The sequence below is a fragment of the Pantherophis guttatus genome, chromosome 3, assembly GCF_059756535.1.
Source record: "Pantherophis guttatus breed Tessera chromosome 3, ASM5975653v1, whole genome shotgun sequence".
Lineage (NCBI taxonomy): Eukaryota > Metazoa > Chordata > Lepidosauria > Squamata > Colubridae > Pantherophis > Pantherophis guttatus.
Window position 1 is genome coordinate 44,776,640 of NC_142065.1, and position 226,138 is coordinate 45,002,777.

At 37.6% G+C, this 226,138-nt stretch overlaps 3 protein-coding genes and 2 long non-coding RNA genes across 40 annotated transcripts; 2 read left to right on the plus strand and 3 right to left on the minus strand.

Annotated features, from left to right (window-relative positions):
* Positions 1 to 16,228: 16,228 nt before the first annotated feature.
* LOC148114567 (uncharacterized) lies at positions 16,229 to 33,101 on the minus strand. The gene is made up of 4 exons (XR_015733040.1): positions 32,956 to 33,101; positions 21,879 to 21,944; positions 20,306 to 20,415; positions 16,229 to 19,136 (listed from the first exon to the last, which is right to left on the minus strand). It is a non-coding gene; the product is annotated as an uncharacterized LOC148114567 (long non-coding RNA).
* An 8,627-nt stretch (positions 33,102 to 41,728) lies between these two features.
* On the plus strand, positions 41,729 to 45,067 carry LOC132711193 (uncharacterized). The gene is made up of 3 exons (XR_009622023.2): positions 41,729 to 41,952; positions 43,495 to 43,665; positions 43,970 to 45,067. It is a non-coding gene; the product is annotated as an uncharacterized LOC132711193 (long non-coding RNA).
* An 8,079-nt stretch (positions 45,068 to 53,146) lies between these two features.
* On the minus strand, positions 53,147 to 87,922 carry DYRK3 (dual specificity tyrosine phosphorylation regulated kinase 3). Of its 29 annotated transcripts, XM_087889428.1 has the most exons (6): positions 87,867 to 87,889; positions 87,575 to 87,629; positions 59,976 to 60,087; positions 56,670 to 56,765; positions 56,096 to 56,155; positions 53,147 to 55,532 (listed from the first exon to the last, which is right to left on the minus strand). In XM_087889428.1, exon 6 carries the CDS (start codon positions 55,509 to 55,511, stop codon positions 53,961 to 53,963), a length of 1,551 nt encoding a protein of 516 aa, XP_087745554.1. In that variant the 5' UTR covers positions 55,512 to 55,532; positions 56,096 to 56,155; positions 56,670 to 56,765; positions 59,976 to 60,087; positions 87,575 to 87,629; positions 87,867 to 87,889; the 3' UTR covers positions 53,147 to 53,960. The 29 variants fall into 29 exon arrangements, with proteins under 29 accessions (XP_087745554.1, XP_087745542.1, XP_087745539.1 ...); XM_087889416.1 differs by lacking the exon at positions 56,096 to 56,155 and having other exon boundaries at positions 87,867 to 87,922; XM_087889413.1 differs by lacking the exon at positions 56,096 to 56,155 and having other exon boundaries at positions 59,976 to 60,091; positions 87,867 to 87,898.
* EIF2D (eukaryotic translation initiation factor 2D) lies at positions 70,111 to 95,182 on the plus strand. Of its 4 annotated transcripts, XM_087889430.1 has the most exons (16): positions 70,246 to 70,281; positions 70,484 to 70,640; positions 71,710 to 71,900; positions 73,072 to 73,155; positions 74,424 to 74,514; positions 75,832 to 75,939; positions 77,484 to 77,779; positions 79,167 to 79,284; positions 81,336 to 81,381; positions 84,018 to 84,121; positions 89,105 to 89,263; positions 89,723 to 89,812; positions 91,099 to 91,194; positions 91,977 to 92,097; positions 93,793 to 93,967; positions 94,991 to 95,182. In XM_087889430.1, coding segments are annotated over exons 2-16 (1,752 nt in total). In that variant the 5' UTR covers positions 70,246 to 70,281; positions 70,484 to 70,638; the 3' UTR covers positions 95,062 to 95,182. The 4 variants fall into 4 exon arrangements, with proteins under 4 accessions (XP_034270272.2, XP_087745557.1, XP_087745558.1 ...); XM_034414381.3 differs by lacking the exon at positions 70,484 to 70,640 and having other exon boundaries at positions 70,111 to 70,281; XM_087889431.1 differs by lacking the exons at positions 70,246 to 70,281; positions 70,484 to 70,640 and adding an exon at positions 70,119 to 70,162.
* A 1,361-nt stretch (positions 95,183 to 96,543) lies between these two features.
* Positions 96,544 to 180,725, minus strand: RASSF5 (Ras association domain family member 5). 5 transcript variants are annotated; one of them, XM_087889433.1, is made up of 7 exons: positions 179,894 to 180,725; positions 147,186 to 147,307; positions 141,094 to 141,159; positions 106,919 to 107,032; positions 103,917 to 104,214; positions 101,043 to 101,158; positions 96,544 to 99,836 (listed from the first exon to the last, which is right to left on the minus strand). In XM_087889433.1, the coding sequence occupies exons 1-7, from the start codon at positions 180,633 to 180,635 to the stop codon at positions 99,684 to 99,686; spliced, it is 1,611 nt and encodes a 536-aa protein (XP_087745559.1). In that variant the 5' UTR covers positions 180,636 to 180,725; the 3' UTR covers positions 96,544 to 99,683. The 5 variants fall into 5 exon arrangements, with proteins under 5 accessions (XP_087745559.1, XP_087745560.1, XP_034270274.2 ...); XM_087889434.1 differs by lacking the exon at positions 179,894 to 180,725 and adding an exon at positions 165,857 to 166,065; XM_034414383.3 differs by lacking the exon at positions 141,094 to 141,159.
* Positions 180,726 to 226,138: the final 45,413 nt, after the last annotated feature.

Below are 226,138 nucleotides of genomic sequence, written 5' to 3' on the forward strand. Positions count from 1 at the left end.
AGTAACTGAAACTTCTTATTCATGGTCCAGAACCAAAAACCCTGAAAGTTAGAAGGGTTAATGTACTATTGACTTTGACTGATTATAAGTTTACAATGATATAAAAATCAACACATTTTTTTTTATTTGATTTATATGCCACCCTTCTCCGGAGACTCAGGGCGGCTTACAATGCATTAAGCAATGGCCTTCGTACTTTTGTATATTTTATACAAAGTCAGCTTATTGCCCCCACAATCCAGGTCCTCATTTTACCTACCTTAGAAAGGATGGAAGGCTGAGTCAACCTTGAGCTTGGTGAGATTTGAACTTGCAGTAATTGCAGGCAGCTGATGTTAATAACAGTGCTTTAGTCCGCTGGGCCACCAGGGCTCTATAAAGCAACAATAAATGTAAAGTAGAAATCCTGATCCATAGGTTTCAAATGCCCTGTAGAAAGATTCTGTTTTTATATACTACGAAGGTAGACATAACAGCCTTTAGAAAGACCATTACAGAAAAAAAAATCCCATGATCTTTGGTGTCTCTTCCATACTTTGTGGCACTTGGATATCCCAAATTTCACCATTTTAGTGTATCAGATGGGAAGGTTCTATCTGGAAAGAGGATGACAAATATTGTAGACTCTTAAAGATTGAAACCAGCACCTTAAATTACACTTGGAAGCTCACTGAAAGTCAATTCATTGCCCGTAACACAATGTTTATATAACTATAGTGGCTCTTACACTCCACCATGTGGGCCACAACATTTGGCATCAATTTCAGCTTCTGGGTAGTCCACAGAAGCAGCCCCCATGAAAAGTGCATTACAATAACCCATACTGGTATTATTGATAAGAATGTGAATCAATTGCAGTTGCAGTCCTTCTCCAAGTAGGACTGCAACTAGAACAACTGAAGCTGGGGAAAGACACTGCTACCTACAGCATTCACCTTAGTAGGTATGAGTCCAAGATAACTTCCAAATCATGGATATGCTCCTTCAAATTTAGCCTATTTCATCCCATCCAAGCTTTCACAAACTCCAGATACTACCTCAATATTTCACAACATTTCTGCCCTAGCTGTATTAGAGATATAGATATGAATATAATCTGCAGATTGATGTCTTACTTGAAGCAATAGATTATCTCTTTTAACTGTTTTGTGTAGATGTCAGGCAGCACTCTCAAGAAAACTAACAACCAAACAAGGACAAGAATTTCTTTATCATAAATGGACTTTTTACAGAAAAGAGTATGTAGCATGTGAGACCTTGATCTCTACAGAGTCCTTGTTTTTAACTTGTTACTGTATACTTATTCAGCAAGTTCTTTATTCCTACTGTAGGAATTAAAGTAATAAAACTTAAAACATATTCTAACCCTTTTTTTTTTACAGGAATCAGCATTCCATAGAAAAAAGCATGAACATTTCACATGCGCATACAAGCCAATGTGGGATCAGCACAATAGTGGGATCACTATTCTGATATCCTGTAAGTATCAATTGCTTGTGTAGGGATTGGTCAATACTGAGCCAAAAATTCAAATACTATAAGTGCAATTTAATATTTTGTTTACTAGCTTTTCTCATGCAAATTTATAAATATTAATTTTATAGTTTAAAGGGAGGTGCCTGTTCTATTGAATACTTGTTCCAGCATTAACATCTGGAGGAAGGACTCTTCTTTTTAAAAAAAAAATCCTATTACCAAGGACTTGCTTTTCTGGCAGATAGGAGATGGCCTTCTCCTGCCTAGGATGCAAGATGTGGAACTCTTACAAGTTGTATTTGGCCTTCACTTGCTTTGCCTCTAGAAAAGCAAGTAACATTTTTTTTTGTCAGGCTTTCAGTTGCTAATTGATACATGAAATAGTTTTGATTCATGTTTTTGAATTTTGCTTTTTGTAATTCACATTGTTTTTATTGTTAACCACTATATTCAAACTGAGAATTTGGATTTAAGTAAATAAGCATAGAGTTTTAAAATAAGCTGTAGAGATTTTGGTTTCCTTCACATAGCGTATTGTAATTAATTTAATTTGTACCTATGAAGGGAAGAGATGGCTGAATCAAAACAAATTATGACTATGTTTTCAATATGAGGTGCAATATGGACAAAAAAATTACTGATATTTGGGGCTGAAAATGCCAACTGTGAGTAAGTGCTATCCTTCTGTTCCCACAAAGGAAACAGAAGATAATTATTAAAGTTAATGGCAAACCAACTTTACACATTTTTGAAATGCCATTTTCAGTTTTTATTTTATCTGTAGTAAAGGGTGGATTAAAAACTATGAATGTCTCATGTTCTCAGTGGTACGGATAGGAAGATCTTGCTAGCTATCCATTTAGCACAGCCACTACTAACAATGCTCTGCAAAATTGTGTCTGAATGGTTGCTAATAGGCATGCAGAAGAACATATCATTGCAGTACTAACTGTGATTATGCTGCACAGAAATACGGAAGCAGGAAAATATTATCTGGGATGTACTAATGGGTGCTGTTCTGACCTAGGCTTCCTTAGAAAGCATGAAGCAAAGTCTTAATCTACTATCTACTATCTGGAACGAGCTCCCCCCCGAGATACGGAGGATTCCGGATCTGCGTACCTTCCGTCGCACGCTGAAGACGTTCCTATTCCAGCAAGCCGGCCTGACCTAAACTTCTCCTCTTTTAAATGGGAATTTTAAATTTGGTTTTAAATTATTGGGGTTTTAAATATGGTTCAGCCAAATTTATCTAACTTGTTTTATTTCTATTTTAAATTTTGTATTTATATGTTTTATTTCATGGCTGTTCACCGCCCTGAGTCCTTCGGGAGTAGGGCGGTATACAAATTTAATAAAATGTTTAAATGTTTAAATGTTTAATCCCAGTAAAACCTCTTTTATTAACACGACTGTGAATTCCATTCATTCCCAGTCAACAAGGCTTTGGCAAACAGTCTTTCAGAGGAATGTTTATCAACCCTCACCTTATCTCACTTGGAATGCTGCCAGAGAACCAATTTCCAAATGCAGAGCAAGGCCAAACTCGGCACCGAGTCTATTAGAGTCATGAACAGAACTTTCCAATCTTGAAATGAGATGAACTAATTGCTTCCTGCAAAAGCCCACATCCCGTTCGCTCCTCTTTTATGTCCTATGGGTGGGGCAAATCATCTCCAAGGTGTGGCCTTACTCCCAAGTCTACCCTGCTTTCTTAATGGTTCTTGTCTTCTAGCAGCTCTGCGCATGCGCACACTGGGAACAGGCTCCAGCTGTTCCTCTGCCTCGCTGCTAACTCCCTCTCTGCTTCTGCTGCAGAGCCCTTGTCTGAGCATTTCTCAGCCCCCAGGACTGGCCCAAGTTCCTCCCCAACCTCCTCCCCATCTGACTCTGGTGCCAGCTCCATTGGCTGCCAGCAGCCCACAACAGATACCTTGCTAAACGACATCAGCCTGGCATGTGCCCTCCACAGATCCAGCCACAAATATTATATGCTAATACACATACATACACCTTTAGTTCTGTTACAAATAAAAACAGCTGCTGATGTTTAAGCACTTGAATTTCTTCTTTCAGCATCAAATATTTAAACTGAACTAATCTAAAAGTGTCAGACATGCTCTGCACTGAATGACTGAATATAGCAACTTGATGGTTGCTTCAAGGAAGCAGAAAAAGCTAAATGGACAATGGATTAATAAATAGAATTCTAGTGATTTTTAAAAAAATATGTTTATATGCAAATCCATGTTGTGTAAACATAATAACATGCATATTAATTGCTGTTTGCCAACTCTATACGGACAATTGCTACTAATTACTGATATCTGTGTTTCTTTCAGTCCCCCAAATATTCATTTGTCTCGTTTATAGCATCTTTAGCATCCTCATCCCCAAAATGATTTCCAAATGAAAAAGAATCCCCAACCAAGATGGAATGCAATAAAATAAAATAAAATCTGGAAACAGGAAAGAAAATAATGTATTTACTAATTAGCAAGATTGAAACTCAATTCAAGGAATGCTGGAATGAAAAAAATCCATATCTTTAAGGATAAACACAAATCTCTTTTCTCCTACTGATAGAATGACTATTGACATTTGATGGAATGGAATGATGGAATGGCTTATTTGAAATGCTCACTTTGTCCCAATTTCCACAGTTGCAGCATACTTCTATTTCTTAGATTGGCTTTTAGTGAACAAAAACAAACAAACAAAAAGGCCTTCCAGATAAATGTTTACTTAAAAACATAGAAGTGAAAAAGGAAGGCAAAGAAAACAAAAACAGTTTTAAAAGGAAATTGTGGTTATATGTATACCGGAGCATGTGAAATCTTAAGGAGAAAATGATGGTTTATATTGGTGTCGGCTGTCAGCAACCACACAGGTTTTCTCAATCATGATAATTCATGTGAAATGTTAGTACTCCTTTATATACTGCTTTGGTAAAACCACACTTGGAATACTGGGTCCAGTTTTGGTCACCACGTTACAAAAAAGATGTTGAGACTCTAGAAAAAGTACAAAAGAGAGCAACAAAAATGATTAAGGGACTGGAGGCTAAAACAGTTGCAGGATTTGGGTATGTCTAGTCCACGGGTGTCAAACTCAATCGCGTCATGACGTCACATGACGTATCGTGACTTTTTTGCCTTTGCAGAGCTGAGGTGGGCATGGCCTGCATGCGATGCATCAGGCTCACGGGCCACCAGTTTGACACCCCTAGGGGTGACATGATAGCAGTCTTCCAATATATTAGGGGCTGTCACAAAGAAGATGTGGTCAACCTATTCTCCAAAGCACCTGAAGGCAGAACAAAAAGCAATGGATGGAAACTAATCAAGGACAGAACCAACCTAGAACTAAGGAGAAATTCCTGATAGTGAGAACAATTACTCAGTGGAATAGCTTGTTTTCAGAAGTTATGGCTGCCCCATCACTATAGGTTTTTAAGATGAGATTGGACAGCCATTGTGTGAAATGTTATAGGATCCCTCTTGAACAGGGGGTTGGTCTAGATAGAAGACCTCCAAGGTCCTTTCCAATTCTGTTATTCTGTCCTGTCATGTCCCTAAACTGATTATTCAGGTCTTCCAGCTACCACTATAATTGAGTCTCAACTTTGCTCTTGATCATCTCTTTCCTTCCACCATTGTCCAGAGAGCTATATGTTTACATATATGTATTAAGAATTAAATCTAGCACACGGATTGGGAACATGCTCACCGTTTTCCCTTGGTATTGTTCCCTCGTCTCACCCTCCACCTTACCTCTCCACGTTACACTCTATCAAACACAGGCTCGCATTTATGAAGGCACGATTTAATGTGATCCCCTCGAATGTCCTCGACAGTAGGCTTTTGGGGGGGGTAAAATCCATCCATTGTACATGTGACGGCCGATCCCCGGAATCCCTGTTCCATACATTTGTATGTCCCCACTACCGAGATATAAGATCAGGACTCATTTCTCCTATTTCCCAGAGATTCCCTGGTTCACCTGATATGTTCAGCCTTTATTTCCTACTCCAGGACGCAGACCCCAATATAACTCTAAAGGTGGCAAAAAAATTTGCTGCAGTTGTGGCTGGAAAAAACGGGAAAAGAGGCGGGTAAGCCCGACGGCAGAGGATCACTAGTATTGACAGTACAGATTGTATTTGGGGCAGTAGATGGTGTACTGTCCCATGATCTATCCATATTTGTAAAATATGCTCCCTTTCTTTGTCTATTTTAATTTGGTCTCTGACTGCAATAAAAGCTTACTTACTTATGTATTAAGAATGCTAATTTGATCCTGGTTATTTGTGCCTCCAATGGGTTGATTGGTTTGATGATTTATTTGTTTTCATGGTTATCCATAGTCTTGGTGGCACAGCAGACTAAAGCACTGTTAAGTAACACCAGCTACCTGCAATTACTGCAAGTTCAAATCTCACCAGGCTCAAGGTTGACTCAGCCTTCCATCCTTTCGAGGTAGGTAAAATGAGGACCTGGATTGTGGGGGCAATAAGCTGACTTTGTATAAAAAAGAACACCTTAGTAAGGCTTTTAGGGGGGCCCCAAAAGCCTTTCTAAGCAGGTATATACAAAAGTATGAAGGCTATTGCTTAACGCATTGTAAGCCGCCCTGAGTCTCCTGAAAAGGACGGCATATAAATCGAACCAATAAATTCAATACAATAAATAAATAGTATTGTCTGGAGTCTTCTCCAGCACCAAACATTTAAAAAGCAGCAATGTTCTTTATAGCCTGTTTTCTCAAAGTCCAGTTTTCACCTCCACAGACAATTACAGGGAAAACTATTCCCCTAAGATAAAATACAAATATGTTTTAAGAAGCCAAAGGCAATGTATGAATCAGTATATGGAGACAATAGGAACAAGGATAGGTAGAAAAGTATAAGAGAAATAGTTTCAGTGGAACTTTTTCCAGTGGAAAAAAGATGCAACTATATTTTCTGTTATTCTATTATATATATTCATTTATTTGGCTTAATATTTCTTGCTTCTTTTATATGCACTGCATAAAGTTGCTTACTTTGAAAGAGAATATAAATGGCTATTTATATCCATATTTAATATTTTTCCCAGAAAGACATTTGTACAAATGAAAGGAATATTTTAAATATTTATGAAATGGTGGCCAAATGGGAATAAAACTATCCTTAATTGTAAGGTTCGTCAAAGCTCTTTATTGCTGTGATTCAGGTGGAGGGGTTTTTTGGGGGGGGGAGAAGAGAAAACAATCTGCCACATTTTTAAATAACATTAATCCAGAGACAGGTCATCTTTATTTTTTCAACCTTTTGTGATAACTAGTCCAGCAGTTAATAGGAATTCAATCAATGTTTCATGATGCAATCGGTCTTAGGAAAAATGGACAATAAGCCAATGTCAACATTCATTATCAGGCAATTGATTGCTCTCATTTCTTTAAAAAATGTGACCAAAATAAATTACTAATTGAGCATAGTAACCAAAGATGGACATATGTACCTACTTGTCTTTCAGTCTCACAGGTACAATCTATATAGGTTACAACCTTCATAATATAATATTAACAGCACATTATCACTTACAAATTATCTTTATTCAATTCTTGATGACTTGCTAAAATAGATTATAAAGGAACTTTATGTCACACAAAGAATTGCAATGAAAGGTATTGAGTTCAGATCAGAGATAGAACTTTTTGAGACTTTCAAGGTAATCTGTTGGACTAGATATAAGAGCTTTATATAGTATTTGAGGTTTTCAATGAAAAGATATATAGTATGTTATTTTTCAAGTGGCTAGTAAGCTTATAAACGAGTTACCAAGTTGGCCTCATTCGAAATCAAAGTGCAACATTTTTTTAATAAACCTATTCAGAAATGACAAGTCATCTGTCAATAATCACATGTCTAATTCTTTAAATTCCTCTTTTTGACATCATGTATTACGTAAAACTTAGCTTTGTTTAAAAAGGGAATGAGTAAGGAATGGGAGAAGAGATAAGAGACAAAGATTGTTTGACTTTTACCAGACTTCTAAAATAAGTTTAAAATGGATTTTTAAGAGTAAATATTATATTTTTAGTGTCATGGAAGAATGCTTTCACTCTCACTGAGAGGGAATTTGATGATTTAAAAAATTTGCACCTCTTAAACTCTCTTTAAATTCCTTGTGAGGGCAAAAGAGATCTTAAATTCAGGGTCATCATCCTTTCTGGTAAATACTTCTCATTTAGAGCGAAAAGATTCAAATTCCATGGTATCAGGAATGTCATTAGGGGTTAAAAAAAGAAAAAGTTATCAGCTAGAACAAGAAATTCCATCCTCTTTTTTTGAATTAAAGCCAATCAACTGATTAGCAAAGACACCCTATGCAATTGTGAACTTTGGGGCAAGTAACAATGGGCTGAACCAGAGACCAGGATCAGATGGCATTATCCCTTATTAAAATACTTTTCTTCCAATCTTTTCATTTCACCCAAAATCTCCTATGTTTTCAGCTCCACACAGTAGATGTTGTATCTTTTTCTCCTGTAAATGTAGAAAGTCAGATCTGGATTGTGTTGCTCATTTTTACCAGGCATTATATAATTAACAACTACATGTTAATTAGTTACAATTTTACCCACTGGCTGGGTTTGTATAATATAATAACTTACTTAGCCAACCTCATTTTAGCTCATCATGTGGTACAAACATATAATATAACATTTATCTAATGGAGTAAATTATATGTAAATGTCTTTTTACTGCTCAGTCATAAATCACATGTTCAAAATAAGATTAGGCATCATGGCAGTCCAAGACTGCAGAGCATAAAGCCAAATAAGATGTTAGTAGATTTTATTTATTTATTTTCATTTTGAAGAAATATTTGTAAGGTCGAAGTGATGAGCTGAAGCTTGCATCCATAATTGGAAGGCACTGAAGCTGAAGTGCTAAATAGAATTGCTGGGGGTCAAAAGAAAAGTTTTTGTATCTCTGTCCTTTCCATGAGCAGCTGGTTAATCATAGGTATCAGCATCACCTGATACTGGCAGATAGAAGCTTTCACAAAGCTGGCTTTAAGAAGCCAAAGCTATTTCCCTGTGAGAGATTTAAAGCTTTTTCTTGTGTTATCCAATCACCATAGTGGCTATATAAATATATAGCAACATGGAAGATAGAAGCACTTGTATAATTGGATGACTTGAAGATACCATAAGCCTTTAATAAGGTTCTGCCAAAGTGGGCATTGCTCTGAACTGGCAAAGAATCTAATAAAATGGCAAGCTAGTAAGCAGTTCAGCAAAAAAAAAAAAAAAAAAAACCCAGCCTGGGTGTTTGATAGCAACTTGGCCATTAATTCAGAGCAGTGTTTTTCAACCTTGGCCACTTTGAGATGTGAAGATTTCAATTCCCAGAATTCCCTAGCCAGCCATGCTGGGCTAGAAACAGTGATCTAGAGAGAAGTTGTTCAGGCAGAATAAGGTCCATATAGATAACCAATAGAGGAAAAAATTGTCAGCAAAGCTGCATCCTCTACTTTTAGTACCATCTTCTGTTGGAGGCTGGAATCTGTTAAAGCTGGAAATGAGCTATATTTATGCTAAATCATATACATAGATTTTACAGCCATGATATACATCATGTTTCTTTTTGAATAATTTGAAAAATTCATTGAAGTAATTAATATTTCTCACTGTGTATCACATGTCTTCAATAAATAATCCAATTAATTTTCCTGGTGATATTCACAATCTCTATATATCCACTCTTTGGAAGCTTATCTAAATGTAAGTTGCTCATAATTGGCAGGTGCACAGTGAATCTTTTCTTCTTTTTCTACTCTTCTGTTGCAGTTCAAGGCCACCTTCTCCCAGTGAGGTTCCAGTTGCTAGCTGACATTTAGAGAGGTGGGGGAAAGCAGCTAAAGAAGCTTGTGCAGTAATAGCAGAAGAGAAAGAGAGAAAAGGTAAAAAACAACATACACTTCCTTGTTCTGCTTTTCTGCTACAGATTATTCCTTCCCAAATTCCATTGATTTAAAGAAACAGATGAGTATATATGTACATACCCTGTAATTCTACCCACAATCTTTTTTATCATTATTGTTATTACAGCTGCACCCACTTCCAAAGAATGATGTCAAAGCTTTGGATCTTACACAAGCACAGCTCCTCTCTGTTATTCCTGAAAACAACCTGACCTTTTTCAAGCTTTCATATGAGCCTAAATAAAGAGCATTAAAGAGTCCACTTTTTAAAGTTAATAGAACTTTGAAAGCAGCAGTATTTTTTTTTCAAGATTGCTGTTCAGGGTGACCCACTCCCTGCAACATCCGGGAGTGCGGGAGGACCCCCTGGAAGGCAGGGCGGAGGATTTCGGACAATATCTGTATGACAAAATCGCACAGATTTGGGGGGATTTGGACTCTGACTGGGTAGATTCGGGCAGGGTAGCGAGGAATAGTCTTGAGAATGTTATCTGGGAAGAGTTTGACTCTGTGACCCCTGATGATGTGGACCGGACTTTGGGGAGACTTAGTGCGGCCACATGTTTGCTGGACCCGTGTCCCTCCTGGTTAGTACTGGCTTCCCGGGAGGTTACACGAGGCTGGCTCCAGGGAATTATCAACGTTTCGTTGAGTGAGGGTTACTTCCCCACGGCCTTGAAAGAGGCGGTGGTGAGGCCTCTCCTCAAGAAGCCTTCCCTGGATCCGGCAGTATTAGCCAACTACCGTCCCATCTCTAACCTTCGCTTTGTGGCGAAGGTTGTTGAGAGTGTGGTCACACGATAGTTTCCACAATACCTGGAGGAAATGTCTTATCTGGATCCATTCCAATTGGGTTTCAGGCCCGGATACAGCACGGAAACGGCATTGGTCGCATTGGTAGAATATCTCTGGAGGGCTCGGGACAGGGGTTGCTCCTCTGTTCTGGTCCTGTTAGATCTCTCAGTGGCTTTTGATACCATCGACCATGGTATCATGCTGCGCTGGTTGGAAGAGTTGGGGATGGGGGGCACCGTGTTACAGTGGTTCTCCTCCTTTCTCTTGGACCGGTCGCAGTTTGTGTTGGCAGGGGGGCAGAGGTCAACTTCGAGATGCCTCATATGTGGGGTGCCTCAGGGGTCGGTCCTCTCGCCCCTTTTGTTCAACATCTATGTGAAGCCGCTGGGTGAGATCATCCGTGGCTTCAGGGTGAAGTACCACCAGTATGCTGATGACACCCAGCTGTACATCTTCACCCCGGGCCACGCCAATGATGCCCTTGAAGTGATGTCCCGGTGCCTGGAGGCCATGCGGATCTGGATGGGGAGGAACAGGCTCAGGCTCAACCCATCCAAGACTGAGTGGCTGTGGTTTCCGGCATCCCGATATAGTCAGTTGACACCATCACTGACTATTGGGGGCGAGTCTTTGGCCCCCACAGAGAGGGCTCGCAATTTGGGCGTCATCCTGGATATGCAGCTGTCCTTGGAGGAACATCTGACTGCTGTACCCAGGGGGACTTTTTATCAGGTTCGCCTGATCCGCCAGTTGTGGCCCTTCCTAGATTGGGATTCCTTGTGCACAGTCACTCATGCCCTCGTCACCTCTCGCCTGGACTACTGCAATGCTCTCTACATGGGGCTCCCCTTGAAGAGCACCCGGAGGCTCCAACTGGTCCAGAATGCAGCCACACGGGTAGTTATGGGAGCTGCATGGCGCTCCCACATAACACCTCTTCTGCGTGAGCTACACTGGCTCCCAGTGGTCTTCCAGGTGCGCTTCAAGGTGTTGGTTATCACCTTTAAAGCGCTCCATGGCATAGGACCTGGATATCTTCGAGACCGCCTGCTGCTACCAATGGCCTCCCATCGACCTATGCGCTCCCACAGAGAGGGCCTCCTCAGGGTGCCATCAGCCAAACAATGTAGACTGGTGGCCCCCAGGGGGAGGGCCTTTTCTGTGGGGGCACCTGCCCCCAGAATCAGCTGCCCCCAGAGATACGAAGAATCCAAGACTCGGTGCCTTCCGCCGTGCCCTGAAGACCTTTCTTTTTCAGCAAGCTGGGCTGGCTTAACACATTTTTAAATGTTTTTAATAGGTTTGTTATTGTTTTTTAATTATGGGGCCAAATGCATATGTATCTTTTTAACTGTATTTTAATGTTTGTATTGATGTTTTTACTTTGGCTGTGCACCACCCTGAGTCCTCTGGGAGAAGGGCAGTATATAAATCTGATAATAAAATAAAATAAAAATAAAAATAGACTGGAAAAAAATGGTGCTACTTTCATAAATAGCAGAGCGGACCTCTGCTCATTCAGTCTAGAATATTGCTTTGAAATCACTTCAAAAAGACTACATGGTCCAAATTGTAAGATGTTACCATTGTATTTGCATAGGATTTTTCCTTCAGTGAAGTTCAGAGCAGAAGAAAAATTTTCATGATAAAAACATCAATAAAACAATAAAAATGAATGTAATTAAATGATAATAAAAGTAGAATATTGGAATAATATTATAGCATAGGATTTGGGTAGTTATTACTTTGCAAAGATCCAAGTTATGTGACGTATTAAATCCTATTAACTTTGTATGTCATTTGATTATCACTAATGCAATGCCAGAATTCACACATTGCATAAAGCTGTCGTGTGATTTGGTTTGTTTTGATGTAGTATTTTGCATTAATCCAGTTCTAATGATTTCTAAAAGCTGGTCTCAAGGATGAAGAATAAGTGAGTCTATGAATCATTCCATAAATTATAGTTAAATCAAGCTGGTATGATGTATGGATTCAGTCCCAAAGTTTCTCTATCACCCACCACATGTGGGAAAGGTGCAAATGCAATGCAGTGCTGATAACACAAGTCCCTGGGAAAGATGCTTTTAATCAGGCAAGTTGGTGAGATAATTACTTTGTGTTGTCTTCTCTCCCAGGAATTCTAAGCATGTGTATATGTGAGAGGGAGGGAGAGAACATTGCTTAATCATGATTCAGTCACAATTGGCTTCATTTACTATCTCACTAAATCAAAACCCAGAAACCATAGTTTAGTGCTCATGGTACTAAATAGATTCATGGTGCCACCCAGTGGTTGGTTGCTCCCAGTTCTGTCCGGTTCTTGCGAACCGGTAGTAAAAGCAGCGGGAGGCTTCGCCCACCTGCCTAGATGTCATAATGGATGATCTGCGCATGTGCAGAAGTGCACACGCGTGCACCAGCGAAGCAAGCGCACACGCATGCTCCCATTGCAAACCGGTAGTAAAGGTAAGTAAAATCCACACCTGGTGCCACCCACTCATATGGGCTCTCTTTAAGGAGAGTGGTAAGCTTTGCAAGCCCAAAAAGGCTGCCCAACCTACCACAAAGATATTAGCATTCCAATTCTATTTAATGAGGGACATCAACTTAAACAAAATAGCATTTTAACTTTACTAACTGCTGGATTGTTCTAAATTTAGCTGCCCCTCAATTCTTTCATTAGTATCATATGGCTTTGTTGTATATCTTACTTTCTATGATAATAATAATAGAATGATGTACATAATTATAGAGATGTCTTCCTTATTCTTCACTCTTTTTTCACACTACGCCAGACTTGCTACCTTTCTAAGAATGATGATTGAATCACAATTATTTTAAACATTGTGTTTTGTTTTTTTAAAAAAATCATAATTTGTAGTTGGCCATTTTTTTCTACTTTTTATCATGTTTGTCAATATAGTTGCTTTCTGCCTAAAGGGTACTTCCACTTCAGTGTTTTACAAGACCTAGCATTGGCTAAGGGATCTGATGATTCTTATATTTTTGCCTGTTTTAGGGAGCTGAGTCAATGTACTGTAGTTTTGACCCTGTTTAGTTTACCGGAAGTGGCTGCAAAGCTAGCATTTTTCTCTGATTGGCTGTGGTTTTGCATACTTAGTAAGCAGTCTGTTTTCCCATTAGCAGAAGCTCTTGTCTCACCCTGAGTGGTCTGCCATACTCTCCATGCTTCATAGATCCTGTGTCTTGTCTTTTCTTATATGTTTAAAATTTACCCCCTCTCCCATCCAGCTGCCATAGCAACATGCAATTATGGTCACTGTTATTAAAAAAAGCACCTGATGACAAAATTACCAACATGCTAATAGCATTTTGGAGTCACAGCTCTTTGGGGCTTTTAAGTGCAAGTTGACAAGCCATAGGGTATATTTCAATGCGCTTTGCTTTTCATATTTTACTGTTTAATAATCAATCTTTCATTTCAAAGCTTGCTTCCATAAAAAGTTTTTGCAGCCCATAAGATTCACAAACACAGGTGTTAAAATCATGGATACTAATGGCATTAACAATCTATTGCATTTCTTTTTGAATGGAGGGATAATGAATAAATATTTGCTACTCCAATATGTATTGTAGGTTTAGGATTACTGTACATTATGTGCACTGTATTAGTTAGCTGCATTGATTGACTCACAGAATTCCATGTGTGTTTATTTCGAATCTACTTAAGTGAATAGGACAACGGGGCAGATTCACACTTTCTGATAAATACAGAGAGAGGCATGGAAATGACCTAAATGTTTTAATACTTTGGTGACAAGAACTATGATAGTAGGTACTATCTTCGTTATTTTCTTAAAATGGGAAGGCTTGAGCCATTTAATTTGGTTGTAAATTTGATTTTCCCACTATTGTCCAAAGCAAGATTTGCAGGGAAATGTCTATTACATAAAAAAGAAAAGTCATTCTGATTTCAGTTAATAAGCTTGAATCTACTTTAGCCCTTTGTTTCAGATGTCTCTAATGTCACAAGTGAAAATATTGATGAGTTAATAACTACTGACTGAAGCACCCTGTTTTCTGTCCAGTGTTTATCTGTAATCAATGCACATGAAGAGAAGAAACATGAACAACAGAGCAAGCAGGATGAGTGTCAAAGAAAGGTCAAGGGGTGAGAATGAATTCTGGAAGGAACAAAGCACATCCGAAAAGCAGCAAATTAGCCTGCTCGGCCATGTGTAACTGTGAATAAAACAAAAGCAAAAAAAAAAAATGAGTCTCAGAACTGGACTTCAAAGATAAGAGACAATTAATAAGACCCCATTTATCTATAAGAACCTAGCATCTGCTAGGGATCATTTGAAGAAACTGAAGAGAGAAACAGAGAATTGGAAGGTGATTTTTGCTTTTATAAGGTGAAGATGGAATATAGAATAAATCCGAATTCATAAAGAGCATTGAAGAAAATTAAATAATATGAAAATCTACATGTTAGACAGTAGTGGGTTGCTACTGGTTCGCCCCAGATTGGGCAAACCAGTAGCGGCGGCGGCGGGAGGCTCCGCCCATCTACCCGGATGCTTCTGCGCATACACAGAAGTGTTGCAAGCGTGCATGAGCGCGCGCACACCCACATCCACGAGCAAACCGGTAGCGACGGGTTTTGAAACCTGCCCCTGATGTTAGAGCAGTGTTCTGAAGAATTCTGGGAGTTGGAGTCCATACTTCTTAAAGTTGCCAAGGTTGAGAAATACTGTGTCATTTAAAACTGCCTCATTTATGAAGACTGCATAACAGAATATGCAATATAGTATTAATATGGTAATACATATGTTTATTAGTAAGCCCAGATGCCTGATTCCATTATTTCAGAGAAACAAATCCTCCAGTGAGCAATAAGCCTTGGGGATCTCTGGGGTGCCTGCATGGTTTGTTCTACCATGCATAACAAAGGGAGAGATGCAACTGCATGTTCTTACTCCACACCTCAGAGATAGAATGAAGTAGGAAGACATCAAGGAGAGCGTTAATTACTGCTCTCCCCTCTCCTTTTCATATTTGCTGTAACCAAGAGGGCATAAAACCACATCATATATGGCATCCATTCCACAGAAGCAGATATCAGTGCTATCCTTAACCATGTGAATTATTGTGTTGTTTATCCTTTTTTTTTCCAAATTGCAACTTTGTGCAATTTGCTTTTCCTCATGGACTAATTATATTGCCTCTGGAAAACATTTATTTTTCAGCTTATTAGCAGAATATATTTTTTAACATTATACTATACGAAATATCATTTGAGCTACTAACATCATTAAGGAAATACAACAGCACAGAGATGTGCACAATGTTCTGTGCATGAACCAGTCCATGCACAAAAACAGCTGATTTGGGGTGATCCATGAACTGAAATCTCTGTTTTGGATGCTTTGCCCCATAAACTGAGTAAACAGGACTTTTTGGGGGGTGGTACAGACTAAAATGTAATAATTCCAGCCAAAAATTGTTTGGAAAGATAGTAGAGAAAGCCAAGATAGCCAAGTTATGATAGATAGGGTAACCAAAGGCTTATTCCATGCTGGAAGTTACTGATTAGATATAGGGAGGGTGGGGTTGACACACACATTCAAGCCATACCTGGGATGCCCCTTGACTTTTTTTAAAGTCAAAGGGCAACAACCAAAACATTCTAGGTTTTGTTTCTACTAATCTATAGTGACCCAAAATAGTTTGAGTGGATTTTTAATACCTAATGATTTTGTTCCAACTTTGAAACATGATATGTATGTGTGTGTGTGTGTGCACGTGTACACATACACACAAATATGCATGCATGCAGAAAATTGTGTGTGTGTGTATATACTGTATATATATACATACATACACACAGCATTTCCTGCTCATCTTTAACAACGCTCATTTCATTAGAAATTCTTTACATGAGATTTGCTCCCAGTCCAATGTAGTAGTTAAGAGAAGTTTATTTATTTATTTATTTATTTTGTTAAGTACGTATTTGATAATATATATAAGTATAAGCATGAAATGAATACATAAAATGAGTACAATCAAAGGGAACATTAGGACAGGGATGGTAGGCACACTGGTTCTCTTATGCACGCCCCTTACAGACCTCTTAGGAATGGGGTGAGGTCAACGGTAGACAGTTTTAGGTTAAAGTTTTGGGGGTTTTGGGATGAGACCACAGAGTCTGGTAGTGCATTCCAGGCATTAACAACTCTGTTACTGAAGTCATATTTTGTGCAATCGAGTTTGGAGCGGTTCACTTTAAGTTTGTATCTATTGCTCGTGTGTTGTTGTGGTTGAAGGTGAAGTAGTCATTGACTGGTAGGACATTGTAGCAGATGATTTTATGAGCTATGCTTAGGTTCACAATCTTAAAACAAAATAAATTATTCTGTGGAAAGAAATTTCATGTTGTCTTAAGCTAGCCAGTATAAATGCTTCATAGCCACTGAATCACTCGCATTATACATGTCAAAGATATCAGATAAAGAAGTTATATCTTAACAGCAATGGCATCCATCCAATACCAAATTGATTCTCAGTTGCCAGAAAACATTACATGTACATTACAAAACTTTTCCAGAAATTCAGTATCTTCTGCCTTGAAGGTTATGAAATCTGGAGAACAAGAAGAGTTTGCAAGAATGTATTAGTAGTCCTGTGAAAAAATCAGGTAGAACAATGGCTGATGACCTCTTTCTATCGGTCCACGATAGAAAGTTTCCTCACATACTGCATTACAGTATGGTACGCTAGTTTAACTGCTGTGGACAGGAAGGCACTACAAAGAGTGATCAATTTGGCACAAGAAACCATTGGTTGCCCTCTAACACCACTGGATAAGATCATCAGGTTTCGCTGCTTTAGCAGACTAAGAAAGATACTCAGAGATGATTCACATCCTGGTTAGTGTCTCTTCGCACTTCTACCATCAGGCAGAAGACATCGAAGCATAGCCAGCCAAACAAATAGGTTTAAAAATAGTTTCTATCCTTGGGCTGTCAGACTCTTAAACACAACCACAATCACTCCACGCACACGTGGAAACATATAACTAGTTTTTCTTCTTTTCCCCCTAATTACTTGCATAGGGATTATTCTTTACACTATTTATGTTGTTTGTATTTTTTGCCATGGATTGTACCAATGAGGCTAAAACCAATTTCATTGTATACGTGATGTACAATGACAATAAGGGCTATACTAAAGTAGGGTTACTCTGGGATGCAGAAGTCCATACAATGATGTGGATGGCTTCAAGAAAATACAGAAAGCTAACCTTTTGCTGCCATGAATGGTCATCCAGATTTTTATAGCCAAGAAAGATATCAATGTTGACATTTAGTAGATAAGTAGATTTTCTCTCTGACACAGTCCAGAAATAGTAGCCTTCATTTCTGTTACCAAGGTCTTTTCCCTACTTGTTCCAAACTAACATATAAACTTGCCCCTTTCCTCTTTTTATTCTGTTGAAATTCCATGACATTGCCTTCAACTCATCCAGTGGTGAAATGTAAAATTTGTTACTACCGGTTCTGTGGGCGTGGCTTGATGGGGGATAATGTGACTAGGTGCGTGTGGCCAACTTTTTTTTTACTTTTAAAAGCATTTTTTCGGCCGAAGAAAAAATGCTTTTAAAAGTTAAAAAAAAAACCTCTGATGATCACGCAGCTCAGCTGGGCATGGAGGGGGGCAGGGATTTTTGCTACCAGTTCGCCAAACCACCCGCCACCATCACTACCAGATCGGGTGATCTGGTCCTAACCGGTAGCATTTCACCCCTGAACTCATCCCTCGCCCATAAGCATCTTTAGCTGCTCCAGTTTTAAAGCAATGTTTTATCATTTAAGCTGACAGCAACCCATTTCAAGGTATAACAGTCACTGTTGGCCACTTCAGACTGGTATGAACATATTTTGCCTCTGCCTGCTGTTCTTCCTCCCTCCCTGCATTTGTTGGCCCCCACAGTAGCAGGCAGCTTTATGTAGCCCACCAAAGAGTTGATTAGAGGTTGGGGGACAATACAGATACCTGGCTGTGACTAAGAGAGCCCAATAAGTTGTGACAATAACCTCAAGGGAGTGGAGGAAGAACCACAGCCAAGGCAACAATACAGTAAGAGAAAACTGAGTCCGACGCAGGAATGGACTTTGAGACTTGACCCTCCCTAATTCTTTTTGGGATAAAGGAGGGTGGAGGCACATTCAGAGTTGCAAGATTTTGTTACTGTAACTCAATTTTAAAAGTAGTTTTCTATTCACAACTTTGGTTTTCAAGTCTGGTCTACCTCGAAGGGTTGACAGAAAGCCAGCTTTTCCCTTCTGTAAGTACACTGCTTCCCCGTCCTCTCCATCAACTGTTTAAAAACTTGGATTTGTCAGCAGCTTCTGTGAACTTCCCTAACTACAAAGTCATGAAGCAGCATTAAACCCACTGTCAAAAGAAACTCTGCAAACAGCAAGTCATGGCTGGGGGAATTGTGCTGTGAAGCAAGGGCTACTATATCTGACTGGAAAAATATGGGTAGACACTAAACAGCAGCAAAGAGTTTGAGGTTTTAGCTCAGCAGCTTCTGTTTCTTCCTGATGAAAATGAAACAAAAGCAGCTTATCTGTGTGTGTGTTGAAGACAGAAAGCTGTCAAGGAGGCAAGAGCACTTCAGAAGGAACTGCAAACATTTTGTGAATGAGTGTGTGTGCACATGCTTTAGTGCAGAATCTGGAAATAAACATATTACAGTGCCTTATTTAACAATTTTAAAAATGGATCCATGTTTTCTCTCCTTCTCTTGTGGCTGAAAAAGCTCAGTTGGAGAAGGAAGTTTGCTTTACTCCTTGGTCCGGCCCACTGATAGTAAAAAGGAGACGGAAAAGGTCTGGAAAGCTTCTCCAAAATTCATTTCTATAAATACAGGAAAGAGTCAGTTTGGTATAGTGATTAAAACATAAGGCTAGAAACTGAAAGACCTGGTATTCTAATCCCTCCTTAGTCTCAGAGCCAAACGGGGGACCTTGGGCCAGTCACTTGTTCTCAGCCATAGAAAGGAGGCAATGGCAAACACTTCTGAAAAATCTTGACAAGGAAAACAGCAGAGACTTGTCCAGACAGTCTCTTGGAATCGGACACAATTGATTGGAAGAAAAAAAAAAAGCAGAAGTACAGAGACAGAACAAATCAGGACACCTGACGTGCAAGTCACAGCATGCACATTCAACACATTTATCATTTTTGTACGATAATGATAAGCATAGGTCAGATATCCTCCATATATGTGGTCTTAATAGTAAAAAGTATCCAGCCACTAGAAAGATTGTTGAAAATTATATGAGCTGAATGCTGATGCCAATCCATTCCTTAAAACATGGCTACAAAAGCAAGATTGAGGATCTCAGGGAAATGGAAAACTGATAAGACATCTACACTATACATAATATCAAGATGCTTTCTCCAGGTCTTTTTAATTAATAAAAAAATTAAAAGTCTTTTATATGAGTTATTATGAAGATAGCATGGCTATTAATGTACTACAAAACTGTTAATATAGATTTTAAAAATCATTTTATTACATATGCCATACCAAGAATATGAAATGGATAAAAACTTGGGTTGTGGATCAAGATTATTATATGCATAAACGTGGAAAGATTTGATATTACCTGTAATGGAGGAATGGATGATGAAGATGATGATACTTACTAAGATGGCCAAATTGACATGTTTGGTCAGAGAAAAGAATAAATTTAATGTTAATTGGAGCCCCCCATAGACTTTTTGCATGGAACAAAAAAAAAAAATTATGATTTATGGCTTTGATGATTAAAAAAAATAGGTTATAAAAAATGAAACTCATGCTGTAACCATAAAGTAAAAGGAAGGTGTGTGTGTGCGTGTGTGTGTGTATGTGTAGCTACTTTATATTGTCAATCTTTTTTCTGCCCTTTTCTGTTTGTCTTTTCTTTCTTCTTTCTTTATTCCACATATTAGTTTCTGTTAGTTTTTCTCTTTCTGCTTAAAATTTAAATAAAGCTAAATATATACATATAAATAAATAAATAAATATAAATAGTCACCCAGATTAGAAAAGGCTGGTATTATATAACTACTTTCAAGCAGGGTCACAGATCCAACGAATATGGAGTCAAGTCTCGTGTTGAACTGGAAACCACTTCTGGACTTTGTGCTTGAGATGGAAAAAAAATAAAACTTTGATTTTGGATTGTACTGATTTAGATAGATTTGTTGTTATAGAAATGGCTAGCTTATACTATTATGTAAAAAAATTGAGGTTTGATGTTACAGTTTTATTCTACTGCACCAGAGGAAGTGGAAAATCAACCTTTTTTTTCTTTTTTCTCTTCTTTTCTACACTTCTCCTTTCCCCTTTCCCTCTATTATTTTTCCCAATATTTGCTTTTGTATTTTATATTATAAACTAATAAAAAAAACCTGGAAATATGAAGTCTCATGTTGAATATTTGCTGCTGTTCCCAAGATTATAAATTCCAGATTGTCCCAGTTCTAGTTGTAAGTATTTAACTGCTCAAGAAATCCCATGTTCAAGCAGTGAGTGTTGTTGCTGGTGGCAGTATTCCATTGTGCTAGGTTTCCTTGTTAGGTGTGTGTAATAATGAGGAGATATAGGCCTCACCCCACCTTCCAGTCCCTGATATGTTTATGTCATGACTGAACGTCAAGACTTGATCCAAAGATATATAGCCATATGACAGCAGAAGTCTTTTATAAAGCAAGGTTTTTTTCATATTGACAAGCACAGAAATGCCAGCAATGTAGATTGCTTACTTTTTTTTTTTTTTTACAGAAGGAGAAGGGATTTGTATTTCAACATAAAACTGGTTTGCATTCTTTACTGGTTGACACTCTCTATGAAACTCTTGACCAGGAAGGACAACTATTTGCTGGCTGCCTGTTCTCTGTGAGAATGCTATAAATTTGCAATTGAGTAAACATACTTGTCCCCATCGTTTCGTTGTATGTTTACAGATCTAGAATTTTTCAGAATAGCCCATTTAATCCTTTCTGCTTTCTAATTGAAGAATGAGCATTAGGCAACAATTGAGCATTATTTATTTATTTATTATTTATTTTATTAATTCAATTTGTATGCCGGCCCTCTCCGAAGACTCAGGGCAGCTCACAATGCACTTGAAATCATTATAAAAAACATTTAAAAATTAAAAACATTAAAACATTAAAACTCATTCACACCATTCATGGCCGGATCTCACTAGATCGCAAGAGCGAGATCAACGCCCCAGGCCTGCCGGAAAAACCAGGTCTTCACCGCTTTTCGGAAGGCCAATAGGGTGGGGATGGTCTGGACCTCAGGAGGTAACTGGTTCCAGAGAGCTGGGGCAGCCACAGAGAAGGCCCTCCCCCACAGGCCCGCCAGCCAGCATTGTTTAGCTGACGGGACCTGGAGGAGACCAACTCTGTGGGATCTTACCAGTGGTTAGGCAACAGAAAGGATCGATTTCTGGAAATAACCAAAATACCCGTCCCATTTACAGAGAACTGAGTGTGCAGTCTCACTAGGGGGCACCAAACAGTAAAGAAAAAGTAGCAGATCTTAATCAAAATAGATAAAGAAATGGATTAATTTCCCCCCCACAAGACAGTGTTTACCTCTCCATATATTTGCAACAGAGACTGTAGCCGCTAATCCTTTCCTGTAAAGTTTGCTGTGGCAATCTGCAAAGTGAAGTCATAAGAGAAAGGTAAAATGTATATTACTTAAGTCAATATAATTGATATGTGAGCTTCCATGTGTGTGTTTAATATATTATTAAAGAAATTTCTAAAAGAATAAAAACAATATAGATTTTGAAACAAAAAGTAAAGTAATAAATAAAAAAAGATCAAAGAAAGAATGAGAAAATAGAAAGGAAGGAAGCAGCTTCCGATCTTCTTAATAGCAGTTACAAATACATTTATTTTTATCCCCTCTCTTTCTAAGATTATAATTTCCTTCTTTGCATAATTTACCCTTTCTGATCATCAAACCAATAAACCACAATTTCTTTTTTCCTTTTTTTTTTCCACCCAAAAACCCAGAGGGGGTTTCCAGTTACTAATAAATGTGGTTATTACTATTTTTCTAATTAGACAAGTCAATTTTACCATATCTGCAAATTTATCATCTTCTCCAGCCATTCTGTATTATCAGGGTCTTTCCATTATTACAATGTATATTTATAATCTCACGCATTTATCATACATAAAGCAAGACTGTACATGAGTTTCCAAAGGACTGCAGCCCTTCAGTGTTGTATGAGAGTGTCCCAGAATTAGTTTTTATTTGTTCAACTTGTTCAACTTGTATGCCGCCTTTCTCCAAAGACTCAAGGCGGCTTACAATGCATTTAAAAACCATATATAAAAACATTAAAAATTAAAACATTAAAAACAATTAAAACCCATTCACACCATTCATGGCCAGATCGCAACAGCGAGATCAACGGCCCCTGGCCTTCTGGAAAAGCCAGGTCTTCACTGCTTTTTGGAAGGCCAATAGGGTGAGGATGGTCCGGATCTCAAGAGGTAACTGGTTCCAGAGAGCTGGGGCAGCCACAGAGAAGGCCCTCCCCCACAGGCCCGCCAGCCGGCATTGTTTAGCTGACGGGACCCGGAGGAGATCAACTCTGTAGGATCTTACCGGTCACTGGGAGCTATGTGGTAGAAGGCGGTCTCGAAGATAACCTGGCCCTGAGCCATGTAGGGCTTTAAAGGTAATAACCAACACCTTGCATTATGACCAGAGACCAATAGGGAGCCAGTGCAGCTCATGGAGAATTGGTGTAATATGGGTGTACCTAGGTGCACCCACGACAGCTCGCGCAGCTGCATTCTGGACCAACTGTAGTCTCCGAACACTTTTCAAGGGTAGCCCCATGTAGAGCGCATTGCAATAATCTAATCGTGAGGTGACAAGGGCATGAGTTGCTAATGGGAAATTTAAACTCATCAGGAGCCCTAGTTAAAATATGTGCTTCTGAGCATATGGAAAAACATACTGAATAGCCCTTGATTTATGACTACAATTGGGACAATAATTTCCATTGCTAAGCAAGGTGTTGTTAACAAGTCATACCCGATTTTATGATCTGATTAAACAAATCACTGCAGTTAAGTGAATCACACAGTTCTTAAGGGGATCCAGCTTCTCCTACTGATTTTGAAAGTTGGATAGGAGAAACTAAATAACAGAAATGAAAATGGATGTTTCATTCCCATTTGTTATGGCTTTTAACTTTGGCCTTTCTCCACAACCCTAGCCTGCAGTCCCTGACTACTTCTCCACTCTATGGAGTAGGGAATGAAGGCTTTTGCTTTAATAAATTTGACACCTGCTAGATTGAACTAGTCAATTATGAGCCATGGTGGCGCAGTGGTTAGAGTACAGTACTGCAGGCTACTTCTGCTGCCTGTCAACTGCCTGCAATTTGGCAGTTCAAATCTCACCAGACTCAAGGTTGACTCAGCCTTTCAGCCTTCCATCCTTCCGGGGTGGGTAAATGAGGAGCCAGATTGTTGGGGGCAATGTGCTCTAAACCACTTAGAGAGGACACTGTAAAGTGATATATAAGTCTAAGCTCTATTGCTATTGCTATTTTCCCAGAGATTGGGGAGCTTGTTCCAAATCTGGTTTTAGTCTCTTTGAAGGCATTAAAAAAAGAGAGAAGAGAATAGGGACATGTACTTACTGACTTTATAGAATCCATAGATTAGGATTTTTTATAAGTGGGATGTTTGCATGGGATGTACAGAGTAGGAAATTTGTAAAATCTGTACTCTTGGGGAAAAAAAAGTTAATCATTCAATGACATGCTTATATTTCAAACCCAAAGTCATCACACAGAAGTTACAGGTGGTCAGCCCTAGATTCACAAAGGCCAGAAGGCTTGCTTCTCAAATTACTAATCTGGCCTTTTGTTGGGCTAAAATCTTGAACTGAGTATTTTCTGCATCCTTCAGAACAGTTAACTAGGCTCAGTCACCATTGACTTCTTCAACCTAATGCCCATTGGATGAATTGGTAATTCTGGGACTTAAGACCCCTAACATATCTGGAGAGGTCCAAGTTAGGGAAGGCAAATACAGAACCATCCAGAAAATCATACAAGTTTGTTCATCAAGCTAAATAATAGCAAGATTTTCAGCGGGCTGTAATTCTGCACTTCAACCCCAGAGAGCAATATTGTTTCAGTTGATTATTCCATTATGTTTCAGTGATACAATAATGAGAATTCACAAGGTAGCATCATGAAATCACAAGAGAAATAGAAATAGTTGTAAGTATGCATTTCAGAGTTTGACACAAGGGCTAATTTGGAAGTCTTGGACGGTGTTCTACCAAAATAAAATCATGATTATAAAATTTTATGGAGTCTTTTCCACTCCTATTTGGAACCTTGAATGCAGTCTCTTTTTTCCAATAATGTGTGTTAGATTTTGCCAGGTTCTAATGCTACCAGCCTGTGATAGGTTTCATGCAGTACTTATTAAGTTATGCAGTAAACTCTCCATTTAACTGGGTTCAGTTTAGCTGTCTTTGAATGAAATAGACAAAATCTAACTTGGAAAATGTGGCAAAAAAAAAAAAAGCAACTCAGCTGCTGAACTTGGTGTAAAAACTGAACATTCTACAATTCCATATTGCTGTTCTGGGAAGGCTTGCAACACCCTTTCCCCCACGTCCTGTCATTATCTGCATGGTTTATGTCTACTAGACCAGCTGCCTGTGACAATGATAGATCTTATTTGCCTCAGTTGTAGTACTCAGGCCCAACCTGAGAAAATTTCTCTTCAGATTTAACGGGCATTTGGCTTTAGTAGATATTCTTCCCTCCATTATTCCATTAAGTAGAAACTTTATTGTAATGTAATTTGCTTGGTATGGCTTTGGCTTAGCATGCTGGGTAAGAGTAATAATGTGTTCAGTACTAATAATGTTAAATGAGGCATGGCTTATGGCTTAGCATGTTGTATGAAACCAGCCATTTTTTGTTTACTATGAATGATAGTTAAGCAAACCAGGGCTTAGTGTGATATGCTTAGTAAATCCCTAGAACATATACAATTTTTAATATACCAATAATGTGTATAGTTCAACATTTGTGTCTCCCAGTGTTAAATCACATGAATTCCATGCATTTTTAATATACACTAAGGCATATACTTAGACAGTGCAATGGTTCAGTGGTTAAGTTAGAATAGAATAACAGAGTTGGAAGGGACCTTGGAGGTCTTCTAGTCCAAACCCCAGCCCAGGCAGGAAACCCTACACCACTTTAGACAAATGCTTATCCAACATCTTCTTAAAAATTTCCAGTGTTGGAGCATTCACAACTTCTGCAGGCAAGTTGTTCCACTTATTAATTGTTTAAACTGTCAGGAAATTTCTCCTTAGTTCCAAGTTGCTTCTCTTCTTGATTAGTTTCAACCCATTGCTTCTTGTTCTACCCTCAGGTGCTTTGGAGAATAGTTTGACTCCCTCTTCTTTGTGGCAACCCCTGAGATATTGGAACACTGCTATCATGTCTCCCCTAGTCCTTCTTTTCATTAAACTAAACATACCCAGTTCCTGCAACCGTTCTTTACAGTATATATTTTAGCCTCCAGTCCTCTAATCATCTTTGTTGCTCTTTTCTGGACTCCTTCTAGAGTCTCAATATCTTTTTTACATCATGGCGACCAAAACTGAATTCAATATTCCAAATGTGGCCTTACCAAGACCTTATAAAGTGGTATTAACACTTCACGTGATCTTGATTCTATCCCTCTATTTATGCAGCCCAGAACTGTGTTAGATTTTTTGGCAGCAGTTGCTGAGCTTGTTGGCTAGAAAGCTGACAACCCAGGTTCAAGACTCAAGCATTGGGCAATGGAATGAGCATCTGTCTTTGCCTATTTCCTGCCGACCTAGCAGTCTGAAAGCATGTGAATGTCAGTAGATAAACAGGTACAACTTCAGTGGGGAGGAAATAGGGCTCTGCAATGTCATGCTGGCCACATAATCACAGAATTCTCTTTGGACAGTTCTGGCTCATGGCCCTGAAATCTCCATTTCAGGGCCCCCTATAGTTGGCAATGACTAGAGTAAAATCCGCAGAGACTCCTTTCATTCCTTTAATATACACAGCTGGGTTTCTCAACACCTCACCATAATGAGCCATGAAAAAAATAATTGCAATAATAATTTAATGCAAAAACTGGCTGCACCACCTTATCTGCAATTGCAATCAAAGACTTCTTCAAACTGATGTTTAACCTCTCATATCACTTTACTGGATTTTTGATGGATTTCTCCATAGCAAACTACTTCAGATCAGTATAATTTGACAGTTTTCTATAGCTTCTACCCATTTCTATGGACTTTAGGTCTGAACTTTGATGTGGACATACTAGGACATACCAATCAATTTTGACACATCAGTCAGTACCCTACAAGTCTGACCAAAATCCAGTTTTATTCCATGCTATTCTACGGAAGCTAGGCTCCCTGAACAAGAGACTATACTGCAAGTCAGCATTCTGTTGCCTGAATCCTACCAGCCAGGAGCTTATATATAACATATACTCACAGTCAGGATGCAAGGGAAGATTTACTATTGTCCCACATTCTATTTCAGACTACATCTCTGGCTGCAGATCAATGGAGCACCAGAACTTTAGAAGTAATTTTGGAATCTTTCCCAGACTGATAGGCATCAGTTACTTTTTTATGGAGGTCTTCAGAAATGTGTTTTGCTTGGAGCATGACAAACCTTTGGAATCTGCATAATGAGAACTTAACTTTGAGGAAAGGAACAAACTTTGTGAGATGTATGTAGGGCAGGTTTGGCCCAATCAGGTTTGATTGTTGAATGAAGTCATCACCAAACTGGCTATAATTATCTATGTAATTGAATTAATTGAACTACAGAGATTGTTTCACTTCTGTCCCCCCTCCCCCCCAACATTGGTATATCACATGTTGGATGACCTTATTTTATGAAATACAGGAGACAAGCATCAAACTTTGGTGTTATATATTCACTCACACTTCCTTTATACAGTATTTCAGTAGAACAACATGAAATTCCTTCTTTACAATGGCAGATGGTAAAATCACTAGTATTCTTTCAAAAAGGGGAATTTCCCACAGCACTGTTGCTGATTAGGCCTGAATGATATGTTTTTGCAATTTGATTATTGATATGGGGTAAGATATGGGAGGAAGAGTTGTTTTTTTAATTGAAGTGCTAGAGAAGGTATCCAAAAATTATCCAAATGGTTGTCTGGAGGGAAGGGGGAGTCATCATTTATATAATTTTTTTCTTTACTTTTTATATTTTCTTTACTTTTTGCTAGTTTTTAATTTTTGTATTTGTAAACTTTAATAAAAATATTGTAAGAATATTAGTGTAAAACAAATAGAGGATCACTGGTTCCTTGAATCCTATTAAAAAGAAAGTGATTAGAGAAAATCACTCAATGAGTTTCAGGACTAACTAGGAATGTAATTCATACATATAGGGTCTATGTCATCTGGAAATTTTAGGAAATTATCTAACAATGCTGAACAAGTACACACAATCTCTATTCTCATTCAGTAAATCTACATGATGCTTAATTGTCACATTACCCTTTAATGTCATTTTTAAAATGCTCACAGGGAATTATATTACCTAAGTGTTGAAGTACTGTTTAATTTGAAGAAGAATAGTAGAATAGGCATGCACTACTAACCTACAATCTAGAAAACTTTGTCAGTGCTTTAGGGAAATTTCAAAAACCAAAACCTGCCATCTCTGATCCACAATAATGAAAAGAAAAGGAAATAATTTTATTTTTAGTCTTCTCAGACCTTTTTCAGTCTCTCTTACTCTTTTTGTTTTCATGTTTACTCCCATGCAAACAGTTATCAAAGTGAGACCCTTTCCTTCAAGGGCACCTATAAAAATATGCAATCAATTTGAATTTGAAAATGTTTAATAAACATGGAGCCAGGTTCATTCATCATAACATAATCATTTCCATCCTTGTAACAATGAAATATTTTTTCTTTTGCACCCCCGTTCCCCAATACCTTTAGTAATGAGATTCAAAAAGTCAACTGTTTCCACTTTTTTTTTCTTTTTCTTTTTGCCCATAACCTTGTCTTGATTGTGTTTTTCTCCTAACACCTCCCTGTCCAGGTTTCATTACTGGATACAGACATGGAGCAGTAACTGGCTTGTTTTCTGGCATCAACAATATTTACAGTATAATACACTTGGCTTTTCTGTGCCCCCTTGAGCATATGCTGTAGTCCCCCATTACATATTTTTCACCTGTGGCTCTTGAAATATCCTAGGGGCCACAGGAGGCCATATGGCCCCTGTTTAGCAAACACTAGACTAAAGTACTGATAGAAGAGAATATTTGTGCCTCGTCTTGGACTGTAGGGTTCTTGTTGGTAATTTTCTTGCAGACATTTTATTACCAAACTAGGTAACATCAGTGCTGCAGAGAGCACCAAAGACCTATTATCATGTCAAGCGAAAGTCCCTAAAGATTGGTTTGGAATTTTATCCCTCTGCTCAGAACCTTATTCTTATGTATTCTTATATAAAAATATGTGAACATCATTTGAAATAATATTCTTATATAAAAATATCTGAATATTATTTGAAGAAAATCTCTTGTATAAAACAGAATATTATTTATACTATAAATGTGGAAATGGATTTGGTGGGTTTTTTGTTGTTGTTAAGCAGGCAGCTGATTTCAAACTTTTATTTTGAACTCCAGTGTACATAATTCATATACACATATACATATTTTATTTAATATTTTAAACTAATGATGTACATAACAAATGGGCTGATCCAGGAGTGAGCAGATGTAGGCTATACTCACTAGGGAAGCTCAAAATTATTTAATTCATTAAATTAAATTACTGTAATTGACAATGCACATTTGCACTAAACATTCTACCTGGAAGCCACCCAAAATACTTCCAAAATGTACAGGGAAGGGGGAAGGCAAGGTAAATGATTTGGGCAGAATCTCCAGGAAAAAAAATTCATGAAATTCTTACCTCTTCTCTTTTGAGATCTAGGGTATTATCCTGGGGCAGACTAGGAGAAGGGTCTACAACCTTGGCAAGTTGAAGTCCACCAGGCTTAAAGTTGCCAAGGTTGGAGACCCCTGGACTAGGGTATTATCCTGAGGCAAAGGACAGTCAAGTGAGAAATCATAAATGAGCACACTCCAATATTTTCTTTATTGAAAAGGTTTTCAAATACAAATTTTTCCCCCTTTTTCCCCCCCCTCCCCCCCCTCCCTAACCCCCCCTCCCCACCCTTCCCCCCCTGTGACTTCTTCGTATCAAAAAAAAACCCTAATTCATAACAGATTACTTACTCCCTCCTCAAAATACTGACCTTTACTTACTAAAAGTATTATAAATCCCCCTTTATCCATACATTTCAGAAAAGAAGAAGAGAAAAAAAAAACAAAACAAAAAAAGACAAACACATTATACTATAACTATTATAAAATAACTCTAATTTAGCATAATAGTGTTTTATATCTATGCATTATTGCAACAATTCAAAACCACCTTCCACTTTAAAACTATACAATAAGTCCTACTTTAATAACATTTCAAAGCGGGCTCCCCATAAAATCTAATTTAACATTTATTCCACTCTATCCATTTCCTCCACTCCCCTAAATGTATCACTTAAAAATCCCTTTTCTTAAACTAATCAGTCTGTAGCTAGCTTATTCACCCACTGTCTTACAAATTTACCATACACAACAATTCTTGATATCTTTAATTCACTGCCCACACTACTTAAAAATATATATATATATATATTCCATTATATCTAAATAAAAAAAAGAAAAGACAATAACTTTAAATTTATAGTCCATATAATATCTTCTTGAAGTCTTTCCACTGGATTGTTAAAACCAACATCCATAATAGGGTGACATAGCTTGCGGATGCAACAGTTTATTCAAGATCTCCAATCATATCTGCCCCCATCAGTAGTAAACATCTTCTTATATATATAAAAGTAAAAACAACCACCCGAGTGACATTATAATTGTATTCCATATAATAATAATTGTGGGTTTCATCAGGATTATTAATTTCCATCATCGTATTGGGTAACAACCCGATCTTCTGCATGTCCCAATGTGATTCTCTTGCCTTATAATTCAAGATAATTATAATATATTTATCAACACAAAAAGAAGTTTCAAAATAGATAATTCAAAACCATCAATTTGAGGCTCTTTCCATGTCCCAAAATTACGGCAATGCAGAGATCTGCCACTATCCTCAGGATGATATTGACCAATATGTCGCCTCCTCTATGTTTTCACATAATCATTCATATTTTAAAATCACTGGCTTCACTGTTGCTTGGGTTAGAAATTTCTATTTTTGTACAACCTATTTCTTTTTTTGTTTTCTTTTTGTGGGTTTGACCTCCATCCTAATTTTTTGTGTCTCGCATTTCTTTTTTATCCCTTGTATATCCTCTAATTGGTTTCCATGCTTGTCCTTGCCTTGATAAGTCATCACATTAAAATCAGATGGCACTTCTCTCAAATTTGTAGATAATCCAGCTGGGGTATCCGATAAATCCAAAGGCAATTTATCTGGTACAGTCTCTGTCTTTAGTTCCAGCTCCTTCTGCTTATCCTGTATTATATCTGAAGACGTTAAATTCATTTTCAACCTATTTTGATAAAATTCTTCCGCCCTTTCAACAGTATTTAACTGGTATCTTTCTCCTTGATATCTCAATATAATACCAACTGGGACGTCCCACCGGAATTGAATATTTCTCCTTTTTAACTCAGACACCAGAAAGCCAAATTTCTTCCTTTCCATTAATATCTTAGGTGGGAGTTCCTTGTAAATCCAAATCTTTCTTCCATACAATTGCAAATTAGAATTGAAGGAATTTTGCACAATTTTATTCCTAATTTCTTTATCTGAAAAATAGATTACCACATCTCTAGGCAATTGCCTTTGCTTGGCAATCCAAGAGTTTATTCGATAAGCTCTGTCAATCCTACAAAACACTTCCTCAGGTTGAATCTTTAAAATCCCAGCTAGAAATTCAGAAGATATTTTCCTTAAGTCATCTCTGTTATTTTCCTGCAAACCTCTAAGTCTTATTGCATATTCTGTGAAATTATATTGTATCTTTAGAACCTCTTTTTGAATCCTCTGTTCCAGATATTCTACATTACCAGACTTTTGGTCAGCATCCATTTTAAATTTTTCTTCTGAACTATAATCCTGAATATTTAACAAATCATTTTCAATTTTTTGAAATCTATTGTCCAATTTATCTTGAATTTCATCCATTTTTGACTCTAGTAAATTAGTATTTGTATCCAACCGAATCATGAATTCTGGCAATTTTAAAATTTTTTGCTGCAAAAAGTCAAACTTGGATTTCACCAATTCCTTAGTTTCCTGCTTAAATTTTTCAAGTTGCTGATTCACAATCTCATCCCTTCTTTCAATCTCCTCTAAGAGAAATTCTATTATATTAAAATCAGGTTTCTGGGACTGAAGAGTTAAAACATATTGCTTTAAATTCTTGGTGGGGGAATCCCCCCCACCTATTTGTTTGTCTGACTTCACAAGCCTCAGTGCCATGTTTCCGCCTAAGCAGGCTTTGTTAGAAGAAGAAAAAAAAAAAACAAGACAAAAGACTTCCAGCCAGCAACACTCAAGCCTCCAGGGAAAAAAGAGAAAAACAAAAACAGGAGCGGAGTTTTGTCTACAAATGTAGCCAGTGGTATTTATTCCGCTACATTGTAATAATAAAAAACGGAAGAACTTTCCCTCTCAAACTCTTCTCCAGCCGCGGCAGACGCCATTTTAAAAAGAAACTTTTTTCCTCTTTCTCTTCCTCTATTCTCTTAAGTAATTTTTAAAAGATAAGTAAAATACTTGCGCTTCAGTATTACAGGTCCAGCTCACATTTTCTTTGAGTAATCTGTCAAATTCGCAAGCTTGCTTTTGACGCCTGGCTCTGCATTAGCAGAGGTCTCCCAAAGCCCGGAGCAACGGCTGGGGATATGGGGCATCTCATCCGCTCCATCCCAAAAGTAAAAGAAAAACTTTTGGGACTCTGCAGAGAGTTCTACCCACCCCTGCCGGCTCTATCTCCGTTTCCTCATGGGAACGGAGTTTTTTCGAGCCGCCGTTCCGTTGTGAAGGCGGCTCTAACAGGCAGTGGAAGCTGACGATCCCTAAGGAACGTCTGGCGGCGGCCAGCAGCAAACAGGAAGTCCTGTTTTCTTAATATTTTGGCAGTTATATTTTCTTAACATAATTCATTCATCATTCCTCCAAGGCTCATCTATCCTGAAACTGGACAGAGAAAAAAGTGAAATAGATAACTTTACATTTTGGATTATAGGCAGTTTCTTATAGTACCATGGACTGCATGGAAAATCTGTTAGACCTGGCCCAAACAAAGGTGTTCCCCTGAGATGCAGATTAGTAAACAGAAATAATATAAGCAAAAAAAGTTTGCAAATCTGAGGGATAGAAAAATGAAGAAGATAAATGGATGGAATAAAAGATGGCTCGGGTGTCCTTGAAAGAACTATTTAAGTCAAGATGATGTGTTCATATAGTCATCAGAAACTGAACTAAACTCAGTGGCATCCAGCTAATGACCAAATCACTGACCTTAGTGATTAGCAGGGCTCCAGAAATTTCCATCCCTCAGCTGCTTCCAATATAGGCTTTTAATTTTCTTTAAAATGGCTTCTTTCTTCTATAGATGACAGCCTGAATAGAGATATTACAGGTGAACCCTTTTGAGGTCTGCATTACTGCCAGGACAAACTGAACAGTTGAATTTCTATCTGCGAGGTAGCTTGCAAAAGCAAACACTTTTCCAGGGGAAAAAGTACTAATGTTGATCATTGCAAGGCAGCTAGCACTTAGCTATTTGGCAAGGTATAATGAGAATAATCTTAGTCTTAGGCCTGTTTCCAGAATTATTCCATTAGGAATTTAATGATACGTCCTTATATCCATTACTACCTGCTGGAGAACATAATTGCAAAATATACTTACAGCTTTCTCGTCTATCAATCTCTACTAATAACTGCACAAAATTGAACACAGCTGGCATATTTAATGGCTTTGTGTAGAAAGAGGCCACCCACTAAAGAACCATCAGTCATTCGTTCAAAGTAATTCAGGGTTAGAAATCACTGAAGATGGGTTAGTTCTGCAGAATCACTACTTACAATTGAAAGTTATTGAAAATTCCCTAAATGAGAATCGTCAACATTACTTCAAACTTCATAACAAACCCCAAGCACCATTTTGACATAAATCTACCAAGATACAGTGATTCTGATTACATGAAAAACTGTAGTGCTGAACTGAACTGAAGTGCTATAAATTCATCTTTGAGCCATCTGAAAATAACTCCAAACAAAATTCACTGTCCCCATTTCTGGTCCTTATTCTGCCTCCTGTTCTGATCAGGGGTGAAATTAATTTTTTTTGCTACGGGTTCTGTGGGCTTAATTAGTGGGCATGGCTTGGTGGTAAGGTGACTGGTGGGCGTGGCCAAGTCAATGTCACTTCTTTGCCCTTTTTTAACCTACAAAACACAACACAACACAACTGGCTCACCCACAATGTAAAAGCAGCTGTGCTAGACCCAAAATGGCCCCGCAACAAGCAGGAACCTCACACAGCCACAAAAAGCCCAAAAAACCAACTTTCACACTTTACACACACAAAATTCCACATACAGCTTTGTGAGATTTTGTGTGTTTGTGTAGTTAGAGTGAAACACTACAGAAACACACTAAATCTCAGAAAGCTGCACAAATATCATTTTATTTTAATTTATTTTTATTTTTATATAAAAGCAGCTAAATTTAAAACTTCCTAAACTTTAAATGGCTAGGTCTAAAAAAAGAACAACTAAAAAAAAACCCAATTAACTATTTTTTTTAAAGCTCCCAAAGGGGGAAAAAACTTACCCAATAGAACAGGGGTCTCCAACCTTGGCAACTTTAAGACTTGTGGACTTCAACTCCCAGAATTCCTCAGCCAGCTTTGCTGAGAGTTGAAGTCCACAAGTCTAGGCAGGAAGGCAGGCAGGCAGAAAGAGCTGCTCACTGATGAGCTTGATTGCAGGCAGGGAGATTCAGTTGCTTGCTGATGCATGGATTGCATGCAATCAGCAGCTAAGGTAAGCAAGCTGGAGGCTGGGAGAGGGTGGGGGAGAAAAAAAGAAACTTTTTTTTTTACATGGCTCTAGCGATCCAAGCTGAGTTGCCTGATTAGCAGGCAACTCAGCTGGGATGTCAGAGTTTGGCTGGTCAGAGCCATTTAAATGGAAAAAAAGGCTCTGATGATCGCGGGGCTCAGCTGGGCATGGGGGGCGGGGGCAGGGATTTTTGCTACCAGTTCTCAGAACTGCCAGCCGTCATCGCTACCTACTTGCCCAAGCCGGTCCGAACCAGAAGCATTTTACCCCTGGTTCTGATTTTGTCTGCATGAAATCTGAGAAGCGAAGTGTTTAATTCTTCCAGTTTTGCTGATCTCTCTATTTTGTATAATACTAACTGACAGGAGAAACATCCTGTCATAGTTGTGTGTTGTCTGGCTTCAGGACTCTCTCATCTCTTAGTTCTTTCATGGGTCTCACACCTAGACCCCATTCTATCATAACATGAGTTGAATAAATTTTTTGAAAAAGATTGGGACCTTGAAGGGAAGTGAATCACAAGCAGCACTTGTTATTCAAGGTTTCCTTTCCTTTCTTTCTTTATAATATAGGCAATGTATTTTGAGTTCCAGATGCTTCCACGTTCTTCTCAGAAACTGATGGAGATTGGGATGAGTCCCATCGTTCTACTGTTTCACTATTCCAGTTTTGCCATGAATTAGAAAGGACCACTGAGTTAAAGCATTTTTCAGGTTTGCTGGCTAAGCAGTTGGATGCTATTGTGCAATTCTAACAGATCACCAGTATAGCTCTGTTATATCTAGCTCTTTGGGGAATGACAGCAAAATGTATAAATCTATATCTATATATATTTATATCATCTCTACCTAACATCTGTCTGTCTGTCTGACTCTCTATCTCTATCTATCTATCTATCTATCTATCTATCTATCTATCTATCTATCTATCTATCTATCTATCTATTCATTCCTTTGCTAATAGCAAGAGGTATATTCAGCAAGTTTTGCTCATTTTAATGCAGGCCAAGTTATGTAGCCTGTAGGAATTTATTGACATGTCTTTCAGGATGTAGCCGAGCATAAGGAGTTTGGTTTTTTAATATAATGTTTCCTCTAAAAGTAGCCTAAAACATAAGGCAATTGTCTGAATATTTAAATTAAACCAAGTTAATCAGGAAATATCGATCCGTCCCCTGCCTTTGATGCAAGCTTTCAAATGTGTGCATCTTTTTAAATGAGGGTTGGATCACTTCTTCAGCTTCATTAATAGATTAACATGTGAATGGAAAGTGCTGCAAATGTCATAGGCCCACACAGCCCAATCTTTGAATGGATCTTATATTTTGAAACAAAACTCTGGCTTTCTTGACTGTATTACTATAGGCATTATTAATTGAGTTGGATTATGGCTAGTTCATATTTTGTTTATGTTCCAATCTAGAGTCAAGCATACAGATTCACATAATTTTTTATTTTATTTTATTTTCAAATGACGAAAAAATAGTTTAATTTCCAGCATAACCTAGCTTAATTTACTATAATTCATTGATTGAAAATGGAATATTTAATTAGAATGTAAAACTTTCTCAAAAATTGCAAATGGAATACACTTCACTTGAAACAATGGATAGCAATATAATCAGTTCAATTATTTGTTATAATCCTGGTTTGAGCTTTCCCCTTTAGCAATCTTTGAAATTTGTAAATTGGAGAAAGTTTTTACAGAGGCTAAACTAATAATTTGATATTATCAAAAACAAATAAAAGCTACTAAAATGAACTTGGATAATGTCAAGTAATTTGATATAGAGAATTGGAGCATCCCATGTCACAAAACTAATGGCATCTGAATTTTAAGAAATTTAAACTATGTTTCTTATGATTTAAAAACTGAATTAAATCATCAAAAAAATTTCCAGGGATATTAAAGTCCTCAGTGGCTTTTTAGGAAAAAGTTGACTGTCATCTTTCTACATGCAATAATAAATTACTATGTACATTTTAGACATGTCCATTGGCATTTCCTAATTAGTTAGAGATTAATACTATATGTATCAAGAAGAACCTTTAGGTCAAAACTACACTTTTAATGTTGATTTATAGTCCAAAAAATCGTAACATGTCTATGTATGAAGTGATATGGACATATCATTCCTGGCTGGTAGAAAGATTTTGTATTCTTTTTGCTTTTAACTTATCAAAGTATAAAATACAAATGAAAATGAAAACAGTAAGAAAATGGGGAAGGGAAAAGGAAAAAATGAAGTGTAGAATAAAGAGGAGGGAAGGAAAAAAAACATCAACTTCCGACCCTTTTTAGTGCATTAGAATAAAATAATAACATTACAACTTCAACTTTTTACTTTTACATATTCAATATGTACTAGCCATTTCTATAACAACAAACTTATATAATCAGTATAACCGAAAATCGGAGTTTAAATTTTTCCACCTCAAGCACAAAATCAGAAGTAGTTACCAAGTAGAATCAAAGTTGGATATATTCTAATTCCATTCAGCCATTCATCTATTATGAGAAACATTTTGTATTCTTGATCTGGTGTATGTACCAGATTTTAAAGTATGGCTTCATGAAATATGGCTGCTCTCAGCCTTCAACATGCTCTTGAATCAGCAGAAAAGCAAGACTGCACAATATCACTCTGTATGATCTAGGCTTCATTCGCTATTTAAAAACCGAAGGCTACAGGTAGTCTTTGATTTACAGCCAGAATTGGGCCTGGAACTCCCATTGCTGAACAAAGAGGTCATTAAGTGAGCATTAAGTGATCTAATTTTACAATCTTTGTGCTGTAGACATTAAGCAAATTTGGTTTGTTCCATTGACTTTGTTGGAAGTCTGCTGGAAGGTCGTAAATGGAGATCATGTGACACCAGGGCACTGCAATCAATGACCATGAGAACATTGTGATAGTTGTGTGAGGCCATTATAAGTCAATTTTTTCAGTGCTGTAATAACTTTGAACAGATGCTAAGTGAATGGTCATAAGTGAAGGTGTATGTACATAATATTATTTGGCAACTTTAAAAAGTGGAATTTCTTTTTCCTTTTTTTTTCTGCCCCTTTTCTTTCTTTTTCTTTTTTCTTTTCCTTAGTTTTCATTGTTTTGTTTCATTATTGTAATATAGTTTTTCTGGTAACAATAGATATTTAGTAGTTTCATTTGCAATTCTTACTATTTGTATCATTCTGTGAATATTTCTATTGGTTTTAAAACATAATAATTTTAAAAGAAACATGGAAACATGCACCAGAACTGATTTTCCCAACATGAGCTTTAAATTCAATCTCATTCTTAAATATGAATCCATTAGTTAATGGGATCATTATCTCAAAATGAGATCATTTGTTCTCAGATTCATGTGTAACAATGAACCTTTTCAAATCTTAATTGCACTTTTATCTTTTTGTTTTTAATGTGTGGAATCACCAGACAACTCTTTTCAAAAATGAAATCCTAACCTTCCTGATTTATTCAGTGTTATTTGACAGGCATTGACCGTTGTTCTCTCTAATCTATTTATAATAGAGCTTAGCTTTTTGTTTTTCTCTTGTTCTGCTTCCTTTTCTTATTCCACTTAGCATTAAAGCTGCTGTTTGCTTTAGCATCAGGCTAGAAGTGTGTTTGCTTAATTCAAGGATTTTTTTTTTCATTTCCTGTCTACAGTTAATACAAGCTATGCTTGGCTTTAATCTTTCTGCCTCAGCAGCTTCTGCAGAAGCCTATTCCAAATGCAAATTTAGCAGGAATCTCAGGTTTACTCTATCAGCATCCTATTCCCGTGCTCCATCACCTAGGTAGACAAGTTCTTCATTGTGAACAGGAAATAGACAACCATCCCTGACAAGAATAATAATATCTGAGCTATTCAGAAATGAGCATAGTCTAAGATAACCAAGGACAGAGTAGATTTTTTTCAAGCGTTGCAGAGAGAAAATTCACAGCGCTCTATTGAAGATACATCTGAACTGCTGATTGTTGTTCAGAATCTACCCTTCCTCCTTTCACACTAACTCTATAAAATGCATCCATGATACCCAACATCCATTGATTTTGCTTTAGCAATTGGGTTATGAATTGTTGTCCATTCTTGCTATTTGTAACTTCTCTCCTCATCCTCCATAAAAACCAAGAAAACTTATTTTAATCTCACTTAAGATTGTACACAGTTACACTAGGTGACTAAATAATGCCTACTCTGTAGCAGAGTATATCAACATCAAAAGCAATTCAGGTTGCACTGGACACATTTTAATAGAACAGATTTAACAGAATAACAGAATTGGAAGGGACCTTGGAGGTCTTCTGGTCCAACCCAGTGGTGAAATCCAAATTTTTTTTACTACCGGTTCTGTGGGCGTGGCTTGGTGGACATGGTGTGGCTTGGTGGGCGTGACTTGGTGAGCATGGCAGGGGAAGGATACTGCAAAATCTCCATTCCCACCCCACTCCAGGGGAAGAATACTGCAAAATCCCTATTCCCTCCCCACTCCTGGGGAAGGATATTGCAAAATCCCCATTCCCACTCCACTCTGGGGCCAGCCAGAGATAGTATTTTCCGGTTCTCCAAACTACTCAAAATTTCCACTGCCAGTTCTCCAGAACCTGTCAGAACCTGCTGGATTTGTCCCCTGGTCTGACCCTATGCTAAAGCAGAAAACCCTATAACATTTCAGACAAATGGTGGTCCAATCTCATCTTAAAAGCCTCCAGTGTTAAAGTACCCAGAACTTCTGGAGGCAAATCATTCCACTGATTAATTGTCTAACTCAGGAAACTTTTGCATATAGTTCAGTTTTTCAAAAGATAACTATTCTTTGGCACATATTTAGCTCCCTGCCCTTGCTCTCTGTAATTTACCATAATGGTTGGTTGTAAGGTTTACAGGTGGATATGTCATTTAAGACATTATATGTTATTATACTATATATTGTTTATTTTCCCTGGGATACATTCCCCGTTCTTTTCTAACCTCATCATAGCCATCTAAATTCCAGAATGAAAATTAAGGTATGAGAATATATCTGGTAGCTCATCAGAGTCATTTTGCAGTGACTCTGCAAAATAAACATAGTATGAAACATTTTAGGTATTTTAGTAGAAACTCAATCATTTATAATGACATTTAAGTAAATTTTAGGCCATTCATAATAACTGTGGTAGCAGAGCAATTTAAATAATAAAATATTGCAAGAGAGAGAGATTGTAGTTTTCAAGTTGAAAGACACACATACACAGAGAGAGGGGGGAGAGAAAGGGAGAGAGAAAGAGAAAGAGAAAGAGAAAGAGAAAGAGAGAGATGGTTTTAAGTCTGCCAGGACCATGTAGTCGCCTTGGTAACAGTACAGAAATAAGTAGTTTAGCATTGTCTTTTAGGACAATGTTTGTTTGACTTCATAATTTGGGGATGAGAAAGACTGACTAGCCCAAAGTCACTCAGTTGGGTTCCATGCCTTGGAAAGACTAGAGCCAGGTTCTTCCTTCTCCTAGTCCAGAACTTTAACGACTACATCGCATTATCTCTCCAGATCTGCATCATTCCAATGCATAATAAAATATGTAACCTAGTGATGATATGGAGATAATTATAAGATCTATCATTTATTCTCACTCCCATACTTCAGTAACAGCAGTTTTCTTGACTTCTGAAGTCAGCTTCTCTTTTTAAAGAAGGTAATAGAGACGGTGAAGGAGGAGAAACAGCAAAGAGGCCCAGATGAAGCAGACTATGTGGATCCCTTTCAGTATGAGTTCAAGCTCAAGGGCAATGGGACAGAAACCACACTGGCTGCTATTCTGGATAACATGCAACAGGACTTGGAGTACAAATGAGTCTCAATTATTTTGCTTTATCTCTTAGTGGCACTTGATACCATCAATCATAGTAGGAGCAGGTGCTCAATCAGCAGGTTTTCATGAACTTGCAGCTTTTGCTAGATTGAAAAGACACTGTAGCCGGAAGAGTATTTGACTAGCTTTGGCTTGTATGCCTGTTGTGATTTATCTGGATCAAAAGGCTCTAGCTCCAGGGACTCATGGCATTATTGCCTTATGTTTGAACTGCTGTAATCCTTTCTATATTGCACTTCTCTTGTAGATGTTGAAGCTACAGTTGGTACAAAATGCAACTCCTCCTTGCTGGTAAGTGAGAATCATTACCACAAGGCATTGCATTGGCTCAATTCCAGGTGTTGCTGATTATCTAAAAAGCCTTTATGGATCAGGTCCTTGTTATCTTTATGACCATTTGTTCCAAGTAGAAGCCAAAGTAGAATGCCAAAAAGATTGGGGCCCAGAAGCAGGCATTCTCCGTCATAGCATCTCGCTCTGAATAGCTTTCTCTGCAAGAGTTGGTGACTTCCTCTCTCCTAACCTTTAAGAAGGCCATCAAGATTGTCTTTATCCATAAAAAGCAAAGGATACCATATAATTGAGGGCAGCTGTCAAGGAGGTGTCATAACATGATTGTGTTTGACATTTTAGGTATAATTTTATATCTATAAATACTTTTAGTGCATTTTTTATTGCTCTGATTAAATGTAGGTGGTCTAGAGTATTGTATTGTATTGTGTATTGTAAAATTAATGTAATAAATCAGCCAACCAACATGTTACCTTGATCATCAACTTTTATAATCCAAAAGTAGCCTAGCTGAGAACCTTTGGGAGTTGAAGTTCAACATATTTGGAGGGGAAGCCAAACTTCAGCCAATTGGAAGGCTGTTGACCTTAGCACCACATTTGCAGCGTTAGAAAAATTCAAATCGGATCCAGGCACCCTTGTGACATTGCATAAGTCCATTGCATAATGTTAGTAATGCAAGCTTGGGTACAAGAAACCAAAGTTCTACTTCTTGTTTAAATAAATAAAAATATAGCATAGTGAAATATGTGTTACATAAGGTTCAACATCTGAATGAAATTATAAGAAGCAACCTGGGTGCTTTCCTCCTTGAAATACAAAAAGCATCATGTATCTAGATGCAATTTTTAAAAATGTAAGTGTATATGAAAAAAAGTGCTTTTTGTGCGTGTCTATTTGTGTGTGAGTCACTGCTAAAATGAGACCACTATAGCTTTCTGATTCCAGACCTCACACTTCACACAGAAACAATTTGGTCAGGTTTCTGGCAATCTACACACACACACACACACACACAGGCCTTGTGTCACTTTGGCCTGTCATCAGCTCCTCTTAGCAACATTCCTGGGCAGGTGGCAGCTATTTCAGCTGAAAGAGGTGGAGGGATGGAGAAAGACCATCTATTTTTTCCTTAGTGATTACACGCCCTTAGACTGGGGAGAGACCTTAGAGGAAATTGCCATTTTGGGGCCAGAACAGCTGCTGTCACATAATGCTAAAGAAACTTTAATCAAAACTTGAGGAAAGCCATAGCAGGCCTAGGCCAATGGAGCCAGCTGATGCAGCATTGACTTACAATCGGGTATGTGGTGTGAGCCAGAAATAAATCTGTTTATATAGTAACCAACATAATAGCAACAGTTAGCTAGGTGAGACACTTCTCTCTTCCCCCACCCAAACTCATAAGCATTTCTCTTTGTTTCTCACTAGATAGGTTTGCGGGTTTTGTTTGTTTGAAAGAAAGAAATAAAGCCATAGAGATCAAAGTTTTATACTCCACTAGAGTTTGTATCTGCAGACATTTTCCCACCATTACCTTGTTGTTGTTTTGTTTTTTGTTTTGCTAAAAAAAGTCAGTAAAGTACGGTATATTCAACTCAAACATGTGTTATTTGGTCTAGATGCCACTGTTACTTCTGCAGCTGGTTGAAGGAATTAATTGAGATACCTAAGTCTGATAAGCTGTTTTTATAGGAAGTTGTTGAAGCTGAAAATAATTATTTTTGTGACCACTGGCATAATGATCTTGAAAATCCTCTTTTGGAAAACTAATCAAAGATTGCTTATGGTAATATGCAGTTAGTTTCCTATGATATAAGCATTCTAATTAAAGAGAACTCTTCTTGTATTTTAGACACCTAAAGAGAATGTTTAATATTTCATGGTTGTATTTAGTTTGATATTAAATATGCAACCCAGGAGGTGGAACATAAACTCATATAATTTGGATACATTCTATTATTTCCATATTTGGAGTGAACTCATAGCACCATAGTATGAATTTTGGTCATAAGTTGAGGAATACCTGTAGTTTGTTCTTGTGGTGTCTTAAATGTATAGGGATATCAAGAAAAGTGGGCTTTTATGATATGAGCGATAGTTACAGAAATATTACAGAACACCAGAAGGAGAAATTTGCACCTGGCTTATAGCAGTAAAATTGGATACCCTGTTTTCCCCAAAATAAGACATCCCCTGATAATAAGCCCAATTGGGCTTTTGAGCGCATGGCAATAAGGCCAAGTGCTTATTTCAGGGTTCAAAAAAATATAAGACAGGGTCTTATTTTTGGGAAAACATGGTAGGTGGTTTTGTTTTTGTTTTTTTACCAATATCTGAATTATTTTTTTCTGACAAAGGAAAAACATCTGCAAAATGTAATCCTCTTCTTCCTTAACATCTTGTTGCTTTTGTCAGAATGATAAGAGCAGTGTCATAGCATCATGCCATGAGCACATCTCTTTCATATGTGTGAGAAGAGGGTTATGTTGTATTACTGTGTGCTGTGTTCATCATTCTATTCCCCTTCCCTCTCCCAACAGATAAATCTAGTCAAAGAAGGAGACTTTTAAACAACACTAAAGCCATCCCTACTATAGTGGAATAAGACATATGCATCCTTTAATTTGTAATTCTGTATATGATCACATGTCTCAGTTGGGCATAAAAACCGTGGAATTGTATTTGTATTTGAAACTAGGTAGGGCCACTTGGCGTTTCCATAAATTTGTGATCGCATTTAGCTTATGGACCCATCCAGGATATCCATAGTGTATAATCAAAAGAATAACCTGTCAGCCACAATAGTACAATCAAGGCTCAGCCTATTTTTTGTGTGTCACAGGTGCAACAGACATAAAAATGGATGGAGCTTAGAAGAAATTTTATGAAAAACAATCTGAAGGAGACCCCAAAGGTGCTTTTTCAAGAGGCAACTGGACTTTCCGGTTTTTCTTTGAAGTCGTTTCGTTTCTCATTCAAGAAGCTTCTTCAGGTCTGAAGGAGAGTACATACAGTAAGTTCTGAATTTTATCCATTTCAGGCAGGAATACATCTGGGTCAATAGTAGGTTAATGCCTTGCTCCATTTTCTTTGCAATTGTTTCTGAAAACAATGCAGATTATGCAGATTTCAAATAGAGTAACGCTATAGTGTAAGTAAGAAGTCATACTTATCAAATCAAATTTAATAATTAAAGAAATAGTGTACCATTATATATAAAATTCATTAACCTGATTTAACTAATTCAGAGAATAAAACAATGTAACTTTATTCCCTTGGAAATTATGTACCCAAGTTTTTCTTTGCTCTTCCCACAGTGGTTATTCTTTAAACTTTCTATCGTATGATATTGTGTCAACAGCTAATGGTTGAAGCTGGCTTTTCTATAGATGCTAGAAATAAACAGAAGAGATGGAAACAATTGTGATTAAACATACTGTTAGAGAAAATGGAAATGATTACTTTACACACATGCTTGTGCATTTGGTGCCATGTTACTTGGTGCACTAACTGGTCCATGGATTTCACAAAGAGAAGAAATGAAAAACAGCAACTAGCAACTGGAGCCATGAAGCACAGCTTGTACTGGAATATGCTCAGTCACATTCAATTGGATCCCCATCGCAGCTTAACTCTCCACAGTTGTCACTGCAAAAGAATGTCATTTCATACAGCCAAGCTGGTCCAGAGATGAAGGATGCCTCCTCCTTTTTATTTCTCCTAATTCGTAGCATTTGCCTCATTCTCCTACAAGCTGGAATTAGAAGGAAATCAGACCAGGCTGTGTCATTATCTATAGTTACAGTGCACCCTTTTTTTGATGGCTATTTTTATAAATCATGTTGAAATGGTATACATGGAAAGTAACAAAAATAACCTACTCCACAAGATCTGGAAAATGTTATTTGCTTTAAATTAGTGTGTTTACAAGATCACTGGCAGAGTGAAGCCTCCCCAACCACCAGAGGATGAGGAGTTCCCAGGCTCCAGAGATCCCCATTCTAGCATTGCCTTGTTTCTGGGCACACTTTCAAACCAGGTTTTTGGCAATTCACCATTCTCTATTTTCTAAGAATCTCTTTCTGGGACATTCTTGACATAATGTGGGAGACTAGCACTTTGCAGCAAGCCAGAATCTCATTTTTAAAAAGTAAAACGATCTCCTTTTTTGGCTTTTATTTTGCTGAAACAGAAAGTTTGGCAAGTGGTAAGGACATTTCCCACTGTTCATTTGTGCCTGTGGTTACTACATAAAAGATGGCAATTTAAATAAATAATAAGATGGCATAAAGAATGCATCTTCTGTACTGCATGTGCTGGATTGACAAATTATATTTGGATTCATTGTGTAAGTGTGGGTGAGCATGCACATGCATATGTACGGCAGCAGAGCAAAAATAAAAGTTAACTCATCTCAAAAAATTATTCAACTTTTACAACTATAGTTCAGTAAAATTGAAAGGAGTCATTCTGCTGATTGTAGAATTAGTTGCCTTTACTATGCACAGAAGCAACTGCTGGAGAAAATCATATTTTGATTCTCAATATTTTATTCACCACACTTTCCACTGAGTTTGGATATTTAGCCAGCTACTGCTAAACATATTTTTGAAAAGTTCTAGCATGGCCAGTTCCAAATATAAGGACATGGTTTTAATAGAAAGAAGAAATTCTCAGACAATGGAATCCTTTCCCATTTCTAAATATGAAGATTGTGTCTCAGCTTGTGCAGAATTCCTGGCATACTTCTTAATAGCAAGAAAACGTGTTATGGTTTATGAGATTCTTAGCCACTGGGTCATGGTTGTCCCAAAGGTGCTTTTTTAAAAGGCGACTGGACTTTGTTTTTTCCTTGAAGATATTTTGCTTCTCATCCATGAAGCTTCTTCTTCTTCCCCGTGGGGTCAGGTCAGAGCCGAAGAAGCTTCTTGGATGAGAAATGAAACGTCTTCAAGGAAAAACAAAGTCCAATTGCCTTTTGAAAAAGCACCTTTGGGACAAAACATGTTTTGGTGAGGTCCAGGGGGTGGACCTTACCAACAGAGGAAATGTTTTCATTGAAAGGTTGGTTGATTTGTAAAGAAGGAAAGAAAAGCAGTAAAAGGGTTAAACATAGAATCCTTGGGTTGATTCTTTTCCAACTTCTTTCCAAGGAAAATTGAGAGGAAAGAGAGTTTTTAGATGTTTTGATAGCATCTGCCTTGCAGATGTTGGGTTTGGCTGCTGCTCAGTAGGAGAAATCTGCTTTTAATTCTCTCTTACTTTCAAAATTCTATTGGTAGATGTTTTGGAGAGCAGATCTGTACTTTCTCCTTGGCCCATTGCCAGTTTGATCCACTCAGCACTTCCTGAGTGCTGGAACAGATAACGTCATCTTCCTCTCATTTCCAGCTTGTTACAAATGCACGTCATGCCTGTGTTTTCTAGCTTCTTTCGAAAATGGTTTTCTGACTGAGCCATTTTAAGTGGTTCACAACAAGATAGTCTCTAGCACTTCATTCCATTCTAGCAGCCCCACCTCTGACTGGCTGCAGTGCCTGGCGTACCTGCTTTCCTCCTGGATCACTCCCATGTAGCCATTTTATCCTGGTCTGAAGATGGCTATGTTCTCTGCTAGTCAACAAGGAGATGTTGCCACAATGGTACATAAATAAATCTAGTAGTACAGTATTGTCAACCGTAAAAAATGATGTTACATTCAACCCTTATATCTTCCAATGAGCACCTTTCAATATTTTTTTAGGTTGAGTGAAACATGCTTCCGTTGCTTCTCAAACCCTGCCCCACAATACCTCAAGATGTTCCTTCTTTCATTTCCTTCCCTTCCCTTCCCTTCATCTTCTCTCCTTTCAATGTAACTATTTTGTTCCTTTGAACTAAACAGTCAATTCTTCTTTGCTGCAAAGTTTCCATGGACTATAGAAACAAACTAATTTTGTTTCTATAATTCCTATTGCTTTTATCATTGTAGCATCAGAGCTATGACAGCATTTATGTCAAAGCAAATGATGTTGGATTGGGGAGGAGGGAGTAAATATTTGTGTGTAAATATCAGGGAAAGCACAAGAAAACAGAGGGACTATTAAGAATAAAGCAACCCTTGAGAGGAAAAGTTGGTACATTGGTACCCCACCCCATGGCAGAATTTCTCAAGTTGGCTTAATAGAGAGGAGTCACTGAGGAGCCAAGCAGCTTGGGTTACATTATGCTATTGCCTTAAGACAATTCAATATATCTTGCTGCTCTGTCTATGATTTAATAACACACACATACAAATATGGTACATAAAAGGAAGACTAAATGAAACAACTTTGTTTTTAGTTTTCTCAATGGTTACTCGGCAACCCAGACTTCAAACACAATTATTAAAAGCCTGAGTATAAAAGGCTGCCTTGAGTGAAATGATTCTTGTTAGTGGAAATCATCACAATATGAAATGAGCTCAGGTTTTCTCGGTCCACTTCAAACTTAGAGAGGCAGCACCCCACATGGGAATGGATGCAAGTGGGAAAATGCCTTGACTTGACCACATGTTGTTGTGTAACCTGCTTAGTTGAGCTAGTTATTACTTATAACAGAGATATAAAATACACAAAGCTCAGGTGTACATTTATTTATAAAACAGCACCTCTAACTACAGACTTTGAGCTAGTTCAAAATCAGATCCATACATAGCTGATGACACTGGCTCCTTTTTAAAAAGCCAGCTTTTCCCCCCTCACTGTGTTGGTTTATTTGAAACCAGGGCAAGTCTTTTCTTTTTGCTATGTGAAAACATGTGGGCAGTCCAGTTAGAAGACTGTCCAGCTGTTAAGAACTGCAGGAGAGGCCCTTTTAAAGATGCCCCTGCTGACATCAGTCTATCTTCTTGTATTGCTGCAGGGTTATGGAATGCACATCCTCTGAAGAGCTTGCTTAGATTTTCTCAGCACTGAGAATTTGTAAACCAGTCAAAACACCTCTTTTGCCAGATGTTTAAGTTAAAAGTTAATAATACCTATTTAAAAGCTATTTTTTGTTTGAAGCTTTAAATTTTTTATATTCTGTTGCTGTTTGAAAATTTTATTCGCTGCATTCAGTATTTATGAAACAGAAAGGAAAGGAAGTCATAAATAGTTAAAATAGCAGGAGGCAATCTTGGCTGAATTTTAAAATAGAATTCTTGAAACTCTCTGCTTTGTTTATGGATTTATCCTAATCCCCACTCAAGCTACTACATGCTGCATGTAAACATGCTTCAAGACACTGGGGGAAAATTGGTGGCAGAACTCATGATGCTACAAGATAGTCCCTGTCTTACAACCAATCATTTAGTAACTCTTCAAAGTTACAGTGGCACTGAAAAAACTGACTAATGACCATTTTTCACACTTAACAACTATTGCAGCATCCCCGTGGTCATGTGATCAAAATTCAGGTGCTTGACAATTGGCATGTATTTATGACGATTGCAGTGTCCTGGGATCAAGTGATCAACTTTTGCAACCTTCTGACAAGCAAAATCAATGGGGAAGGCAGATTCAGCTAACAGCCATGTTACTAACGTAACAACTGCAGAGATTCACTTAACTGTGGCAAGAAAGGTCACAAAATGGGGCAAAACAGAATAATTATCTTGCTTACAAGAGAAATTTTGGGCTCAATTGTGATTGTAACTCGAGGACTACCTGTATATTATTATGTCTTCAGTTGTTTTTTTATGCGAAGCAATGACAGAACGCTGATATTTTTTTTTTATTGTTTGGAAGCAAACTACCTTCCTTTCCATAACTTCTGATCTTATCTACCACTCATGGGGTGTTGATGAGGGTGGGTGTAGACTAGCAATTAATTTCCCCACTGCCATTTTTTTTTTCATGGAATAGGGATCCTTTTGACCCAGGAAAGCACAAAGCCCAGGGCATCAATTGAACTAATGTTTTGTATTTCCCAGTAGGGGGGGGAAGGGTAGTAATTAGCTCATGACTCATTGGCAGCATGTTCCCTGCATTTTAGTATTGGCAACATGAAGACAATTGGAAATCCATTTCAAACTGCTTTGGGAGGATTGGGGTATGAAAATAGTGCTAATATAGAAGTGCCCATACCGTTTGAGCTGAATTTACATTTTATTCAATTCTTCTTTCAAATAATGTGAATGTCAACTTAAAAGCTGATGACAAAGCAACGTCAACCTTCAGAGATTCCAGGAAATATACAGGATTTTTTTGAGACAGACTAGCTGAGGCCCTTCGGAGATGCCCTTCAGACTGTAACTCCCTGAAATGTCAACTCTTCTGTTCTTCAGCCATGTTGGCTAGAAATTTGGTGACTTGTTTCCACAACATATGCGGAGAATACCAGTTTGAGGAGAGCTGAATAATAAACTAGGTATCCAACTAAATAAGAAATGCATTATGATTGGTTGCATAGCAGACATGGGACTTTCCCAGCAGCAAAGGAAACTTTTAAATAAAAAGTCGAAGATCTGAACATAGGCACATCCACTTCTATTCAATAGCAGAACTTGTAATATGGAAATAACTCAAAATGAAGAAGCTGCAATGTGAAAATAAATCTACTAATAGCAATAAAGCAATTTAGCAGCATTTTTACAAATATCAAATGATCTATTTGTGCAAAATGGAGTCTATGGGAAAACAAAGAGCACAAATGACTTCTTGAAGGAAGAAAAACAACCAGGCATACTAAGGGAATGTTTGTTTAGAGAACAGGCATGATAACAAATGAGATAGCTGATATGCACTCTTTAGAAAAGATTTCATAGATTGGAATGATTGAAGCTGTTTTCTGATGGATGCAAGAGTGCCTCAAAACACTTTTGAATGGATATAACAGCACTGGGTAGGAAATAATTCTAATCACCATATTAGGTAACTCTGCAAGCAAGCATCCATGGTTCCAAATCTGGAATTGGCACTTAACAAGATCTTAATAGATGATATAATGCACTTAGTACATTGCTTCTATTGACCCTGTTGTCATGGCCATGGAAGATGAATAATTATGAAGCTGCAGTGCTGTTAGAAAGGATCACATGCTCACTTTACTTGCAAAATATGCTAAACAGATATACCTAAAAATTAGTGCAAGGGCTAAAAGGTTGTTCCAAATTAATAATCTGTTCTGATTTATTTCCTCTTCTTTCATATTTTAAGATGTGTGGACTTCAAGTCCCAGAATTCCCCAACCAGCATGTTGGTTGAAGTCCACACAATTTAAAATGTTGCTAAAGTTGAGAAACACTGGGTTAACGGATGAAGTTATTTGTTTTGCGGTCTCTGCTGTACTTCTGAAGCCAGTCTTATGTGGTGATGTTTCCTGTGAATTCCTCCTATGATCTTTAAACAACTGAGCAAAGATTTGCGACTTATACAATAGCTTTTAACATTCAGCAGTCAAAGCCATGCATACATTCATAAAAGGAAAAAGAAAACATGGGGAGCCATTAGGAACTTGCCAAAAATAACTGAAGCCAGAGGATGGACATAAAAATGATTAGGAATATCCATGAAATGCTATGACACATTTGAAATAAATCCTCTTTTCCTCTTCTCTCCCTTCTTCACTACAGAAACTAAAATAGAATCTCCCAAGATTGTCTGTCCTGACCATATGCCTATAGCAAGAGCCTGCCCTAGACTGTATTTAGGCTGAGTGATAATCCACATAACTAATTATAATAAGCACGAAAGGGCAAACTGACACAAGGTTATTTCCAAGCGGGGAATGAAGTTAGGAGTGTAAAAGAGGAAGTATGAGCTGTTTTAAACAGCTCAGTAATAGGAAGAAAAAAAAACCACCTGTTGGCAGAATGTATATTATTTTTTTCTGAATAAATGAAGAGATGGCTTTATTTATTCACCTCAAGATTTCTATTGGACTCTCTTTAAATGAAGACTAGGATTAATTCCTTTAAGTCCAGTTTATACCTTGGATTCTTTGTTTGCCTCTCTAAATATTTACTTAATATTAAACATTAATATTATTTAAGCATTTATTTAATAAGGCTGATTTGCAATTAGATATTAAAATACAAAGCAGCTTGAACTGGACACAGCATTCTTGGTAGTTCTGCTGTCATTGCTTTACTAGTGTTTCACCACATCTGCACACCAACCAAGTTAGTGTGCAGAGATTAACTTAGTTCCCACATTTAGATGAACATTATTTCAAATAGAAAACTTTTGGGGTATAAAACAATACCAATAAACCCTGTCTACTTATGGATACAGAATATTAGAGACTAGCGCCAAATGCTAAATAAGCCAATGTGCTGTTGTTGCATTTTCCTCAACGGCCATTTTATAGAAATGGACGGTTACTGTAGGATTTTATTCCTCAATTCATGAAATTACATAATTGTATCAGTTACCTCACTTACAAATACCGTATGCCTAAATTAACTTCCTTTCTTAATAGGAATGATAAAAACCCAAAAATTTCAGAAAAGATACTCTTTAATAGAAAATATCGTTTTACAGATGTTATAAGATGGAGAAATGATGCAAATAATTTTTGAAGATTTTTGCTTCCATAACGAATTGTCTATTAAAGGCAAGGGAAATGTCTTGCTAATCCCGATACACCATCTGTTTGTGTATTATTCTCCTTGAATTAGCAAGAATTATCATGGAGGAGCTTTTTCTGTCAAAGAAACAAGAAAATGGAAGGGGAAGCCCTTTTAAAAAAAGCTTAAAGATAGTAATTAAAGAGAAAATTGTTTACAATGAAACCTATTTGGTAAGCTTTCAATCAAATACAAGTAGTCTTCGACTTATGATCACAATTGAGCCCAGAATTTATGTTGCCAAGTGAGATGTTTGCTGAGTTTTGCCCCATTTTATGACTTTTCTTGTGACATTTGTTAAGTGAATCATTGCAGTTGTTAATGAAATGGTTGTTAGGTAAATCTGGCTTCCCTATTGACTTTGCTTGTCAGAAGGTCGCAAAAGGTGATCACATGACCCCAGGACACTGAAACCATCACAAACATGAACCAGTTGTCAAACATCCAAATGTAAATCACATGACCATGGGGATACTGCAACAGTCATAAATGTGAAAAAACGGTAATAAGTCACTTTTTTTTCAGTGCTGTTGTAACTTCGGTCACTAAATGAACTTTTGTAAGTCAAGGACTATGTTTGTATTTTATTTCCCCAAGTGACCCCGATTTTATTGATGGTGACTTTTATCTGCAGGATTCAGCATTATTTAAAGCTATAAAAAATAACAAGCTATAATGTACCCCAGATATGTCGGTATAGCTTGTAGATATTTTTGTGGAAATTTATTATATTTTATACAAAGGATGAACAATTAAAAAACAAAATGCAATCAGCTATAAATGTGCAACTAAGGTCAAGTTTTCAATGTTACAGGGTTTTTTATTGTACTTGCTCTTACTTCATGATTTTATTTTCTTTGTAAATTGCCCCAAATTCCTCAATTAATAGAATGAATGGCATACAAATGCAATAAACATTAAATGTTTATGCAGCAAAATAACGATTTTCAGAAGATTGTCTTGCCAAGGTGAAAGTAGATTGTTCCTTATCTGCAATATTAATGTCATAATTATTTCACGTTATGTTAAACCATGCACCTTAAAAATAAAAAACAGTACATTTGTAATACACATGACATTTGTCAATAAGAGAAATACTTTATTCCAAGCGAATTAAAAAAAAAAAAACTATTCAAGTAGAGGGTTCCTTTAAATTGTGCTATACAAATGAATTAGGGAATAAATCCCATGAGGTCACTGGACATATCTCTAGAACGATATATGCAATGCTTTGTGCACTCAATGTCTGCTACTTCAATAAAATATTTTTATTTGAATCGCCTTGAGGATGTTCACAATCTAAAAAGCCTCAACCGTGATCATTATTACTGTTAAAACAGAATTCTTAATTTCAAATAATCTTAAATGGCTAGGCAGATGTAACAATCCAACAATCTGAAATAGAGAAATTAAGATATCTATTTGGAAATGGAATAATTTATACGTAAATGCAATAGGGCTTTCTGGTTCTGAAAAGTTAGCATCTATAAAATCTCCATTCTTGAGGACTCTTCACATTTTCCTACCTATGTAGTAGTAGTAGTATTAACAGATGTACAGAAATTGCATTGCAATCTGAATGAACCGTTGACAGAATATCTAATCTAGCATATGTGACATTAACTCATGAGAGTAAACGCAAAAACAAGAGGAAGCAAATTGATTTCTCAGTGATTAGCTGTTCTACAAATTATTAGCTACAACATAGAATGCATCCAATGTGGAAAATGGAATTTAAATAATAGTTTAATTGATTAGTAAATATCCATATCCAATGTAAATGGCTACCATTAATAGTGATTCAATAAATTTGCACCATATAGCTAAACTGTACTTCAGGTCTGAGTAGTATTGTTTTGTCCTTTGCTAAAGATCAAGTCTTCATAATCAAGATCCTGAATGGGAAAACCAAGAGGCAAGCTTATTTGTGCTAGTAAAAATAGTTTTATTTTCCAGTATCCAGATGCTGCCCATTACATTTTCCTGTACAAAATATCTGAAGCACCCATTTTTTTTTGCATTTAACTGAGATTTGAAAACAGCATTTTGCTTGGTTTGTCCTTTACTAAAAGCAACTTATTTTAATACACAAGAAATTTTCTCTGAAATATTTTTATCTCCATTTGTGATCAATTAATTCAATTTAAAATGTTGGAATGAAGAATTAAAAACATTAAAATGAGAGTCCAAAAACTATTATCTTCATAGCTCTGGCTCACCACACATTTTTGCAAGGTGCTTGTCTGCAAGAAATTTGAAGGAGAGTTCGTAAATTAATTTTGCAAACTCAGAAATCTTGTAGTTAAATGTAGAAAGTACTACAAAGTAATTCCTAAACAACAAAAAGCTTAAGAAGTTGTGCTTTTTGACCAGCGTTCTGTAAGGAATTTACTATTAAGTGCAATTATCTTGAAACCACATTGCACTCAATTTTCTGGTTACATGACTGCCTGCATAAACAAGTGATTTTGTGGTTTATTATAACACTGCTCTAAAATCTGTTATACATCATGTGATCTCACTGAATAAAACAAATGTATACAATAAGCATCCCATTCTAGCTGAAACAATTTGATTAAATAATTATAGCCCTTAAAATGCTTGTTTTCATTCAGGTTTTTTTTACACAAGTTTCAGCCTTCAATAATCTTTTCCCCATGCCCTACACTAATCTCTTTGTCATTCAAGGAGATAATAATAAACACAGAATATGTACCCTGGGAATATATAATTCTCTATTAGCTGACCAGTTTTGGTAGCACAGTACATAGAGGTATATTGGCATTTGAATCAGACATTAGATTAGCTCTCAGTTTGTTCGCTACCCCAACAACTGGGGGTAATCTGGAATTTATCCCTGGGAAAGCGCTTGTATAGTGAGCAATCCGTTTGCCTGAACTTTTATCCACGCTGGGAGGCTTAGGTACTCGTTTACAAATCCAAGGATGTCTTAAAGCTTGGCTAGGAGTCATCCTTGCAGAAGGATCCCAATTAAGACATTCTTTTAAGAACTCTATAAACAAAGAGTCATCACAGCCTTTTAATGCTGTGATCCAGTCCTTGTTGCCTGGAGCACTGCGCATTTTACCCCTTCGTGATCTGCTACCATTAAGAATAACTTTCCCATCTGCTTGAGTTGTTACACTGCAATAGCGAGGATGACCTTTTGAATTGATGAAGTTTTTGGCTCGCTTGGATTGGTCTAGCAATTTCTGTGGAGGCACTCCAAGGAGCTCCATCATACAAGCTAGCTGATCACCCTCATCCTCTCCTGGAAACAAAGGATAACCAGTCAGAAGTTCCACCAGAATACAGCCGAAACTCCACATATCTATGGGCATCCCATAGCGGCTTCCCAGGATAACTTCTGGGGCTCTGTAAAACCGAGACTGTATGTAAGTATAAACTCTTTGGTGTTCAAAACAACTAGATCCAAAATCTATTACTTTGATTCCACTCCGTCCTTGCTGTTTCAGAAGAATATTTTCAGGTTTTAAGTCACAATGTATAATTTTGTTTCTGAATAGCCCCTCCAGACATTGCAATATTGAGTGGGCAAATTTACGTACAAGTTGCACACTGAAGCCTTGAAACTTGTTTCTTTTGATCAGCTCATATAGATTCATGCTCAAGAGCTCAAAAGTCATACATATATGATTCCGAAAGGTAAAGCTTTCTAGCATGTGAATAACATTCATGCTGCCAGTTTTATCTTGCTTTTTGAGATGTTCCAGGATGCGTATTTCTTCTGCCGCTTGCCGGTGAAACCGTTTCTCATTGCGCACCATCTTTAGAGCCAAATGTTGGTGGTGTTTGTGATCAAACACTTTAGCTACTTGGCCAAAGCTGCCTTTCCCAATTATTTTAAGTACTTCATATCGGTACGCAAGATGGTCATGAGGTACATGAACGTAGCTGCCTTGTTCATCATCATATCCAGCATTGTTTGGGCCACCACTAACTCCCTGTCTTTTCTTTGCATTTGGACCCACAAAATAGATTTCAGGAAAATTAAATATTTCTTGTTGCTCATAGGCTGTTAAATGCTGTTTATATTGCTTCAGTGCTTGCTCTGCAGACTGACAACCAGCTTTCTGTGCTTTTATTGAGCTGCCACTATTTTTGATGGTGCAGACACTATCAGCGCTTTTATTTTTTACTGGAGTCGGAAATGATCTTTCAGAGCCATTTATTCCAGTGGATTGCAGAGTACTGCTCCTTCTATTTCCAGAGTCTTCAAATAATTGCTCAACTTTGATTTGGCTCCCAGTCAAAGGATGATCCTTCATTGTGATTGTGCTAGTAGTTACCTTTAAAGATGAAACAGAAAATCCTTAGAATTCACAAATTTAACATTTGGGAAACAGCAATAGTAATTTAACTTCAGAAGAAATATGTAGTCATAAATTAATGTTTACATAAACCTGATATAGTGTATTAGCATGCACTAAAGTAGTTTTGCAACATTTACTCTTCAGTCAGCATAGCAACAAGTAATGAAAATATAGCTTGAAGAAACCAAGAACTTGCAAATTATGATTTTACCGTGTTTCCCCGAAAATAAGACCATGTCTTATTTTTTTTGAACCCTGAAATAAGCACTTGGCCTTATTGCCATGCACTCAAAAGCCCGATTGGGCTTATTATTAGGGGATGTCTTATTTTGGGTAAAACAGGGTACTAGCTCAAAAACAGCAAACTGAAGAAAAGATAAATAACCACAGATTATGAATGAAACCTTTTCAAAAGGATTAAGACAGAATAATTTGGTTACCAAAAATTCCTTATTGCTCTTAAATTAGTGCATTCCACTTCTCTTTAACCTTTTATGAAGGCATGTTTGTATGTTTTGTAGTCTAGAATACTAACTTACTTTTGAGCCCTGCAGAGTTTTGTTCCATGCATGAAGAAATTAAATATTTTTCCTACACAACTGCAAATCAGACAGAAAACATTAAAAATGATTTATCTCAATTTGAAACAATTGTTAACTTTGGAGACTCACTTCAGATTCTATTTCAGTATAGGCAATGTGAGCAATAGACTCCCAAGTAATGCAATGAAGCAAACAATGTCCTATCCTAAAAACTGGTGCAGAGTAAGCTACCTTGCAAGTGTATTGAATGAATGAATAAGCCACTATTACAAGATTTGGTTAGGTCATCTTCATTTTGCAAAGTACCTTGTTGAGTCCACAAGGCAGACTAGCATATGTCTGACATACCTCATTGATTTCTGAAAGGCAAGTACTAAATTTATGAAATAACTGTAAAGAACTGCTGAAAGAACTAGATGTAGTTTTGACTTAAAACTTCAAAAAAAAATGAAACCAACATTTGCAATTAAATAACAGCTTTGATATATGCTATCTTCTTCCATTTCTATAGCAAATTTTTACTCCACCAAAACAGCAAATTAATAACTCTTTTGTAAAACTATTTGTATACCTTTTTCAATGAAATGCCAAAACAGTTAACGACATTGGTTCAGAAAATGCAGTTTCAGGACATCAAGATCTGTATTTTACTGCTTAACTGCTATATCTGTTTGGAAAATATAGACAGTGTATTTTGAGACGTACAACTTTCTTAGAAGTCACAGAAAATATGATGCAGAGAATTAGCATGTTAACAGATTATTCAGTAACTATGGTTGACCTGAGCAGAAAGAGGAATGCTATAAAATTTTGAATAAGATGGCCCCTTGCAGGATATTAATCTAATCCAATTAGCAATTCTTTATTAATTCAGAGCAACTGAGCAACCAGGTTTCAAAGACCTCTATTTTCAGAAACATTTAATACATAATGGACAAAAAATTCTGGACACATTTTTTGCATTTTGCTGATAATGGCGGAGGAAAAAAATAGAATAGCAATACGGAGTCCAAACAGGAAATGAACCTGAACTGTTAATTTGTCCTGCATGCAATACTTAGATAAAATATAAGATAGAAAAAGTCTAAAGTTAAACATTAGCAATATGCTTATATTTACATTACCAATATATTTATATTTACTTTGTAGTAACAGAGAATGAAAAAAGAATTGGCAGAGAAGCATTTTTCACATCTGTTCTTTGGATAGTGGAAAATTCAGCCTCTAAACTATGCTTCATAGAAACTGTATGCAATAGCTTATCTTTTATAATAAAAAGCAGGTTTCTTGTTTTCATATGCCAGACAAAAAGATAGCCAATTGCCAGAAAAAAATATTTGCTTAGTGTCTTAGAAATTCAAAAGACTTGACAAGAAAATGACAGGTAATTAGTTCCCCAAAGGCTATGGAATGCAGGAAGGCAGGCAAGTGCCACAAGAAGTGCTATGGAGTGCAGGTGAGCAACTTGCCAGCTTCCCCACTGACTTTGCTGTGGAAAACCAGCAAAGAAGGTCCCAAATGGTAATCATGGGACTGTGGTACATTGCAACTATCATAATAGCAAGTCAGTTGTCAAGTACTCAAATTACAATCACATGAGTCTGGGGACATTGCGATGGCTGCAACTTTGAGGACTGGTTGTAAGTCATTCTCGTTCAGCACTGTTGTAACTCTGAATAGATGCTGAATGAGTGGTTGTAGCCTGAGGAATACCTGTAAAAATCATAGGACGTGCCTTTTCATATTGCCTATCTATAGAGAAAGTCCATGTATATGGTATATGACAGCGATGGTGCGCGTGGATGGCACCAAGTGCCGAAAGGGAAGCACTTCATGCATGCACGCTCATCATGGCTGTGACCAGGAAGAGGAGCTGCTCAGGGGGCATGTGCACACCAGATAAGGTACTTCTGGTTTCCGGTGCGCACGTGCGTGCAAGCCAGCAAGTCTTCCGTGCATGTACACATGGACATCAGCTGGCTGGCGCACATGCTCACACTGGAAAACGGAAGACCAGCTCTTCCAATTTCCGGCACTGCAGAAAGGCCAGCTGATCGTCGTGTGCGCCAGAAACCCAGAAGAGGAACAGGCGATGTCGCACGTGCCAGGCAACATGGCTCTATGTGCCATTTTGGGCATGTGTGACATAGGTTCACCATCACAGGTATATGATAAGTGGCAAATCTTTGGTCATGTTTTCTTTCTATGATAAACATATTATACACAAAACAACCTCAATGTCCTTCATTGAGTAAGTCAATATAAGAAATGTGGATTATAAAGCCTGATGCATACATCTTTATATCATCATATCAATACATTGATATATCATCATATATCAATACTAATATAATCACTATATTACAGCTTGTCAATAATGCAATAATTCCTCTTTGAAATGTCTAAGGGCTTCAACTGACTTCATCCAATTTATAAGATTCGACCCATTGTATTTGCTTTTGAATCTCTTTGCCAAATTCAAATATCATTTCCCCCCTCTTAGCCATAAGCTTCCGAGAAGCAATTATGGCATGCATGAAAGCATGCTATAACTACACAGGCCAACCTCTTCTTTCAATGATCAATTATGCAACCAAGTTTTGGGTTTGCTTGAATATTTTTGTTGCTTGAAAGTATTTGCAGAGCATCATACTGTTACGGCTGTTGTCACAATTGGACATACTTGCTGCAATCTAACCAGTCCTCTCTAACAAGCTGACAAGATACATGATTTTAAGACATATATCATTTCTACAAAAACAATTGAAGTGACAGAAAACATTACTGTTCCCTCCCAAAAAATAGGAAATTCCTTTTTGTATTTTAAAAAAACCCAGTAAATTTCAGTCCTGTAATTAAACTTAGCTAATTGACAGTAACTCTTAAGAATATTGACTATGGAATGGCCATAGATACATACAATATGTAACTATAATGTAAACCCTTCTTTTCAGTAAAGAGATGCTCTCCAATGCTTACTTTTTCTGCAAAGAAATATTTACTGACATGTTTCTAATCTATTTCACCATAAAAAATAATTATTATGCAAATGCAAATCTTTTCAATTCTACCAGAGAAAAAAGCTACTCGTGTCACTTATATTGAGTAAATACAGTGGTTAAAATAATGATATAGGCATTTATTACAGAACTACTTGTAACATTCTTTTTTTTTTTTAAATCCCTATTTTATTTTGCACATTTTAATTGGGCTTGGAGTTTGTTTTCAAACATGTGCATATTGGCGTTTAAAACGTCAACCTCCTACTTTTCTTTTTTATTGAAAAAGTTTTACAAATACAAATTTTCCCATTTCCCCACCCCCTTTCCCGCCCTAACCCTCCCCTCCTCCCATGACTTCCCCAAGGTGAAATCCAAATTCAAATCATTTTATATCATATCATACTTTACCACCCTTCTATTCTCCCCCCTGTGTACTATACATTTCTACATAACATTCAACTACAAGCTATCTGGTACTTCCTAGTTTGAGAACTACTTGTAACATTCTTAATCATGCTGAATGGTTGGAAAAGATAGTAGACACAATATTTAACCACCGCTTTCTGCTGATATAGATGTACTTGTAGGGTTATGCAGTTTTTCAGGCTATATTTGAAAGAAGTTCCTTAATGTACAAGAGTGAATGCAGCACGCCTGTGCAGCTTGTTAAAGCAGCCATGAGATCCTGAAAACAAATGTAGCTACACATAGATGTCACATCTGCACAATAAAGCAGCTATTTTGAATCAAATCAGAAGCACTGCATAATCTTGGTATTAATATTCTAGTTTGTTTAACATCTAGTTTGTGTTGTCCCCATTTAGTTTGTGTTGTCCCTACAGTAATAAAACTCAAGCAGCAGGAAAATTACTTACATTAGATCTCCCTAGTGAAGGAAAACCAGAAGGGGTGCATTCTTCATTTGTAGGTTCTGGACATCTAATCTGATCTATTCTCATATAAGAGTCATACAAGCCATCTCCAAACCTGGCTGGAAATAACAAAATGATCAGTAAAAATGAACACAAATTCTTATAAGCATTATTTTAAATTTCAGTAATAATCCCAAACTCTTATTGGAGTCCTCCAACAAACCCCAAAATCCAAATGATGTGGCTGCAGATAATCAGAAGCAACAGCATTTTATCTCCTCTCTTTTTTCATTAAAAGGGAAAAAATCTATAATAGGCATTGAGCGTGTACAATTCTTTTTTGTTTGTTTGTATAATAACAAGGGACAGGAATATTAGTATTTAGCAGATTTTCACCTTTGCCTAATCTGTCCTACCACACTCACTTTTGGGAGATACCATTCTCAGGACTGCCTAAGAAGCCAGCAACAGAAACCTATCCAATATTGATTCTTTTCTCTGTTTTGCGAAGAGAAAACCAACAACTTTTGTAGATTATTGCAATATTCCCAAATAATATAGGATTCCACCATTGAATTGCCAGAATACCACAACCACTATTTATAAGCATTTAGAATCATGAGTTAGTTACCAATTTTTAAAAAATCATCTCAGCAGTATCTGCTAAAGAAAAAATGTAGGTGATAAGATAGACACATGTTGTATCTATGATTTGAAATTAGATTTCTTTGAAAGTAAACTAAGCTGCAATTGTCCTCAGCAATCATGAATCAGTATGTTGACTAAATTAGGAAGAATTACAGCTTCAAAAATACAGTTTGAAACTCAAGACATTTAATAAATAACCCCCTAAAACAATAAACTTACTCAAACTTAATACAGGAAGTACGGATATATGGATCACATAATTATTCATCCAGTTTATAATTCTGCCTAGGCTTGTTTGGAAATAACTTCTAGAAAGCAATTGTATTATACCCATGACCTGATGGGCTTTTATTTCCTTGGAATAAAAGTAGCTTGCCTTTAACATTAGCCAACTGGGAACATGAAGGATATTGCCGTGGTCACATTTATGACTTGCCTGAATTCATCCAGCTGGACACTGTTAAGACAAAGAACACTGAACCAGAGGGGCTACTAGTCTGAACAAAGTTCTTATGTTCCCATCATTTGCTTCAATGTAATAATGCACTGAATAGAGTTATGAATATTATTTTGTCTTGTTCTGATCTGTTGAGTAATGGTCAACAAGTAATGCTTCAACCAAGTAAAGCCAATTTTTTCTCTCCATGATTTCACTTATTTACAAATGTTTGTAGTGCAAACAGAATCTGACAGAAATTAACAAATGTTGTGTTTTGTTTCTGGAATTGCTGTTTTAAAAGAATTCTATTAAATATTCCAAAATTTTAAAACTGCCTCTAACATGAAAAAGGAAGAGTTGCTGAGCTTCCTCTTGCTTAATCACAGATTTTTTTTAAAAAAAACCTTGGGATTACAAACAAGCAAATACACATTTATGGTAATTACTGCTGACTGGAAGGAATGCTCCTTGCCTTCCAGTTAACAGTTTAAAAATAAAATGAAGCAGGGGCCAGCTAAGTTATTACCAAAGGGAAAAATCTTTAAAAATTTCCTTATGCATAATTTGGCAGCGAGTTGAAATAATCTGGCCCGCTTCTCGAAGTCACAGCGTACACCGAATATTTCTAGTAAGCAAGACCATTTTGGCTCCAACAATTACTGTACTTCATCTCTACCGTTATACACGTGAAGCGTAAAAAAAAAAAAAAAAAAAGGCAACTGTTACAACATCCCCAAACAATAAAAACCAAACGTGGTTTCTACGGTGGGGGCCAACGAAAGGAGCACCAACTCCTCCCAATTGGGGCTCGCTTGTCCGTTACCGTTGGACGGCGGCTATTCGGATTGTAGGGTTTTTTTTGAGGGGGGGAAAGTATTGTTCATGTGATTGTTTCCCATCTGTCTCTCGGGGAAACGGTGCTAAAAAAAAACCCGTTTCTCGAGCCTCTCTGGTCTACATTTTTGCCCATTATCCCCGATTCAAAATATACAGTACAGGCGCCGGGCTACGCTGCAAGCCCCATGCGCCAGCCTCCCGCCACGAATCCGGCAACCGGCCGTTTTTCTCGTTCCGATCGTCCCTTTTCCCCACGTGGCCCCGCCGCCTCCTACAAAAGTTCCAGCCCTTCCTGCGAAGGACACGTGCGGACCGTCGCCCCGGCTCCTCTTCCTCCCACCAAGGGGCAAGGTTGACACCCCCCCCCCTTTATCCTTAACCCTACATCCCTCAAAACCGCTCCCCGTTCCCAGACGACCTCCACGATTGTGTGCCTGGGATGAGCCGCCTGGCGAAGGATGGGCTTTAGGAAAGGCTTGGCTGTAAAGGAAAGAAGGGCTCCTTGGTGTTGTGCTCTCTGAGCTTGGCTGCTTTCTCGCAGGCGTTTCGTTGCTGTTTCATTACTCAGGGAGGAAACAGCCCAGCAGGTCGGGGGGTGGGGGAGGAAGACACTCTTCCTTTTACAAGCCCCCTCCTCCGCGATCTCCCACCAACACACCCGCCACACAAAATACACTCCCTGTAAAAAGCGGCCTCGCCTCTGCAAAGGCACGCCAACGGCGGAGTGCCTGGAAAGCAGGAAGCCAGACAACCCCAAGGCCCAGCCACAAAAAGCCCGACCCACGCCCGCAAGGAACAGAAAGGAGGGGTCCACGGAAAAGACCCAAGGAGCCCCTTAAGCTTCCCCCAGTACCTGCCGAGAGGGGACCTTCCGACTTCCTGCTCAGCAGCATCATAACGTGCAGGATACCTGGGGAAAAGCCCGCGGGCCGTACGCCCCATCACCGTGTCCAGGCCTGCCCGGTCCCCAGATTCCCCCGCCTTCGGGGCCTGCAGCTCGCTCTAGTATCGGAGGTTGTAGTCGAGCAGGCAGGGACGTGGTAGCGCTGAACGCGCGGTTGCTAAGGGAACGTCTGCTTGGGTCGTTGTGCGCTTGCGCGGTGGGGGAGGGGCTGAAGCGAAGGGCAAGAACGCTCTTTCCCCTCCCGCCCCCCCCCCCCCCCCCAAAAGCGTTTCTTCAGCGATTGAAGTGTAAAATGTGCTTGAGCCAAGCGATTTTATACCGCGGGGGTGTACAAAGCGTAGGGGATCTGTATTTACTTTGCCTAAAGACAGGAGACCTTCCTATCTTCTTAATGAGGCCGTAGTAAAAGCGGAATACATTATGAATTGGTAGTTCAGTTACTCGAGAGAAAGCCCGTCGAAATAAATTAGCATTAACTTCATAAATTAGCATTAACTTCATAACTTCATAATGCTTCATAAAGCATTAACTTCATACACGGGGCGTGTATGTGAGCTGTGCTTTCGAGAACTTGATGTACTTCATCTGTTGCAAATTGGCAGATATTTATGATTCCACAAAACTCTTGCCTTTGTGGAACAGCCAAATCCTGCTACTGCACTCAGGAAAAAATATCATATAAACCTAAATGTTAATGATTTTAAAACATTGCTTTTGTATAAGGAATGCTTAAGAAAGTGAAGGTGGAGAGACATTGAAAAACATCTCACAAGAAAATGGGATGGAATGGATTCAAAAACAACAACTTCCATTACGCCTTTTTCACCATTTTTCCAACTTGCCTTTTCAGCAATTATACATCTACTCTTTCTCTTAAAATAGGAATGAGAAAATTAGGTTGAATTCCACTTCTCACTAGCCCACTCTAGTGTGACCAAAAATATTGTACTTCATGTTAATTGTTGTAATTCAGCAATCCCTGGGATTGCATGGTGAAATGTTTCTGTTCTGATGGACATTATCTCCAAAAAGCTAACAAATCACAAGAAACCAAGGCGGTACCCCCAAACTGTCCAGTTTTCCTTTGATCCCCAAACTCCATATATTCTTGTGATAAACAACATTGCCTTGGGCTAAGTTTGGCTAATTTTATTTAGTACCTTGCTCGTACCTTGCCCTGTTTGGTGGCCAGAGAATATGAGAATATGATATATATTGATGCAATGCTCTCTACATGGGGCTCCCCTTGAAGAGCACCCGGAGGCTCCAACTGGTCCAGAACGCAGCAGCGCGGGTAGTGACGGGAGCAGCGTGGCGCTCCCATGTAACACCGCTCCTGCGTGAACTGCACTGGCTCCCGGTAGTCTTCCGGGTGCGCTTCAAGATGTTGGTTATCACCTTTAAAGCGCTCCATGGCATAGGGCCTAGCTATCTTCGAGACCGCCTACTGCCACCAACGACCTCCCACCGACCCGTGCGCTCCCACAGAGAGGGCCTCCTCGGGGTGCCATCAGCCAAACAATGCAGGCTGGTGACCCCCAGGGGGAGGGCCTTCTCTGTGGGGGCACCCACCCTCTGGAATCAGTTGCCCCCTGAGATAAGGAGAATCCATGACCTCAGTGCCTTCCGCCGTGCCCTTAAAACTTTCTTTTTTCAACAAGCCAGGCTGGCTTAATTTCTTTTTAAGGGTTTTTTAATTGTTTTGTTTTGTTTAGCGTTTTAATTAATGGGGCCAAATCTATATATATTTTTTAAATGTGTTTTAATATTTGTATTTGATGTTTTTATTTGGCTGTTCACCGCCCTGAGTCCTCGGGGAGAAGGGCGGTATACAAATTCAAAAATAAAATAAAATAAAATAAATAAAATATATAAGAATATATATGAGAATATGAGATATGAGATAATGAAACCAACCCACATACTAGGCTTGGAGAATGAACCTTCACCCTCAATGTCCCAAAGGTGCTTTTTCAGGAGGCAACTGGACTTTCATGACCTGGATGACTGAAAATCTCTAGACTTCACCCTCAATATGATATAGTCTGGAATAAATAGACGTGTTAATAAGGATATAATCTGGCATAATTTTGGTTTGATAAATTTTATTTGAGTATCAGGATTCTTCCTCTTAGCAAACTCCCAATGGGATATTTTTTTAAAAATATACTGTATGTAGGTTTTTTTAAATAGTTCATGCTAAAGTTCCTTCTTAATTTAGGGTAGTTTGATCTCAACTGGGCCATTGCATATTTTGCTTACAGTAAGAAGGGATTACACATATGATGTGCATTAAATTTAGTTTTTATATTCATTCCGTGAAGATTGGGATGAATTGGATCAAGAACATATGATTCCAAACCATATTCAATCTAGCCCCTAAAGTCATTAAACTTAGACTCCACTATCAGTCTAATCCTCTGTCTCCCTAAAATTAAGATGTACTGAGTTTAATGGGATTTACATCTAAAATAATGTGAACAAGTTTGCAGCTCTAAATTATGTTTAGAATAATTTAACTCTCACAAGATAGTTCTTGTGACATAAGGGGTGCCTGTACATATTGTGTGTAAATATATAATGCTTGACCTAAATTAGGTTATGGCCTTTTTAGCGCCATCCCTACAGCCAAAATTGGCAGCTAAGAACATCCGGTGGTTCATTTTTTTACTTATCTTTTAAAAATGTAACCCTTAAATGTCTTAAACTTCTAATAAATTAAAGACACTGGCTTTTAAATGCCAAACCATCATGACCCTCTCCCATTGATAATAATCCCAAGCCTCTTGCAACCAAAAATGATCTTGAAGAAAAGAAATGTAGTCCTTGGCTCCCAAACAGTTGCCTTTCCTTGTTCTGGGCCTAGGATAGAAGGACTGGAATGTGTTGGTGGATTTCTGGATGCCTTCCAGTAAATTAGCAAGGAGATTTAGCACCAAATTCATTAATAACAAAAATATCAAAAGAACAATTTTCCTTTCTAAATGAGAATACTGAATATAGAACTTTTGAGGAAAATTTAAGACTCAGATTTTAAATTTGTCCTTTAAATCAAGGCAAAGAGTCAGTCTATTTCCTTAATAAGAGTAATGCATGTACACACATGGCAAACAATTGTTTTGTATCTAAACAAAGAGCCTTTGGCCCCTTCTGCCTGCCCATTTCCACGTCTAGACTCTACTGATTAACAGGCTATAAACAGCAATTCGGTTATTTCTATATCAGTAAAACTATAGTCTTATATAGGAAGCAAGATTTTAATGCTTCGAACACCCTCTCAACAAAAAGAATTCTCACTTGTGATGCTTATATATAATAAAAGCTTAAAATTCTGGGAAATACTATTTATTTAGGGTGTTTCTATATTAAACTGTTTTATACAGTTGTCTTTTTCATTAGGAACTTGGTTGTGCCTCAAGGGCAGATTAACAGTTGTGTTCTTTAGAGCCATCTGGTGCTATTAACAAGTATCACAGAATGTATATGCTATTTTATCAAGAAAAAACAATATATATATTTTAAAGGATCCTCATTCTGCAGATCCTTAATTATGGAATTTCTTGAAGCAGTGTTATTACTGAATTCTAGTACTTTTTATCTTTTATCATCTCATAAGAAACAATACTGGACATATCAGTGTTATAGGATGATTCACTGACACTACAATATGTGAGTCATGTCCAAGTGTTTTTGTCTTATTTTCATATTTGCTCATTGAGAATGTAATTATGATGTGCTTTTTAACACTTTTACCATAGGCTAAACAAGTAAATGTCTTTCTTAGACGTGGAGGGCTCTACCGGTATATCTAACTAATACTGTATCCATTTTCTTTGCTTCTGTGGTGGGAAGTTTAATTGCATTCAAATGCATATTGTAGAAAAGACTCTGCTGGTAGGAAAATCTTTGCTGCTGAATGAATGCTTAAGTATCTCCCAAATGGCATAGAATTTCTCCAAATGTAATTAACTCCACTAAAAGACTTCCAAAGAGTACTTCTTACTTTGCAGTGATAATAACATTGTTTTTTTTTTTAAATGAACTATTATGACTCCCTGCAGGGAATTACAATGTTGTGAAAGTGATTATTATTACCCTGATAAAGTTCTCTACTCCCTTTCTAGAACTAAAATCATTATGGTTTTTGGAAGAATATTTTTTTTCTTGGAGGCATGCTTTTAGTATAAAGTGAGCTTCTTAAATAATGTGAATTCCTCAGTAATTACTTTAGTCCATCTCTTTTTAAATGCTTTGCTTGATTCAGGAACCAGAGCACAAAGGTTATTTAATATTATTTGCCTAATTATAAACACTAATTTTCTTTAGAAAAAGCAATAGTTAAAACATATCCAAATAAGGGGGCATACATACATGCATACATTATGGAGTGAGACAGTTTATAAATCTTGTAAGTGAAATAAAATTCAAGGTGTTATGTCCTTTAAAGTCTTACATTGCATGGGGCCAGGTTACCTATGGAACCATCTTTGCCCATTACATCAGCCCATCCCAGTCAGGCAGGGAAGGTATGTTACAGATGCCATCAATTAAAGAATTCTGACTGGTGGTCCAAGAAGAGAACTTTCTCTGCCCCTGCCACATAGGGGAGGTGGGCTCCCATTCTCCTGGCTTTTTGGAAAGGTTTGAAAACATGGCTCTGCTGTTTTGCTTGAGGCACACAGAAGAGTATACAGCTGTGGAGCTGGCTAGTGTTCAGAAGGCCCTCTCCCCATCTTTTAATTCACTTTAATGTTCAATTCTAACAATCTTTGCCTCTTTTAAAATTTTATATATATTTTAATGTATATTTTATGCTTTAATATTTAATTTGTATGCTGCCCAGAGTCCATCTGTGAGGGAGCTACATGGTTTCTAAATGTGATAGATATTTTTTTCAGAATTTTCATTTATATGCATTCTCTTTTTTTCTTCCATTTAATCATGTCCAATTTTCAGAGACTGCCTGGATAAGTCCCTGCAGTTTTCTTGACAAGGCTTTTCAGAAATGGTTTGCCATTCACTCCTTCCTAGACTGAGAGAAAGTGACTGGCCCAAAGTCACCTAGCTGACTTCATGCCCAAGAGGAGATTAGAACTCACAGTCTGCCAATTTCTAGCCTGAGCCATGACTCCAAACTGATTCTCACATGTGTTCTCTTATAAAGCTGTTAATCCAAAATATCACAAACTTTTCTAAAAGTTAGAGCAATTTAGAGTGTTTCAAATATCCTAGGACTGCCTGGAGAAATTAAAAATCAATACCCCTGTTATTGCTAGTTATAAGTAATTTATATTTTTTTTTCAAGGAATGCTTTCCTTTGGATAGTGAGATGGTGGCAAATAAATGTAATTAATAAATAAATAAATTTTCTAACACTGCTATCAAATATTATGTGGAGGCATGCCTGCATAATTGAACCAGGCTCCAAATTAACAACTAATCCTCTAAAGATTAATTAGGTTCACTCAGTCCACTCAGAATATTTAGTTTAATTTGTACATTAGGGTAAACAAATTTAGAATTATGTATGGGCTGTCACTGTAGCTTGTTACAAACACAGTTGAAATCATTAGCTTAGGATAATCTTATCTATTTATAGGACTGCTCAATCAAAAAGAAACTTCAAGGCAGTCATGTGTGAATTCCAAACACTGAAAAAATAATATTCAGATAAATCCAAATCCTTACTGCTCTGCAAGCTTAATAATATAAAGATAGGTAGATAAAAATGCCAAATCCAGTCTAAATAATTGATTGACTATGCACCCAACTACGGTACTACAATAACAACACATTAATATGCTGCCCAGTGCCCAGCTCTCAGCAATTCTGGGCAGCATATAAATTTAATAAAATATTATCAACTACTAGTGCTATTTGGACAGATGGTTCAACACATTTCATTGACATTCTGGAGATCTAAATTTCTGATGATGTACAAGGATACAAATAATGTTTGATCTGTAAGCCTGTTTGGTCTAATGGTTTCTAGCAGGCTAGAAAGTGGGAGGTCATGAGTTCAAGTCCTGCCTTAGCCATAAAAGCCAGCTGGGTCACTTTAGGACAGTCACTCTCTTTCAACTAATCTATCTCACAGTATTGTTCTTGTGCGAAAAATAAGAGGAGGAAGGAGTATTGTGTGTGTTTGCTGCCTTTAGTTGTTTGTAAAAATAATAAAAGCAGGATATAAATGAATGTACAGTATATTTATATATAAAATATCATATATAATATATAACACCTAATATATTATTGTTATATTATACATTATATTGGTTATAATATATATATTGTTAAGTGTTGTACCTTATGCTTCTTGATGAACGTATCTTTTCTTTTATGTACACTGAGAGCATATGCACAAAGACAAATTCCTTGTGGGTCCAATCACATTTGGCCAATAAAAAAATTCTATTCTATTCTATTCTATTCTATTCTATTCACATACATATATACATATATGGCTTAGCTGGTTCAGACTCTTAGATAAATGCAAACTTTCTTCATGCTTTGGCAAGGGAATAACAAGCATGTGCTTTCCTTAGTTAACACAATAAAGTCTTTGTAAGGAGAGAAGTAGCATCTTTTCCTTCAATGTCAAGGAAATTCTTTCAATTAAAACTCAGACGGAATCTGGGATGCAAAAGGGAAGGAATGCAAGCTTTTCTCATTCAAACAGAATGTCCCTCTTTGTTCCAAAAGAAAAGAGGAGGGGGTAGTCATTCTCTGTCCTTTTACTGCAGGCAGAATACTGTTCTCAGTTAAATCCAAATAGAGTTTGGGATGCAAAGAGAAGGAAAGCAGGTTGTCACTTCCATGGCTAAGCAAAGGTCTCAATTAGGTGCAAACGAAGTCTCTTTTTTAAAGTTGTGCGTAGAGAAGAGATACACTCCCCCCCCCCAAACAGAATATTCCTCATTGCTCCAAGAGAAAAAAAAGGAGGGGGTCTGGCAGCCTGCGTCATTTTACTGTTCTGTTCCCAAAGCATCTGGCTCCACTGGGAACGCAGTTAAACTCTAGCAAACAGATTTGAATACAGATCAAGTTTATTTCGGGTGTCCTCAAAACATAGACTTACAATCATGGTGAGTCAAGTTGAGATTCATCTGTATATTTCATAATCTGTCCCATTTCCTAGTGTAAAATGACAGTAGGTCTGTCCCTCTGTTCAGAAAACATGCTTCTCTCCTCCATGGCAATTCATAATGGGTGGGGCTTTGTTCTACACCCCATGCAGAGAGCCTCAGTGGCCAATCAGACATACAGATTTGGTCACATGTCATGGACTACATCTCCCACAATGCAATCTCTCTACATCTCCCACAATGCAATCTCTTAAGGAGACAGCTCTTCATTCTTAAGGTAACTAATTTCACTATAATTCACTATCTGAACAGCACACGGAGTCTTGGCATTTCTTTAAATATGTTCGTCAAACCTTTCAGGGTAAAATCCAACACCTCCATCAAAGGTTCCGATAGGTGAGTTTGCTTTCTTTCATTTCAAGGCGTTGTATTCTTGGGAGTTGTAAATCGGGATATTTTCATGTCGACCACAAGGAGCAGGTTTATGCGAGCCAGCCTGAGACTCTTTTACACGATAATGACGACGCGGTTTTGAAATTCTGTGGTGAATAAATGCCTCCTTCAGCGCGAATGCAAACTTTGATCGTTTCCCTTACAGACATCATGTTACGTGGGAAGATCGATGGTCGACAGATAAAAGCGATCTGATTGTTACTCCAGCACTGCATGCAGTAGGCACCGAAAGGAATGTTGGGCTAAGATTTTGTTTTGACAAAACAATAACGATCTTCCAAATATGTGTTATCAAATTAGATGTAATTATCTCATCTTGCCACCTTTAAAATAAACATTACAATCCTAGAATGATTGACAGTTTACAAAAGAGACAGGACGGTATAGCATTGTACAACTTTCTGAAATGTTTTGATATATCGATTTTCCTTTTCAGGAAATAAAATGTTCTTATAACTCTGTAGTATCTGACTCAACATTTTTTTTGTTAAAGCGGTTATTTGGGCTTTATATCTATGTTATTAGAGTTTAGAAATTGATTTGTATTATTTGGACCAATAAGATTATATCTCAACTCTCAATACTTGATATTCTTTTAAAACTGGTATTCTTCAAACTGCTTTGTTATCTTATTCACTATTTGCTATCACTGAAGCAGATTTCCATTCAAAATAGATAATTCATTGATACTTTACCATTAAAATGGCAATAAATAAGTAGTTCTTGACTTACAACCATTTGTTCAATGAGCGTTCAAAAAAATGACTTACAACTATTTTCTCACGATCTTTGCAGCATCCCCATGGTCACGTCATCAAAATTTAATTCCATTGACAGTTGCAATATCCTGAGGTCATGTGATCACTTTTTGTGACCTTCTGAAAAGCAGAGTCAATGGGGAAGCCAGATTCACTAAATAACCCTGTTACTAAATTAACAATTGCAGTGATTCAATTAACAACTGTGACAAGAAAGGTTGTAAAATGGAGCAAAACTCATTTAACAACTGTCTTGCTTAGCCACAGATATTTTGGCCTCAACTGTGGTCATAAGTTGAGGACTACCTGAATAGAATATATAACTGATTTGAAATAAGAGCTTTAGGATAGCTTGCCAGTCTTACAATGGCTTTGGGGTTTTTTAATAACTTTTTAAATGTTATAGTATAATTAGGATATGTGTATATTTTGTATGAGCTGCTTGGGTGGATAAATAGACAGAATGAGGATGTTAAGAAAACAAATATTAATAATGTACTACTAAAAATATCTCATAATCTTATATATAGTTAATTGCAGATTGAATGATATGGTATTCCAGGGTTGACTATTTCTTGATATGTAGTAACAAGTATAAAATTAACAATTGCAGGAGGAAATTGAGAAATGATGTTGCAGCAGGATTTCCCACCCTAACTTCTGAACAACTGGCTGAAGTTGTGCCAATGAAAGAGGAATTGAATATTATTAAAATATATACTCATAAAGGAGAAATTGTCACAGTCTATGCCAATGGCAAAAATCCTATCCTTTTTGAAATGGAGAAAATGCTATATCCAACAGGTACCACAAACATTCCAGTGAGCAGTTGATGTTGAGACTTGGAATTTTTGAGTTTCTCTTTTTCTTTTTGAACAAGTTACTTGATCATTCTGACCCTTGTTTCCATCTCCACAAACAGTGGTCCAATCATGATGCATATATTATTTCTGAAACATGGTTCGTTATAACTCTTATCAAAATGTATATCTGCTGGTGAGTGGAAAGAAGGAATTTATGCTGATTGTAGGAGGATATGATTGATTAGGATTTTACTTTCTATGTAAGAATTGTGATGATAGTAGTAGATACATACAGGTACTCCTTGTGTAAGTGGTTGTTTTAAACCATTCAAACTCATGATACAATGGAATTGGTGCTTGATCACTAGTAACCATCTGTCATAAATGATAGTATCACCTCACCCCCCACCCCCACAATCATAAGACCGCATGTTGGATAGGTCAGCTTGATGACTGGTCATGGCATTTTGTAGTCACATGACTGTGATTTGTTGATTATTATTATTATTTGCCAATTTCTGGCAAAATAACACCCACTCAAATGAATGGATTTGCTTAACAATAGCAGTGTTTGCTTAACCATGGTGAAAAACAGTGGAAAATTATTTCTGGTCATGGGAGTGTCTGATCCTATGACTGGAACAACTTACAACTATAATTCCAGGGTCAATTACAGTCATAAATCAAGGATTACCTGTATTTTATTGTTATGCTCAACATTTTCTGACTTGAAACCACTCCATATTTACTATTTAATTATTTCAAATAAATAAATTATTTGATCTATTTAGCCTAAGTTTTAAGTATCACCATTTCTTCAAATGTAATAGGCAACTATAGTTTAAATAAGCCATGATACTTATGCCATAAACAACATGGTACAAAAAGGAAGCATGATTGTACAGGTCTAGCTAATTAATGTCAGCCTTCCATTGTTATACTTAGAAGTTTTAAATATTTTGTACTCAGTCCTTTGTATGGGGTAAATTAAAGCTAATGCTAATGAAGTGATTGCTTTTTTGAGTTAGTTGAATGAAAAGATATGAGAGTCATTTGGATATGCCCTTTATTTTTCTAATAATTTCTATTTTTTATTTTACATTATACAAGACTGAGGAGAAATAAATATTAGCAAAACATTTAAAAATTGTTTTCTTTTCTCTTTGGGGCAGTGTATACTCTGTGGTCTTATCCCCACCTTCTTCCTGCCTTTTCTACTTGGCCACCTGTGATGCACAAATTAGTAGGAGGAGCAGGTAAGGAAATGGATTGAAATCTGTTGGGCTGTTTATCTGCCTTTTTATGGAATTTGCCTTCAATATTTGGCTTGTAGCACTATTGATCTGAACACACTTATTTGAAAGTAGGGTTTTTTTGAAACACAATTAAATACATTTTCAAATATTCATACTTTTTTTTTTACCATTAATTGACAAAGACACACTGGGCTTATACACACACAATATCCTAAGCCATGCTAGTGTTTGTTATGGGTGCTATACCAGACAACATGAAAAACACAGCCAATATTCCAGTTGTCATATTATCATTTTAACAGTATGCAGTTCTAGAAGCTATGCAGGTACTTTCCTTTTGTGTGTGTGTGTGTGATTTTGAAGTATGCAAAACGTTTGGCAAACACTTCCTGTTTGTGTTTTGAGAATAGGGTGGGAAATTCTGATTCAGTGACCTAATCAATAATGAAACCTATTGTGGTCTCTGCATCTTTTTGTGCATTTGAAATATATACTCAGGAAGAGTTCATATGCTGCAGATGCACTAATTCCAGTTTGCAGCTGTTCCTGCCTTCTGGCCCCGTTTCTGAAGTACAGAAGAGGAATTAATTATTTGTCAGCATGGATACAGACCTGTGTGTGTATCCATCCATCCAAACACAGTCTGTGTCATGTTGACTAATTATACATGTACACACACAAACACACAAGTAGGATTGGTTTTGGAATTTCTGGAATAGTAGTTATAGGTTAGAGAGCCAGTTCAGTGTAGTGGATAAGGTAACACTTTAAAAACTGGGAGACTCTGAATTCTAATCCCACTTTAGGAACAAAGCCAACTGGGTAATCTTGAGCCAGTCACTCACCCTCAGCCAATAAGAAGGAAGCAGTGGCAAAACACTTCTGAAAAACCTTTCTAGGAAAACTGCAGGAACATGCCCAGGCAGTCTTGGAAAATCAGACATAACTGAACAGAAGAATAAAGTTATTTCAAGGTACAGGTTGGATAGGTACAGATTTAACGTAAGATTTGATTTCAGGTATCACATTGAACATAATATTTTTTGGTGTCATGTGAAGATCACTGAGCCAAAATAAGATCTGGATAAAATAAAAGATTGTGCTGATAAGTTTTTGTTACACTGCTGAAGAGATGATACTTGCTATGAAATGTACCTTGTAGTTTATTACTGGTATAATATTTTGCTTCTTGATTGTTTAGTACAGAAAATTGTGAGAAGTTACTTGAATATTTGTTCTCTTGAACATATTATGTTTCTTCACTACAGACTTAATGCTTCCAGGAGTTATAATTCCCAAATGTGGTCTTCCCCAGATAAATCGAGGTACTCTCTGTGCTGTTACCTTGGTGGAAAACAGGTATGATTTCTAGAGAAAATTAATGCTAAAAAGGTTAATGATTTGTTAAGGAACTCTTATTTTTATATTCTGAAATGTTGGCTACTGCCTTGGAAAAAAATAATTATATACAGTATCCCAGACAAGGTCTCCTGTGTTTTGGGGATATTTTAAATTTTTGGCACTTCATTTTATTTCATGTTACCTATCCTATTTTTTGGCAGCTGTATTATTGTGTTAAATTACATAAGGTGCTCACCAGTCAAAACTTATTGGTCCCTGTAGCATCAGATCAAACCAACATAAAACTTATATCTGTTTTCAGATGAAAAAAATTGTAGGTCTACTGCAGTGTTACAGAAATGTACATAGTTGTAATTAAATGAAGCATCTTCACACTGAATTAAACAATGATTTGAAGTAGTTTACAGGCAGTGGCTTTCTCTTTCTTGAAATCTTTTTCACCAGAAATTAAATCTAGAGTTCTCTGTGTATAAAGCAGATGTCTCTCAATGAATTATTACTCTTTCATAAAGGCAGAACATTGCAGATTGCATATGTTTATAAAATTGCAGGTAGAAGTCTCTTGAGTTCATATATTGGAGACATTTGCTTGATATGTTCAAGAATTTCTTTTGTGAAGTTGCTTGTATGGGGGGAATAGTGTCAGCTTCAATTGGTGTCCAAGTCTAGCATGTTTCATTATTGCAATCTATGTGCAAGAAAAATGCAAAGAAAATGTATACATTTTTGTGTAGTATCAGAGATAATCAATGTGCTTTTGCCATAGAGCAAAGTTGGAAGGTAGAAGCACCTCTTTCTGTCTTAAAACACGTCCTAGTTAAAAGCTGATTCTTGAACTTCTGTGTAGTTTATAAAAATTAGGCAATTCTTTGTTTAAGGGGAAAAATTCAGGGCTTTTGTTTTTTCTCATTTTAAGGTAATGCTTTTTATTAATTTTATTGTTTTTTTTATTACAAAAAGATCTTCCAGATCTGAAGGGCAAATGTTAAGAAGAGTAGCAAATGTACTTGAAAACTTGATAATGCACTGAACAAAATACAGGTGGATTAGAACATGAAGAACAGAAATTGCATTTTTAATGTTTCCTTTAGCAATGTTACACCTTTTCTCCCTATGTCATAACCCTTGAACTTTGGTGTTTCTTCTAGGTTTTAACTTTGACTTTCAGGATAAAACATAACGCCAATATCAGTTAATCCATGGTTTGGATATGATATGCAAATGAAGACAACTGGTCTTAGAGCTGTTTTAAATAGAGTAAGAGTTTGACTTAAGCATGTAATACATTCTTTTTTTTTTTTTGTCTTTTTGCAGAGCCCCTGTGGCCATTGGAACAGCTATTATGACAACTGCTGAGATGGTAGCAGCTGGAATGAAAGGAAAGGGTTTCACAGTGCTGCACACTTACATGGATCACCTATGGTGAGGACACAGACCAATTTTAGAGAATGTTCCAAATTGGAAGTAAAGCAATTAGTTTTGGCACCATGTTAATTCAAGACTTGGGCCAACTGATTTCTGGACTCTAACCTGACTACAGGTAGTCCTCAGTTATGACTACAACTGAGCCCCAAATTTCCATTGTTAAAAGAGGCAGTCGTTAAGTGAGTTGTGCCTCACTTTACGATTTCCCCCCTCCCCCCCACACACAATTGTTAAGTGAATTACTGCAGTTAAGTGAATCATACGGTTATTAAGCGAATCTGGCTCCCCCCATTGACTTTTGTTTGTCAGAAGGCTGCTGGGAAGATTACAAATGGGGATCACATGACCCCAGACAATGCAGCTGTCATAAATACATGCCAGTTGCCAAGAACCCAAATTTTGATCACGTGGCCATGGCAATGCTGCAATGGTCATAAGTGTGAAAACCGGTTATAAATCGCTTTTTTCTGTGCTGTGGTAACTTCAAATGGTCACTAAATGAATGGTTGTGAGTTGAGGATTCCCTGTATATTAAATTAGACTATAATAGTTTTTATTAGAATAATCAACTTGTAAATCAGAGTTTTTAGGTTGAGGCTTTATTTCAGCCATGTTAGATCAGCTTACATTTGCACTCTTGAACAATAAAAGGAAAAACGTTTTGGGTATATCATCAATTTGGAGAACTCTGAGATCTCATGGTATTTCTTTTCATGATTACGTTAGCACCAGTGGTGGGATTCAGCCAGTTCGCACCACTTCGGGAGAACCGGTTGTTAACTTTCTGAGCAGTTTGGTGAACTGGTTGTTGGAAGAAATCATTAGGGCAGAGAACCAGTTGTTAAATTATTTGAATCCCACCACTGGTTAGCACTGCTAATAACAGACATCAGATTACTACAAAAAGCATGGCATTTGTTTCTAGTCTTAGTTGAACCTCACTTCTAACTTGGGCGGTGATATCTACTCTTTTGTAGCCTAATAATATCAGTGTGGAGTTGGGAGCAGCATTCCTCCTAAGTTTTGTCTTGCACTACTAAAAAACACATTTCCCTTCCCTCTTGCATTAGGTCCCAGAATAAATTGTATGTGCCCCTATGAGATATATGCAGGTTTGAATGGTTCCATTGACTTTATAATATTGAGATGTTCAACTGAATTGCACTGCTGTCCCCGCAAATGCAATTTGAAAATGTATCTGTAATTTGCAGACGCAAGATTTCTGTGACTTCAGGCCACATTCAATTAATATTTAAAATGTGGGTGTTCTTGTGCTGGGATACGCAGACAAAGTCTTGAATTGGCTTTAGAAGTACCTTGGTCCTTTGTACTGGCATTCATTAACTGGTATTATTTCAACTATTACTTTTATGGGGTCAGATGGTTATTGCTATTCTGATTTCTCTGGAAGAGGTGATACATTTTAAGTAGACTTGTTTCCATGACCTCTTTTTGCTAAAATGGGCATTTGGAGTAAGCCTTTTTTGCATCCTGTGGAGTATGCTTTATCACATTATTTATTTTCTTTTTAAATTCATAAGGGCAATTGGTGACAAATCAAGGCCACCTACAATACCCCCCTTAGAAATAGAACCTTCAGAGATGGTAGCTGGAGAAGAGGAGCAACAGAAGAACGAAGAAGGGGAAACACCTCAAAGCAGCCTCTCTCTTGATCCATCCTTGCAGATGGACATTGAACATCTCAACTTAGAGGAAGACATTTCGTGTAGTATCATGGGTGAAAAAGAGGAACTCAGTCAAAACGATGCTGCTGAAAAGACTGAAGAGAACGAACCAAATATTTCTCAGGAGATGGAAGATAACAGAAGTCCACAAGGTATAATTAGAGATTTACACAGAAATAGATTTACTAGATGCAGAAAGTAGCTGCTTTGTTTATATCAGAGCTTTTCAACCTTTTCACAGATTGTACCACTTTTAGGACATGGCAGTATTTGAGTACCAGCCGTCACTTAGCAATGTGTCAAAAACTAGATGACCAAAAAAAAAAGAGTGATAAAGTACAAGTGGTCCTTGACTTACAACAATTCACTTAGTGACTGATCGCAGATACAATGGCACTGAAAATAGTGACATATGACCATTTTTCACACTTATGACAGTTGCAGCATCCCCACGGTTATGTGATTTACATTTGGATACTTGACATCTGACTCATATTTATGATGGCTGCAGTGTCCTCGGTTCATGTGAACACCTTTTGCAACCTTCTGACAAGTCAAGTCAATGGGGAAACCAGATTCGTTTAACAACCGTGTTACTAATTTAACAACTGCAGTGATTCACTTAACAAATGGGGTAAGAAAAGTCATAAAATGGGATAAAGCTCATTTAACAAATTTCTCACTTAGCAACATAAATTTTGGACTGAATTGTGGCCATAGGTTGAGGACTAGCCGTACACCCACTTACCACACTTTTAATGGGGAACTTGTGCCTGTTTCTCTGACATTAATCTTTGCCCTCGTGGCTGGAGGGTGTGTACTGATAGAATTAAATCAGATTCCAGCTGAAGACAATTCCAAACCTGGAAATAGTGACGTTAAAGAATTGCTCACACAGCTGTAATTTACAAAATTACACCTTAATGAAGCAACACACCTGCTATGCTTGCATGACAAACAATCCCTAAACCATTCAGAATCAGATCCATATATTACCAAAGGCTAAAACATGACTGGCCCTTGAAGTCACCAGTAGCTTTTCCTACACTTTGCTTTACAAATCCCAAACAATCCCTTTGCACAAAGAGGTCAGGGAATAATGGAAGCTCAGCAGTTTGCAGCAATTCCTCCTCCACTCTTCAGAACCCAGTAGAGTAAAAGAAGAGGGAGCCCACAAGGAACTGCAGCACCTCTGCAACATCTTCCTGACCGTCCCTCGAAAAGAAACTTTTGAAATCAGGCTCAAGAATCAGGTTCTTGAGTGAATAAGAAATAAAACCTTGGCAGAAGACATGTATGTTACTACTTTTAATTTAGGAGGGATAGTTTATTGATTTATTTTAATTTTTTACTTTATAGCTCTACATTTTTAATTACAAATTACATAAAATCTTCATTTGAAATCATGTTAGTGGTGTAACGCTAGTTAACACAGAAGCATGAATTAATTAGAAGTGACTTTATATGCAAACCAAACAATATTGGATTCTGTGCAGAGCCTACTGAAGAACATATGGTGCCTAATGTTACTTTTCACAGAGCAAATGGACGCCCTGCTTTATCAGTGTTTCTTTCATGCCTTAAAATGTAAAGTGAAGAAGTCAGAGCTCCCTCTGCTGACCAGTACATTTTTGCGTAACTATATGTTTTCCTGCTGGTAAGTATTTATTATTTATTTTATGTATTACATTTTTACACCACCCATCTCACTCTGGGTAGTTTACACAGCATAATATAGCAATCTAAACACAAGACTAAAAGCACAATTCAAAACCAAAATTAAACAAGTGAAGTGATAAAAGTGAAAATCAAAGTTAAAAAAATTCATATCTAACAATATGCTGCAGAGGAATAGTTCACAAAATGTGCTCTGCAGATCCCTGGGGTCCCTAAGGTCCTTTCAGGGGATCCACGAAGTCAAATAAATATTTTAACATTTAACATATTGATAGATACAACCACATATATCAAAATCCTTTGGAATCCTCAATCATTTTTAAGAATGTAAAGGGAACCTGAGACCCCTAATGTGTGAGAGCAACTGCTGTAACATAATTGTTTTCTGTTTGAACCTCCTAGATTCTACCCATGTTCACCATGCCTGATATGCCACTATAATTTATTCATTCAGAATATGATTGATTAACCTGAAAAATAGGTACTATATCCATGAATAACATTTGCATGTACAAAGTACATGTTAATACAGTAACACAAGGTTGATATTTTTGAACCTAGCATCTTAATATGGCAATATACCACACTTAGCTCTATGATATTTCAGTTCCCATAATTCATAAACTTAATTCAGTGACTGCAAAACCATTATGTTATATAATTTAGCTTCCTACTCTGGTTTAGTTAAAGATTTTGCTCTCATTCCAACAATTGTTTGGAAGATTATTAGTTAGCAATATTAATTGCAACAAAACCAAAAACCATATCCTACCCTCCTGATAGTGATGGAGCTTCTGACAGTGCTGTTTTCAGCGTCTAGATGCGTGCTTTTCAAATTTGGTACTTTTAAAATGTATGGACTACAACTCTCAGAATTCCTAGGCCAGCAAACTGGTTAGGGAATTCAGGGAATTGAAATCCACATGCCTTAAAAATGCAAAATTTGAAAAATACTGATCTAGATTAACACCTTTTTAAAATCTATGTAGCTTGAAATGGAATTGGAACATGGAGCCAAGACAATTAATTCCTGTTTAGTCCAGTTCATTCTATTCCAATCAATTTTACTTCCCCAGATCCCAACCAGAACTTATTTTTGTCTCATTATTTGAAGTAGAAATACCACTGATTAAACTTGGAATTATATGTATGTAAAGCATGCATTTCTATACTGAGTGAAGTTCTGGGGATTCTCAGCTTCTTGTTATCTGCAACATGGTTTAGAACCATTAATCATGAAGGTTGGAAAGTATACAGCTGACCTCCTTTGAGCATTCAGAGAGTGAAAATTCTTGTGTTGGGGAATTTTATCTGTATGTAGAAGCTTCCTTATATGTAAGAATATTCTGAATTAAACCAAATCCTTTAACTGCACATGAGCATGTAGGAGCTCCTTTATGCTGTATATAAGGATATTCGGGATTAGGCCAGACTGTGCAAGAACAGTCCTTCTGTACTGATTAATGGATTGAAGTTACCTTGGAGTTTATGCTAGCTAAGGATTTTTTTTTTTAAAAAAATCCATGTTCTAGTAAAGTACTTATAAGGTAAAGAGTTCCCCTTGCACATATGTGCTAGTCGTTCCCGACTCTAGGGGGTGATGCTCATCTCCATTTCAAAGCCGAAGAGCCAGCGTTGTCCGAAGACATCTCTGTGGTCATGTGGCCGGCATGACTAAATGCCAAAGGCACACGGAACACTGTTACCTTCCCACCAAAGGTGCTCCCTATTTTTCTACTTGCATTTTTTACATGCTTTTGTACTGCTAGGTTGGCAGAAACTGGGACAAGTAACAGGAGCTCACCCCGTTACAGGGCACTAGGGATTTGAACCACTAAACGGCCAACCTTTCAATCGACAAGCTCAGCATCTTAGCCATTGAGCCACTGGGTCCCTGTAAAGTACTAATAACAATTGTAATTAAATGAATCAATATATGAATTTAGCAAGGATGTCTTTCTAGTTAGCTTATTCTAGGTGATGCAAATTTTGTTTGTTTTATAATTATTTTTTTCTTTAATTTATTAATAGTCCAAAAGATCAACAACTGGATATAAAGAAATCTAGCTACAAAAAGGTGAATAGTTTCTTTGCGTATTTATGGAAGTTTGCAGTAATAAATCATTTGTAAGGCAATCACTTGCCTGCTTCTCATATTTATGTTCTAACTTTGCTGGGTGCCAAAAGGTTTGGCCCTCCCACATCCTTTTTAATATCTACATGAAAGAGATGGGAGAGGCCATTGGTTGGGTTCAGGGTGATTTATTATCAAAATATTGATGATACATAGCAACACATCTCTGTCACCAGCTGTCCAAATTAAACCATCAAGGATTTTTCCCAGTGGTTTTGGCTCCCCTAGATTCAGGTGTTTCAGAGTTTCCATTTTATTTCTGGGTCAGGTGTCACTGTCCCATTCAGATGTGGTGCACAATTTGGGGGTTCTCCTGGATTCCTGCTCACAGAGCAGGTCACAACTATGGCCAGAGGACTCCCAATTAGTTAAAGCTCTATATGGCATAGGACCAGGTAACCTGAGGGCCTGCCTTTTCCCAAGAACATCTGCCTGTCCTATATGCTCCCACAAGGAGGATATGCTTCAGATTCCTATAGGACAGTGATGGCTAACTTTTTGCCATCGCATGCCAAAGGCGGGGGGAGCGCAGTGGGGTCACACGCACACGTGCCCACATCCATAATTCTATGTGCCCCACCCCCCCGTGCTCCCCCCGCTTTTGGCACGTGATGGCACGGTGGGCCCGATAGGCCCATTTTTCACTCTCCCCAGGCTCCAGAACTTTTCTAGGAGCCTGGGGAGGGCAAAAACGCCCCCCCACCCCCACCCCAAGGCCCTCCGGAGGCCGGAAACAGTGTGTTTCCTGACTTCTGGTGGGCCCAGAAGGCCCAAAAATCAGCTGGCCGGCGCATGCATGCGTGCCTGAGCTGAGCTTGCGTGCCCACCGATATGGCTACACGTGCCACCTGTGGCACCCGTGCCATAGGTTTGCCATCACAGTTGTAGGACCTAGGAAGCATGCCTTTTTTGTGGTTGCCCCTGCTCTCTGGAATGCTCCCTCCCTTCGATATATGGCAGACCCCAACTCTTTTCCTCTTTACAATAGCCATTAAGGCCTGGCTCATCTCCCAGACATTAGGGACCAGTTAAATGGGAGTCCCTGCCATGGTGTTTTTTGTTGTATGCTTGGTTGTCATTTTACAATTTATATTTCTATATTGTCTGTTTATTTTTGTATGGTTTTGTTTTTTTTTCTTTTTCTGATTTTTTTTTAATGCTGTACACCACCCAGAGTCACACTGTTTGACTTGGGAAGCCGTATACATTTTAAAAATAAATGAATAGACCCATGTTTAGTCCATTCTAAGCCTTAGAAATTCATTGGGCACCTGGGCTAGTTCTGTCTCATTCTCTATCTCTGAGCCCAAGCTCCCTGACAGGATTGCTGTTGTCTAGATAAAATGGAGAATGACCCCCATGTAAGACTTTTTGCTTAACGCATTGTAAGCCGCCCTGAGTCTTCGGAGAAGGGCAGTATATAAATCAAATAAAAAAAAAAAAAGACATGGTGAATCTTACAGAAAAGGCAGATACAAATCTAACACATACATAAATAAATCTAGGGAACAATGGAAGTGAACAATGCACATGACCATATAGATAATCTTAAATTATTTTGGATCATAGTGCAATCCTGAGATATACTCAGAATTAAACCTCACTACATGCAATGAAAATGCCATTTTAGGACTGCAGTGGAAACCCGATGTGTTCTATACCAAACTGAATAAAAACACGTAAGTATGATGTCATTTCATCTCTATCATTGACTATGCAGTGTAGATAATTTGGAAACGGCTCTAAAATTATAGTGGGAATATTTGAAACGTAAAGCATAGGTTTTGCGTCCGCATGCAAATTCATGGATTAAAAAAGTGTAATTGATAAAGTGGATTTTTTTAGAATTTGCCAAAATAATATATTAGATTTTCAAACCAGTGTTTAAAAAATACAACACTGTATTTGTAGCATTAGTTACTGCACATTGTGTCTCTGGTCATTCATTCAATTGTATGCACTAAATGTTCTATGTGGGTCAAGCAACAAACGAACGGATTAATTTGTACTTTCCCATTGATATTTGTAAATGGTTTGAGTCAGGGCAATCTTTTTATTGTAGCAATTTCTTAGGTTTTCTTCTACAATGTTGCAAAAAAATTGTGCTAAGAAATTTGTCTCTCCCCCCCCTTTTTTTTTTTCAAGACATAAGATCTGAGATAATTCCAATTTAGGATGCAGATTAACAATATATTTTGTACTTTTCCAGTAATGTCTCTCCAATGTAAATTGCTTCCTCTGTATTATTTTACTTATTCATATCTTTTTAGCTAGGATTTAGGAGTTACACATTCATATAATTTGAAGATATCTATTCAACTGATGTACAGTACATTGCAGCCAGCCCCCAAAATAAGTCTGTGTTTATTGTAGCCTAAAAAACTTCCCGATATTGTCAGTTGGTTTGTGAACAGACTATCAGCCTATGCTTGTATTATCTAGGCTCCCTCTTTTTTCCATCTGTATCCCAAGTCTGCAGTGAAAAGTAGACATTCCTTAGACAATATTCCCTTTTCTTTGGACTGGCTGATACTGCTCTTTTGTCCCAATATTCAATTTTAACTATTTTTCTCTCTTAGTTCTCAAAATTTTTGCAGTCAATGCAACAGCAGAAGATTCTCCAGGTGAAAGAATTGAGTAAGGGTGTGGAAAGTATTGTGGAAGTAAATTGGAGAGATGAAAGGTAAGATTTTGAATCATGTATCTGCAAACTTGGAAAAAAAGGGTAGAAATTTAAATGTGGTGGTCCCTGATGCTTTTTCTGAGCTTGGTTGTTTTTTTGCAGAAATGGTAAAAAAACAAACATTTCAAATCGTGGTCATGTGACCATGGGACACTGCAACCAGTTATATAAATGCGAGCCAGTTGCCAAGCTCCCATAATGCAATCATATGACCCAGGGGAGAACGGCAACCATAATTCTGAGGATGATTAATGATCCTAAGAATTAATGATCCTAAGAATTATTTTGCTAGTATATAAAATTATGGCTATTGTGTAATAGTTTATAAATTTTACTAAATGTCCTATCTTAGGTATTAGTATGTACACTGACTTCTTCCAATCTATTGGCCACTATTTTCTTCTCCTGATCTATACCATAGTTTGATTAGAATATTTACCAGTGATTCTTCTGTTGGTTCCCATATTTCTGTAGATAGTCTATGGACACTTGTAGCCTTCCAACTTGATAATGACTTGAATGCTAATATAAATTTATTTTCTAATATAGAAGATCTTATAAATACGGAATATCTTCTAAGGCAACATGGAAGTTGACGATAATAAATAATAAATCTGTACTATATAGATTTCCAGTGTATCTTTGTTCTTCTTTAAACCTGTCTTTGGCATTCCAACAAGTTTGTGGCTAGAACCTTCTGAATTCAGAGATCTTTTGGAAGGGTTTCTTTGTTTTTCCATCTCTGTTTTTATCTTCAATGTCGTTATAGATATTGCCTCTTGTCCCTTTTATAACTATCTGAAATTATTCAGTTCCTTCTTTGATATTTTTGTCTTTCTTAGCTTTGGCTTCTCTTCCTATCAATTTCCGCCATTTATTCTAACATACAGATTGCTTTCTGGGTTTTTTTCCCCTGTGTTTGTCAGTCTCTTTTTATGCTAACAATTTATCCGATTTCACTTCATAGTTCCTCTGGTTCCCTAGCAATAAGTTTCAGGACTTCAAAGTGATTCCTGATACTCTTCTAGAAAATGGTGGTTGTATGCTCAGGCTCATAGAAACTAGTTGGCTTTGTTCTTCCACTGTAGCTTGAGTTGAAACTTACAGATAAGCAGTTTGTCATCTGTTCCATAGTCGGTTCCTGTCTGTGTCTTTCAATTTATGAATGAGCTCTTTCACCACTATAGTCTCTTTGATTTCTGTTTATCTGATGATGGCCATCTACAAGGACATCGTTTTGGTTATTTAAATAGTGTGTTAGCAGTGAAGAAATGATTGGATTGGCAGAAACCTTTTATTTTCCTGCTTTATTTCTCTTATCTAAGCTGTACATCCCAACTCTATTTTTTTCCTTAGCATTTCCAACTTCGGCATTCCAGTCTCCAACCACAAACAGCATAATCTGCCTGCAAGTTTTGGCAGTTTCAGATAGAAATTGACCATAAGAGTAATCAATACCAATAGTTGGAATATTAACTTGGGTCATAATCCTAATAAAGGATTGTTCACAAAGTCTTAACTGCTATTTTTGGTCATTGTCTGCATTGCACCAAAATATTGTTCTTAGTTATGAGAGTAACACCATGCCTTCTTTATTTTTCATGTCCTGAGTAGTAAATAGTATGATATTTTAACTTAAAGTGCCCAGTTCCAGTCCATTTCAATTTTTGGATGCCCAAGATATCAATATGTAGTTGAGTCATTTTATCTTTCACTGTTTTGAACTATTCCGCATTCTTGTTTTTTATATTCCATGTTTCCATTGCATTTTTTTTTTTTTTTTTGGCATTGTCGGGTTTTCTTTCCCTACATGTCTACATCAGCAACTTGACACTCCAGAGGCTTTAATATTAGCCATGACATAGACATCATTAATAGTCCAAAATATCCTCCGCTCTTCCTCTTTAGCAGGCTAAATGCCATCAAACCTGAGGGGCCCATCATACAGCACTGTATTGCCAATCTTATAATATTGTCTATCCATGTAGTAGTTATAGTACAGTAGTTTGCCATTGCCTTTGCCTTTCCTCCCCATAGTGTCCTTGGCTAATTTGATCATCAGCTTCCAGCATCTTTTTATATCGCTACTACCTTGTACCCGCTTGCTTGCTTTAGTTGAGTTATTGGGAGGACCTTCCCGTTTTTCTGGTAACTATGCTGGAATATGTACTCTTGGAATACACTCCCAACATTCTGTTGCCATGATGAGGCAGCAAAGCAGATTTTGAGGGGGATTAAAAAGATTAGACCAGACTAATACTAAATGCCTTCTCAAGTATTTAAATCAACATGTTACAATTATGCTGGACATCACAAACTGTAGAGCCATAAATCTCTGTATTATATTAAAGATGAGGGGTCAGCAATGCAGGAACACTCAGGCTCTTTAGAGGCACTTATAGTTCCCCCACAACCAACACTTTAAAAAAAAATCACAACGTTTTGAATGAAAATGTGACAATTTTGAAAAAGGGGCATCTGAGCCATCACATAACAGTGCTTTCCAACCAGAAATGTTTATCAACCCAAACATTTACCACGTAATGTTTAGCAAGTGATGCTTTCACCATTCCTTTTGCTGTATCAAGAGGGGTAAATTTTTGGAAAACTCATTCTAGTGCATTCTTATTAAAATAAAAAAAATCAAGATCAAACTTTGGAAATCTGTTATTTTACTACCCTGTTTCCCCCCAAATAAGACATCCCGATAATAAGCCCAATCGGGCTTTTGAGCACATGGAAATAAGCACATGGGATAAGGCCAAGCGCATATTTCAGGGTTCAAAAAAATATAAGACAGGGTCTTATTTTCGGGAAAACACAGTAGTAAAATAATCTACACAACTGCTACCGTAGTTATTACCATTACTATACATCTTTGTTGCTATGCCATTGAGCCAGGTTTTTTGATAGTAGTCCATTTCTAAATTTTTATGGGGTGCTTGAAGTATTGCTGCATTACTTTTAAATGGATAATTTGGAAGTGGTGTAGAAACTATTGTGAGTAATAGGTAACTGTAATGTAACTATGCATTTGAAATAGGTGCAAGATTTAAAACTTTATAAAGAATGATATTTAGTGGATATGAAAGGATAGCATTTAACTTTCTTGCAGTCTGTAAGTCGTAACAGACAAAGATATTAGTGGCATCTGCTCAGCCATAAACTTTGTGTGAGCTGTTACACATTTGATACTTGGAAAAGTTGGGGATGCCTTTTATGGGGAATGCAACCTATATATACAGTACATCTAGCCTATTTCGTTTACTGTCCCAGCTTCTGCATGTCAATGGTTATCCATGATGTAGATAGTGAAAATGAAAAGGAGAAGAAAATGTTTGAAATGGATAGGCATGGCTTCTACTCGTCTCTTCCTTTAGTATCAACACACACCCTCCACGTATGTCATCTCACTCCAGTTTCATGTAAAAGCTGGAACTTAGGCAAACTTACCTGTCGTCTCTTCCTATTGCTGCCCATGCTCTCTTCGCAAATCTTCCTCCTACTTCTGCTAAAAGTGGCAGTGGATTAGTGTGGATAAAGATGCACTGCAGCCCCTCTTCACCTTTTTCCTCGGGGATCATCTCTGAAGGGTTTGGCTCCTTGATTCTGGGCTCTTGGGCTTTATTTCCTACAGGAAATTCTAGCATGTTTCCTCCCCCACCCATCTGTGATGTCACATAAATATAGCATTATGAAATTCACATTTTACAGTAACATTGATGAGATCTTACTTGTGCCATACCTTGACAGATGTGATATCAGGGCTTTCTATAGTAATTGGCTAGAATAGGCAAGGCTGTGCGTTAGCTCTGTCATAATAAGTACTTGTGATGTCAAGGAAGTTGACTCAGTATGTATCGGAGAATCATTTAAATTTAGCTTTAGATAAGAAATCAACTAGAAGTGACATGCAAGAAGATGAATAAAATGTAACTATCCATATATTTTACATCAGGAATAGATTTTATTCAAATCTAATCCAGATGGATTATTTTAAGGACATTCATAAATTTGGTTAAGTCTTCCCCCCCTAATCATTGTGAGACTGGTTTGGGACCTTGTGGATTCTTTCTGTCTCCTTAAATATATATATAAAAAAATCCTAGATTGCCATTTTCTAATATATCTGAGAGTTTCATATACCTTGTTGATATTTACTGAATGCTTTCTCTAACTATTCTGGTTCTCTCTTTCTTTGCTAAATCAAAGAGTAAAGTTAAACTCTTCTGCTGCCGTAGTATCTAGGAAGTTGCTAGGTAATAAGTATTTTAAATTTCTTATGGAACGATTTATTTGTTCCAAATGGAAATCATCCAAAACAAAATTTGTTTTACCCGTGATAGAATTTCATATAGAAAGGAAAATAAGCATTGAAAAGGTAACAAAAGTAAAGTATTCAGATGTCCTAAATAAGACTAAGTTTAGAAAATATACAAAATTGAGTTAATTTTTTCATTTTAAGAACTGTGCATTGTGTTTGTGAGTGTATTCCTAGTTGGTGGCATATGAGCAACAATATAGTGGTTTAAAACCCCTAAATTAGAGATCCTAGCTTGCATAGAATAGTATCAGTATATTTGGAGTGAAACTGTGTGCTTGTTGCACACAGGCAAAACCTATTTGTAGCAAATGCAATCTGTGTGGCTTGGGTATGGCTGGTAACTAGTTAATCTTTTTATCGTTGAAAAACGTTATGTTAAATCCGGGATTGACCAAAACCATCATAGGCATAAGAGGTCAATAAAAGAGTGCATCTTGGAATCTTCTTGATCTATTATTTTAAGAACAAAAAAGGCTCCCACTTTTATTTCTGCCATGAGCTTTTATATAGCAATAATGTGAAGAGTAGTTTACAATATCTATTTTCTGTTAAGTCAGAAAGATGAGATACTGCATTGATTAGTTTTGTATGTCACTTCTAATCATTACAATAAGTCTCTGGTTAAATATATGAAAATAATGTTTCTCTCTGCATTTCAGCATTAGATCCTTCATTGTACCTGAAACTGCAGCATCAGAAATGTCTGTCGAAGACTGTAAAAGTGATGACCAAGAACAACTGTACCATCCTCCTGAAATTATACCACTTTATGGAATCTCATCAAAGATGGCCCCATTGTTTCAAGAGTCTGGATATAAGTAAGGAATATAAAAAATCAGCCTCTTTGTATTCTATAACATTAAACACCATCTTACTCTTCAACACAGTGGGCCGGGCATGTTTGGAGATGGCAACACCCCACTACTTAAAGGAAAGAGTTGTGTCATTGTGTATGTGTTTGAGTCACTCAGATTCCAGAGGTAACTCAGATGTTTTAAGCAAAAATAGAATGGCATAGCTAGACCTTATCAGTAGTATTTGCGTAAGTTTGAAAAGAATGGCTTACCAGGAAAAAAACCTAAAATGTTAATGCTTTTGGAATGCCAAGCTAATGTGTGTGCTTTGATTGTACCACTTCTTCCATATTTTGCCTTTATAGTTGACACTATAGTTGACACTCTAATCTTTAGAAAATCTTCAGTTTCCAAGAGCAGGATATTTGCAATTGTTTCCATAATTTAACATCACACCTAATAAAGTTCTCATTTTTTCTCCAGGAAAGGCCATACCCTCTCCAGCAGTGAAGTGAGAAGTGTGATAATCAGCTATGTGAAGGCTAATGAATTGGTTGATGAAATAAACAAAAAGTATGTAAGAAATGAAACCATTGAGCATAGAGATCAGAATATTTGCTTATTGGCTCTATACCATTGGCATGGAATGATCACACTGGGATTTTATGATATAGCTTTCTGGGCTCATATGTTTCTACTTCCAAAACTGAATGTTCAGTCCCACAAGTGATTAGTCCCATCCTGGTCCTTTCCTATATCTAGTAAAATAAAATGAGATAGGCATTTTCTGGAAGTCTTATTATTATATGGTTTGTGATCAGAGATGCTTACTATTGCCCCATGCACAAACACATGTAAACATACATATATGAGTATGGGGTACAGGAAAAGGAGTGGCAGAACCTTGGAGTGGAATCAAAAGAGAAATCAGCCTAGAGTCTCTATGTCACTACAAACTGACTTAAGTCCAACCCCTCTTGAATTCCATAGGCCCGTGATGACGAACCTATGGCACGCGTGCTGGAAGTGGCACGCAGAACCATCTCTCCAGGCACGTGGGAGAGTGCTCTTCCGGGTTCCGGCATGCTGACCAGCTCGTCTTCATACGTATGGGAGCGCCGGAAACCGGAAGAGCAGCTGCCCGGCACACATGCACATGCTGGGAAGATGATGTTCCGGTTTCTGGCACACGCATGTGTGCCAGCCACCTGGTCTTCTGGTTTCTGGTGCACATGCGTGTGCAAAGACTGGCTGGCCGGCACAGATGTGCACACCAGAAATCGGAAGATCATCTTCCTGGCACGTACATGCAACACTGCCATAGGCCATTATCCAGTGCCCAAATAGTACAAATCGTTTGTTGAGTACATTCCTGTGCATAGGAATGAGTAGTAGTAAGTCAGTTTAGTTGGAACTTCATGTGTGGTCCTGGTCTTTCATGCCTGGCATGGGCCTTGTGAACTTGTACTCTTAATTTAGCAGCTAATTGAATCAGGAAGTACTTCCTCAGGTTTAGATAGCGCCATCAACAATAAAATTGATTAAATCAGTAAGTTTGTTATTTTAATCATTACATACACTTTCCCCAGCAAGTACTCCACAGATTAGTAACTTGTAATTATCTAGTTTATAATTATCTGATAATTGTTTACCTTGGCTGGGAGAAGTCTATCTTTAATTTAATTTAATTTAATTTAATTTACCTTTCTAAACTGCAAAAAGTAGATGGCAAAACCCTTCATATTTGTAGTTCCAATAAATTTAAACCAATCTGATACAGTAAAAATTAAGTGTTGCACATTATTGACACTGGTGTAGGGAGTAAATCATGATGAAAATGTGTTTCTTTTTTATCACAGCTTTGTAAAGGTAAATCCAATTTTGTGTGACTGTCTGTTGGACAAAGCAGAGCAAGATGAAATCTCAAAACTCAAGTGGGATGATCTCCTCAGCAGGTGAGAGAAGACTAATTCATAGTGTTGTTTTATATATTTGATATAGGCTCTCCTTATAAAGTAAATCTACCTTCCCCAATCTTGAGTCCTCTCTATTGAGACCATAATTCAAGAATTTTCAATCAGCATGGCTGATTGCTTTACAATAAAGTAACATTTGGTGAATTGTGATGTATCTAAGATGATACCCACTGTAAGAGTTATTTCATAACCAATGGTCAGTCAATGGGAAAAGTAGTTGAAATTCTTCGCTGGAAGGAAAAGAAATCATAGTGGCTGAATGGACACACTTTTGAAGCAGCCTTCCAAGCTTTACAAAAGTTGCAGTAGCTTTAATGAAAGAGGTAAAATACTTCATTCACATTTTATTTTATATAAAGCACCTTGCTTGGATGTTTTGCATGACTTCAAAAATTCTGCACGTTGCACTTCTTGTTCAATATGTACTGTTCGAGAACTGTTTGCAAGATAAGATTTTTGTTGCCTAGTTTTTAATGTTTGCCTCTTCAGCATAGGTTTCCCAATGTTTAACAGTGGTAGGTTAGTTTGACTTTACTATAAAATAAATGACCTGCTAAGAGAAATAGTACATTTCAAGCCCAGAAATAAATTCTTGTTCCTGAAATATTTTTAATAGGAACATACTCACACCCATTTATGTACTAAATGGATAGATGTAGTTGGCAATTTTGGACATCAGGAATGGCTAAGCATAAATGCTGAAAGAACCATCTCAAAAGCTTTTACTAGATTAAGCTTAACATTTTCTAATTTACTGGCAGGTGTCTAAACAGACTAGAACCCTTCCATCAGGTAACCTTTTGGGGACAAGCACCTGTTGTGAGAAAAGGAAATATTCTTCCAATTGATGTAACCGTAGCACAGAGATCAGCCAATAAAAAGGTAAGAGTCACAACTTGAGGACTTCTGAGCAGAAGTCCCAACTGCATTTGTCCAGAATCTATCATAGGAAGAAGGGTAACATGCTTGTGTGGATCATTCATTTAAGCCACCCAGATGTAATAATACAGCAATGCTTTAAATTTGTGAATCTTTTTGAATGTTCAATATTTCTGCATAATCATGAACTAAAATATGATCTGTTCTTCACATAAGTCCTAGAACTAAATAAATTTAAACAGGTTCATAATTTTTTATGCCCCCTTTGGAGATATGCTGTCAAATTAGCATTTCTAAAGATATGTATGTTGATTTCTAAAGACATGTAAAGATATGATTAATATGCATGGTAAGAAGATTTGTATCTCCCCACACCCCACAGCTTGAAAAGTGTCAATAAACTAGAGCATATTCACATAAAAGTAATACCCTAAATTCTTACAGTAGGTTTCCAGTTAGTGTCAATATTACAATTAATTTTTAATACATTTTTTATTTTTTAATATAATAATTCCATCTTCAATTAAACAGTGTGTCGCCAGGTACAAATATCTTTGTAAAATGATAATCAAGATTTACAACCATATTCTTTAATTTACTTCTCTCTTAACGTATCTTCTTTATTTCACTCTTCTTTTTCTTTTGTTTCCCTGTTTCTAACTTCCATTTTTGTTATCTAACCATTGATAAAATAAATCCCATGTCATATAGTATTCAGTTTATTCTTTCTCCTTAATTGCTAGTGTTCATTTCTGCACATTCTAATATTTTCCTGATCACATTCTTATCTGTGGGGATTTCTTCACTTTTCCAATTTTGTGCAAATACAATTCTAGCTGCAGTTAATATATGGATAATTAAATATGCATTCCCCTTACTATATTTTTCGGGTAAGATCCCCAACAAGAATATTTCTGTTTAGCATAAATCAATATGCTGCTTTATCATTTTTTCCAGCCACGTATGTATTTTTGTCCAATTTTTTTTTTGCTTTTGAGCAAAAATGATAATATGACCCAGGTATCTGGTGGCACTTCCAGCATTTAGCCGACTTATCTTTAAACATTTTTGTCAACCTCGCTGGTGCAAAATGCCATCTATAAAACATACAGGTTTTCTTTGTATTCAGTTGATGTTGTTAATTTATAGTTCCTTTCCCACAGTTTCTGCCATTTATCTAACTCTATTGTATAACCAAAGTTTTTTGCCCATACTATCATTGTCTCCTTTACTTGTCTTTCTTCCAATTTCATGTCTAATAAGTAGCTGTACGTTTTCTTTATCAGTTTTCCTTCTGTCCCTGTTAATATCTTGTCTAGTTCTGTTAGTTCATTATAAAAACCATAGTTTAACATCTTTCTCATATCTAGAATGTATCTGCACTTGTGAGTACCATGCCATATCAATCCCTTGATCGCGCAATTCTTGTTTAGTTTTGAGTTCCCTCTTTTCATTCAAAATATCTTTGTATCTAACAAGATTTTCCATGTTAATAACATTTGGGTGAATCAGTGCTTCCATTGTTGAAAGCCAAACCGGTATCCTCAAATAATATTGTCCTTTAATTTTCTCCCACACTAACAATAATGCATTCCTAATATAATGTCTTTGAAAGTAACCATGTATTTTATTTAAGAAGGCATGCCAGCCCAATATTACAATTAATTTTGTAATGCCCTTTTTTGTTTTGGTTACTAGGTAACAATAATCAAGAATCTTGAGTGGTATGGTTTGGACCCTCAGGCTGTTGCTAGTACCCTTCAGCAAAAGGTTCAAGCTAGCGCCACTATTGTCGCAATCCCTGGAGCAAAGGACAGATCACAAGTCCAGATACAGGGCAATCAGATCAATCATCTTGCTAAACTGCTCTTAGGTAAAGTATTTTTGGCATGCTATAATAGTATTCATAAATCATCCTCTTTGAATGAAGGTGGATTCCTGATGACTTCATAGATAGTTCCAGGTGGTTTTCTTGGTAGAATCTCAGAATTAGTTTGCCATTGTCCCCTTCTTTTATTTTTACTTTCCAATCTAATAATTAACCTTGGGAAGTCCCCTAAGGATTCCCGTCCAAATACTAACCCAACCCAACCCAACCCTATGTGGTTTGTAAGACCAAGCAAAGTTGCTCAGGTGCTGCCACCTGCTGAGACACTGAGAATATATTATCAATTTGCTTGTATTTATTTTTGTTCCTATTAGTGGCATCAGAACAGAAAACCCAATGTATCAAAGGGACATTTCCTTTTACTTTTGATCAGAATGGAAACATCTGAATGTTTTTAGCAAGCAGTGATTCCAGAACTAGTTCTGATGCCACTAATAGAAACTTCTTTGCGAGTATATATACCAATTTGCCACTTTTCTAATAAACAGCCCATTTGTTCAGTGCTACAAATTATGACTGGTTGATGGATTTTGGGGTTGTAACATTCATCAATCTTAAGTGGTTATGCTGAATTAAAAAGTATTTCTTAACCACTTTAAAGCAATGTTTCTCCGCCTCCCCAACTTTTAAGATGCATGGACAGGTTGCTGGCTGTGAGATTCTGGAAGTTGAAGTCCATGCATCTTAAAGTTGCTGAATTTAGAAACACTGCTTTATGGTATTCACAAAAATTGTTCCAAGTGCATTTTTCTATATAAAGGAAAGTAGAATGGCTATTATACATATTGTTAGTTCTTTATATAGTATGGTGGCAGGTTATCTAAATATTGTTGAACTAGTTTCCAATATCTCTCACCACTGCCTATGATAGCAACATCTAAGAACCACTGATACGATTTCAGATTTTCAGGATGTTTAAAGTCTTAGTACGCTGCAGTTCCTATTGTGTTGTAAACACTTTAGTGCTAAATGTAAAGTGACTAATATTATTGTTTGATTCTGTTGCAGAGGACTACCAGATACCTAGCAGTTATATCCAAGGTCTTAAGAAAGCACCAAAAATGGGGCGGAAAAAGTAGCCAAGCCTGTACCTCAGATTAAGAGTATGTTATAAATATATTATTCAGTGAAACTGAATCCAAATGCCTTATAAATAAACTATTTTTATTTAATAGATAAAATAAAGACTTTTCCCAGATACCTGTGTGTGTTTTTTCCCAACCTATCTCTTTATTTATAACTCAGCTTTTACCAGAATAAGATACTAAAACTAAAAGCTAAGTCTGTATACTGGCTATTCAAAAAATTCATAGTACCATATAATCAAAGTACCATATAATCAGAATAGAACTATATCTGTGTTAGCAACAATATAATTCATCCCACTTAATAACTGTTTATTTTGAACTGTTTCTACTGAACAAGGATGATAGCAATTTGTACCTTATTCCTGCACCTAGCACATGGAATGGAATGGAATATTCTTTATTGGCCGTGTGATGGGATACACCAGGAATTTGTCTCCAGTGCATAAGCTGTCAATGTACATAGAAACAACACAGTGGTAAGTCATAGATCATAAATCATACGATACAATCATAAATCATAAGATACAAAGAAGCAATAAATAATAAGATAACAATAGGAGAAGGTCATAGGAAAGACTAGAAGAACTTTGCTGCAAGGAAAACTGAAAAGATGAGTCAAGAAAAGACCAAGATGGCCAACTTGTTCAGTGAAAAGGCAACAGTTAATTTTTAAAAGTTGATGGCTGCAAATAGATGGAACCTCATCAGGTAAATAAACAGGGATAGTTTAAAAAAAAAACAGTAATCAGGAAATTTTCTTTTTCTAAATTGTGAAATGAACTTTCACAATAGTTTTCATGTGTTTTTGAACTCAGCCAGTTTTTAGAGGTTATAGGTTGAAGAGCTACCAAGGACTGCAGAGTGGCGTCACAGAGTGCAAAAATGCCCCTTGGCTTAAAGCGTTCATTAGATTTATATCCCACTGTTCCTCTAGGTACTCAAGCTGTTCCCCACAAGAGCTGGGAAGTAGCTAAACCTGAGAGAGTGCAATTGGCCTGGCTTCCATGGATGACGAACTTGAAATTCGATCTCCCCAATTCAGCACTTTAACTGAATCATAACAGCTTTTAGACAATTATTTTCTCTCTCTCCTGCATGGCTACCGAATAGCTCTGTGGAATAACTCTTGACCAACATGCAGTGGCTGAAGTATGAACTCAAATGGAATGCAGAGTGTGCATTGATGTTGATCTAAATTGTGTGATTTATTGGAATATGTTTCCTGCTCACGCAGAGGTAGACGAAATGCTGTATATAGGATAAATCAAAAGGAAATGGTACCAAATAGATAAGCTGCATAGAAAAATAAAGTCTAAAAGATTTCTCTTGGTCACACTGGGAGAGAGGAAGTTCAAGATCCTTTGCCTAATAGTGAGTCAGTGAAGTAGAAAATAACATCTCTGTTAAAATACAATAACGTGTGTAACGTTAAGCGAACCCAACACAAGAGAGTTAAGAGGGAAGAACTCATTCTTTATATCAGATATCCTTTATTTTTAATAGTTTCTTACAACAGTTTGCATCATATAACCAAATTGAGAAGGAACTTTAAAAAAAAAGTCAGATGGTGACATTAAAAAAAGTCACAGGGCTGAAACAGTAGTAAAAATAACTTACAGCATTGCAAAAATGTATTTACTTTGTCCACAAACGCTTTCACTAATTCCATTCTATACAGACTGTATATATGTGTTCGTAGCTGACCATTCTGAACAAAAATACACACACACACACACACACAAACAGATGCAAGCAACATAATATACTAAACAAAGGCACTGCTAGCAGTAGTCTGCGCTTTTTAAGTAGGGGCCTCCACACCTAAGGCTTTTGTTCTACCACAGATCAAACGGCTCTGCATTCTCTCCCATTCTAAGCATCATCTTTTTTCCTCAGCTTAATGCCCCTAGCTATATAATATTTAAAAAAAAACCCAACCACCTGCCTATATACAGGAGGCTTAGTCAGCAGCATTAACATCAATTGCATAAGAAGCCATGCCTTCTATAGAAATGTTCAAGACATGCCAAAGGGAAGAGCAGGAAATAGTTCTCCTTCCTCTTTGATGAAAATAAAACAGTATATATATTATCCCTCTTGGAGAGAAGATCTTTAATGACTTAAGAAAACTGGCTTCACTCTTCCTTTTCTCTAACTATGCAGACATGAAAACTCCTGGGGTTTCACATTTTTTGTTTCATCAATCATTTCTACAGTCCTGAGGAAGATGGTGTGTAGCTTTGCTTCAGCATGAATTTACCATATTTTTTGGACTATAAGACGCACCTAGCTTTTGGGGAGGAAAATAAGGGGAAAAAGTCTGCCTCTGCCAGGCTGCGGGGATCGCCGCCACCTATCACTGCCTCCGCACGCCCCATTTTAAGCCTCCACGCGCCCTGTTTTTGGCCTCCAGGTGTCCCATTTTTGGCCCGTTCCAGGCGGTGGGGACTGCCACCGCTGCTGCTTCCAACCACCTGGAACAGGCCAAAAATGGGATGCGCATAGGCCGGAAATGGCGTGGAGGCATCGATGGGCAGGACAGTGGTGATGGGCGGCAGCAATCCCCACAGCCTGGAACAGCTGATAGGGGGTATTCCGGGAGGCAGATCCAACCGCCATTCAGCTGCTTGTGCTAAATCAGGCTGTGCTGAAGCTGACCAGGCTGTTTGCTGCAAGGAGACAAATTGCTGGGAGGCAGAGGCCGAAGTGTGGGGGCTGGTGGGTGGGCAGGGCTTCGGCAACATTTGCTCTATAAGACGCACAGACATTTCCACCCACTTTTGGGGGGGGAAACGTGTCTTATACACCGAAAAATACAGTAGTTAAATTTGTTCCTTGCTTTTTCTGATTGATTAATTTCTTTTTATTGCAAGGTACACCTCTATGCATAACCCCGCAATGCTAGAGCTGGAAACATCTTTTTCCCTTCATATGCCCCCCCTCCCAATATGCTTAAAGAATCTTCAAAGAAGGCTTCATCAGGTTCTGACAACAGATTAACTCTTGGCCTAATAAAATTAGAGTCTTGGTACTGGCTTAATTATCAAATTAATGTAAGAAAAATGATCCTGTTTGTTTTAAAAAACAGGCTAGTATTTGCAATGCAGGGGAAAGGGAGCCTCGAGTTTGCTCAGTCAGCCAAGTCAAGACAGTTACACGCTGGATTAAATGGCTAATGCATGATTAAGTTAGCCCTCAAAGGGGAAATACATGAAACCTAGTTTGACTCAATGAACTATTGTTGAAACTACACTGAGAAAAGGGTGGGGCAGGAAAAACAATGAAGGAATCATTTGTCTCACCCAACCTTATAAACAGGAGAATAATGCCTTATATTCTACATCATCTAGCAAACTGCAGCCAGTTTTATCAGCCACTCCAATGTGAGACAATCCAATACATTTGTAAACTGTGCCTGACTACCCTAAAGTTGCCATATATATTCCCAATTTATCCATCCCTATTGTAAGCGAGTGCATAATTCAGAGTCGGGTTCCAAATACAGGAGATCATCTTGCAGAAGTTGTTCCCATACACCTGCAACTACATCAGAGGCATTCAGTCAAACAGGAAATTCTATATAACTATAAGAGCTTAGATAACAATGCCCATGTTTTCAAATGCATTGCCCATCTCTCATAATATTTGTTCTATTGTCACATTTACTTTTTATTTCTCCAGTTCAGGTTTCCAAAACAGAAACGGAACAGCCAGCTATTTGGAACTTGCACCTTTAATCAGGTGGCATGACCCTGCAAAGTGAAAGAGCCAGTAAGCTGAGCAATTGCAAATTGCAACTCATTTTCTACTATGAGTCTCAATAGCACCCAAGATTATTTCCTTTCAGAGGCTTCACATAAATTCTAGGATAACATGTGACTAATGCTTCCAACGTATATTAATAAAGGTAAATATAACAATCAGCTGCCAAAGCCTTCAGAACTGGTTCCGCATTAGGGCAAAGCGGGTTCCAACTGTAGGGCTACGCCACACCCTATTTATATCAGAATCCTAAAATCAGAGGGATTTTTTTTCCTCCGAGAAATGTACTCTTTCTCATGTCCACAGCCATTCCTGAAGTCATGCCGCTATTCTGCCACTTCCTTGGCAATTGTTCAGTTCGTTTTTCTTGTGCAACAATACGTTTGGCATTTTTTATGATGTGTCTCACTTATATCAGACTAAGGTTCTTCTGTTTGCTGATGGTTATGTGGATGAGTTGATCACAGAGAACACTTTACTATACATGTCGACTGCACATAACACAAATCCACAGGTGAGGTATCAGGATGGCAGGAAGGGGAGATAGCCATTTCATTCCAGCCTTAACATTTGTACAATAAACCAACCAATAAAGTAGACATTCAGCATCGTTGCAGAGTTTCCAGGCAGTGCGACCATGGAGAAGGAAAAGCAGCCACCGCTTCTGGTACTAGAGGGTCAGTTCCCCTGTCTGTATCTACCAGTTCTAAGCAAAGCTTGGGTTACAACCAAACTGAAAAGTGTCCTGAGAAAGTAAAAGTTGTTGTTCGGTTTTGTTTTTAATTTCTTTTAAATATATTTAATTATTTATTTAGACTCTAAAATTGAGTTTTTTTGCTAGCCATACTTGGTTATCCGGGCTTCCCATTTGCTTCTTTCAAGGCCTCTTGCAGTCTTTGTTTAAACCTGTTGTATTTTTTTTGCACTTGCTGGATTTTGTCTTTTTCTTCCCTTTCTAGTATTACTAGAAAATTCTGTAGCTCTGGAATGGAGAAGTTGTCCCACTAAAGAAGTAAACAGACAGAGAGGCTTTAAACTGATGGCTGGAGGGGATGGGGGGAATACGCTATTGTAACCTGTGAAAAACATCAGTTGCAACGAGTTTAATTTGCCAGAAGAAAACCACATCCCAAAATAATGAATCCTTTGTAATCCTATTTTCCCTCAAGTCATGAGCTTGTTACTCTGAAACTATCAGGGTAAATAAGAGAAACTACCTGTAGGAAAGATTATACACATGGTAGTTGTCTAACTTTCAACCACAAAAAGGCCCATATCTGCAAAGGGTGATTACTTGACTTAACTTACTAGAGTTACTTGTTTTGTCATTATTTGTGGCTGAAATTCAAAGAACGTGCAGACAGATGGGTCTAGTAGTTCATAACTGAAATTGAACATTTACCTGCTGGATACTTAATAATAAAAAGGATTTCATACATTTAAAAAAAAGAAAAGAAATAAAGTTTGGACCCTCTCTTGCACACTGGAATTGTGGGGGGATGTCAGTTGAGATACTCCCTGAGATGGCAGCAAGACAAATTACCAAGCTATTACTATGAGTAAAAGCTGAGGACATTATCTATAAACCCAGAGGGGTTTATAGGAAAGAAAGTTGATTTCTTTCATCATCAGCCTTGCTATTAGTTACCTTGAAATAAATTCTCATCTAGGAACTTCCAAACAATTCAAATTTTAAGGAATGCATCTTGAACTATTATTTCCAAGGTTTGAAAGTCTGGTTTATTTTCAGTTTGGAAATAATTCTTATGACTCAGAGCTTGGTCCTTTATTTCTTAGTCCCGTACTTCTGAAGCACAGAAGAATGTCTTCATTGGTGCCTGGTTAATCTGTGTTCTGAAGCCTGAACATTTAGTTATATATAGCTGAATTTTAAACACCAGAACTCTGCAGAGAGGTTATTTTGTCCTGTATAATTAAACTTTATTAATCATGTTTAATATTTTAAAAGAATGATTAAATGAGATATGAAATGCTCCTTGCTTTTGTATTTGCTTCAATATTATACTTATTCTAGAGCACAAGTATCTAATTATGTTTATTATAAGAACTAATAAGATGAAACAGCTGCTTTCCACCCACTCGGATTCTCTTCTATAGATTCAAATCACAGCTTGTGTAATGTGGTTCTATTTTTGTGTGTCTTTGCAAGTTAGGAATAATAACAAAAACTACACCTCAATCAGACCTACCTCAACTTCTCCCGTTTCGTTTTCCTTCAACACAAAATTCAGAATATCCGTGTCAGGGCCCGCTAGAAGCCGGAGGTACAAAGGGCATTCTGTGACTGGAAGCTTCTGGGAAAGAACTGCAAAAGATAAGGCAATGATAATCACTTAGGATCTTTGAACAGAAAATGCAAATTTCTTCAGGTTTGCACATGTAATTATAGCTAGGCATATGCACAGATCCTCTAGGACCGTGATAGCGAACCTATGGCACGCATGCCACAGGTGGCACATGGAGCCATATTGGTGGGCATGCAAGCTCAGCTCCAGCGTGCATGCATGCGCCAGCCAGCTGATCTTCGGGCCCTCTGGGCCCACCGGAAGTAGGGACACAGACTGTTTCCTGCCTCCGGAGGGCCTGGGGAGGTGGGGTGAGGAAGGCCTGTTTTTTGCTCTCACCAGGCTCCAGAGCCTTTCTAGGAACCTGAGAAAGGCAAAAACAGCCTCCCCCCCCGGAGCCCCTCCGGGGGACCGGAAGTCGGCAAACGGGCTATTTCCAGCCTCCAGAGGACCTCCAAGGGGGTGGGGAAGGCCATTTTCACCCTCCCCTCACCTCTAGGAGCTTGACAGGCTCTGGAGCCTGGGGAGGGTGAAAAATGGGACTACCGGGCCCACCGTGCCATCACGTGCCAAAAGCTGGGGGAGTGCGGGGGTGTGTGTGTCACATGCACATGTGTGGGGGCAGGGCGCATAGAATTATGAATGTGGGCACACACACGTGTGACCCCCCCCGCTCTCCCCACTTTTGGCACACGATGGTAAAAAGGTTAGCCATCACTGCTCTAGGAGAATGAATAGAAAAGGCTGCTACTGCTTCTCGTTAAAGATCTTCAGCTCTTCCTTCCTTTACAGCAATTTCTTGTTTGTTTTTCAAAACTGGACATGAACACCTACTGTTTACCCTTACTGAAAGCCGTCATAGGGAAGAAAACAACTCTAGGTTAAAGAATTGCAGAGAGGAATAAAGTGGAGAACCATGAGGTTCAATCATAGGCCCTGTATCCTTTATCTTTTTAACAGGAGGAAGAGAGGGAAGGAATACTTACTAATGTACGGATAACACAAATAGAAAACAGAAATAAGATTTAAAGTGATGTTTATAGATTAGAGAAGTGAAGAGATAATAACCAAATAGAATTAACGGCAGCAACTGAAAACAATGCAATTAGAAAACAGATGTAAGATGGAGGATATCTGGTTTGACAGTAACATTTGTGAAAAGATTTTGGAATATTAGTTGACTACAAATTTGAAAAGAAATTTGCAGTATAAAGTAACTACAAAACAGCCAGTGAGCTTAGCTTAGTTTTGCATCACATTCCACTCCACAATCAGACCTCCTTCCAGATATCATATATTAAGGACTCAGACAAAATAAATCTGAATCAGAGAAGAACCATGAGAATTATCATTGTTTATGAAGAGAAATTGAAGTACTTGGAAATGCTTTGCCTTTAGAAAAGAAGGCTGAGAGAGATTCTCAATCTTCAAGCTTCAGGAAAGAGATTCCTATTGAATATTAGTAAAAAGAAAAAAAGTATGATGAGTGGTTTGGCACTGAAGCCATTGATGTGAAGTTGTAATTCATTCCCTTTTGGCATGCTTTAACCTGGGTTCCTGAAGGGCTAGATTCAATTTGTGGATTCAGTCTAAATAGCCCCTGCCAATTCTATGATTCTAAATCAAAATTCTGTGTTTTTAATGGATGCAGTTATTAACCATCTAACCCAGCAATGGTTGACCCCTTTTCTAAAATGTCTCCATTTATAATTTTGATATAATTTTAATTGAAGTTGTCATAAGGTGAATCTGGGACACTAAGTTTGAACAGCAAATGTTATCATTGAGCTATAAGTTCAGGTAAAGCTATAGTTATGTCTTTATTTTAGCTCTTGTAGCTACCACATTAGGAGGTCCCATGTCGTACATGATTATCCCTGCCCATTACAATAAGATTTCTTTTATACTGATCTTGGACACTGACTCTCCATGGTCATTTAGCAAGCTTCTCTTAAAGCCAAGCATTGCCTGGTTTAAAAGACATCCTAGATTGGATTAGATACTTGTCAGAAATTAAGTTTTATAAACAAGTAATTTTTTTTTCTCCAGATACATCCCCAAATGAGTAAGTTCTATATTTTCTTCATTTGGTACATTAAATCCAAAATACAACATGGAGAAAACCAATTCAAGCTGATTTGTACTTTAATAAAATCATATTTAATTCCAAGAAAAGTGAAGCATGATTCCATTCATGGTTCTACCGAAGACTATGAAAATAGACTTGAAATTTTTGATCTTATATTTGGATGTGTGCCATGCTGTGAACAAAACAGAAATAAAGATTCTATAAAAAGGTCCCTAAAATATCTTTTTAAAGGCTCTTCATATGTAACTTTCCAATAGATTTATTATTTTTTTAATAAAATTTTTACCATGGTTATTGAAGTTTATTCTGGCCAGAGCTAATATAGTTGAAAGAAAGCTTGATTAGATTAACATTTTTATTTATTTTCTGCTCTCTAGTGCTTTTCTTTTAAAAAAAAAACAACAACAACTCAAATCTTGTTCTAATGTTTGTATTTATTGTTTTAAGAATTTCAAGTTTTATTGTATGATTTTACTTAGCACTGACTTGATTGCTTATTGTTTAACTGGTTTGGGCTTCTCTGCTATAGAGGGGACCGCTATAACAAAAGACGATGAGAACCTGGCAGACTTGTTAGGGAGCAGAGCAGAGGCAGCACCTATGATAGACAGCACAGATGGACCACTTGCATAAATTGTCACTTTTAGGGCAGAAAGCTTTTTGCAATAGTTATTCTGTATCTTTCTCACCTTGACCATCTTTCTCCATCTGTTTGAAAAGTGCAAATTTCTGTGGGTTGTCCACCACCATAAATTTCTTCAGGAGTCCCTGTATCACCTCACTCACAGTTGTTGTGCTGCTGATATGTAACTGTTTGATGGCATCCAAGGGTAGATAGAATGATGTTCTTTTCTCTGTCATGTTAGCTAAATTGACTTCCTTGAGGGCATCATGAATAGATGGTGGCCTAATCCCTGCTGGGACTGTCACAGGACGCCTCAGTTTTAGGTGCACTTTGATGAAACCTGTATAAGTGCCATCATCATTCTGGGGATTGGGAAAAATGAAAAAAAAAATTAGTTAAATGCAGATTACCTTTTCTTTGATCTATATTTCCTAAATGACTTGGAAGAAGCAATTCAGATTTTTTTTCTGAAGAAAATCTGAAAGTTTTTGCACTCAAGCAACTTCTAAAACTAACGTACTCCAGCTATGTAATATCCTGGAATATATGATGACATATATTCACTTTCTGAAACATGTTCACAAATACTCTCTGGTGGTTCCAAGCAGGTTCAATGCGCGAGAGAAATAAAGAATAAAAATAATCATTGTAATCATCACTTTAGCTTTTTTAAAATTTATACATAACATCCCCGCCTTTAGTATTACTGTTCTGAAGATAAGGAGGTCTCTTCCTAGGAATTGGAAATTACTTTGTTCATTCTCTTTATTTTAAATGGAAAGTCTATAATCAGATTAGGGACAGCCTTGGCAGTGACATAGAAAACCAGATTCAAATTCTGCTGAATTGAATCTCTTTTTATGAATGGGAAGACTTGTTAGTACTACCTCATTCAGACTACAGTCTTTACCAAGACACACTCTTTTCTTTTCTAATTAACACTTTTCATTGATTGAATCCATTCATATTTATACTTGAAGATCCACTAAAATCAGTGCAATTTTCTGATTTCAACACATGAACTACAATTCTAAAGCCTGGTCCAGCCATAGTTTTTGATTCCTCTAGGTACCATTTTTTTAATTTTCTTTTTAGAATCAAGAGGTGAATACTTGGTTCATTTATTTTACTTGCTCCAGTTCTTTTGGTACTGCGTTGTTTCTACAGCTGATTTTTTGGGGGAAGGGAAGGTGATGTGCAAAGGAATGCAGTCCTTTAACTTCATTGCTGTTTCAGGAGCTGGCAACTCTAGAAGGGCAGCAAGGTCAAGCCACAGAATTCCAGTGGCTGGGAGAGTCAATGTCAATGATTCGTACTTGCAAGTCTGTTATTTGGTTGCAGTGTTCTTCTAATTCTTCTTTGGGGTATTTTAAGCCACACAATTCTTTGTGGCAAGTTGTTTTCTTTAGAAAGACAGAATGCAAGTATTTAAATAAATAGATAACTGGTTTATCCAGTTAATTTGAAAGTTATCTAGGATACTTTGGATCAAATAAAAAAACAGTATCCCCCCCAAAAATGGATTTGTCAATGATGGTCCTTATACATACTAAAAGGGGAAAAAACATAAGAATGCACATTAAAGGGGAATTTATCAGCTCTCTGCACTTTGGCTGATACTTATTCTGTGGCGGAAAAAATGTTCTTCTTCCATAAATGCAACTGAGACAGATGTTGAACCACTTCGCATAGCGATAAATTGGATTTGTGTCAATTCAAATATCTAAAATAATACAGGCATAGCTATTTTGGTAAAATCATTAGTTGATATTCAGAGAACATTTGCAGACACTACAGAATGTTTGCAAGACTCAAATTAGCTACAGTCACCCCACAGCTGCTATATGGTTCAAATCACTTAAATAGCAGGTTGAGGAAACTTCAGCTCATAGAGAGATACCTCCAAACCCTCCTCAGTTCAAAGAGTGTTTTTCCTTTGAACCAGCCTCTTAAAAATCATGCTTTAATCAGAATCTCTATGAACCATGATTAAAACAAAGTAAATAAAGCTGATCCTTAAAAGTGGATTCCTGCCAAAATTGCCCATTTGTGCTAATAAACTGTGTACCAATCCACAGAATTTCAGTAACATTAGTGCCATGGGAATGTAGACTCCAATGTTAGAAGTATAGCCAATTATCTGCTAAAGCAGGGTTTATGCCTATTTATCTATCTTCCTTGTATCCTGTTCTCTCATGCCACAACCCTGTGAGATATCTTAACCTTGGGGAATGAAGCTAGTGCTTTTTAATCCAGATAAAAATTATTTAGTCCAGTTATAAACAACAAATATTTGTTTTATTTAAAATCTGTCTGAGTTCCTCAATAAGATGGCCTCCTGCTAAGTTCTGTTGCAAACTAGCCTAACCAAAGGCCTATAAAGGGTGTACATCTTATAAGGGATCCATGAAATAACAGAAAATCCAAATGCAAGTAAATGCATACAACAAATGTGGTCGTTACACTCATCATGTGGCTGAAGGCTCCCAGAGGAGAAGGGAGGAAAGGTATGAAAAAAACTGTTTTTGATAATCATTTACTTAATAGTCATCCATAAAACACCAGCACTTTTATTTTATATAGTCCAACTGGTCTGGCCATTCTTATCAAAATCTCAGAAAGTAAACATTCATACTTGAAGGCAAAATGTGGTTCAAAGGGTGCAAGAATATACATAGCACTCCTTAAAGCTACCACACTTTTTCATGATATTCTGCTCCTGCACTACTGAGTGATCCCAGGAAAAGAGGCATTTGGTTGAAGAAGAAATTGCAAATATATGCTGAAGGTGTAATTTGTTTCACCTTTGAATCCAAATTATTGCACAGCCTAGTAAACATACCCATTCTTTTTATAGACAATGCCAGTTAACAGAAGACAGGATTTCATTGTTATTTTAATTATTAAAGATGGAGATGTCCACATTTTTCTGGGGCTCCTAGAGTAGTAGACAGATGGGTTCCCCCCAGAACTTAAGCAAGCTTCCCATCATAAATGCTGAAAGGGAAAATAGTTTTAAGAGCCATCACAACAAAAGTAGGAAATATCCATAATTGCAATACCAACCAGCTTCATCAGCAAGCAATTGTTGACTTTTGAGTTGTAATTGCTAATCATCTCTTTCAGCTCTTGGGTAGTAGGAGGTTTAGGTTTTGCTTCTTCCACTGTCTTTGTTACATTCTAAAACAAAAGATAACAAGCAATACTGAGAACTTGGTAGATGATGATATGTTTAATAACAAACAAACCGTAAGCAAGCCTAACACCAACACACACATTTTACTAAGCTAATATCTGATCTTCATAATAATGCAGAATACTCCATTGCAGTTGTAAGATGACATTAGTTAAAGCAAGGTGGTAACCATTTGACAGCCAGGATCTATATATTATGTCATTCTGCAACGCCACAGTGAACTGAAAATGTTGCTGGCTGACGGTAACGACTTTCTTTTCCTTTTACAATAGGCATGTTTGAGTTAAGTTCTTTCATTTAGTGCCAAAAATCAGCAAGGGCTTATATCTTGATTTAATGCCAATTTGTTTCTAAGTTTCAACAATGCAATTTCAGGAAATTCTGGAAACATTTAGGAAGACTTCTGCACTGGAGACAATTCGTAAACAAATACGATACCCTCTGTAAGTCTTAGGTCTCTGATGGGCAATTTTCTGAAGTTGTTGGGGAAGCCATATTTTGGAAGAGGAGGCATATTATATGACAGAGCACTGAGTGTATGTGCAGAAGGCCCAGACTGCTATTCACTGTAGCTAAAAAGAGCCACAGCTTGTAGTTTTGAGAATCTATTCCTAAAATCATTGCAAAGAACTGCTTACTTGAGCAGATACGTTCAATGGACAAATTGGACACAATGGATGCTTAATTCAAAATTAACTTACAGTTGCTTACCCTAAGCCTTTTTTATAGTATTACTGTATGTTTTCAGCTTTGATCATATATTTTTCAGGACTGTCTGATAACCATGATGACTAAGAACATTACTGCAAAATGTACAATGCTCAGTGCTTCTAGATTCATTATGAATAACATTCTGCACACTAGGCCAATCAGAAGCCTTATTTCAGACATCTGCATTAAGCCAGTCACAATCGTGCGGCAGATGGTTAAGTCCTCCCCAGATGAGAATAACTGCTATCCTGTAAAAAAGCATATCCATAACCAGATATATAATAGTTGATGCAATGTGCCACAAATGTCTGCAACAGAGGTTCAACATTGAGCCAAGAATTCCCAGTGCTGCTTATTTAACCTAAAAGATTCCTAACTTTTTCTGTCCTGCATAGTTTCCATCTCCCTTTCCACCAACAAGTTACTCCTTCCTAGTATCTTACAACATTTTATCCTAGCAAATAACCACAAAAGAAAATGTATATGTAGTGTTCATGTTTGTGATGTCACATGCAAGAGGATGTAGACTAATTTTATGAGATCATCATAACCTAAAAACCAATATCAGATATGAGGTTAGGTGCATTACTACTATTCCCAAATAGTAATAATTTCCAATTTGTTAAAGAACAAATCGTAACAAGTTGCTGAGCTTTAGAATATAAGAGATACTATCCTCTATTTTATCCATTCCTAAACTCACAATTTGTCAAAAATTTTTCCCCTTTAGGATTCTTTTGGTTGGTAAAATGTTATGCTTTGATCAGATCCTTCACCCTTCTGAGAAGGACTTCTGTTTTATAACCCAAAAGATTCCCAAAGATTATACTCACATCCTTCAAATGTGGTAAAAGGACCTTATCTTGAAAATAGCTGACTATTTTTTCTTTGTTTTTTTTTTAAATCAAGTCGTGAGGTTCTTATCTAGATCAGAATGACACAAGTGATAAAATCATAGAATAAAAATTATCTTCTTTTTGCTTCCAATATATTATCCTCGCCCAAATTCAGGAGTTGAAAAGAAAAACCATGCACAATGGCTTCAATATCCATCACCACATATACTTCAGAACAGTTCTCCCCAACCAAGTGCTTTCCAATTGTGTTAAACTACAACTATACAACTAGCACTGAGTATAAAAGCCCTTGAAAATGATCAGCTTGGAGAAAGCTGCTTTAAAAGCAGAAACAAGGCTGCCGGTTGCAGTCCACTTAGACCCCTAATTATATGCCTTCAGCCCTCATCAGATGTGCAGCTGAATGCATGAACTGTGTTCCGTGGAAAGGTCTCTGAGATGATGTCAGGTGATAAACAAAAACAAAACCAATCCCCATCATTGCTTGAATCAAGCTGGGAAAAGTTTTAATAGTTAAATTTTTGCTTAGACAATGTGATCTAAAACATTATATTACACTAGCTGGAAACCCCTGACCCAAATTCAAGGGCAGAACAGAGCAGTGGTGGGTTTCAAAATTTTATACTACCGGTTCTGTGGGCATGGCTTGGTGGGCATGGCATGGCTTGGTGGGCGTGGCAGGGGAAGGATACTGTAAAACCTCCATTTCCTCCCGATCAGCTGGGACTTGGGAGGCAGAGAATAGATGGGGGCAGGGCCAGTCAGAATTTTTACTACCGGTTCTCCGAACTACTCAAAGTTTTCACTACTGGTTCTCCAGAACTGGTGAGAACCTGCTGAAACACACCTCTCGAACAGAGCATTTTGTTGGGTATACATAATGCTAAGCAACTTCTTTGTGGCCCCAGAGTTCTTCCCCTCAAATGAAGAGCACAATTTCCAACTGTTTCAAAACAGGTAAGATACATTAAGTCTTGGGCAAGCTTAGCACTTCTGAAACAGCAAAAAAACAAAGCAAAGCAAAGTAAACCAGTGATGAAAAATAATTATTAAAAATATTATTTAAAAAATTGCAGTCTCTGACTGCAGAATGAATCTCTTGCCTCAAAGAATAAGATCTTGAACTGTGTGTAAACAAATAAGCCAGCATTAACCAGAAATGGTACATGCAAGAAGAGGGGGGGGGAGAGAAATACTGGAGCCCAACTTCATTATTTTTAAAAAGTGTATAAAGACAAATGATCTTTTTTTTTTTTTAATGTCAAACTTCAGATTCCAGTTGTGGATGCAAACTCCCTTATCAGGAGGCACTCTTGATATGGAGCCCTGGGAACTGCTAATTTCTGAAGGACTTGAGAAGGAAATAATGTTTCTAAAAGGACGCAGTTACCCCATATTTGGGATATGATTCTGCAGTATCTCCAAAACAACCCAAATTCAAATTAATACCCAGCACTTTGACTACTGATTGATCAAAAGGATCATCAACAGGTACCTCTTATCCAGGGTGGATAAAAATCAATGATTTTTTTAAAAAAAATAAAAAAACAGATTTTTAAAAATTTAAATCGGATTTTTTTATTTAAATTGGATTTTTTTATTTTTATCCAATTTATTTTAATAAAATGGTTTTGGAGTAAAAATCTATCTAAAGATAGTTTTCTATTTAAGAATCATTAATAATTTAGTTTATCCAGCATGAAATGGAGCTTAGTTATGTAGCATGAGGCTGTATATTCTGCAATATTGGGACTGTCAGTGAGTCAACAGTGGGTCAGAGGAGGAGCTGCTGTGGGACAGAGATGACAGTTGCTCTTTAAAAATTATGATTTAAATTGAGTTGATTTAAATCAAGCCTTTTGACTAGTGATTTAAATCATGATTTAAATCGACTTGATTTAAATCAAATCCACCCTGCCTCTTACTATGGTAAAAACTATAGTATAGCTAAAGGTTAATGTATATTTTTTTTAGGGATATGGAACTCATCTTCAATCAGTGCAACTGTGTGCAAAGACGTTGAAGAGAAATGAGAGCAAAACAGATATATGTATACAGCAGATTTAAGTGGGAATTTTAAAAGCAGCAACAACATTTTTTGTTAAAGAATGAATCAGTACTGATTATTGGAAACTTTAAAAATTTACTATTGATCTGACTGCAAGATGAGAGAGAGGAGGGAGAGTGAGGGGGAGGGGAGAGAGAGATGTAATTATTCAATATGGTGTGATTCTTTCTGTTGACTTTTATATCTTATAGGTCTTAAATAACTCATCAAAATGAAAGGCCATAAAAATCCACACTTCCTTAGAAATACATCTTCAAATATAGAAAGTACATCAAATGGAGAAGAATAACAAACAATGAAGCAATTGCTTCTCCTGTAATCAACCTGTTCTTAAATTCAAGCCCTAAGAATGTTAACTGAGCATCACTTACTCATTAAATAAGGCACAATTTTGGAGCAGGAGTTCATATTATTATGCTGTACTATTCATTGCAATATGATTTAAATAAGGGGTTGGCAACCTGAAGACACTCACATGTTTTAAAATGTAACATTCATAATCATTGATGATTCTGGCTGGGACTGGTAGACGCTGAAGAGGCATGGAAGTAGCATGATGATATTATGAAGGAAGAATAGAAACAAAACTTAGATCTGTTTTTTCCAAGTGTAGTTTATTTATTCTACTGGGTTTATGAGCTTTTTCAATCATGGCTGACTTTGAGCAACTTTACTGACCTCCGAAACAGTAAGTAATGCATCAGTAGTAGCAGAGCAATACTTTTATTAATATATGTTGGAGAAGTCAACCATGCTGACATTTCCTTCTTTCACTAGAAGCACATAGTTAGAATTTTATTGAAAGTCACTTTGGTATAGTGGTTCATGCATCAGGCTAGAAACTGGCAGACCATGAGTTCTAGTCCTGCCTTAGGCACAAAGCCAGCTGAGTCACCTGGGGTTACTCACTTTCTCTCAACCCTAGGAAGAAGACAATAGCAAACCACTTATGAAAAACCTTACCAAGAAATCTTAGGGATTTGTTCAGGCAGTTTCTGCAAACCGTATTTGGCAGCATTTGCTCTGAACCTAACTTAAATACAACTATGTATTCTAAAATTGAGAAATGTTAGCAAAAGTTATTTACGAAAAACCATAATACAGCAAGAAACTTTAGTTAGCATTTCAGGTACTATCAGTTCAGTTCACATACAGAAAAAGGAGGTAAGGTGGTATAAAAGATTGAAGTGTTACCTTGAAAGTGAGCTGATGCAAATTTTAACCATGAGAACTGTGTTGAAGTCTGCATAAGATTACTTTGCTTTATAATGCAAGGGAATAATTGGGCAGTTAATATACACTTCAATTTCTTCTCTCTGGGATTCCAAATATACTATCATATTCTTCAACTGAAAAATATGAGTTTTAGTGGTTCTAGCATTGTTCTCTAGGGGGTCATTTAACAAGGTATCTTGCATGTGGAGTAGAATTAATTTATTCTTATTACACCTCTGTGTTTACGGACAGATGGTTCCACTGTTGCATTGTTAGCAAACAACATTAAAGTAAAAATGACATGCTTTATAAATTTAGCCAACAACCAACAAGGGCATCACTATTACTCTCAGATTATTCAGGATCTGCCAGCAAACTACTATAGACTACAACAGAAACATATAATGCCCAATTCCTCCATCCAAATACAAAATAGAGTAGGGGTAAGTGTAAGAGTAGAGTAGAGTAGAGTAGAGTAGAGTAGAGTAGAGTAGAGTAGAGTAGAGTAGAGTAGAGTAGAGTAGAACAGAATAACCTTGCTAAATGTCCAAGGTCTACCATATTTACCTAGACCCTGCTACCTAGGTTCAGAGCAGATACTAAATGCTTCTGTTCATAGCTCTAAGTAATGGGGTTTTTTTTTACTCACGAGATAAAGAAAGATACAGAAGTTAACTCAGATATTCCCAGAATTTTATTGTTTGTCACAAACAGCATCAGTCTTGCCAGAAGTGCAGAAAAATCCTAACATAGTAACGTTTAATGTGTTACTATGTTAGGAATGTGTTGTAATTACAAGAATGTGTTACAAGAGGGTAAAACAAGTCTACCTAGTGTGTCTATTTTCCATTTTTTAGGTATCTATTGACTGACTTTATTCACTAAGATATGATACTTTGTTTCCTTAATAGAAAATACAGCTGCTAATGAATATGCTTCGTTAAATGAGTTTGTTTCATCCATTTCCTTAGCTTTTCTATATAGAGACTTAGGTTACTTGGAATGCAAAACTGTGAAGGATCTAAAGCTTCTTTCTTTTAGAATCTTATCCCAAATGAAACTATTTGTATTTTTGAAAATAGATACTAGCAAAGAGATTACATAGACAACAGTTATTTTTTGTCATTTCTCTTTGAAAACAGGAAATCTTGCAATCTTTTAAGGGTGACAGCTTCCCTCTGAGTTGAACCAAAATGCAATAGAAGGCTTGTGTTTGGGTCACTGAGTGAACACACTAAGATGAGAAACATCCGAGAATACACTGATTTTTTATACTTACAACAGTCTCTTAAACACATGCTATTCTATTGCTAAATCGATTAATGAAGAGCCTTGTGACATTTAAAAATTAACCAATTTATGATGGGTTCATGAATCAGAATCAACTTCATTAGATGAAATCCATGAAACTTTAAGGCTGGATATGGGAACACCAATACATCCACAGGACCTTTTTTGGCATGCTAAAATTCAATTTTAATTTTAGTAAAATTAGGAAACTGTCTTGCTAATTCATTAGTAAAGTATTTATTAGCCCTTAGCATCAGTGGCATTCTTAGGAAAAAAAGTGGTCCATAACATTATTTGTTTGAAAGTAGGAAAAAGGTGAACATATATTGGACTAACAGGGTATCTTAAGAGTAGATCTAGATCACACTAGTGTGTGTCTCTAAATCAGGGGTATCAAACTCAAGGCCCGGGTACTGGATCTGGCCTGCGGGGTGCTTAGATCTGGCCCTTGGGGCTGCCCTAGAAACAATAAAGGACCAGCCTGTGGTGCCTCTGCCAGTGAAAACAGAGCTCAGGAGGACCCCATGCGGCCCCCCAATGCTCCATTTTTGGCCGAGACAGCCTCCTGCTGCCCTCTGCCAGGGAAAATAGAGGTCGGGGGACCATGCCCCCCCCCCGAGCTCTATTTTCACTGGCAGAGGGCAGCAGGAGGCCATTGCAGCTGAAAATGGAGCTCTGGAGCCCGTTTTCGCTGGCAGAGCATGTGGGCGACCACAGACGCCCCCCAACACAAGTGACATCAAGCTGGCCATGCCCACCCTCGCCACGCCCACCCCAGTCCCAAGGTCAAACACAACCCTGATGCAGCCCTCAATGAGATCGAGTTTGACATCCCTGATCTAGAGACATACACTAGTTTCTCTCTAAGAAATTAGTGTTTTGGTAACCTCAAGCTCCTGTGATAGCCATTTTGTGAGAGCACCCGTAATATCCTGTCAGAATTCTAAACAAAGCAGTTCAAAATGTTTTCTACCTCTAGTTTGTGTCATAATACATTTGTTAATATTCACTGGCTGTACTATTTTCTTAAAAGGCAATCTCTTTATGACAAATTGTTTTATGCCACAACTGTTTGTCAAACGCATTTTCTTTATTGTGGGTAAAATGGCCCAAATTTTTGTTGGAACTTTAAAGAATGGACACAATTTGTAACTGTATTTCCAATTCTAGAATCCTTCTTAAAAGTTGCTATTTGCTTAGCCACAATTTCTATGACTCACAATGGGCTTTAATTATTCTTTATCTATACCAACCTCTAAAATTAATTAAAATCCTGGTGGCACAGTCATAAGTATATTAAATTTATATTAATGAGATCAATTTAGATTAATGGTATCTCCACTTAATAAAAATAACATTGAATCCTTCCTTGTATCTTTGTTGAATCTTTCTATTCTTGCAGTGAAGATGGAAAAAAGACCATATATGTTCCTTAATGTATTTGGAAAAAAGAGTGAAGTAAATGTATAAATTTCCAAATTATTCATTTCTTATAAAATGACATCAGAATTATTGAGTACTAGGACATCAGGTGCGTAAAACTATAAAACCCTTTTTATATTGGTTTTGTATTGGTTGCACAACATGCATAGATTTGGTGGAAGGGAGTAAGTATAGCACCAAATACATTGCCTTGCATATATGAACAATCACATGCTTCATTCCTTCTTTGGAGGAAATACATGTTAGAGCAAAATCAGAATCCTATAATATTAAGGTAACAGTTCCATTGTACATCCTTCTATTATTACAGCTGAAAATCCAGACTAAGAGCTTTAAACTTCTTTTTCTAGTCAAGAACAAAAAAGGTTTGCTTAGTTTTGGATTTAGCCAGGGAATTTCTACTTAATAGCATCTATTATAACCTCAAAGTTAGGCTTGATTGAACATATCCATGAACCAGTACTGACATTTTTATTTTCAAAAATACATTAAGCGAACAAGCCTTCATATTTTTCTATTCTACAGACATTTCTATTGTATATTCACTGTTTATTGCCAAATAGATAAAACAGGATGTCATAGACACCTGCTCTTGAAACTCTTAACATGAAAAGCGTTTGCACAATACCATCCCCTGAGGCATGGAATTAGATGGAAATAAAATACCACTTCCAAGCATATCTTGAGATGTATATATACAGTATATATATCACATTAAAAATTCATATGTATTCATTTCCAACTGAGACCACTGTTTTAGGACCTTTTGGTTAAAAAAAATGACAAAGGTAAAGTGAGAATAAGGAATCATATAAGCCTCATCTTTCCATCAGAACAAGTAGTTGTGCCATCTGAATCTATTCTCTTTTTTAAATGCTAAATTGTATTGTGAATCTAATGCAAACAAACTCTCAGGTTCAGAATAAAAAACAAAATTCTTTGGATACATAGTCAGAATAGGTAGATTGATTGTTTCAAAAGCTGAAAGTCTATTTCTTTCATTTCTAAGGCTGTCCAACTCAACAATGAGCAACAATGACTTAATAACTATGATTTAAAAACCATTATCATCCTACTCTCAAAAAATTTTTCAATGATTGTTGTGCACTATACAATTATGCCATTACTCTAGAGCAGGGGTGTCAAACTCATGGCCCCCAGGTCGGAAGAGTCACATACTGGCTCTGCCCCCAACTGGTTTAGCGAAGGGGGAAAAAGGGCCCGATATGTCACATGACGCCGCTGTGATGACGCGAGTTTGACACCCCTACTCTAGTTTGCTTTCAGAGCAGCATTTTGGTGTTCAGTCATCCAACCTCATTGATGGAATTATATGGGAGGTCCAGCAACTATTGCATTTTATTTATAAGACTCTAGTGCCGTGATGGCGAACCTATGGCACGCGTGCCACAGGTGGCATGCGGAGCAATATTAGTGGGCACGCCAGCTCAGCTCTGGGGTGCATGCGCGCACTGGCCAGTTGATTTTCGGGCCTTCTGGGCCCACCAGAAGTAGGGAAACAGGCTGTTTCCTGCCTCTGGAGGGCCTGGGGGGGTGGGGAAGGCCCATTTTTCTTTCTTACCTGGCTCCAGATCCTCTCTGTGTATCTGGGAACGGCGAAAACAGCCTTTCCCACTCCCTTGGAGGCCCTATGGAGGCTCAAAGGGCCCATTTCCCCACTCCCGGTGGGACAGGAAGTACTTTTTTTCCTGTCCCCAGCCTCCAGAGACTCATAAAGAGGCTCCTACAGACTCCTAGAGAGGCTCCTACAGACTCCTAGAGAGGTTCTGGAGGGTGGGGACAGCAAAAAATGTCACTTCCTGTCCCACCGACAGTTGGAAAATGGGCCTGTTCAGCCTCCGTAGGGCCTCTAAGGGAGTGGGAAAGGCTGTTTTCACCGTTCCCAGATACACAGAGAGGATCTGGAACCAGGTAAGAAAGAAAAACGGGCCTACCAGGCCATCATGTGCCAGGAGCGGGGGGGTAGGGGGTTGCAAACACATGCGCGTGGGCACGTGCGCGTGCGACCCTCCCCCGCTCCCCCCTCTCCTGGCACGCGATGGCAAAAAGGTTAGCCATCACTGCTCTAGTGGATTCTATTAAAGTAGAATTCCTAAACAAATAAACAAACAAATTACAAGAGCCGCGGTGGCGCAGTGGTTAGCGTGCAGTACTGAAGGCTACTTCTGCTGATCACTGGCTGCCAGCAGTTTGGCAGATCGAATCTCACCAGGCTCAGCCTTCCATCCTTTTGAGGTGGGTAAATGAGGACCCAGATTGTTGGGGGCAATATGCCAACTCTGTAAAACCTCTTAGAAAGGACTGTAAAGCACTGTGAAGCAGTATATAAGTCTAAGTGCTATTGCTATTGTCAGAAAAGGTAATTTATTATCATTTGTTTGGCATCTTTTATGAAGCTAGCTAGCAAAATATGATTTAATATGCCCTGGTTAAAACAGTAGCCGATATTAAACAAATGAAATAAAACCTAAACATTTCGAAAATAATATATCAATATACACAAACTAACATTAGAAACCAAACAGAACCATCAAAAAATTATTTTAAAGCACTTGCCAAGTACAGAGATATATTTATTTTTTAAATTATGAATGGAAATATAGATAATAAACCAAATTCACTGGATCCTTTTAGCTTTGAAAATAAACAATAATTTAGGCAAAGAAGTTCTGGAGCAAAATGAATCCATTTCTCATTTATTTGATTCATTTTTTTCTACTGCCTTTAATGGGATGAAAAATCAAAGGGGGAAATTATAAAAAGTCTTGAGTATAATGGTTGCAGTGAAACATTAAATGGGGATCTGTTGTATTTTCTAACTGAAATTTGTATTAATCCTCTGAAAGAAGCGTTCCTGACATTTGTATATTATTTGTTCGGAAAGTAGCAATGTGATTCTGGGAAAATTGAATCCCCTATTGCAACATTTGCAGAGAGGGAATGTTGCAATGTATGTATTGTGCGTACTGAAAAATTTCCCAATGAGTTGCTGTGTTAACATGCACTAGCAAAACTCAGCAATCTCTTATGGCACCTTAATGACACATATGTGTATTGGCACACCATTTGTCAAGAAGAGAATGGATTTACATCTTGTTTCTGTAAAGTAAAACAGTAATTTGACTCTTTTCCTTCATTGGTTGAAGGAAATTCTTGCTGAGAATTTCCCAGTCATTCAAGATAAAACATAGAATATTTCTCTAGAGAGTAGTATCAGGGCAATTTATGATGATCTTTTTAGTCTATTTATTTGACAAATTATTACATAAATACAACACGTAAGTTAGAGTCTGGCTGAGAAAATATTATTGGATTTTCACTCTCCTATCAACTTGTTTTGTTTACACGGTTTTGTTACTGTGTCAAGCATTACTGTTTATGGGGAAATAGTAAGAAACAAGATTTTCCTGAAGCTATTTTGGAAATGGCAGGTGATTGGCAGGTAAGCTATTGCTTACTTACTTTACTTACTTACTTACAGTTGTTCAAAGGCTACTCTCATGAAGAAAGCAGGATATGGTCTAATGCAACCATCATAATTGACAATTTTGTGTTTAGTGGCTGCACTTAAGATTCCTGAATTTGTGAAAGTGAAGCAGGTAAATTGCATCTGAAATTTTAAAGGATCGTGGTACCACAAAGTTTGAGAACCACTGTCTTACTGCTATTGTGACATACTGTAAATTTTGTTTGTTCACCCAAATCACATTATGTATATTTGAGGCATATGTGTGTGAGTGCATATATACTATGTGTATATGTGTATGTGCATGTATATATTTACATATTTACATATACACATTTATATTTCAATACAACATGAAATATTCAAAATAGTGCAGTTTATAGGTATATTTCAAAAGCAGATGCAAAAAGAAAAATGTTAAAAAAATAGTGATGCAAAACAAAGAAAATATAGACCCCAAAATAATGAGGAAGCTTTATGTGATTCCATGATATTATATATCATGACTTAGACTACAACAGTGTAAATATTTCAGCAATCAATAATGCTTCTAGTTAGAAGTGAATGGTAGTTTATTCGGTTAGAAATTGGGTGTGAAAACATGTTCTAATCTTGCTACAGAAAAGCTAAAGCATACACATATGTCACTGCAACAAAAAAAGGGTACAGCTAGCAGTGCATGTGAAATAAAGACAGCCAAAAAGCACTGTTGCATTACTCTGTCTCTCTGCATAATGCATCCTTCTGCAACCCTGCTCTGTTCTCTTAATACTTTTCTTACAAAATGCAATGGATTATTGTATGTCTTACTTTCAAGCCACAGCAATGCTAAAAAATAGTTCATGGGGCAACTCTTAAAGTAAAAAATGCAGAGGAAGGAATACAGTCATCAGTAACCAAATATATTGGTCACTGGCAAAGAAACATATAACAAAGAAATCAAGAATTGGGCAACCCCAGTACAAGCACAGGGCAACAGGGCTGGTAAAAGTCATTCTACACCAAATGAAAGGTTTACACTCTGACTTTCAAAACCTTGTTTTCAAAAGAAAAAGCAAGAAAGTCCAGTTGCCTTCTGGGGGGGGGGGAAGGGGGGGGCAACCATAACCTGGATGATTGAGAATCTCCATAGATACCTGTGGGTCAATAATTCTAGATTCTTGGGGTACTCAACTTTCTACTCAGAATCTGATGTCAAAATAACTGATGTTGGTAAGGGAAAATACAATTTTATTTCTCTTAGTGGATCTGGATCATCAGATATCTAGAATAAGAAATAATTCAATTTTTATTGGAATTGTTTAAAGAATATACGGATAGGGGCTAGTTGGGAAGGCAAATCTATCAGAATGTAAAAAGATGGAAATGTTTTGCTTTAAAAGCAAATTTATGAGACCAAAGCAACCATTACTTTCTGTGTAATCTGTCTAAGAATTTTATATGAAGCCAAAAATTTGGTATTTTCACAGCAGCAAACATATCTGTGAAACATTTCTTTCTGCAATACATTTTTTCAAATTTGTATTGTATTATATATCCCATTTGGACATACGATGAAACTATATAGGAAAATGCTCTGGTCTTTCATATAAAAATAAAACTGATAGTGAGATTAAGCCAAATCTACAAAATTTAGTTTGGAGGAAATAACTATGGCCACAAACTTAAGAAAATAAAGGTTGGGGAAATGTTGTAATTTTCCTCACAGCAGCTGCAAAGTGTATTTATAAAAAGATTCAATGTACATCTCTCCCATCACTGTTCTTCCAAGTATAAGTGGGGGAAGTTTTAAAAAATAGTAATTTAGACATATTAGAGATTCAAAAAATAAATTGTTTGCTTGGGGGCGTACTTTTCTGGATCTAAATGAAACTGTCCAAACAGGATGAAGCTAGCAACCCAACTTTAAAGAAATGGAGGTAGAAGAGGGGAGACCTACTTGAGAAAGGTTCAAACAAATGAGTGAAAATTAATTATTTTAATTCTTAAGTAGATTTTACCTTTGAAAATCTTTCCTTTATGGTAACTTGCATGCCATGCAGTTAAAATGAGAACTGCCATAAATCAAAAGTATGAAGGTAAGTAAAGAGAAGCAGTTTTTAAAACTGATTTCAAGAGATTTCATAAATACATACATACATGTCAATATTCCTTCCAGGATAACCAAAGACTTATACAAAGTCACAAAACAGTTAAAATATTAAAGCTATAAGATAAGAAAAATTAAAGGAAACCCAGCTAAAATGATGTCACCAACACCATTCATACAATTTCAACCTTGCAAATCATCCTTGCTTGTGCTATGACTTTATGCCACTTCATATACTGTTTTTTTCTCTTAAATTTCTCACTTCTCGCTCTCTGGAGGAGGCCTCATCATCAAGTTCTAACTTTTTCAGCCTTTCCCTCCTGGTGACTATTTTTCTCTTCAAATCACACCAAGGTGGTTCTTTTACACAAATCATTCAATCCACAGTCATTTAACACCAATAAATTATTGAACTTATTTCTTCTTTTTCAAACACATACTGTTTTTAAATACTCCATTTCCACTGCATTCAATTTATCTTTATGTTTCTCCTGACAAGTCTAACTCTCATTTCCATTTAACAAAGTGAGCAGAAGCACATAGCCATTTTCACTTCTTTCAATAAATATTCATTCCTTGCAACAGAGTACATCTCTATCAGCATTTGCACATCTTGAAATTTCTTTTTCCATTTTTCTGTCTTAAGAAACATTCTGTCAGCATAGACCAATTCATCTACTTGCTTTTTCATCACTTATGTATAACTTGTAAATACTTTATTTCCCTGCCAATAATTTAATTTTCTAATCCATGCTACTCACTGCAATGGATATAATGTCTCTAATATTTGGGGAAAATCATTCAGGTTATCAGCCAATCACATGGCATCATCTGTATAGCAATGTCAGACCACCTGCATTTACATTTACAGATAGTCCTTGACTTATGACAATCAAGCCCAAAATTTCTGTTGCTAACCAAGACAGTTTTCAAGTGAGTTTTACCCCATTTTTTAACCTTTCTTGCCACCGTTGTTAAGCGAATCACTGCAGTTAAGTGAATCTTGCTTCCCCTATTGACTTTGCTTGTCAGAAGGTCACAAAAAGTTATCACATGACCCCGGGACAATGCAACTGTCATAAATAGGAGTCAATTGCTAAGTGCCTGAATTTTGATCATGTGACCATAGAGATGCTGCAACAATCCCGTCTGGACTACTATAATGTTCTCTACATGGGGCTCCCCTTGAGGGGCACCCGGAGGCTCCAACTGGTCCAGAATACGGCCGCGTGGGTGGTTATGGGGGCGACCTGGCGCTCCCATGTAACACTTCTCCTGCACGAGCTGCACTGGCTCCCAGTGGTCTTCCGGGTGCGCTTCAAGGTATTGGTTACCACCTTTAGAGCGCTCCATGGCTTAGGACCCGGGTATTTATGAGACCGCCTTCTGCCGATAGCCTCCCACCGACCAGTACGCTCCCACAGAGAGGGACTCCTCAGGGTGCCGTCGGTAAAACAATGCCGACTGGTGGCCCCCAGGGGGAGAGCCTTCTCTGTGGGGACACCTACCCTCTGGAATGAGCTGCCCCCGGTGGATCCCGGATCTTCACACCTTTCACGTGCCCTAAAAACATTTTTATTCCAGCAAGCCAGGCTGGCCTAATTCTTTTAAATTGTTTTAATTTTTAAATTGTTTAATTATGGGTCTTAATTCAGGGGTGCTTTTAATTGTGGGCCAAATTAATTTAATTGGATTTTAATACTGTTTTTAAATTTTGTATTTCTTGTGTTTTATCTGTTGGCTGTTCACCGCCCCGAGTCCTTCGGGAGAAGGGTGGTATATAAATATAAACAATAAATAAATAAATAAATTAATTAATTAATCACATAAATGTGAAAAACAGTCATAAGTCATTTTTTTTCAGTGCCATTGTAACTTAGAATGGTCACTAAATAAACTGTCAATGACTACCTATATTAGATCTTTCTCCTTTTAGTTTTACACACATGAAACATACTTATTTTCCTTTCTTTTCCTTTGTTAATTCATGTTCTTTACCATTTACCATATTTTTCGGAGTATAAAACGCTCTGGACTATAAGACGCACCTACCTTTTTTGGTGAGGAAAACATGAAAAAAAAATCTGCATCTGCCTCTGCCTCCCAGCAATTTTGCCTCGTTGCAGCAAACAGCAAATAGCCTGCTTTACTTTCATTTTCGTTTTCGGCATAGCTTGATTAGCACAAGAAAAAAAATCTGCTGCCAGCAATTTACCTCCTTGCAGCAAGCAGCAAAGGCCCGAGCAGCAATAGGCAATGGCAATCCCTGCAGCCTGCAATAGCTGAGAGTTGGGAGGCCGATCTAACGGACAATCAACTTGTGCTAATTAGGCTGTGCTGAAGCTGAAATGGGCTGTTTCTTCTTGTTGCTTGCTGCATGGAGGTAAATTGCTGGCAGGCAGAAGCCAAAGGTGGGTGGGGCAGTGGGTGGGCGGGGCTATATTCGGTGTATAAGACACACCCAAATTTTCACCCCCTTTTAGCGGGGAAAAAGATGCATCTTATACTCTTAAAAAATACGGTACTTTTCTTACATTAATCTGAGACATCATGAACTGGAACCACAAATTTGAACCTTACTGCCTACCCTGATTTTTGTCAAGCAAGATTTTCATGTAACACTTTTAATAAGATAGAAGAGGCATAGACTACATTCATAGCCTTGTATCTATGAACATGCAACATTCCCTGCTTTAATAATAAGGAAACTCATCTCACTTTGCACATTTTGACCAATATGTCATAACTGCAATCAAAACTGAATTTTGGTTCAAGCATGCTTATAATGTTCTATGTAAATTAGGTTCATTAATCCAGAGACTACCTTGCAAGTTAACATTCTGTTGCCTACATATCACCACCAAGTTTATGTAGTGTATGGTCATAATTTGTTTGAAAGAAATGTATTTTCTGATCATTATCTTTACTATAGAAAGAAGGTTGGAAAACAAATTATTGTTGAAATTAAGACAATCATATCAGTTCATTTTAATTCAATCAAACTAAATCTTGCAAGAGCAGAAGTTTTATTCTTTAAGAGAATTTATCTGTCACTCTTAAAGCCTATGTTTTTATCTTTGCTACTATTTAACTTGTACAGTAATGAAGCCAGAGAATATAGCTTACTTGAATTAAAATAAGAAATTTGAGATAGAATAAGCAGGACCATGTGCATCAATCTCTAATCTATTATTAATTTCCCATATGTTCATGATATCACTGGCATCCTGTATTAAATTACTAGGTGTCCCTTGGAAAGCCAAAATAATCTCCTCTTACCATGTCTTTCATTTCCTGATATTCTGACCGAAACATGATTTACAATTTTAGATCATTAATTTTCAGAGTAAGTGTAGGCTTTCAACTTAACTTTATTTTTCAATGAAATATTCCTTTTACTGATTTTACTATCCCGAGAAAAATTGCCTTCACAAATTTTGGATTATTTTGTTTTGTTTTGTTTTGTAGTGGGAGATTATGATGGCAGTGTTGTCTTGTGTTGTCAGGATAATCAGAGCCAAGTTCTACTTCAGATAAATTCCTTGGAACAGCATTTAATAAAGGGTGTATCTCTAAAGTTACTGGCATTGGGTGAATCACTGTTATTCTTTATGTATGTAACCTGCATCTTGTCTAGATTGCTCCAAGAAGATTGCCAACAAATTAGAGAATATATGTATAGACCTGCAGAGTTATGAAATTCACATTTACATTTTAGATTTCAGCACCTTCTTTAGAACTACTGAAATGAATGGAATTTATTTAGAATTCTTATGATACATACTGTAAATATGTCAAAGACCTATCACAGTATACTTTATCCTGTACATGTTGGATACATTTTTCATAGCAACTTGGATTTATTTTATTTTTTAAAGGGTCAAAGATACATTAATGTCCATTCTGATTTCTTCTCAATTAAAAATAAAGACATCGTGAATTTGGAGGTGGGGGTCAGGGAAAGCACTGAAATGAGGAAAAATGATGCTTTATCATGTACATTCTAGTCATTTTTCTACTCTGTGCATGATGTACTTAGTCATTGACAGCAGAAAAGTAGCATGGAGATCAGAAGATATACTGGATATATTCTTGTTGCTACAATCCATTCATGCATTGTTTATTTGGAGACGGTCCTTCCTGAAGACTCTTTTGGAATATCTTAGATTACTGAATATGACTCAATTACACTGTGATGAGAATTACGATCCTATGAGCTGATTTACTCCTGTTTTAGTTGCTTTTCCTGGTTGGACTTTGAAAATGATACATTTCAGAATTAAATTTAGAAATAAACTCACAGAAGTACAACTAAATATACAGAAGCATCCTTGATGAGACCAACATTCTACATTTCTCAAGCATTTTCCCAGACTATGTTGCTTTGATACTGCTACCATTTACCAGAAGCAAAAAAATCAAAAAGAAATATTGTAACTTGCCACTTAGAATAAATTTCCAGCCTCAGAAATGTGGTGCGTGGCATTGTAAATAATTTAAATAATTCAGCAACATGTCTGCAGGGATTTATTCAAGCAGCACTGAAAGAATAAAGAAAATTGCTCACTAATGGATCTTCCAGTGGGATGTAGAAACTCCATTCAATGTTATAGGTACTCTTAAAAATCCTCCACAAGTTAAGAAACATATCAGATTTAAGGAGGAGATTTTAAAATTAATACTAAGCAAATCGCAAGATTATAGTAGAAAAACAAATTGGAAAAAAGCAATTAACTACCACATTAAGAATACTGATAAACAAATAGGCATAGGTCCTGGGCAGAAGTGGGATTTTCAGTGTTTGTTTTTTCCCCAGTTTGGGAATATGTACATAAACACAATTACAGGGTTCCCCCCACACACACACCTTTTGCTCCTTTGCCAGTTGCAACCAAGAACAAGCAAGATAGGCAAAAAAACATTCAGTGAGAGGAAAATGAGGCTGTGTTTTACATCAAGATTGGGCAATGTGGCATCCATGTCAACAATGTGATCCTAGCCATTTCCCCTATGCCTACAAAACTCCATTTTTTAAAAAAATCTAATCAGATAATTAAATTGGGAAGTAGTATACTGTAAAGCCAAACACCAGGCTATAGCAAGTACTTACTTAATCCACTAAGATGGGAGACAGGATACTTGAAAGAATCCACATTTTGGTAAATGCATTTTACCATGCCCACAAGGTCAGCCATTTTTCTAGACTTATATAAACTCAGTCACTTGTACTGTACAGCCCCCCCTCCCCTCATAGACACTTTTTCTAACAATTTTCATGTTGTTTGTTTATGGAAAATCCAGGGCAGACTGACTAGAATATACAGAATATTACCAAGAATTAAACTGGTAATACCCTACTTCTAGTTGCATTAATAATCTATTATGAGTGCCAATTTAATAAGTAAGATTATGTTCACAAAGTTTTTATATTGTATAACCATGCTATATTGGATCTTACATGTGAAAGACAGTGGATCAGAGAACTGGTAACATTCCATATTTGTATTGTATGAATTTGGCATACAATAGATGCCATGCTGTTCAGACAAAGCAAGACAGAAAAAAATAGTCTATTTGTAGAAAGGTCAATTAAATACATTCAATATCAGATTAGTAATCATGTGAATTATCACAAGTTTTTCTGTTCAGAAAAAAATGTAAATTAAATAGCTATCTTCTTGAGTGAATTCTATTAGCTGTCAAGGTCACCATTGCAAACTGAATTTAAAATGATAACGTTCTAAATTAATTTTTAATCAACAGTCACTTCAGAATGTGGAAATTGATTTTCTTATTGTTGCTTGTAGTAATTTTGTAACAGAATTCAATTCAAAACTTAATATTTGACCAAACATACAGGGAACTAGTAATTTAATGAAAAATCCACTCCCAAAAACAATAGTTATCTGACTCTTCCACAAAGGGACAAGATAGCATTCATGTAACATGATTCTGAGAATCATGGTTTTCATACAGTAATCAGTATATTCCCCCAAAATATGATAATCATCTAAGTCTGCACTATTATTAATCTTCTCATCATTCCCACCACCCATCTCCTTCCACTTATGACTGTATGACTAACTTTATTGCTTGTAACCTTACGATTTATATTGATATTGTTTCCTGATTGCTTATTTGTACCCTATGACTATCATTAAGTGTTGTACCTTATGATTCTTGATGAACATATCTTTTCTTTTATGTACACTGAAAGCATATGCACCAAGACAAATTCCTTGTGTGTCCAATCACACTTGGCCAATAAAAAAATTCTATTCTATTCTATTCTATTCTATTCTATTCTATTCTATTCTATTCTATTCTATTCTATTCTATTCTATTCTATTCTACTCTACTCTACTCTACTCTACTCTACTCTACTCTACTCTACTCTACTCTACTCGTACAAAAACCTTAACTAAGAATGCAATATATAGATTTTCTCTTCAGACAGAGTATTGTTTAGAGACAAGGAGGAACCCTTAGCATTCTGGGGTAAGAGGCCAAAGTCCAGAGTTGCTGGGGCAATGTGAGACATGGCATCAGTCCTTTTCACATTTCTGCATGGAATTGGGATTTCCAGTGTTTTCTTTTTTCTGGTTTAGGGATGGACAGACAGATCTGGTGTTTCTGAATTACATTCAAAACTATTAATCAAGGAGAAAAGCAATCTAGAACTAAGAAGAAATTTCCTGACAGTTAGAACAATTGATCAGTGAAAAGATTTGCCTCCAGAAGTTGTGAACACTCAAAGTTTTTAAGAAGAAATTGGACATTTGTCTAAAATGGTATAGTTTTCCTGCCTGAGCAAAGGGTTGGACTAGAAGACCCCCAAGGTCCCTTCCAACTCTGTTATTCTGTTCTGTTATTTTAGGGTTTATATTGCTCTTTTCCTTGTTTCCATCTCAAAATAACAGATATGCCATTGCCAATGTTTACCATCATTTTTAGAGAAAGGATCAGGCACCACAAACTGGTACATGATATTCAGAGGCCGCATATGGTCTTGGGGTTGCAGGTTGCCCTCTCTGTGACCAATATAGTCTGCAAAAAATAAATAAATCCTCTTATGGAAAATTCATCCTGCCTAAAGCCTTCTTCAGTTTTAAAATGAACACAGCTATTGCTCTGCAGATGTAGAAAAAAATGTAGATGTGGAAAAGAAAGATGTAGGAAAAAAAGTGAAGCAATTTATGCTGTTGGCTATAAATCTCAATGCAAGCCACTCAGCCTACATATTACAAAATACCATAGCAACATTCCTGAGTACAAATCAGAACGTTTTTAAATACAAGGAGATTTGGGTTGAAGGATACTGCCTTGTTTATTCATCAGACATTTCATTTCAAAGGCAAATTTCCACTTTTGTTTTTTTTAATGATGTTTTCTTTCATTCCTCTCCTCTTATATGGGTTTGCCAGATCAGGGTTTCTGTCAGTTTCTTTTTTCCTTCATAAATTTGATTAACCCTGTCTTGACAGGTTCTGATGTGAAATAACTCACTCAATCATTACACTAATTGACTCATCTCAGACAACACTATTCATTCATTAGAGGACACACGCACACACTTTTTCCACATTTGTATACACACAAGAGTGTCAAGCCTGACAGACTAGCTGTGCTTGTGTCCTCCAGAAGGAATCTTAAATTCTGAATGTGAGCTAGGCCCTTCTCTCTTTCATTTACTGCAGAGAAAGATCTCTACAAGGTCAAGATGAGAATCATGCTGAAGCCCTTATTTTGGAAATTGGAAGAGGGTATAAAAAGGATTGACAGGTGTTTTTTTTAAAAAAGATTGCAGAATGTATTTGTATACTGCATGTTGAGACTGTGTTATTACAAAACAAAAGTTATGTCGAATGATATTTTCACTAACTTTATGTCTTCAGAATTATAAGCGATCCTTTAAAGTATTGGTTAGGAAGTGCCAGTTTACGTATATTGATATCATCTATATTCTTATCCTCAATCATCTCTATAACTCTGCAAAAAAGCATCTGAAGAAAATTTCATTGTTTTTCATGATGCAATGAGTTCATAATTTGTACTATATATTTAATATCAATATTAAATATTAGAGTTAGTGCAAATTACCTTCATCTATGCTTTATGAATGTCAGTTAAAATGTCCTGCTCCTCATAGAAATTATTTTTGTGCTACAAGACATTAAAATGTGCTTTTTCCTTCTCTAGCATGTCTACTAAAAGTAGGAGATTTTGTCATGCAATGGTATCTAATCCCATTATGGATGCTTTGTTCTAGGTGTCACATTACTGGAGGACATTTTTGGAAGTGTTTTATTTTATCTTGATGGAAATTGTTAGAAATTGGTGGGCACCTGAAAACTAGAAACAGTCCAAGATAAGAATATTGGAATATCATTTTTTTAAAAAATTGATTAACAAGAGAGAATACTTTTTCTGAAATATAGCATAGATCTGAGCAACAGAACTAAAATCTGAAAAACTTATATTCAAATATATGTTAGATGAAAACAAAACCACAAAGCTTAATGCATAATACATATGTTTGAAAATCATTCCACATATAGAAAGATCAACAAATTGTTTAACAAACTATCTGCAAGCCTAAATATTCTTTTCTGTACTTTAAGGTAGTCAAATACACAATTAAGATTCACAAGCAGCTACTGTATATAATTGTAGCTATAGACAGGAATTCCATACAGTGAGATTAAACACATTCTCTTTTTTATAAAAAAAAATGTTTGGGGTCAAAAAGTCAAGAGGAAAAACAGAAAGACTGGGTTTTTTTTTATTTTGTAAGTGCAATAAATAAAATTGTTTCAAACACATTAAAACACATCACATAACTGTCTGCATCTGTCTCTTTCAGAAGACTTGGAAATTTAAGCAGTTTCTTAGAATTGTAGTTCCTGTTGCAGACTCCATTTTGTTATAATAAGAAAGCAGGATGCATTACTATCTCAACATGAGACCTTGGTATCACATTGCACAGATTCAGTTTCATTGTAAGATCAGTCACTGTATTTGGAGATGGAAGGAGGTCAAGAACCAATGCTATTTTCCTCCACATTGAAAGAATAAAAAGTGACAGAAGATAGAAGTTTGGTTTCCTCAACAATGTACATCCTTTCAGAAAGTCTGCTCTGTATGAAATCATGCACTATTACCCCACTGCCAGATGTTGACATAAGAATAGTGATGTAGCTGATGCTTTCCTTGTATGCACAAGAGATACATAATGGCAAAACAGAGTATGACACCTGTTTTTAATAGTAATCCCGGAAGATGGTTGGTGGTGCAGGAAGAAGCATTCCACCAACATTAAGTGGAACATGCTTAACAAACAAATTGAATTTAAAGTACAGATCCATGAAACACTGCATTTACATTATTTAGAAAATGGCAATCCCAGGAAAAGATTCTCATTAGATATAATATACACAATTATTCTCTCCTCCCATAACTATTTAATTTGGTTTCACCAACATTCTTCCTCCAGACTAAATCAGCAGGAAGTTCCCAAGATGATAAAATGCAGAGATATATTAACCTTTTGTAAAACATCTGTTCTTCTTCTACACTGGGTCTTTATTTTGTTCTTATATACTTAACCATTGTTTGGATTGTGTGTGAATGTCTCCCTTTCCTTTCTTGCACTTCAGAGGGCAAGTTAATTTGCCCTAAAACTTTGAGTTACATACCATGTATATCGTTCTGTTAAATAAAACCTTCCAAACAATAAAACAGCACAATTGTAAATGTCACTTTAATTTTAGTAGAACAATTTATTTGAGGTCATATATTTTTTCATTTACCAAAAACCTAGAAGGGGTTGGAAAGCAACCTAGTCACAATTTTTGTTAAAGAATTTGCACAGACTAGGAAACGGTGGTGGCTATATCATATATTGGTGTACTGGCTTTTAAATATTCAGATAAACTGAGAGTTTGCCAGTCCTAAATATTTTCTAGTAAGAGAAGTGTTACTGGAAGAGGACACAGTCAGACATCTGCCTTAAGGAGAAACTATTATATCTAACCCTTATTATTACTTCTGCTACTGCAATACAGTATAAGCACATTTTCCAAGATGTAGTTAGGCCACCTGGCACAAGATTCAACATTACATTCATTATATTTTACTCCTAGATGCTACCTTTTGGTTTTAATTAGTACATGAAAATCTAGTTTTCTGATAGAAAACAATTAATTTTGTTTGCATTGGAAACTAGAAGAAGTTACAATATTGTTGCTTCCTTTAGCCAGTACAACATTTGCAGTACAGTAGTCCTCGACTTACAACTATAATTGAGCCCAAATTTTCTGTTGTTAAGTGAGACATTTGTTAAGTGAGTTTTGCCCCATTTTATGACTTTTCTTGCCATAGTTGTTAAGTGAATCACTGAAGTTGATAAATTAGTAATCCCAGTTGTTAATTGAATCTGGCTTCTCCATTGATTTTGCTGGTCAGAAAAGAAGGTCACAAAGGGTGACTCTGAGATACAGATTCCTAAATATGAATCAGTTGCCAAGCATCTGAATTTTGGTCACATGATCATGGGGATGTTGCGAAGGTTATAGTAACTATGAAAAACGTCATAGGTACATTTTTCAGTGTCATTGTAAGTTTGAAAAGTCACTAAATGAATTGTTGTAGGTTGAGGACTACCTGTATTATGTTTTTTCTTCATCTTCATTGCTAGAGCAATGAAAAAACAGTATTGTTCTACAGATTTTCTAAAACCCTATTCTCTTCTTTCAGAATTCTTAATCTAGAAAGGAAACAAGATGGATCATATCCAATGTAGCAAGTATTCATAACAATGTGGGCTTAAGCCATTTTTATTTGCTTTCCTTAGTTTAGAAATCCTGCAGTTATGTGGTCACCTAATATTGTAACAAATAAAGTTTACCTACACTTATAGAGCAGTATGGGAAGTTTATTAGAGAAGAAACAATAACTGTTCTGACAAGTGTGCTCAGGTATCATTGAACTGAAACTTCTCAAATTGCTGGTGCCATCGCTGGTTATTGGGGGCGAATCATTGGCCTTTCCCCATTGGAAAGGGTTCGCAACTTGGCCGTCCTCCTGGATACACGGCTGTCTTTAGAAGAGCATATGACGGCCGTGGCCAGGGGGGCTTTTTATCAGGTCTGCCTGATACGCCAGTTGCGTCCCTTTCTAGATCAGGACTCCTTACGCACGGTCACTCAGGCACTTGTCACTTCCCTCCTGGACTACTGCAATGCTCTCTACATGGGGTTCCCCTTGGGGTGCACCCGGAGTCCAGTTGGTCCAGAATGCGGCCATGCGGGGGATTATGGGAGCGACGGGGCGCTCCCATGTGACACCTCTCCTGCGCGAGCTGCACTGGCTTCCTGTGGTCTTCCAGGTGCGCTTCAAGGTGTTGGTGACCACCTTTAAAGCGCTCCATGGCTTAGGGCCAGGGTAACTACGAGACCACCTTCTGCCGCCAATAGCCTCCCACCGGCCAGTTTGCTTGCACAGAGAGGGCCTCCTCAGGGTGCCGTCAGCCAGACAATGTTGGCTGGCGACCCCCAGAGGGAGAGCCTTCTCTGTGGCAGCACCTGCCCTCTGGAACGACCTACTATATGCACGATACCAGACCACCGGACTTTTTGTTGGACCCTGAAAACACATCTATTTCATCTAGCCAGGCTGGCTTGACCCCATCCTTGCGGTTTTAATTTGTAATTGGTTTTAACTGGGTTATTTTAAATTGATGGCTAAAATTATTTAATGTCTTTTAAACTGCTTTTAAATTTTATATGTTGTGCTTTACCATGGCTGTTCACCGCCCTGAGTCCTGTTAGAGAAGGGCGGTATACAAATTAAATAAAATATAAAATATAAATATAAAATATAAATTTGAGTTCAGCTTTTCTACAGGTTTCTCGGAGAGAAATAATGAATAAATGCATATAGAGCAAACATCCTTTAAATATTTAGAGTTAACAAATTCACAGTTAAAAAAACAACAGCATTCTTTATTTCAGGATTCAATCCAAATCAGTAACATTTCCAGAATTTTCTACATGGAAACAAATTCTCCCACATAATTGATGGTGAGCCATTTGTGTGCTCTTGTACCTCCTCTGAATCATCTGGTGCAAGACATTATAGAGAAGGATATTTGGCTAGATAGTTCATTTCAGAAATCCTGCCTAGCTGCCTCTATAATTTCTGTTCCTCCACAAAAGGAACAGAACAAAATATGCAGTGTGGTAGAAATGCACATTGTATGTTACATAAACACTTAAGACATTAATATGCATATAAAACTACTTACCCTAAAGACCCTTTTATTTTTAAAATAGCAACAGATAAACTATATTATAATTCTAAACTACAACAGAACTGTAGATAGGACTACAGTGAATCCAAACACTAGGAAAATTAAGGGTATATCATGGATGCTATAATCTGCATCCAGAAATTGCTCTGAATCACTGGGCAAAAAAGATACCAGCAACATTAAGTATTACATTATCATTAGAAATTATGAAACTGAGCTACCCATTTCACAACTGAATGTTTTGACAGAGAAGTTTCGGGGGAAAATGGGAATCCAAATAATTTCTCCAAATACAGAATAAACAGATCACTGTCTTTTCTTGAACTAAAAGCAAGAACATAAATGGGAATAAAAATAAAGGCAGAAAGAAGTTCACTATGCAAACAATGTATTCATTTTAGATAAAGACGTTATGATTTTTCTTCCACTGCAAAGGAACTTGATGTCCCTCTAAATGCATCTCCCTTCCCTTCCCTTCCATTCTAATAAGCTAGATAATTTGGTGAACCAAAAACTATAGATACAATTTTTCCTATTCAACTGATTTCTTCTTTCCATGATTTGAAGTATCAGTCCTAACAATATCTGGTTAGTATGTCAGAACAATGAAGGAGGATCTTCTTTCAGAAGGGAAATGGCTGCTACAGACTGAGTGCCTATTCACTTCCTTTTTTAAAAAAATGACTGGGCTACAACTGGGCTACGTTCACTTTTCCATTCGGAGGGTAAATATATATTGCTCAAAGAAAACTAACATTGTCTTGAAACAATTGCATAAAGTGTTTTAAACATCTCTTACAGCACACACATGTATAAATAATTGCAAATACTCTTAAAACAGTTTACACCAACCTCTTTAGGATAAAGAGTGGATAATATCTGACTTTTACGTTCATTCTAGGCCTCTGAGAATGAAAACCTTGGACAGATAAAGATCAAGTGTTATTTTTAAAATTATTTGTTTTGTTTCATCCATAAGTTATTTCTGATAATAACCCCCCAAAATTTCAAAAATAAAATTTAAATTTATTTTATTCATGTTGAAATTGTTATTATTCATCCAATAAACTGAAATCAGCACATTTTCATCAATGCTAGTAAGTTCAATTTTTTAACATTAAAGATTGAACTGGAGTAGAAAAAAAAAACTGATTTTAGGTCAAGTATTACAAACACAAACACCATCCTGCTTGGTGTCTTGCAGATATCTTTCATAATCCTCAACCCTAGTTAACAGGAGACCATCAGGTTGTACAGTGCATTGGCATCAAAGAATGAGTCACGAATGTATTATCACAGAATTTATTAGCTAGGATGTATTTATCATTATCTTTATAATCACTCATCTAGTGAGAACTCAGGCTAGGGTATACAACAGGGTTTTACTCTCACAACAACCTCATGAGGTAGGTTGGGCTAAGAGACATTGGTTGATCCAATCTCAAAGTGGGAAATTGGACATTGCCTTGTCACAATCCGACATGACATTGGAAAGATATGCTAGGCCTATTTTGATGACCCTGATCTTCTTTTATGTTCCTTAATTGCCTAAAAGATGTCAATCTGTTCATTGCTCAAAATTGCCTCTAAGATAACCAACCCCATGGTAAGCATTCATCTTCATAGAAAACACTATACTTCCCAATAATGGTAACCCACACTTCTAGAGAGTTCCAGACACATAAATCTTTCAATAAATAACTCTGCTGACTCCATTTCTCATGTCATCAGCAGCATGAAATTTCTGCAAACTAGTTATGCTTAACCTGTTAATAACGAGAGGGAGGAGGGAGGGAGGGAAGAGGGAGGGAGAGAGAAAGTGCTTTTTCTTTTGGCAGTTTAAATCTCCTTAAAATGAATCTATTTTCTCCAAGTTTTTATTTAGCTAAAAAAAGTTACTACAAATATTCTGTGCATTACAACAAATAAAAAGCAAGATGTTTAATTTTTTATGTACTCCAATCTTTAACTAGGACTGTAAAAGCTCTGCAAAACTGGTGGCACAAATAAGGTTTTTCTATATATCAGATTATTTCCAGAATATTATCCTCATCCATGAGAACCATTACACCTGAATATGTGAATTTGTCTACTGCCTCTATTTTAAATCCATGGCATTGACTATCCACCTGATGGGAAAAATATCCAAGCAAGAATCTCTTGGAGAAGAAACACACTTAACACATCATTATACTCAATACCAAGATCATATTTCAATTATCATTCATTTAGTTTAACAACAAACCACAGACAACTTTTGTAAAGTTAAATCTGCAGAAATATTATATATGAAGAGCAAGCACAGCATCTCAATCGGGTAACTTTGACAACCAGAGAATATCATACTAGTAGCAAAATCAAACATTGGACAAATATGAGACTTAATGTCTTAATCTCATTATAATTGATTTCAGCATCTATTGCAAAAGAACCCCAATCAAAGAATGCTAAGCAGTCAACCAATTTTGATAAGCTGTCATCTAAAGATAAAGATTTGCCATGGAAGTTTCAACATTGCAGTCTTGTTACCTTTGCAGCAAGTTTGCTCTGGGGATTCCTAAACAAGGTGCTTTTGGCTGTAAAAAAACACTCCTCCAAGTCTTCATCCAAACTACAGTAGCCACTACTCATGCTGTTATGGACAGTCATCTGAAGAAGGGTTCCAAGATCTTCAGAACATGTCAACTCCAGGAAGCCAGACAGCCAGGTACCTCCGAGTCTCAGCTCACTGCAGCAACAGTGCAGTTTCTCAATCGAGTTCCTGTGCAATCAACAGTGAGCAGTTTCACCTCCTCCAGCTCCTACTTGCCATGCCTTGTAACAGTTTGTTCTCATCAGCAAATCAAATAATGGTGTTGGCTTTTTTCTTTCTTTTTTAACAGAGCAAGCAAGCAAGCAAGAGTGAAACAGAAAATCTTGCCGGGAGAACCTTTCCTTTCCTCCACCACCAAGCTCCCTTGTTTGGCTGTTTTCCAGAAGCAAACTGGGTGCCAGGACCCGAGGGAGTTTTCTTCTGCTCTTGACTCACAAACTTGCTCACCATCTGTGCGGCTTCATTGGTCTCTCTGCAAGCCCAACTGAGCCTAATTGCGAGAGCAGTATCGCCTTCCTCTCCACCCCAACCCCCACTCTTTCCTGCTTCTTTTTCTCTTGAACCACTTCCTCTTGCAAGATTTCTGACATAGTTCTTAGGAGAGCATTGACAGTATCTCAGTTGATTTTGAGTGACACAACTTGGGAAAGGAAGAAAGAGAGGAGCAGAGTTATACACCCACAGGGGAGGGAACAGCCTGCTTCTTGCTCTCCAGTATCCATAGCAAACCTTTATCAAAGGGAGGGGCAGAGATGAGAGTTGCTGATTAAATATGCATTACTTGACGTATGCTCCCAGGTAAACATCCTATGACAGGTTTAAGGCATTTCTGATAGTAGTGAAAAGCACTCCAAAATTATCTTTATTCACTGTCTACTTAGCACCTATTTTAAGAAGAGAGAGAGAGAAAGTGAGATGGAGGGAGAGAGGGAGGGAAGGAAGGAAGGAAGGAAGGAGGGAAGGAAGGAGGAAGGAAGGAAGGAAGGAAGGAAAGAAAGAAGGAAAGAAAGGAAAGAAAGAAAGAAAGAAAGAAAGAAAGAAAGAAAGAAAGAAAGAAAGAAAGAAAGAAAGAAAGAAAGAAAGAAAGAAAGAAAGAAAAGTGGGGAAAGAGTTTTGCAGTATATTGATGGGATTCCACAAGGACTTCCGGGGAATTTTAGAAAGTTGGGCCTCTTCTGGAGATGGTCTATGACACCTGTTATGCTAAGCATCCATGTACATTTCCTTCTTCATATATTGCAATATATCTGACGCACATATATGGTAAAAGGAAAGAAGAAAAACAGAGATTCCCTAGCAACATTTCGATGCAGAAGCCCATCTGTGTTCTGTGCTAATTTTAGAACAGTCAGAAAGATTTTTTTTCAGCATTCTTTGCTCCAAGAAGTGGCCGCTTTTATCATAACCTTAGTAATCATCATCCATTACAGGTATTTTTAATTATTTGTCACCAACTGTTATGTTAGAAGTACTTTGCCACATTAATTTCAACCTTAGTCAAAAAGCTCAGAATGTTTTTTTAAATTTCCTTTGATTTCTCTAGGTTTAAAGCTGAAATACTGATCTCAACTATCTTCTTCCATTTTCTGGGTTCCAGGCTATCCTTCACCAAGAATACTAACATATGGATGGAAAGAAAGTGCTCTTCAAACAATTTTCTTTGCTAGAAGTTATCCAATGGCTTGCTTGTAAAAATGCATTTTAAAATCTGTTCAACTCCATAGATGTTATTCTCACAACCTGTTTCTGTACATTATCTTGCACATATGAACCTGCTCAATTAACTACAGCTAAGGCACATATTTATAATATTTGTATTTCCTGCCAAAGAATAATAAAGTTTCAAAGCTGCAAGATTAGCAACTTTGGTTTGTTTGCGCAATATACTATGATAATTGACTTACTTGTGGTACAGTATACAAGTACGTATGATGACACAGGAACTTTTAAAAAATTAACATTCAAATGAAAGCAGATTTCATTATCCATTATATCCATTATGGATAGTCAGTTATAAAAGACACAAGGGAGATTGGTTTTATATGTGGTAAGTACAGCAAGACTACTTACCTTATGAAAAAGATGGAAAAATAAAGAACTATCTACAACGGACATTGGACTAACAATGACAAAATTTACAGAAATGGCAAAAATGACCTTTTTGATCAGGGATAAAACTACAAAGATTGGAAATTCTTCATAGATTTTTTGCTGAAAATAAAATCAGTAAAAATTATTTAATGATTTCTGCATTTGCTAATTGAAAAAGGCTGAATATGGGAAGAAGTGAACCATGTGATATAACCTTGATGGGAACACATTCTTCATATTATTGTCTAGAGCCATGATGGCAAACCTGTGGCATGCATGTTAGAGGTGGCACACAGCACCCTCTGTGGAAACGCGAGCCATCGCCCCAACTCAGCTCCGCCATGCATGCGTGCGCCTCCCGCCGGCCAGCTGGTCTTTGGGTCTCTGCCGAGCATGCATGGAGTGCACATGGAGACGTATATGTGCATGCATGGGGGCTGGGCACATATTTATTTATTTATTTATTAGTCATATTTCTATGCCGCCCACTCTCCGAGGACTCTGGGAGGCTTACACCAAAGACAGTATACTAAATAGCATATTGCCCCCAACAATCTGGGTCCTCATTTTATCCACCTCAGAAGGATGGAAGGCTGAGTCAACCTTGAGCTGATGAGATTTGATCCGCTGATCTGCTGAACTAGCAGTCAGCTGAAGTAGCTGCAGTACTGCACTCTAACCACTGCGCCACCTCGGCTCATACTCATGTGCATATGGGGGGGCACATGCACATGTAGGGAGTACATGTGGGGGCCCACATGAGCATTGCATTTTGAGAGTTCATGCCTGTGTATGCGCATTCGTGCACGCAGTCCAGAAAAGGTCTAGAGCTTTTCTGGTCTAGAGCAATCACTGGTCTAGAGCAATAGATAAGCATCCAGTTTACTCAGATTCCCAGGTTTACATTTTTCCAAATCTTTGAGTTTGATTTGATTAACGGAACAGAATAACAGAGTTGGAAGGGACCTTGGAGATCTTCTAGTTCAGAGGTATCAAATTCACATCGTCACAGTGGCCGGGACATATCAGGACTTTTCCCCCCCTTTGCTAAAATGGCGTGGGCATGGCCAGTGCATGGTGCATCCAGCCCGTGGGCCAGGAGTTTGACAGCCCTACTCTAGCTAGTTCAACCCTCTGCTCAGGAAACCGCCTGCTCAGGTAACTTGTTGTCCCACTGCTCAGGAAATCCTATACCCGTTATGGTGAACCTATGGCACACGTGCCGGAAGTGGCACACAAGGCCATCTCTTTGGGCACGCCAGCCATCGCCCGTTACTCTTCCGGGTTCCGGCATGCATGCCAGCCAGCTGGTCTTTGCGTGCAAGGAAGCACTGAAACCGGAAGAACAACTCCCTGGGACACATGCGTGTTCCGGGAAGCTGAGCTTCCAGTTTCTGGCATGCACATGCATACTGGCCAGCTGGTCTTCGCGCATGCGGGAGCACCAGAAACCAGAAGAGCAGCTCCCTGGTGCGCATGCTCATTCCGGGAAGCTGAGCTGGTTTCCGGCGTGCACATGCGTGCCAGCCAGCTGGTCTTTGCGCGTGCATGTATGCCAGAAGATCAGGTGGTCAACATGCATGCGCGTGCAGGGAAGCTGCTCTTCCAGTTTCCGGTACTCCTGCATGCGCATACACTCCTGTTTTGGCACTTGGTGCTGAAAAGGTTCGCAAATACTGCCCTATACCATTTCAAACAAATGGTTGTCCAATCTCTTCCTAAAAACTTCCATTATTTTTATTTAGCTCCTAACCTTAGGAATAATCCCAAGGTTCTTTTTCTAAAGGCAACTGGACTTTGTTTAGGAAAAACTTCAGGACAAGCATTATGGATTATGGGAGCGATGGGGCGCTCCCATGTGACACCTCTCCTGCGCGAGCTGCACTGGCTCCCGGTGGTCTTCCGGGTGTGCTTCAAGGTGTTGGTGACCACCTTTAAAGCGCTCCATGGCTTAGGGCCTGGATATTTACGAGACCGCCTTCTGCCACCAATTGCCTCCCACCGGCCAGTACGCTCGCACAGAGAGGGCCTCCTCAGGGTGCCGTCGGCCAGACAATGTTGGCTGGCGACCCCCAGGGGGACAGCCTTCTCTGTGGCAGCACCTGCCCTCTACCCCGAGAGATACGCACGATACCAGACCTCCGGACTTTTCGTCGGGCCCTTAAAACTCACTTATTTCATCTAGCCAGGCTGGCTTGACCTCATCCTGACAGAAGCAGCATTAAAATGCAAGTTCTATCATTTTTGTGCATTCATCATGATATTATATGAAATGGACAGAGCCTGCATACAATGGAATGATGCTACTTTTGTTATTCTGACAAAATCACTGAATTCCACAGTCACATCTATCTGGAGGTTGGGAAAGAATATATCACATATGCTTCATAATATTCACAGCTTCAGATTCAATTCATCTCTTTATAAGTCATTACAAGCTTGATAAGGTTAAGAACTCTGACTGGCATAATAATTTTTAAAAATGCCAATGAATATACATACAAGAAAGACCAACTTTGCTCATTAAAACTACTTACAGTCGGAGACTTCCGGTGGCACCGCAGGCGCCGAAGACGCTCCTTTTGCGAGCGCCAGCCCCGCGATCTCGTAAAGCCGCTATAACAGTGCAAATCAGCTGTCTAGCGGCTTGAAAACTTTCTCCCCAGGAAAAGGGGAGGAAGAGAGCAGACGGGCGTAGGTAGAGCTCCCCAAGGAGCCCCAGGAACAATACTGGGGCTCGAAGGGTGAGAGCTCCCTGGAAGCCCGACAGAGCTCCGGATCCGGGACGTTTCTGCTTTAAGCAGAAGAAGACGCCACAACCACCCCTGCAAACAACGCTTGGAATAAACATCATTCGGAAGCAGGCTGAGCAAACTCAGGAGAGATCAGATTTGCAAGTACTGAACTTTAACTCCAAATGTGTACTACTTCCTTCTGATTCATTAAGGGGAGAAAGTGAAACCAAGATGGCGATTGAGCTTTAATGGGGCATGAAAGCGAAAGTTAAAGAGTAAAGTTTCATTTAGCGCTGGTAGCCCCTGTTCAAAACTAGAGATTTTTGCTTTAAAGAAAAAAGAAGATTAAGGCTAAAAAGACTACGGCAGTGACCTTTTTTTAAAAACAGGATTGATATTATTTAAAGACTGTTTATAAAATGTTTTATAGATGGCATCTAGATCCTAAAAAGCTAGCCTGTATGTATCCAAGTGTGCAACCTAAGTGTTGGAGATGCGAATGTGATGATGCCATGTATTATCATATATGGTGGACATGTAAAAAAATTAAGGCATTTTGAATTAAAATATGGTGGATTATTCAAAATATTCTCAAAAAGAAGATAAAATTTACTCCACAGTTCTTTTTGTTAGATATAATTACAGATTGTACTGTTATAGAGACTAAGTTGATTTTGAATTTGATAACAGCAGCCAGACTTTTGGTGGCGCAGTATTGGAAGAAGGAAGACTTGCCTACTATTGAAGAATGGACATTAAAAGTAGTGAATTTAGCAGAGCTGGCTCAAATTTCAGCGTATTTGAAGGATCAATCAAATGAAAGATATATATCGGAATGGAGAAGATGGATTGACTATATTCAAAACAAATATTGGACTAAAAAGCTTCAAATAGCTTATGAATGAAACCAACTATTTCTTTTTGAATTATGTTTTGTTAGTGGAAAGGGAGTTAAAGAGCAAGAGGGAATTAAGAGCTTACAGAAAATTAGCATATTTTAGTTTATGTTTGTTAAATGTTATACCCTGTATTTGCTCTGGGAAGTCCGGGGTGGGGGGAGGGGGGTTGGAGGGAGAGGTGGGAGGGGGGAGGAGGGATGGGGAGAAAAATTGTTGTAATATTTGATAAAACTTTTTAATAAAAAAAAACTACTTACAGTCCTGCTCTGGTAGTTCCTACCCCAAATTGCAATGACTTTTGAGATTTTCAAATTTGCTCGTCCCTGGAATTGTGGCCAAAATAGGTTTTGTTTTAGTAAATATTGAACCAATAAACACCACAGTTCTGTCTGTCCAAAAGAAAGTTGATAGTGACAACATAACTTAGAAACTAAACAACCCCAAAAAAATTGGACAGAGGCAGAAGATGTATAATCTACAATAAAACAAGGTTTATCAGCAGGATAGGCTGTATTTTTACCTTGCCAGACACCTACAGTAAATGTTTTAAAAATTAGCATGGAAGAAAAGGATGGGACTCAAAAAAGGGTTTCCTTCTTCACTGAGTAACATTTGATTAAAACTTTATGTTTGTGGACAGAAAGATGAACAAGCCACAGTCTTTTTCTAAGCAAACTCTACAACATGACACTAGTGAGTTTTATCACTTCACTTAATGATTTTATACACTTATAAAATTAAGATTAATTTACAATAATAACTTACGTAACTTTATCAAAATGTAGTGTCCTAAACAGAGAAATAATTTCTTACCCTCCAAAAGTATAAATAGGAGCTAAGAACCATACTTTCAAATGTATTTTGGTGCCTGCCGTTGAACAGGCTATGTACAAAATCTAAATCTTTGAAAACTCTGATTTGATAGACATTTTAAAAAATCTCAAAGAAAGTGTGGCAGAGGTGAACCTCTCACTGCCTCACTGGTTAGTCTGAATCATTATTGTATTCGTCTAAAAAGCACTAAGAAAACATGCAACACATAACCTTTGCACGCTTATGCCAAGTGGCAATCAAAAATTACAGCATGTTTCCTAGTTATCAGCACTTTTGGACCAGTTTAATCTCTAACTAAGTGGCAGATTTCAACAGTAATAGTTACAGGAATACCTAAATTGAGTCACATGAGAAATATATGTATTTTTTTTCAACAAGATGCAGCAGTCCTCTTCATCTCATAATTCAGGTGACAGAAAAGGTGTTCCAAGTTTACTGCAATTTTGCAAGTATGAAAAAACCTGTCTGTCTGCTTTTTTTGAGCCCTGTCCAATAATCTTTGTTCTGGCATGACACTATCCTTAGTGAGCATGTGCTCTTGATTAAATTAATTTACCTTTCAGCTCCCCCAAGTGCTGTTGACGGGTAAAACAGTTATACAGGTATCTGTATCCTGACTGTCAGGATGGGAAGAAGGAAAGGTTCATGAACAGAAGTTAAGTCCACTATAATTGTAGAAACTCTTAAAACATTGCTAGACATAACTGCCTCCTAGTAACTCCTCAACAGAAGCCTAATCAAAAATAGACTAGCAGGCTATCAAAACAGACCATCAACGCCCGCACCATTACATTTAACAAAAATTAAATTTTCCAAAGGGTAGCTTTCTAGATTGAATGGTTTACTCTTCAAATAAGTTAAATAATTTATAAATTATATAAGATATATAAACTGGTACAGCATTAGAAAATTGATTTAGTCTTGTTAACACAAGTTCATTTTCACAAAACACTGGAGAAGAAATGTCTACCTGTCACTGGATCAATGTTTTTTAAACCTATAGGAATTATTCTGACTGAAAAAATTTACTTACTCCCTTTTGAAAGGCCCTACATAAAGCCTGTCATACATGTATTTGAACTTGATCATTTTTTAGGTTAATTGACAACGTTTTCCCAATGAATAATATTTTTTCATTCAAATACCCTGGAGAAATTCCGCATCAATGTTTAAAATATTTATTTTTCCTCAAGATCACATATGTTACAGCCCAAAGAATTTTGGGGTGGGAGTGAGGGCTGCCATTTGTTCTTTGTGCCGGGTGCACAAACTTTGTACTTCAATAATGTTTGTTCAAATGTTAACATTTTACAATGTCTACTGCAGTTTTTCTTTAAAAGAAAATTTTTCTGGGTCTTTTATAAAAGGTAAATAATACTGCAAGAACAGTAATTAAGATAAAAATAAGAGAACTTAAGTTTTTAGTATATCATGGGTGAGCTTTTACCCTGTTTCCCCCCAAATAAGCCCAAGTTATTTTTGGGGAAACATGGTACTATATATAAAGTTACCATCAAACCAGGGGTGAAATCTACTTATTTTCCCTACCGGTTTGGAAGTGCATGCGCAGACCCTCTGCTCATGCGCAAACCCTTCTGTGCATGCGCAGAGGGTAAAAAACAGATTACTTCCTGGAAGTAACAATGACTCGGTGGGTGGGCAGAGCCTCGCACTACCGTTGCTACCGGTTCTCCGAACCACCCACTGCCATCGCTACCTTTTCAGCTGAACCAGTCCGAACCGGTAGCATTTCACCCCTGCATCAAACACCCAAACCTGTCAAGGGTTGCATTCCCTTAGAGCAGGGGTCTCTAACCTTGGCAACTTTAAGCCTGGAGGACTTCAACTCCCAGATTCCCCAGCCAGTTCAAGTCCGCCAAGCTTAAAGTTGCCAAGCTTAAAGTTGCTAAGGTTGGCCTTAGAGCAGTATTTCTCAACCTCAGCATCTTCGTGTGATAGTCAAGTTCCATAAATCTTGAAGTCTACATATCACAAAGTTACTAGGATTGAGAAATATTTCCTTAGACGTTGTTGGGATAATAAGAAGACCTGAAGAGGAAGCAGAGGTAAAAACAAAAATATTTTTTTTCTTTGTTTTTCTACTGCAACCTTCTCTCTCCAGGCTCTCCCCTGATATACTTTTCTTACTAGAAAGATTTTGAAGTAATCTCTTGCTGAGGGTTTTTTTAAAGAGCCACATGTTCCTTTTGGGACAGAGGTTGCCCTCTTTTGTCCTAAGCAAAGTTATTGATAATCACAGATAATGCAATATACTTTTTTTTTTTTTGCAAGATGGAAGTAAGGAGCAGTTTCCCCCTAGCTACAAATATTTTCCTGCACAAAATTCTTTGAAAAGAATAGATGCACCATAGAAAACAACCATAAATCTAGAATATAAAGAGAAACAAAGGATTGACATTCTTTATACTCAGAATGTGAAAGAGTAAAAAATCCAATATTTTCAAATTGATAACTGAATAAAAAGCATTACAGGAAATTCAGCATTTGCCATTAGGTAGAAAATCCATTTCTCTACTAAATTTGTCTCCAATCCAATGGAAAAACAAAAACAGAGCACTCTATTCTACTCCAGAAATCAAAAGAAGCAGGCTTTTCAAAACCTATTTATTTTTCTTTTGTTATTAAAACAAGAAAGAGCCTTGTAGCCCTTTAAAGACATTTTTCCTGGTATAATTTTTCACGATCATTTGAATCTTCTATGGCAAGGCTCTTTATTTTTCCTTATATCTCTTTTAAAAAAGTCAGCTTCTGTTACTGAAGGATCACTTTGAATAGCATATTAGTGGGACACAGTGTTAAATGAAATATGCAATAATGCATACATTTTTCCAGAAAACAAATATTTTTACTATGGAAGCCTCCTGCTAACTTTAACATCAGTTTGAAACAACTTGGCTTTTTAAATTTTGCAGTAAGGATCAAGAGGGGGAGTGCAGGCCAAAACAGGTAGTCCTTGACTTACAACCACAATTGAGCCCAACATTTCTATTGTTAAGCAAGAAAGTTGTTAAGTGAGTTTTGCCCCATTTTACGACCTTTCTTGTCATTGCAATTAAGTTAATAACACAGTTGTTAAGTGAATCTGCCTTCCCCGTTGACTTTGTTTGTCAGAAGTTCACAAAAAGTGATCATATGACCCCAGGACCAGGGGTGAAATTCAGCAGGTTCTGACAGATTCTGGAGAACCGGTAGTGGAAATTTTGAGCAGTTCAGAGAACTGGTAGTGGAAATTTTGAGTTCGGAGAACCAGCAAATACCTCTGGCTCACCCCAGAGTGGGATGGGAATGGGGATTTTGCAGTATCCCTCCCCTGGAGTGGGGTAGGAATGGAGATTTTGCAGTATCCTTCCCCTGCCACGCCCACCAAGCCACACCATGCCCACCAAGCTATGCCCACAGAACCAGTAGTAAAAAAATTTGGATTTCATCACTGCCTAGGACAGTGCAACTGTCATAATTACATGTCAGTTGCCAAGCATCCGAATTATGATCATGTGACTGTGGGGATGCTGCAATGGTCTTAAGTGTGAAAAACAGTCAAAAGTCACTTTTTTCAGTGCTGTTGAAACTTCAAATGCTCATTAAAGAATGGTTGTTAAGTCAAGGAGTACCTGTACCAAAGATCAAGAGCCAGTAACTCTGTCTTGCAGAGATACTGCAGTCAAAGAAATACTGTACCGGAACCAAGAGGGATCTGACTAGAAGAATAGTTGTAGTTCTGATAAAAGTCATGAATATATCCAGACAATAAAAAAAAAAATCATGGACCCAAATTCCAAAGCTGGACGTGTAAGGCAGACTGAAATTATTGTCTAGAGTAGAGAGCTTCCAACACCGCCCTACTAAACTCTTGGCAATCAATGCCTCCCAGACCTTTTTAGTGCTCTTTCGTCCCTTACACCCCCCTTTTCTGACCTGACTCCTGGGCCCAACAAGCAACCCAGACTGCCTTTGCTTATTCTTGCTTATTTATATTCTGCTAATTTTATTTATATTCTACTAATTTTAATTCATTTGGTTTGATATTGGAGCCATCAAGAATCAAGTTGGAGGCAGGCTATACCTAAATCTAAAAACAATAATAAATTCTGACCTACTCCTCAGAGGAAAAGCTCAGGTCATAACCAACTGCAGGATTGTAAATTAATCCTACTAATTTTGCCCCATTGTTGCAATGGTGACCAAACGATTCTTGATTTCCATTTCCAACTTCTCTATGGAAGGTAATGCTTTAATATCATGGGAACAATCCCACTTTCTTTCTTTTATACTAGTGCAACATTTCTAAATTACCACCTCTATAGTACCTTGCGATGCTCTATCCATTTGTCTATTTTTTACAGGACACGGAGCATATTACCAGGAAAAAGTAATCTTCCTTTTATTTTCTAAGAATGCCTTTGGATGCTAATGTGTAATGCCTTGAGGCATATTTGAAAATGAAAATGCCGGTTGAAGTGTTTTGCTTTGCAGGACATCAGCTTCTCTCTCTCTCTCTTTTTTTTTTTCATGAAATATACCATTAAAAATGATTGAAGGTAAATATGGCAGGAATCTGGCAGGTGCCAAAGAAACTATCTAAGAGCTCTAGTTGCTATCTCCTGACTTAAGTCAAACATCTAAGTGTCTTACATTCTGTGGCCAAAAAGATTGGTCTCTTGCTATTGGTTAGCAGCCACTGTTCAAGACATGATGTCTCAGCTGGTCATTATGAAGTAGAACCTCATGAATTTGAATTCCATAGCAGATCCTGGCATCATTCAATAATTACCTGTCTATTCCTTGCATAATCAACTTGTGCCGCTAAAATGTAAGCTATTTTCTGTTGTACTTCACAACCTCACAAAACCCCTGCTCCTTCCTTATGTTTTCTTTGACATCTTCTCTTACATCAGTACTATTATCATGAATCTGCTGGTTCTGCACTAGATGGCATATTACCATTTCTATAAATACATGTGCCAAAATACATTTTTCTGATTTCAGCCTTAATCTGCATCAGTATATATAATCAATAATTTACTAAATGTAGGCTACACATTAGCACAAAATGCCTCTATTTTCATATGGTCAGATATATGAGCAGAAATACAAAACATAAGATATATGCCCACAATGGGGGAAAAAATCTACTAGAGGACGTAATATCAGTATTTGGGGGGCGGGGGGGGGGAGAAATTTCAGATCTGAGAACATTTAGAAATAAATAAAATAATTATTAGAAGTCAGCATGGGTTTGTTAAAAACAGATCATGCCAAACCAATCTTATTTCATTCTTTGACAAACTGACTAAATTAGTAGACCAGCAAAATGCTGTGGACATAGTATACTTAGACTTCAGCAAGGCATTCGACAAAGTAGACCACAACCTACCTTGACAAAATGTCATTACTCCTCTCACCCACACAAGTGAACTTATTCCTGTATTATCTCTTAGCTTCCAGAAAAGACTCAGTTCTGTTTCTATTTAGGTGGAGGTGCTACATGTCATACCTGGCAATAGTTCTGTGTTAAGGTATTTTCTGGTGAAGGTTTGTTGTGGGTCTCTCCTTCCCGTTGGCTGCAATCCAGTTGGATGAGTCTTCTGCATTCCTGATGGCAGGTGTATTTGCAGTCTAGGGAGGAAGAATGTAATGAACTGTAATTAAGATATGGAATAAATACTAAACACCCTTTTTCCCCAATGTGTGCATTTTGCAGCACTGAAGACACCGCAAAAGGTATAAACCAGTCTGAGAGATGGAGAATGATTAAATCCACAGTTAAGCAATCAGGATCTCAGAAATCAAAAATGAAAAAGCAACAACAAACTGATGTCATTGATAAAAGTCTATCAACACTAAGACATAATTACAAAGAAAAAAGTTAGTATCCTCTTCAAGGTTTGATTAGCCACAGCTATCCATACTTTTACTGCATATATAGGATTGCACACTGGTTCCTATCCATATAAACAAACAACCCCCTGGAAAATAGCTCCCCAAACCAATGTGTTGTAGCTTCCTAAAACAATTGCATAATCATAGGCTTCATTTCACACAAAGATCAGATGAAATCTGAAATCTGTGCCTAGACTGTATAATTGCATACTAAAGGTGAGGGAACTGCAAGGCTGATATTTTTTTGCAGAAAGAAAAAAATAATATCCAAGACTACAGTTAGTCTCACTAAGTGGAAGAGATTTTGTATAAACAGTCAAAAGATGAAGACCACATCTCCAGCCTAAAGTGGTTCAGCCCAGAAAATACCTTTTACGTCATTTATTATTTACAAGAAACAGGTCAAAAATCTCTGTAATGAAACCTGGAAATCATAATTCTGAGAAAAATTCTATGTTACCCTTTCTGTTCAAACAGTGTGGCACAGCAAATGTTCAAGGGGTGGGGGGCAATTTAGTCACAGCACCTAAAAGAACCTGGTGGAAAAAGATTTAATAAAGTAGAGCCCCTTATTCTCATAAATGAATAATCCATAATATAAACATTTTATGCCAAAATCAATATTTATGCCATAAAACACTGTTGAACATGAGAAGCACTCTACTTAAGGCCAACATCTTTATGTCTTAGATCGATGTTTTAATTGTGATAGGGAGAAAAACCTCTTAGTTTTATTTTGTACATAATGTTAAGTACCTCAGCCACATGGGTCTGGCTTATCATTCAAAGAGGAACTAGTATGGTTTGTGCTGTTGTGATAACAACACATACAAAAGGTGCTATATATGTTTTGGACTACAACTTTTGGATTTTCCAGTCATAAATGCTAAGAAGCAATTTGATGACCCAAATATCTGATGAGCATTCAATTGCCTAAATAATGGCAGTAAACTGATCTAATGTGTGTTTACAAACTGCAGCTAAAGCACTTTCACAATTAATAAAGCAATTCTTGTCCGCATAGCAGGATATAAGAATGCAGGTAATGCTATCTTTATATCTTTCTTAGAGCTGTCCCACTGGCATAACTGACCACTTTTGGAACCTGATGGACCTCCTAAACCATTAGTTCAATCCAACACAACTCTTTTTATATTTGTTTGGCTTGAGCAAGCTCTCAGGTAAAGTGGCCATGAGTCAAATAAGGTGCCATTCATCACAAGATTTATAGAAATTTCATCTTCAGATTAATCATTAATAGACAGTCCAACACTTTCTTTAAAACCATGAGAGGAGCTGTGCCTAACATGCTTCCCACAGCAGAAATCCTGGCATAATACAGCTATATTGCTTTAATATGAGATAACATCAATGGTCTCAGCTGCCTTGCTAATATATTGTTATTCTTATTATACTAAGAGTCTGTTATTAGAGAACTGAATGTCTTTTCGACTACAGCACTTGGGATCCAATGTTAAGAGGGGGGAGAGAATAAAGAAATCAATTAAATCAAAAAGCCTGCACAGCATTGTAATTAAAAATGAAAATGTAAAAAGGCAGCTGGCCACAGTGTCTGGATGCCATTAAACTAAGCCTCCAGGGGAATAGCAATTCCTCTCATACACAGGTGATAATTTGGGAAGAAAGAAAACTGGCAATTTTTAATACTAATTTGTAATAAGTTAAACATATCTTCAGTTGGTCTGCATTCACAAACATACATGAGTTACACAAAACATTACTGTAGGAATTATTTAGGAATATTAAGAAGTCAAGTGTTTTTTGGGAACAACACACAAACACATTAACCAATGACAACAGGGACATTTAAATTGACTTATGGTTTGGATAAAAGGGATTTTCTGATAAGTGGTTTTGGGTAATGAAGGAAAAGGATTGGGAAACCTAGGGGTTTTTTAAAAGTGTATTTTCCCCCAAGTGTGCCCAAGTTTGTCCTGTGAACACCAACAGCAGAACAGTGCAATAGGGGCTTCAGACACCTGGAGTAACTTCTTTTGAACACTGTTTGCCTTTTACAATAAATAGCAGTCAAGTCAGTCTTGGCTTCCTACTCCTGTCCACTCCAGTTGGATTAATTAAACTAATACCTATCTTGCTTTGTTTTGGCTATGATTTATTTAAGATACAAAACTCCTGTTTCTTTCTATGTTAAGATTATATGAATGTAAATAATGCTTTATGGAATCATCTAGAGAGAAGAAAGCTAAAGTACCAACACTTTATTTACCCATCATCTTTTCCAATTTTAAGTTCATTCAGTCACTGTATCATAATTTTATTCCCCTCAATGCTATTTCCAGTTAACAAACAGCACATGCCAAAAAGGAATTGGAGAAGAAACTCTATCTCTATAATGACTTCTTCAGTTTGTAAAATCTTTTCATTAAGTGGACTTAAGACTGCCTGCAATTTCAAGAAGAGTGAAGCATGTTCCATTTCATTAAATTATTGCAGAAGAAATACTGTAATATATTCGAAAATGAAAGTCACTTCATAATCCATTTGATTACATTTAAATCTTCTGCCTACAAGTAGTATGTCACAAAGAACTTCTCTTAAAATGGGAGTGCAGAACTATCGGCCACATGTTAACCACCATCAAACCTTCTGTAACCTCCAGAACCCCCTTTAATGCCTGGGGGTTAAATGACAAAATAGGTATTAGTTCTATACATGGATACACCCTTGTAAAAACATAAGGAACTCTTTCACCTCTTATCCACTCCCTCTCCAGCCTCTTCCACAAGAAGGTTCTGGAATGGGGTCTTCAAGCTGACAGAAGTGTATCAAACAATTCTGCTTAACAAATGACATCTGGTACCACTCTCTTTGAATACTACTACTGTCCTTAAGAATATAACTTTATATTTCACAATCTGCTTTACCTGTGAGACGCTGCACTATGCGCTATTATCATACAAAGAAACAAAATGAAACTAATATAATTTTCTATATAAACTTACAAAATTGACTAGGCCACCCTGTCTGTCTAGGCTGGAGAATGTGGTGGCACGACAGCTTCCCCGGCACCTGGATGAAGCTATCTATCTGGACCCGTACCAGTCGGGCTTCAGGCAGGGGTACAGCACAGAAACGGCATTGGTCGCGTTGGTGGATGATCTCTGGAGGGCTCGGGACAGGGGTTGCTCCTTTGTCCTGGTCCTATTAGATCTCTCAGCAGCAATGAGGACCCAGTTTGTGGGGGCAATAAGCTGACTTTGTATAAATATACAAAAGGATGAAGGCTATTGCTGAGCACATTGTAAGCCGCCCTGAGTCTTCGGAGAAGGGCGGCATATAAATCAAATTAAAAAAAAAAAAGCAGCTTTTGATACTATCGACCATGGTATCATGCTGCAGCGGTTGAGGGGGTTAGGAATAGGGGGCACCATACTGCGGTGGTTCTCCTCCTTCCTCTCTGACCGTTCACTGTTTGTGTTGGCAGGGGGGCAGAGGTCGACCTCGAGGCGCCTCGCATGGGAAGTGCCGCAAGGGTCGGTTCTCTCGCCCCTTCTGTTCAACATTTATGTGAAGCCGCTGGGTGAGATCATCCGTGGTTTTGGGGTGAGAGTCCATCTGTACGCTGATGATACTCAGCTGTACATCTCCACCCCAGACCACCTCAACGATGCCCTTGATGTGATGTCTCGCTGCCTGGAGGCCGTGCGGGTCTGGATGGGGAGAAATAGGCTCAGACTCAACCCTTCCAAGACCGAGTGGCTGTGGCTTCCGGCGTCCCGATATAATCAGCTGGTGCCATCGCTGACTATTGGGGGTGAATCTTTGCCCCCCACAGAGAGAGCTCGCAATCTGGGTGTCCTCCTGGACACACGGCTGTTTTTAGAAGAGCATATGATGGCCGTGGCCAGGGGGGCATTTTATCAGGTTCGCCTGATTCGCCAGTTGCAGCCCTTTCTGGACCGGGATGCCTTGCGCACGGTCACTCACGCCCTTGTCCCTTCCCGGCTGGACTATTGTAATGCTCTCTACATGGGGCTCCCCTTGAAGAGCACTCGGAGGCTCCAACTGGTCCAGAATGTGGCCGCACGGGTGGTTATGGGCGCAACCCATTGTGCCCACGTGACACCCTTCCTGCGCGAGCTGCACTGGCTCCCAGTGGTCTTCTGGGTGCGATTCAAGGTGCTGGTTACCACCTTTAAAGCGCTCCATGGCATAGGATCCGGGTACCTTTGAGACTGACTTCTGCCACCAATAACCTCCCACTGGCCAGTCCGCTCCCACAGAGAGTGTCTCCTCAGGGTGCCATCGGCCAAGTTATGTCAGCTGGCGACACCCAGGGGGAGGGCCTTTTTTGTGGGAGCCCCAGCCCTGTGGAATGAACTGCCCCCGGAAATGCATAAGATCTCCGACCTCCGTGTATTTCGCTGTGCCCTCAAGACCTTGTTGTTCCGGGCTATCAATGTAATGATTTTAAATTAGGTGTTTTAAATTTGGGGGGTTTTAAATTTGAGCCGAAACTATTTAATAATTTTAATAATTTTTAATTTTTAATTGATGTTTTGTCTTTGTGCTTTTAATAGGCTGTACACTGCCGTGAGTCCTCCGGGAGAAGGGTGATATAGAAATAAAATTATTATTATTATTATTATTATTATTATTATTATTATTATTATTATTATTATTATTATTATACTAGGTTGTGAAATTGACTTCTGAAAATTAGCAAGTGAATAAGGGGACAGAAGGGAATGCTACTGAGTGCTTTTCCCCCTCGAGAATGGATGGTTGGCAGAGGAAGCACTTTAAAACAAAAACAATTGATTGCTTGAATAGGTGCATGTTTACAACATCAATTGAAGCCTATGATTATAGTTTATTGGTTACCAGCACCATAATATTCTTCAAGAATCTCCTTTTACCCTGGTAATTACGGGATCCTATGGCTTTGTGATGAAATGGGAAACATAACAGATCTTGCACTACATGATTCTTGAGTAGCTTCTGTGTTCTGGAAAGTGCCTTCCTCCCTCCATTTTACAGACACAAATGCATGCACATAGCCTGAATATTAAATAAACTATAAAATAAAAGAAACAGTGTAAAAGATTTATTATTGTTTTTGCTGTTGTTATGTGGGTAATCTATGATTAGACTCATAGTCCAACTTTAATGGAAACATAATAATTCAAGGCCAAACCAAGGACATAAGAATTATTAAGATAGCCACTAAGAATATAGGAAGTTTCAAGCAGGGTGGGGTTGTGGGCTTTGTGGTTTGTTTGTTTGTTTGTTTTTTGTAAAATTAGGGTGTTCGGGTCCAATAAATTAAATATTTCCAGATATCGAGAGGGTCCTTTAGGCCTTGCTCTGAGGGTTCAAATCCTGATGTAAACAATGGATTTCATTTTCAGGGGTATTCAACTTCTATCTACAAGACCCCGTATTTATAATTTTTTCCAACTGTTTTTCATCAATCCAAGCATTAGCCAGTATACCAACATCAATGAACCAGACTCTCTTCTTTTCAATAGCTGTTACATCCAGCATGTTATGAACAAGATGCCTGTCTGTTTGGATCTTAATTATCTGCTTACCCAGTATATTTAAATAGACAGTAAGTTCTCTACTTATTTGAAGGAAGGAGGCATAGAAATAGGCTCCCTTTATGGGAGATGCCCTCAGAAGCATAAGTGGGCACTACTCTCATGGCCCCTGACCATTCAAAACAGTCTTTAAAGTTTTATGGTTGTAAGATACTGTACCTTGTATATTGTTTCAGGATGATTGCTGTGATGGATGTTGTGATTGGATTTTATTATGCAAATTATTGCTATGTACCATTTCAAATCTGGTAAATTGAAGTAGCATAGAATGATTATAGGTAAATAACTGGGCCTCTCTTTTTTATCATTTTCACATTTTTACTACTGGTGTTGGAGTGCCTTTATATTTGGAAGGAGAATTCACTTAATTGCATCTAATCAATACTATGTTCAATAGCTGTTTTATAGTCCCAGACTTTGGCTGTTACCTGTATATACTGCTGTTTCAGGATCTGCCTTTTTATTCTTTTCATCCATGTTGAAATAAAATATATTACGAATTAAGAATACAAATTCTGCATTTATTAATAATGGCAGAGGGAAAAGGCGGGGGAGGCAAATACTACTTTTAAGCCAAAGTGGAAATAAAACATTTAATGAAATATGACAAGAGCTTCTTTCTCAATCCATAAAAGGAAATAGAACAATGGCACTGCATTATGAGGGAAGAAGGGCTAAAAAATATGTAGCAAAGTTGAATAGCTCAGCTACACATCAGCTGAAAAGGAATATGGATTTCAGAGAAGCAGAAGAATAAATCAGAAAAGAATACAGAAATGGCACATATACAATGGCTACGGGGCTACCCAACTCTCTGGTTTAATATACTTCATGTGTGATCCCACTGGTATCTGCACACATACATATCCCTCTCATTATGTTGAAGCTTCCAGAGGAAAGCCATGTTAATTTTTGCAACAAAAAGAACAAAGATTTGTGATAATTTAAGAACCAACACATTTATTATCACATTTAATTTCACTGAGAAAGGGCCAAGAAGCTACATTTATCACAAAACTTGCAGACATTCTTTCCAAAAATTTTGCCAATCTACATCTTCTATGAAGGTATAGATGACTAATGAATTTAAATTGCTAAACACCACTAGGAATTTATTATTGTGCAAGCCAGCCAAAATTTCCAGTTTCCGAACCCAAAATAATAAAAAAGGAAGAAACTGGTCAGAAGGTTTGGGAATCAAGCAGCTCTTCTCAGGATCTGAATAGCTTTCAGAATGTAAAACATTGATCTACTTGGAATTGTCTGCTGCATTAAATCTGTATAACCTGACAAAACACTGTGCGGTTCTTGGGGGGAGAGGGGGAGAAAAAGCAATTTATTTATTTATTTATTGATTGATTGATTGATTGATTGATTGATTGATTGATTGATTGATTGATTGATTGATTGGTTCGATTTATATGCCGCTCTTCTCCGGAGACTCAGGGCGGCTTACAATGCATTAAGCAATAGCCTTCATACTTTTTATATATACCATTTATAGCATTTATCTGGTATGAGATAATTGTTATATTTTTACTTGGAGCAAATTTTGCTTAGATATGCCTTAGGGCAAGAGCAACATGATTATTTTGTTTAAATGAAGAAACTGAAATAAAAGAAAATATACTAAATATGGTAATAGTGGCAGGTAAACATCTGAGTTGCAAGAGCTGCTATGTAATAAAGGATGCTTCACATCAGTTTGGAGATGAGCACTGTAAGCCTCATTTACAATCCAGAAGAATAGCAAGGGAGGGTCTAGAAAATATTTAGCCTAAATGAAGTTGGAATATTTATTTATATCTCACCTTTATTATTTTTATAATTCAAGGCACTTAATGTACCTAATACTCCTTTCTCCTCATCTCCTCACAAAATAACCCTGTGAGAATGTGAGATGAGTTGGACTGAGTGTGTGTGACTGGCCCAAAATCACCCAGCCAGCTTCCATGCCTAAGGCAGAAGTAGAACTCCCAGCTTCCTGGTTTCCAGACTGGTGCCTTAGCCACTACACTAAACTAGGTCCCTTCTCATATGTCATATCCTCTCATAATTCACAAGTTATTTGTTACAATGGAATGAAAGAAACATTTTAGGAAACGAGTTCCAAAAGACAATAATTGTTTAGGAGAAATTAATTAGGGTTTTCTCCTTATAGAAAAACACATATACCCTATTTGTCACATACAGTTGAAACACAGACTTCAGTCAAAAGCCTTCTTGAAAAGGTCTCCATGGTAACTTTCTAAATCAGAGTACACATGGTCACCAATGGTTCTCATTTCTAGCCCAGCTGACATAATAGCAATAACAAAGTAATCTTACATAGTCTGCATAGGCATTATTAGAAAATATAAATGGAAGCTGACAACAGTCAAATGCTTTTTAGCAGTTTTTCTACTTGTACTCTATAAAGAATGTGTTAAAATATTTCTTTAAATACTAGATTACAAACATAGTTGGAAAAACATAATTAAGGCTATTGAATCCCTTGGTCAAGATTTAAGTCCTGAGTGAAAGCATCCTTATAGATTGGAGTCCAGCCTCTTCCTGAACACAATGAAGGAGACTCCCTTCTTCTTTGGAAACTGTTTTTATTAACTGCTTTTAGCATTAAAAGGTTTTCCTATATTCAACTTGGAATCTGATTTCCTAATAATTTAAAACCATTACACTGCATCCTGTCCCCTGTTACACTAAAGAATGAGTCCCAGTCTTCTGTGTGATACCTTTTCAGATATTTGGAGCATCCATAACTAAATTATATACATGTTTATTTGAATTAATGAAAATGTTATTCCTATATATAAAATTACACTGAATTCACAATAACCCCAGCAGAAAAAGGAAGTGGGGGGACTACCACTAACACTACCTCTGTTAGTGTATTCTCTGTAAATCTATAGCAAACCATCCCTTCCATTTTAAAGGTTAATTATTTAGGGAAAAACTAGTCCTCTTTTCAGGTGAATATAATAGGAACAGATTTATTAATGATGCACAAGTGCAGTCCTCAATTACACAATAATGTTTCAGTCTCTGAACTGAATACTACTATCTTTAAGTGAGGCTTTCAGAACTAATGCAGGAAATCCATTGCTTCAATCATCACATTGGTCAAGTACTTCAACAGTCAATTAAGCTTATTAATCGAGAGTGCCTCAGCAAAACTGAGACACGTTGCATGGATCTGTTCTAATGCTTCTGAGCCTCCTTTCCTATTTTGTTGGCGTGTGCAGGAGAAAGACGGAATTTCACTTTCAAATGCATTTTTAATCAACTAATGGCCAAGAAAGATGGATTTACTGCTGCATATCGTTGTGCAACTTATAATAATTACAAACATTTATTTTTCAGCTCTTTTTCAGCCCACATTATTTTTAAGCCATGGTAGTTTCATTCGAACCTTTTTCTTTTTCTATACAGCATACAATACAAGGAAAGGACCAGTTTCATTGAGGACAAACAGGATAGAAATAGTTAAAGTGCAAGTATGAATATTTAATTATTAGAATCAGGGGTGGGATTCAGCCGGTTCGGGAGAACCAGTTGTTAAATGGGTTGAATCCCACCACTAATTAGAATTATCTCCTCCATATTTGCTTTTCCCTTTTTTATATCATACCGTATTTTTTGGAGTATAAGACACACTGGACTATAAGGCGCACCTTAGTTTTTGGGGAGGAAAATAAGAAAAAAACTGATTGGCAGGTGGATCAGCCTCCCAGAATACCCCCAATCAGCTGTCCCCAGAGGTGAATTTTAGCAACAGGTTCCTTGGTTGTGAGCTCCGTGCCTTGCTTTTTTTTCTGCCTCTGAAAGCCTCCGAAAAAAAGCTTCAGAAAAAAAGCCTCTGAAGCTCTGTTTGGGGGCTTCTTTTCTGAAGCTCTGTTTGGGGGCTTCTTTTCTGAAGCTTCATTTCTGATGCTTTATTCAGCCTCTGAAACCTCCATTTGAGAAGCTGGGTGGGGCTACATTCGGAGTAGAAGACGCACCCAGATCTTCACCCTCTTATTTGGGGGAAAAAAGTGTGTCTTATACTCCAAAAAAATACAGTAATTTGTTTTATTTCTCTTAATGTCTAATTGAACCACTGCATATATTCCAATACAGGGGCTGCTTCTTTTTGATTATATCACAGAGTATATCAACAATAGATGTTACAATTTAGCATGATACTATAACCTGGCTACTCCAGACTGATGATAGGTTATGAGGATTTAGTTATCTGAGGTATGGAGATAAGCAACATGTTTGAACATAGAAGTAATATGGGTTGCCTAATTTAGCTGAAAACAATACTTACCTTGGCCGTTTCTATTCTTTCATGTTGGTCATCTTCTTATAACAAGTTGAATTGTCAGTCTCAGTGGAGAAATTAGTGTATATAGTTAATTGATTCAGGCAACTAACCCTAAAAGGATTAAATTTAGCTCAAAATAAATGCAGGTATGCATAAGGAAAATAAATCCCATAGAATTAGTCATTTTTGTAGGAATATCTAAAGCCCATCAACTGGCTGCAGCACAGAATATACTGCACAGATAGTACTATACAGCCAAGCCAAAACTATACTGACTAATCAGAACAGAGCGGGATGGTATAATGAAGCTTTGCCAGTATTCTTCTGGAGCAAGGTACCCAAGAGATGGTAGGCAAGGACTCCATATTCCCAGATATTGCATTTTGATCTTTATACAAAAGACAAAAATAGGCCAACATGTCAAAGGCAGTACTGTGAAAGACAGATTAGAAATACAAACCCAAAATAGGTACGAAAATAGTAAGAGAACACCTATCCACTCTAGATGAGTTCAAATCACTGAGACCAGGTGGATTACACCGCAGGATTCTGAAAGAGCTGGCAGATGTGATCTCAGAACCACTGAACCATACCTTTCAAAGATCCTGGAGTACCGGAGAACTATCAGAGGACTCAAAAAGAGCTGGTGCAGTTCCAATCTTAAAAAAAAAGGAGGGGGAGGGAATTGATCTAGGAAACCTCAGAAACCTGACATTAATATTGGGAAGATCTTGGAAAAGATCATCAAGCAATTGGTCTGCTAACCCCTAGAAACAAGCAAAGTTTTTACCAGAAGCTAGTGTGGGTTTGCCAAAATCAGATCATGCCAGACAAACCTTATTGCATCCTTTGACAAAGTGATTAAATTAATGGATCACAGAAATACTGTGGACATAGTGTACTTAGACTTTAGTAAGGCATTTTAAAACACAGCCTACTTCTTGGATATACAGCATCCGCACCAGACAGATTAATGAATGGCTCACCAATCACTGCTTTAGGTCCAGTATTCTTTCAATATCTTCATAAATAGTTTAAATGAGGGGTTAAGAAGGAGAACTCATCAAATTTGCAGAGGACATCAAGCTGAGGAGAATAGCTAACACCTTAGAAGATAGGCTCAAGAACCAGAAGAACTTTGGCAGAGTTGAATACTGGGCCCTATCCAAAAAAATGCAATTCAGTGGTGAGAAAAGTAAGTCAAGAAAAAACCAAATGCACAAATATAGAATAGGAGGTACCTGGCTCAACAGCAATAACTATGAGAGGGACCTAGGTGTCCTAGTGGACAATTATTTGTGCTGCAGCTGCAAAAAAGCTAACACAGTTCTGCACTGCATCAACAGTGATAGTTTCAAGATCAGGTGAAGGGCTGGTATAGCTTAATATTGCACTGGTAAGACCACACTTGGAATACTGCATCCAGTTTTAGTCACCACGATACAAAAAAGATGTTGAGATTCTAGAAAGAGTGCAGAGAAGAGCAACAAAGATGATTAGGGGACTAGAGACTAAAGCCTATAATAGTCAATTGTGGGAATTGGGTATGTGAAGTCTAACAAAGGGAAGGACTAAATGTGACATAATAGAAGTCTTCCAATATATGAGGAGCTATCACAGAAAAGAGGAGACTGACTTATTCTCCAAAGCTGCTGAGAGCAAGACAAAAGTAATGCACGTTAAGCTTATCAAACAGAGATCCAACCTAGCAATAGCAATCACATTTAGACTTATTTACTGCTCCACAGTGCTTTTACAGAACTCTCTGAGTTGTTTACAATGACAGCATATTGCCTCCAAGAATATGGGTCCTCATTTTACTGACCTTGGAAGGATGGAAGGCTGAGGCAACCTCAAGCCCCATTAGGATCGAACTTCAGTCTGTGGGCAGAGTTAGCCTGCAATACTGCATTCAAACCACTGTGCCACCAGGGCTCCTAGAACTAAGAAGAAATTTCCTATTCCTGTCCTATCAGTGGGAACAATTAATCAGTGAAACAGCTTGCCTCCAGAAGTTGTGGGTGCTCCATCACTAGAGATTTTTAAGAAGAGATTGGACAACTATTTGTCCAGAATGGTACAGGGTCTCCTCTTTGGACCAGAAGACCTCCAAGATCCCTTCCAACTCTGTTATTCTATATTCTGTATTCTGATCCAGTTAGTATGATTGTGTGCTGCCGCTTAAACTACCATTAAGAGATTTGATTAGATTAGTGGCTAATGAGTGGGCTAAGCATTTTAGATGGATAGGTTCTAGCAAAGTAGCCCAGTTGTTAAGTAAATCTAGCTTCCCCCATTGACTTTGCTTCTCAGAAGCTCCCTATAGGAAGGTTTGAAATGACAATCCCAGGACCCCAGGATGCTGTAAATATATGGCGGTTGCCAAGCACTTGAAGTTTGATCACATGGCTGTGGGGATGCTGCAAGGTCTTAACTGTGAGAACTGGTCATGTCACTTTTTTCAGTGCCATTGTAACTTTGAATGGTCATTAAATGAATAGTTGTAAGTCAAGGACTACATGTATCTCCAATTTTTTTTTTTAATAAACTAGGGAACTCTTTAGAATTGATTAATAGAAGGAGGCTCCTTGGGATCGGTCTCGTCAACCAGGGCATACCCTATCTTATTTCTGAGTTTCTCAACCATATCTGTTTAACCGGCTTTAGAAAAGAAACTGGATTGCATAGATCTTTGGTCTGTAGGTTTCTTCTTACATTATTGAGAACATGCTTTTAAGAACATAAATCCTTTCGTTCCATGATTATAGACACTGAGGAGTCCTAAGGTGGTTCAATTTAATTTGCTAGTTAGAAGGGATCAAAGTGCCTCACTCTTGTCTGGCACTCATCTACAGTGTTTTGTTTTGTTTTTGAATGAAAAGGACAGGCAGATTATATGAGGGAAATGAAAAGAAAGCATGAGAACCATTTCATGTTTGATTCATCTCAAAGGAAAATGCCATAGTGGAAATGGCAATGGTCAGCAATTCATGGAATAAAAGAATAAAATATTATTTACATCATCTTCAAGGCCGGATGTACCGTAACTACCAGGTGCTACAAAATGACATCATGGAAGAACAGAGAAAGGCAGTTCTCCTTGGGTTCAAACTGACCACTGTGGGGAAAAAACATGCTAGAATAAGCAGCCCTTGATCTGATCTGCCATCCTTCATATTTAGGTGACTGCAAAGTGAGGGCAATTTTGCTCAAACACAAGAAAATCCATTTTGGTTGATTCTGAACAAGCTTCATCTTTCAGCCACATTACTAACAGGGTGTGGATGCATGTATAGTTTAATCCTATCTTTAGGATCTAGTATTTTTAAGATTTGGGGGATCTCTGAGAGCTAGAAATTCTGGGATTTGTAATCCCCAAAACCCTGAGGGCATCATATTGGGCAAGACTTTTCTAATATGTTCTCCATCAAATAATGAATATTAGAAATGAGCCTTTCTAATTTTCATCTCAAACAGAAAACAACTGTTTATTATGCTTTTCTATAAAAGCAAAAGCATTGTTCTCTCAAGGCCAGGATTTTCCAAATAGCTATTAATTCAAATCTTAAAGTTTTCTATTCATTTAAAAGACACAGAGATTTATACACATAAAAACACACAGGCATGAATGTTCTTTCTTTTCTAAAAGAACTGAAAGCTTGATCTATTATAATATCAAAAAAATATAATTCATTAATGTCTGATTCTGAATTCAGTATTTTGTCGGTTTGGCAGTCATCAATTAATTTCAATGCAAAGTTCTTTATGTGGAAGGAGTTGCTGATTCATTGCTTTCTATACTATGGGGTTAGTTCAGGGGTGAAATTTACTTACTTTCCTTACCGGTTCGGAAGCGCACGTGTTTGCATCACATGCATGTGTACACCCTCTGCGCATGTGCAAAACTTTCTGCGCATGTGCAGAAGGTAAAAAAACATTTCTTCTTGGTTAAAACCAGGAAGTAATGACACCCAGGAGGCGATCGTTACTGGATCGCCAAACCACAGAGAAAAATTTCTACCGGATCGGGCAATCCCCAATTCACCCCTGGGTTAGTAGGGATGGCATGGCACCAATAGTGCATTTTTTTCCATTTCAAGCCAATTTAGAATATATCGTCAACCGTATACGTGATGCAATAATTAAAAGTGCTTCCAAGGCTCTTCAGAATGGACCGTTTTCTTGATTAAAGTGTTATGTTGATGTTTTTATTTTTTTTAACTACTGCTTTAGGTGTGTGGTTTATCCAGATTGCAAACCTTCCACTATTCCCAGTCTACTTTACTTCCATAAAATGTGCGCTACTGACATACACCAGAATACTATGCAGCGCAACTCAAACTGAAGCCAGAGACACAAATTGTAATGCAGAATAACTACTTTTCATTATTTGCAATGTTTAACTGTCACTGAAAAATGCTTACAAGTATTAAATGAAAGTTTCCATGGAAAAATATGACCTGCAGAAAATTAATTTTAAAACACAACTCTGATTCAAAGAAGCCTGCACACCAATTCCAGCAAGTGATGTGCGCTTCCCTTCCTCTGCTACATTAGGAGAACCTGTGCTTCTTTTATTATGATTATTATGATTATTATTTGAATCAAACAGGAACTTTCTGTGGATTGCTGAAACCCATTTATCAGTTCAGACTTTATAGAAAACTATACTTTGATTCAAATTGTAAGACTATTTCTTACACAGAGAGGAAGAGGAGGAAGAGATGCACATTTGCACAACACTTCTTGCACTGTCATAGCAGAGAGAACCATCTGGAGAAGGCAAATATCTTTTAACCAGGTACCATGAATTTTAAAACCTTTAAAAGGTTTTAAAGCGCTCCATGGCTTAGGACCCGGGTACTTACGAGACCGCCTTCTGCCACCAGTAGCCTCTCACCGGCCAGTACGCTCCCATAGAAAGGGGCTCCTCAGGGTGCCGTTGGCCAAACAGTGTCAACTGGCAGCCCCCAGGGGGAGAGCCTTCTCTGTGGGGGCACCTGCCATCTGGAACAAGCTCCCCCCGGAGATACGGAGGATCCCGGACTTACGCACTTTCCGCCGTGCCCTCAAGACCTTTTTATTTCAACAGGCTGGCCTGGCCTAATCTCCTTTTTACTTGTTAATTTTAAATTTGTTTTAAAATAATAGGGGTGCTTTAAATTGTTTGGGCCAAATTATTTAATGGGCTTTTATATTGTTTTTAAATTTTGTATTATGCGTGTTTTATCTTTTGGCTGTTCACCACCCTGAGTCCTTCGGGAGTAGGGCGGTATATAAATTTAAACAATCAATCAATCAATCAATAAATAAATAAATAAATAAAAAACCACAGGAAATTGCTCCTTGACCCCTTCCCGAATTTATCTTCTCCACATTAACGTTGACATACCCCTGCATATTATTTGTTACTTCCTTCGTTCCTCTACCTCAGCCCTAATTTTGCTAATAGCAAAAAGCATTTTTAAATCTCATCTATCTGGGCAAGAAATAATCCAATTAAAGCAATGTATTTGTTAGAGCATTGTAAAAGGGTCTATAGAAGGGGAACCATAACATTGCTGCTCTCTCCAGATGAAAAATCTTTTCACAACTGTTTCAATAACATGTTATGCAGTAAGTACTATCATTAACTACACCCAGTTAAAGTGACACCCAGTTAAAGATGTCCTTGAATCTTCTGCCTCTCAGGACAATGTGATTTGACTGGCCTTGAAGACTATCTCAGAACTGAGCTGCAATCTTGTATAGAAAACAGGGTGTAACTAGTTATTAAACAAGGTTAGGCAATTTGCAGCCCTTGATCCACAATTTTTATTTACTTTTTTGCAGTTAGTGGAAGCTAAGGCATAGATCTTCATTATTTTCAATTGCAAACAGATGAAAACTGTGTTGTCTATTAGCTATGGGGAATGTCAGCCCTAAAACATACCTATCACAATTTTAAAAATAACTCCTTAAACTTTTCCCCAAACCATCCCATCCTGCCTGTAGTGATGAGCTGCCGTGTCCTATGCAATGATCACACTTTTGAAAGGAGAAGCATGGCCTTTTGCCACCAAAGGACTGGACATCCCTGCATTCAAGAGATTTACAGAGAAAGAAGTCTGAATTTTGTTTAAACCGTTTTCCACTTTTGCCAATAAAAGAATCCTTCCTACCTTTTCCCTGTGGTTGATGACTTCCCAATGTCCTATCTTCCTTGGTTTCTCTCATGTAGATCTTTCAGTAACTAACTTGCAACATGTATCCTGGCAGTCTTTCTGGTTCCTCATCTGAGAATTAGCTAAAAATGTGTATGCCTGTCTCAAAATCCTGATAATAAACCACCATTTTTCTTACATTCAATTGTCAGGCCTGCAGTCATTAGGAATTTCTGTAGAGAAGCTTTCTACAACTGGGTATCTTCAATGTATGTCACAAGATTTATTTCTAGAATTCTATGTCATGCTAGCTGGAAAATCTAGTACCTGCAGTCCTTAAACTTCTGGAGAATGCCAGAGTGGAGAAGCTCCCTTATAGTTAAAAGCAGTACTCCCTATCACCTTCCAAGTAGATGTAATGGCTTCAGTGACTGGATGAGAAAGCTAATTTTAGAAACTGAACACCAGCTTTAGGTTGAAACAATATGACATAGCTCAGAAAGAACAACTGGTTTCAAGGTGAAACATATCACCTAACTCTTAAATTTAGCAAAATGAGAGCTTTTCTTACAATGCAACTTTAATAAACTATGCTATCTTTGCAATTCTAAATGTTTTATACTAATTAGAATTTAAATCTTTAATACTGTAATATAAATACATGCACGGTAAATAAAACTTTAATCTAAGTCAGAAAATCTCATAATTTAGGAAGAATAACTTTTAGTGTTCATGTTCTATGTTCACAACTAAACATGGTAGCCAAGTCTTCATCAGAACAAATGTACTTAATCGATACTTAATAGTCGTTTAGAGTTCAACCTCCATATATTTGTATATTAAAATTCAATTGACCTAAATGGACAATTCAAAAGAAAAACTGAGAAAACCAACTTACATTAAAAGCTGCAAATGCAAAACACTGCTAAATAAAACTAGTACATAAAGCTTCTGGACCAAAATATGACATTTAAGCCACATTTGTCCATATCTTGTAAATGGGAACATAATAAAAGAATAAATTATCATATATAAGGGTAGTTATCATTGAACAATACAGTAAAATCTTAAAAGGGTGTTATGCTCTCCTGCTCATCCACTTAAACAATGGGTTACACTTATTGCACTGAAATTCAATCACAAGGGCAAAAATAATACCCCATAATTACTATAGTCAATGTGTAAAATAGCAGTGGGGGGGGGGGGGGAATGGCAGTTCTTATAGAAGAGTGCCCCAGCTGGATGTCTCTGGATTACAGCTACCCTGCTGATCCTTGTTATGCTATCCATGCTTGATTGAGTGTATTAAATCTATTTTTTTCTCATCTTCAGAAAAGAGTAAGGGAAAAAGAATAAGGAAAATGTTTGGCCTGTTTGAAATAGCAAGCCAGTTCTCATTCCATGAAGTCAGCAGACCAACAGGATAACTCAGTACAGATTCTACCATGAGATAGTTTAAAGAAGAATGGTTAGCCGAAATCCTACTGAGATATTTCTAATCCAAACTCGAATTAAAACAATATAGAGATGTTTTAAATAAAACATGTAATTCTAATGTCTTTAGAACAAAATAGAATCCATACTGGTTATTAAGTCTATTTTTTCCAATCAAAAATAATTTTAAAGTCATAAAATAACAATTTATACCACCACACACCTCAAATATGCTAATTTTACAGTTGTTAACTTTATTTTATGAGCTTTTTGCTTCTATCAAATCTTTACAAAGGGAAGGCAAGTTTTGAAATTCCAATGGTTTTCCCTATGTTCACTATTTCAAAAAAGCATGCTATTTAAGCAAAAGAAAAAAACATGCTATGTTAAGTGCTACGCTTCAAAATTTAACATTTGTATTCACATGATCAAAACCAACAATATACACAAATCTATACAAGTGATATTTCTTTTGCAACTTGCAAAAGCATTGCTAGAACACTATACCATTTATACAGTAATTTATTATTGCTATTATCAGTTATTGCTAACTTGTGAGCTTGATGAAATAGTTTTCCATAGAATAAGGTTCTTTAATCATTAGACTGCTTAATCAACTCATAGAGTATACAACCCACTGCCCAAGTAAAACTCAAAACTTTACCCAAAAAAAGTGTTGTTTGAGTTAATCAACAAGACATTTTATAAACAATGTGCAAAGTAGCATTGGAGATCTTCTGTTTTCTTCATCAGGAACTAACACCCCATATCTTTCAGTTAGCCAGGGCATATTTTCACTCAAACTATTAGAACTTACCTTTGACCAATAAGACCGGTCTACTGGGCTTCTTAAGTCGGAGTTGAAGACCCTCTGACCATGACTTAGACTTAGGAAAATGCCTGAAGAACTTGCGGATTCTCTTTGTTACTAATCCAAAGCAAGCTGCAGCTCCTGCTTCTCCTTCTCCCTCTGTCATTCTTTTAACAGAAGATCAATAGTTTCTTTAGGCACAGCAGACAGGCAGGCAAGTGCTTGAATGCGGAATGTTACTGAAAGCAGCAAATGTTTTATCTCTACAATTTATTTATGTTACAAAATTCAGAGTCCTGCGCTTGCAGTTTTCCTTGCCTTTTTGTCTCCTTCCTTCCCCCCCCCCCCTTCAAACTAAAAGCAAACACTGCAGTCCACAAACTTCCAAGGCAGCTTCTGTAATGCATGGAAAACTTTCTATTTCTGGGACTTTTTGCCTGATAAGATAAAGCAACATAACGGAAGAGGCTACAGTCAACAGAGAGCCAGAAGCCATCTCTTTCTTTAGCAAAGCTTCTTTCAAATATCCTTAGCTTTCGCAATCTTTTTCTAGTTTTGAATTAAGATTATTTTAGACTAAAATTACACCAGTAATCTTAATGTGCTGCATCTTTAAGGATATTAAAACATTAAAACAGGCCTGTGAGTAAAATAACACTATTATGAATAGATATTAAGGGAATAATAGAATTAGACCCTACTGACATCATATTTTCCACCACAATTTCTGTTTGAACTGACAAAATGAAGACCTAGCTTGGAAAGAGCCTGTGTTATTTGTTTTAAAGTACAAATACATATTTTCAATAACAACAAATAAGAAAACTTCCAAAATGTTGATGAGTATTTGAACAATCAAGACACATACAATCAAATATGGACATGTCTAATGACATAAATAAAACTGGTTCTTGGAAGCCCATTGGTAACTACCCATAATAAGTCTGTATTCATCTTCTACACATATACAATTACCTTACAATATTTCCACATGCTTCATCATGAATTATCTCTCTATGAACTAGAGTTAATGATTCAAGTACTAGAAATTGTGATCTGATGAACAGAACATTGATTGGGGCAGGGACATGTAGCTGGATTAGGAAAAATACAGTTTGCTATGGAGAAGGTGGCCAGAAAGACTCAATCACAGATAGTCCTGGTTTAACAACCACAATTGGGACTGGCAATTCAGTTGTCAAATGAAGCCATTGCTAAGTGAAACTGCAACTTTGCTTATGATCTGACTTCAGATTTCCGCTGGAGTTATAAATGCAAGGATTGGTCACAAAGTTTATTTTTTATCACCTTTGTAATTGTGAATGGTTGCTGCCAGAGGCACTTGCTAAATAAGGACCACCTGTATTGTTATTTATTTTTTAGTGTAAGCAAATCTTAATTACTTTTGCCATTTTTGCTACTGCTATTCAGAATGTACTGCATCACAAAATATCATGTCTCCATTTTACAAAGACAAAGGTAATTTCTGTAACTTACAATTCTTTTTCAATTACTAAGGCTTTGGTTAGAGATTTAGTGGTTGTAGTTCAAATAGCAGATGAGAAGGCTGCATCAATTTGTTTATGAGATTTGTATATCTAGCTCATTAGCTATATTTTTCAGCTAGGGCAGAATGTATATAACACCATTTTGCACATCTGAATCTTATTTTTCTTCCCAGAAACTCATAGGTTTATCTCACCATATTACCAGCACTGAAGATAATTTAAAAGAAAGTAAGCAGGATTTGCAACTCAAATTTCTCACTTTATCATAGCAAAATGCAATTTGCAATGCTATTTATTCATTCATTCATTCAGGAATCAGTCTAAATTCAGCATATATCTCTAGAAAATTTTCCATCTGCCTTGTAAATATCATAGCTGAAGCTCTGATAGTTTTACACAATTTACTCTTAAATAAGAAAAAATTAAATACAATTATCTTATCATTTTGGAACTGCCCACCTCTCTCATAGAGGGACTCTGGGCAGTGTATAATAAACAGCAATCACTGTATCCTGGAGGGAAATTATAGCTTCTTTGTCCAGAGCAAAATATCTACTGAATACTCATCTCTCTCTCTTTCTCTCCCTCTCATACACACACACACACATCTGTAATTACTGAACATGCACAATAAGGCAGCTATATTCAGTATCTTAACACTATAAAATAGCTTTCAAATGGCAACTGAAACTACTGTACTTGGGAAGCCTGATTACACGAGCTAAGAAAACTCAGAAGAGAGTTTGCTAATTCACTGGCAGGAATCATACAGCCCATGTTGCATGGACCTCTTCACTATTAATCAACACTATAGCAAAAGAAAGACTTAAAATTCTATCAGTTGCTCTTAAAAATAATTTTAATATTATAATTTACCGCAATCGAAGTCCTAAAACCTGGTACACTATGGAAAAATATTGACTGTAGCTTCTTGTAAGCATTAATAATGTGAAGATGGGCCAAACACAAAAAGAACAGTCATGAACATCTGAGTAAAGACTACTTGTGTGGGTTTTCTTTGGGAGCTGAAATCCTATGAGCAAGGTTCTAACTCCTAAGGGTTGCTATGCATGACTCCACTTCCATCTGTACATTTGCAATTTGAACACTTCCCTGAATCAAGCACAAATGAAAGCTTACTTTGAAATGTCCCTCTGAAATTGAATTTTAAAGTGCTGATAAACCAATTGTTGGATTCCCAAAATCACATCTATACATTTATTAAAGCCAAGATGTCCATGGCAAGAATTGGCTGGATCCTAGTATGAACCTACTCTTCCATTTTCAGACCAACTTCCATTATTTCTGACAAAGGTTCAACTCCAACATCGAAACTTCAGCACAGCAGAAGAAACTAGCCCTAGCATTTCAGGAGAGCCGGTTTGGTCTAGTGGTTAAGGCTCCAGGCTAGAAAGCGCAGAGTTTGTGAGTTCAAATGCTGCCTCAGCCATAAAAGCCAACTGGGTGACTTTAGGCCAGTCATCTCTCTGAGCCCAAATTACCTCATGGGATTGTTGTTGTGGAGAAGAGAGGAGAAAGAAGGCGCTGAATGTGCTGCATTGAATTTTTTGTATAAATAATAAATGTGATATATAAATAAATAAAGTGAATGCAGAAAGAAGGAATGTCATTCCAAACTCTGTTTATAAAGGTATTTGCTCATTGTAACACCCATCATTTCCTGCCATGAACCATCCAAACAAGGCCCACACCTGCTAAAGGAATGTGTTGCCTTAAACACTTTGCAAAAACAAAGCGATTAAAAAGTATAAAGATCTATGAATCATATAGAAATGTAGCAACTGCAGTGTTTCCTTTGAAGAGTAATAAAGAGACGGTAAAAGCAAAAATTAGTAACCTGATATAAAAAGAACTAATTCTGAGAATAGTTTTAGTTTCTACTATAGGTTTGCCTGATGGCAAGCCCTTTCACCAGACCCTAGTATAAATTTGCCATTGGGCCAGACTAAAAATACCCCTCCCTGTGAAGCAATCTGGGAAAAATTGCTTCCTTCTTTCTTTGTCTGTATTCCAGAAAAATCACCTGATGATATTTAACTCACCACAGTGGGCCTAACCTATTTAGAGTTAGTGAGGCAGAAATCTGATTTCCAAAATAATATTGTGGTTCCACATTGTCCTAATTAATCACTAACTTCTCTCTCCCTGATATGAGACAGGCAAAATAAAGTGCATTTCTATTTCCAAGAATGCCTTTGGGCCCCACAAGCTTAAAAAAGAAGATTAAAAGGGAATTCCATCCCAATGTCTGTTAGGAAAAAGAACAAAAGCAAGCAGGGATTAGGCGGGAATGACCTGCTGGAAGAAGAATTGTTAGGTAGTCTTGTAGTAAAACATCTGTCACTATCTAGGATTAAACTCTCAACATTCTGAGTGGGAGACAAGCACCTTCACTACTAGGCCACTACATTGCTCTTGCAAGAGCCCTCACAACACTTGAAAATACCGGATGAACCCATTGATCCAAAAAGTCTGGCCTAGATGAACAAGTCACTCAACTGCTTATCCATTTTCTCAGATTCTTGCATCAATTCTTGGCTGATGTGGTTAGGCAATTGCATGATTCCCTAATAAGGCAATTAAGGATCCTGTCTTGACTTGGCTTTGATGCTACATATTCTATGATCCTTTACTATAAATATCTGATTTTCTTCTAAAAATTAAGAAATATTTAACCAGACTATCTCTGACATCAGGAATTGCTTCTACTTAGCTTTTTTTTAAGACACAGTTTTCACCCTGACCTGAGACATTCCAATGACACATCAAGCTGGGTTCCCAGCTGCTTTGCAATTCATTTGCAAGCAACATGCCACTGACACTTAAGTAGTGCAATCATCATTTTACAGTCTCTCAAAATGCACCAGTTACACTTGGCTGGTCAGCCACCTGGGTCTGTTGGGAAGGAAAGCAATTCCACATCAGCATAAACCAGGAAAGGAGAATTGGGAAAGAAAGCAACACAATATTGAAAGGAAGGCCAACAAGAAATAATTCTTAGCATTTTTGGATTTCAAACAATGTTCTTTTGGAAATGGCATTAATTTTGTCCGCTTTAAAGCCTAACCTAAACTCTTTGTTGAGTTTGTACCTTTTTATGACAGATGAGAAATTCTCAGGGTGTTATTCCAAAATGAGGAAAAGATGACATTATAAAGAAAAAAATCATTCTGAAAAATATCTAATTAGCAATGTAGCTTTCTTTGTGATTTATTGAAAGTTCATACAAAATCTGTGCTGTAATGTTTTCTGAACAAAATAAATTATAGGCTATTTCTATTGTCATTTTTACACATGAAGAACAACATAGCCTGTTCACTTACATGGCATATAAATTTATTTTGTAGTACAGAACATAGAATCCCAGTGAATAAGGCACCAAGCTAGAAAACTGGGAAACTGCGAGTTCTAGTGTCACCTTAGGCATGAAAGTCAGCTGGGTGACTTTGGGCCAGTCCTTTTCTCTCAGCCCTACCCACCACATAGAGTTGTCATACTGGGGAAATCAGGAGGAGGAAGGAATATTAGGTGTCTGCTGCCTTGGAATATTAGGTGATTGCTGCCTTGGTTATTTATAACAATAAAGGTGGTATATAAATAAATAAATAGCTGAAGAATGAACAAAGCAAACAGGTCCCCCAATCTGCTCCTTCAAATCTGAAGGGGACAATCTTAATCCATTTTTCCCCCAACCTAACTTAACAAAACTCCATCTCCAGCCAATGCAATGGTGGCTAAAGATGATGGGAGTTGTAGTGCACTAAATCTGAATATTCCCAGTTGAGAGAAGGCTTGGCTATTTAGTATTGGAATGCAATGAAAACCATATTTCAGAGTATGAAAGGATGAGGTTTGTATGGATTTCCTACATTCCATGTTAAGACCTTCTCAAACCCCTAAACCTTGAAAATTCCCCAAATAAGGAGAGGATGGAAATTGCCCTCATGTGCTCTGGATGAATGCTCTCCACAAGGAGACCACAGAACAGCAGGTTTTTTGAGCACCTGGAAATGACAGGCTTAGCCATTATGCTTGCAACCACAGCAGAATATTTTAATACTAAATTCACAAATTTCACTTTCTAATCACTTTTGGAACTTTCTCATTAACTACTTCTAAGCTATTAGAGACCTTCGGAATGACAAGTTTGAAAATACAGGGTGAGTGTGTCTTTAATCCTGAACAAAATTTTAATCATAATGTTAGGAATGTAAGGAAATCAAAATAAACAAAAAAAAAGCTAAATAAGTTTTATTTTTAAAAAATTATAAATGGACTAAGAGTCCAGATAAAGTTGGAATATTGAAACTTTTACAATAAGATTTTGGAATCAATGATAAAATACCATTTATCATAAGAAATAGATATTGTTTTGATGTTTACAAGACACAACATAAACAATTTCATAATTTCAAAAACAGGGCACTAGAGAAGACTAAAGATTTTAGGTACAAGAAAGATATGTAGTTCTGCAAGATGGTTATGACAATTAAAAATACTGGAGGAGACTTCTGAAAAATTGAATCAGAAAATAGTAACCATGAGATCAAAATACCAGTGATGATGTCTGCTTCTATGGATAAACTATGCCCAAAAGATAACATTGAACAAATATAGAACAAATTTTATCTGACAAAATAGAGATAGCATTGAATATGGATTTACAACTGACAGGTCAAGAGATTGATTTATAAAAGGATGTTTCACTGGATCTACAAAAGAAAGTGGCTCAGGTTTCAAAATTAAAAAAATACAAATGACACGAGACTTGGATAATTTTTTCCTACTAGATTTACAAAAGAGATGTATTAATGCCTTGAAGAACTCTGTGACATGGGACAAAGAAAAATAAAGAGAAATTAAATCCTAAAACAATATTTGAATAAAGAGTAAGACTGCTAGAAGCAAAAGGAATGAACATAAATATTGGTTTAGTTGATCAAGGTTAAAGTAAGATACATTGTTACTTATGGCTACCCTTTATGGACCTTTTGTTGATGTCTTATAAATTTGTTTATAGATAAGACATGGCATATGTGATGAAGAGATGTTTGTAACTTTAGAGTGTGTGAAGTGTTTCTGGGTTTTTTTATATTTGTTATGATGAAGATTTGAAATCACTTTATATATTTCTTTTCTCTTTATTATGTTCTTTTTTCTTTTTCCTTGCACTGTTTGTCTCCATTTTTTCTTTAAGTTTAGTTTGTATTAGATTTTAGCAATCAACATTCTTAATAAAAGTTATGTATTTAAAAAAGGAACCATTAAAAAGAAACCAGGCAAAAATTATTTCCTGACATCTAAAGGGTAGGAATTTTTCCTAAATATATCCAACTTAAATATAAAAAGCTACATGGAATCTGCCCTAAGCTCTTTGTATGAAAATAGAGCATCTATGAAAGAAATGCATCAAATGATTTTGATTTCAGTGTCAAGAATAAAAAAAAAAGTTACTTTTCATTACACTATAATAAAGAACCTTTACACATTGCACTAAAACCATGACTGTTTATCAATATAGTGTATAAATTCAGGCATAATTAAGTAGTTCACAAAATATACTAAGTCATTAATCCCTAAGTACTTATGAAGAAGAAGATAAAATATAAATCACCAGTGGTTTACAAACCAAATTGAGTAGGTTCATTTGACTGGATACATACAGGCCAAACAATATTAAACCTTAAGAAGTGCTGAAACTGTACGACAGTAGCCCTCAATGTATGACAATTGGGACAGGAACTTCATTTGCTAAGAAAAGGGTCCATTAAGTGAGTCATGCCCAATCTTACAAACTTTTTTCTGCAGTTGTTTAAGTGAATCTGGCTTCCCTCATTTACTTTGCTAGTTTGAGACCCCCTGGGAAGATTGCAAATGGCAATCACATGACCTCAGGATACTGCAACCATTGTAAATTCATGCTCGTTGCCAAGTGCCCAAATTTTGATCACATGATCATGCCGAGTACACGATCATAAGCGCAAGAACCAGTCATAAATCACTTTGTGTAGTTACCTGCTGTAGGATATGTTCATGTGTTGGATATGAGCTGGCTCTCAGTCATTCAAATGTAAAGAAGAGGTTCAACTGAGATAAACTTCACTGCAGAATGAAACTCAGATCTTCTACATCTGTTACCTCCCAATCAGGCTGTGATCAAAGCCACAGTATTGTAAGAGAACTTAGTCCTATATTTCTCAACCTTACAATCTTCAAAATGGTCCTCCCAGAATTTTCCAGCCAGCACGGAATGTAAGTGGAATTGAAGAGCACACTTCTCAAAGTTGCCAAGGTTTTGAATTGCCAGATCAGCACATTTCATTCAGAATGTTTATCATCCCATGTCCAGTTTAGTCTATTTTAAAAAAAAAAAGAGTGACAGAATTTTCCTCAAAAAATATTCACAGGCTAGATCAGTTTTGATTCCTTCAAAATGCAGACCAAGCAAGGTCTCTCAGCATCTTTACCCACAGTAAAGAAAAAACAAGGATGGGAGAACTGTCATCCTGACTCTAACTTAAACATTCATTTGTCAAGTCATTTTAGTGTTGCTAAAACAATATAGGCCTTTATTACAAGTTATATGAAGCTTTATAACCAAAAGAGAATTTTACATACAGAGGAATTAAGGAAACAGTAATACAAAGAACTTCCATAAGGATCAAAACTTTCATTTGCTGAAAAAAAAAGACCATATCTTTGCAACCAAATCAAAGGACTGGACATAATCCTACAACATTAATATGAGCCTGCAGGATCCAATGGAATTCTTTTCTCTTCCATTTACTGTTTTCTTTTTAAAGGCTCTACAAGAACAGATTTAAACCCCATCCATTCTTCTGCAGATACAGTCCTACCAAAAAAACAAATACAAAACTAGCCCTTCATCAAGTATGAACTCAAAAGGAGAACTATAGACCAATATCTCTTCTGAATAATGACTATAAAATTTATGCAAAAGTACTAGCCAACAGGTTGATGCCAGTAATTCAAGAGGTGATTCACGATGATCAAGCGGGATTTATAGAGGGCAGATATATGAAGGACAATGTAAGGCAAGTTATAGATTTATTGGAATATCTTGAGAAGAATAAACAGATCCCTGCAGTGCTGGTTTTCTTGGATGCGGAGAAAGCCTTTGATAGAGTGGATTGGAACTTTCTACTAAAGACTTTAAGAAAGATGGACTTTGGGGATCAATTTATACAGGCGGTTTCAGCAATTTACCAAGAGCAAAAGGCACAGATTATTATTAATGGAAGTTTGACAACAGACTTTAATATTGAAAAAGGAACAAGACAAGGTTGTCCATTATCCCCATTGTTATTTATTTTAACATTAGAAGTCTTGTTGAATACAATACGGGATTCGAATATCTTGAAAGGTATAGTGATAAGGCAAGAGGACTACAGAATAAGGGCATTTGCAGATGATCTGGTTGTTACCCTAACACAGCCGATGGAATCAATAATCCAGATGAAAGACATTATAAAAGACTATGGCACGGTATCAGGCTTTAGACTGAACCAGAAAAAAACTAAGATGATAGTTAAAAATATGACACAAGATCGAAAACACGAACTTGAAAGGAGGGCAGGTTTTGAGATTGTACCAAAGGTTAAATATCTAGGAGTTCAGGTTGCAGAATCAAATATGAAACTGTTTCAAAATAATTATGAGGCATTGTGGCGAGATGTACAGAAAGATATGGAGACTTGGAAAAAACTGCAGCTGTCTTTACTTGGAAGAATAGCAGCAGTTAAGAGGAACATTTTGCCAAGATTTCTTTTTTTGTTTCAAATGATTCCGGTGCTTAAAAGTGATAAACAACTGAAAGAATGGCAAAGTGGAGTGAATAAGTTTGTCTGGAACGAGAAAAAACCGAGAGTGAAATTGAAAATTATGCAAGATGTTCCAGAAAGGGGAGGTCTTAAACTTCCAAACCTACAGTGATATTATGAAGCAGTAGCTCTGACTCAAGCAAGCGATTGGTTTGGAAGGAAAAAGACTGGAATATTGAATATAGAAAGTTTTGATCTTGAATTTGGATGGCATGCTTACTTATTTTATGAAAACAAAGTGGATAAAGTATTTAAAAACCATATACTTAGAGACTCTTTGATGAGAGTTTGGAAGAAGCACCGACTCAAATGGGATTACAAAATACCGCTATGGCTGGATCTTGGTCATATCATGTGGAATACAAATATAATGTCACTCGGGGGGTTTTTATATAAAGAGGTTCTTTTTACAGATGCGGGCAGATGGCAACTGAAGACATTAGAGACACTGTTGGACGAAGGGATTAATTTAACTTGGTTACAGTATAATCAACTTCAATTGAGATGGAAAGAGGACCAAAAAATTGGTATTATGTTGCATGAGGAAGAATTGGTTAGACATATAAAAGAGAAAGGTCCAATGCATATTAAAAGGCTTTACAATGTTTTGTTAGAAAGGGATTCAGAAACTGAATTGGTTAAAGATTGTATGATTAAGTGGGCACAAAATTTTGCAAAACCAGTGATGTTGGAAACATGGGAAAAAATTTGGGTCCAGAATGTTAAATTTACACAGTCGCAGAATTTGAGGGAAAATTTTTATAAAATGTTTTATAGATGGCATTTAGATCCTAAGAAATTGTCATGTATGTACCCTAATGTTCAGCCAAAATGTTGGAGATGTGATTGTTTAGATGCTACATGTTATCATGTTTGGTGGACTTGTAAGAAAGTTAAGGCTTTTTGGATAAAAATTTGGTGGGTCATGCAGAATGTTTTGAAGAAAAAAATTCAATTTTCTCCACAATTGTTTTTATTGGGTATAGTTAAGGGTTTTACATTGGATGAAATAAAGTTGATATTGTATATGATAACAGCAGCGAGATTATTGATAGGTAAATACTGGAAAAATGAAGCTTTGCCCACTATCGAGGAATGGACTTTGAAGATGGCCAGCTTTGCAGAGATGGCGAAGATTTCAGCATATCTAAAAGACCGCTCACAAGAGACTTATGAATGGGAATGGAAAAAGTGGATAGATTATGTGCAGAACAAATATCAAACTAGGAAGTATCAAATAGCTTTTCACTGACAGTATTATATTAAGATAGAAATATTTGAATTTTGTGAAGATGAAAAATTATATGGGGGATGGAGGGGTTCAAGTTTTATATAAAGGTGATTTTGATGGGAGTATATTCTGTGGAAGTCCGGGGGGGAGGGGAGGGTTAGGGGGGTTTGGGAGGGTTAGGCTGGGGAGCTTGGGGTGGGTTGGGGGTGGGAATGGGGTGAAAATGTAATTGTAAAACTTTTGCAATAAAAAAAAAGTATGAACTCAAAAGCAAACTATTAAAATCATGAAGGGAACAAAAGAGAATCCAGGAAGGGAAATCTTGGATCTAGCAGAAGAAAGCTTTTCTGCTACCGAGAAGCAAGTTGCAATACCTTCAAGATATCAAGGAAAATCCGTGGCAGTTCTATGACTTGCCAAAAATGTGGGCTGTATAAGAGTACAATATCCAAAGTGACAAGACTCTGCATAAGAATGAAAAAACCAGCCATGCATCCTAGTTTACAAGAAGTGCTACCAAGAGCAATTAAAATGAGGGATTATCTTTTCTTGATTACTAAATCCAAGTTGTTTAACCCAAACTCTATTATTATTTGGCCAAGTAAGAGTGTACAAATGCCACCTCTCTAGTTTCCAAAAAAAACCTATTTACCCAACAAAATAACTTTACAAACCCAGGAGAAAAGGGAACGGAGAAAGTAAAAGTTTCAACTAAGTTACAGTCTTAGAGAGCTAGTCTGGATACCACATATGCAAAAGTGAGTCTGACTGATATAGAGATATATAAGTTGCAGCCATAACTCACACACACACACACACAAAACTCTAGGATGAGCAAACATGCAAGCAACTAATAGTTGATTCTTTACTTTAGGAAAGCATAAAATTCCATCTACTAAAGTCAGCTCTTTCCATTTTTAATGAGATAACAGATTGCCTGGTAGCTGGAAAACAGAAATCAATGAACTGGGTTTTTTATATTAATAAAGGTGAATATAATTTTAAGAAGCTGTAACTTACTTAGACTCAAAATTATGTTATTTTTCTTGTTAATGCTAAATACAACTTTTTGCTTTTCACACAGACCCCTTAGTTACTCAAGGGACATTTGCAATTGTGTTTAGTGCAGGACAAAATACTTTGTTGCTAAGAAAGCTGGAGTAAAAAGAAAATACATATTTATACTCTTTTCATAGAATCTGTCAGCGAAAAACAAGGTGGCATGGTACCATTCAGATCTGAAGGTGAAATTTTAATCTTCATTAAAAGCTACACTCATTTCATTATCCCCGTTTAATGATTAAAGCCTTATAGCACCACTTAAAGAGATGTGCTTGAAACAATGTTAGGATTTTTTAAAAAAACATATTTTCATACTGTCAACTCCAACTTAGTTCCCAATTATAAATGAGCATTTTTTCCTTCAGTGAACAGTTTATGCAGTTACTCTAGAAAGCTGCTCATAAAATCACCCCACCGAAATATTAAAAAGTCAACCAGCCTTCGGCATTTATAGCAAGAATATAGAACAGAAGCATGAAATACCCAAAACAGAAATCCATGATGTATTCATATCCCGTTTGGAGAACTGTATTTGTTCTGATCTGGTAGGGCCAATTTAAATATTCTTAGACTGTGGGGTCATTTCACTGGCCTAGGCATAAGTCCTACTGAATTCAAGATATCCTCTGAATGGCTCTGTGTAGGATTGCCTTGCTATGTTTCAAGAACCAGCAGACCCTTCGGATAACCAATTGGACTTCATAGTTAGAGAAAATGAATTCATTACTGCAGTAATTCAGGGAAAAAATAGATTGTTATAAAGCCTAGATCAATCTAAAAGATGCAAAATTGTGTACAGTACATTATTCAACTACTAACTGCTTTCTATATTAAATACAATATATTAGTTTTTTAAACAGGTCCTGAGTCTCAGTAATCTGCTTGAAAATCTGTGGGATAGAGAGAGAGAGAGAGAGAGAGAGAGACAGACAGACAGACAGACACATATACACATACGCAGATACATATATACACATAGTTACATATATACATATAATACATACATACATATACATACACAAACACCCACCCACCATAATTTTACTCTCTACATATTCTCTCATTTGTTTGGGGGGGGAAAGTTGATCAAATCAAGTCATGCATATATTGCAAATACCCATTATTCATACTGTTGTAGTGTGTAGTATTAGTATTAGTATTAGTATTAGTATTAGTATTAGTAGTCTAGTCTAGTCTAGTCTAGTCTAGTCTAGTCTAGTCTAGTCTAGTCTAGTCTAGTCTAGTCTAGTCTAGTCTAGTCTAGTCTAGTCTAGTCTAGTCCAGTCTAGTCGCAGTGGAAACAGAATAGACTTTAGAATCATACAAATCACAAGAGCAGGGGGGAAATGGCAAGTTTCATCCCTGAAGAGATTGCAAAAAATTCCCCACAGGAACACAAAGAAAACAAAAAAGAAATTATCCATCCATTCCAAATAAGAACATTGCATTGTATTGCTACTGTCATTTATCTGAAAAACTGAACAGAGTATCTAAAACTTACAGACTGTCCAGAGTTCAAACCTATTGGTTTTATCTTTCATTCCTAACATGGGACAGAACAGTAAACAGAGATCAAGTTGAACAGACTAAAGAACATAGATCAACACAATTCTGATAACAGTAGGATGACAGGCTTTTAATGATTGAACTGACCACCATGCAGTCATTTCTAAAGGACATCCTCAAAAGGGAAGAAAACCCAATTGTAAGAGAGATCAAAATAGGATGACATTTACACAAATGTGGATTCAGGTCAACAGTCAAAAGCTAGTTCAAGGTATCTTGCCCAATTTTTAAGCTTTCTGCTCTTAAGAAAATCAGTTCAAGTACCACAAAGCGATGGAGGGTTTTTTGAGAGCTTTCATGAGGATGGAAACTGAATGCAACGAGGTTACACAGGCCCTGCCCTGGGCAATAACTTATATATGGAAGAGACACACACAACACACACATCACTCTGGGACAAAAGGAGCCTTCCCAGCCAAAGTGCTGGAGGCAGTAACTGGAGTTGGCGAGATGAAGCTGACGATGGAGAAGAACAAGATGATGTTAGAGAAGCAGGAAGAATGACAGGGCTGCCCTTCCGTGGAGTGAAAGAGAACACCGCTGAGTAGTAGCCACTTACTCCTACCCTGCAAAACAAGAGCAAACCCGACGCCGGGGGATGCAATAAACAAGGGCCAAGGAGGAGAGTGGATGAATCGGGTCCTCAACAGTTAGATATCGCTTAGGTGCCGGCAGGAAGAATATTTATGTCACCTGCCAAATCCAGGTAAGGAGGATCAGATCCGGGATTTAATTCGCCTCTGCCACGTTTTCGGGCAAACAAGGTAGGAAGCGGCTCCCTACAGCGGGGCGGGGTGGGACGAGAGCAACTTACTGGCACAGCGGAGCGCCCGCTGCTGCACCGCCTCCCCGCACAGGTCGCACCAGCCCTTCCAAAGAGTGAAGCCTTCGAAGCGGTGCCCTTCTCCCTTCTCCTCCCGCACTCGGGGGTCCCGCGGCTGCTCGAAAATGGTGCGCACGTCGGGCAGGAGGCGAGGAGCTCCGGACCTCAGCCGGAGCCGCTGGTGGTGGTGGTGGTGCTGGCCGGAGCGGGAAGGCTTAGCCGCGGGGCCGGGAGAAGCGGGCAGCTCCCGGGGTATTAAGTGAGCCCCGAGCGCAGCCTCTTCTCCGGGCGGGATGGGAGCCGCGCGAACCTCGGCTCCGTCCTCAGCCGCTTGCCCGACGGGCGCCTCACGCTCGGCTTCCACCGCGGTCCCGAGGGGCCTCCCGCGGCAGGAGGCGAAGGGCAAAGCCCCGCGGCTCTCCGTAGGACGCTCTCGCAGAGCCTCGGCGCGTCCCGCCTTCAGAGCGCCCTTCTCCAGCCCGCTACCTCCGTCCGCGCCCCACTGGGACACGGCCCCCACAGCGCGGGGAGGCTGCGGCTCTTCTTGCTCCTGCGGCTGCCTCCGCCTTGGCGGCGGCGGCGGCGGCGGCAGCGGCGGCTGCTTCATGTCATTGGAAGCGGAGCGCTTGAGGATCTTCTTCCGTTCGTTGGCGCTCAGGCTCTGCAGGAAGAGCTGCTGTTCCTTATCCAGCAGCAGCGGGTAAGGGTACTGCCCGATAGCCGGGGAAGCCATGGCCCTGGCGAACGGGCGGGCGGCCCCAACAGCTGCGACCTGCCGGCGGGTGGCCAGCAGCGCAGGCGCTCTTAAGAGGGACCTGCGGAGGCTTGCGAAGGAGAGGGAGGGTGGAGCGAGGGAGGGGGCGGGCGAGGAGCCCCGCGCCGCGCAAATCTTCCAATGCTGACTTGCCTGGCCCGGCTTCCAAATTGGTTGGCCTCGCCAAACGGGAGTCCCGCGCTTCAACCCTGAATCCAGCTGAGTTGAGCTGACTGGAAAAATTGGGTCGTGAGGGGGAAAAAAAGAGTCATTCTGTACGTGCTCAGAGGCAAGGAACAGGACCGGCTGTTGCCCCTGTTCTTCGTTCTACACAGCAAGGAAGGTTTTCTTCCCCGACACTTAGCGAGGTGGGGGGAGGGGGAGACTCTTTGCCCTGGTTAATCTGAGGCCTAACTTCATCCTCGAGGATTCATGAAATAATAGCTGTGCTGACACTCAAGTTGACTGAGCTCCCATTCTCAGGCCAAGGTACCACAAACAAAACACCAGAGAAGGCATTCTCCGCTCAGCCTCTGTCAGGCAAGATTTGCAGATCAAATCAAAGGAAGCTTTTAAGTTCATAGCTGGATATATTCAAGGCTTAATAAAAGAGGCGGTGAATACAGGTAGTCCTCATCTTACAACTATTTGTAATTATAACGGCACTGAAAAAAGTGATTACAACTGCTTTTTACACATGACTAGTGCAGCATCCCTGTGGTCAGTTATAACCTTTTACATCCTTCAGGCAAACAAAGGCAGGTTCACTTAACAACCGTGTTAGCAACTTAACAACTACAGTGATTCACTTTACAACAGTGGTAAGAAAGGTCATTAAACGGGGCAAAACTCACTTAACAAGTGCTTGCTTAGCAATGGAAACTTTGGGTTCAATTGTCATAAATCGGGGCTTACCTGTATTTATCTTGACCATAATATCGAACCACATTATGATTTGGTGTATTGTGTGAATATCCTGAACATTTTTTAAAAAGTGAGTTTAACTTTCACTTTTCATGTGCAATATGCTTTCTCCTTTCCCATCTGGAATAGTAGGACAGGCTTCCTTCTCTGGGATGTACATTCAGTCTTAAACAGAAACAGGAAAACCACAGTGCAGTCCAGTGTGTGACCCAGTCTGAGTTATATTTTTTTTAAAAGCTGCAAAGACCTTATTCATAGAAGCTGGGCAAAAGTGCTGTGGTTGTGAAGAGATATTGGCATTAAGGAATGTTGTGTTATGCAAGTCAGAAACAGCGCTGAGCAATTGATACATGAGAAAGCAAGCCACTGTGGCATTCAGGCCTCTCATAGGCTGGGCTGATACACTGGGCTAACGCATAATTAATTTAATTGGGAGAGTTATTTCACTGTATGAACCTAAAACTGATTGCCGCACACTTTTGCGACAGGGATATACACAACCCGAGTCAGCTCTTTGTTTTTTTATTCTCATTGAGTGATTTCTGGAATTTGTCAGATGTTTAATCTCAGCTTCTTCTGGGGATTTTTGGAGAATCATGGCAGGGAAATTCCTAGCTGTATATCAGTTTAAGGATTAAAGACTCTGTAAATTAACCTTTTGATTTCCCACCAAGAAGTGAAACTTTGTAGAAGGAACCAATAAACACAGGCCACACAAAGAACAATAACATACTTCTGTTGGGACACCAAGGACACCAGCCTGGACACTGATGCCCCAGAATGAACTCTTGGGAGAAAAACAGTGGAAAGCAAATAAAAGACTCAGGCAGTAGAGGCCTGATCTGGATTGGGAACATGGTTTTGAATAAACTATGTTTTTTCTTACTCATCATCCCCCAATCTGGAATAACAAGGAGGAAGGAGAGATGCATTTTTAAAATAACAGCTAGGCCACGCATTGTACAAAGTCCTGGTTTGCTTAAATGGTGGATTTGTTTTTAATAACCACAAAACACAATAAGAAATCACATTTTGGTTTATTGTAGTTTTCCACAACTTGGTGCCTCTTCAGCTGGGAATGGAAAATCAACATACCTAGAGAGTTGTTGGAGTTGGACATCTCTTTAATGAGATGTGCAAATTCAGCTAAAGTGGACTTTGGTTCTGTGAAGTTTAAGGCTGGTTACAATTCCAAGAAACAACTGGATCAATATGATATACTACATCATTTATTGAACAATTCTAGACACAATTTAAATCCATGTCAGCACTTTGTGGAATCTAATTTGAATGTCTGCAGCTCGGTCTTTTCTGTTGAGTGTAAAACTGTTCTTAAATATACAGACAATGGTCTGGTGTGGCATTTGAACCCAGTCAATTCTTGTTTATTCCTCAAATCATGGTTAATCAAACTATGGGTAAGAGATTTATGAATTAGGTATGTTTTTAACTGCCGTAGGAAATGTACCTAGAAAACCTGCTATTTTTTTCCCATGCTAGTTCTGCCATCCCAGATTTACTTTCTTATTTCAACTTTTACAGTCACACATTCATGCCAGCCTCTATGCCAAAGATCTAACATAACAAAGAAGTATGAAGATCATTCCTTGCTGCCATTTTTCTGTCTCCTCTTTGCCAGCCTGACAAATAGTTGAAAATGTACATGATCTGTCTGGAAAAGGGACACTAATTCCATTTTATAATACAATCACAAATGAGCCCAAAATTTATGTTGCTAACCGAAACATTTGTTAAGTGAGTTGTGCCCCATTTTATGACCTTTGTTGCCACACTTGTTAAGTAAATCACTGCAGTTAAATTAGTAACACGGTTGTTAAGTGAATCTGGTTTCCCCATTGACTTTGCTTGTCAGATGGTCACAAACTGCAACCGTCATAAATATAAATCAGTTAGCAAGTGTCTGAGTTTTGATCACATGACCATAGGGATGCTGCAACGGTCGTAAGAGTGAAAAATGCTGATACGTCATTTATTTCAGTGCCGTTGTAACTTTGAACAGTCACTAAATGAATTGTTATAAGTTAAGGACTACCTGTATTCATTTCCAATATTAGGAAGACAGGAATGGCCACACACATCACACCTTCACATATAACACTAAGCCATAGTTGAGCTGTAGTTTATTGAACAAACCACAATTATCTGGGTTAACATACTAAGCCATAAACTATGGTTTACAATTCACAAAGTTTGGATTCATACAATATGCTATACCAGTGATGGCAAACCTTTTCAGCACCGAGTGCCCAAACCAGAACACTCACGCATGCGTGTGCACCAGAAACTAGCTGGCCAATGTGCATGGGCACGCCAACCACCTGGTCTTTGGATTTCCGGCATGTACATGCACATTGGCTAGCTGGTCTTTGCATGTGCGAGAGCACCGGAAACCCGAAGACCAGGTGGCCGGCGCACACATGCGCACCAGCCAGTTGGTCTTCGGGTTTCCAGCACTCTGGCACACGCGAAGACCACCTGGCCAGTGCGCATGTGCGTGCCGGAAACCAGGAGAGCAGCTGGCGACAACGTGCATGCCCACAGAGAGGACTGTGCATGCCACCTCTGACACGCGTGCCATAGGTTCACCATCACGGTGCTATACCTTACCAAACAAACTAGTATACAGTACATCTTAGCATGATGTATGAGTGCAAATGCAGGGCATGTAAGTTGTAAGTATTTCCAAAGAATTATCAGTAGGGAGGTTAACAACTCCAAGGGTATGATGTAATGTAAATAGCAGGAAAATGTAAACCATTATTCATCTACATGCTAGAATTTCATACATAAACTCTGTGCAGAATTTGTCAGAGGATTGAGCAATGGAGGATTGAGCATGTCAGAAAAATTACTTTAAGTCTGTGGAGATTCCCAATCATCCAGGTCATGGTTGTCCCATGGTTTGGGACATCCATGACCTGGATGACTCAGAATCTCCATAGACATTTAGCTATGCACAGAGCTGAAGAAGCTTCTTGGATGAGAAGGTTTCTTCAGGAAAAACCAGAAAGTCCAGTTGCCTCTTGAAATTTTGGGACTACTTTACTGAAACACAATTTGAACACATGGCACTTAATTACCAGGATCAGGTCCTAAAAATTCCATTATTGTGTTAATGAAAAGATCAGATCAGGCCTGTCAAACTGGCGGCCCGTGGCCTGGATGCGTCACTCGCAGGCCACGCCCACCCTGGCTTCGCAAAGGCAAAAAATGTGATATGTCACGTGACACAATCGAGTTTGACACCCGTAGATTAGACCATCTGTTTGCTCTCAACATTCATAGAGCTTAAATTTCAACCACCCAACAGCTAGTAAACCTTGGCAATATTTACAGGTTGTAATTATTCACAAGAGAACCAGTGTGGGGTAATGGTTAAGGCATCAGGCTAGAAACCAGGAGATTTGAATTCTAGTCCCATCTTAGACACTCAGCCAGCTAGTTACTTTCTCTCAGCCTTAGGAAGGAGGCAATGGAAAAGCATTCTGAAAATCTCACCAAGAAAACTGCAGGTCCTTAGTCTCCAAGATCAGATGTGATTGAATGGAAGGGGGGGAGGGAATCACAAAATGCAAAAATAAAGGAGATAAAAGTACATGTTAAAACAAATGTAAATGCACACTTGGTTTCCCCAGTGACAATCTATGGAAACCAGTTCCTGAACTTCAGAGAACCTGGATATAAAGAGTATTGACACTTCTGAACTTTGGTATTGGATTCCAGAAAATATTATAATTAAATATATATTACAGTCAACCAAGAAATTGAACAAATGGATCATTGAACAAGTCACCAATGACCAGGCTCAAGTAATCTTACTCTGTGGATACTCTTTTGGGGGGGGGTGAAAATAGTCAAACAATCAAAATCCTGCCCCTTTTCAATGGGCTTCATACAAGTAATGCATGTAAAAAAAAGCAAGATTTCAATCATGTTGCAACATCCATCTTGAGTTTTTTGACCACCTCAGAAATCACATGTGCCAGAGGATCACTTTTAGCATCTTAAAATAGTTTCCTGAAAGCAGCTCAAATGATTTTATTTTATTCTAATGGAACAACTCTAGATGAATCCATAACAATTCAAATCATAAATTATAAAAGCATAAAAACATCATCATAGCCCCTCATTTTATTTCTCAGAATAGCTAACTAGATCCTTCTGGGTGTTTGCAAGTAGCAGATAATTTCCTCTCTTGTTATTTTTGCCTTACGAGTAATACTTGGAGGCATGCTGCCAAAAAGTACCACTGAATCTTCAAGAGTAATAGCCACTGAAATATCTCTATTCCATGAATTTATCACATCTCTTTTTAAAGCTATCCAAATTCAGTACCATCATCAGATTTTGTTATTAATTCTACATGTTAATTACATACTGGGTGACGTTTTTTGTTCCTAGAGCAGATAACAGAGCTCCTAATCAGCTTTATTCAATTTCATGATTATTACAATATGCCTACAATATCCTGATGCATTTTTCTCCATTCTACATATAATTCAGTCATTCTCAATCTTGTCTATTTTTACCAAATGGAAGAATTCCTGATTAGCGGTATGTTCATTGTCCTCTTCTCACTTTTTTCCATCTTTATTCTGTTCTTTTCAAAATGCAGTCAGCAGAATTCTACACATTAATTTTAGATGTGTGGATGTATAATGTTAATAAGTTAAAATGCCTATGTTCTCAGAACATTGTCAAAAATAAGGAATCCACATAATGGCTTAATGGAAAGTGAAAAGGAAAATAACTTAAATCAGGTGTACATTCTGCACAAACTATTTTGTTACTAATATTTGGCAAGTTTGCTGCCAGATTTCAGCTATACAGACCTACGTTTTTTCCTGTGCGTTATAAAGAGAGTGGTGGGATCTGTATGCTGTCTTTCCTAGATTTTAAGCAGAGTATGTCAACTCAGCATTGTGAAATATTTAACAAATGATATTTAGACTCTTAGGGTGAATATTTAGTTTGGAGATTCAGTGTAAAAGTGGATTAGATGAATTTTATAAATGGAATTAATTTTCCAAAACAAAGGAGAAAGTAGCTTTATAATGTCTAACCAAATTGGATGCCTCTGAAACAATTGAGATAATTCTATACATGCCCAGAACTTTTTAAGATCAATTTCAATTTAATGGACCCAATTAAGCAATTTTGTCTGAACACCCTAATCAAATCAGGTTGATTTTATGAGGCAAATCAATAATTTAAATCAAATACTGCCTATAAAATATACTGAACCAATATATTCCATGAAGCCCACCAAACCCTCATCTGACTGAGCAGCAGACCTAATGCTGTAATTCAGCTCCACAAGGTCACCCATTCTCTCTCCATTAAGCCAAAGTGACCTGAACTCTCAGTCAAATTATTCCAGGGCAAGAAAGATATTATTCCATTGTCATCAGATCCCATTTTGAATTTGGTGAGCCCTTCATCACACATTTCAGCTTATTACTTCCCTATTTTGGTTGTGAAGCATGGATTTTTCTGAACTTGTTTGTGTGCAGAATAGATCTGGGAAGTAGTTTTATTTTCATTTCTCCATTTTAAAGTGAGATTTTAGGAAATTATTTCTCACATGCACAGAGAGTCCAGATTTCTATTACTAGAGGAAATTCCCTCATTCCCTATTACAGAGGAAATTCCCTCATTAGGAAAATCTTTTTCATTGTTTGAAATGTCTTCTGCAGAAGTCTAACTTTAATACTTTTGTAGAGTCAGCCCTTTCTACAGTATGCTATAGCCTCTCCTAATTTTAGGTCTTCTTTGACTGCAGAGCTCATTACCATGTTCAAGACAATGATATGGGAGTTACATTTCCAGATCCATAAGTGAGCCCCAATTCAGGGAATGGTGATCTAAGAAGAGAAGGCTGAGCTAAGAGGAAAACCTTTCTGCAGGATGATTTTCTCTGTCTGTAAATGCAGTGTTGAGAATTTTAGGACTCAGTATAGTTAAACTCTTTGGGATCTATAGGAAGAATACTGTGGGTGGAAATAAATGCTTTATTATCATAAATACATTTATTTTATTTTACCTCAGCTTTCCTTTGGTTTCCAACAGTATAATTTAGGATTCTTCTGCATATTTCATCTTCACAAAACCCTGTGAAGTTGCTTAAGCTAAAAGCTAGTGGTTAGTCCTATGATGATGATGTTTAGTGATTTTCCTGGCTGAGTAGGGATCTGAAATCTGTTTCACTATGCACCCCCACTCCAAAGAACTCCTATCCTTGCAAATAGTGTTAAAAAAAACAGTAAATATATTTACTTTAGCTATATAGAAAAGCTATTCATTCATATCACCCATTAACAGTTCTGCTGTATTCTTCTATTTTTGCTTATTCTCAACACCTTTTCTCTTTAAAATGTGGAATGAAGAAAGCTTTATTAAATTCACCTCACTGAAGTACAAGAATAAGTTAAAAAAAATTAAATAATTTAACATGTAAAACGTAAATGACTGAACATGTTTTTAACCACTGAAACCTATTGTCATGTCTTGAATAACTCATTAAAATGAGTTCCCAAGCAAACCTGTCAGCATATAACATATGAATGCTTAAATAAGATAACATATCTTTTGCCTAACCATTTCCCAGATAAGAACTTTTTTTTCCCTCTTCATAAAAGCCTGCGTTCCTCCCTCCTTTAGTTTTCTATCATCCTCATGAAACACACAGGCACACACACACACACACACACACACACACACACACACACCTGTTGCTAAAAATCTCTGAATTCTCCCTCAGGTTAGTGACTTACATTGCATTTGTTTTTATTTTGCACAGAAGATCCAAATGATGCTTTAAAAACATCTCTGCCTACATTCTAAGAAAAATGGGTGGAAGGAACTTCTGGTTAATTTATTTCAGCATGTGCAGCAGAGTCACAATGCACATTCATTGGTGAATAACAAATTATAAAGAAACATGGATGAAAACATCAATTGCACTAAAACAAAGAAGTGAAGAAATACATACACTTTTTGTCCAGGCATGCCAACATTTATCTGAGTCAGAAATGATAATTATATGCTATGAAAGGGTGAGCATCCAGACCAACAAGCCAAATACACTCACCAAAGAAGACTCTCATTTCCTGTACATGGTAAAATGCTTTTTGGCTGTTCAGTTATGCAGTGAAAGAGATTTAGGTCAGACTGTGCATTACTGCAAAAGTGATATTATACCATGGATAAATCTATACATTAAGCAATTTCTGTTTCATGTCCATAGAGCCATGACATAGTTGACAAAAAGGCTACTCTAAAAAGAGTGACTAGAGATGCAGCAACATCTTTAAAAATGACAAAACCCTGTGTTAGAAATGTTAAAAATATAGGACCTGAGTTATGGTGAATGTTGTTGGTGTTGTTTTTGCTTCTAGGCCATCACGTCAGCCAACTGCTCCCCAATTTTTCTTCCACTGTAGATGTGGAACTCTATATCCAACATCTGGAGAGCATCAGGTTGGAAAAAGCTACCCAACCCCTTCATTTTTTTTATAACTTTCATACAGCCAACAATAATCAATTTATGCTGACTCTCAACACAAAGAAAAACAAGCCTACCTTTCCTATATTCTTAGGTCTGACTAATATCACCCTTTTGGAAGGCAGAATGAACAGATGCTATAGGCTAGAGGCAGCGGATTCCTTCCTCAGAGGTCTGCAAAAGCTTTGTATGTTTGGGAAGATTTCCATATAGATTCCTTCTTCCAAACAGAGATTGACGCTTGCTGGAGAATAACAGTGGCCTAGAGGGAAAAACAAGCAACAGATCTGCTATCAAAGTTCAGTGTGTTACTAGAGACTTTAAAAGAGAGAACTAAAGCCCAGTTCTCCAAGTCTATTGTACTTTAATACCCATCATGCCCAACCAGTATCTTAGAGCCATTGCTCACTGGAAGTGATGGAAATTCAATGCTGAAAAAAAAGGCCAATTTAAAAATCCAGAGAGAGAAAGTGAAATATAAACTGGTTTCACTCATTACTGTAAATCATAATGTGTTGTGGTTTGATTTTGATTTAACTTGAGGTAAATCAAGGCCCAACCATTGTTATTTATAAGACTGTTACAGCTGATAAGCCACGGATAAAGCCTAGATAAATGTTATATAAACCAGGTTAGTGTCATATGAAGTCATAATGAAACTTATTTTTGTTGTAGCACATGTGAGCTCATTTCTTATGGTTTCCTGGTTATGTGTCAATAAGCTTTTGTTCAACAAATCATGTTTAAAAAAATAAAAAAAATACCCAAGCTGAGCTTACTCATCTAGGTTTTAGGCCAAGAGTGGATTTGAACCGAATTTCATGCCAGTCCGTTTGGTTTTAGCCAAATGGCAGGTGCCAGCTCTGTGAATATTCATTGCCACTTAGCTGAGAAGTAGCATCACTTACACAGGAGGGAGATTAACAGTGCATGGATGGTGATTTATCTCTTAAGGGGTGGAAAAAGGATAGCCAAGGGAATGCATTTCCTTTTCAACCATCACTTTCCTTAGCCTAAAATATTTATTCTCAAAAAATGAGGGTGGTACCCTGACATTCAACACAGCCGTTCCTTTTTCTATAGGTGATATTTATCACTGAAATTGTTTGTGCCATCTGCAGCTTGGAGACCCTGCGGTTGGTGGGGGGAGCAATAAATCACTTACCCAAGCAGGCTGAATCGGTTGCAAGGTTGGAATATTGCAGCTGCTTCTCCAGTGGCAAATAGCTTCCTGATATCATCTGAATACTTGGCACCCCAGGGACCTGGGGCTTCCTATATCATTGTATGACACATTGTGGCTGCTGGCATACAGCTGAGACAGCCTCTGGGGATTGCATCGGCCCTTGCAAGGCCCAATGTTTAAAAATGGTGAAAGTGAGAGAGAGAGAAAGTGAATAAGCGCATGGCAAATTCCTGAAGCCAACAATCAGCGAAGCCCATATGGACAAGACCAGTGGATTTTTACATAATGGAGAAACTTGCCAGCCCCCACCAAAAAGGAACCATGACAAAAGAAAATAAACACACTACAAAATGTACTGAAGTAATAGTCTGTGTCCGAATTTCAGTGGTCTGTTGAAGGCAGATCAGAGATTGCAGATCTACGGCATAACTCATCTTTATCTAATGTTATCTGTTGTTGTTGTTGTTAGTTGCTAAGTCATGTCCGACCCATCGTGACCCCATGGACAACGTTCCTCCAGGCTTTCTGTCCTCTACCATCCTCTGGAGTCCATTTAAGCTCACGCTTACTGCTTCAGTGACTCCATCAGCCACCTTGTTCAGGTCTGCATGTGGAGTTGTAATGGCTACAAGCTCAGTATATGGTAGCACATAGCCAATCTTGACTGATCTTGAAAAAACTAAACCTTGATTTGTCCTGGGATGAAAGACAACCTAGAGAGCTAGGATGCAGACAATGGCAAACCATTGCTGAGCACATTGTAAGCCGCCCTGAGTCTTCGGAGAAGGGCGGCATATAAATCAAATTAAAAAAACAAAACAAAAAAAAAACCATTTTTGTACTTTAGCTAAGAAAATTACCTCTATAGAGGCAGCAGGAGTCAAGCTAACTTAAGAAAATCGTTACCTGTTTAGGACAACTGAGCAGAAAAGTTCAGTGGTTCTGTTGTGGTTTGGTGTATACATATGTTTACATATCTAGGAGGCCATGCTCTCAATGAAATGTCAAAAGCAGGTTCTGAGGTGCTGTAAGAAACTGGTGCTCTGGGATACAGGGAGACCTCTTCCTATATATTAGATGGGACTCTCCAGGATCACAACTATACTGAATATCTCAGATTCTAGTCAACTATCTTGTTTACTTAGTTATCTATAAAAAAATAAACAAGCAGAAACAGGTAGCTTTCCTTACTCAATGCTTGCGGAATGAGAAATGAAGGAAAATGAGAAAGAAAAATACAAACAAACCTTTAAGTTGAAAATCTATCTGCATATCTTTTCATCCATCTGTCCACTTTGATTTGTTTGTTTGTTTGTTTGCAATAAACTTCTAAGTCCAGCTAAATATAGTAAGATCTTCTCAAACCAATATAACAGCTAGGAAACTTTCCAGAATATTTTACTGAAGTGGTCTATGTGGCTTGGATAACATACATATCTTATTAAAGCTGAAAACACAAACTTAATTTGTTCTGGCTGTCCTCCCTCTTTATCTTGTATGTAGAGATGCTACAAATATGGAGAAACATCAATAGCCTGCTCTGGGCAGATGTGATAAAAGCAGAGAAATAAGCCCTCCTTAGTGCCTCCACTATATAGATTTCACATGGGCCTTAAAAAATGTCCCATTTGATGTTCAACTATTTCCACTATTTTGCTCCAACTTCCTGCCTATCCGTTTCTTTGCTGTCTGGTCTCTAAAATCAAGGGGCTTATTTAGCTCTGCTAAGGGGAACAGGGCACTTAGAAGCTGCTGTGGTCAGATGGACAGAGCAGCAATCACTCAAAATCAAGAAAGCCAGGATATCTGACCAACCATCTCCAATCCATACAATCTCAGCCTCCAACCTTATCCCAAACCTATTCCAGTACCTGAGGGATAAATAGCATTTAGACTTACATATCGCTTTACAATGCTTTGCAGCCCTCTCTAAGCAGTTTATAGAGTCAGCATATTGCCCCCAACAATTTGGGTCCTCATTTTACCGACGTTGGAAGGATGGAAGGCTGAGTCAAAAGTCATAACGCACCCCTTTTTGACTTTCCAGAAGGTTAAAAGGAAGGGGGCATACCAGGTCTCAGTTGAAAGGGTTCCACAGGCAGATGCTATTAAAAAAAAGACAGGCTGTGGATCAGAATCACTCCTCAACTATGAGTTACTTTTAAAACAGATACATTTAGAAGCTCTTTTAGTAGCTCTTTTATAATCTATAAATTTACTTTTTTAACATTATATAGAAAATACATATCAATTGCATGTAATACTACAAAGTCTGGGAGTATGTTAGCAGCCATCTAGATTATGGATAGGTAAGGAAAGTATTTTAGAACAAGGAAAGATATTACTTGATAAATGAAGAGTGTATGCTTATACTAGGAGACTCATTTATGACATTTTTTGGCAATCACCATTGCTACAAATGAAGCAACTGTTATGGTTCACTTGAATTCTCTTTCCAGAAGAAGAACCAAATGCATGCAGAGGAATAGCAATCATCACCATGAGTCTATGAGATTACTGCTTCTAATCCAATGGGAAATGTAAGTTAAATGCATCATGTCATGTAGATAACAACTCACAGGACATCTGTGGGACAACAGCCTAAGAGGTGACAGACTTCAAGAAATTATCACTGTCAGTCCATCATAAATTATTACAGCAACTCAAAGAGAAGGGTACCTTGGGGATATTCCACATCTGTAATCCTTGATAAATGCCTTAATGCTTACGTACCCATGTGCCATATCTTGACATTTTTGATTCAAGTAACCTTGTATAGATGTAAAAGATACAATTTTGCTTTGAAGCAGTCTTTGAGGCAACATATCCAAAGCCTGTAAAAAAAAACAACAGCAAAATGAAAACAATACAAATCACTACATCACACAACTCATAAATACATATTATAAAAAGAAAAAAAATATTTTATAAAAATACAAACTGAATAATACCTATAAATGAAGGCAAGGCTTCAACAAATACATTTGCAGAAAGGAAAAAAATTCTGATTTGGAAAGAAAAACCATAATACTGGCTATATAGAATGTTTTTTGTATATTAATCAAGATATCTATAACTTGTAATCTATGTTCTTTAAAAATGCAACTTTTATTTTGTCTTATTTATATTGGTTTAAGAAGATCTTACTATATTTAGCTGGACTTCTTCTCTTTCTTTACTTCTTGTCTTGTCATTGTAACCTTTCACACGATCCTGGCATACAATGCAAGATCACAACACAGGTAATTTGCCAGTAACCTGCTGTATCTCAAGCTATCTTTTAGTTATCTGCACCAACGAAACCAATATCCTAATCAAGAGTTCACAATAAATTTCCTGAAAATATAATTAATATGAGATAGTATCAAAAAGAGGACAAGGGAAATGCTGTTGGTCCTCAAAGACTAAGTTCAATTCAGGAGATCCTGAAGTGTTTATCATGTTTTTATACCCCTTTACTTTTCTTTTTACTATACTAATACTAATACTAATACTGTACTGTACTGTACTGTACTACACTACACTACTTTATCATTCAAAATCATCCCAAATCAAAGCCCATCCAAGATGCATGATTAAGCTGAATGAGTAAACCCAAACCCAAACCAATTTCAGTGCTGGAATTCTTTGCATAGGATTAATCTGCAATTTCAAGTATAACTTGAGCATTTTAAATAATACATGTTAAACAGATTATAATTATACAGATTAAAAATAATCAATTCAAGTTCAACTTGCTCTTGGGGAGAGGTTTGCAGTTGTGTAAACGGGGGGGGGGGGGGGAAAGTCACCCTAATTTATTGAGGCACTGCTGGCCTCCCAACATCTCTGTATTACAAGCAATTAAAGATCTATTCAGAATCTTCAGATGCTTCCTTATCTCGGATGCTTTCCTAAAAAAAAATAAGACAACTACAATCAAATCGTTATTAATCCATTTTGGTCTCTTAATGCTTTCCATTAATATGGTTCTCAGTGCAAAGGTTACACAGCTGGTGTTTACCGTTGGTGGTGCTAAATGTTATAATATGAATATAGGTGATCCATATAAATGATAGTTTTCCCACTCTGGGAAGATGTTTGGATAGCAAAGTTTCCATTTCTTAACAGCACATGTCTAGGTGAAGATTCCTCTTAATAAAAGGAAAAAATAGGCCAGTCAGAATATTTTTAAAAGTTTTGAAAATTGCCTTTGGATGAAAGACCCCTGAATAAAATACAAACCAATGCAAAACTTTAAGAGAAATTATTTAAAAAGACATAATGAAGGAAAAACTGAACAAATTCCATATTTTCCAATGTGTCTTGAAGTTATAGTGGAGAAAATTGGGGAGTTTTCTTTGCCAGGAACTACATCAAAGACACACAATGCTAGGATCTCTACTAGACATTACTGAAAGAGCTCTAAATTGCATGATGATATGTAAACAAACGGGGTCTATCATGGTTACCTCCCTAGGAGATCCATTTATTTTTTCAAATGTACCGGTATATAGCCACCCATCTTAATCAAATAACTGGGTAATTAACAAGGCATAAAAACAAAACATTAATAAAAACAATAGAAAACACAATAAAAGACACAGATAAAAAATAATTAACTCCTCAATCCATACAGGATAGAAACATAGTTCACTAATATTCTGGCCTTAAAGCTTGAGAGAAGAGCCAGGTTTTAAAAACCTCACCTGACCTCACATGCATAGGTCATCCAAACCCCAAGAGGAGAAGCTGTTCCAAAGGGCAGGTGCCATGACAGAGAAAATAGATTTCATTGGTCTCAACGTATCACACTGTTCATGAAAAGGACCTGGTGTGTGCCCATCCTGCCAGTTGTGATGGGATAGACAGAAATCTGAAACATCCTAGTCCCCTCCATAAATCTAAATGGTTAAAAAACAAAAAGCAATATGAAGAGCAGTTGTAGTCTATTGCTCAGGGCAGACCGGCCAGTGTTTCCTCTATTTTATCTCCCTTCAGGAGAAGCTTGTGACTGTGGTTTCTCCTGAGTAATCTTCCCTGCCCTGAATGTCCTTTCAGAGTTACCAAGTTGGCCAGTTAGACCTGCTCCTCCTGTGCCATGTAGGTGATAATTTTCTTTCTCCTGTGCCACTGTGCAACCTGACACTTTCCATTTGACACCTTCTAAGAAAGGCAGAGGATCTGAGATGACTGCCAGGTTTCAAATTTAGTCTTTATCAGTCCCTCTGATGCTGATAAAGATCCAACTAATTGTTTCTCAAAGCAACACATATAGATATCCACAGCCAACTAATGATGTTCTTATTTTTTTTTTTTTGAATGAGATTGACTGATCAGCATGAAATGATCAAGAGCCAGCAGGGGAAATAACATACAAGACATCAGACAAGCAGCCACTACCATTACTGATAGATAGGCTGCTGCCTTACCTTCCTTGTGACTTTTAAATCTGCTTGTGTGTGAAAGAGTCTGTATGCATTTATGCACGCACAGATATTGTATATGTGGAAGTGAGGTGTTCTAGGAGGGCTTAAGTTAGAGGTGGGTTTCAGCAGGTTCTGACCAGTTCTGGAGAATTGATAGCGGAAATTTTGAGTAGTTCAGAGAACCGGTAGTAAAAATTCTGACTGGCCCCACCCCCATTTATTCTCTGCCTCCCAAGTCCCAGCTAATCAGGAGGAAATGGGGATTTTGCAGTTACCTTCGCCTGGATTGGGAAGGGAATGGAGATTTTGCAGTATCCTTCCCCTGCCACGCCCACCAAGCCACGCCCACCAAGCCATGCCACGCCCACTCAGCCACACCCACAGAACCGGTAGTAAAAAAATTTGAAACCCACCACTGGCTTGAGCGTAATTCAATTTATACTGAAGACCTAGAACTGTGTTTCTCAGCCTCATCAAATTTAAAGATGTATGGACTTCAACTCACAAAACTCCCCTGCCAGCACTATTTGAGGAATTCTGGGAATGAAAGGCCTTATATCTTGCTGAAGTTGAAAAAATAATTGGGCCCAGAGGATGCAGAAAGAGCATGTAGAGTTTACTCTAGCATTTCCAGTATTTTTAAACACATGTTTTCCTATTCTTTTCCTTCCCTTTTAAGTAGGGGCATCTGAGGGGAGTGATGTCAAAAAAGTGAAAATGATTACCACAATCATGCAATTGAAATTCCACCCTTTCTGGTTTACACCAGTGGTGGGTTGCTCCCAGTTCGCACCGGTTCTATAGAACCGGTAATAAAACCGGTGGGAGGCTCCAGCCACTGACCATTCTGAAGTGGCAGAATGAACTAATTTAAAACTCTCATGAAATCTTCTAGGAAGCAGCAACCAGCCAATCTCCTGGTAGTAGGCAGCATCACGCTATCTCACTATAATATATAAAGGCAGTGCTATTTCTTGGGGTATCATTCAAAGAGGGAATTGATTTGTGCATCTGAAACAGGATTTGCAACATTTCATTCTGATCACTTGGCTTTTTCCTGAACCAATTCAAATGCAACAACTTATGCTTCCCCAAGTACTGTAAAAACCAGTGGTGGAATTCAAATTTTTTTCTACTGGTTCTGTGGGCGTGGCTTGGTGGGCATGGCAGGGGAAGGATACTGCAAAATCCCCATTCCCTCCCCATTCCTGGGAGAAGAATATTGCAAAATCTCCATTCCTACCCCACTCTGGGGCCAGCCAGAGGTGGTATTTGCCCATTCTCCAAACTACTCAAAATTTCCGTTTGTCAGAACCTGCTGAATAGCACCCCTGGTAAAAACTAATAGTGATAACATTGTTAGGAATCTTAATATTTTGATGAATCCAACAGAAAAAAATGACAATGCTTTAAAAGCATTTTGCAATTTTAAAAATAGCTGCAGCTGTTACTATTTCCTTAAGTGACTGTACTTTTTTCAAGTATAATAAGTCAATATATGGCTTTCTATCACCTCGGGACAATTTGCTCTTTGCATTATTCCCCAAACAGTATTTAACATAAAATCATTCTTTCTAAGTGCAACTCTTTGTCTTAATAATGACTTCATTTCATGATAAGAAACCTGCTTGATTCTTAAAACAAGAGACCATCTATATTTTTATAACAAGGTTGGAAAAGATTTACAATGTGCAGCCTTGTGGAAAGAGGGCCTATGTCAATTCAACAGTGTAATTTCATTTATAAAGTCTCAGACATGCATAGCTTGTTTTATAATGTTATACCTCTTTATCATAAGGGGAAAAATAAAATCTCATATTTCAACATTTGAGAAATACATCAGATACTAAAATAGATCTTATCAGAATGGATGATTGATTATAAAGCTAGAGACACAGCTTTAAACGAAGCATGTCTATATTAAACATCATAGTAAATCACAAGCACAGCTTAAAATGGTTGGATTTATTGAACCCACTAAGCCAAAACTAAGCAAACCACATTTTGTATTTTGTAAAAACCAGAAGACCCCTGACTCATTTATTGGTAGAGCATAATTAACCCCCATTTCGCCCCTAAACTGTAACTTTGGTTCAAGTATTTCCATTTTGTCCAAAAATGTTTGCTTGATCCTACATGTTAATAATCAAAACAGTGAAAAATTAACATAATAGCTTTGCGGGATGATCATATTCCTGGATTTATATCAGTTTATACATAGAAATTATTTGTAAAGAATCCTGGAGACTAAAATATTAATGTTTTTCAACAGCTAATGAAAGTATTCAAGGAGTATGTCAGTGTTGTACATTTGCACTAATGTTCATTGTAGCCTAGACCTAGAAAAAAAAGGAAGAATTGGCATTATGGATTGCCAATAATAAAATAACATACATACATACATACATACATACATACATACATACATACATACATACATACATGAGAGGGACTTTCATAGAATATAAGATAGCTGAAGAATTAGGATGTACTGTATGGGTTGCACATTCAGTGAAAACTAAGGAATTTGGAAATTCTAACGAAAGGAGAAAAAACTATCAGAAGATTTATTCTTTATGAGAGCATCAGACACAGAGACAGTCTAACAGCTAAAAGGTACAATACATTGCACTCTGACCAATTACAGCCCTTTGTCTTGTCTAAGGTAGGATTCTGTTCTGCTAGCAGTTGATGTGTGTTGATAAAAGACTAAAGTGCCAGATCAGCTCCTTCTGTACATGGAACAGGAGAGCATACTATTTTATTTTTTACTTTAGACAGCAAAATACCTTGGGTCTGAGCCAGGTATTAAGTCACTTTGTAGTCTTGAGCATCATGTAGGTTTAGCAAAAGGCCAGAATTACAATAATAAGCAGTTGAGAGTCACCACTTTAATTTCCCACAGTTCCTTGGAGATGAATTTCATTTGAGGTACTGTAGGGAAATCTGTATGCTTTCTAACTCATGCTCCCTGATGTTCTTTAAAAAGAGTCAATCATCACAGTTGGCTGCTGAGAATGATGCCAGTCTTCCCATGGCTAAGAACATAAAAGTTATGGCCACAAAAATACATAATTAGTTCCTTTATTGGTTCTTTTGCTTAGTTTCTAACCAATGTGTATGGATTTCCAGATTTTATTTTCAAGATGGAGACTCTAATCACTTCACTGTTACATGTATGAAACTTTAGAGGACCAAGATTGGATGCATGTTGCTTGAGGACAAGACTGTCTAAGGAACAAAGTTAGAAATAAAAAGAAATGAACACATCTATTAAATTACTTCATAGACTGGAGACTCGGTTGATTGTAATATCAACAGGCTTGATTCAGGAAGAAATGAATCAAAGGCAACATAGAGGTTACAAAAGTTGTGATGGGTAGTTTTGATCTTGGTTTCATAAGCTGTAGGAAAACCTCAGCCAGAAATCCTGTACCTGAATTAATTTTTTTTTTAAATGATTCAAGAATATCAGACACACTGGGCAACTAACTTTAGTTGGCAAACAAGGTGCATCACTAATCTATACTATAATTGGCAGTACTTGTGATTCTCCTATAGTGGAATTTTTAGCTAACCACTACAATCAGGAAACCATTGGTTTCCCTCTAACACCACTGGATGACATCTCCAGGTCTCGTTGCTTTAGCAGAGTAAGGAAGAGACTCAGAGATGATTCACACCCTGGACAGTACCTCTTTGCACTTCTACCATCGGGCAGAAGACCTTGAAGCATAGCCAGCTGAACAAATTGGTTTAAAAATAGTTTCTATCCTTGGGCTGTCAGACTCTTAAACACAACCACAATCACTCCACGCACACGCAGAAATGTATGACTAGTATTTCTTTTTCTTTCTTTTTCTTTTTTTCCCCCTAATTACTTGCATAGGGATTATTCTTTATACGATTTATGTTGTTTGTCTTTTTTGTCATGGATTGCACCAGTGAGGCTAAAACCAATTTCGTTGTATACATGTTGTACAATGACAATAAAGGCTATACTATACAATCAGCTACAAGCTCAGTATCAATTCATTACTGAATACAAGCATGATAGTTTAGTGATAAAACACATGCCACCCAGACACATATGTCCTTGACTCTTTCCATGTAGAGATGGGAAAAATTCAAGGAGCTGTTGTCAGTCAGTATTGATCACATGTAGCTAAAGCTGTCTTGGACACTCTGGCCTAATAAATTATATATTCAGAAAACTATGCTTTGCTGAAGTACCTGTGCCATGTAATTTAATACAAGGAAAGTAAATGTGTTCAGAGTGTACCTCATTATCATTATCTTATGTAATCACAGAAATAATTACTCTATCCCCCCCATTGATTACTTAATATGAAAAAGTGTATTAGGTGATATTAATCTACTTTCTTAGGGAAGACAGTTTCTAGCCACTCGAGGTATAAAATTGAAATTTGTGAGGAAAAAAGGAGCAGTTGTCATACATACTGTGATGTATAGTATTGTCATACATCAACCATGCACACCTCCAAATCACCAGCATTTAAAGTGTTAACGGGCAAGTATAAAGAGTGCATAGTGATAAAGAGAGTCAAGTAAATAGAATAAACAAATTCAATCACATAAGCATACACTTCACCTGCTAATAGTTTACAAAAGATTTCATTACTTATGAGCCTCAAATATCCCTTAAGCAAAATTTATATTTTTATAATAAATTATAGGAGCCTTTCTTCCAAGCATAACTAAACATTTAAGTTATGAATCAGAGCTGAAAGTCCTTTTTTTCCCAAAGATGATTTTCTATATCCAGCTATTCTGCCAGATCATGCCCCATTCATGTGATGATCTCAGCAGACAATCAAGTGGGGTCACATTAATACTTACATTCACTCTCTATCTGGTACTGGCAATTATATGTTGATTTTATAGGCTGACCATTAGCATAATATCTGTTTTGCTATTCAGGATTTTTGCTGAATTTTTCTGACTCTGGTAGATAACTATTGGCAAACCACAACTCATCAGGTCTGAAATTACCAATGGACATTTTATTTTTAAAATTTATATGCCTCTCATCTTACTATCCAAAGTGACAGTGTGCCTTTTCTGGGCTACTTAACACTGTACCCTCTTTTTATTGCCTTTTACATTGTTCATAGTGTTGCTTTGCTGTAATGTATCTCTCACAGCAGTCTTGTTGACCATATGAGTTTTCATCATTGTACTTAGGTGACTCCTGTAATTTTTTTCTTCACTGTGAATACAATTATTCTTTTTTGTTCCCTTCAATTCTTGCTTTCTAGGCTTCCCTCCCATATCATATTATTAATACTGGCCAGTAAAGAGCTTTTGTGACTTTTCTGTGAGGAACACACAGTCAAAGTAGGTGACACCATGAACACAGGTTGGATTAAACCCTAGCTATCAGTGGAAAAAACCTTTCAAGGGCAATCTACTTTTTCTTTTCCAATTGAAAAAGCTTAGCAATCCCTACCTTTACCAATACGTAAAGCTATCCCTGGAGATCCATAATCTAAGCAAATATTTTCTTCTCCTCGAGCTTTAGGTAAAAGTAATTCTGAGACGGAGGGGGAGGGGGAAGCATATCTTGGTCTTACTAACTCATCCCTCCTGTAGCAGCTAATAGCACATTTCTCTTTATGCTATGACAGTCCATGCAGAAAATGAAGATGGGAAATGGGAGATGCCAAAGGTATATTAAATCATGCATGGTATGGAAAATTGGACAGGGGCATTTTTTCTTTCTGGGTCTTCCATTGGAACTCAATACAGGGGGATTTAGAGTCAATGCAAGAAAGAACTAATGTGCAGTTCATGTCACTGTAGTGATGGTGACCTATTGAAATATTTCTAAGTGGGGACTGATCAGAAATACAGATTGGATAATAAATGGCTACTTGATTTAACTCCTCTGGAATCACAAGCGGCTATCAGAGAGCAAATTATCTGCTCTAAGAGTTATTACCTTCCCAAACATCCTATTGAGGAGCTTCTTGAATACATTTGGTTGGCCACTGTGGGTAATGGACAGAAGGAACAACTCTGAGGAACAGAAGGAAGAGACTCCCGCCCTTCATCTTTGTTATGTATGTATCTATTTTGTGCAGGAAATTCAAATGTACAGTGAATTCTGATTGGTTCTTGGTCGCCCCTGAAAAGTATATAAAGAGGGCTGTTGCCTGTGTTCCTTTGCTGAAGTCTCACCCTGAATTAAAGAGCTGTTGTTACTAGCCTGCTTGTGCCTCTCGTTATTCCCGCGCTACAACAATCTTCATGAGAACTTCATGAGGTCTTGTCTGAGATGCTTACTTGGATTACAGTTTTGCCCCAAATTCTGATTTACTTTAATTATTGCCTTGGTAATAGCTCTTCTTCATGTTCTTCAATTTGTTATTCCTTCTGCATATTACGGTATATTGTGTGATACAAAAACCACTGAACAGATGACCTGATTTGGCAAGTCTCCTATCATACATTGACATAAGTGTTTTTAGTAAAGAAAGCACATTTAACTATTTCTGAACAAATATAATTGTCTATCACAGGGGTATTAAACTCGCGGCCCATGGGCCGGATGAGTCACACGCTGGCCACGCCCACACCATTTTAGTGAAGGGGGAAAAAGTCACAATACATCACGTGACAACATGATGCTGCAAGTTTGACACCCCTGGTCTATCAGATATAACATGAGCCATGCTAGGTTAAACTGCAGTTTTTTCTGCTGCAGCCTTGTTTTCCAATATTACCCAAGATGTTTCTGCGAGGCCTACATTCGAGGGAAGAGCATTCTCCTGTCTGTGTTTCCCAACAAGTATAATAGCAAGGAATGAAGTATCTGACATTGAAAGCCATACAGTGATACTCTGAATATGAACTCATGGTAGCCCTGTCTTATATATTCTCTCTAATGACTGCTGTATTAGAGTTTTGTATCATCAAAATCGTCTGGATTTTTAGGGTTGAGATAGTTAAAGAATGAGGGTTCACACACCATGCTAAGCCATACGGTTTTTTAAAAATCATTCTATTTTGGTACAAACTGCAGTATTTTGTATAATATATAGCATTAGGTTATAAACTATGACGTATAAGTCACAGTGGTTGGATTTACAGATCACACAAAATCAAAGAGAAATCTAAAACAATGCGATGCTTCAACAATAACAACCTCTTTTTTTTAATGCAGATTTTTTTTCTTCATGTCAGCATGGTTAGTTCCTGGAATGAAACTGAGTGATAGTTGTGTCACAGCCTTTGAACAATGAACATTCCGTTCTACTAACCTTCTGTCATCTTTTATTTGAGTCTGTTCCTTTCCCGTGTCAGAAAAATGCACCGTGCCATCACTTGGCGTTCAGAGATGCTACAGGCACATCTAGAAATATCTTCATTAACCTGGACCAAATTAAAGATGATGGGAGAGGGGTAAATAAAAAGAGGTGAGAACACCTCTTTTTACTGTAAGTGTGTGCATTAGAGAAAATACTGTATGTGTGTGCATTATTTTGCAGAAGCCTGATTACGTAAATATCCACATTTCAGATAGGATCACAAAAACACAATTATTCTCAGCTGAAAATCGTTTGGTCTCCTTTGAATTATAAAAACACTATCTTGACAATCTTATTCTTAATTTAATTTGATATCCAAGATTGTTAGGATAAAAGAATATGAAGATTAAGATGGGGGGTTCATCTAGATTCTGAACTTGAAAAAATATGCAAATATAGTAGGACCTATTATACAAATGCTTGCCTTAGAGAGGGTTTTTTTGGTCCAAAGTTTACCTATTTTCCCCCAAGTAAAATAGGATAAAATAAAAACCAGTAATAAAAACATTCCCTAGTTTAAATTTCTAAAGGCAACTTTTTAACCTGGGTTCAGTATCATATCTTGATTTACTAAATACATTTTTACCTACATTTATTACCTGTAATTCCCTTCCCACAATGTGGAGATTCAAGAATCTTCCATTAAAATTACATTCAAATCAGTAAACTATAGTTTAAATATTGAGAAGACCTGGAAGTTGATTTAAAATCCTGACTGGTTCTGAACCTCAAAACCATAATAACCTGATACAATTGTATTAGAAATCATAGTTCATTGAACATATAAGGGGGCAGGAGAAGGAGAGAAGGAGAAAGGGAAGGAGAGGGAAGGAGAGAAAGAAGGAGGGAAGGAGAGAGAAGGAGAGGGGAGGAGAGAAGAGAGGGAGGAGAAAGAAGAGGAAAGGAGAGGGATTGTTGTAAAAATGGGTGAAATATGGTGCGCAGGAGAAAAAACAGACAGGTAATTTATTTTCTTGGGTTTTTTGAGGGTTATACTATTGAAATTATAATGAAAGATAATACGGATGCTAAAGCACATCAGTTTAGATGTTATTGCAAAGTTGTTAATATTAAATGAAAATTAAAACTGTGTGTAAAAGGTAGGAATAAATAATATGGAATAAGGAAAATGCAATGTAATAATTAGGAATATGTTTATATGTATTGAAATGTATGATACTCAAACATCGCACCATTCACACAATGATATGTATAAATTTTTAAAAAATAATAAAAAAACTTGATTAAAAAAAGAAAAGAAAATATAAGGCAGGGGTTCTCAAGAGGTTGGGGGTTTTTTGGTTGTTGTTGTTTTTGCTCATGACCCCTTCAGAGCCTCATTTACCTCTGTGACCCCTCCTTTACATTAATTATTACAGACTGCCTTTTTCATTAAGATATTTATTACAAACTGTAGTAGTTCTCAATATTTATACTGCTGAAATTAACAGAGAATGAGATGTGAGGATTATGACAAACTGATGTTACATTTGGCAGTAAAGTTTGGATGGCCCTCTAGAAATATAATGTGGTCTCTTCAGGGGTATATGGTCCATGTTAATATAAGGGCCTTGGTGCAGAAGGAAAATGCTTGTAAACACAATTTTCTTTCCCTCACATTTTGGCTTCTAAACTGAGCATTATCTGAACTGGGACAGTTTCTCTGAACCAAAAGAAATGTGCATTGCAAATCTATGTAATATAGCATGTAGAAGTCTTTTGGTGATAAATATACTGCTAAATTGAGCTCCCCATCCACCATATTTGGGCCAATAGGAATAATTACCTTATATTTTCTGAAATGTTCATAATTCTTGGAAGCTGATTCTATTAATACTCCATTAGCTAGCATAGGAACCATTGCATCACCATTCTTTCCATCTAAACCAAGAGAAATGTAGATCATACTGGAAAAGCCCAAGTTGTGGATCCCATTCAAAAAAAAAAATATCTAGTTTTTCCAATTGTTTGCACCCACCTCACTGGGTCCAACAGAAAAAATATCATTGTAGTAATTATTGGTGATCCTCAGCTGCCATCATTTATATATTGTTGTCCTTATTGCTAATGGTGGTTTTTATTTGAGCTCCAATTTTATGTTAGCCATCCAGAATTGCTGTTGAGAAATGAGCAATCCTATAAATTCATGGAAATAAATGATAGATAAAAAATAAATAATGGCAGGAGGAAGAGTCAGAGTGTAAGGTTTCTTTTCTTATGATGTTGCAACCATTGCATGCAGAATCAATCACACTAAAGCCTACCTTGCCACTATAAGCTGCATTGCTCAGAAGCAACGCCTAGGCCAATCACTCTTCAGCCCAAGGTTCATGGTTCAAGGCAAGCTATTATCCTCTCTGACTCAATTTTGCATGCCATTGCAAACCATTGCAAAAAAAAAAAACCATTGCAAAGTGTGAAGAACTAGGAACATTAAAATCTATTATATCAAGGATGAGAAACCAGTTGCTCTTCAGAATTTATTGTGTTAGAAGTCTTAGCATTTCTCCCCATTACCAATATTAGTTTGAATTGCTCAGAGTTTTAATTCAGCAACATCTGTTGGGCTAATGATCCTCACCCATATATTCCATAAAGGCTAGAAATTATTTGTCGAATATATCATCCCCATTCACTAAATAGTTTTCTTTCATGGTGCAGAATTCAGTAGGTATCAGTTGACATCCTACTTTCCATCTCTATTTTGCTATTAGATGCATATAAAAGTTAAGGTTGGTATAACCAAAGATCTTCTGAGAATATTATCCAAGTGGCTCTGGGAAGCTGTGTGCTTTTTCATACAGAGGTGTATGTAATATAGTTTGTTGTTATAAACTTTTCTGCCTTTTTATTTCTGCTCTGTTGTTAGGGTCTGCTTTCTCCCTCCTTTTGCCTGCTTTTGGTCCTGTTTGACTCGTATTCCTTTTTTGCCTACCGAACAGTGTTTTCCTACCAGTAATTTTTGCTCACTAATGGTTGTGCCTGCAGCAGGCAAAAACTTTTCAGATGTGAGATTTTAACCCTAGTGACAGGCAAAAAAAGTTTAAGTCTCCTGTTTTGCCAATTAACTTTTCTTTTTGTTGTTGTTGTTGATATTTAATAAATATACATCAAGCTATATTGTTTTCTGAATGAACTGAGCAGTCTGTGTGCTTGCTCTGATCTACAAGGAATGATTGAGAATGTGCTAAGTGCAACCTAAATTGGAAATTACCCACAGTAATTTTCTAACATTATTAAAAGTGGCTTCTGATTTCAAGAAATAAGTTAGTCAATACGTGGAAATTCTACAGTGTTCAATTATCTTTGGTCTCCCAGCACAGGTCCTGATAGCAGGGTCTGATAAAAATTGTACAGACACAAAAACTCATGTACCATGATTTTATCATCAATAAAATTGCTACAGTCATACTAGCATCATCAATCAGGGGATCATTGATGCTATTTTCTAACATGCTGGTGATAAACAGTCATTCTATTCCCTTCTCCCTTCAAAACTCTCAGATCTGGTTTTTTTTTTTAAAAAAAAACAGGGACTAAAAAGCACTCTCAGATGCTATTAGGAGGTGGTTAATAGGAGCGACATACAGCTTGAAACCTTGCTTTCACTTCAGGCAGATTTTCATCTCTGGAACCTTGCCATCTTCAACAATAGTCTCACATCTATTATGGGAAAAGAACAAAAGGAACAAGGGCAATCTAGTTTTAATCAGTCAATCAGTAGAATTGCAAAGTGACCAAAACAAGAAAATAGTGTTTGGTGTATACAAGAACTAAGAACTCCTAGACCAGGGGTGTCAAACTTGATTTCATTGAGGGTGACATCAGGGTTGTGTTTGACCTTGGGGGGCCAGAGTGGGTGTGGCCAGGATGGGCATGGCCAGCTCATGTCAAGGGCGCCTGTGTTGGCACTCTGCCAGCAAAAATGGGCTCCCAAGCTCCATTTTTGGCTGTGACGGCCTCTTGCAACCCTCTGCCAATGAAAACAGAGTGTGGGAATGCCACCTGCGGTCCTCGTGAGCTCCATTTTTGGCTGCGATGGCCTCATGCAACCCTCTGCCAGCAAAAACGGAGGTTGGGAGTACCGCCTGTGGTCCTCACAAGCTCTGTTTTTGGCTGCGACAGCCTCCTGCAACCCTCTGCCAGGAAAATGGAGCTTGGGAGGACCACATACAGCCCTTCCGAGCTCAGTTTTCACTGGCAGAGGCACTGCAGGTTGATCCTTCACTGTTTCCAGGGTGGCCCTGCAGTCCAGATCTAAGCACCCCGCGGTCCAGAGGGCTGGCCTTGAGTTTGACACCCCTATCCTAGACCATCAAAAGAAAGGTTATAAAGATTTTTTGGAATGTAAGAAGGAAAGGTGCATTTCACTAGGCCAGTATTTTTCAGTCTTGACAAATTTAAGATGTGTGGATTTCAATTCCCAGAATTATCCAGCCAGGATTCTAGGAGCTGAAGTCCACACATCTTAAAGTTGGCAGCTTTATTACACTAGCCAATGAATACCTGCCTAACTCTCTTAACTGCATGGGCATTGGCGGCCATGTGTGGTGTTAAGGTCCCATCTACCCAGGAGCTTTTAAATGCTTTTTGCAAGCAAAGGGGAAAGTAATTTGGACATGCATACAAGTGAGAGAAAAGGAAAGTCAAGAATTTTGGGTAAAGAGCAAACAGAAGGAAAGCAGGCACAAATGAGATAAGGAGGCTAAATCTGGGAATGAGAAAAATGCGGCAAAATCATGAGGAAGAAACAGGGAACCTAGAAATGCCAATTTATTGAGTCATTTCCTTGCATATGAGGGCATTTCTTGATATATGATGGCAACTTCTCAATGTTGCCTTTAAAAAAAATAAGAAATAGTCAACTTCCAATTTTCCCAAAGGGGGAAAAAATGCTGTTCTCTAACTTCATCTTTGTAGTTTATCTATCTGGTTGAATTCTGTAATACAGAACTATAATTGCACTCAACAATGAACTAAAGGGTCACCATCAGTGAGCTGTTGGACAGTATTACTTGGTCTGTTGTGTGGATATTTGGGTGGTTTAGGGGTGGAGAATTGTGGTGGGTGGGAGTGTGTTTGGGGATTGTTATATGTGTTGGGCCTGGTCTTTGGGTGTTAAGTGAATTTTGTTGTATGGGTATACTGTGTATACACGTACAATGACAATAAAGTTATTTATTTATTTAAAAGAAACTGAACCAGCCACTATGTTAGTTTGTTCTGAATCCCACCCCTCTATTCCTATCAATGCTCTCAAGAATGCCAGGTTGCTTTCTCCCACCACCATCCTGCCGTCTTATGTCAACTATATCCAGGGCCTCTCTTTGTCCTTAACAGTCTTGGCACAAGGTAGCAATAACGATCAGCAATTCTTGCTATACTTAGTAAACATTAATACTGGTAACTTCTGATTATGGAAAATCTGATCTCAAGGATTTTCATCTTGCTGGTTAGTAACATATGACACCAATGGGCAAGCCAGATACATTACAGAAAAGCTGTCTTTTTTTTAAAAAAAATTGCAGAATAATCTCACACTGAATGTGGATCACGTCATTAGTCTTTCTTGGCTGAGCTCAGCAGAATGCTAACGGTCACAAAAAGTTTTCCTATTTGAAAAATACAAACTGGATTTCTTGAGGTAGTACTTCTAATCCCTTTGAGATGAGAGTCAGCCAGAAAACCCTCAAGCATATAATTCAAATATAATGTCATCCAATACTTTGAGACTAAAACTTCCATTATTCCTAGCCAAAAAGGTCATTAGCATGATGACAGCTGGAATCCCAGCACATCAAATTGAAAATGATGCTCTGCTACTAGCATGTGGAACATTTTGTCTTAGCAAAGAGCTGTACCTTTCTTTAACTGATGTGGCTGGGGTCTGCAGTCCAGAAGCAGGAAGGACCAGGATAAAAACAAATGTTGATTTAATTTTACTTTAAACATTTTGAAAATTAAATTAAATGCAGTTAAGTAGATTGCACCCATAATTTTAATTTCCATTATCCCCTTCAAACAAATTAGAAATAAAAACCTGGAGGCAAAATATAGAGACACTCCATTTGGAGAGGAGCTATTCACTAAGCATTTATGTTCCAGTGATTAAGAAACAACTTTTAAAGGTTGTTTCAATTGAGGAGGAAAGCAAACTGCAAAACGGAGGAGCTAGGATATAGACTAGAGAAAAAGATGGAAAGCTAAATATCAAAAGACAAGGAATTTTGTTTTTGTTGGAGAACTGCAATCTCCTGTCACACAACTTCCAGCTGCTTTCCATTCAAGCAACCCTCAAAGTGATTGCTTTGAATTTGGGATATTTTCTCTTCTTTCAGTCTGAATTAAAATATGGAAAAAACATTCTGCTAAAGAAAATAAGTTCCAAGCTAAATAGTAAGGTAACATGTATGTCATTTTGATGCACAAATAGTAGCTATAGAAAAAAAATACTTGTCTGAGGACCACAGTGTATCTAAAGAATTTCACTTTTTTTCTTTTCTGGGAAGAAATATCATCTGGTTCAGTTCCAAGCCGGGAGAAAGACACTGGAAACATGGAGGCTGTTTGGAAAGATGGTTTAATGATGAAACAGAACCACAGGGGTTTGTGACTTTGGGCAGCTGACCACATGGAGTTGAGAGTGAGGGAGTTTTATACCTTCTCTGGGCTTTGCACTTGAGCTTCCTGTTCCTGTGCAAGAGCAAGTATTCTATTGGCTGTTGTCAGACTCCCATGGGGCCATGTAGGGGTCATGTTTGTCTGAGCTAAGTTTGGTTGAGGTTTGGACTGCTGATGCAATGAAGGGGTGTTGGGAAATTCCTATTGTGGCTGAGGGCTAATCCTATCTTTGTTCAGTCCTTACTGCAGAGAATTTTTGACTATGAATAGAGCTACCTAGATACTTGACTTCTTTCAATAAGCTCTTTATCTCTTAAGTGCTGACATCTGCTGAGGGCTATTATGAAAGGTGGGAGCTGCTTTCTCCCCCTAAAAAAACATGTTTCTCAATTTCTCATCTAGGGAAATATAATATTCTGTCTTTTTAAAAAACATTTCTCAAAATATTTCATTCTTCTATGAGAGGGGCGGGTGCTAATTTTCTACACTTTTAAAATAAACAAGAAAGTGTTTGACATATATATATATATATATATATATATATATATATATATATACATATACATATATATATATACATATACATATATATATATACATATACATATACATATATATATATACATATACATATACATATACATATACATATACACATATACATATACATATACATATACATATACATATACATATACATATACATATACATATACATATACATATACATATACATATATATATATATATATATAATATAGTAGAGCAACAATTCCAAGCAAGTTGAAGCATCGTACATGCACTGAAGAGCAACACTTATAGTCCTAGGATCTTCACCTCAAATCAAGACAAAGTTCTTACTTAAGGCATAAATGATCAAGCTCCTGTTATTCAAAAACCCGGCTCTTTTGAGAAGTTCATAATGCTGGGAAAAGAGGATGACCAGTAGCAAGGAGGATTAACAAAATTACAACAGCAATCAGTGTACCATCCATTGAGAGACCTAAAAAAAGTGGTTGAAAATATACCATCTGGATGAGATCTACCTATGTGGTTGCTAAGAGGAGAAACCATTTCCAGCCCAATTTTGAGCACTGTTGTTGCTGTCCCAGGATAAATATGCAATTAAATCAGTTCTATCCTATATGGAAATGGAAGTTCAAGTAACATTTCTACAGTACTCATCTAAAGTCTCTTTTACAATGTTAGCACAAGCATTTTGGGGGTTACGTTGCAAAGGACTATTCTTAGAATGTCTTTATTAATAGTTAACTAGATTCTCCACAAAATACACAGAGAATTGTTTCTGGCCTGTTTTCTGGGTAAAGTTTCCTTTAACTCAGCTACTGCTTTCCACAATAACCACATGATCGTCTCTCTGCCTCATTTCCACATTTCAAAAGATAATCCCTGACATGTTGGAAACAATGACAATTCTAGCCACTGTTTCCATCTATAGATTTCAGGTCAATATGAATATCTGCACAAATATAATCAGTAACTCCAAATTTCCAATTTCTATTTGTCTTTTTTTTTTTTTTTTGCAAAGTGAAGCAAATTTACAATATTCCCTCAACTAGACTGAAAACAAAGTGAGAAGGAATGAACAGTTATTTATTCATTCCTCTTGAGTGAAATTCAAAATTTGAAAATCCTAGACAGATCGATAGATCAGTTTTCTTATTTTACTTACTATCCGTATGGTTTATTATTGCCTATTGAGCTTATCCATTCTATATTTGTTTATTGCTTTGAAACGTTTATATGTTGCCCAATAAAAAAGATAATAACCCTGCTATAACATATAATATTGCCAGGTTCTGTGCAGCAGCACTTAAAATCCATCAGATGATGACCTGTGCCATAAATTAGTCTTAATGAGCATCTCGTTTGTTATTCTAGACTACTTACTATTGCAACAGATTTAGTTTCTTATATATTAATCTTTATGCTCCACTATACCCATTTGATGCGCCTACCCTTCCTTTCAGACTTTTGTTTTAATTGTTTAATCGGTTTAATATAATTTTGTGTTATATATTTTAGCTTTTTATTACTTTTTATCCTTTGAGGTATTTTCTATCTTTTTTAATTCACTGTAATCCATCCTACTTATGCTGGGGTTTTTTTACTATAAAAAAGATTTGTTTCCCAACTCAGCAACTTTAGAAATATAGACTTCAACTCCCAGAATTCCCTAACCAGCATATTGGCTAAGGAATTCTAAGAGCTGAAGTCCACACATCTTAAAATTGCCAAGATTAAGACTGCTTTAAATAGGTAAAATGTGCTCCAAAGCAAGACCTTATATAATTCTTAAGGCAACTCTGGATTGAACAGCACTTTCCCAACTATGAAACTGATATTTTCGGTAGGAAATCAAGAATCCTTCAGAGTTCCCAGTCAGTCTGTGTGCCACAGAAAAGCTAAAAACTTTTCATCAAGCTTAATTGCAACCTAATTTGAACATATGCAACACTTTGACAACTAGAAAGAGAAATTTTATTTACTCCTAACCAGGATTCTATAAGGGCAGAAATGATGGGGCAAGGTGGAGCTATCAGCTCAGTAACTTTCATGCACAAATCATATAATTATGAACCAGAAACAAAAATTTAGTGTATGGGGTAAATAAAACAACATAATCCTGATCCCATTTCATGTGATGATCAGATATAGGAGAAAGAAGAAAAGCAGGGAACTCCAAATGAAGATGTCTCCTGCACTGGTAGTAAACCATCAAAATGATCAAATTTTTGAAAATACTTCCTGCCTCATCATGTAAAACATGACCAATACAAGAGTATGGAAATCTGCATGCTATAAACTATTTGGGGAGATGAGAAGATAATAAAATGTTCAAGGCTGATTTGAAAACATTTAAGAAATGTCAAAATTGAGACATCTTAACCAACTTAATCTCTGGTTTCTTGTTCACAAAGCAGAAGCAAGAGACATTTTACTTACTTTATCCAATACAGACCTGTCAATGAGCTCTTGACATTGCAGAAATGAATGAGGAGATACCCTCAAGGTTTGGTGAGTTGCTGTGAAGACATCCTAAAGCATATAATGTATAACGTTTGTTCAGACAGTATGCAGTTATAGGCCACAACAAAGAATGTACATGATTTTCCACTCATAAGGCATTATAGTTCCTTTTTCCTAATACACCGAGATATTGTCTTTTTCCCCCGGTTACAAACTGTATCCAAAGTTGTGAAAAGTGTAGTTTCAATGGTTTTGTGTACTGAAGCTCAAATAGTATCTTGTAAAAATTCAAACTGTATGAGGTTTTCCACATCTAATCCATTTATCATTTAGAATCAAAAGCTTTCCAGATATGAGGACCCAGATTGTTGGGGGCAATATGCTGAATCTGTAAACCGCTTAGAGAGGGCTGGAAAGCACTGTGAAGCGGTATATAAGTCTAAGTGCTATTGCTATTGCTGTCTGTCTTAAATATTTAATAGGCATTTTCCAAATCAGCAACAGGAAAGTGCAGCAGAAGATGGGACTAAAAATTGTTATGGAAATGAAAGGCATTGTTGCAGAAGAAAGAAAGAAGTAAATCAGCACAGGATATTCCCTCCTGTGGCCTTTTCAGAGAGACCCATAGCAGAGAGAGGTTGACTGGCTTAGGATGAGTGATAATGGGGTGGAGCAAAGCAAAGATGAAGAAGGAGAAACAGGAAAGGTTTTTCAATCTTCAATCTTTCTTTGAAACCAGCTTCAACATACATGGATAGTGCAAGGAAGAGGAAGACTGGTCTCACTCTTCACTGATTAATTTGATACTTTATGGATAGGGGTGGGTTCTACTTACCTTTACTATTAATTCACAACGGGAGTGCATGCGTTCACTCACTTCACTCACGCACGTGCTTCTGTGCATGCGCAGAAGCTTCTGCACATGCGCAAATCATTAATTATGATGTCCGGGCGGGTGGGCAGAGCCTTCCGCCATTTTTACTACTGGTACTAAAGAACCGGGAGCAATCCACCACTGATTATGTAACTGATTTTTATTCAAGCGTAGACTTCTGGTTTCAAGCAGCAGAAATAACTCCCTCTTTTAAACTAATAGTCATGCCATTGACCACAAGACATGCCAAAATTTAATTTTCCTGGCGTACATATACCACATAAGCATGAAAATTATTCACTTTTGTTTAAATGCCAGCCACTACAAAGGTGGTCATATACTTCTTACAGCTATCAATAACATATTTGAAGTAGTTTTCAAATACTCAACTCCTCCTATGTTAATTTTCACTTATATTTTTAAAGGGACATATTCCTAATTCAAGCACTGCTTCAAAATACTTTGCTCCACTTTCATAATAGTAAATTCTTCAGAATAAAAGATGCATATGAGAAAAAGACCACAATGTAACATAATTGCATTTTTTGGTTACCATCGTTTTGGAAACTTGTTAACTTTGATTCACTCAGCATGGTTTTATATTGCTTATGGTTTTCGTATGCAGTCAACCCGGAGTAAAACAGATATAGTTGGGTATGGAGTTGGCTTGGACATTGTTTCCTTACTGCTTTGTAGCCTTTCTTATCACATGAGCCTCTTATGGTTAATATTGGTATTTTTCACTTTTCTTTGTCTTGAACAAAGGCTCCCAAACATCGTTAGTAAAAGTCCTATCAAAAAAGTAATAGCAGAGAAAGAACAGCTCAAGAAACCTTGCCAACTATTGCTGAATTTTAAACTTCTGGATTTAGTCCCACCAATCAAATCCCTTTAATTCAGGGTGCTGAAGGGTCAAGCTGACGACTTTGTGCAGTATCTGTATGACAAGATCGCTCAGATTCTGGAAGGCCTGGCCTCTGACTGGGTAAGTCCGGACGGGATGACTGAGGCAGGTCTTGAGAGTGTTATCTGGGAGGAGTTTGATCCGGTTGCTCCCAAGGACGTGGACAGGATCTTGGGACGGCTGAACGTGACCACATGTTTATTGGACCCGTGTCCCTCCTGGTTGGTACTGGCTTCCCGGGAGGTTACACGAGGCTGGCTCCAGGGGATTGTTAACGTTTCTCTGAGTGAGGGGGTCCTGCCGACCGCTTTGAAAGAAGCGGTGGTGAGGCCCCTCCTCAAGAAGCCCTTCCTGGATCCGGCTATTTTGGCTAACTATCGTCCAGTCTCCAACCTTCGCTTCGTTGCGAAGGTTGTTGAGAGTGTGGTAGCGTGGCAGCTTCCCCGGTACCTGGATGAAGCTGTCTATCTGGACCCGCTCCAGTCCGGTTTCCGGCCTGGGCACAGCATGGAAACGGCATTGGTCGCGTTGGTGGATGATCTCTGGAGGGCTCGGGATAGGGGTTGTTCCTCTATCCTGGTCCTGTTAGACCTTTCAGCGGCTTTTGATACCATCGACCATGGTATCATGTTGCACCGGTTGAAGAAGCTGGGGGTGGGGGGCACCGTCCCGCGGTGGTTCTCCTCCTACCTCTCGGACTGGTCGCAATCCGTGTTGACAGGGGGGGCAGCGGTCGACCCTGAGGCACCTTGTTTGTGGGGTGCCACAAGGGTCGGTCCTCTCGCCCCTTCTGTTCAACATTTATGTAAAGCCGCTGGGCGAGATCATCTGTGGCTTTGGGGTGGAGTTCCATCAGTACGCTGACGACACTCAGCTGTACATCTCCACCCCAGGCCACCCCAACGATGCCCTTGAAGTGATGTCCCAGTGCCTGGAGGCCGTGCGGGCCTGGATGGGGTGAAATAGGCTCCGACTCAAACCTTCCAAGACCGAGTGGCTGTGGCTTCCAGCGTCCCGATATAGCCAGCTGGTGCCATCGCTGGCTATTGGGGGCGAATCACTGGCCCCCATGGAGAGGGCTCGCAACTTAGGCATCCTCCTGGACGCACGGCTGTCTTTAGAAGAGCATATGACGGCCGTGGCCAGGGGGGCTTTTTATCAGGTTCACCTGATATGCCAGTTGCGTCCCTTTCTGGATCGGGACTCCCTACGCACGGTCCAGAACGCGGCCGCGTGGGGGATTATGGGAGCGATGGGGCGCTCACATATAACACCTCTCCTGCGTGAGCTGCACTGGCTTCCTGTGGTCTTCTGGGTGCGCTTCAAGGTGTTGGTGACCACCTTTAAAGCACTCCATGGCTTAGGGCCGGGGTATTTGCGAGACCGCCTTCTGCCGCCAATAGCCTCCCACCGACCGGTTCGCTCACACAGAGAGGGCCTCCTCAGGGTGCCGTCGGCCAGGCAGTGCCGACTGGCGACCCCCAGTGGGAGAGCCTTCTCTGTGGCAGCGCCTGCCCTCTGGAATGACCTGCCCCCTGAGATACGCACGATATCAGACCTCCGGACTTTTCGTCGGGCCCTGAAGACACACTTGTTCCATCTAGCTGGGCTGGCTTGATCCCATCCTCTTAGTGTTTTAATCGAATTTCAGTTTTAATTGGGTTGTTTTAAATTCGGGCCAAAATTATTTAATTGTTTTTTAAAATGTTTTTAAATTTTATATGCTATGTTTTATCCTGGCTGTACACCGCCCTGAGTCCCGCAGGAGAAGGGCGGTATAGAAATATAATAAAATAAATAAATAAATAAATTCCTACATAGATGACTAGATGAAAAACAGGTGACTTTTTTTTAAAAAAAAATCTTCGTACAAAAATATATCTTGCCTTGTGGCAATCTGCTAGGACAACAACTTTGGGAGAGAATTTGGGAAATTCCAAGGATGCTGGAGAAAAGAAAAGAAATTAAAGTGTACATGATACTTCTCTTCAGGATTGCTAATAATTACACCATCATCATCTACGTTCAACCAATATATATTTTCTCTGAGATGTCTATGATTTGGGAGAATAGAAGTTTTGACCTAAGACATCTGGAAAGAGGTAAGTTAGGGAAGACTATCGACCATAGTAATCATTCATGCAAAATTTGCCCATTAAATTCTGTATTGGAAGAGCTGTAGTGACATCTAGTGCCCACAATATATCATTTATAAATAATGCTAAATACAACATACCATAGATCTATATAGTGATAGCTTGCAGTAAAGTGGCAAAGAGAAGATATGGATTATTGTTCTATGTAAGATGTCACTAGTTTCAGGGGGGGGGGAAACTAATCAAATCCCCAAATTCCAAGATGTTTGAAAGAATTATGAGAAGCTGACACTTCAAACCACTGCAGAGAAGAAAATACAGATGTTATTTCAGTACATGATTGCTGGCTGGAATTAACACATCATGCCTCCTTATGTTTTTAACAATATGTTCCTGTTACACAGTCCCCTGGGCATAAATTACTTGCATATGAATTTGTGTACCTGAATATACAGTATAACTGGATGGAAAAAATAAGTGAAGATTATATGTATAAACTAACCTTGAAAATGGAAATATGTGCAGTGCAAACTTACACATTTTTATTTAGAAAGAAATCCTGCTATGTTTCTAATGATTTGCTCTGTAGTGATTGTTCTCAGTTATCAGCCTAAAGAATGAAAAAAAAATGTACTGTAGAGTCACCCAGAAAAGTAGTTTTAACATCTGTAGTCATTCGCTCATCCAATTCCTTACCATTCACTGCAATGGTGAAATCTTCCGAGAATCGCCACCGGTTTGCTGCCTGCACTTGCGCACTGCATGCCAAACGCACACTGCGTGCATGCATGCATGTACAGCACACACCAAAAGCACGCCACCTGTGCCTGCACATCACACACAAAACACGTGCTTCGTGCGGAAAAAGAAGACTTCACTAGGTAAGTAGAACAGCGAAGGGGGAAACAGCTGTGCTGCAGGATTTAGCTTCGCTAGAAAGCAGGATTTCCTGCTTTCTAGTGAATAGAAACCGCGCGGCATAGCTGATCATCGGAAATACCAGTTCGGATGAACCGTTAGCTTTTTTAGACTACTGGTTTGACTGAACCGGTAACTTCTTTTTACTAACAGTTCGCCCGAACTGGTAGTTTTTATCACTACCGATTTGCTTGAACCAGGGCAAACCAGTAGCATTTCACTCCTGACTCACGGAGAAAGTCAGCATGTAACTGGAAGTTCATAAGACCACAGAATGACCCCATTCTCTTGCTCTTGGATATCATCTGTGGCTCCAGAAGGTTTCTCAGTTGCTATTTTGTACCTGGGCAGGGAAGAAACACCCCATCATTAGGAGAGAGCAAGTAAAAAAAGTAGGATACCCATGCTTTAAATCAAGCTCATCTTTGTTTCTTCCTCTTTCAAAGAAGAGAAGATTGCTTCCATTGCTGGGAAACAGGAGATGGATTGATTATAAGCTAGCAGGTCACTATTTTCCAGCAGGAAATTGTAATCTTTGTCAGACATGTTGGATGGAAAAGAAGCTTTATTTTATTTCCTACCTACCTACACAAAGGCTCCTTGCAGGCACAAAATGACCCTTTCTCTTATCCTGTTAGCAATGAAGAAACCATAATCTGATAAAAGATTTCTCTAACAAATGACTATTTCCATGGATGAGAGGAGAGACTCTAGAAATGAACCTATCCCCTGCAAAAGGTTTGTGGAAAGGGGAACAAGACAGGTTCTTTGAGATGAATGAAACAGAAAGGGAAGATAAGGTGGGAAAAAAATTAAGATGGCCGCCATGATGGTGAGATTGAAGCTCTGCTTATATGTGTTTCAGCTGCACTCTTGCAGGCACCATACCCTCTAGACTAGAGGTCTTCAAACTTGGCAGCTTTAAGACTTGTGGACTTCAACTCCCAGAATTCTCCAGCATAGCTGGCTGGAGAATTCTGGGAGTTGAAGTCCACAAGTCTTAAAGCTGCCAAGTTTGAAGATCTCTGGTCTGGATATCCCTGGATATAGACCATAGACAAGACCGGAGTTTTTTTCCCTTCATTACAAAGAAGATTTTATAATAACTTTCACCTAAACAACATTTATAATGACTATTTCTAATCCTTATCACTGTGCCTGTAACTATGCAACCTATGTGCCTAATCCTGTATATGCTCTGTGTCTACTTCTAAGGATTCTTATCCAGAATTAATATGATTTTTCATCCATTTATTTCCCCCTTTTCAGTTTTATGAGTAGGCTTCAATTGCTTACTCTAGTGCAAAGTAATTAGCCTTATCCTTGGTGACTCTCTGACCTGTGGGTCGTAGAGAAAACTGGTCATCTGGGGTTATAGCAGTGGTGAAATCCAATTTTTTTTACTACTAGTTCTGTGGGCATGGCTTGGTGGGCGTGGTGTGGCTTGGTGGGCGTGGCTTGGTGGGCGTGGAGGGGAAGGATACTGCAAAATCCGCATTCCCTCCCCACTCCTGGGGGAAGGATATTTCAAAATCTCCATTCCCACCCCACTCTGGGGCCAGCCATAGGTGGTATTTGCTGGTTCGCCAAGCTACTCAAAATTTCCATTACCAGTTCTCCAGAACTGGTCAGAACCTGCTGAATACCATCCCTGCCCAATATGTCACGTGACACTGCCATGACAACGCAAGTTTGACACCCCTGACATAGAAAATGTAATGCAGAAACATCTGGAGGACAACATTTTACTTTGGAAATGTAACTCTATGTTCATTTGTATCCATTTATAACATGTTATGTTATAAATAACCTAATTCATTAAATCTGGTAGACAATTCTTTACTTGGATCCCACCTCTGACTGAAAAACAAAGCACCATGAGCTAGAAGTAGCCTGTTATTGTTTCTGAAGCATTTATTTCCTCAAGGCAGTCGAAACAAAAAAACAAACAAGTCTGACTGGTTTAAGGAAGAAAAAATGAATGCAGATAAGACTCATGCAGCAGCTCTGTCCATAATATTTAATATAGATTCAGCTGTAGTCAGATGAGCATTGCCATCACTGAAGAGTCGGTGAGCTTTGTAGACACACAGCATAAAATTGTTTATGGAAAAAGCAAGGGGAGAAAGACATAGCAAAAATCAGCTTAATTCTTCAACAAGATACAAATGCTATTAAAAAACCAGACTTAAACTATTTGAATTGTATTTGAAATATATTTACCCTCCTGTTACATCTGAAGTTGAATGCTCTTAAAGATTAGCTAGTACTGAATTTATCATTTTGCAATATCTAAATAGTGTTTCTCTTTCTTTTCTTGTCCAATTATCTTTTCTTTTCTCCTCACTGCCCTTCCAGAAAGGCCTCTACAGCCGATCGATCTGGAGCTCTGTTATTGGCTACAGAGGGCTTTCCAGAAGGCCTTTGATGGCAAAACAGAAGCCAGGGGGTGACATGCGTGTCAATCCGGAGCCTGTTTCTCAGCTGGAGAGGCCTTTCTGGAAGGCTTCTGATGGTGAAACGGAGGCCAGGGGTGACGCATGCAAGTGGCGGCAAGCGGCCACAGAAGAAGTGGGCTGGCAGCGGGCTCCTGCTGGGCAGGGCTGTTGGTGCCTCTGCGGTGAGGTGAGCCAGTTATTAGACATCCCCCCCAAAATAAGACCTGGAGGTTTTTTTGGTGGCAAAAAAAAATAAGACCAGGTCTTATTTTCGGGGGAAACACGGTAGATGGGACTTAAACTGTAACTAATTGTATTAATTACTGCTTATTAATATACCCTGCTTCCCCCTAAATAAGACATCCCCTGATAATAAGTCCAATCGGGCTTTTGAGCACATGGCAATAAGGCCAAGCGCTTATTTCAGGATTCAAAAAAAATATAAGACAGGGTCTTATTTTTGGGGAAACACGGTAGGTACTTCTGAAGTTTACGTTTTTATTCTGGCTTTGTCTCTTCACGTCAAGGGTCCCCAACCTCTGGTCCATGGACTAGCACCGGGCCATGGCATGCCAGAAACTGGGCCACACAAACAAACAAAGCCCTATCTGTAGGACGAAGGCCGCATGCAAAACCACACCCATTCTGGTCCACAGAAAAACCTCTCTCTGTGGAACCTGTGCCTGGTGCCCAAAAGTTTGGGGTCACTATTTTAGGTTTCTGAAAGAAATACATGAAAATGTGGGTGGCACATAGACACATTTATGGACAAGGAAGACATCTCCAACACTAGTTTTAGGGGTGAAAATCAGTTTACAAGATGGGAAATAGATATTGTATATATTTTAGGGTTATGTTTATAATTGTTTCCTGTCTACTGTTCCTTCTTTTCTTAAATTCAGGATCATTATCCTTTTGAGGAAATGTGATATCTTCTAAATATTTACTGCTGTGGTTTTATTTCATAATACCTTTTCTGGATAAAGACTATTAGAAAATGAAATTATTTTTGTAAAAATAATAAGTAAACAATCCACATGCTTTACTCTGACCCATTAGATTACAAAGTTGCAAATTCAAATTCAGATCTCTAGTTAAGCATTAAGCAACTCCAACCTTGGAGTTGTATATAATAATAATAAAAATTAAGGTTTGTATTATTCACAATGAATTGATCAAACTGTCATTATCAAATTGATTTTCAAACTCACAGGCCTGTATTCTGCAGATTGACTATGTGTTTGGAAGAATTCTTCTGCCTCCCACTGGCCCATTGTATTAGATGACTGAGAGAACAGTTCCAATAGAACAGGTGATTACTTACATTCAATTTCTATTTCTCTCTCTGTGTGGGGAAACCTATTAGGTTCACTTTGGAAATCAGTTAAGCTGTTTTCTTTGGTGATTCAATTTCTCTGCTATAACCAGAAAGTAAAAAAAGGAATAAGACAGCTCTGGATTTTATTTGCAATTGTATTTTTTTCTCCCAGAATAATCCCTTAATAAAAAATAATCTTTATTAGTTAAAAAATTTCTGTGTTTTACTTTACTGTCAAGATATTCTTCTATCCTATAAATTGATTCAAACTTTTCATCATCATCCAGTTCCTGGGCAACCCCAAAATTAATTTGTGTATACACGGCATAGCTGATCCCCCCTGCTGTTCTACTTACCTTCCCAAGCCTCCTTTTGGCATGTGCATGTGCTTGGGAAGGTAAGTAGAACAGTGTGGGGGGGAAACCAGCTGTGCCGCGTGGTTTAGTTTCGCTAGAAAGCAGGATTTCCTGCTTTCTAGCAAAACTAAATTGCGCAGCACAGCTGATTGTCGGATCGTAGCTTTTTTAAACTACGGGTTCGAGTGAACCGGTAACTTTTTAAACTACCAGTTCAACTGAACTGGTAGCTAACTACCGGTTCGCCGGAACTGGTAGTTTTTATCGCTACTGGTTCGCCTGAACCAGAGCAAACCAGTAGCATTTCATCCCTGGGTTAATGTCAGGGTTCCAAGTAACAGCCCATATGAAATCAAAACTCCACGGAGGGTTCCTCAAAGTATAGATTTATTAGGCACATTGTATTGGCACAGCTGGTGAAAACCTGAATCTGAAGTTCCCCGGGTTTTCCCCACCCAGTTCAAAATCCAAAGTTCTTCCCCCCATCACACACAACCATCACATGCCCCAAACAGGTCTCTCTCTCTATCCCGGATGCCTCCCATCCACACCCCTCCAGGTGCTGGTGAGAGTGTCCTTGGTTCCCAGAAAAAAGAATGTTATTTTGGCTACATATTCCCCCAGCTATCTCTACTCCTCCCTCCCTTTCCCATAGCTCCATCCAGCCTCGCAGTGACAACCCTTAAGATGCTCAGAGATGGTTCCAGGGTTGACAGCCAGCATCATTATTGTTGACAGCCAGTAGGGGGCATAAAACATTAGCCTAATTTAAGAGTTACTGGCAGAGTTGTGCTGTTAAATGACTTGTGGACTGTGTAGACCAACAGATGATGTTTATTCTATAAACTATAGCTTAGCACCATGATTTAGAACATGGGAAGACTCACATGGACCTTTAGCAATGCACTGCTTGTTCACAGAAGGATAGCAAAACTAATGAATCAGACAAAGAAACACCATGAGACTTTTTTTCTTTGATTGTCCTTTTGATCTTTTCATTTTGGATCCATTGAGAAACATTCATTTGCAGCTTTATCGAGGTGTATCAACACTGCATTTTATCATCAATGCTGAAGACTTCTGAATCAAAGGCAGTACAAAACGCTTGCGGCTAGATATGAGTCACAAAAGGCAAGGGCCTTTTGCAAATGCTACAAGCCAAATGATTGCAAAATGGCAAGTGAAAGAGAAAATGCAAGACTTTCTTTTCTTTCCACCTAAAGAAAATCACATTTCCTGAGTTGCAGAATCTGTCATATTTACAACTTTATCTCATTAGATATCTTAAAAGTGTGGTACTTTCTCAAGATTCCGTGTTATAGACAAACATTGTACACTAATGTTTATGCTTTCAGGCATCTGCAAACAGTCCTGAATAATTATAAAATAATCTGATAATAATGCCATTCTGAATCCAAAACTATGCAAGGAATTTTAGTTTTTAAATTGTTATTGTTATTATAATATCAAATATGCAAGTGTTTCAGAGATATGATAATAAATTATGATTTGTGCTGTATTTACTTTAAAAATTATTTGGAACCAGGCATTTAAAGAATCTGCTCATCATTTAATGCAATTTTTAAAGCAGCTGCATTTTTTTTTCTGAGCTCATACAGAAATCTGAAAAAAGCAAAACTGCTTTGAGAAATAGACATTGCAGTAACTATTTCAGAAGCAGTTGCAACCTCCAGCTTTCTCTTCCTCTTTAAAAAATATGCTTGGTTGGGAATTGGGATGGTTTGGGATTTTGGTTAGTCTTCCGGACAAGGAAAAGAATATGCAAGCAAACAACACTGCACCAAATTAGGAAAAAAAATATTATCTGCCTCTTTATTTCCTTCTTTTTCTTTCTTTGGTTTTTAAATAAGCAAGGGAATGAAAAACAATTCCAGAGTTGGTTGTTCAGCTAGCTGCTGAAATTAAATCTTAAATAAAAATTGACAGCAGGGTATAACAGAAACCTGAGGAAAATTCCATACAAAATCTATTTATAAAATTTCCTATAATTCCCCTGGTTGACAGTAAAGTCAGGAAACAGGATGTAATAGAAAGAAAAGATAGTTGTGGAAGGAACTGCAGAATTCAACTGCAATTCATAGATCAGTAACAATGGCTTGTTGAACTATAGTTCCCATTCTCCATACAACCCAGCCAAGCAAGTTAGGTGATGAACCCTAGGCATAGCAGAGCTGCAGGGCCCAGGTGAAAACATTCTCATAAAATTTTCCATGTAAGGAAAATTCTTAAAAATGTCCATTTCAGAAATGGAAAATGTCAAAACTGAGGATACCCTTTGTTAACTAGAGGAATGTATGATAAAAGAAATCAGTTCCTTTACTTGCAGGAACTACTTTTAGAATAGAATAGAATTCTTTATTGGCCAAGTGTGATTGGACACACAAGGAATTTGTCTTCTGTGCATAAGCTCTCTTTGTTTAAAGAATTAAGCATTTGGTTTCACTAAAGCAAATATTCAGATGACTTTTGGCTCAGATCCTGACAGGAAGTGACCAGGCTTTGCAAGCTGTAGGGGAGATCAGAATCAGAGCCTCAGGCTATTTTCGATCAGTGGTGTTTATTTTTGCAGTTGGTGTTTATTTAGAATAGTGTTTATTTCTGCAGTTCATTTCTTCTGGGCTTTCTTCAAGTGCCGCATTTAGCATGTCTGGGTTCAGATCTTCTATCTCTTCATTCAGAGATTACAGCAACACACCCATAGTGAAGATTTAAAAACCTTAAGGAGGAAATACAGTTCTCGTTTTTCAAGTTTAAGGGAAAAGGGAAAAAAAGGTACAATGCCCACGTAAGCAAGGGAATTGATGCAAGATGTTGAGGAATAAAAAAACTCTGCTTTGAAACCTACTGTTGAGAAGGCAGAGGTCACAGATGGGCAGCATACTCAGGCCAATATTATCCAACCTGATGTTGCAATGCAAAATAAATCATACCACAAGGGGGCAGCTGGACTTCAGAGAAAGAAGACTGAATAGACTTGCAAGGGTCTCCAATCTTGACAACTTTAAGACTTGTGGACTTCAACTCCCAGAATTCCTCAGCCAGCTTTGCTGAGGAATTTAAGTTGCCAAGGTTGGAGACCCCTGAACTAGCAGGTACAAGCTTGGGAAACTGAAAAGTGTAAAACAATTGGTAAATGTTGAACTTCATTCAGATCAGTGGTGGGTTCCTCCCAGTTCGGTCCGGTTCGGCCGAGCCGGTAGCAGTGATGATATGACATCACCGAACCAGTTATCCCCCCTCCCACCCACCCACATTATTCTTACCTTTTATTTGGTCCCACCCCCAATCTATTGCTGCCTCCTGAGTCCCAGCTGATGACTAGAGGGAAAAAAACTGTTTAAACTCTTGCCGCGAGGCTTCAAAGGGCCGTCCTACAGCTGATCAGTGTTAAAAGCAAACAAATGAGTCAGGTCGTAAGTGCGAGGACTGGTCGTAAGTGTGAGGACCTTCCAGAAATGACTCTGACCAGCTAGCCACGCCCACCTAGTCACATGACCTCCAAGCCACACCCACAAAATAAGCCACGCCCACAGAACCGGTAATAAAAAAAATTAGAACCCACCCCTGATTCAGATGCTCAATAGAGTGTAAAACCAAGTCAAGGAATAATACTGCAGTATAAAGTAATGAGGAACAATTACTACCACTCCAAATGAAGGTGGACCAGTAAGGTAGCTCTTTGTTTATGTTCATATTGTCGCTCAGACAGTGAACCACAAATTATACTGAAGCATACCAAAGTCCATAATACATTGCTTCCCTTTGAGAAAGGTGGAATGCAGACTTAATGCAGATTAAATGAGCTGAATGAAAAGATTGCATTCATTGATTTAAAAAAAAAGGTGGGGGTACACAGAGGAAGCTGCTCTGTACCAGGGGTGAAATCCAGCAGGTTCTGGAGAACCTGTAGCGGAAATTTTGAGTAGTTCGGAGAACCGGCAAATGCCACCTCAGGGGATGGCGATTTTGCAATATCCTTTTCCCATGAGTGGGGAGGGAATGGAGATTTTGCAGTATCCTTCCCCTGCCATGCCCACCAAGCCACACACACCAAGTCACACCATGCCCACCAAGCCACACACACAGAACTGGTAGTAAAAAAAAAATGGATTTCACCACTGCTCTGTACTGCATCAGACAAGTTATAGGTAGTCCTCAACTTACAAGAGTTTGCTTAGTGACTGTTCAAAGGTACAATGGCACTGAAAAAAGTGACTTATGATCATTTTACACGCTTATGACCATTGCAGCATCCCCATGGTCATGTGATTTATATTTGGATGCTTTACAACTGACTCACATTTATTACAGTTGCAATTTCCCAGGGTCATGGGATCCCCTTTTGCAGCCTTTTGACAAGAAAAGTCAATCGGGAAAGCAGATTCACTTAATTGTGTTGTTAAATAAACTGTAGTGATTCACTTAACAAATGTGGCAAGAAAAGTCATAAAATGGGGCAAAACTCATTTAACAAATTTCTCACTTAACAACATACATTTTGGGCTCATTTATGGTCATAATTTGAGGAGTTCCTGTGTTCAGTATGGCTCAGTATTGTCTTCAGTTATAAA

What these genes read in the sequence shown, in the direction of transcription:
- EIF2D (XM_034414381.3), top strand. Translation starts at nt 70,226, where the DNA reads ATGTTCGTCAAACCTTTCAGGGTAAAATCCAACACCTCCATCAAAGGT. An exon ending in CAAATTAGTAGGAGGAGCAG is followed by an intron (nt 73,156 to 74,423) that starts GTAAGGAAATGG and finishes TCTTCACTACAG; the next exon opens with ACTTAATGCTTCCAGGAGTT. An exon ending in TCTTGCTAAACTGCTCTTAG is followed by an intron (nt 93,968 to 94,990) that starts GTAAAGTATTTT and finishes ATTCTGTTGCAG; the next exon opens with AGGACTACCAGATACCTAGC.
- DYRK3 (XM_034414369.3), bottom strand. Translation starts at nt 87,789, where the DNA reads ATGGGTGGGGGAGGAAACATGCTAGAATTTCCTGTAGGAAATAAAGCC. An exon ending in GCAATAGGAAGAGACGACAG is followed by an intron (nt 60,088 to 87,574) that starts GTAAGTTTGCCT and finishes ATTTCCAGCCAG; the next exon opens with GTTTGGAGATGGCTTGTATG. An exon ending in CTTCACTAGGGAGATCTAAT is followed by an intron (nt 55,533 to 59,975) that starts GTAAGTAATTTT and finishes TCATCTTTAAAG; the next exon opens with GTAACTACTAGCACAATCAC.
- RASSF5 (XM_087889433.1), bottom strand. Translation starts at nt 180,635, where the DNA reads ATGGCTTCCCCGGCTATCGGGCAGTACCCTTACCCGCTGCTGCTGGAT. An exon ending in GATGGAGAAAGATGGTCAAG is followed by an intron (nt 101,159 to 103,916) that starts GTGAGAAAGATA and finishes TATCTTTTGCAG; the next exon opens with TTCTTTCCCAGAAGCTTCCA. An exon ending in ACGAAACGGGAGAAGTTGAG is followed by an intron (nt 99,837 to 101,042) that starts GTAGGTCTGATT and finishes TTACTTCTTTAG; the next exon opens with TGGGACAACTTCTCCATTCC.